The following is a 263227-nucleotide window of genomic DNA, read 5'->3' as shown; positions in this document are numbered from 1 at the left end:
GCTCAGCTCTCCACATGTTCCTGTTGCTTGACCCTTCAGGGTCTGAAACCTAATTCTACACAGCAAAGTTTTGCTGAATAACAGTCCGTGTGAAATCATCAAAATCAAAACAAAATACTTCAATGACAGTGCACTATACTACCAAAAGTATTTGCTCACGCACCCAAATTATCAGAATCAGGTGTCCGAGTCACCTGGCCTGGCCACAGGTGTAGCAAATTACTGACACCAACACTCACTGACAATTTAGTGTCACAGATTAACCTTCTTGCTGTGCAACCCCAGCACTGACCAGTACTCCACTGTGACGCCCAACAAGTCATGGATGCAGTAGGTCACGAGGCAAGAGGCAAAGGACACATCTGGAAATATGAAAACATGAATCACTACAGAGCAAAGTCAAAGTCAGGACATTCATCTCTTGATCCGTGTCAACTACAACAGATGAAAATGCAGTTAACAATCAGCTTTTTCTGTGGAGAAGGGATGAGAAGAGGAGCTAAAATACTGTAAAATAAAAACCTCTGTTTCTCTGTCCTAAAGACTGAAGACAGTCCATGCATAATTTAACTTGTCAAATTTGGTCTTGTTTTGTCCCTATTATTCAATAGCTCTAACAACGGGAGGCGCTCTGGTATCCTGAGATCTTGTTCAAGAGTGAAGGGAGGATGAAACATGAGATAGAGCTGAGCTAAAAGGCAAATTTCTTGATCTGCTGGTCAACTGGGGAAAGATCATCAACATAAATGGGGTGACATTTGACTGACACAAGGTGAGGAGTTCATTCATCCCGGAGAGACTTGACTGGAACAAGAGAAGCCAGTTTAGGCGGTAGAGGATACCTTCTGAAGGCCTTCCTGAGGTCCACAGCATGTTCAGCTGGGAGGAGTTCCAGGGCCACACCCAGGAGACTGCTCTTTATTTCTGGGGGAGAAGAAAGTCTGGTCCTTAGTAACCCTACCATCCAACCTCTAACATGTCCGTGCAGATGGATGGTCAAGAGTGACGACTCACGAGTAAGAGGGGATCAGAGAGAGCCACAGCAGATTATAAAAGGAAAACAAACTTCATCAAAGTTGCCTCAACAAATGTGAGTTGGGAAAACAGTACAAACCCTGACGAACCATTGGAACAAGTTTTTTTTTTCTTTTTAAAACAGACCTTGCAAGCGCAAATATTTTCCCTTTTAGGTTAGTGCTCTTATTTCCAAGGTTATGACCAAAGTGTGTGTGTGTGTAAAGACTTGATCATTCAGCCCAAACTTTGGTTCACGCTCTCTCTGCTCAGGCCGTTGTGTTTGTTTGACTCTCCAACAACAAGGTCAGCAGCATTGCCCAGTAATTGTCCTAACGGTCTGTGTACCTGTTGGTGGAGGCGAGTAATGAGAGTTTTTCATTACGGTGGGACGGGTGAGTGCGCCTGGCAGATGCTGACAGGCAGCAGATGTGTAAAGTTGTGGGTGATTTGTAAAGGGGTCAACTACATCACAGAGGAGATGATGGTGGGCGACGAGGGGCTGCGGGATATTATACCAGGGGAGGCTGTCTGTCATCCCTCGCCCCTGTCACCGCAAGGTAAAGGTCGCTTCAGATGTTGTGGATTCTAAACTTGACAAAGGTGGACGTGTCAGCAAACTTTCTGCCTCATTGTGCTGTTGTTAGATGTCGACTCAGTCCAGTTTGATATTCTTCCAAATACAACTATCTTCACCGTTAGCTTGAGCTTCACAATCAATTGTTGTTTTCGTTACTTATTCAGGTGGTGCACCAGCGCTTTTATGAAGCAGAACTCAGCTACACAGTTTAAAACTGGCATTTTCTTTCACGATTTATTGTGGGTTTTCAGCCAGTTAAACTACAAAAACAGTATGTATTTAGAATTCCTTCCTCACCACAGAAATGCTAGCTCCAGAAATGCAGACGTCAGTGTTGTTTTTTTTTGTCCATATTCTTATGGTTATAGCTATTATCTTCGTTGTTCTTTTCATCATTAGTATTGTTGCTCTGACTTTTACTGCCACAGTTCTTCATGGAAACAAATGCATTCATAAACCAGGAAATTCTGCTCAAGTACTCAACTATTTTCCGGTGAGCCCCATTCTGGAAAACAGTCCAAACAAATTCGTATTGCAAAGAAGAAGACAAGAACAAAGAAAGAAGACAAGCTAGGGCTAAACTGCTACACCATAGAATAGAATCTCCAGTCCATCTTTGAGGCATTTTCAAACACGTTTCAGACGTGTTTACTGCTCAAAAACTCAAATTCAAAACTATGTGCTAACTTTCTCTGTCATAGTAGTATTACTGGACTATAGAGCGCACCGGAATATTAGCCGCACCCACAAAATTTAAGAAGAAAAGTAGATCTTGTTCATACATACGCCACAGTGGTCTATAACCCGCGGGTGCAGTGGTGCTGTCTGCACTGTAGAAAGGTTAGTGGTGCACCCGGCTTAAAAATGCAGGAGGATCACTTCTAAACTAGTTTTGAAAATGGGGTCCACCATCAAGACTGACTAATGAAACAAACTTTCGGTCATTACCCAAAGCTCGTGACCATAGATGAGTGTGGGAACGTAGATCGATCGGTAAATCAACAGCTTTGTCTTGTGACTCAGCTCCCTCTTCACCACGACGGTCCGATACAGCGACCGCATCACTGCTGCCGCTGCACCAACCCGTCTAGCAATCTCACGCTCCCCTTTTCCCTCACTCGAGAACAAGACCCCGAGATACTTAAACTCCACCACTTGGGGCAAGAACTCTCCACCGACCTGGAGAGAGCAAACCACCTTATTCCGGTCGAGAACCATGGCCTCAGACTTGGAGATGCTGATCCTCATCCCAGCCGCTTCACACTCAGCTGCAAACCGACCCAGCGCATGCTGAAGGTCCCGGTCCAATGAGGCCAGCAGAACAACATCATCCGTAAATAGCATAAATTCTGTGGTTCCCGAACCGGATCCCCTCCGACCCCTGGCTACGCCTAGAAATTCTGTCCATAAAAGTGATGAACAGAACCGGGCAGCCCTGGCGGAGACCGACATGCACCGGGAACAGGTCTGATTTACTGCCGGCAATGCGAACCATGCTCCTGCTCCGGTCATACAGGGACCGGACAGCCCCTAGCAGAGGGCCCCGTACTACATATTCCCGGAGCACCCCCCACAGGACATCGCGAGGGACGTGGTCGAACGCCTTCTCCAAATCCACAAAGCACATGTGGACTGGTTGGGCGAACTCCCATGAACCCTCGAGCACCCGATGGAGGGTATAGCGCTGGTCCAGTCTTCCACGATCAGGACGAAAACCACACTGTTCCTCCTGGATCCGAGGTGCGACTATTGGCCGAGGTCTCCTCTCTAGTACCCTGGAATAGACCTTTCCAGGGAGGCTGAGGAGTGTACCTATAACATAACGCTTCTAAATGCGACCATAAAGACGAGGGTTTGGAAAGTACTTTTTCTTCCGGTGCGAGCCTTCATTTGAAGCTAGACGCCACCGAACAGCTTCCGCCAGAGTCGTGCCACGAACCTGTGCAGCTGGTATCCGCACACTGTCACTCAACGTGAGCGTGGATTAGCCATTGTTCTGAGAAGGTCACATGATATTTCATTAGCAATAATTAGTCCGGCGCTGCCACCTGCACGCCTCCTCTCCACCGCACCATTAAATTACCAGCAACCATCACGGCGCACACATGGAACAATGGAGATGTAAAGGCAAGAGCTATTAGTTACATTATCTAAATGGAGGCGTTTAAACCTGGAGAGCTGTCTTTATGAAGGGCAATTAGACTCTAACTGTAATTGATCATTCCTGCTCATCACTATTAGGAAGTATAAATAGTGGGAGTGGAGCTCGTCGTCATTGCGGATGAGCCGGGCGACGCTGTGATGGAGGGCTGTGGGTAATACACCATTCGTCTCAATCTTGTGCAGAAACAGCTTGTGTTTGTCCCTTTATATTTCTCTCCTGACTGTTATGGCCTGTTTTGTTTTGTTTGCGTGCCCTTGCCCCGCAGCCTGCGCCATTGCGGAGGGTGCACTCAGTTAGGGATGGGTAGATGAGGTTTCATGACGGGTTTCGGGTTTCATGAAACAGTGTCCTGATTTTCTGAGGTCACCAGATGGCGCTGTCTGCTGTAAGATGTTTGGACTTAACAAATAATTCAATGAAACCTCACATCAAAACCAAAAGCGCCATCTAGTGGCCTCTGGTTTCATTAACCCTGCAACACTGTCTCGTGATACCTCATCTACCCAACGCAACTACCAGAGTGTCTAGTGCCAGTGAAAGACCAGCATGAACAATGGAACCGCTCTGTTACAGCAAGGAGATGCAGCCCAACAAAGGATGTCAGGGTTTGAGGCTGGGTCTGTATGGGTGTCCTACACTCTCCATGATGACTCATAGGAACGCAGTCCCAGAGCAGAGTCGTGTTTTGGTGAGACTGCTGAATCATCCAAACTATATCAGTTGGTCTGAATGTTAAGCAAGGCAACACAATGGGGTAGTGGAGTGAATCTGAATCATTTCTGTGTGCAGTTTGTATGGTCGCTCTGCACTTGGGTCGATCCTACGGCCTAAAAATATTCAGAGGTCAACTGGTTGCTCGACAGTGTCCGTGGATCTAGGTGTGTGTGGTCGACTGTGCTCCGCGATGGATGGGAAATCAGTCCAGGGTGCCTGGGTTCGCCTCCAGCCAGCCGTGACCCCATGAAGGGGCTGAATCAGACCTGGGCAAAGTGTAGCCCAAGGGTCCTTTGTCAGTATCTATCCCTCACAAGGTTAGTGACACAATCTGTTTTTCAGGGTTCAAGGTTTTTTCTCTGATGTTGTGTTAATGGTTTTAATTCAGGTATCTTTTCATCAAGTGAGTCTCCATTCAGATTAGATTAGATTAGATGTCCTTTATAAATCCCACTGCAGGGAAATTTGATGTGTCACAGCAGCTAAAGGCATCAAAGACACATACCAAAGACATTCAAGATGCACAGCAGAGACATCCACAAAGCATCAGCATTTTAAAAAAATGACAATAGACAAATAAATAATACCCATAATAGATAAACAAATATCATGACAAAATAAATAAAACAATAGTAGCAACTCATGAGGCCATATCTTTTTTCGATTTGATCTTCGTCCACAACACGCGATGCAACACGTGGTGCAACACGCGGAGCAGCGCGCGGCACAGAGGCATCATCCCGGATGTCAAGAAGGACCACAGGACAACAAGGGGCAATTTAAAGCCACCCACACTATCCAAACAACTGCAGGATACCGCAGTGGCCACATTACGGGCTTCTGTGCACTTTGAAGGGACAGCGACCTCATTTAAATACAAATCCAGCGCTTTCTTAGCTGAGCAAATAAACGAATGTAAATGATGAGCCCGGGCCTGTGGGCATGTTGACTCAGATGTCTGACGATCAGCCTTTTATTGCTGTATTCTCTGGGGATTTAAATTAATCATTAGTCTGGGTTAGTCACAGCGTCTGGATGTGGAGGGTTGCATGAACCGGTAGAAGGAGCTGTGTGTCTACAAACTGTGGAAATAGATCCATGGTCATGAGCAGTTTAGAGGATTTGTATTTGTGAATGAGTGACTTCCTGTCTGAAACAGATTTTTCTCACAGCCCCGTTTGTGTCCACATAAGTCAAATAAAGTGTGTTCCAAGAGTAAATACATAAATAGAATCGACTCAATGGAAAACAAGTGGACTTGAGTCAAATCAAATTCTTGTTCAATGGCAGTGAGCTGATCCATTTAGTTCTGTCACTGGGTTACGAAGCACACTTCCTTTGTTCTCCTGTGCAGAGTCATGTATGCTAAAGATCGGGCCCGGTAGACTCAGACCGCCGGCGGCGGCTGGCGCTCGCTGGTAATTGCTACACTGAGAGACGGATCACTGAAGCCGCTCTGATCAATAAAGTCTTCATCAGCCGTTTCCCCCGATGATTCTCCCTCATTTCTCCCTTAATTGTTCTTTTTTATCAAACAAGGTCTGTGTGAGTCTGTGAGTGTAAACGTGTGCGTTGCCAGGAGCGATGGACTGCTGCTAACAGATTGCTAATGGAAGTGGGGATGAAAACAGGAGGGAGGGAACTGTGGCGCCCCCATAGCAGACCGTGACCTCCATGGGACGAGGATTACTGTTGATCCTGGATCAGGGTTCCCCTGAGTCACCCTGCACCTGACGCCTGACACATCCTCCATCCTGAATACACTGATGGTATCTGCCCACGTGAAGGTAGAGGCCACGTCACCACAATGGTTTGACTTCATGCCCTGTCATAAAACAGAAACACTACATCTGTGAGTAAACACGTGTTTTCAATGTTAAACAAGGGGTTGAAACTCAGGGTGCAGAGCAGAATTAGTCTATACTGGCTGTATTCCGGTTGGACTCGGAACTCCAGCAGACGATACCAAAGGAACAACCCACAAGGTCGGATTTCCAGGACAGCCACAGCCACCCACAACTAGACAATCTTAAGGCCCGTTTATAAACACGGACGGAGCTGTCTGTCCATGCTCCGCCTTCATTTCGTCCATATTTTTGTGCGTTTCCACCAAACGGAGCAGCACCACCAGAAACCTTGGGGGTCAGTGTTACTGTTACTACTACTACTCATGAAGAAGACACAACAATGTCGGCAAGTCTCCGTCCTCCAGTCGCAATATATTTAACCGCCTCGCCTCTGTTTCCTCTTTTGAGCAGGAGGTACATTATCAATACTTCTTCCACAGTTGGTTTTGGAGTTTGTGGTTGTCATTAACTTTTGACTCTGGGCTGCCCTCGCTGGTGGATATTTTGCTATACAGCAGCGCCAACGTAAAGAACACGTGTGATCAGTGACGGTAACATAGTTTGAAACGGACAGGTACAATATTGTGTGCAAAGGGAGCATAAGATGGCTTCCCTGAAAACAGGAAGTAATGATGAATGTTGATGTTTTGCAATGATGAAATATCTTTGTGTTTCCTCTTCATCTTCTCACATTTAGCAATTCCCAGCCATTTCAAGCGACATTCACATTTGAACTTTTTAATAGCTCTTGTTCATAAATTATGACTTTTTACCGTCGCAAAAGTGTTTGTTCTTTGCTCAACAATATTGACCTGCTATTGCTAACTATCTGCACATTAATAGCAAATCAAATATGAGGATAAAAAGTAACCTCCGACGTGTTTGTTTGGGCTCCCGGTGGTCCTCTGCTGCTCTATTATAGCCTTCATCCTCAGAGCGTTTTTGGCTGAGTGACTGAGCCAGAATAGGAAATGATTGAGGTATAATTGTTTTCCTTTAGCTCTTATTGCCCTTCTGTGGCTGTAAAACGGTACGGGGCCTCTCCTGTCCCTGGGGGAGGGGTCTGGCCTTTGAAGGGAGTCTCTGCTGGCCGTCTGGCTGGGCAAGCTTCGCTGCTCAGGAGAGAGAAAGGTGGACGGCAGGAGGATAGACATGGTCCAAGATTTGAACAGATCTGAATCCTGGCTATACCCTCAGCTGTCCAGTATGTCGAAGAGATGTCAGACACGAAGAGCTCTCCGCTTAAGTCCAAATTATCCCACCGATAACTGTGCAAAGTTCTTGGGAGGATCATCGGCCGCAGGGGCCGAGGGTCATTAGCTGGTCTTAATGAGATAATGAAACATTCCCCTGAAATGAAAGAGACTTTATTGATCTGCCGTTGTCATTAAAGAAAATGTGAGGAAAAATATACTGAAACTAAATGCTTTAAAAAGTGTCAGTCACTCTGGAGATATAAAATCTGGCATTTTATTGACTAAAATAGCTATTATTCTGCTTGTTTTTAGATGGTATACACACACACACACACACACACACACACCAGCAATGAGGAGTCATCCATTAACCTCTATTTTTTCTTTTTTTGGGGGGATGGTGGGAGGAAACCAGAGTTACAAGTGGAAACCCACACGATCACAAGGGTGGTTATAAATTCCTCCCAGGCAGGTTCACTCAACAACTACTCGTAGCGCGGAGTGTCACCATTTTGAATAATGGAATTCTCATCTTTTACTCTCTGGCCAGTGGTGGAGTCTGACTGCAGACCCTTTATCGTCTGGCTGCAACTGACTGTCCGAGTGGGTGGTCCTAACTCAATATCCTGGATCTGGTCTCACCGATGGACAGTCCTTCGATGGCTGCCCTCGACCCAAATGTTCTACCTAAGTGCACGTTTTAGAACAAGTGTCAAAGTCATGGCCTGGGGCCCAAATCCCACACGTTAAGTCCTTTCATGTGGCACTATAAATTTGTTCAAAGGAAATGAAACGCAAAACTAAATCTAACGGATGCAGTGGATGTTGATGTCATGACCTACAAAGACAAAGTTGAATCGAGAATGAATCTGAAAAAAAAAAAGTCTGTCAGCTGTGTTGTTTTGAACCGACCACACAGAAACTTGCGCTAGAATTAGTCTTCAACTATTAAAGGGGCCAGTGACAGCCAATCATATTTAAACAATTTTTTTGGCATTTACAGTTTGCTCAGTTAATAAGACCATTATCGCTTTAACTGCACTGCATGATTGACTCGCTGCCTTTGTAGAGGATTTGTTCTTTATGATTTTTAATTTTAAGGACGGCTTGCCCTCAGAAAACCGCCTCAGGTCCCAGAACCTTGGTTCCACCCAGGACTGCCAAAGCTTCCGGCACCACCATCAAGTTCACAGCATGAACCTGTGCTCGCACCTCCGGTCTCCTTCCACACATGGAGACACAGGGGGCCTGAAAACAACCATCATTATGGAGCTCTGTCCCACGCAGATAAACTCTACTTGCTAGCTAAACGATTCTCCTGGTGACGCCATCATTCCCTCAGCTGCATTGTTTTTATTGAGAAAATCACATTTAACTTGTCTAACAGCCAAAATGACTCCTCTACTCTTCCGTCATAGACGGTTGTGGCTTTCATCGACAGATCCCATTACCCAGGTCTCCTCTCTTTTACAGCTATTTCCATAAATTCTTTCCGGGTGCTGACGGAGTTGATCCTGTCCGACGCTCCAGCACACACACACACACACACACTCTCCTATCTATATAAACCCTGACAGGGTGTGACTCCTGATCAGAGATGCCCCTCTGGAAGTGATTCCAACATCAAGTGTGAGTCGGCAGATGATGAGAGTGTGTGTTTACGTCAATCTGTATTTACAGCTCAATCACTTAAAGGGACAGGTCGCTCTATTAGAGCTCCATCTATCTGACTGCCTGACAGTCAGCAGCAAATGGAGCAGCAGAAGGGACAAGGAGGTTAACTGACGTGACCGCTGGGACGCGCTGAACAATCTCTGGGGGGCGCTCCATTTGTCTCACTTTGACGCTCCGCTATTAATCAAATTATGGTAGGTTATTGACCAATAATAAGCCAGTTGTGTGTTTTCGTGGCCACACAAAGGCTCTCCTCCAGCTCAGACAAATGTGCTTCAAACATTAAAGTAAAGCGCTCTCAGCTTGTAGTTGAAGTCCAATGGTTAAGATGATGATGTTTTGAAAATCATTCACTTCCTTTCATTTAATTCCTTTAACTTTCAATTTGTCAATGAGTCCTGTTTGGCCACAAAAGGAAGGCCACTTTATTGTTAATTTATCCGTCATTTGAACTTCAGGACTCATCTTGTAGGATTGTTTATTATTATTATTAGTAGTAGTAGTAGTAGTAGCTGTTGTTGTTGTTATTGTTGTAGTATTATGAGTGAATTCCAGATAAGACAATACACTTGTATTTAAGTTCTGTCATCAAACATATAATTGCTTAATTCAAATAAAAATCAGTAAAAATTTGGGGTGGAAAAGAGATCAGCATTAAATATCGCAAAATATAGCGATTGCAAAATTAAGCGATTTTTTTTCTTCTTCAAACGTTCATTGAAACCTTTTTTATTGTAGAACTGAAATGTTCAGTCGTCTCTTTCTAGCCGTCTTGAATTGGGGGTTACAACTGTGCTATGGCTCCATCTGCTGGCTATACTGTGCACTGCACCACCATCAAAGCGTTAAAGCTGTCTTTCAGAATTTCTCGCACTGCGGTAAAATAAAATGTGAATGCAAATGGAGTTACAGTTAAAACTTCACAAGCCCGAGGTTTATGGCGCGTTTGTCTCATTGCAGTTAACTAAACCTCCGTCTGGTGTTGATAGTTAATATATTAAATTTTTGCTTCACATGTTTATGAGATGTAATTTTGCTGTTACTGAAGAGTTAGGTGTGAGATCATTGCATTTTCCTGTCCATTCCACTGCATTTTTTTTCAGATGAAAATTCAGTTGCAGTAATACATTATTAAATATGGAGTCACATGTCTTGAAGAGCCTCAAGCCAGCATTAAATCAGTTACACAGAATGAGCTGAAATCATCTTCTTAGTGTGCACATGCCAAGCTTGTTATACCATGTTCTAACCACTCACGCTTGTGGAGAGTCCCTGAAGGTAGCATTATGGTGCCGACTCAGCAGATCCACCTTCTTCATGGTCGTAATAAGCAACCATGTGATCAAGCACTTTTTATTTGTTTACGTATGAGCAAGACAAACTTTGTGTAATGTGGATATCCATGTTTTAAGTCTACAGAGCTTCTGCTGATCTGCTGCGTGGCATCCTCTCCAGCGTTACTGACTTCTATATATTTCATGCTTCAGGGTGGCAGCCATTGTGGGCAGCTGTCACCTGGATTCTGCTCGATAATTTGGCGAATGTCTCTGACAGGATCATTATTATGTTTACTGTAAAAAAAACATGCGAAACCCGTGGTAATGTGTTGATAAAACACACGCTAATCACAAGTCTGTGAGCTGACAAACAGGTTTTGATGATCATATCTCATGAGTTATTACCCAACTCAGTGTTATTGACGGCTTTATCATCGTAGCCTGGAGCTCACACATACGGAGAAGAGCTGTGTTAAGTGTTATTTGCCTCATGATCACAATGATATTAGCAGGCGTTGAACCGACGTGTGGAACAGTCGCTGTGAGTCTGTTGAGCTTCAATAATAGGTTGTTGACTGCGTGTGTGACTGCATGTAGAATGATGGGCTAGGGTCCTTCATCATCATCATCATCATCAGGACTCCAGCGGAGCGTTGGGCTGACCAGGTGAACACTAGTGTGAGCCAGAGCTGGCCGTCTGGTGCCGGCTGCTCTGCTTCCACGATGCCAACTCTGTGCTGTTGGAGCATTTCAAGACCCTTTTCTGGAGTTGCTGAATCACCCCAAAAAAGGGACACAGTTTCAAAAAAGTTACTCTACTGTCCTTTAACAAGACAGATAAATGTGGAAACAATACACCTACACTGGTCCACTTCACCACCATTGACAGTATGACACACCATCGGAGTGAGAGTGTGTTGGTGCAACTCAGCCATTGTTGGGAGTAAGTGGCAAAATTCTGGGCGTGGAGGAGTGCGGTTAGAGAGGCCGGGCTATGACATCATCATTTCAATGATTCGATCGAAATCCATCATGCATTCATGCGAGTTTGACTGTAGATAAAAGCCCAATCTCAAATAGAACTTGCTGGGATTGGACAACCTCTTCGCCCTTCTCCCCACTGTAAAGCAGGACACAGAAGATTCCTTGTTTACTAATATAGCCAGCAGAAGCCTGGATGGTGGAGGATCTAGCCAGGAAGAAGGCGCCCCCCTGTGGCTTTTCCTTGCAACCACTTCAAAAGCCGACGTGCTGCTAAGAGCCTGGGTGGGTGCGTGTGAAGTCTGGCTAGCTGATGTCTCAATCTGACCCCGGAAAAGCATTGCATGCGTGAGTCTCCAGCACGGAGGAAACTCTTGAAGTTCGAGTGCATGAAGGGCAGACTATAGATAAAGCAGAAAGTGAATGTGCGACTGGCTTGAATTGAACGCTGTGTGTTCTCAGCCTGGGTTTGACGTGAATCAGACAAAGGAACATCTGAAAGCAGCTCTCTCTCGTCCTGATCTATTTTCTTCTCCTATTGTGCTGACTTTGGCACCGGGCCCAGCTCCGTACGCACCTCCGAGTCAACAAATAGAAAGTTGGCTTTCGTCACGTAAAAGGGCGATGAGTGATGTTTGTCTGGGTGATCAGCATGTCTGGGACTGTGGCAGAGCGACATCATCTGAGCTTGAAGTCACAGTCGTTCCTTCTCCTGCACTGAATAATCCCTTCCACAAATGCATATAAAAGTCACCTCAGGGGTGTCTGCTGTCGCCGTGCGTGTAGTTTCAGCTAGAAAGTCCCCACGGGGACTTTCTCATCCAGCGCTGCTGTCAAAACAGAAGAATCTTAGTAAACACGCTACATCAACTCATTTCTTACAGCACTCTCATGTGCTGCAGGGATGTTTCCAGTTGACATCCTTTGAGCCGTCCTCTTCTCAAAACATAACTCATGACCCCTCCGACTCCAGCTCCATTCGCACCCATTTTCTCCTCCGTGCTCCCCTCCTCCCAGCCCAGACCTTGACTCATGCACCCCTGGGGCCACCCAATTCGAAAAGGCAGACGTCCCACCCCCACATCAACTCGCCCCTGACCCCCACAAGACCACAACAGGAACCACATTCTTTCCTTTGTGGGCCAGTCTTTCATCCTTCTCCACCACCGGAGCACCAGAAATAAACCTGGCAGCCGAAAAACTCAGGTCTTTTGTTCGGGACTCGACGTGCTGATGAACGTAAACGTCCTCCATTTTTCATTCGGGCAACCTGATTCACTGACCCCATCACCACTTCCTCGCTTTGTCCCACGACTGAATGGTAAAATGAATGTCACACAGTAGTTGAGAATGAAAAATATTTCTGTCACGCTCGCAGATGTGATTCCTATCAAGTCACTGTCGTCTTGTGGGAACAGAAAAGTTTCTTCCAGTCGTGTACGAGAGTAATCTATAGAATTGATGTGGCAAAACTAAACTCTGGATTAAATGTGGTATTAAAATGTGTACTCACACTGCATAATCGCACTGCATAATTAACTAGCAAGTAATTCATTATATTTATCTGTTTTATCTGTTCTAAATGTAAGTTAAAGCAAAGTTAAGAGTTAATTGTGATTGTGAGTCAACTCACGATAAAACAAAATGTAATCTATTGACTTCTTAATGGAATATTTTTATTTTTATTTTTATTTTTATTTTTATTTTTATTTTTATTTTTATTTTTATTTTTATTTTTATTTTTATTCAAGTATGCCAAGGCTCAACATCCTTCACCCGGGTCGCTCTCTCCACCTTTTCTCTCTCCCCTCTCTTGAAATTTCTATCCAAATTTTGACACTCCTCACTCAAGCCTGAGTGCAATTCTCACAAGTTTTCAAAGATTTGGGGTTGACAATAGTGGAATTAGCTTAGCCACGCGTGTCTTTTGAATAAAAGTACTACTGTACTAGAGCGATTGTCAATTGGATGGAGCACCAGATTATGTTCAAAACCACTTGTAATCTGTATTACTGTCAATATCAATTTGGACAAAATGCAAGTTCAGTGTGAAGTTAGCGTCAATTGTTCACCTGCTGGCATAAACATGTTGAAGATTATGACCGGCACCGTGGTACTTTTCCACAAATTTGGCCTGAGGAAGGATGATGAATGGAATAAATGGATGATAATCCCTGGACCGATTTCCTCTGAAGGAGGGCCGCCACCTCTGTTTACCTAGAGGCAGAGCGAGACAGGATCCAGCAGGAAGAGACAGTGCGAGGTGTGGTGTGTTTATCTGGTGCTCAGGCCTCCTCCATTACGCGTGGACTTCCTGCATTACGTCTGAGCCCTCTGCATCGCCCTCACCCTCCTCGTGCTCCCTTTATTTGCATGTGTTGACAGTGAAATCTGCAAAAGCAGCGACAGTAATCAAGCAGAAGCCCAAGCCCATTGTTCGGTTCTTTCTGTTTTGCATTTGACCGTCAGATAGCCAAGTGACTTTGGCAGGCTTTCTAGGCTCTGATAAAAGTTTGAGTGCAAAACTGTACTCACTGGGGAACGCTTCGTCTTTCAAGGAATTCCACTGCGTTACACTTTACTTGTCACTTTGATCTTGTACAGACGGGGACGACCCAGGGGCCACAGGGACCCATTTGTCTTCATATAAGCGGCTCTCAAGAGGCATGAAGATCTCATCCAATTCATTTTTTTCATATAACACAAATATATTTCGGCCTTGATTGATTTCTCCTCTTATATCCCTTTTTCTGTTTTGGCTTTCCCACAGTTACTATAGATTCATATATTCAATCAAACTAGATAGTTGTTTGTAATAACACTTTTTTTTTCTGCTCTTGATTCTTCTCCAAGTTATACACCTGAAAAGTATCTTCAATACAGTTCCTCAGTCATGAATATCATGCTGGTGTTTTAATCCCTGGATTATTGTACCTCTACACTTAAGTACTTTTTGTGTGCTTGTACTACACATTTTAAGTGTAATTTATAATAATAATAATAATATAATAACAATGACAATAACATCAAGAATAGTGCCATTATTATTATTATTATTATTATTATTATTATTATTATTATTATTATTATTATTATTATTACTATTATTATTCAAATATAAGACTGTTATTATGACAGTATGGATACAGAACATTATATTATTGTTATTATTAGTTGTAGTAGTAATAGTACAGTAGTCATAGTAGTCAAGTAAGTATGTATTTAGTTATTATTATATTATATATTATATTATTTATACTTTTTTATTGATTGAGTGATTGTTTTTTTCCTTTTCTTTGAGTATGACAGGGAACAAAAGAGTTTCATCTAAAATTTTTCAGATTATTTGGGATGGTTTAAAACAAGTCAATGATACATAATAACATTGATTTTGACTGAACGTAAGTGCAAACACGAAACCTTCATATGAACCACAAACTGCGCTACAGGACAAACCGATTTCAGTCGGCAATTGTACTGCAGAACTCACAGCTTTGGCCACAGACTGCTGTGATGTGTGCTTTGCATGCAAGTCCCGTGAAACTGGTCCTGCACACAGCAGAGCTGCAGGCACAGGATGCCTAGCTTCTGGTTCTCAGCGAGAAACAGATACTTTCCAGCTCAGCTCTCATTTCAACGCAGGTCTGCTGTTGCAAGTTTGGCCTCCAGTTCCAACGTTCCCTGGTGCTGAATAGATGAAAGAGATGCGCCACATTGATCATGATGACTTTTATACGCTCGCATGAATCACACGAGGAAACCTCCCTACGATACATCACAAAAGGAGGAAGAGTGAGGTTTGTTTTGCATCTGCGATCACTCCCTCGCTCTCACAAACCTGCAATTTCCATGTCAGCGCCGCCTGTGTTCCTCTCACTCACATTCTCACCAAGAGCAAACGATCATCTGGAGGCTTCGCTCCAGCGTCTCCACGTTCCTCAGGTAATAGCTAAGAAGACAGACAGCGTGGTATTATCAGCAGTCTGACAAGGCGAGAGTCGTCTATACAAACAAGACTGAGCCAGAAACCTGGCGTCACTCCAGCTCAGAGCTTGTGTTTAGACTGACAAAACATAATTGTTCATTATTGAGACACTTGACTTTCTATGATATCATATCTGGGTGTAGTCAGGTGGCTTTTCACAGATGCCTTGACAAGAGCACAGTTGTGAAAACATCTGCCGTAACATTATGACCACTGTTGGGTGCATTATAAGCTTGTTTCAGTGTTCCATTTTCCTCCACAAATTCTCCTGTGGACAGTCATTTTTTGACATGTCTTTATCAGGCCCGACTGTATCTCTGGCTTTCATCCATGATATGAAGCAACTTTAGACATGAGCTGCTTAGATGGCTACATGATCAGAGGTCAGCTTAGAAAAAGAAACGTGTCGACAGCTGCTTATTAAGCCCTGATATATTCTCGCTGATGTCACTGTGAAGTCATAAAAAAAAACTTTGTCAATTTGTTTCAACTGAACTCATGACTCAAACATTCTAAAAATAAATCTGCATGTCATGATTATAATGAACGACCAGTTTGTTTTTGAATGCCCTGACGCTCAAGGCTGAAACTATGAATTAAATATGTCCCCCAAAGAAGCTGCCTTCGACGAAAGATGTTCGAGAAGTTTGAGACCGCAGTCTTTCTCAGGAAGGTACTCGGATTTGGGTTGGGATTTAGCTTTTAAAATCCTGTCTGCAACATGACTTCTTATGTCAAGTGTGAATGAACTCCATACAACTTCCATAATACACGGCAATAGCAAAAACACAATCAGATTTGCAGTGGAAGTGAGGCCCTCAGAATGAAGTTCACAAGTTTGTATCCAAAAAACTTTCATCCACGTTCATGAAAGAGCCCAGAAGAAAAATCCAGGCAGTGGAAGGTCGGTGTAGTTGAAGCTGAAGCATGTAGATTTACAATAATGAATACAGCACAAATGTGCTGATACTTCCACCGCGTGTCTGGTAACACCCAATAAAGCTTTACAACTCTGGGTGCTGTGAAGCAGTGGTGAAGAGGAAGGTGTCAGGGTGGAGCGCCCCCTGGGGGAAATGCCTACAAGGATCTTGTAAAATGTTCGTAACACTTTGTGAGTCATAAAAAACTCCAGAGAAGCTGTTTGCTTGCAGCATCAGCTGACAAACACCATGGTGAAGGTGTCTAAATGTAAAGGCCATGATCCTGTGATCTCCTCAGTGCATAACAACATCTTCATGTGAGTGGTTAACTCTGGCCATATTTGGAGGCAGTGTGGAGGCAGCAGTGTATGGACGTTTTAAACAAAAGGCGCAGATGTTTTCTGTGCGATGAGGCAGGCGCAGCATTCACTTGATTTTTGTCATTCTCCTGCAGATCCAGTCTCATGACGTCACCACAGGTCATCGCAGACGAGACGACAAACCTCAGCTATGGTGCGTTTCATGGGAAACATGAACCATGAGTCCAAACAAGCGAGACTCCCTACATATTTCACACATGATGCTTCACTCCATCATCATCAGGAACATCCTCGCTGGCGTCCACAGACGGGCGATGAGAAAAGAGTTCGCTGAGAAGCATGATGTGAAAACCAGAACCCGGTCTTGTAAAGCTGCTTCCACCTGGCCTCTGACACCCAGTCAATTCCACCAACTCTCCACCCTTCATTCAATCCACATGGCAGCGTTTCTTTATTTGTCCTTCGCAGGTTACATAACGCGCCGAGCGGCTGGATCTCATGTGAATGACAAAGCATTGATTGTTAACAGCATATATGTGTACGTCATAGCGGTGAGCCGGTGTGGGAGCAATCATCCCTCATGTACTGTTTGCTTAATCCAGTGCTCCTCCTGCAGAACCAGTCCGACCCATGATTCAAACCACACATGCCACTGACCTCACTTACATGCATATAAGTCACAATAGTGAAGTTTAGCTTTCATTGAATATTAGATTAAAGTTAAGATTAAAGTTAAACCCAGCATGTCAAACTCGATCACAAGACAAGAAAGCCACAAATGGCTGCAAACATTCACTGCACCGAAGGGACTTTGTTAACAGTCGCTTTCCTCCAACCTTGGAAAGTTATCCAAGTACATTTTTGACTCCATTTCTGTAGGTGTAAGCCTGTGGCGTGCCTGGAATAGGCTCCGCCCCTAAATGACTCAACCTGTGAAAGGTTCGATGATGATCATGGGGTGCAGTTTGGGGTTTGTTTTGAGCACAACAACCTGGATCCCTTTCTGCACGTGCGACCAAATACAGCACACACATTTCTCAACCAGAAGTGAAATGGAAGAGAAGCGGGTCGCACTTTCCGAGCGGCCAGTTTCTCTGTAAGATCTGATGGCCACATTTCTGCCAGTCAGCCATGTTTTATTTCCCTCCAGCGCCACCTCTACGCTGCTCTCTCCTGCCAAAGACCTTCAGCTCAGGGGGAAATGAATCAAGTAACATGAATCTGCCATATTTCCTTTGTCATATTAGTGGAATCATTTTTAGTTCTTTTGATTCTCGTTTGCATCTTGCAGCTCTGGTGAATTCTACTGACTCAATCAAAGCATTCCTACTGCTATTACAAAAGTCATGGCAGAGTTTATTTGTTGCCCAGACATGAAGTTGCCGCAATAAATGAACTTACATCGGGAAGGAAGAGCCGTAATGCTAATATGTAAACGTAATAATACAGTGACAAAAAGACTGCCCTGTTTGAGCTGGTTTCAGCTCCTGTGATGACGTAACATATAGAGGGGCGACTGCATGAAGGGATGACTTGTCTCGCCCACCGCCCTCCAAGATCTGATCCGCAGGCCGAGGCTTTCTTCTCTCCTGCGCCGCTCTTCAGAGCCATTCATGATTGTTTGCTCACAGACTTTCGGAGGATGCAGATGGGAACTCATCTTGTTTTCTCTCTTCCCTTCCACTTGTTTGAAACCAGGCATGTTTGGGTTTTCAAACCAGACCTCTGTGTTGGGGGTCCCGGGAGAACAGCCCCTCCATAATGGTCGGGTGGAGTGGGCGGGGGCGGAGAGAGTGGAGGGAAGCGGGATCATATGCTTGGGGCTTTCCAGATCAGAACCTTTCTTTAGTCAAGCCAATGCAGGCAGAACCACCAGGAATGTGATGGAGATCCATTTGAAAACTGCAGGGTTTGTTTTCTACACACTGTTGCTGCTCATTAAATAGTGTTCAAGTGATTTGCATGCATGTGAAGGCGTGACTGTGACTGTGTCAGCCCCGACTATGAAACATGCATGTACAGTACACTACATGGGCAACACCTTAGACAGGGGAACTGTTGTTTATTTATGGCTAATACTCAATAATAATGGTGTTGTTTCCACTGAACCTACAGTATTCCATTAAACTCCAGTCAGTCAAGACACTAATCTATACTTAACAATGATTTATTGCTGGCTAATATGCTGCTGATACACGTATGATTCAGTTGTTTATTCAGGACAATAAATGTACCCTCATGTAAAGTGTGACCATTACTTGTTGCAGCCATGGAAGAGTGTGTATAAGGAGCTGAAAATCGAATGAGAGGCTCACTTGGTTTATTTTCATGCTTTCAAAATAGGTTCAATGAAATAAAAAACAAACCATTTTTAGATTCACTCTCCAGCGGGTCACAAAAGCGAGGTTTTGAAAGTATATATATTTACAATCACTCACAGTCATGGTGGCCCCCCCCAAGGTCTATAATGTCCAGGCCTGTTTTTATGTCCCAGTCCATCCTCGGCTACATGCCACTCAAAGAGAGCAAGCATTTTACAGTCAAATTTGAATTCTTCGTCTGTAATTCTGGTATTTATGAAGGCTCTTAAAATGTGGAAAAAAAACGTCAACATACAAAACACGACGGGTTTGCAGGTGTGTTGGGTTTGCATCAGTACAAGAAAACAAATGAAATGAAAAAAAAATGAAAAATGATTTATTTTATTGTTTTATTTATTTTATTCTCATTTGGGGGAAGGATTCTGTGTGAATACATGAACGCCGACAGGTGTGGTGCTTCGTGTTCATGCTAGCAGCAAGTTTGGTGCCTGACTAAAGACGTTTTTTGTTTAGCCTGAGACACTGCTACTAGTTTGTCCTGCATCACAGGAATGTCTGGTTAGTAGTTAAACAAACAGTATATTCCAGTTCCAAACAAACCACCGGCTACTTCAGCTATAGATAGATATAATAACTGAATGGTTAATATGACAAACAAAACAAAGCACCAGCCACTGACACTGTGATTGAGAAAGTTGATTCTCAGTTAAAGAAAATCCTTGTTCTGGCAGAGAAGTTGTCTGGAAACATAAAAACTCCTAAAATGGACACCATGAAAAAGACAGACGTGTTTTCTGTCTGTTTCATTCTCTAAATCTGAACAAGGCTGAACAACCACAGCTGCGCTCCTCATCTCTGCTCTCTGACAAACTTCAGGAAATGATCAGAGTCGAGGCAAACGCACACACGAAGCCCAAAGACCGGAGAGATGTATCATCTTCACTCACCGTCCGTGCGAAACACGAGCCCGACTCTCATTCTGAGTGTTTGTCAAACAAGGGCTGTGAGAAAAAAAACAAATCTCAAAGAGCCGAGAGGTACAACAGCACACTGGTTCAACATGACACAGAACGACTTTGACTCGACAACCGCAGTGTTTGATCACTGACAGACTGTACACAAACAGTCCAGAAACAGGCTGCACACTTGCAAAGCACACTGAGTGAAAACACAGGAAGAGGCCTTTCTCTTTTGTCAGTCATGCAAACCTTCAGGGACTCAGCAACAACAGGCACCAGTCCCTTCTTTGCTCACCTATAGAAGCCCTTTGTGTGGGTGGAACTGAATACAGAGGTGGTTGGTCCATCTGCACAAAGGCTGAAGGCGCTATGGACTGATGCAAATACTGGTGACCTCAGATATCAACCCAAAGCAAAGCTTCTTTCCGAGGGTTGAGTCTGACACGTGAAGTTCCACTCCAACACAGATAATAGCAATCTGCTGATGGGGAGGATTTTCGGAACGCTCTAATTTTCCAGCTTCCCAGCTCGATCAAACAGGACTATCAGCGTCTGCCCTTGACAGAGACCCACACCAAAGCATCAACACAGGCTCATGTAGATTAGAAACCTCGCAGAAGTCAGTGGGAACCTGAACCTTTGAAACCGCAAAGGCTGGATGACCTTCTGAGGTAGCGGTGAAGTTTGATGTTTCCACTCCCTATGTTGAATTCAGCTGGGAAATTTATATAGACACACAAAGTGATACACAGCCATCATGAGCGGGGGGCGGAAATCGATTGTCTGAAGGAGCTGGTTCAGGCGAGTACCGTCACATTAGAACCTGGGGTGAGGAGGTCAGTTATAAGACCCGCCCACCGTCTCCAAACTTTGACAGACACTGGGGACCTTCCGCCACAAATTAATAAAATCTGTGGTTTAAAAATGTTTAAGTTGCCACCATTCTTCAGTATAATTAATATATGGTTAGGGCTTATTATAATCATTACCTTTATTCCATAATAATAATTTATTGTCACTTTTTTTACAAAAATGTCAAATACGTTGTCATTTAAGGTTGAATTTTTTTGATGGAATAGAATGGCCCAAAAAATACATGTTGGAACTTCTTTATTTATTTATTTATTTTTGCGTGTGCCTTGCCTCACGTGTTGGTTGATCAACTTAATCTTATTATTTTGTTTCCAAAATGTATTGTAACTCAAAAAATGGAATGCACTGTTGCGTCAATAATAATAAAAGACTATTATTATTATTATTATTATTATTATTCCAATGTCTTCCATTGGCAAATATGTGAAATATGAAGACTAAAAATGTACAGAAATTTAATTTTATATGCTGCAGACACAGTCATATAGGACATACAACAATGTTTAAGTTGATTTTAATAAAATGAAACAGAGAAAAAGAGCAGTCCCACTGACCTCATTATTTCTGATCCAATACTTCCTGGTCCCTCCCCATGAAAACCTCCTCAAAGTACCTTCAACTCTGCACTTCTAATCTGCTTCCTGTCTTGGTATCAGCACAACTGTCTCTGAAGCACACACCATGGCTGGTGTGGTATCTATCCTATGAAGCTTTCCTCTCACTCTTACTGCCTCTCATCTGCCACAGATAATCCCAGACCGTCTTTTCCCGTTCCACCCTGCCTGCACTTTCTTCTCCCCCTCACTACAAATCACTATGTCGTCCATGTAGAATCCTCGAGCCACATCTGAGACTCCTCCACCACATTACACCTCTGTCTCACGATCCTCATCTGTCTGGACCTCCTTCATGCTCCATCAGTGCAACAATGCATGGTGTTTGTGTGTTGCTATTCATAACAATAATGGAGAGCTACATCAGTTTTCTACACTTGAGCTGCACACTCTCAAGGCTGAGGCTCTTCCCTTTCTTCTCCTCAACGCTCAAGTGTTGACACTTGTGCATCTACATTCCATCTACTGAAGATATAAGAAGTTGAACAGGGTTTTTGTCTTAGTGTGTGTGTTCGTAAACTGTGCAGATCTATAGGACATAACAGGGCGATTTTCTTTCATGACAAAGACAAAATGATAAGAGCCGCCTGGTGTGTGATGAAATTATGGAGATAAAATTTCAGTTCAGCCGATTAACTTCCGACAATATAAACTTGCGGTCCTGTCGTTTCTACAGTTGCAGCAGCTGCCCACACAGCCGAGTCGTGTTTGCACATCAGCTCGCAATCAAGCAGCCCGTTGTTTTTTTCAGGGCAGTAGTTAAATATAATTAGTGTTTTCATGCTCATGTCTTATCTCCCGGGCAACTGATAACATCAGTGACGGCTGCCAACTTGTCTGCCAGTGTTTGTCCATATGCGACAGCGCCAGCGTCGCGTGCTCGCTAGACAAGTCGCAGGCAGCTGCAGGAGATCTGAGCGTTGTTGACTTACAATTCCAAACGCGAGTAGAGTACACAACAACTGATACGACGGCTCTGCACTGAACAAACACAAGTTTATTGAAAGTCATGCAGACACAACTTCACACAAAATTAGAGACTTGTTTTGCCAAGCTGCTCAGCTGCTGCGACGCTATTGGATGCTACAATCAGGTGACTAAAATTCAGAACCAACATCGATGAAGTCACAGTTATAAATATTTCCTCTGAAATGTAAGGGCATCAGTTATCGCTGCAAAAGTAATGGAAAGCCATTTGGTTATAAAGTTAACATGGGTGATGTCAACCTTGTTTTAGCTCTAGGAGTACGACATTTTTGAGTACCAGTCGTCAGTTTTGGTTAACTAGCTCTAGTACACCTACTAGTACTACTAGTGCAGGTTTAGGTTTTACTAGTAGTGCTAGTAAACCAAAAACTGTCTGCTCATGTTACTGGTGAACATGTACTAGTAAACATAAAACACTTATACTGGTCGAGTTTTTTGCGTACTAGTGTGAGACTATATGATGCAAAACTGCCAAGTAGTTGACAGTTTTGTGTCACTAGTATTATTATGAATTATTATTGAAGTTATTATTATTCATTTTTATTAAAAAAATATTACTACAACTCAAGTCTTATGCTCACTAGTAGCACTAGTAAACAAATATGTCTGCCAGCGCTAGTACTGAACAAATGTTTTTAGCTCTACTAGTAATACATGTGACACTTGTTGCTTTACTAGTAAGGTGTACTTGCGCACTAGTCAACAAAAACTGAGTACTAGTACAGAAAAATGTGGTACCCGTAGATCTTAAACAAGGTTGATACCACCCATGTCGAATTCATGACTAAAAGGCTTTCCACTGTTGGTAGAGGAGGGAGAAGCTTCTGAACTATACAGTCAGATGCGCTGGTTTTCACTCTTGCAGTAGGAAGCTAGTGTGAGAACACTCCTTGTGTACTCAAACTATAGTACACCACAAAAGGGGTGTACTCTAGGCTTTTGTGGCCATATAAAATAGTACAATAAAAATGAAAACACAAAAATGAGTGTTCAAACATTTTACTTTAATTGAATATTTTTACAAGTACAACTGTTCTTTTTCAATCATTTTTCATTATGTGGCATTTCTTGCATTCTTTGTATTTGTATTCATTTTTTTTATTACTCCTTTTTCTGACTTCTGAAGTAGTTATATTCCCTCATGAACAAATTTGAATTTCACCATGGATAGCATTTTAATTTGTTGTTGAACAAACAACAGTTATATAGTTTTGTAAGGTTTCTTTTCTGTTTTTCCTCAGACATATGATAAAATAAACAATAACACGTATGCAATAATACAACATGGTGATCAATGCACAAATAACACATGTTAATCATAATAATAATAATAATACAGAAAAGTCAGTCTAATGACTTTTTGAGAACTGTCCAAACAAACCGTAAAATATTAATGCGTGAGAAAGAAAGAAATGCATCTGACCATAACTAAATTATTAAACCGGACTTAAGAATGCAGAATTTAGGTTAAAGTTTCACATTAGGCAAGAATGGAAGCTTGATCTGACATCAGAAATAAACCCAAATGAAAATTATATGTATGTAGAAAAATGAAGAATAAAAAAATAAAATGAAAAAAAATGCTGAGTGACATCAAGTGTGATTGTTGTGTTGATTTTACAGCATCTTGTCTGTGCTGAAGTCGAACACAAAACCAGAAAGAAAAACTTGTCTTGAGTCAGTTTCACAGATGGTTTAAGTGTCATGCAACAATTTGATGACGATATTTAACAGTCAACTGCTCTACGTCAGCGAAAACGTATGACAGATTTATGTTGCTGCCAACTTGGCCTGCTGACTTCCTGACAGTCAGAGGTCCCTCTCCTCTCAGCATTCAATATTCTCACCCAAGAAAAGAAGACCAGGATCCACTCTCCAGCCCTCTAAATGCCTCATATTTGGTGTGTTTGGGCTGCATCTTGGAGCGATGGAACTTGTTACGAACAAACATGTAATGAAATAAACCCCCCAAAAAATGAATAATTATGAGTCACTGGTTCATATAAGGCACTGTGGGGAAAAAAGCAACAGTGTAGCTATACATCTCTGCTGATGCATGGGTCGCCCCAGTGACCCCGGGAAGTGGGGTGGTCACTCCAGGCAGCACCAGTCGACCCAGACGTCAGCGGAGTGATGGATTCATGGATCCAGCCGCCAAAACAACAACACAGCTATTTCAGTCCTCCATTGTGCGGGGCCTCAGTCATCACTGGGACAAGTCAACAGTCCGCTGTGTAGGACTCAGGCTCACACAGCAGAGAGAAAGTCTCGTAGAAAAAAAAGCAGCGTACGTTTCCTCTCTCTATCAGCGCGTGTCTTTCCAGTTTGTAAAACTCTTCCCTGCTGTTAGCAGCACTCACATATACTTTCATGGCAGCGCGGTGGAAAACAGGGCGGGTGAAGTATGGAATACTTGGCGGCAAACGTGTTGTCGGATGGTCAGGCACGTTCTTGTCGTGACAGTGACTCCACAGGCCGGGCCTCATCTTTGTGCAACACTCAGGGCACATCAGCACTAAACAATGTTGCCATCTGCTCCCCATAAACTGGAGATTTACAAGCCGCGGCACAGTCTGGATTTAAGTCAACAAGTCTCAGGTGAAGCCGCCAGTTTCTGATTCCTCTCACTTTAATTCTCAGTGACGACTGCAGCGAACACCCTGAAAACAAAATAATCCTCTTGTTCGACATCAGCCGAAGTGACTGTGGCTGAAGCGGCTTAAAACCACAGCTTGACTGCAGAAGGTTACGATGGCTTTTTTACATTAGGCAGAGGGAGTTTTGAGAATGAATAAAACGGGGTGAGGTATTTAGAGTTTAGTGGCGTGTTGAGATTAGACACAGAGAACCACAGACCTCATCATTAACTCACTCCAAATTAAACAGCTCACACAGTAAAGAGACCCTGGAGAAATGCTGGCTCTGGAAACCATACTGCTCCAGCGCTCGTCTGGACTTCATCAGCATCATGGAGGTCGTGTTTCTATCTATACACAACAAGTATTATTTTTTAATACATGATGTATATACTAGTATACTACTATATTATATATTATTTTGTATTATGAGAAACTAAATTATTACATTAAAATAAATCGTTTTATTTTTATGCATCATATTATATATGTATATTAATACAAACAAAAATGAAAATATTGCACTGCCTACTGTTTTAGGATTGACTTTAGAAAAAGTCTCACAAAAAGGATAGGATAAATATTTAACAATAGAGTCATGAACTGAAGGTATTTCGATCAACATGATTCCACCATTAAAATCCTTTGAAGCATGAACGGATGACGTGTGATTCAGTGTCAATTCATTATGTATGAAAATTGAATCTCAGCATCACTATTAACATTGGTCACCTGAGGAGCAAAACAATGATGAAAGGTCATTTTAAACGTCGCTTTCAAGAGTACAACATATATTGATAATGAGTGTCAAACTAAAAATGGGGCTTCCTGCTGTGCACCTGACAGCTACTGTTGTGTGGAAGAGTCGTGGGTTTGAGCAGAAGCGGCGCAGGGGTTTCCCAGGTACGCCCGGGTGGTAAACCGGTCATTACCGGCTGCTTTATCAAGATGTAAATCACACGCGGTGGAGAGGTGAGGGGAGGGTTCGGCATTCATGGAAACCATGGTGACCGAGTGTAGGGTTGCACTCTGTCACCTCTGAGTGGTGGACTAGTCAATCAGTGACATGTGACACTGCCAGCCACCTGTTTAACCAGCCTAGGTGTCTGCTGACACACCGAACACTCACACCCACACACACACACACACATCAGTTGGACATGTGGACACGCAGATCCACCCTTTCAGGACCCACCTAAAGAACATGATGTTCCCGGAGCGAACAGTGAAAGCAGATGTCACCTTGCTGTCGGGCCTCTCACAAAAGTCAAAGGAAGTGGCCCTCATTTCTTCTCCACTGTAGCCAGTTATTCCCTTTGTTTTGATGAACACACTTGAGATCTTTGATGTATATGAATGGAAGAAAAATAACTACAGAATATGGATATGATATTTACGATTGAGGATATGTGTGAGCCATTCAGATCATATCTTTGTTGGAAGATAAGGTGAGATTAAAGTAAGTTATTGTTGGACCTTTGAGAATGTTCATAAGATACTACAAAATATTTGAGTACCTTTGATAAGACAGATGCAATACAGTATCAGATAGTTCAACATTTGAGGTTTTCACTTGCGCAGTTGAGGGACAAGGTACCATCCATAACGTTACGCACAACACATTAGAATTGTTACAACACAATTCCAGTTGAGATCAAGAGTCAGCATTTACTTTTCAAGATACTCTGACATTTTAGAAAAACCAAGGCTTGGTTCAAGTTACTCTGAGACATCTAAGTATCCAAGAATCCAGCCTACAACACTGCTCGACATCTTAGGTAGTGTAAGACTTTTGCACTCCAGTCAACCATTCTGCAAGACATTTCAGAAACTCTGGTTGACATTACATGACATTTGAGGTTGGAGACGACCGTACAGCACAGGCCAATGAGTTCATGTTCGATATGCTCTCTAAAAAGTTGACACTTTGCTGAAATTAAAGATGCAGACATATGCTTGACAATACTTTAAAGACAGCTATGGGTACATGAGCTACATTCCTAGGATGCACTTGAGGATCAACATTTGTAAGTCAAACTCCTTTGTCCCTCTGAGTATGTGGCCCACAATAATGATGGCATAAATATTCAAATATTCAATTTGAATCTATAACATGCTCCAAACTAGATCACCCAGAGTGCATGTCGGTATTGTGACCCATGACGAGTTTCAGGATTGGATTTGAGGAAAGCAAAGATTCAACTGTTGGTTGAGAAACGCTTGACAGAAAATGTAAAATTATTACGTACATATCAAAGTTGATTTACTGAAGTAGTTTACTAGAGTATCCACGACTTGGACGGGATCAAGATGGATATGACGTTTCCAATATGTCTATAAATAAAGGTCTGAGGGGGAATTTAGTTAAAAATATGTGGATGCCGGTTCCTAATTTAAGCACAGCATATTAATAAAAAGTGTAACTCAGACCCACAGCAGCAATAATCGCTAAGTGAATCTAGAAGTTACAAAGTGACACCACACAAGCTGGAATGTCTTCTGGCTGATGGTGTGAGATGAAGCCCTTTGAAAACACAGCCAATGTTTATCTCACGTGTGCTGGAAGCTACCTCAGCCAGGATGATGTGAATTTGTATAACACGACCTCTTCCCGTCTCGCTTTCTCCAGTCCCTGCCAACCACAACTACAATGCTCCCTATTTATAGAGGTCTGGCCTCCGATATTAACTCTCTCCCCGGCTTCGTCTGCCATTTCCTGCCTGTAAGGAAACATGTGTGCGCTTGTTTGTGCGTGCGGTTTCACCGACAGAGAGAAGTAGTACCAGAGCTGCTTTCAGGAGCTTGTTTTTGGGAGTGAAGGGCATTAAAAGTAACAAGACGCTTAAATCTATGACCTGATTAAAGGCTTGGTTCTGTTGTGAGTCTTGAGCAGATGTGCTGTCAGCGAATAACTGCTTTGGTCCAACAAACTTAATCACAAGAAAAAAAAAAGGCAAAAACAAAACTGCAGCATTCTAGTGCGTTCATCAAATAGCAAGAACATTTTAGCATGTTACACATACAGCCGATTATACTGGCAGAAAAATAACAATTACCCAAGTGCATGTGTCCTTTTGTGTACATCAAAACTGCAGATCACCCTCCTTCAAGGCTGCAATTGAAGGAAAAGCCACTGCCTGGAACGTCCTGTTTTGCACATAAACAGTCGAGCAGCCAAGGTTTTCCTACACAAGCTGGAAAAAAAAAAACAATTCCCCCCTATCGTTTTATGATTCCAAACAGCCTCCCCCATCGACAGACCTGAGAAGAGCTATACGAAAACAGCCTGTGGGAATGACTTCAGACGATGATGTTTCGCACCTCTCAGGTCAGTGATATTCAATGTTGAGACTTCCTGCTATTCTGTTTTGACATGACGATGCTGTCGTCATCAGCTTCTTAAAATAGCAAAATCAGGGCTTTGAATCTTTTCAGTTCGAGACATATAAAGGTTTCAGATCAGTTTAAATGATCTCCTAAATTGCTTCTAAATGAACAAGCTACGTGTCGCAGCCATGTGAAATGAAAACAAGAGCACAAGATGATGAATAGATGACACAGAGAAAAATCGCAAAAACTTATCCTTAAACTGCTGTCTGGGGGATTAACAGGGGGGAAGCTCTCCCCTCTTCCTCAGCAGGGATCAGAAGAGGATGGAATAATAGAAGGGGTTCATGTCAGAAGACATGACAGTGATGACACAAATGGTGGACACAGACTGGTGAACATTATAGACGGAGCCACACCTCCTGGTGTGTGTGGTGCACGGAAAGGGCAGACATTTTCCAAAAGCAAAGTCAGTCGACCTCGATCGTGTTTCCAAAAAGACAAGAACATGAGTGCAGTTTGTTGTTTATTTCATCCTCTTACAAAGAAGACTTTCCTTCTCCTCTTGCTCCTTCACAAACATAATAGAAAACGTTCTTTTAAAAAAATATACAATGACATTAGAACTGAAAGTTGGAGCGATTCAGCGTGAAATTCAAATACACAATTTGCATATAAAGAAACTACAAAATTGACGGCTTCTTCCCGCAGTTCTTGAAAGGAGATCGTCCAGAAGGCACAGTCATTGTTCGGACGCCTCCGTAAAGCTTATTGATACTACATTCAGCAAATTCTGATATTCAGGTTTGACAACGTCGTGTTGAACAGTCAAGGTTGTTTATATGAGAAGGCAAATTTTGTTCCCATCCCCAACATATTATAGACACTCACGCTTTCTCAAACACACAAACTCGAGTATATACAGCGAATCCAGCTACTGCTACAGTTCTACAAAAGCTAACGTTAGCCGACTTTGGAAAGATCATCAGGTTTTAAGGCATTGAAGAATCGGTTAAGAATCGACTAACCCTCACTTTCCCCCTCCTGAGTTGAGCTTACTGTATGACAATAATAAACAATTAAGGTAACAGTAAGAATGTTCAAGAAGAAAAACACAAAACTTTTAAGATCCTCGTTTACCTGATCCAGAGTCTTGAGCTACTTTGTTTCATTCAAACTCAACACTCTCCCGCACCAACGTGACCACACATGGAGATGACTGTGTGAAGCAGGGTTGCAAAAGGGAAGGTACGTCAAAGGGACGTTCATCTATGCTTTAAAAGTCATTGACAAGTTAAGATAATACACAGGTCAGATTAAGTGCTGCCAGAGAACGGGAGCTGGGGATACGACACGCTCGGGGTCACGGCATATTTGCCAAAAACTAAGCTTGACAAATCTGTACTCTGAGAAAAGTTGTGGCACGTTTACCAATGGGAGTCCATCAAACCCTCTAGAACCCTATAGAACATAAGTCGATCTACTCTTTTATTTAGTGACTTAAGAGCCAGGAGGCAAGTCGCTTTGCACTCGGGCGCCGAGTAGCTCGACATGTGAAGCCAAGTCGTGTTTGGTGTGAGCGTACCTTTAAAAAGGGTGAGATTGTATTTTTGCTGAGTTGCAAAAAAATGAATGGTTCTCCACAAAAGTAGTTCAACATGTGACAAAGTTGAGCTGCAGTACAGTGGGGAAAGGTGGTAAGCTTCCTAGCCTTTGTATAAGGGCAGGGAGAGAGGTGGAAGAAGAGTAGGAGGAAGAAGAGCAGAAATACGGTAGAGGAGGATGAGGAACCACCAACAAGGCGGAGGAGATGAAAGAGGAGGAGAGTGAAAGTATAGGATGAGGAGAGAGATTTCCTCAGGTGGCAACAAGACCAACACATGAGGGCTCCGACTTTGAGCAATGTCGAACAGAGAGAGTGAATAAAAAATGATTGACAAGCGGCAAGAGAACAGTTGCATGAATAACTAGGCTGCACTAATACAGAACTACGGCCTTATTGAAATACCAAAGTACTGAGAGCAAATCTCAGGAAAAGTGAGTCAAAAGCATGAAGCTTAACGGAACTCCTGATTGAAATAAATGTCCATTAAGTTGCTTTATTGTCAAGTAGAACATGACTGATCAATTATGAAAGCCAGCTGCAACTCCACTGTCAACATGAAAGTATCCCCTAGTTCCTTTCATGGTCTTTAACTGATGAAGAAAAAAGGCATCGAGTGACACAAATGTGGCCAATCAGTAGCATCATCTGCCAATGAACGTCCCGGCTTTTTCAAATTCAGAAACATGCCAACCAGATCGAGCGTTGCTTGCAAGTATCACACAGTAGCAAAATAAAGAAACCTGTTTTCAAAACAAAATCCTTTGATGTAGCTTTTCTTACCAACTTTCAATCGTCCATCTCATTGTCCTTAGCAACCATTCGTCCATCTTCTCACACATCCAACAGCTTTCAGGCACTGACTTTGAAAAACTCCTAAGTGTTCAGTTTCTTTCGATCTGGTCCAGATCCAGCTCACCTCCGAGCTGGAAAATGTCCCTCTGTGTCCCGCATTCGCCCTTCCAGAGGGCGAGTTTACCCTGAACAATGCCTACAGGAGACCCAGGAGGAGAGTCCACGCTGCAAGCTGAGTCGCTATCCAGTTCCTCACACGAAGAATCCTCCTCACATGACATCTCCTGACGTGGCGTCAGTCCCAGGTCAGACACAGCAGTGAAATCTGATTCTGACTGAGTGAAAGAATCAGAGGACGGTGGGGGGAAGCTTGATTGGCAGCTGTCGTTGGATGAGAAACCCGGGCAGCTCAAGCTCTGAAAAGTCTGAAGTTTCTGCAACATAAAAGGAGAAATAAATGTTGGTTTGTAGAGTGGAGCGTCTCTGTTTCTGACTAAGGCTGAAAATTTGGAAGATTTCTTCAGGGTAAATTCAAACAGCACATTTCCCAGAATATTCCGGTTTCAGATTGTATTTCAGTCAAAGCAGCCAGAGGCTTTCAATTTCCTTGATGGCATGAGGACAAGTAAACAACCATGATGACTGAGTAAACAAGGGCAGAAACCACTTTGTCTACTGTCGAAAATCATTTTAGAAAACAAAACTTGTTTAGGACTTTTTGGTCAAATGCTTTCACCGTTTCTTAACATTTGTTTGTTGTGGATTTGAAAACATGACGAGCGGAGACACCAGGAAATGGACGAGTTTCTGAATCTTAAGCATCAAGGACATAAAGTGTTGCAAAGGTTGTCTTGATGACGACGACAACAGGAAAGCAAACGTGAAGCCATCGCAACAGTTTTTACATTTGTGGTCCAAAATATGGCACAAACCGAACAAGCCAACAGGCAGCCTGGCGAAAAGGCAGGTCAATGGACTCATAAACCATAGCCACTGTATTGTAAAGCGAATGATGACAGAGCTGCGAGAAGACCTACTCCATCAGCATTGTGTTTAACAACATCATACCTATCTGGTGTGACGGACACACAGTTCGATGAGGTAAATCATCCACGGAGATGGGGTCGGTTTGAGTGTGACTGAAGGGTTGTTTGTTTCTGTGCGTCCTGTGATGGGCTGGTGAGCTGTTCAAGGTGTCCCCTGCCACTTGCCTAAAGTAGCTGGGACAGGCACCAGCCCACACTTCGACATTGAATATGGAAATCATTTCAAGTCGCTAAACTTACTATTTAAGCACATTGCCACAGAAAGTCAGACGCACAATTTCAATGATTTTAGAGGAGTTATTGATCCAAAAACAAATCATAGGCCATGTTACAAAAATAGCAGGCAATTCTAGTGACGTGAAAAAACACAAAGCACACTGTGAGAATCTCTTTCTTTGAAGTCTTGGTTGGGGAATCATTGTGCAAAACCTTACATAGACTGATTGTGTTTTTCTTAGAAGGCTAATGTATTGAATTGAAGCTATTCATTGAGTTGTATAACAACGTGCTTCAATAATCTTCCACGGTGCGCAACAAAAGCAGGCAGTCCGTGGTGAAGGGGTTAATGATCTGTCGAGTGGCCCAGCAGCAGATGTTGGAGACATGGAGGTGAATAGAGATGAGGTTTTCACTGAAGCGCTTCAGCTTACGTGACAGACACCTCTAATGTTCCCTGGCAAGTGTTGGGACATCAACGCCCCCCCGCCTCACTCTCAGCTGACAGTCCAACTTTCGTGGCTTCACTTTCATCCCAGCCTGATTTCCTACGCTCCAAGTGAGAAGCACAAAACGGGACTCTTGCCGATACAGGAACTTCGGCGGGATTAACTCTAAAGAAGTCTGTTACAGGTGAAGCCTTTTTGCTATAGTGTCCTCATTGGAGTGGAAAAGTAGATTTGCTCGCCTCAGTTCTGTGTGGTATCACCCCACTACTAATTATCACAGCAGAGGAGGAGACCAAGGCAGGAGGGGGCCAGACTCCTCTTTACAATATGCTTTTTATAAAGCCAGAGTGGGAATGGGCTGGGTCAGATGGTAGTTTGGGGGGAGCATGATTACTGCTGTGTACCAAGCTCTGCCAGCTTTCTACTTCAGCAAACCCCGAAACAGATGGAATAGATCCATACACACACGCAAACCACACATAAGAGCCATTACATCATGTCTCACAGAGCCCACTACCACAATTGGGCGTGGGCGGCTTACTTTCTCACTGTAAAAGTCCAGTGTTGGAAATGAAGAGATACGGTTGTTTTGGTCAAGAAGGCATGAGGTTAAAGTTTACGTTATTGTCAAGCTCAAGATGAAAAACAGGCAATTTCATCAAACAGAATAAAATTCTGAACCCTGTGTTTGTTCAGGCTCTAACAACTGGGGCCCTCAGGGGCCGAGGAGCGATTTCATTCCATAAAAAAGACATGCAGAGAATAGATCAAAAACAGCTATAACTCCATTGGCGAGCTGCAGGCAATAACAGGCATGTGATATGGGGGAGGATAATCAATGCTTCCGTGGCTAACACGAAAACCTTGTTGAGGACTGGGAAATGCAGTGCTTTATGATGACCTCTACCAAGGAAGTTATGTTTCTGTCTGCCTGTCACTAAGAAAGTAAAGTATTTGAAGAAATAGGGAAAGGGCCAAGGAACAGATTCAGTTCAGCACTTCCAGCTGGATTTAAGAAAAATGCCACTCTAACTGCTGTTGCTCACGCAGCCAACTCCTTCAGAGCAAAAACCTGATTTAATAAAGCACATCTCATAATCAAATCAACTTTCATGTGACTGCAGCGACAAAATGTGTTACCGAGGGAATACTGCCAAACTAACGTCACTGATGGCCCAGTGATAATGGCGATTTCATCTCAGACGCGACACTTCATTGTCTCATGATGGATCTGCTTTTATACGGTCATGTGAGATGAGCTGCTTGCCGGAGCGATGTACCGTCTCAGTGCTTATTTGGTTGAAAATGTAACTGAAGAACTCAGGGTTTTCCGCACAAAATCGGTGATGTCAGAATAAGACCTGGGAGTAACCAACTTTACTGACTTGAACATGATGTATCTCACTCAATCTTCTCACAAACAATGCATACCTGCACTCTGTAGAACATAGTTTGAAACATTACAGACCACGTTCAGTCGGTTTTATTGTGGGGTTCGATTATGGGGGTGTGAGTGGTCTGTCGTCATATTTAATAAAGAAGTGCAAAGCAGCTGCAAGGATGAATCAAGATACTGTGAGTAATTGCCATACAATTGAACTAAAGTTTTAATTTTCTAGTAGTAAAGGTGAGAAGCACTTGTTGTCAGGCCGCTGCCTGCCAAACTTCCAAGTCTGTGACAGAATCAAGAGCGACTCCTCCATCAGCCAATCGAAGAACTACACTATATATAATAAAGGAGTCCTGATGTAAATATGGGTCACAATATTGACCTTAATAAACACAAATCTCTTTAATGTGTTCACAAACGTTGGTTAATGTTTCAGCCAGCCCATTACAATTGTAAAACAAGTATCAAACAGGCTGACACTAAAGACGACTACTAAGAATGAAAAAACAAACTTTCCACGCAAAGCCAAGCGTCTCCACCAAGGGCTCAATAAACAGTTGAAAGCAAAACACAAATCAAGAGATTAAGTAAACATCCTCCAGATAATTTGGGAAACAACAAGCTGGACCTCCATGGTAGTCCAGCTGAGAACCTCACAAACACACAATGAGGGCCGTTTCTCCTTAAATATATACAGACCAGGGTCAAGATAGCTGTGATGAGAAGGAAGGCGAAACATGGCAATAAAAGGCATCAATCACTTGAGTAGCACTTGCTTTGATTTATATATCAAACTGTTTTATCTCACGTACTCAAAACCAAAAAATGTGACAGTACTCCAGGCCCTGAGAACGTAGCAAGTTTTAGCACGTCATTCCATATCACACCTCACGACGCCCACCTCACTAGGTGTTCTCACAAGCCCGCAGGAGTCGGCCCACAGTTATGATCACCATGTCTGCCATCCAAGGAATGGAGCTAAGCACTGAGAGGAGGGGGATAGCTGAGCTGCTACAAGTCGGCCCAGGAGATATAAATAGAGAGGAGCAAATGAGTTTGTCAGCCAGGTTCTTTGCAGAAATATTCCACCTTTCTTCACCCTGTCATTTCTCTCCTGATTGCACCCACATACATCAACCTGGCCCCTCCATAACTTTCCACTGATTCTCAGCCATCATTCTACAAATGTGATCATCGAAAAAAAAAGAGTTGACACAATCGCCTCAGATAGCAGTTTCCTCAAGAGCCTGAGTTACGTCAACAATCTTTCAGCAAGTGACCTAGAATTTGAAGATAAAATTCCCGACATGACAGCTATCCACGCCCACCCGGGGAAGGAAAACAAACAATGGAGGGGCAAGGTGGAAAAGACCAGTTAGGGAATGAAGTGGACAGAGGAGTCAACTGATAAATGACAGACAGGAAGAGGCATTCATGGAATTTAGGGGATAGTAGTAAGTCAGTCTTGATAGCTGGTTATAGGGGAGGAAGCATGTCATCCGCTGGATTCGCATCTGCTTATGTTGATGTGACGTCAAATGTCTCACAATAATGACCCAACTAGTCTATGTGTACTTGCCAAGCATTCGGTATCTATTCAAGATTAAAGCATCACTTTTGAAAAATAATAAAATTATTTATGCCGCCACAGGGAAGGAAGTACATCATTTCTAGTGCAGTTAAGCTGATTTGTTGCCCTCTGTAGTTTGTCCAGACAGTATATTTCACTTTAAATTAAATCAGCGAAGAAAAAGACATGAATGGAAGCTTTGTAATGTTTAAGACAGGATTTCGTTCACCCGCATGAATGTGCAACACTAATGTCATTTGAAATCTTGCCGGGGAGAATTCGATTAGCGCGCAGACGCAAAATAAAAATGGCTTAATTATTGCAACAACAGCATCATTCATTGACAACAATGCCACTTTTGATTTTGTCACCAATTTCAAAAATTGGTTTGCCACTGTTAAATCGCTAGAAGGTTCTATTCTGTCGGCATCTACTGCAGGTTTACGAGACGACTGTACAGGAAACGAGAAATGATGACTTTGCATGGTAATCCGCCATCTCCCTTCAACGCTCAATCCTGCCTTCAAACATTCCTACCACAACCAGAGGTAACATAAAACTGACAATGACTGTGTATTTATGTGCGTATTGAGATTGGGATTTTTCTCTCTTTGCAGCTGGCATGGCGAGAGGAAACATGCTCGCGAGGCCCTGTTATCAAAGCCTCGTAGAACCACCCATGGCAAGGTCCTGGGGGCGGGGTGACTGGCTGGGAACACAGATCTTGGGGAAATAGCAGGGAGGAGTTTGGAGAAATACCCAATTGGGGTTACCAGTTACTCGGAAATGGAAAAGGTTTGTTTAAATTATGAGGGGAGCACATTTGACGCAGGAGATACAAGACAGGGGAGCAAATTATGCAAACAATAATCCAACCCGGGTAGCTGGGCTTAGTTCGGAGTCTTGGAAGGGTTGCCCACAGATGATGTATTTCTATGCTGTACAATATTTAACAGTAGACTGTGAAGGGTCAATGCAGACATTTCAAACATCAAAATCATGCGGCTGACTGTTCCAAATGGAGTGGACCAGCGGCACCCAATAACTGGTTCACAATGAATTGGTCAACTGTGTTTGTGGCAGGGGTAAATCGCATGGCAAAAAGGAATAGCTGGATGTCTCTCATCCATCTAGAGCTTCATTTTTCATTTGATAGTTTTAAGCCCCTTCCACATAGCACGGAAAACAGGGGGACAAGCGAGTAGACTAGTTAACTCTGTGAGGTCTCAGTGTGTTGACCCACTATCTGGGAGGGTATCAAACGGCTGTCCTGAGTATTTAGGAGCTTATAGCACTAAATACACAGTCACATCAAATCATCTTGTTGAGAAATCCAGGTAAAAAATCCACATCTCCATGAGGACCAAAGCAAGGTTTGCTTGTGTTCACATTTTGGAATTTTCAAACAAGACTTTTACCAGAAACAAAGTCTGCAGTGTGAAACCCCCCATTTGCTTGGTATTGCTGCCTGAAGGACATTTCTACGATGATGACACGAAGCACGTCCAAATAAAACCTCTTGACTAGTGTTCTGAAAAGGCATTCCAATTTTACTACTATAATACATTTCAAAACATAGCCTTGAGTTGGTCAACAAATACAACAAACACATAACCAACAAACCTGCACACTACATTTAAAACAATTGAGTTCAACTACTCCAAGGGCTTGTTTTTCAAGTCTCTTAACTGCTATTAAAGTACTTCAACAGCTCTATTTTTGTTTCAGATTAGTTGAGGAGTGATTAATTACCTCGGGCGGTTGCACGTATTCCCCTGACCTTAGGTAAAAATACCCTTTCATGTTTGTTCTTTTCACAAGGCAAACGATCTAGGCCGTGTGATTAATCAGATAGATTGCAGGGCAAAAGCCTGAGGGTGGGGAGCAGACATAAAAAAATGAAACTGCTGAGGGGTCCGAACACAAGTCCGACCCTTTAGCCAACAGAGCAAATGAAGTGATAAGCAGAGTCATGCTACTCGAAGCGTGGTGCTCGGCAGCACGACCGAACATGAGGAATGCTGCTTCGTAATGAGCACCACTCCCGCAGCTAATCGGCGGAAGATGATAGATCACGGACTATTGAAAAAGTCACATGTCAACCACACACAACAGTAGTGTGCTTAATGACAAATGGAAAAGTGATCCACATTGAAACATTAAAGATCAATAGCAATATAAGTGAGGCCCCAGTGTCCCCTCAATGGATCCACAGATCATGGCTGGAAATAAACATGCATGTTTAGTATTTCAATGTGATCATTTTACGACTCTTCACTTTTGTTAATAAAATGATGAAACAGATGAAACTGTTTCACAAATACTATGTGTTTCGAAACTTAACTGGAACTAAACCGTTTCCTAAAAAAATACATTTTACTTGTTGCCATTGTGTGTTTTCTTCTTGCAAAGTTTCCCACAGATGTGACGACAAAGCAGCCGACTGAACTGAATTATGGCACGGGGAAAGAGGAGACCTCTGCCCAACACACACACAATAGGAGCAACTTTCTCTCCATTCATCCTTCAGAAGATGTGGGGATACAGATGAACACCAAAATTGAATGAATCATCTGTTCCTTGTTCCATTATAAACATGTCTCAACAAATCATATTAAAATCCTTCATGTGCTATATTTTTCTTTTTTTTTAAGTGCAGATGATCACATGAAATGAAGTTAAGATAAATTAGAGGTGCCAGATGAAAATGAGATGAAACAAAATCTCTTACTTCCCCAAAACAACATGGCTGCGCGCTCACAAATAAGCCTTTCAAGGCATTACATGTTTTCCTTTTACCCGGAAATGTGGTGAAATATTTACACAACTGAAATTCATCACACCAGATTTTATAAGACTTCTCAAGTTCATTTTTTGAGAGGACAATAAGAACTGTGTTGCTCGAGTTGAAAGAGTAAATCAAATATATCAGAGACTTTGAAGAATTAAGGCCAAGATTAAAGACAATCTGCTGTTGATTTATGCCTAATCAGCCAATGTAAGTGATATTATAATTGTCTGTCTGTGTGCGTCTGGAACATGTGTCTTTGATTTAAACTGACCTGGGTCATCTTTGCCAAGTCCAAGGAGGGTCGCTGCTCCTGGACATCTTCTGGTCTTCTGCGCTTCATGCCAATCTTTTTGTCATTTAAAACGCATGGCTGAGACTTGCTTCTTGACAGACAACCTGAGGCCCCGACTCTCTGGCTAGCTCGCCGGCCTAACTCAGGGGTGGAGTCTGGGGAACTGGCCTCTGATGCTTCCTCGCTTTGGAGCTCTGGAAGGCTTATCTGCTCATGGGAAAGGGAAAGAGGTCTGACAAAGTGCTGCTGGCTGGATATGTGGCGTAAGCAGGGAGAGGTAGGAGAAGCTGTGAACTCGGGGTGAAGAGGAAGTCGCTGGTTAAAAAATGGCAAGTCCAGGCCTCCATCTCCAGGGGTGCTGATGTGAGAAGGTAAACTGAAGCTGGAGCTGCGCTGCATGGCGGGGTAATGCCCACCGGATAACCCTCCAGCTCCTCGCACACTCCCCCCACTGTGACATCTGCGTTTCTCCACAGCCGTCCACACTCTGGAGCCCTGGGGTCTCCAGGACGAGCGGAAGCCGCTGAACTCATCAGAGAAGGACAGGGAGCGACACTGGCGTTTGCTTGGCGGGGCAGCGGGAGCAAGGCTAGCGGCCGTAGCGGTGAGGTCGGCAGCGGATGAAATGGCGTGGGGGTTGTTGCCATCACTGAGGTCGAGATCTCTAATCAGACTCGTTATTGTGGTGGCGCTGCCCGGATCCTTGGACCAGTGCGGGCTTCTCAGCTCAGGCGTCACATCCCACAATCTGTCCAGACTTGAACCGGACTGGCAGGGAACATTCTGCTGACGGCCGCAGCTTCTGCCCAGGTTCAACCACCTGTCAGCCTCTGCAACAACCGAAACAGACAGATAAGAAATGTTTCCATATACGCAAAGAATCACTCATGTTGAGGAAAACAAACACTGCTCACTATGACAGAGGACCTTTATAAAGATGCCTTGGACCTTTTCTTTTAGCAACATACAGTTGCTGATACAATGGTGAGCAAAATGTAACCTTCATACTGAAAACACAACAGTAACAAGGTAAAAAGAAAGGGCAACAGCAACCCAACTACATAGTTCATGGTCTAAGTGTACTTGAGTGACTCTGACTATGATTGGCCTGTAGGCGTGTAACAATCCACCAAGATCAATCTACCGATTAATATGCATACGATCCTACTAGATCGATCTGATCTAAAATCAGATCAATCGATTGCAACTGCTGATCTGATACGAATGTGTTTTTCTGGACATATATAATGACAGGGTCACTTCATGTCATCGCCGTGCTCCAGAAGTAAACAGGATGCTGGAGTGAGGCGGTGAGCAAAGCCATCATTGCAGTCCAGTATTTGGAAACTTTTGCAAGAGCAGAGATGTTCTAAAAAGGTTGCCTGCTGCTTGTTGAATGGAAGGTGAAGCAACAATGTTAACAACGTTGGTTACAAATATGAAAAAAAGCAGAAAATCGGCGCTACAAAGTATAGGGCAGATATAAAATGGCTGATCAGTCTTGCGGAAAAATCTCTTCAGAGTCTATTTAAAAAAATCACTTTAAACTTAGAATGTTTGGACTACAATCAGACAAATGCTTTTACAAAATAAGGCGGTGGAACACAATGATTTAATATGCGTGTCAGGCTCTTACGATAAGAATCTGTGCAATGGTTGGCAAACAGCTTCCAATCAGTGTTGAGCAGGATTTGCATCAGTAACTGCCGCAGGGGCTCAGACTGCAAAGCCAACTGAGGTCTCAAATCCACTGTTGAACCTAAAAAGAGGCCTTGTTGCTGAACTTAGTTTGGATTAAAGAGTCCATATCTGGCAGGACTTGAGATGAAAGTAGCCGTTTAAAGACAAGAAACAATTTGAGGTGGCTCTGCCAGGATGAGAGTGTCCATCGTAGGCTAAGTGAAAGTAGACAAATCTTCAAAACGCACGTGTCCCACTTCAGGGAGGTATATGTGTACATGTACATGAGGGTGCAGGACATTGTGGATGATAGCGTGAGCTTGTATTTACAGTAGCATATCCTTTAACACAGGGGGTAATTACAGCAACAAGAACAGAGCCAAGAGAAAATGTTGACATAAGCAACAGCATATTCATTTACTGTAGCCTCCCAGGAGAGTTTCGTGCAACGTCTGCTGAAGGCAGGTGCTTCCCGACCAAGCATGAGGGTGGGGGGGTGAAGGCAGAAGTGAAATAACGAGTGTGGATTAACTATCAGTGTCCAAGACTGTTTACTTTCTCGCTCCATGATAAGAAATCTCACTGTAAGGCTTCACAGTGAAGCAAAAGCAGATGACCTACCCCCAGTTCCACAGGAGAAGAGGGTCGTCCCTCTGCTCATGGTGTGGAGCTCACGCTGTTGAGAACAAAATGTACCAATAAACTTTTGAAATGGGGAAGTATAAAATTTTACAGGCGAGCATAATAGATGCAAACAAATAACATTTTTAGTTTCATTTCTGCCTTATTGTATACGCTGAACCACAATAGATACCAAGGGTTAACCTCTAATGACCCCAGGTGACAAAGTGAACACATGTGACCCATGGAAATTATGCAACGTAAATGAGTAAAGAGTTTTCTCATTCATCTTAAATAGCTCATATCCATATATATGATCTCAATTAACACATTTCTGATCACCAATCCATTCTTATCAGCCACAGCATGATGACTACCCACCAAATTTCCACCTGGAGCAGTACCATCAAGCACGTACTGTATAATTAATAAGGCATATAGAGAAATGCCATAATTTTGGATCAGTTCAAGCCTTTATTTTCAGCACTTTGGCTTTCCAAATGAACTTGAATGAACAGAAAAAACACCAATGAGTCAGACAGCAAATAATTTGACGGTTTAGCTCAAACTTACCAGCCGACTTTCGACGTGACTGGCCCTTACATTATTGACACCCTTCTTCTTTTCCAGTGTCTTTGAGAAAATGATCACCATGGTAACACACAGCTCTGCTCCAGTCTCATTGGCCGTAGAAGAAGAAGGCTGCTGGCTGCCATCTTAGAGCTGAGGGGTCGAACAGATGAGCGGTTGGTGACCTTCCATCTGTTGAAAATGCCCTCAAAATCGTCCCGAGGATTTCCTTTGTTGCCTGAAAGAGAGATGGACGTATGCCCCCTTTAATGACCCAGGGAACTGGAATGCATATTGTTTCAAACTTTAAAGAAGAACACAGAAGAACAGAGTGCTGTACAGTTTAACAAAAGTATCATGGATAAGCATCAGCCATTCTTTGGTCTACTGGATAAAACATTAGCTGTGAGGTCCAAATCTCCTTTCAACAGAGAGACATCATTATGAAAGCTGTGTCAGATGATGCCACGGGGAAATTTCCCAGTGTGTGACGAAAACAAAATCTTCAATTTTCAACTTGTTTTCTTCTCATGTTCATGGGCCAATGGATAATGGTGAGTAATGTTGAAGTTATGATCAGGACTTTTTCTTTTTCGACACAGCTCTGTAGAGCCACTTTGCAAACTAATCGCTCTTCAAATTGCTCTTCTCCTAGAAGTTGTTCCCTTCAGAGACAAACTGACGTTAAAAACACTTTCCAAGAACTAATGTCACATTTGAATTCCACAGGGATATTTGATGTTCTCTTTCAAGTTTGCATAATGGTAAAATATTGTTTAAAATATTACCATTAAATCAATAGCGACATGAAACTTCAGCACACAATGGTGATCAATAGAGAAATGAATGTAGCAAGTGGAAATTAGATTATCCGACTAGGCACAGTCAGCATGTTGATCTTTGGGGTTGACATTAACAACAGTTTTTTTTTTTTTATTCTTCCCAGGCGAGGATGTTTACAAGGCTTGACGCTGTGTGGAAATTTTTATTTCAAAAAGCTTTGGGGTCAGAGAGTGAAACCAGGGCTGTGTGTGCTTGCTGCAGTGATGAAATCTTTCCACTGCAGCAAAGTTAGACTTGTTCTTTAATAAACACTTGCAGGGTGCAGCCAGAGAATGTGTGACAGTAAAGCAAAAGAATCAACATAACTCAACAGTAGGTCAAAAACTTCAAGACTTTACAAATATATTTGCTGTATTCACTAGACCAAATAGGGCATTTTAAATGAATAATGTAAACAAACACCTTGTGACACTACTTTGAGTCCGTTGTGACACAAAACACTACATATTTGAAACAAAAGAAGTAAAATATCTGACTACTACAGTTCTTTTCCTGCTGGAAGTGACATGGAACTTTCTTGTTCCCAAGTAAAAAACAAAAAACAAGTCCATAAACCCACATTGCAATCGCACTTATTCCAGCACCTCGACATGGACATTGAAGTTTACATTTGAAGTTTATTTATTAGCGGTTCTCCTCCAGTATTAGAGGAAATTGATATTCCTACAGAGAAATACATAATATAGAACATTGTTTATCTTTGGCTATAATGCAAATTATGTCCACAATATCGCATATACACAAAATTAAATATTGCTCTGTAACTACACCAGAGGTTTCTTGTTTTTCTGTCAACTAAATGGAATTCTTGTTCGTAACCCAAACAGAATTCAGGTCCAAACACTCGTAAAGATTTTCTTAGAAAGTACAAGGATTAAAAAAAAAAAGCCGATATGAAACTTTGCTTGAGTTTGCTCATAGATGGAAAAGTGCAGACAAATGCCGCTGCACTGAATAAAAACAGGTTAAACCTTGAGGTCATCTATTTTCATGCGGTGGTCCCGATGCTTTGTTTAGTGACAAACATGCGTACGTCCGCAACCTGGGAGACAACGAGGAAAACCCTGGCCCAGTATTTCTTTAATTTTTTTTTTGGCAGGAGTAGCGGGAGCAGCTGCGGTGACCTTGAGCCTCTCTTCCATGTGAGCCGAGCGCACACGAAAAGAGTCCAATCAGAGGGCAGCAGTCTGGTTCAGGTCCCCCATTCAAATGTAACCGTATGACAGCGTTCTGTTGCAGCTCAACACGTCAGGATAAATTGTTTTCCAGACTTAACACAACGATCACATGTGGTTCTGTGGCAGGTTGGACGTGTTTTACTTACATAACATGCTGTGAAGCAACAGAACTCAAACTTTTTATTGCATCTTGGACCAGCCTGGCGTGGGGCGTTACTACAAACCAACATGGGCTGGAGCCATGACTGGAATACAAGTCAAGCCAATAACAGCAGTTCAACAGCAAAACGAACACACACCAACGCACAGAAACAACTGCCTAAACTGCAGCAGGTTCTCACCTGCACTATAACAGCATACGACACCCACATGCCAAGTGTCTTCTTATATTTTGAGTTGTCTTGGTTTGTAGTCAAGTAGTCAAGAGTTGCAATGACAGGGACAATCATAAAAAAAGGTAATAGTCCGTTTTTCTTGGACAAACAAGCAAGATGTCCCCATGGAAAAAGAATAAAGGGTATTTTTTTTCCCCAGCCAAATCAGAGAAGTTATTTGTCAATGTATATCAAAGCAAACATAGCCGAAAACCTGTTGTAGCTTGTAAGGAGGAAACACATTTGACGCACAATCCACTTTTGTGGCCAAAATTCAGTACAGTCAAAAGGGGCTGTAAAGCTCACTATACTTTGGATGGGCAAGAGGATCACACGACTTTCTAAAGTTCTAAGACACAAACTCAGCACTTAATCAGAGATAGATTTGAATAAAATGTCTTGAACATAGCCCCATTGTTTCCCTATAGGTTGGTTAGTAGAGAATCCAGTTTGTCCGGACAAAAGCCAAAGTATGGTGCACAGGAAAAAGGAATTACAAATGTCAGCATGAAGTAATTTTATCCCCAATCCAGTAATGTCTTGTTATTTCTCTAAATCATCTCTAACCGTTCCTTCTCCCCCCACCCCATGACTACATGGAGACCATAAACATTTAGTATCCGACCAGCCCCAAACCAACAGCCAGCATATGACTCCCATTATCTCCATTTACCCCGCAGAGTCAGTGGAGCAAAACTGGGCCTCTGCAGACCTTGGTGCTGGATGTCCAATGAGTAGGGAATGTTCTTGACCAGTTAAAGATTGTTTTACTGATTAGGACCGACACTGAGTAATGGGCGAGTTGGGCAGCATACGGTTGGACAGAGACGCAAGCTAAGGCATGACGTTTCAAATTTGACAGCGCTGCTTCACTGTGTGGAGTCAGTGTCAGAACATCATGCTTGTGTGCATTAGTGTCAGTACATGCACGATGGGGGTTTTTTTTAGCATGCCTGTGCTCAGATGTGTGCTGTGACTAGCAAGGGAGGTCATGGGAGAGGGCAAACAGAGTGCGAATTCTACCCCAAGCCATGCTTACTCAATGAAGCGACCCCTCATGATGGGGAGACCAGGGTCTAATGGTGAAAAAAGTGCAGCACTTGTAATAGAGCGTGCTACGGATCAGAGAAGAATTCTCCTGCCCACGGCAAACAACAGTTGACTAGTTGGCTACACTTCAAGCAGTTTCCAGTCAGTTTGGAAAATTAGATAAACAAATGTTGGCTATAAAAACAACTGTTATATAGTTACGATTATTTTGGGTTCAAAAACAGGGAAAAAAACCTCAAGAAACGGGGAACTCCTGAAATGTTTAAGTCTGTAATAGTCTCTTGTGATTCCAGAGGAAGTCTGTTGAACTACTTATGGTTGCGTCAGTGGAGCGAGGAACACTTGGAGTTGAGAAAAAAAGGGTGTGTGAAGTTTAAAAGTGTGATTAGCTGATGCCTCCAGCCTGTTTCTCCTGTCGGCTATAGAAGAGCGGCTCCAAACTCGATTAGTTAGTACTTGCACTAAACACCTGAGTGCAAATCCTGCCAGAAGCTAAACTGTAGTGTGTGATTAATAATCATCATCTATAGACTATTTTTGACAACCCAAGCAGACTCGAGATGGACAGACTAAGATGGACATTCAGGCCCCAGTAAACCACTTTAGCAAAGAAAAGTTTTAGTTCTATTAAAATAATAGTATTTCCCTGTTGACGGCAGCAACATTCTTTGCTAAATCCTGAGCAGGAGAAATGAGAGTTCTGCCAGATTTCTGAAATACAGTTGCTGTTATTTCATATCAAAGGGTTGTAAGTGTTGTAAGACAGGACAAGTCACTCTTGACGTGTCATTGCGTTCATATTACTCTCTTGAAAGATTGCAGCGGTGAGAAATGGTGTCAGAAGTGGGATGGTCCAGCTTGTGTGTGATGTATGTAAAGAGCCCATGAGAGTACAGCATTCCGTTGTAATGGAGCGAGGCGATGACAAAGGATAATTAGACAACTGACACAACAACACGCTTCCGGTGGAGAGAGGAAATGTGTCGCAAAGTTGAGTATGTGTGGGTCAGGATCATTTCTGTGTCAAGGTAGTTCCGGCATCGATCAAACGCCAATTCAAGATGGACAACATTGTTGTGAGGAGCAAAGGGCTTACAATATCAACAACAGTCATCAGTTTTGACAGCATTGGTTCTCCAAAACACCCTTAAGCTAAGTACTTTGTGAACTTAATGAATTAAAATGTCATCACAAATCTATTTATACCAAGATATTACCAATGTCAAATCAATTATTTATTTCTGTTCAGAGCATGGAATAAAAGATGAGGCACATTTTCTGTTGAGACTGACAGGATTGGTGGGGCAAAGAAAAAGCAATCCCAATTGCAATGTGTCCAGTAGCATTCCATCAGTCAAATGAAAAATATTCCAACATTCCTTCAGAAGGTGTTTTTTCTGTCCATGCTCGAAGAGCAGAACACAGCAATTATTGTGACGAGGGTGGTGCATTTTGCGTGATTTTTAAAAGCATATTTGCGACCTAGACGTGACTAGATAACAATATGTGAAAAGACACACGCTGTATTTTAGGACTCAAAGCATGGGGAAACCATCTTCTTTTTCAGAAAATACTTCACTCCTGTTGCTATGCCGTCAGTAAATAAAACAGGTTTATGAATGCAAGTGTTGGCACCAGGCCTTGGCTTGTTGTTGGTTGGCATTGGCACCATGAAAGCTGTGGAGACCAGGGAGGGAAAAGCAGATGGTGAAAGTTTTATAAGAAGGTCAATAAATGTGGGCCTTTGTGATGTAAACGGGGGCGAAAAAAGTTTGCTTTCGATGACTGTGTTTTATTATTATTATTTACTGAGTTTTGGTTTTGATGGTTAACAGCGAGACCTGAAATAAAGAGGTTTTATTTGTCTTACCACGACGTTTATTAATACGACAGAATCTTGGCATCTAATTGATTTTGGCCAGTCAAAAGTTTAGCTTTGTTCTTCCTGTTAACAATAACTTCCCTGCACGTGCAGTGATGCTATTAAAAGTCAGATTTGAATTTATTTTTCACCTCCATGCGTGCTGTGTTTGCATGCTTGTTGATAGGTGATAAACTGCTCAATATTTATGATTGTGTGTGTATTAACAAATATGTAGGCTGCGCAGTTAGAAGAAAATGTATTAATAATTCATAAATTGTGGAGCAAGAGTTTGTTTGCTCTTCTCGTTTTAGAATCACATAATTTTGTCATTCGCTCCGGATTTCGCGCCAGAAAACAGCTTGGGCTTCACTTTTTACAAAATCGACAGCATCTAGTTGATGGCTGAATTATTTGTTTAAAATCTTTGCCTGTAACTGAGGCCCGATCATAGGAATACCCCAGCAGCAGTTGTGAACAAAGCACTGTTCAGTGTTTTAAGATTTGGCACAACAAAAACCTGACCCTTGTCGTGGTCTCAAATCTAATATATCTTTGGTCAGATTTGTGTACGCAGGGGTGCAGACAGCAGCTCTTCGTCAACAATAGCCAGTGACTCAGGAGGGCACTAGAAAGGGCAGCAGAGATAATATGGCTCCTTGCCCGGACTGTGATTTGTACAGCCGGATGAATAGACGACTATTTGGGGCCCCCTGAAGGTCTGTGACGGGGTGTTGGTGTCTGTCACCAATTGGCTCTGCCTACTGCATACTTGTGCGGAGTGCGCTTGGTGTCAAGACTTTGATCGGTGGCTGCAAAGCATTTTTTTTAACAAAAAAAAGTGGAATAAAATTTGATAGCAGATGAATGAGAAGTGGGGGAAATCCAAGTTTTATGTGAATTTAATGTAAAGTAAAAGATGACTAGTCATTTAGTCAGTTACATGTTTGATGAAGGTGGAAAATGATGTCACTGACTAAGTGGGTCAATAAGCCATGGCCATCAAAATGGGCAAAAAGCCACCTTACAAACAGAATATCATCTACAGTACAGCAATGTCACAACACTAGGTGATAAAACAGCTCCTTAGATATTGAAGCAGAAATGGATAAATGAGTCTTCCTGAAGGACATTTTTAAAGTCCTTGCAGAACGGACAGCGGAGGCGTGACAAAACACTTTCACACTTGAATGATTTTGTAGCTTTGGAGAAGTGTCATTATTTAGTGAAAGCACAGATTGTTCACTTGGGGTTAACACTCAGGCACCCCAGTGTCCCATAATAAGGCAGAGGGTCATAAAAGCAGTCTAAGGAAGGTCAAGGCATACCATTGACTCTTCCAGTCATCACCCTAGTAGTCACTGGCAGGGTAACAGGGACACTAGAGCTTCAGAAGTGCATAAACAATGAAGTAGCCATTGACTCCCACTCAATGTGTCACAGTTCTCCTCCAACTTTGCAGTGTTACACGAAATAATAACCGGGCACATAATGTAACTTGCCTTTACACCTGTAAAGGTCTAAGCAGCAGAACATGCAAAGGTGCTTCCTTTTGCAAGAGAAAGGTCTTACTTCCCTTGTGGTTGTTTGTTGCAGTTGACTAGAGAGCAGGATGATGATACCAAACAATGAGAAGGTTACATTGTGGAGCTAAAGCAGCACCTTACTGGAGAAAAGTCGGTAGTTTAGCAACCACATAAGCATTCCAACAATTTAGATTAAACTTTTAAACTTCCTATACTGTCCGTGAGAGCTGAGATAGGTGGTTTAAAATAAAATGTATTATTATATGTCGGTGTACAACACTTCATAAAATAATTAGAAAGAAATCAATACCAAAAAATGATTATCATCTGGATTACATAACATCACATGATTCAACTGATTCAACAAACACGAAAGCATCTGAATCTAGAGACGCTATATAGAAACCAGTGCCACCGCGTCACGTTCTAAGAACTCAGACGGTTTATAATGGACTAAAACTCTTTTTATGTCCATAAGTAACAAACCACTGACAGCACCACATCCTGTCAATAGGGTTTGCAGAATGAAGGCAACTGGTTTCCATACATTCAGCAGTTCAAGCGTTCGTCTGCAATGTAAAGCGAACCACGTGAAGAACACCATTCACTTAACTAGCAAAAATAACGTTTTTCTTCCTGCACTTTAAATAAATAATCATTCATAAAAAATAAGACGATGCCATAATTTAAAAGATTATTTCAGACCAATCACACTACTGTACTGCTCTGTTTTTTTCGCAATCACGAAACCATTTCAAGAAGACGTGCCTTCCAAATAAAAAACATCGATATGAAACACTTGGCATTTATTTAACACATTTGTTTAATCATGTGCTCGTAAAGTAGATATGGAGAAGTAAAAGTGTTTCATTATGATAGTTGCACAACACTCAATGCTGATGCGCGCCAATTGCAGGAAAATGACTTTGAAAATTTGTTTCACCGTTTTTGAGGCAAATAAACCAGCAACCAAACAATCTCATCCCTGTGTAAAATCCAGTAAAGCAACTTTAAAAATTAATAAATGAAAAAAAAGGAATCACGCTCTGTCCTTATCATTCGGCTCAGAGTACTTGATACATCCTTTTCTGTACGAGTAGTCATGACAACCAAACACCAAAACAGAGGATTATAATGACAACTGGTGATGAGAACAAGGCTGACGTCAAGCAGGCAGTAAAAATAATAGCTGGACAACTCTTCAACACTTTATCAGTTAGAGCTGTTTATGACGGGAAACTGGATGAATTCAGCGACCAGCGAAATCAGTGCTTTATCTATCGACAAGCGTACAGCGATCAGCATGATCAGAAAACCGTATGGTGAATAAGTTAACACGCACAGGTTCAGGTGTTTCATTTGGAATCCAGGAGGACATGTGGCCTCTTGCCCCCTGGAGTGACCCCCACATGCCACAACTCTCCATACATCAGGTGCCCCACTAATTACACTGGCCCCCTCTTATGGTTCCTTTCCTGGCTGCGCTTTTTTTTTTACCATTATCCATGAGTGCAGGGTCTGTTCTGTGCACATGAACCAGACCTCTAATCCTTTAGGGATACATTACATGGGACCCTCCAACGCTGACTTGCAATCTCTGGGAATTGTTCATGTCTGTATGAGGGTACACACTCCTCTACTGTCTCAGTGAGTCATGTAAAAAGAGACCCAAAAATAAATGAATGCAGTAGTTACGCAAGAGTTTCACTGGGGGTATATTGGTCGAGAAAGGAGCTGAGTGTATGCTTGGGTGGGAGAATTTAAGAAAAGAAAGCTGCATTCCAACAGGCCATTCATTTATTCAGGAAGAGGCTCAACCCAACATATGGACCATGCTACGGACCGGAGTATTGTGAGAGAAGCAACATTGTGATGCTTAAAGTCATACAATATTCTAAAAAGACAACGCAACAAAAAGACAATGACAAATGATCAAATTATATACCTTACAAAAAACACAACTTTTTGTATCTTGTAGTTAGTTAGTAGTAGTTTAAAAAAAAAATAATTCCCAATACTTGCCATTAAAGTCTTGACCCCACTTGTGTTAATGGATTGCGTATCTTCCTTTGGGCTGTTCTTCTGTAGGGTGCCAGGTGTATGTAAAATATACACTCCTCCACTAAATCCACAGTGGATTTACATTCAACACGTACAGCCGGAGGTTATTACACATGTCTCCATTATAATGAGAGTTAAAGCAGTGCTATTTAAAACAGGTGGGCAGATCCCAACTGTATTTCTTTGTAAGTAAGAAGGTATATATACCCCCAGCAATACAGACTGATTGAAAACATTTTAATGTGTGGTTAATTTTTGGCACCAAGTTAGACACCAAAACAGCAAAAGGTCAACCATTTTTCTGGGTGATAATCTAAACTAGAGGCACCCGTTTTGGAAAATGCATGCTTTGGTGTGTTATTTGCTGTAATGTTTACTAGTCAGCAAGGTCTTTGGCTATTAAAGCCTTGTTTCAAAAACAACCATCATGGTTGGCAAGATATTGCCATAAAAGTTGATCAGTCATTGGAGTAAAACTGCAAATATCAGTAAGTATTCACGTTGACATGGCGTGAGACCCCGATATCTCCTCTGCTTTTTTCAACAGAGAAAAGTTTAATGTACATTCTTACTGTTTCCTACAAGCAATGACACAGTAGTATAACTGTGCCTGCTGTCACAGCACTTACTCATTGTTGAAAGCAAATTCCAAACATATACAGTCTAACCATTCAGAAACTTGCAGGGCATGATGGGAAATCTGTGAAGCCAAGAATATGTGCACACTATAAATGTAACTTACCTAAACATCTGTTCATGTGTAAGCAATGCATTTAAGATGGCTAATCGCACTTTTTGTTGCCTTTCTGGTCACACAATGTTTTTTTCAGTTGCTTGTACACTCACGGTACAACTACTTCTCCTAGATTTAAGCAGCATTTCGCAACATCAGACACACAAGCTGGGGTTACACCAGGTCTTATATTTACAACAGTGATGTAAAAACAATTTCACACCACAGTTGATGCCAATTATACAAGCTTATTTTGAATGCGGCTATCGAGCTGAAGTGTTATGGAGTGATTATGCAGCCCAGAATGCTTTTCAACTTTCAAGCCGAGTCTGGAGCCTGTCTTGGGGGTTGGGGGAGTTGTTCTGGTTTATGTGAGAATGCCCCTTTTCTTTTCAACTGCAGGTCTTTGGCTCTGTGGCCTTTGAGGAGACAGACTTACAAATCTATCATGCTAATGAGCAAAGAAACAGACAATGAGGTGGAATAGCACAGAAACTTATTCTAATAAAGTCAAAAGGTATTTGCTTGCAATTTCCTGAAGCTGAATGGTTTGAGTTTCAGTACTTTCTGGCAGCAGCAGTTATGACTGCGGGTCATAGAAAAGAAAGGGAAGCCACTGAAATGAACAGAAAGAAGCATGGGGGCGCATGCATGGCTGACAATCCTTTTCTGGTAGCTTTGCATAACGCCTCGGGCCAGAGAGCAGCGAGAGAGACAGACACTGTGTTGAAGGAACTAAAAGCTTAAATGACAGCTAGAAAACAGTAAAAACGCCAGACTGAAATACAGAGAAAGACATAAAAAGGCAACGTGACTGAGAGAAGAGTGGCAGTGTGTGTGTGTGTGTGTGTGTGTGTCAGAGTGTGTGCACTGAGTGAAAGCTGTACACACAGACAGAGAAAGGACCAGTGGCTTGCTCAGCACACAGCTGCCCTCCAACAGAATGGAGCTCTAATAGGAGCTCTTTGCCAACGGCACAAAGACTTGCTAATGTGCATGTCTTACCCACACTGGAGCACACAGCAATTAAAAAAACAAGTCTTGATTATGCCCATAAATTTTGAGCATGTCTTAACAACAAGTCCAAGTACAATTCCAGTGGAACAAGTTGTGGTACAACCAAGACATCTAAACCTAAATCATTCCTGGAGGAACAGAAAAAGCAGTGTAGGAGTCCAGTGTGGCCTACACTGTCAATTGGTGATAGGTTGATGTAGACTTTTTATCATGACATAGTGCACCAAAACACACAACGTGCTGCCAACTAGGTTTGCGCAAGGTCCAAATAGTTAGTAAAAGAAAGTATAACATGAGCAGGTTGTGAGAGCATGTAACAAGCCAAGTAAAACAGAATGAACACTCAGGATTTGCGCTGAATGAGCTAAATGCTTACATTGCTGCTTTCTTACATACAGAACTTCTGTTTGGGGAAGATCTAATGTAAGTTGATGCATAACAAATACTAATGACCTGATGACATGCTTATTAATAATCAGAAAGTAGGGTGTTGTGCTGCTAATAGTCAAATACAGAAGTGGTTGATAAATGTTTAATGTGTTCCCAATTTTGAGGCCAAAACCGGGACCGGGATTATCAAATTGACTTGGTTATTGTGAAAAAAAATGACATGCTCATGTTCTGTAGGACTTCCAAGCTGCTCTGTAATTATGCTGCTGATCCAAAAACATATGGTTTACATTGGCCCTGGAAGAATGTCGTTACATTTTAATGGATCATTACAGACAGACAGTCGGCCACATGTACGCAGGAAAATAAAGAAACCAATCAGCAAATAGTAAATGTACTGGTGGCACGACTGAAAAGTTTTACTCAGCAACAGAAAGTAATTTTGTGAGGGTTTCTACATTATTGCTCAGTTGTGCAACACAAGTGATGGCTAAACATTAGTAGAATTCGCAACTTCCTCAATCATAAAAGCACAACAATAATCCCTTACGTTTCTAATTACAGAAGTTAATACCACACAAAAAAAAAACCTAAATAGGATTTCAAAGAAAATGAGGCAAAGACATTTGACATTTAAATGTAATAAAAACAATACAAATGTTGTCAGATTTACCTACTTAACTGCATTATCTGAACCATGAAGAGTGACAAGGAGTGATGGGTTAACGCCTCACAAGGAAGCCAATGTGTGGTGGAAAACTCCAAACCAAAAACTTGAGTCAAAGACCAATCACCTCTCAATGTCCTCTTGAAAGAATAGCTTCATTACTAGCACAGTTTGGTCGGCCTTCCACTAAACTGCTTTTAAATGTTGAGCTAGTTTGTTAGCCTGTAAGAAGTACTGCATTTAACTTTATTCACGTGCATGCTGAGCAAAGACCAAACAATGAAACAACCACAAACAGCTTCAGACATGCCAAAACCAACTGTCACGGCAACAGAATGTTATACAGTGGAATAAAATCACCTGGAAGCCGCTAACGGGCATCAAGTTGCTACGCAAGGGTAGCATTAGAAATCTTTAACAACTAAAATTGAAGATTCAGACAAACGCAATGACGCAGCCAGATTCAACTTCGATGTAACTTAGCAAATGTCCTACTACCTGGCCAGCAGAGCCTCGCTCGAAGTCAGGACATCTTCAACAAAGAGAAGGTGTTGTGCTCAGAGTCAACGATTCAGTCATTTCGACCCGTCAACTCTGCAGCACCAGGACGAGTGTGGGAGCAGCTGAGAGCTAACTGCTGGTACTACACTGAGGGAAACACTATGCCGGCGCAGGAACTACACAGAGGAGGGCGGGGGGAGACGAAGAAATGCATCGACATCTAAACTCGTTTTAGAAAATATGTCGGCAAAACGAATATTAAATATAACCTGCAATAAAACAATAATGGGGTTATTAAAATTCAACCGTGTGTATTATAGACCTTGTGTACAAAACACTCGATTATTGAGTGTAAGTAAAAAGTCATCCCCTGTCAAGATGGTATCGTCCAGCTAGGTCCTCCTTTACGTCGAAATGGTCACTAGGCCGTATAAAGTTATTTAAAATGCCTTTGTTGCATCAAATGTCATTCATAAAAGAAACGACCATCATCTAAAAGTGTAAATGACCATGTGAGAGTGTAATGCAATTCCCATCGGACCCCAAAGAACAACATTTTAATTATAAAAATGTAATTTACAGACACAGAGTGTCCGTTGACTGAAAAATATTATTTGATAACATTAAAAAAATCTTAAATGTCTGTGATCGATTTTATTCCTGACTTTATAAACCACTCTTGAATCTCAGTGCCAAACAGAGCTGGTCAGGATGTATGTCCCAAGCAGGAGAAATATGTGTAGAATGAGAACAGGATTTTTGCAACATGACATATCTGTCTCAAAGTGGAGTTGCTCCTTCACCCAGGCAAGAGCTCCAGGATACATGTATTGTCAAAGCTTAGTTAGTAAGCAGCAATTCTAGTTATCTGAAAGAGAAAAAAAAACGTTCTTTGAATCTTAAAAACAGATGCTCATTTCATTTTCAAAAACAAGGAAAGGATCATTTTGGTCTTAATGCACTCTTTAGGTCGCTGGCATTCATTTAATTTCGCCAAGTAAATACACCTTACTAGAGCATGCTCTTGTTTACATTGTACGCCCGGATACTTTAACAGTTTGACAAGTAAGACATTCTGTTTCTGAATGGAGTTCAATACTGCTGTGTTCCAAAAAAAAAATGCTTTTGTGTCCACCCCACTTCCTTGTTGGCAACAGAGCCGCGGAAAACTTCACTGAAACATGTTGAAGTCATTCAATAATTCCCATGGAAGGAAAGAAAAATCCCACTGAGAGACCTTCAAACGTGTTTCTATGGAGATGGAGTGAAAACAACATAAATATTTGCAGAATCACACTTGAGATTAAACTGAAAGCATGGTATTCATGCTGGCAGGGCTGCATGTGGGCAATGGCATCAAGTCAGAAAGCCTCTGGTGAACAGAGAGCGGAATGAGAAGTGTAGATTTTCATCATGTGGAGAAGCGGGTAGAGTGTTTTCATATCAACTGGACCTGACACCTTGGAGGCACAGTTGAAGATGATGAAAAAAAAATCACATTTTAGTCTTGTATATTTGTCATCTCTTTGTGTGTTCCATGAACAGAATTGTGTTATGGTGTAAGAGATTTAAAGCAAATGCTTATAGCTTCACTTACTTCCTTATTTTGTCATTGCTTCATGCCATCAATGCTTTAGCCTATATCAGACCTGGGCAAAGTGCGGCCCGGGGGCCAAATGCGGCCCTTTGACTGTATTTATGTGGCCCTCCTGGAGTCAGAGCAAAACTATAAAACTGACATTGTTGTTGTCTCTGACATTTTGTCTTATGGATTGTTTTTTGTTTATTATGATGTAACTGAAACATAACCTTCTTGTTTAATTATTTTTTCTAAATCTTCTCTCGTGGCTATTTTAGGAGCATTTCTTGTCCCTTAAGTAAATTTTGAAATGTATGAGCCACATTGACAATCTTTAAATGGAATGTGGTTTAAATTAAATAAAACACAACAAACCAACAGTTTCTATGCATTTTTACAGTGTAGATTCATAATCACACATGATTTTTATTTTCTATTTTCTCTTGTCCTCCTCTCTTTGTGTTTGACGGCCCTTCTCAACGGTCACAATATATAACCCGGCCCCTTGGGAAATTTAATTGCCCACCTCTGGCCTATATCATTCAACTGGACACCATTTGCACATTTTTGTCATCATCTGTCTATCTATCTATATATATACGTATATAATTTTTGAAGCTTTAATAAATAATATTGCGGATTTGAAGTTTCCATTTGGAGATTGGTTCACATAGAATTATTTCCTAAACTTTCCAAACTTGTATTAAAAGAAGAAGGGACAATCTGGCAAACATAGAAAAACATTGCTTCTTTTAATGCTCGATAGAATATTAAGGATGTCTCACCGCATGGGAAAGTTCCTGCGAGCAGTGGAACAACCTATCAACATCCAGACAGGATATCCAGAGGCTTGTAAAAATCCCGGCAGTAATTCAAGTAAAGCTCGCATGTGTTTACACAACAGCATGCCTCGACATCACCAGCTCCCATTGGCTGATCGTCCAGTCTACCAATTAGTATCAAGCTTGGCAGTCGTTAATGACACCATTGAGAGAGGAAACTTCTCTCCCAGCAGAAGTCATGGACTCGTGTTTGCTTATTTTGGCTGGGGGTCGTAATCAAGAGCCCGAGGACCCCAGGCTCTTCTGGAGCTCAATTAGTCGACATGCCTCACAACATAAAAAATGGTGACTGTTAACCTGTGGCAGCAGACCAAACTTAGTATATTATTTAAAAAAAAGGGACAAAAAATGTTTAATGACCTCAGCTTTCATTTCATATTGAATATATTACTTGCATTATAGTCTAATACATGAGGCATTCAGCCACTTAAAAGCTTCAACTCTTTTCCCAGGCTATTTTGAGTGCATAAAAAAAGTTGTCCCAAAGCAACCCAAATGGTGATGTAAGCAGGATATCACATTATCAAACGTTTATATCAAGTCCACACAAAGGCAGCAGAAGAAATTAGATTTCACATGGTCTGACTTTTTATTTGGGGACAAGAAGCACTACATTTATGAGTCACATCTTTTAATCTGTCTTTGTATTTCACAGATTCAGTGTCGATTCACAGCAAAACCTGCATAAGACGCTAATGAAATAAGATATCATGTGAAAACATTTGATCGTCAAAAAATGAAAACAAAATGATCCATGGTTAATATCAGTCAGATGTTCTGTTGTCAACAAGTCTGGAACTATAAGCATGTGATTAAAACCCATTAGACTTCACATTATATTCATTGGCTTGACAGAATACCATGGGATAAAAAAATAAAATATATAAGGTAAACACCCTTCCTTGAGAACATACCGTGACAAACTATATCACGGATTGCAAGAGAAAACTCATTTGAGCACCAGTATTCAAAACATTTATCTGCTGGTGTCAGACATCCAGAAAACGAGTAGAAATATTAGCTGACAAAGAGGTAATAATCACACTCTCCTGAATATAAGTGCAGCTACACTGCTGCCCGTCTTGCCTCCAAATTGGAAAGTGGGTGTTGGCAACTCCAGCACAAATTCAAATCCTGTGAGAAAACATAGACACAAAAGAGTTAAAAACTTAATGTGGAACTAGTAACACAATTTATTTGATCAGGCGACCTTCTCAATGAGGACATATATTTTCCATGAGAGAGGTAAACACAGGAAAACAACAAATCAACACAAGACAGGTCTTGAAACAAATGCTGGATTCAACAATAAAGTTTTGAAAAAAAACTACAGTCCACTTTTAGGATGGTCTGCTACATGTTTGTGCACTTAAAGATGGCTTGTACTTTCTTCTTGGCTGTGGCAAAAGATGGCAAACACCTCCATTCGCCATCTGTGGTCCATTCAGAAGCAGAGTAAACATCTAGTGTCAGTGTGACAGATGATCCTCATGGCCCGTTGGCCCCCTGCAGGCTCCTCTGAGAGACTACACTGACAGCAACATGCCACAAATTCTGGCTTTTGTTGCTTTAAAATAGTCGAAAAGGCTTTTAATAGGGAGGGAAATTTATTCAAATGTAATTCTTGGGAACAAAGAGTGTAGACAGCATGGATTCAAAATGTTTTCTGTTTTCAAAATGAGCACCCAAGAATGGGCCAAGACGGAAATTGCCTAATTTATACCAGACAAGTGGTGACAGGTCTTTGTCAGAGACAAAAAAACAGAGATTAAAATCATGAAGAGAAACAGAACATGGTACAAACAATCAGGCAAACATTATAATAATCTTAAAATGGCAGCTTTTGTGTCCAAAATTGCAGTTATTGTGGGAACCTTTCTCTCTGCTGCAGTCAGGACTTGTCAACATTAAACCCAGGGTAGGAGATGAGCTGTTGGCACATGTAGGAGGGCGGTCCGACCCACATTGCTCCATTGGATACATGAAGTACTAGTACTGGCAATACAAAAAATGTATACTCTGAAACACTGACAATGAAATGGAAACCCTCCAGTTTTGACTACAAGGTTCACCACAAGACAATATTGAAATCAGAAATGCTTCCTCCGATCACCTTGTGAGTGAATGCACACACCTGAAAGAGCCAGGGGCACGGTGGACATATATTCCACATAGAAAGACTTTACAAGTGTCTTCAAATAGTGTCTCAAAATCAGAGGAAACTGTTGACGCACTTAAGCACACCACTAAATGGAATCAAAGTGTATTGATCTTTTACTGAAGTTCCTCTGTAAGGCTAATGATTAAGGCACCTGGCTTTAAGATTAGGAGAAGAATTCTGCCATCCATTAGGCAGATTGTTTTCACAATGGGTCACATGATTAGTTTTCATTATGGGGGGGATGCTGGGAGGTCACAGACCAGGTGGAGGCATTATCTTCCAAAATTGGCCTGGGAGGGTCCCACCATTATCCTGTCTGAAGCAGAGCCAGGGAATGGGGGTTTTCTGCAGCATGATGAATGCTAGACCCGCACACGCTAGGTCACACACTATAAATCCAATATATCGCATATTTCGGAATTGCAAACAAAAACCTTAAGGAAAATGACCTTGTCTCACCTTCGCTGAATTGTTTCAGAAGCTGATCTTTGGTCCAGTTACAGGATGTAATGGAGAAAAGGCCACCGTCGGTGAGAGCGCCTTTCAAAGCTTGCACATAGAGTTTTTTGTGGTCAACAGTGGTGTCTGGGTTTAAACTGACAGCATCAAACGTGCCCTTGTCGATGCAAACATCAAACCCCTTCAACACCCCATGACAATTTAGGAAATCCACCTCCTAAGAAGAGAAGAAGGAATGACAGAAGAGTTATTAACAGAAAGCCTTTTGATCGCTCATGTATCACCGGTATCTCAGCTAGTGAATAGCGCCCCCAGCTGTTAAGTGTTACACTTCACTTTTTAAATACATTTCTTGAAGTTGGATTTCACAGACAATACAGACCCAAAATTGCATAGATGAAATGCTCTTGTCCAGATGAACTGAGTCAAATATATAAAATATATAAAAATATATAAGCCTGTCACTTTCAAAAACAATGTAAGAAAGTGCAACCTTTTCAAGACTGACATTTTAAATAAAATTTTAATTAGATTTCTGGTGGGCTGTATGTTTCTGTCAAGGCCCCCACTAGAAATGATACAAATACAATATAAATAAATAATAATAGTTAATAATTTGAGGTAAAATATATCCTGAAATGTGTGAAAAACTTACCTAAGCCAGGATTTTAGTTTTTAAACATATTATGAGGAGGTGTTAAGATAGATTTTAAAAAATCTTTTGAATTCATGGAAATTCTTCTGTTTCAGAAAAGCAGAGGAGAAAAATCATTCTGCTGCCAAAAGCAGACATCCCTACAGAATAAAAAGCATAATTTGACTCACTAAATATAGCTCGATGCCATGAGAAAAGGTTGGTCACAGCAAGATGCAGAAGAAGAATGAACGACCAAAAATGGACTAGACCTAAACACTAGTGGACTGTGATGTTTGAAATTTCTATGTCGGTCAGCGACACAAAGCGCACCATCACACACCCTCTATATGCCCTGGTGCAGTCGCGTCAATATTGACTTCAAGGTCAGGCAAGGTGTCCAAGCACACACAGACATTTGTGTGCAAGTTACAGACGTTGTGTGCTGAGAGGAAAACTCACTCATCGACATGGACCTCACAGCTGAGCATGCTTTTAAGCCCTGTTTTTCTTGCATTCACATGTTAGAATTTGTGTTAAATGCTGCCAGTTCATCTGGGGTTTGAGGTGGTTTAATCTGAACTTTAGGCAAACATCCACCACCTTTTTTCAATCCAAGTCTCCCACCAGGCAAACACAGCAGAGTTTCCCTGCAACGCTGCCAGATCCACTGTATGCTGAGTGATGCATGACATGATTTGTGTTAAGTAGAAAGACATTTCTTTTCCATCAAAAGGCTATTTGTCTCCAGCTCAGACCCACATGTTTCAAGAACTTTTAAGTTTTTGGATCTTTTGAACAAAATAAAAAACGTAAAAAACATTGAGTGGTATAAAATACACCTGCAGTGGTCAATCACTAATACTTCATTGAAATTATGTTTCACCCTTTGGCACTTGACTACACCAAAACACAGTCAGAAAAACGTAACATACTGTAACATTCAAGAGGGAGAATAAAAACACAGCAACCAATCAAGCAAGATATCTACATTTTACTGTGACTAAATCTCTTATAGGACTAGGAAGACTTAATAAGGATGAATTTAATACCGATAATCCGTTAATTCATTCCTGTATTAAGCACATAAGCACTTGTGGTTCAGCAGAATTAAAGCCAATACAAAAAAAAAAAAATCCAAACTGTGCAACATGATTACAGGTATTTTACTCATGTTGATGTGGAATAAAATATGGGCTTCTTCAGTTTTGCTGGATTTTATGAAACACTGCTTTGCAATGTTGCTATGGCAGTTTTCTTCAACAATGCATTATATCTACACTCAGTTTTTTTCTTTTCATTTTTCATTTCGCTAAATTCAACATTTTTTTTCGCTAAAAATAATGGCAATTGGAAAACATCATTTTATGAGGACAATTCAGAAAATTATAAATAATGGCAATAAAAAACAAATGTTATATACTATACACAATACATTCTACTCACCTTCACCGAGATATCTAGCAGATCCTCTGCTTGGAGAACATTTCGAGCCAGTTCCACAGAAGCTGGAGAGTAATCGATTCCGGTGAGATTCTTAAATCCATGACTGGCCTGAAAATAACACTTCATTTAGGTGAAGTTTTATAACTTCAACTCACTTTAAAAAATAAAAATAACAAAAAGCTGACATGGAATTCATTCCGTACTTCCATATAACGTTCTTGCAAAATATTTTAAATCCTCATTTCACAATTCACGAGGGTCTGTACTATTCCCATATATAATAATAACAGGAGCTCTTATTTATGTATCAAATTGTTAGAGTCTCATCTTGTTGACAAGACAACTTTTAATAAACTGTATTCTACAGAAAAGTAAAAGTGTACATTACCAGTTCTACTAAAAAAGCCCCATTCCCAGTTCCAATGTCAAGAATGGAGGCATTTTTCGGAATCTTTTCTTTCTCCATCCATCGGAGCACACGCCGCATGCTCTCCTCACCAAACCTAGACAACAACGCAAACAACCACGGTTAATTCACAGTCTGATTTTAAAACTTCAGGTTCTTCACAGTGACCGATTTACAACCAGGTTGGAAGCTAGAGTTTGCCACTTTACGCCAAATAATCTCAATTTATACAACTGTTTTCTTTATAGGCAAAAAAATATATAATCAATATCATCAGATTTCAAACGAACTGACACGTCCTCGTGGGACATAACTCATCTATTTCATAAGCCTTGAACAACAGGTGTCCACTTATTTACTATAATATCCAGATGTAGTCTAATGGTTTGATCACAACAACACAATGGGGTGTTACCAAATTTCTCCGACGTCTCCGATGTCTTTAAAAGTCTCCAGCTCCTTTTGGTATGCATCTTCCCAGCTGGTGACAGAAATAGGTTAAAAGCAGCACATTCCTTTGGATTCATTCAAGAGTGTTTTAACTTGGCTTCGGTGGTTTGCTACTTACAAATGTCATGGAAACACAACTTTGCTAATGCTAACATCAATGTCCCGAAAACGTTTAGCAGTTTATAACGTCATCACATCATATACAGAATGACTGCCTCACTATTGTTTAGTCCCAAGTTTCGAAGGTATAAAATCAACATCGGAGATCTCTGGATCCGAGGTGTCTTCAGCACCATGTGAGTCCGCAGTTGGACCGGGCATTGTGGACGCCATACTACAGTTCCCAAAAGCCATTGCGGTGAAGGTTCAACAGGAAGTAGAATAGGTTTTATAGTTGCAGCGAAAAGCAAATAAAACGTCGAACAGCCACAACGAATTGCACACTTGGTTATTAGTTCCCAGTGTGAAAGTGCACAGAAATTAATAGAAAAAACGATAGCAATTGAAAATCCTAGTTTTTGGCACGTGCGATAACACATGAATTAAAAGAATCTCCGAAAACATCGTCATTAATCTCTAAATTCAAGAAAATAGACTCGGGTTTGTTCGTGAATGAATGTTTTGATAAATAATACGAAATAAAAAATGAATGCAATTTGACAGTGCCGCCAGTAGGTGGCAATGTGTAGGTCAAAGTTGTTTTTGAGGCTTTACTAAAGTGAGTGAAGAAGAGCAGGGCTGCTAGGGATGTTTTCATCATGGCGGCATCTATTTCAGGTTATACTTTTAGTTCTGTGTGTTATCACAGCGCCAACAGCAACTCGGATCACGTAAGTCTGTGGTTCCTTAAGTGTGTGGTGATTTGCCGCATGACCGATCGCCAGTGTGTGTCAATGCCGTGGTTAGCTAGCGGTGGTGTCGTCTATTTACCGGCGGGTTTGTTTTAACTGCCAGGACAGTAACTGCTACCTGAAAACACATCCGGCGCTTGTGTAGTCCGGACAGCAGAGGTCAATTGTTGAAACTCAGCTCTGTGTACTCGTATGGGACGCCGGTTTTCGTGTAATAAAAGTTGTATATTAAGTGCAAGTTGCAGGAAATACTCAGCTACTTTCCAAGCTAGCAAAGCTCCACAGTTAAGTGACTTCCGCGTATTTGCGCTGTCATGTTGACACCAAACCATTACTTCCCTATCATCCTTTTCCTCTGGCTTTTGCTTTCAAACCATGTTACCTACAGTTGTCGTTCTGAAAATACTGTAATTTGCATTTCTGCCAAACAACTCGAGGTTAGTTTCTTGTAACTGGTTTCTCTGCATTCCTGTTTGAGCAGGACAGCTGTCAAGAGGTCATCCATTTAGCTGTTAGATTTACTGGGCAATGTTTTAACTAGTTCTGTTTTATTATTAACTAAACTAATCTCATCATTTCGGCAAATCCGTTTTATTCCATTATGTATTCAGGTTTTACTATAGGACAGTAATGCATATACCTGCCATGCATGAAAAAACAACAACGAAACAAAAAGATTTTATCTTTAATTTTTACCAACTTCACTTGTAGCACAAACCTGTCAATACATTGAGAATAAATTAACAACTATTATAGAAATGTTTTTAATCACTTTAATACACTAATGTATCTTAACTTGTTTCAATTGTTTCATTCACTCAGGAGGGCTTCCTGTTTGGAGAAGTAAGACAAGAAGAAACCGTCAGCATCAGCGACACTCAGATTAGCACTGCAGAACTGGTGCAGGTTGTAGGTAAGATGTGCGTCTTTTTATTATTTATTTACTTTGCTTTTTTTTTTTTTTTTGCTCCCAAAATTCATTCAGAGTTCATCTTGATATCAGTGACTTGCTACTGACAAAACACTGGTGCCATAGTTGTTTTAAGAAGTTTAATTTTTAAGGACAATGTCGTACGTTGCAGGACATCCTCTGTATTTCAATGAATTATTATCTAGAGGAGTGGCAGTTTATGAGAACTCAAGAGACACAGTTGTTCATTTCTTCTGTGAGGTGTCTTTTACTTTTTACCTCCTTCATTGCCTGCTTTATATAAAATAAAACCATAAAGTCTAAGTCACACAAACTTAAACTTAATTATGAAACAACTGAATTCATCCTATGACCAATGTCATCTGTAAAAGCAGTGATTTAAGGATTGCATTTAGAGTAACCAAAGCTTTGTATTCATTAATTTAATTTATGTATTTAATGTACCAAGCCAAATGATAGTTATTCTTATTTCTTGCTTTGTGTCAAATAGCATGAATCGATACATTATTTTTGATGGCACGGGATGTTAACCTTCCTATATTTCCTGTTCTGGCTAGGTACTTCATCTCTAGAATTGTCATTTTTACTTGAAATCTTCTTGCTACTCTTACTGACTGTGTTTTGAAATGCATTAAGTTGTTTGTATCATGTGCTACAATTTCTAGATTGTATGGTTCTATGTTCATTTTTTACCCACATTTTCCCAACAGATATCCATAATCATGATCCTTGTGCACACTTGTTTAGGTGAGTTATTGCTTGACTTTTTGAGCCCTTGTCTTTATTAAACACTGGAGTGTTCCCTGGTAGATTTTCAGCATCTGTCAATGTTAAACTGTAATGTAATGTAACTACAATGTTGATGATTGCTTTAATGTGTTCTTTATATCCGTTATTGGACTCATGAGTAGAATGAGAGAGATTTTGAAAATTTCTGACTTGTCACATTTTCTTCTCAGTTTTTATGACTATGCTGGCAAAGTCAATGAAGAAGTCCTTAAGAATATTCTCAAAGATAGACGGAAAGTAAGTGAACATCTGTCTTCTGTCTTATTATTTTGTTGCTATAATGTTGTGCTAACATGCATATGTCATTTGTATCATCTAGTGCTGATTACTGGTAGTTTTACTTGCAAACACCCATAATTGTTTCATCCATTATGACACTAGCCCTCAAAATTCTGCATGAAGTACGATTAAAGTAAAAATATGTACAATGCTTTTTGTTGTCATTTTGTTAGTCTGATGTTGAAGATATGAAGTGGTGTTAGTGGTCATTAAAAGTTAGGAATTATGTTGGTGTCTTTCGTCATTATCGATTCCATATTGTTGTTTCTTTTATCGTAGAACGTCATCGGCTGGTACAGGTTTCGAAGAAACACACAACAGCAAATGTCATTCAGGGAACAAATCATCCACAAGCAGCTGACAGAAATGCTCGGCGTACCCGACCTTGTCTTCCTTCTCTTCAGCTTCATCTCAACAGCTAACAGCTCCACACATGCACTTGAGTATGTGCTCTTCAGACCCAATCAAAGGTAACAACTGCAGAGTTTCTTACATATGTTAGCACTGTGAGTGACTTGTCAGAGTAACTGGGCAGTGGAAGGTCAATTGTGCTTTGTTATACTCGAGGGCTCTTCTTTATGCTGTCAGAGCTCATAGTGCATGACGCAGAAATGTATACCTGATTATTATTTCCTTGAAATGCCAGTGTTTTTGTTCCCAGCTTTTGGGGCCATCACAAGTATGTCTGTCACATAGATCTGACGCAGAATGAGGCAATTGCCCTCAATTTTTTTAGGTGTTTAAGGAGAGTGGGGTTCTTGAAACAGTGGTATGGAGTTAGGAATTAGAAATCTGGCTGCGTTCTTTGGTGAGACACTTATCAATAAGGTCATCTAATCGGCTGATCTCGCTTGTCTGCTCCCATCTTTGTGTGTTTTTCTTTGTTGCATTTAATCTTAACCTGATTTCCTATTTGTAAGTAATGTTTTCTTAGTACATTTTTTTGTTTAAAACAGTACTTACAAAAGTAATAGCATTATTGTTACAATTTTAACATTTTTGTTAATAAATTGAATTTGTCTAGCTTGGTTGTAGATAGATCATAGACAAATAAAAATGTTTATTTGCAGAAAATTAATAATTGTTCATGAAAATATTGTGGGTGATTTGTGTTGAGGGTCTACAGTGGAAATTACATGTAAAAGCACAACATGTCAATGGTTTCAGCACATCAACAAATATCTACCCAATATTCCTTTTCTTGAAGAAGTCAACTGTGTTGTTGTCTTTATCAAAAACAGAGTACATTAATTGTGTTTTGCTGACTTTTGTCATGAATTTTATTTAAAAAGTTGATGCCAATGACTTATACTGATGACTGTGTGTCAAAATGCTAAAAACAAGTTTTAAAAAATCCAATCGACTTTTTTTTTTTTTTTTAGATTCAGAAGGGCCATTTTTGGTTAATTATTTATACTGCGTATATAGCACCCTTTCCACTTGCGGAATATTTTTTAGTGTGTGTCTGAGCACACTGCGGCTATAAAATCTTCTTCTTCTACCTCTCAGTCGGTTCAACCAGAGGATCCCTCTCTCAATTCCAAACCTGGGTAACACCAGCCAGCAGGAATACAAAGTCTCCTCCGTACCCAACACCTCAGTCAACTACACCAAGGTTATCAAAGAGCACGGGTAAGAGTTCGCCAAACTTTCGGCACGATTCTCTGACCATTGTGTGGCGTGTGTTCTGATCTTCTTCATTCCTTCTCCAGCCTGATTCGATTAAATATACACAATGTTACTGGTGCGAAAACCTCTCGTGTGATTTTTCATTTTGAAGTTACTTTAAGATGGGATCTATTTTTATATCAATCATATCTCCCAGACTCGATTAATTATATCTTTATTCAGGTGTTTCAACCCTTTGACCAATTCAATCAATGTGGTAATAATGATATTCATTTGGCTGCTGTATGTTATGCATCGTTTCTGCAGCGCCGAGTTCTTTGACAAAGATGGTGTAATGAAGGACATCCGGACGATATTTCAAGTCTACAGTGCGCTACAGGATAAAGTGCAGGTGGGTCATCTTACAGAGGTGTCATTACTCCAGGAAGGAGGTTATGGATCGCTTATAATATTTCTTTATAGGCAGTGTGTGGGGAGGTGGAACAGAGTGAACGCGTGAAGGAGAAAATTCAAGAGGAGGTTAACAAGCTTAAACAACAAATCGCTCTCAGAAAAAGCAAGACCATGGAGGAGGAGAGACGTAAGGTTTTTTTTTTTTTTTTTACATTTTACTGTTTTTTTGCTTGTTTTAAACAGTGACTAAAATAATCCCACCATGCTGAGGTACCTTGGTATTGGTGCTTCTCCCTTCTAACCGACCCCAATCAGACAAAGGTTTTTGGTGTGCCTTACATCCGGTGCTGAAGGTTGTAGAAAATCATAGTCTCATACGCTCATACCTGTGGCACATGTAAGCGGTCTATTGTGTAGTTTCGATGTGAACAACAGCATTTTTTATTTTGTTAAAATATTTAAATATGTTGTATAAATGACTGCTGTCACTTCTTTTACATGTCTTTGTTCATCTCCCATTCCTTTCCACAGGGCTCCGAGAAGCTCAGAATCCAGACACTCCTGCCACTCCAGAGGAGAACACGGAACTTTCTGAGAATTCTCTACTATCGAGAATTGGTTTCGACACACCATCTGCACCGGAGCGGCCTAGTACCTCACCCAATCCTCCCTCTTACACCGACCTCCTGTCCCACGATGACTCTCTGCTTTCATCCCCGGCTGCGCTGCTGCCTCGGCCCCAGGCGGTAGGCTCTCCTGGACACCCCACTCCTGGCCCACTTGGCTTGGGTTTAGGTCTTGGGGCCAGCCTTAATGCTGTGGCAGCTCCCAGCAGCCCATACCTCGGCAATGGTGACGGCTCCAGCTCGGACTCTTTAGACAGGCAAGCGGCGGGGCAGGAGGACGATGAGGAGGATGAAGACGAGGATGAGGATAGTAGCGAATATGAAAACCTAGTGAGCGAAGCCGCTCACATGTCACTGGTTTCTAACAGTGTATTAGCTCAAGGCCGACCGGCTGCTCTCAGTCCTGAGGGGGACGCTCGTGGCTCACAGACCACTTAGAGACTCACTTCCTGTGTTTGTAGAGGACACAATTCACTGATGCGCGACGTTGCATCTCAAGCAATCAAAGGTAGACAGACTAAAGAAGTGCCAGCCGTGAGAGTGAAAGGCATGCACAGGTGTGTGTTGGTCTCGGTCTGATCTCTGTTTTCAGGGGCAGCCTTGCTGAACCTCGCTGGTTCAGTCGGTGAGACTCACTAGTCGTTTTGTTTTATTCATATTGGGATTTCTGGGTACTAAGACATGGACATGTTTGGTTTCAGGTAAAAGGGTTGGTGTTCAAATGCAATTCCTGCCAACAGATTTAAGACAAGCACCGCTCTGCTCTTCGTTTTCTCGTGTCACACCTGCATCACTGCCTCCGAGCAAGCATTGTTGCACTACTTAGGCTTCCCCTCCAAGACGAGCCTTGTTAGGATAATCTGCAGCTTCCTGATATTTTTAATGTGAAATAGTTGACGTTTATTTTATAATTTCAAGAGATCTAGATTTTATTACATTTTCTTAACAAGCACTGTTGCTTTTGTCCATTTTTACATTCACATTATTATGTTGGCAATCCAGTCTTAAACGAATCAAACCGACCACTGCTCGGGTGCTTTACACCAATGATTTTGTTTTTCCTGCATATTCAAGTCAGTCATCATGAATGTCAGTGTCTTATTTGTCAACACTGAAATTATAAGCGTTTCGCTGCACTTAATAAAATTAAAGATTTGTTATTATTGTGCTATACCAATGAGATCATGTCGTACCACTTGAATCGTCCTCCTTAAGCACCATTGGCTGACCGCCGCTCAGCTTTTGTTCATTGTACAGGGTTCACAGGGCAGACACAATGTACTGTAGCTTTACTAATCAGATGCTAAAGGTTCCCTTTTCTGCTGCAACAACATGAAGAGCTACCATCACTAAATAATTCAAAAGAAAGAGTCTGTACATGGCTGCTACCTTCATGTCACACTGCTTGTTGTCTCTAATACTGCTGACCGTGAACGTATAACCTCTTCTTCCTCACTTCCCTATTAAAGTCACAAAAGGCTGAAACAAACTCAAGTGTGTGAGTTGTAATCTGGTCAATTATTTTTGGGCTTACCTTGTCATGTGCCAGTCTCAGCGAGGTATTAAATATGTTTGTGGCATCTTCTCCTGGCAGGTTCCCATATAAATGATGAAATGAAAAACAAGTAAATATGTCTTGCTTCCAATTGTCTTCAATTTACTGCCACCTCTTCGCAGTTCATTTGGCTGCCAATTGAACCATTTACTTTCAGTCAGATAGAATCTACAAAAACTTATTGACATTTTTTTCTTCTCTAGTTATTCTAGACACAGTGTTGAGTAACTAACACAACCTAAAACTCATTTATTTTATAAGCCTGGAGGAAAGTTAATAGGAAGGTAATAATCATGTGAGTGCAACTGTAGTAAGGGGTATTAAGTATTACCACCTTAATATAATTTGGCTATGAAGAGGTACTGTAAACACCCTTTTTGACACAATCTTATTATGAAAAATTGAAATGTGTGACTGCATTATACAGACACTAACAAACACCTATTATATTTTTTTGTTTATTGTTTACAAGAAAAACAACACTACGATTCTGTCATCATAGTTGCTTATCAAAGTCAACTAATAATATAATACGTGTTTCTAAGATGAACAGAAAGTAGAACCCTGAGCACACTGAATAATGTTTTACACTTAATACAGTTAAGAATGCCTTAAGTCTCCCACTTAAATATTTTGTCTAACTTGAAAGTTGATTACAAACTTCTAGTGTCTACTTTAAGGCCTTGGTTTATGCATTACACAGTCTTATGAATGTTCAAGTAGTGTGTTATACATGAGATCCCAGGGTAAAGTGTTGCTATTTTAGTTTAATCATATGATGATCCTGGGTTCTGGAAATGAGACTGAATGTTTAGTTATGAAGTCATACCTTCTTTTTTTAAATGGAGTGTCATTTCATGGAATTCTAAATTCACTTCTGGAATTAATTGAGAGCTCCAAGTGCTTGCCTTGCATTAGAGAGAGCGCCAGTTTAGTTCTTTATAATCCTGGTCCTGATCTCTTTTGCCGTACTGTGCATTTAATCCTGATCTGCTCACCAGATTGACCACTGGCCGACCACGAAGAAGCACTCTTGCCGAGATGTAGTTCATGTTGCGCCCTACATATAGCTTCCATTATCTTGTCAGTTGACCGTTTGCCCTCCTTGAACTGTTGCAAAACCCACCTTTTACAAACGCAAAGTCCAACTCCATGCATTTTTTAAGTTGTGTGTCTTTGATTTGAGAAAGTGTGAGATTATTTCGAGGAAGACGAAACATGCACACATTTGTGCGTCCAAAAGTGCTGTTATAGCATACTTACACAATTATTACGATGTGGATATAGATTTGTGCTTTGTGCGGGTATGCGCCAATAAATGAAGCATAGGATGTCTTTATAATTATATATGTAGCGGTGTAGAGATACGAGATCATGAACCCGTCATACGGGACTGCAGACTGCTTACTGCAGTATTTTTTCGATGACATCATCCCTTATCCCTTCAGAAGACGTACCACGTGGTTAAACGCGACTGACAAACAAAAACAAACGGCCATCTTATTTCAACTACGTCCCGTAAGTTTCTGTTTTTACCAACTAGACAAGTCGACTATAGCGCAGTGATTTAAAATTGGTGATTTCGACGTTACCCTTGTGACATTTAGGTCTGTTTAGCTTTTCAACAGCGAGGATGAAGAGACGTAGATGCTGATTGGATGACGCGAGGGGATACACAGCAACCGACCAATCAAATGCGCCGGAAGATTCAGGTGGCAAACCCTGACCCTGCCTCTTGACTGTAACACGGCCCGGAGCTCATAGTGTATTTTCTAGCCCTGCGTCGGCTGCTTCCCCTCCGCTGTGCCGCCATTAACGCCTCTCAGCCTGCTGTATGGAGATCGAGAAGCGGATAAAAATGCTTTGAAGCGGTCAGGATAGGCGACGGGACGAGGGGGATCTCTCCCTGTGGTACGTCTGAAGCTTTATTATTGGATCAAACGCAAGCAAAACAAGTAACTGTGCGGGTGCAGTCTCGAGTCCTCGTCCAAGTAGATCCCTGTCCGTTTGTTTTGGTTGTCAACGCGAGTGTAAACACAGAGAAAAAAAGATATTTGGGTTCGGCTGGGAGCTGTGACTACGGCGACGAGAAGCAAAACACGACCCCTAAACGTTAGCGAGCTAGCTCGGATGTAATTCTTGGCTGGTAACCAAACAACCGTCTCCTGGATGTCATGTAAGACAACTGTCGGACGGAGAGTTAGCTCTGAATGCACGTCAAAATCACACAGAAGCGAACTTGCTTGCTTTCATTAAAGACCCGAATCCATTCCCTGGTAACGTCTTTCATCCGTCATCGGTCTTTAGAATGTGACTGATATGAATTTACCCGAATAAACCACGTCTCTGCTGGGTATCACGTCACGTAACTGTGCAGAATGTCTCACGGTATAAACTTGGAGGCGAGATGTTGACACTGGCGAGCTAATGTTAACTTTATGTTCGCTCGCTAAGTTGTTGCCTCACGTCAACTAGAATGTGTTTTGGAATCTTGAACCTTTATACGTGGAATGCTATCCCCCGAGAGCTCTGCTATTTTACTTGAATCCTCACACATAACCCAAAACCATTTAAGAAAGCTATTTCATTTAAAGTGACAGTATGTTTCAATAATTTGAAAGTTGTGTTTGCTGCTCACTTCCCCTTGAATATATATGAGTGTGTTGTGCTTTCTGGTCCGTGTTTTTATCAATCTGTTCGTTCATATTAATAAACATCCTCCACCATATCTTGCATTGTTTACCTGAAAGAACTTGGATCCATTTGTGTTCTGCTTTTTGTCTGTAGCACCCAGTAACACACTCAAATATATGTGAAACAGTTCCAAGTTTTCCTCTTCTTTTAACTTGCGTGGTCCTCATGAGCACGACAGATAAATTCTGAGAATGAATCAGCTGTTAAAAGACTACTTTTGTCTTCAACACTGGGTCATTCCAATGGGGCAAAACTCTACTAGATTATTGCTAGTCTGCTGCTAAGAAACTCAAGAGATTGAGATGGCTCTTACTGGACAACACCAGTCTCTTGTTTGCACCACTTTGTTTGCACCACCAAGTGTTTTAATTACATTAGATTAGACTGCCTTTAATTGTGTGCTTTAATTGCATGATGTGGAACGATAATTTTATTATTTAATGTTATGTCCACATTTATAGCTAAAACATTGCAGATATGCTGAGCTTGTTAAAATGCTTAAAAATTGAATTTCCTTAATGTGCTGAAATACTTCCATCCATTTTGAATCGTTCAGGCATTTTCAGTATCAAACAACAAAAGACATCGCTGTCAAGTAGCCAGTGTTAGTGTAGGTGGTGATGTATTTTTGGAAATGGTGGATTGGTTGTATGAATACATAATTGTTATGTTAAATATAGGTTTCTATGGATGGACTATGGTTGGTATTCTGCGTTAAATGACTAACCTCGCCCACACCCATGTTTTGACCTCTACTACAACAAAAAAATGTGATGCAAATGGTCAACCTTCGCCTCGCCACTTTACCTTCACACAAGTCTTGAAATGTGTTATTATACACTGGCTAGCTGTTGCATCAAATTCCTCTGAAGACAGTGTTGTTGGGATATTTAAAATCGTCCCCTGTGAATTTAAAACCCAGCTTGTCTCAGCCTATGGCTGTTGTAATTTTAGATTCTGTCGTTTGCGCTTCGGATAATTTGGTTTTATATGTAGATAATAGGCTTTGGGGAGACTTCAATTGAAGCACATCACTAAGTGTCTTAACCAGTCACGCGCCTCGCTGCTGGGTGTCTGGTTTCATCTGTCCTCGTCTCTCGTTACCCTGCTGGGTTGCACGACACTTCTGCCTGCTGTATATAGCTTACTGTATGTGTTAATAGGCACAGTCCGATTTTAATAAGAGCAGGCAGGTTCAGAGTTGGACTGCTGGCATTTAGTTTTGTGGAAGCGAAATTGCTGATTGGTGCATCTACTTTGGTGCCATGTGATGATGACGCATCCGCTCTGTTAGAAACAGTGTAGATGGCAAAAGGTGACATACAATCACTGGGACTTAAGTTTATACCGAAATTTTGTAGTCTAATTCAAAACAAGATTGTGTAATATCAAATATTTCTTTGACCCACTCTCATCGAGTTGTTTTTAGCCCCTCTTTCGCAACTTCCCTTTCCCTGGTCGGTTATAATAAATGTCAACCACTTCTCAGAATGTTTCAATGCCTCATAAAACTTTGTTAATTCACAAAAATGCAGACACATACACAACTTAACTTTGGAGGAAAAAATGTCTTTTTACTCTGAGATTTAAGACCAAGAATTATGACAGAGACATAACTCCAAAACCACAGCCGTTTTGGCCTATTACTTTGTAAATCATTTTGTCGATTAATTGGTCATTAGAGTGAATTTTACCCGACTTATAGCTTATTTAATTGGTGAAAGCGATGAGCTACGCAATATTCAATATATATCTTGTGAATCAAGTATTTGTATAAATAAGTGTTGATTTGAAAAGACAGCAGTGGGGTAAACCTGAGAAGCAGTGAGACACCATTGAAAGGTTTTCTCTTTTAATAAAGCATCAGCGTGATGACTACACTTTGCACTCTTTTTCAAAGAATGTAGCAAAGAAAGAATTGTTATCGCTATGTAGCCTCTTTGTTAATTTGTATGGCACATGGAAATGATGTAGAGATTGATCGTACATTAAACTTATTTTGTCAGAAAGAATTTACTGATTCAATCAATATGAAAATCATTAGATATTCTGAAAAAATGTTGAATACGCAGTTAAACATTTGACCTTGACCTTAGTGATGCATTTATGTATTCTGTTATTATTTTAAGTAGTTATAAAAGTTTTGCTCTGTCTATTTGAGTTCCCTTTTTGGCAGAATATAACTGTCTTCTCTCCTTTCATTTGTAGTGAACTGCTCGCCGTGTGCTCTCAGAGAGAGTGGATCTGCCGAGCTGAGAGCCTCTCTTAGCGGCAGCGGACCTCCCTCAGCGGCGGAGCGACGATGACCGAGCTGGTTGTCAAGTGGGCTTGTGAATACTGCACATACGAGAACTGGCCGTCGGCCATCAAGTGCACCATGTGCCGTGCCCAGAAGCCCAGTGGCGGTGCCATCATCACTGAGGAGCCCTTCAAATGCAGCCCTGCTCTGGATGCCAGTCTGCACCAGTGGGACTCTCCTGGCCTCAGCAATAGTCCACCACAAGGGGGTTCAAGCTTACTTATTTGTCCAGACTCAAGTGCCCGACCTCGTGTCCGCATCGCAGACGCACCTGAGACGAGCAGTAAGTGGTCTTGTCACATGTGCACCTACCTGAACTGGCCTCGAGCCATCCGCTGCACTCAGTGCTTGTGCCAAAGGCAGCAGGCTCTACAGCAGCAGCAGCAGCAGCAGCAGCAGCAGCATGGACAACACGTTACCCATCATGCACTTCACACACAGCAGCCACGGAGCCCCACAGAGTCTCCTCAGACCTCAGGCTCTGGATGTCGTCCGGCTTCCTCAGCCACCACCACAGACCCCTGTGAGGAATATAATGATCGGAACAGACTCAACACTCGTGCACAGCACTGGACATGTACTGCCTGCACTTATGAGAACTGGTCCAAGGCACCTAAGTGTGTCATGTGTGACCACCCCAGGCCTAATAGCCTGTTAGCTGAACCCATTGAACTTGCGTCAGAGCCCGAAAGCCAACAGCCTTCCTCCAAACGAAATGAACAGGACCGAGACAACCGGCGGAGTGTTGTTGGACAATCAGGTGGGCAAGGCGTTGGCGGAGTTCTAACTGGAGTAGGTGGATGTAGCAGCAGCCAAAGAAGGTCACCCCCGACTGCAAGGCCGGAGTCAGAGTTGAACATGGAGTTTCAGAGGATTGAGCTCGCCTCAGGGGCGAGCATCGGCAGTACGGAAGAGCTGGAGGTGGATTTTAAGAGGCTGAAGCAGATCAAGAACCGGATGAGAAGGACCGATTGGCTCTTCCTTAATGCCTGTGTCGGTGAGTTGATGAGCTTGTTCCATTTGTTTGACTTGTCTTATCGTTATAATCTGTCCGGTGACCCAAGCGGCAGAGAGATTTCCCTGGAACTGAGACTGCTTCTGTGTTGGCGTCTGTGAGGTAATTACGTGCTCTGTGTGGAAGCCCAGATGATTCACGGTGTATGTAAACTCAGAAATCCTCTGCAGTCAGCTCGAGTGAAACACAAGTGTCCGGTCGCCCACACTGTCAGATGGTGAATGTGGAGTGGGAGGACGAACCTTAAGAGCAACTCTTCCTTTCACCCACCACAATATCAGTGTTAGTGCTGCCTTCACAATGGCTTGATAGTGTTCCTCCTGTGTGCCCACTCGGCCTCTTTTCACATCTGAATTTTGGCACTAGTACATTGAAGTTGTGTAAACGGTTTTCAGAACTGCTTGCATTAAGTTTGCCAGTACGTAGTAGAAAATGTTGCAGTCTCTTCTCTGCCTCTCTTGTACTTTAGATTAGTTTTGAATACGTGTTGTCATGTTTTTAATATCTATTTTTTAATACATGAAAACAGATGAATGATCAATTGAATAAAAATAATTAAATATTCAGGTGGAAAAAATCCAACTAAAAAAAAGACGTTTCATTTGCAAACAAATGCAAAATCAAAAACCCAAATGCAAATTCGTAAAACCATGAAATGGTCCCTGTTTTGTGGTATGTTCATGTGATGATTAGATCAGTGATCCAGGCCTTTTCGATCAGTGCTTGACTGGTGACCGCTGAGCTTTAACTTGAGTGGACATAAAAAGGCCATCATCCCAGAGCGAGTTCTGCTGCAGAGAATCTGACACTGATCTGTTGCTAAGGAAGTTTTTCTGCCGCTGACACTTGCAAGTGCGTAAACATTGGCCCCGGAGTTCTGAAGGGTGGCCAGCCTTTAAAAAGAGACCTCTTGTGCTATTAATAACGTGTCAAGTGCAGACCAAGTTAAAAATACTGACAAGTCTTGAGCTGTGCTATTGACCTTAGCCCTGTATAACAAGGTGAAGGATGTTGCTGTTACATATGTGATTGTCACATTAATCTTTTGGTTTCAATACTTAGTGTGTCACTAGAAGATCCCTAATTCTTAAGGAGATACCTCTTGAACTCATCACTGAAGACTTAGCACCAGTTCACAACATTCGTGTTGAGCTAAATAGCAGCTTTTGTATCCTTGTTTTTCACTGTATTATTTTGTGTTTTTCCAGCCACCTCATAACTTCTCAGTTTTGATGCTGGACTTTATCGTTCTGCCACTGAACATTGCTTCATAGTGAAAGTCAAATTTTACCTAAATTGTCATCAGTTCACCGTCAGTAAAGTCTTTTCGTAGTTTTTTCCACTTTACTTTTTTTGCATGTAACCAAACAACAATTGAAACATCAAGTTTGTATCTTCTGGCTTCACATTCAAATGACCTGTTTGAATTCAAACTAAGTTCTGTAAGTCACGGTGAGAGAGAATAAGTTTTATTTTTGTTTTTATTTTTTATTTTCCAATAAGCCACCAATAACTGGTGTTTTTTTAATTCAGTCATGTGTTGTCATAGAACCTAAAAGACTGAGACAGTTTGCCATCTCATTTGTCCACTGACGCAATGGGGTGACGTCTTTGCAGATGACCTGACGTGATGGATGTGTTACCACGAGCATAAACACCACAGTGCTGCACACAGCTTGCCCACAGTCCCAGTTTTATCCACCACCGCCGCTGTCATCATAACTCACACTTAATCCAGAGTGCTTCCATACAGTAGGGCCATGCACTGCCACAGGCGCGTCTTTTCACTCTGTCCTTCTTCTCCACTTGCCTTTTCCACTCTGGGATCCTCATTTTTCTCACGTCCAGTTTGATATCTGAGTTTGGATATCTGCCCATAGTGATCCGATAGAGATCTTGTATATTATTTTCATCATTATTGTTGATAGTGTACTAGAAAAGGGCAACTCGAGGTTTGTAAGACCAAAAAGGTACATCAGACAAACAGGTGATCCTATTGGGTTCCAACTGTCTCGCATGTCCTGTACAAACCTTGCAAGTAACCCTAGAGTGAAGTAATTCCTCAGAGTGAAGACGTATCCATCCCTAGTGCTCCCCGCATGCTAAACGGCTGCAAACTGTGGAATGGATTTCCTTGATGGAGTGCTGTTACTCCACGTCCCACACTAGAAATCCATTGCACTTGCTTGCAGTCAACTAGCAGCTGAATGGGAATAAATAAAAATTAAATAAAAATAATAAGAAATAATAATCTTAGACACTGCTCGTGGAAACCCCCGCTGGTTGAATCTTGAATTTCTGGTTGGGGGCTGCACCTTCACTGGATCAGTTTTGTCCCATCCCTTTCAACAACCTACAAGCCTGCTGCACAACTGTCCTGCTGTACTTGTCTTGACGTCTCTCATTACTCATGTGTATGATAGAAACTACACATAAACACTCCAAACTCTGTCGTACACATGATCCGAACGACAGGTTTCAAAAAGTTCTTGGTTGAATTTTTTCTTGATTCTCTATTGCCAAACTCGCTGTTCTCATGACTGATATTTGGATAGTTTATCGCCATTAGAGGTGTTCCGTATCTTGATTAATTCTTGACTGAGAGGGGAGCTGGAGCTGTCTTTAAGACAGTGATTTTGGATGCTGATAGTACTGCCATTTTGAATATCCAATATTTCCATACAGATTTGCTAATCTGCTGTTTAGGCTTTAATGACTTCACTAACTGCACCACGATTATATATGAGTGCAGGTACTGGAGTTTTTGTGGCAAATTTGGTACTTAAACGTTAGAGTCCAAAGTCAATCCAAAGTCTGTGTTATAAAAACAAACTTCTGAGTCAAATAATTGTTAATATAGATGAACTCGGTAGCAGTTGCCACAATAACACTTTCAGATCTTTCCCATACTACAAGCTGAGTGTCTACAGTTTTGTTCACCGTCTTTCATGTATTTACGCAAGACAAGCGACAGTTTTATCAGCTGTGTATCTGTTATGGATTTCTAAACTTTCACACCTTTAAACATTCATTCAATATTCTCGCGACTTAGTTAAATATAATAATAGAACTAATAGGAATAATAGAACCACATGAATTTTGATCCTTGTTAAGCTGTTTTCTTGCGTTTGGCAAGTGCTGTATGATCCTCCGCTCCTCAGGGTAGTTCGCTGCACGACACTGGGGAGCGGGCTTTGTCCCCCCCCAAAATTGTCCTAGGAACTTATCTCCGGTTTCCTCCTGTCATCAGCATCAAGCCACGAGTGACATGAGTGTGGTGACTCGCGAGATGTGGATAACTGCAAGATTACATCGGTAAACAAATATGGCCACCCCGATGGTCAAGCTACGGCAGCAAAAGGGTTGAGAATGACCATTTTTCGATCTTATTCAGCGAAATTACTGGGCGGAAACACTCTTTTAATGGAAACCAGTGTGTTGTCACTACAAGTACTGCATTATACAGTCGGACACCCAGACAACGCCCGAGCTAAAAGCTTGCTGAGGAAGCTTGAGTAAAACCACGCAGTTGCTTTTATCTGCCCATCACATGTTGACCTCAATAACTTCTACGTAATATAATCATTTATTCATTTGTTTAGGGATTCACCATTTTGTCAGTCAAGTATAAATGGTCACATTCAGCGACTTGTATCAAAAGCACGGTATTCAGCGAGAGGGGATGGAGGTCACACACTGGGAACTCCCTACAAACTTGTTACCTACTTTCAGCTCGTGAATATATGATATACATTCGATGCATCTTCAGACCACATACATTTTGTGTCTCTGTGATGAAAACCAGCCGTGACAATTTGATGAAACATGCTGGGTTGCCTTCTAAAAAGTACGAATGACAAGAGACAACTGAGTGACACGAAAAACAATTTCAGTCTTGAAGCACAACGTCAGTGTGTTTGTGACTTCTGTTTCTTTCCTGCAAAGAATCATCATTTATTCAATTACTTGGGTTTGTGAAGAATCGTGGAAAAGTCCATCCAAATTTCTCATAGTCGCAACTCTTCCGCTTTAAAATAGGTGCTGGAATTTGTGTCTGTTTAAAGTCCTTGTCACTCACACTGACTGTATGCGGCACTTCTCTTAGTACTGTTTGGCGTCAAAGCAGCATCAGCACCCCCAATTTGCAATATTTCACCCATTAGTTCCATTTTTATTCAGACTCTTTCCATGGCTGTCATCACTGATGTAACAGGATTAACTCTTTTGGTCAAAACAAACTGCACTTTTTCTCCCTGATAAAACCTTGTTACTCTTGAGCTCAACAGCCTGCATTGTTTCTACTGTTAAATGATAAGAAGCGACTTAAAAAGAAGCTACTTGAAATGAAGAGCCTGTTCTCTCAAACAAAGAAGACCGTGATGTGCGCCTTCTAGATTCAGGAAGATAAAGTGAAGTGCAACCCAAGGTCAGTAGAATAAATAGTTAACACTCTGGTTTTGCATGGCAAAAATAAATTTCATCGTGACGTTGAAACAATTCAAGCTCATTGATAACGTAATTACTACAACAAGCAGGGACAGCTCGGGGCATCATCACATGGTACACTTCCAAGACGAAAAACCTTTATTTATAACATGTTCTCCTCAACAAGCGTCAGCCTGGACATATTTTCTGTCCCAGATTCATTCACAGGATACATCTTTTTGATATGAATGTTTCATGTGTAGTAAGATTTGCTTTTTAAATGTTCCTTTAAATTGACGTTAAATAATGAAACTGCCTGGCGTAACGTCATCAGAAGGTGGCAGCACACACTGGTGCCTTGCTTCACGCAATTTATTGTGCACGTGTGTAATACACTTCCATCATACTTGGTTTGTACATTTTTCAGTAAATAAATATTTTATTGTGAGGAAATATGCATGTAAACTAGTATAAATTAACTAGTCCACAGTCTGTATGAAGTTCTCTTTAGTTATATGCAATTATGGGCATCACAATAGTTTTCATCACTGACACAGTCATGTCATGGACATCTATTTTGGTGGTTCTTTTCTTCAGCAGTCTAGTATGTGTAAAGAAGCTTGTGTGATGGTGAGTCGTCAGTGGGTCCTGGGGATGCCCCACACTAAAAAACATAAGAAATGGGACGCCATGTTTTTTTCAGCAACATCCCCCAATTTTATTTTTGGGCGTAATTTCATAGTTATCCACATCTCACAACTCCCATTAGTTTGGTCAACGCAGTATGAAAGTGTGGGTTATTGGTGAGGTGTCAGACGCTGTTCTGTGTCTCAGGGCGGTTTCACACTGCGGACTCTGTCTCGAGATGCGTTCAGCTCAGAGATGTGAACACAAGCGAGGCGGGTTTTGGTCGTGGACTTGATCCCGGCTGGAGAGCTGCACTGTCTTGGGAAACTCTCCATGGGGCGTGAGCTTCTGGCCTCAGGCGACATGGTGCCAAACTCCCTGACCGCTAAGGTGTACAGGTGGGAGCTGCAGGAGACTGTTGTTGTGGAGGAGCTGAGTGGGCTGGGACTCACGGTGTGTGCTGGTGTTTGATTACTCTTGTGTTTTCATCTTTCTTAGGCTGATAAACACCTCGTTTTATTTACGGTCAGATTTGCTTAAATGAATAATGCCATGCTTTACAGTAACTGCTTTCACTGCTGTGATGTGGCTGCAGCGCAGCTGTCTGCATGAGGAGGACAGTGAGGAAGAAAGATTTTTCAGAAGATCAGCAGAGTATTTATTGAACATTTCTGACGTCTGGATCTGTACGTCACGGACTAAAATCTTCTCGATCGTCAGTCTCTCTCACTTTGTTCAACGTGTTGTGAGAGCGGCGTGGATAAATCAAGACCCTCCATATTACGCAGCTTGTTTCCGCTATTTCCTTGTAAAATAAACATGAGAACACTCTTTCATGTTAAGTTTCGCCTGTGAAACGCCACATTCTGTTACAGTCGTTGCGGAGGTCTGTCATCAGTTCGTATCTGAGGTGAGGACGCCTTGTAGAGCCAAGAACTGACAGAGAAATAAGTGGTCAAGCTGATTATGCCAGCTGAGGAGGAAAAAAAGGGACATCGCCTGAGTTGCAGAGGTGCAATGCTGCACAGTAGGGGACAAATTGAACTCAGGCCACCCAAGACAGAACCCGCAGAGTGAAACCGCCCTAAAAGGTGATAGTTTTATCCAGACTCAAATTAAAGAGCAATTAAAAATGAGCAACTCTGAAATAAGAAGAGTAATGGAGACAAGAGGTTCCCTGGATATTATATAGTGAGCCTGCTGTGACCCATCTTAGTCGTGGTGTCACTCTGGTACTTCTATTCCTCTGATCTGAAGTGAGTTTCAGAATTGATTGCAGAAGGATAACCTGTCCCTGCGGGAGACTCAACCATCAGCTCCACTGCTGCCTTTCGTGTCTACTCACAGTGTTCCCGGGCAGATCTGCTCATGTAGTCCTGACTTCCCAGGCTGCAGGCAGACCCACAGCAGTGGAGTGTTGTTGTGTGGAAAAGTGCTTTTTATCCCTCGGTCGCACACTGCACTGCTATTGTGTGGCGTCTCTCTTCATCTCTCACCATGTTACCCAGCTCCACATGGCACAGAGAGTCCTTCCACCCACTCCATGTCTCTCTCACTCTCTGTCTCACTAAAACGGTGATTATGCAGCAGAGCTCTGTGTGTGTTCCATTGGTGCTGGAACAAAAGGCGCAGCAGTCTTTCAAGTTGTCTAATATTCAAGAATGCTACATGTATTTCCTGTTTTCTGAAGTAAATTATCTGCTAATCAAAGGTGATATACACTTTTCTTCAGCAACAACCCGAGTGTGAAATCTGTGTCTGGATACGTTTAGTCTCAGCAGGACGCTCCAGTGTATCATTGACATTGGTTTTCAGTCTGTCTGGGCACATTTTAGGACACACAATATCATGCATGAGCGACCTCAACCTTCTTCCTGAAAAATGAACAAAAAGAAAAGTAAATATGAGTCGTTCCATCTCCATCAGCAAAGGTCATATTTTTAATATAATATATTTATTTAAAAATTCATTTAAAATATGGTAAAGAGTAAGGGTGAATGGAAAAAAAAAATGTTTTAAATGTCCTTAAAAATAAAAAAATAAAAAAGAGAATGCAAAATAATGATATTTTTTAAAATGATAAAATATTAAAATAGAATACCAAATAATATAACATATAAAAAGAATTACATATAAAAACGTATTTGCAAGATAATAAAACAATAAAAACATAAATATAAGAAATATTTTAGTAAGACTGAATAAATTTAATAGAAAAAACATTTTGTTATTGTTTGATATTGTTATTTTTATGACAAAATATAAAAATATGATGTGAAGATACTTTAGAGAAAATAAATAAAGGCGAAAAATGAATGTATACAAAGTAAAGATCAGAGAATATTATGCAGATAACTTTTAAAAACAGTAAAATATTGAGCTTTTACCAGAAGAATATTTTAGTGTAAATTATAATTAAATTACATTATAGTGATTTTTTTCTTTTTATTTTAAAATAATAAAGCATATGATTGTATGCTGTAAAGAAAATTACAGCATTTAACCTTGATCACATGTTGACTTTTTTAAATTCATTTTGAGTACTAATACATTATTAATTCTACGCATGTAATATAGGTGTGTGTTAAGTCTGTTTTTACAGCCAGCAATTTTCACCTGATGTTTTTAAAACAAATATGTATATATCAGTACGTGTTTACTGCATATAAATGTGTATTGGCATGTTAGTTCATTCAATACTTCTATTGTAGTAAGATTTTCACACGCTAAATTAATGCCCCAGTGTTTGTCTGTGCCAGCTTTGCTAACCATTCACCTTGTGATTTACAGCCATGGTGAGTCAGTACATGTTGCGCTCTCTCCACATATATTATTGCCCTGTGATGTGCTCATAAATAAACAATCAAGCTGCTGATGTCATGATCGTTTCAGATGTGGAACTGACCACACTTCTTTGCTCTCTGGACAGGTGTGGTGGAAGGAGACCTGGCAGCTGTGGAAACCTTTAAATCATCAGGTGGTGACATCGCGAGGCAGTTGACATCAGATGAGGTGCGCCTCTTAAATCGTCCATCTGCGTTTGACGTGGGCTTCACCTTGGTTCACCTCGCTATCCGCTTCCAAAGGCAGGACATGCTGGCAGTGCTGCTAACTGAGGTCAGTAGCGAGTTGATAGTCTTACTGCGTTAGTCCAAAATAGTATTCGGCTTCAAATAATGTAGACTCTTTTGCCTCCAGATTGTGGCTGCGTCAGTGTGCTGGCTGTGGCCGTCATATTTCCCTGAAGTCTAACCTGCTCTGTTCTTTAGTTCCCTTGAAATGTTGTAAGCACAGCGATCGTTCAGGAGTTAGCGTTCGGCCGTGTGGGCTTGTGCTATTCGTGGATGTTCTGATGCTTGAAGAGTGGATGGCAAGCAGAGGAAGTCCACTGACATTTCAGTGGCTGTTATGTTTTTGGCCCTGCAAGTTGCATCAGTGGTCAGGATCTCGACTCGACGCTTGTCGCAGTAGTCCTGTATCTCCCCCCATAAAATTTTAAAAGCTTTATTTGGGCTATTGGACGCTGGTTTTTAATTTCCTCTCTAAGTGCAGTACACTCATGCTTAAGGTGGTTTGCAACCCGCCATTGATGCTCAATGGTCCCAGATTATACACAAACTCACACACACACACACACAGTCGCTGCCCCAGATTCTTTTCAGAACCGGCCAATTATGAACTATAGCATGAGATTGGATCATGCTCCAATGATATTTCAGACATTGTAACCTCTTTAAGTCCTGCTGATATTAGTTTTCTAAATTAAGGAATGGATAACTTTTTTTTTTTCATCTATAAGAGACTGTAATGTATATGTTCAATGTCACTATGACATTCTTTATGCAGTGAAATGACATATTATTAACTGAAGCATTTGGGCTAAGGATTTTTTTTTTTTGCAGTTAATCATAGTTATTATGATTTACATTTATTTGTACATTTTTTTTATTACTTTCTTCATTTTTGAAAGTCAAAACCATAATTTGTCACCTGAAATTCTGAATGCTATTTGCCTTTTTTGAAGTTCAAAAATTCTGTTGTTTGTCTATTGTTCTATTGGTGAGAATATCAATATATATAAACATAAATGTTGCAAATTTATATCATAATTCTTTTTGTGTGATAACAAAATGTAAATGATAATAAAAAAAAAAAGATTCTGCTCTACTCCTGCTAATAATCAGCCACTTCGCCCGCAGGTGTCCCAGCAGGCAGCCAAGTGTATTCCAGCTATGGTGTGTCCAGAGCTGACAGAGCAGATCCGCCGCGAGGTCGCAGCCTCTCTTCATCAGCGGAAGGGAGACTTCACCTGCTATTTCCTCACCGACCTGGTGACATTCACTCTGCCAGCAGGTCAGCACTTAAATAGTGACGCCAGTCCTGATGTGCCACAAGTGAAGCATTCTGTTTGTCTGTGTTGTTATTCTTTTGGAGTGATGTATGTGCTTGTATTGACTTCTCAGGGATTTAATTCATTGAAGTGACTTTATCCAATCTGGCATTCATCATTTCAGTGCAGGTTATTGATTCAGAATGACATGCCATTAACAACCCCGATTATTTGTCAATAAGTAGTCACCAAAAACTGCAGTATTTTTGGAGCAACAACTACACTAATGTAATGAAGATAACTGAATAAAATGAATCTGAAATGTTTCGTACTTCATGTAGTTGAGCATCATACAGTATACGCTTACATTCGATTGATTGTATGTCTGTGGACTTGATTTATCTGTTATCTATTTTATCTGGGGTTTAGAATTTTCATAATGCGAAAGGCCTGTTAATTTTATTACTTGCTTATACTGTTGGTGATTGTTTACATTTTAATTTCATGGCGTGTAAATTAATCACATCTGTAATTTTATGTGTATGTACTTGCTTTATTGTGAAGCTAAACACACTTTTAGTATTATTTAAAAATCATTATTATCTTTAACTGCTAGTTTCAGTAACTGAAATGTTAAACACATTGCATTGTGTTGTGTACTTCTTCAGTCACTGGTGTCAGGACTAACTTCTGCCACTGAGAATGTTTTTATTTGTAATAATCTTTATCACACACACTAGAGCATTTTTCTCATGTTTGAACTAGTGATTTTCTTCAGAAACACAATGCAGGTTTCAGAAGAAGGAATGTCTCTCACTCTGGAGTCTGTTAGTACATAAACTTTTGTGTGGAGGACAGTTGGCCCTTGGCCATTGCAGACACTCGCTCTCTTCTGTCCTATGTGTCGTCAATGCCTTCTTTTTTGGGGAGAAGAATAACAGCCTCTGTTGTTGAGAGAACAAGAAAGTGGTGACTGTACTAAGGAGGCTGAATTAGACTCACACACGAGCACAGTGGCTCTTTGATGTCGGGACTCTGTTGTTGTGTTTTGCACTAACAAGGCTGACACGGACTTTCTGTTGTTTGCTCTCCCAGATATCGAGGACCTTCCTCCGGCAGTTCAGGAGAAACTATTCGATGAGGTGTTGGACAGAGACGTACAAAAAGGTGAATCTCACTCCCAATTGTTTTCAGCTGCTGAATCGGGTGCGAGAGCATGTCTGACACCGAACTGGAACTAGCCACCTCATGCGCTAGAGCTGGCAACAATCCAGATATTGGCCACGTAATGATGCGCTGTCCCTCTCTGCCAAAGCGTTTGGCCTAATTATTGCTCTGCCAGGAAATGTGACTGGAGTGTGTGTACTCCACCAGTCTGTGTATATCAACCGGATTTAGCCTTATCAACACACGAGCCCCTGGGCACATAATCTCTGCAATGTACCAGTGCATGAACCTGCTGGCCTACGTTTATTGATCAAGTTAGCTGGTGTAGAGAGTGAATTCACACAAACACTACACAGAGCGGCCCTGACCTGCTCATGTCAGGGCCCAATAAAGATGATATTAGACATTGTTGCTTTTATTTAGTTCCTAAAATTCTAACTGTATCCAGGAGAAGATAACAGTTTGTAACTCAGACTACTGACCACGCCCACACTGTTGCCATTGGTTAAAGGTCAGGCATCTGTCATGCTTGCTTCTCTCTGTCTGTCCTTCTTTCTGCTAGGATCTCTCCACTTCTGTGGCTGTGTGGGAAGCCCCTGTATCTTGATCCCCCATATGGCTTTTTGCAAGCTTCTTGCATCGGGCGTGTATTCTAGGGCTGCAACTAGCTGTTATTTTAAGAATTATTTTCCAACCTTGTATTCAAAATCAAAGCTAAGTGCAAGCATATCTTTTTTGGTTGTCACTAAGTGCATAAACAAGTTGCACTGTTGAAAGTAATGAAAAATAAATTTGGAATTTCGAATGTTAAAATTCTGTAATTTCATAAAAATCTGTATTAAACACACACAAACAGGAAAGCATATTCACATTAAAGCAAAAGCAAACATGTTATTTACGTTTATAGATACAGAATGTGAAGTGTTCAAAGTGTTTTGAAAAAGACATTCAATACTGTGTCTAAGAGCGTCAAGGTGTTCGCTTGCACTTCAGTGTTTGCTGTTTGTTTGTGAGTTCAGTATAAATCTTGTTGTGAAATGACATAGTCACTGGATCGTGAAGTCACCAGAAATGCAGTGCGTCATGAGTATGTCTGAATATGTAATTGTGTATGTAGTATATCCCAGACATCAACGTTAAATCCTAACAGATGAGTTCTGCTGTTTTCTTCAGGTCAAAAAGGTATACATTTCGTTTGCGTTGTGTCAGATTGGGCGTAAGTCGAATGCCACTCAAAATAGCCGACGCGAGGGTTATAGGTACTACTGTAGTGGTAGATGGCTGTGTGAGAGTGAGATGCTGGGATACTGTGCTGCCGGAACTGTTGTACGCATTGCTGGGCTGCTACGTGCTGCGGTGCCGGACACTGAATAAAAAAAAAAAAAAGCATCTGCAGGCCGTGGTCGTAAGTTGAGCAGGTCATAAGTCGGATGTTACTTGCATTGGGAATTAACACAAACTGAAAATTTGAAAATTTCCCACTGGATAACTTGAGCAGTGAGAAATGGACACAGTACGCTCGATTCTCGCAAGCGGATCTCAAACAAGTAACAATTTGGCAAGAAGAAAAAAAATGACGAAAATATGGGAAATAAATAAGAAAAAATTAAAATGACTGTGTAATTCAGTTACCAGGGAGAGTGCCGGCTACTTCCAATAAACATTATTATTTTTATTTGTAGTAGTAGTTTTGAATAGCAAAGTACTCATCACCTTCACCTTCACCTTCTTCTGCCGCTTATCCGGGGTCGGGTCGCGGAGGCAGCATTCGGAGCAAGGAAGCCCAAACTTCCCGGTCCGCACAAACCTCCTCCAGCTCCTCCCGGGGGATCCCGAGGCGTTCCCAGGCCAGACCGGAGACATAATCTCTCCAGCGAGTCCTGGGTCTTCCCCGGGGTCTCCTCCCGGTAGGACATGCCCGGAACACCTCCCCAGGGAGGCGTCCAGGGGGCATCCGGATCAGATGCCCGAGCCACCTCAGCTGGTTCCTCTCGATGTGGAGGAGCAGCGGCTCCACCCCGAGCTCCTCCCGGATGACCGAACTCCTCACCCTATCTCTAAGGGTGCGCCCAGCCACCCTGCGGAGGAAACTCATCTCAGCTGCTTGTATCCGCGATCTCATCCTTTCGGTCACTACCCAAAGCTCGTGACCATAGGTGAGGGTGGGAACGTAGATCGATCGGTAAATCGAGAGCTTCGTCTTGTGACTCAGCTCTCTCTTCACCACGACGGTCCGATACAGCGACCGCATCACTGCTGCCGCTGCACCAACCCGTCTATCAATCTCACGCTCCCTTTTTCCCTCACTCGAGAACAAGACCCCGAGATACTTAAACTCCGCCACTTGAGGCAAGAACTCTCCACCAACCTGGAGAGAGCAAACCACCGTGTTCCGGTCGAGAACCATGGCCTCAGACTTGGAGGTGCTGATCCTCATCCCGGCCGCTTCACACTCGGCTGCAAACCGCAAAGTACTCATGCCCAAGCAAAAGAACAAGTGTAGGTTATTCAGGTCATTTATTAAATTTAGAAATGATTTCTGACCTAGTCTGAGACCAAACAACGGCAGCCTGGGAGCACGTTGTTTTCAAGTTGAAAAGTTACCGTATCCTGTGATATTTCTGTGCAGTTCAGTCTTTTTGGTCACTGCAACAAAGGCATCCTGAATTGTCATCTGTTCCTTAAAGTGTATTTGTGTGGTCATATCACGCTCTGTGACGGTGGCTCGGGTGGCCAAAAACATTTGTCACGTTTACCTTGGGTTGTGGCAATAACAGCGAGGCACGGTCAGCACATCACGACGACAATGTTTTAAGCAAATATCGTGCACTTTTAATATTTGATTTTTAACGATTCAGTGATGCAGCCTTATGTATTTTTGTTTTTTTTTGTTTTGTTTTTATCTGTAGTCAAGTGTGAGTCATCGTGACAGGACAACCTGGTCGATGGTCCTCCACAACATGTCAATTCGGTGTAATATAGTAGCATGATGCGCTCTGTCGCCTGTCTTCTTCCTAGCCACTGTTGTGTGTGCGTGAAAACAGCAGCATGGATCAGGCAAAAGAGACAACATAAGTACATAACAGCATAAGTTCACTCACTCAGATTTGTGCACGTTTCTCTCATCTAAGCAACGTGTCTCCTGTTAGACGTTTCTCTCCTGTTTTCGTCCTCCATGTGTTGGGAGTTATCACCAGTGTTGGATGGATTTAATAGAGTCTCAGTTAACTGTGAGTGGGAGTTGCATCTGTCAAGCAGAGCAACCATGGAGCAGCACGCTGGGCACAGCTGCACGTGCATCATTTAGTTCTCACATCTGTAACTCAGGAAGTTTGGTTCCGTGGCGTCATGTGGATGATCAAACATTAGACGGTTAATAAGATTTCCATGGGACAATTTCTACAGCAATAACTTGGAAACAGAGGTCCATGATGTTGTTGTCATGCGTCAGAACCTGTGAGTCTGTGATTGCATCTGCATGGCAATGACTCAACTTGATGTGGCTGTCTGCTAACTACTGCTTCTCCGCGTTGAGAGGAATCAGTTGAGGTGGTTGGGGCATCTCATGAGGATGCCCCCTGGTCGCTTCCTTTGGAGGTGTTTCTGGCACGGCCAGCTGGGAGGAGACCCAGTCCACTCAGGACCAGGGGGAGGGATCATATCTCTTCGCGTTTCAGGATCCCGCAGTCGGAACTAGTGGATGTTACCTGGGAGAAGGAAGTTTGGAGCAACCTTTTGAAGCTGCTGCCCCCATGACCTGGCAGCGGATGAATGGAGATGGATGGATGGCTGAATATCTGCATTAAGTAGTTCCAGTGATTCACTCACATGAAGTTGAATTCTCAGACCATTTTGTCCCTTTAGCTGTCACAGATTGTCTTCCGATTCTTTCTGTCTAAATACTCTAGTGAATAAAAATGTCAATACTTGAGATATTGATTTCACAGTTGGTTACTGTCGCAAGTTTTTATCTCCATGACCATTGATCGAATCTCTCTTGGGGTCATCTGAGCTATGACTGTGTCGTGGCCCAGATTTTGTGATTTAACACTGGAAGTTAGGGAGCTTTGAAGTCGCAAAGAAGTTCGTTCAAGATCATCATGCTTCGGAAATGTGTCGCTCTTTAAACTCGGCTCCTTTTTGCGTTTTATGTGTTTGACTTATAAAAGTCAGTGGAAGCCTCTGGTTAATTTCAGGAAGCCGTGTGAGTGAGTCTTAGTCATTTCTTTCCCTAGAATCGTAAATCAAGGGTGAGGGTTTATACAAAACAGTGTGCTTTTGTCTGCGTCAGGAATGAGATGAAGGTCAGTTCACTCAGGACTGTTTGAATCTGACTTAGTTCTAGTTTTCTCAGAGAAGTGTAGGAGCTCTTTAGATAAAATGGTTATCATTATTCTTTGAAGCTTTGGAGCTGCCACTGCCAAACAAAGCAATTGTGACCACTGAACACAAAAGTGCGACAGTGTTTTTGGAAATCATTTTGTTTCTTTTAAAGTACATGGGTTTTCTTTTTCTGTCAATCTCTTTCTTGAATTGTACTGAAACAGCTCTCTCCCAAACTCAGTTTCCCTCTTGTTTTTGCGACGTCCTCTCCGCATGACTAACTTTCACCTCCACCTTGTACAGAACTGGAAGAGGAGTCTCCCATCATTAACTGGTCGTTGGAGTTGGGCACAAGACTGGACAGTCGACTGTACGCACTCTGGAATCGAACCGCTGGTGACTGCCTCCTCGACTCGGTGCTGCAGGCCACGTGGGGCATCTACGACAAAGACTCCGTGCTGCGGAAGACGTTACACGACAGCCTCCACGACTGTTCGCACTGGTGAGTCCACGTTTCTGGATCCCGTTTTGTCATGAATCACAGTGTCCCGAGGCGCGAGGTGGTCCAGGATTTTTTGATACTGGTGGAGAGCAGCCAGTGACAGTTGGTGACAATGAAAACGCTAGTTTTTAATCATGACAAGTGAATCCCTCTCTGATCAGCAGCGGTCCGTCTCTTCACATGTCCAACTGCTATGTTCAACTTCACTTCCACGAGCATCGGACTTCAGACATGCGGTTTCTTTCGGGGTTTTCCCATTAAAAACATGCTGCAAACATGCTGTTCACGTCCGCCACCATATTGTGTGACGTGTGATCCACTTGTTATGAAGTTTTTCACTTCATTTTAGTACATTAGTACAGTTCTTTAAAAAGCGACCATTTTTCTAAAGCTGTGTTTTCTTCACTGAAACAATTAAGCCCCAAAATATTTCTGTCAGAAGGTGTTATTCCGTTGCCCATAAACTACTTTGTGTCTTCATCTTCAGAAAATTCATTTTCACTCTATGTAATGCGATCAAATTACATATATATCCATATATACGAATGAAGAAGAACTATAGACATAAACATTGCAAGATAATAAAGACTTCCAAAGTTTTGAGCTAGTAATGGAATTTAACATTTATTTATGATCAATTGTGTTCATGACCTCATGAGGGGAGTTGCTCACAGCCCTGCTGGATTCATGGCATGTCTTCCATTTGTTTAAAAGTAAAAGCAGGAATTAATCAGAGTAATGAACATTGATTCGAACAACACCATTGTTTTGATCAGGTTTTACACACGTTGGAAGGAGTGGGAGTCCTGGTATTCCCAAAGTTTCGGTCTGCACTTTTCACTACGGGAGGAGCAGTGGCAGGAGGACTGGGCCTTCATCCTCTCGCTGGCCAGCCAGGTATGAAGCCATGAGCAGCACTCACTTTAGACTTCCCCCATTGTCTGCAGATTTGCAAGTCTTGATTTGCATCACGGCTGCGGGGTGTAGAGCCAGACTGCTTTTCATTTTCCGCTGTAATTCTTTTCCTCTGTGACCTGTTTCACAGCCCGGATCCAGTTTGGAACAAACCCACATCTTCGTCCTCGCACACATACTTCGTAGGCCCATCATCGTCTATGGAGTGAAGTATTACAAAAGTTTCCGTGGAGAAACGCTTGGGTTCACCCGTTTTCAAGGTGAGCGTTACATCCCATGGCTGCCATGGTTGTTTAAGGTGTCCGCGCTGCAGCGGAGGAAGACAGAGACCTGCAGCAACACACAGACAGAAAAATGAGCAGCACTCCAACACAAATAGCTGACATTTTTGACATAACTGCTGTCTGCTGCGGCTGCAAATGACTAGTTTGATGTTTTCCCTCTGAAACGTGTTGTTCAGGGAGAAAAGAAAAACATAGACTACATGTTCACATCAAATGAGTCATGTTATTGCATGGAGCAAAACAAAGAAATCTTCAAAAATGTTGTAAACTTTTGGAATGTATAACAGTTGAATGAACAGGTTTTTGTCGAGCGCCACCTAGTGGCAATAATGGTTATCAGAAGTTAATATTTGGAAGGTGATGGATATTAACTATGCAGTGTTCTTTTGAATTTTAATATAAGACCACAGCTACAGTTGTCATAGTCTGCTTTTTCTGTGTCATTACTTTTGATATTGGTGTTGTGTTACCATTCTCACTGTTTTTGACTGCTTCTTTCATTTGTTGAGTCGCGTGTATTTTGGGTAGCAACAGTCATATAGCCGTAAATCAAGCAAGGTATATTAAATTACATTCAATTATTTAGCTCTTTTTATTATGCTCTCTTTTAGACTACATTGTTGTTCACGCAACAAACACAACATACTTGTGTTTGTTGTGTGAATTGATTTTTCTCACAATTCGTTACTCTGACTCTGACTTGACTGTAAAACATTTATTTAAGTAACATTTAAATGTATCAAAGGGTTTTTCTGGTGTAAGGATTTTCACTTTCAATCGTGCAGCCATTTTTGTTTTCAGTTGTTATGAGATGGTATTGTTATTATGTTGTGAGATGTTATTACAGCCGTAATTACAACCATGTCTTCACTATTGTGAAGCCACTCTTCCTGCTGAGTCAATGTCATATCTTTTGTTGAATCACGTGTGATAGAATTGTTTAAATGTGTATTTAAAATGTTGTAGCCTCCTTAGAATAATATAGTAAAGACTCTCCGTGTGTGTGTGTGTCCGACGCTGCCTCCCTCAGGTGTGTACTTGCCACTATTGTGGGAGCAGAGTTTCTGCTGGAAGAGTCCCATTGCTCTGGGATACACGCGCGGCCACTTCTCCGCTCTGGTCGCCATGGAGAACGACGGCTTTGACAATCGCGGCGCAGGCGCCAACCTCAACACCGACGACGACGTGACGGTCACGTTCCTGCCGCTGGTCGACAGTGAGAGGAAGCTGCTACACATTCACTTCCTGTCAGCGCAGGAAGTAAGTGTTAATGCTTGTGGTTGTGTTCCTTGCCTTGACGTGACGTTCCTTGCGCTGGTTGACGTGCGTGTGCTCTGTCATCTCAGATGGGGAACGAGGAGCAGCAGGAGAAGCTGCTGCGGGAATGGTTGGACTGCTGTGTCACGGACGGCGGCGTCCTGGTCGCCCTGCAGAAAAGCTCCCGCCGCCGAAATCACCCGCTGGTCACGCAGATGGTGGAGAAGTGGCTGGACGGCTACCGGCAGATCCGACCTTGTCCCTCGCTGTCGGACGGAGAGGAGGAGGAAGACGACGACGACGAGTGACATACGTGACGCGGGGGCGTCGGTCAGCGGGAGGCAGGACTCCTCCCTACGCTCCCTCCCTCACCTCACAGTTTACCTTTGAGTTGGTTAATTTCCTTTTCTGACACGGATAAACTGTGAACGCCTTGCGGAGAGGCCTTCGATCTCTGTTCAAGATTCTGCTCCCTTCCGAGACACACATGCACGTACGCACACACACAATCAAGGTTTACAGTCGTGGAAGAGCTCTGGGTGTCAAGGATCCGAGGAATATTTATCATGTAAATGTAAATGCATGTGGTTATTTAAACAAAGCGTATACGGAAATATACCAGCATCCACTCTAAACACTTTCGATGTGTTCACTACAGGCACTGACTCGTCCTGAAGTGCGTCTCATTCACTGAGGGAAAAACTACTTTGACCATTTTACATGACAATTTAGAAAAAAAAAACTACAGAAGAATTATTCAGATCTATTTTTCTACGGCAATATGTCATCAAAAATGGCTTGGTTTTCCTGAATTGGTTTCTTCTTTATTTAAATTAATTTTTAATGATAAAATCAGACTTGGTTTTTATTAAACCGCTGGAAATAAGGCAGGTGGTTGCTGACCATAAATGGGATTATTTTTTAATGAGAAGAACGTTCTTAGTTATGATTCAAAAACTGAAAATATCACTTTAGAGTCTCAATTTTAATGTCCAACATCTTCATGTATTCACTGTTTCATTGGCTTGAAACCATTGCTTTTTGTTAGCATGTGCTTTTTAATTTATTTTTGAATTTCTATTTTTCTCAGGTCTCTTAAAGCGTTTCCCCCACAATATTGTGGAAAAAGCTTTTTCTATTTAAACAAGCTGCTTTAAATAAAAAGTAAAATAGCCTGGTATTCACATTTTTTAAATTTAAATCAAGAATGACTAAAATTCAAGTTGCGGAAGTTATTTTTGAATTCCTGTATCAAACTCATCTCTTTTTTTGCAATTGTAAACGCATTTAAGGCCCAATTAATTTTATTAATTTGTATATGCATATGTATGTACATATGTACATATATATGTATATATATGTATATGTATATATATATGTACATATATATGTATATATATATGTATATATATATATGTATATGCTCCTTTTATCTGTATCACATCAGCAATTTAAATTTTAGTAATTCTGAAAAACAAACCTGTTTTGTTTTGCGTAACCGTGGTTCATTTATGAAAACCGATTTTTCCCTTTGGTGAATGCAATGCATTTCTCTGGACAGAAGCACATTAAAATTCCATTTTTATAGTTGGCTTTTTTTGTTTTTGAACAGGCAGGGACGAACATCAGACCAGAGATTTCTGAATATGAATAACTCTAATCCTTTAATAAGCTGCACACGAAGCGTTTCCGGTTGCTTGAATGAAGTCGTACATGAAACCGCCGTGCGTCGGCACGACACACAAGCCATCTTTGTTTGTGTCTTCTTTGAATGAACTGAGAATTGTGCGTGTTTATGAAGCTACTCGATATATTTATTGCTTGGATTTAAAAGCTTTCCTTCTCTATTTCTCCTGTTTGTGGATTTTGTTGATTTCACTTGAGGACGACTCGTGTTGCACAGAAACACTGTTGCTGCAGCAAAAGAACCAACCAGAACGTTTACCTATGATATGTGTGGTTGTTATATTTTAAAAGTACCTCATCTGGGTGCCTCGAACCAGGTGCTCTCGTCTTTATTTCCTCACGACTTTCTCCTTTCCCTCTTGGTACACGTCAGCGCATCGCAACTCTGTGTCTGTCGTCATTTTGTGAAGACCATTTGAGTTGAATCCAAACACACCAAAAAAACCAAAGCTGACAGTCTTGAAAAATATTTTGTCGTTTGCTGTGAATGTTTGTTTTTCTCGCCATCTTGTCGTGTACCACTCGTGGAGCGTCACCTGTTTGTTGCTTTGTATTTATGCAATAGTTGCAGTTGTGACTATGATGGTTTGTGGATTTTAGGCCTGACATCACTATATAGAGTGTAATGCAAAGAAGAGCAGGCGGAATAAGGAAGAAAAAAAAACAAAGGAAAAGATGTTTTTGAATGTTAAACTAAAAACTGTTTCCTGTCTGATATTCCTCAGACCAAATATTTATTAAATCTAGTATGATTTTAAACTTTGCCTCCGTGTTTGTTCTTTTTTAGGTGTCGCCATGTCATTTAGAAGGTTTTTATCTCATTGAACAGCCACTCACTGTTTAGTTTAAGACACTGACAACTTCAGTAGCCATTCAGTCCTCAAACGTGCGTCACAGTAAACAAGGGGAAAACACAGTTCACGGTCACCGATGCTTTGCTGCTCAGTCCTTTTGGTGCAGGGCGAACTTGCAAGACTTCTAGCGAACATACTACAAAGGCGGCGGCTTCGTTTGTTGTTGCAGTACTGCCTTTAGCCACAAGATGACGTGTCCGACTAACAGATCGCTGGGGAATGACGCAGCGACTCCAGTTTGGCATCGACGGTGAGGTCATTTTTGTGATTTAATTTCAGTTTTAAAAAATACCATCAAGACTGACGGGCAATGTGTGACAAATGGATAAAGTGGAACCATGAAAAAACTGTATTAACTGTCACTGGTGGCCGGAGCTAACGATGCTACATCGACGTAGCATCGTTAGCTAGATAGTGGAAACAAATTCTAAAGTTTAATTTGATATTTCTTTCATTAATTTTTTGTTCACAGTTTGGTCGCTGCTTGTGAACATTAGTTTTAATCATTTGAAAAGGGTGATAGTTCTCTTCTAATTGTGTACTCTGGACTCTCAATAACGGTAATAAGGGGTTTGGACAAAACACCTTATAAAGGTTTTTATACAGCTTCAAGGTGTATTGTCCATTGTTTTGTCCAACCCCTCTAGTAGTAGTAGTAGTAGCTCGGATTCAGCCTGTATTATCGCCAGCTGCTGTGCAGGGGTAAGAAATGTAAGAAATTTTAATTTAAGAATTTAATTTAAGAAATTGCTTATCAGAAATAAACTAACCTTTGTCTTTTGTTTTTCATGTCAGACCACGATGATGGCATTCCATTCACTCCAACATACAGTGATATACCAACGTTTAAAGTGTTCACAGATCCTTTGCATCTTCCATAGTCACACATATCCTCCTCAATTACTATAAAGTTCTTTTTTTTTTTTTTTTATACATGGTATTTCCATCTCCAACATCCTTTGTTGTTTATGTCACATCTCTGCTAAACATGTTTGCAAATGATCTGACCCTTTTCTGCGTGGATTCAACGTCCTATCTGCTAAGGTCTCCTCCTTTATTTTCTCTCCCACCAAGAACCTCAACACATTCACTTCCGCCACAGCTTCCCTGTCACTCTCCCGATACTCTTCTGTCGCAGATCACCGGGGCCACTTGTCTCCACCCGGCCTGCACTCGCTTCTTCCTTCAGCTCTGTCCACTGTTCTTGGATGATTGATGATCTTCCTCCTGCCTCCTCTTATTTACAGTCCCCTTAAGGTTTTCCTTCAGTCCGTTTCAACAATATCATCAGCAAACATCATCATCCACAGAAAGTCCTCCCTGATGTGACTTTTATTTTGCAAAGCACTTACTCATTGTTTTTAGTTTGCTTTTGAACATAGATGAAATTATAATTTTCTTTTGCTTGAAAGGCTTCTGTACAAGGAAGGAGAGAAGGAGGTGACACTCATTCAGAGGGAACTGAAACACAACCCTGAAGGTAAGAGATTTCAATATTGATGTGCGAATTTGACAGTTGAAGCAAACATGCACACTGTTTATCATCAATCAGAACTGTTGGTTTTATTTATTGTTTCCAGCTGCACTGTAATGCTAAACGTTCACCTTGTACAAGAAAACAAATACAAACACTCACACTAGAAACCATTTGCTAGCAGCTTCCTCTCGCTAACGTGTCGGGTACGAGCAGGGATGACGGGTCAGCCTGTGGCGCCGGAGGGTTCCATTAGAGCAGAGAAAATGAAGAGAAGAAGAGGAGTGTGGAGGAGGAAAACAGGACGCTCACTCAAGACAATGATCACCTGAACACTCGACAAGGAGAGTACAAATCTAACAGACAGGAAAACATTGAACATCAACAGAACATACATTTGATATAGATACTTTAAAATATACAAAAGAAAATAGGGTAAATGAAGTAATTCATGTTTGTCTTGTTGTTGTTTTTCACTTATACTGAGACCTGAAAGGGATTGTTTGAATTAATGAGATTCATTTTTATTTTACTAACTATTGTTTTCCTCCCAAAATGAAATGAATTTTAGATGCTAGCTCTTTTTTCTCTTGAATTTATTGAATTTCAAATATTTTTTTTATTCAGGCTTTTATTTGTAATAAAGCATTGTCCAGAATATCTAAAGGAAATGCTGTAATATTGTCATGTTTATGCAATATTTGGTTAAATCATTAAAATGTAGGTCTTTTTTTCTGAAGATCAAAACAACAATAATGTAACAATAATAGTAATATTTCAATTATAAAAATCATATCAATGCGTTTTTTTAATCTCACATGAATCTCAATTCTTTCAAATTTATTTAAAAGAAAAACAAAAAATATAATGTCAATTATTTAAGTGCCAAAAAAACACCACTTCTAGCTACACTTTTCTTTTCAGTATTGAAGGGTCATATTGATCTTAAAAAAAAAACAAGCAAACAAAAAAAAGCATTTCTTCCAGGAGCAGTACATAGCATTCTACATTCAACATTTTCAGCAACGATGATTATGATGAATTAACTTTCGTTCACTTGCAAAACAATATAGTACACTCACAATCAGAAACAGAAACATTTCGAGGTGAAACTTGACAAGGAGAAGCGACAGAGCCGAGTTTGAGAGGTCGTTTGAAGAATCGGAATTCCGTTCGCCACGTGGAAAAATGTCAACGTGTCCGTGGAGTTCATGGGACGACGCACCGTCAACTATCCTCAGGAGGTAAAAATGAATACAACGAAAACAGACATGGTAGAAGGAGGGATCTTAGACTGTCCTGTTGCTGCGTGGCGTCTCCTCAGCGTCCTCACTCACTGATCCACAAAAAAAAAAAAAAAAGAGAGAGAGAGAATCCAGAATTCCGCTGGAGAATTACGGCTCAGTCATGTGCTCTCTCATGTGGTCGCCATGTTTGGACGGTTGGTTCGGGGAGATGGCCTGTGACGGATGGGTGCCTGGTGGGAGGGTGTGAGCGATGGGGACTCCTCCGGGAAGCAGCCCCTCCATTGGCCCAGGAATCCCACCCGGGGCGACGCCTACCACGCCGGGAGGAAACCTGCGGACAGAACTGCCAATTAATGGTCAAACTTAAATTCACCCAGGCATTTAAGAAGTCTTCATAATTTTAAAATGGCTTATTCCCTTTTCAACGAGCATTTTTACTACCTAGTTATTCATTATGTTTTACTATTATACATCATCTCTGTTTTTCCATTCATAACCATGTTCTTTCTTCTCATTATATTGAATGTATTAATTTACTTATTGTCATATATATGTATATATTATGTTATGATAGATTTTATTTCACTTTTTAGTACATTTACATGTACTTTCAGTTTGTCACACAGAAGAAGTGCTGTTTGAATCAGCAGAAAATGTGTGTTTCTCTTACAGAGTAAATTCACACAATTGCCAAGTTTGTGAAAATAGTTTTATCAGTTACTAGTTTTCATTTTTATCTCATAAAATCCTAAATATCTCCACCTTATTATGTTACTTACTGTTAATTTTCATTTGTCTCTGCACTAGAAAGTACACAATAAACAACATCTTATTGTTGTTTATATTTTTGGCAACTGTGACTGTGGACGACATTTTATTAAATTTTATTCTATTTATTTTATTTTACAGTTAACACGTGTTGACTGAATTTGCTAAAACACAGTTTAAAAATGAGTATGTTTAGGAACATTAATGAGATGAAATGATATAAAACAGATCCATCTGCAAACGTCAGCAACACACAAGGAATACGACACATTGGCGAACACAGGTTGTTTCTTCTGTTATAGAATATGAGTTCACCCAAAATATTTAGATTGAAATGTTAGTGTTGATGAATCTTGCTGTGTTTAACTGTTCTGTAACAGACACAAAAGTCAATCAAAGTATCTGATTTATTATTTGACAGGAACTTAATTCACCAGCCCAATAAAACTGCGTGATGTCTGACACTTAAGGTTTGGGTGAACCTTTAACCCTCTAGTATGGGGTAGCTGGGGGGGCGGTAGTGAGGACGAGAAATCTTTAAAACCCTGTAATTCACCACAAACTATGGGTCGACAGCAGGTTGGCTGCCTCCAGTGGCAGGAGTGTGTATTGCGCCACACAATTGCTAGACAATAACAGTGACTATTGTTAGAGTGTATTAAGTTAACACACCATAACCTGGGGATCGAACCAAAAAAAGAAATCCTAGCACGACACAGATGCACACAGGTTTGTCAATATCCATACAGTGTGTGTGTGTGTCAGGGAGGAAAGGGATGTTTGAGGGAGTGATGGTGGGGGCAGTTAGACGTTATAGGATATGGCCTGAACATTTACCTGTTTGAGATTTAGGTATATAATTTGTCCTGCATCCCCCCTGTGGCTATGGCCTGTACCATGGTTTGGTTGACTCTGCTGTGTGAGAGAAGCAGTTGATCAAGTTGTCTCTACACATCGTCTGAACCCAACCTCATGATCAGGAATAAAAGCTCAACAGCAAGTCCAGCTCCTACCTGTAGGCCGCGCCGTTGATCTCTGGGTGCATCTGCTGCTGCTGCTCCATGACTCCCCAGGGTGTGGAGTTGATAAAGAACTCCTTGTTGACACAGTTTCGGAGGCTGTCAGGAATACGACCTGCGGGAAAAAGGTCTTTCAATCCAGTGCTGATTTCTGAACTCGCTTTTCACCGGTCGCATCAGTTAGCGCTTAATAATAATAAGAGGTTGGTCATCTCTTTACTAGTTTGAGGTTTGCTTCCTCTCTCACCACAATGTTTTATTCCCATCCAGCCGCCTCCTAACCACCAGCTGAATGGAGTTCATTACCTTGACTACACCATACTAACAGCGGCAAGAAGGTTCAGGGTTTGAATCATGCTCCCTCCCTGTGCCTGCATGGGTTTACTCCAGGTATTCCAGTTTCAGGTAGTGTTTACCATGTCTAACGACTAAAATATCAAGCCACAACCAGGTGAAAATAGTCCAGATCCATCCAACCACAGGTGTCAACTCAAGGCCAGGGGGCCAAATAGGACCTGGCGAGTCCTTCTATCTGGCCCATTAGGAAATGGCACAAACTAATTTAAAGTTCACATGGGAACCAATATTATGAGACTCTGGTAGTGAAGCTTCGCTGTTGGGCATATTATAAAAAAATGATAGAGATAGCAAGAGTTTACTGACAGCTGGGAAAGAAAGCGTTTATGCTACAAGGCGTACCAGTGATGGCTCTCCGTATTTCTGTTGCGGCAGCTTCTCTCATCTCCAGTGAGGCCTGTTCGCTGTACCAGGCTGTGTGAGGGGTGCAGATTAAGTTTGGGGCATCTTTCAGGGGCCCTTGGGAGAAGCTAAAAATATTGAAAAAGAAAAAAAAGGATTCAAGGTAATGGTCCAGTTTTTTTCACACCAGTTAGCACTGAAAACAACCTGAAAGGCTCAGACTCGTGGACGTCCAGCGCTGCCCCTCGTATCCTTCCTTCTTTCAGTGCCTGAGCCAGGGCCTTCTCGTCCACCAGACCCCCCCTGGCCGCGTTGACCAGGAACGCTCCTTGACGCATCTGCACATGTGTTCATTTAATGCTGAATTAAAACTGGAATATTACATGATTTGTTAACATTTATGTGTCCCACTTTGTTTTCATTGTGACAGTACAGTATCACTAGGGGGCGCTTCAATATTCATAATATATGTTTTGAACTGCATCTGACTCCCACACAACTAAATCATATTGGAATTGTGTGTTGTTTTCAAATGCCTGAAGATAAGAATGATGAGGTTCCTGAGCGTATCTGTGGATGCCTTTTTAAAAATTGGGTTCTCATGAGTGTTATCTGAAGTAAGCAAATCGTTTCCTTGTTTTCCAGGGTTTCTTTTTTTCACTGTCTAAACTCCTCTGGTGACAGGTTTTGCATCCTGACCTGTTTGATGGTGAAGTCGTTGATGAGATGATGGTTGTGTTCATTCAGGTTGCAGTGCAGAGACACGCAGTCGCTCTGGTATAGAAGATCTTGGAGCGTGTAGACGCGCTGGACGCCGAGTGAGCGCTCCAGGCCGTCCTGGAGGTACGGGTCGTAGAAGATGACGTTGAAGCCAAAAGCCTTTGCCCGCATTGACACCGCCTGACCCGAGCGACCTGGGAGGAGCAGACGGTGGGGGTGAGTCAACCCTGACTTTTACTGTGGCGTCAGAGAAATTTAGGACGACACGTCACTTGACCTTTTAATTGTCAGACTTCACATCAAAATTTTGATTTATGAAGAACTTTTCCATTATTTTTTTTATACTTCATTGAGTTCACATAACTGAGAATGTCAAAATAGGATGTTAAATCATCGTGATTCTTACCAAACCCGATGAGACCAAGCGTCTCTCCTCGGATCCTGGCGGCCCCTGATGCCACCTCTCGGATCTGCTCCACACTCTGGACCCGCGTGCCCTCACGGAGAGCCTGGTACAGCCAAGTATTTCTTCGGTACAAGTTGAGAATGTGACACAGAGTTGAGTCGGCTGTCTCTTCAACCGCCGCTGATGGGATATTACAAACCGCAATGCCTGTGGAGGAGAATAAAAATGTTTGAGGTTTTTCTTTTTACAATTATTGTTTATTGAGATCATAAAACGAGCAGCCTTTCAGAGCCTAATATCAAGTTTCAGGAAAGACTACACTCTTAAACTTTTTAACGCAGATAGATTAAGCAGAGTGCTTTTATTGTTGAATGTATCAATGTGAGCTTCATTAGAAATGAAAATGATCTGTTTTTTTAAACATACAACATGACTCCCGGCAGTTGTGTCAATGTGCGTTTCAAATTGGCGATGAATCCTTTGCTACGACGGATTCCTCACCGAGTTCGCCGGCAGCCTTGATGTCAATGTTATCATAGCCACTGCCAATGCGGATGATGATGCGCAGCGCTTTGAATTTCTCCAGGTCTTCTCTGGTCAGAGTGATGGTGTGGTACATCATGGCACCCACCGCCTCGTTCAGCACCTGAGGGAGGGCAGAAGGGAAAACTTCATCAGTAAGACCTTTCTCTGCTTTGGGAATTTGCATTTGTGAAATGATGACCACACCATTGTTGTTCTTAATCAATATCAGCCACATTCATATTCAGATGGAGCAAATATTATTATGTATGAGGGACATGTTGTGGTGGGCATTAATATGGCCGCACTCTGCAGGATGCACTTTAATGTGCACTATCCTTCATCTAAATGCAAATGGTTTGTTTACGTGCACTCTAAAATACTAGAGTGTTTATAATGAGTTCTTTACCAAGCTGGTGTTTGTCACAATCAATTCACTCCGACTGCATACAAACTGCAAAAGAATGGAAGCCGAACGATCCATAAGGTGGAGTGAGAAACCAGGAGAGCATAATAAGTAGCTGCTGGCGGAACAGCACTTGGATTTTACACTCTAGTAACAAGGGTGAGTTTTAATGAAGTGAAGAGCACTGAAGCTAGATGCTAAAACTGCTGCTGAACATCATTCACGTTTGCTTGAGCGCAGTGTTCGGCTGGAAACGAGGCTGGAAAAATGACAGAACCAGTGAGGAAGCATCAGGGAACCGAGCCGAGCCGGCTGAAGTGGAAAGAGTGAGCAAATGGGTTTTGAATTATGCTCATTAGTTAAAGTAGTCCTCGGCAGTCTTGAGCGGGCCCACCGCCACACACAACGCTCGCCGTCGTATTGTTCTTATTGGAGGCTTATTATCCACCGCAGCGGCGGGTCATGAATATGGCAACAAAGACGACAAGCTAATCCTTTACTCATGCTAATGGCACATTTATTAAGACCACTACTCTGTATTTTAGCTCAGGGATTCATTATGCTAGTGCTGATGCGTCCGTTCATTGTGTGGCAGAATCCCTGAAGGTTGCCTAGCAACCTGAAGAGGACAGCAATTAGCAAAAAGTTGGTGATTACAAATCTGTGACAATAGATAATTCAAGAATACGACTGGAAGAATTGTTCATTATACCGGGAATAGCAGGTTTCTTTCAACTGTATTTTTGATCATGATCAGTTTACCATGCATTACAAGTGGATAGAACTGGGAAAACCCTGACCTTCAAACTGCATGGCTTTAATTTAAAGATCTCTCTGTGTCGCGGGGAGTGGGAATCTTTCACCGTCTCATGACCGATTCAAAATCCACGTCTCGATTGAAAACAATTTTCTTCATGTTTTCTGATGACGAAACTAATTTGCAAGACAGAAAAACAAATTAGACATTGAAGTGTCTCTTACAGGAAAACAAAAGCCCCTCTTTATTGAAATATAATAATAATATTCACTTCAACATGTTAAAATTCTGAGAAAAGTGCCTGTACCGGTGACTGTTCTTTTAGTCTCTCGGTCAAACAGCTCTGTCCGTAAAAAACTGATCCCCGGGAGGTGCCTTGCAATACGAGCCAGCACATTAGCTACTTGATCCTAGCTCAGGCACTGTTGGCGTCATTCAGCTCAGTGTTTCCGGCCATTCAGCAAAACGCCAAATGACGCCAAACTGTAGCCTTTAGCCCAGATGGAACTGCTAGGTGCGCCTCCCCCCCCATCGTTGTTTTCTGGTTATTTCTGTGCTAGAACGGCCAGAACGGGCTGGGTGGTGACGCCAGGACGTTGCGCATAGTTACAGCTCTAAATCAGTTTAAATCAATTTGGAGACATCTTAAATCAATTCTGAATCGTAACAAATGACAATTGCAATTCATATGTGATTGATTTTTAGGCTCACCCATAGTTTGATACACAATACAAACGGGGCCTTGTATAACCATGGGGATGGAAAATACGAATATAGAGCCAGAGATCACTTGGAAATACACTGAAAGAACTACTTACTGCAGGACTTCTGAATATACTAGTGTCATCCTGGTTCAACACTCAACTTATATCAGAGTTGAAAGTAAGTTTATGTCAGCCTCATGTTGACCTTCTCAATCCACTTTACAGCAGTTTCAATTGAAAGCTTGAAACATACTGATAACTTCCTGTCCATGGCATTCAGCGAAACATATTTCTTCATTCAACCCCACACTCTTGATCTCCTCTTTCTCTGAGAGAATCTAGATCTCTGTCTTCATTACCGGGCGATTTCTTTTGTTATTGCCGGGATGAATAAACCCTTCATGCATGTCGGCTGTCACGATCTTGCACTTCAGCCGAGCGATAATCAATATTACTTTACACTTCATGAAAACGGTGGATATTGATATTGAAATGTAAAGAGGCACTTAAAAGTCAAACAGAAGGAAAGAAATAACTTCATTCATTTCATTCCTAACACTTGAAAGACAGACAAACTTGAAGATCAGTCACTGAAATTAATAATGTGTGAATGAAAACAACTTACATTTTGATTGACATTTGAAGACTTCTGTCTCACCACGAACAGGTTATAGCTGCAGATTACTATTACTTGAGGTCCATGAAAGTGATCTGCACAGTTTTATTTGGGTATTGTCACAAGCTCAGTTTTGGACTTTAACGCTCAATGTCATATTAGAGTGACAACTCTCAACTCTTTGACTTTTAAAAATCAGTTTTCAAACTTGTTTTCCCACTAATTCACCGCCAGTTGTGCCTCAGACTCTTTGCTTTTACAGCCCAACAGTCCACACTGCTGCTTACTACTACTCACCCAGGTTTTGCTCCCAGTTATCCCCTGCCTTTAGAGTTCTGTTAAGAGAATCTATCAACTTCTGCTCTCATCTATTTGGCCCACACTTGCATCGAAAAACGGGAATTTGAAAAAGAGTCTTTGCCACAAGTTCACTGCTTTCTCACTCAGTCTCAGCCTGAAATATGTCTGAGACGCTGCAGTTCCTTGCAGTTCTGAAAATGTGAGGCGACATTTAGGCCCACGACTGAGCTGAGTGGAAGAACACATTGCTAACCACCTTGCTTGGCTGGTTAACACTGTGTTTGCTCAAATCAAAACACCAGGACTATTAGATTACATTTGTACTGTCCGCCTCCTGTTTCTCTCCACTGCTTCACCAGGCAACACCATGGAAGCGGTCTAATTGAAGTGGGAAAGTGGATCACGCCTGTGGGCTCAAATAATATTAAAACAGCAGAAAGAAGTCGGAGGATAATGAGGATGCATCTGCACTGAAGTGACAGCATATCACATTCACGGAACTCTGATTCACTTCACCACACATACGAACCTAAGTCACTTCCACTGACACGTCTTGAGTTTTCATCACTACATATGATTTTTTGTGGGAACCGGAATCCTGTCATTCACCCATCCATCCTCATCCATTCACCCCAGACACACTATACAACCATAAATACACACACCAGTCCTTTCATGCAGACATTAATGCTACCAATAATCCAATGATAGACCCATCAATACACTCTCTCGGGTTATAACACACGCACCCATCAATTCACGTGTCAACCCCTTAGCAAACGCACTGAATTGTTTTATCCACCATGTCCAGTCGCTCCAATTAGCATCCACCCATCTGCTCACCTAGTCATCAGTCCATCCAAAATCGAATCCATCTTATGATTATAAAATATTAAACTATTTTTTATTTTAAAAAAAAGTTAATAAAAATACATAAATAAATTTAAAAAATGGAAGTAAATGCAGAAGTAAATAAGGAAAAATAACTAGAAATAGTTATGTCAATGAATATATCTGTTTGGTCTGTTTAGATGAGGGCGCACTTATTTCCTTGAATAAACTGTATATTAATATGTGCATTACTACTAAGTATTGCTTTATTAATACTTTATTAATACTTAATATGTGTTCCCCAATCATCTTTTTTTTTTTAGCTCTTTCTCCTTTTATATTTCAACATTGATTTCTGTATTGTGGCTCTTGTAATATTCCATTCGGACATACCTAGTCATCCCAGCAATTTTAATAAATCAATGCATGAAACCACACTATTCTGCCGCCAACATTTGATACAGCTGCTGTGTGCTGGTCTGGAACCTTCAGCCATTACGTTACGATCTCTTCTCATTTCTATTCCTTTTCCGAGACGGAGGAATGTGACTGTGGTCAGCGAAAGTAGTCAAACACAAAATACTTGTCGGGGAAAGTTTGAAACCTTTAGATATAGCAAACCATTAGATATAACCTCACCCTCATTACACTACCTCCAAAACTAAGATGCTCACGCAGACATTATTTCTTTATTTAGCAACCACATTGATATATCAAAAATCCTTTGCTACTTGAGTCACTCAAACACACAGTTGTCGCTTGTGTTTTTCCAGTACCGGAGAACACTGACAAGGAACAAAAAAAGACATACTATTTTTCTTACACAATACAGCGTGGAAATGACTTTTTATATACCTTTTAGTGCTTGATCAAACTGCACAATAAAGCTGTACCTCATGCTCAGCAGAACAATCAGCCGCAAAGTTGTTTTCCATTTTGTAACTCCTGTAGTGCATCAGCCCGAGGGTCTAAGGTTTAATATGTATTTAATATTTATTACCTATTGTCCTTCAACAAACCCGCCAATATCTTGGTGTTAGCGAGCGAGCGCTCCATCGTCTGAGCCCTACCTTCTCGTGTATCTCCTGTGTGGACTGGGCGTCGCAGAAGGCCACAGTAGCCAGGTCTTTCAGGATGGGCATCTCCACGGTGCAGTCGCGCCCGTCCAGCAGCGCCACAAGGGGGCGCGGGTGCATAGGCCCATTCATAATCTGGGGCCGAATACCTGCAGAGACAGAAGAAGCGCAGACTCAATATTGATGTCTGAGATACAATGCAGTGAGAGAGGGACTGTGGCCCAAACACACCTGAGCTGCATCAATTCACACACAACTCATCCACCGACACATCCACTTGTCGATTTCACTCTCACGTTTGCAGTTATGATATGACCAACCGCTTCATTGCTGTTACTCATGCTGTTACCAGGCAACAGGTCCTTTCACCCCATGAGGTCACCACCTCAATTATCTTGTCACCACACACAAGCCAGCACAGGCGTGTGCATGTGTATGTGTGTTGCGCCATCTTCAGTTCACTCGCACTCAATACGTAAAAAATATCAATTAAATTTGGACGTCTTCATATTGTAAGAAGATAGTCTGGTCACTTGTGTGTGGTGTCAAGCAGAGAAAAGTTGTTTTGTCAATACTCCCAGTGACTCGGCAGCCTCACCATCTGATGCCGCAGATGACTTTTTGAGGAGAGACGGTGAGGAAGTAACCGGCCCTTAAATTCCTCTGAATAGAAAGATAGAAAAGATCAAAAAGAGAACGAAGTGGAGGGGGTGGGGGTGTCCACACACCAGCACTCTGACTCCCTGCTGCCTGTTGTCATGGTGATTAGAGGATTTGGGCAAGGATTATGAAATATTTTATTTAGTGGCATCTGTGCTGCAGGAGAGGATGTCCAAGCCGGTTCCCTCTCTCTCCCTCTCTCTCTCTGTTGGTTTCAGTTGTCGGCAGCTGTGATCCCAATCCACTACAAGATGGCAACATTCAAAATGAGATCAGATCGGACGTAAGGTGCAGCATAGTAGATTAAAAATTCAATATGTTTCGGTGTATAGTAAAAGAAAAAAGTCAAGCAAATGAAAGCAACTTAAAAAAAAATGATGAGATAGTAATAGTATGTCTGGCATCAACAAGGTCCTGTCTTGAAAGGTGTGTCACTCCACCGTGGGCTCGGGCGGGTTTCAGCTATATCGTTTTAAGACGTGAGTGGATCACTGCCAGAACGCAGACGTTTACCAGTCATGACTGAGGTTTACTGTAGATGACGTGTAAAGTCATGAAGTCATAGCAGGAGACAGTTGAGAGTCTGACAGTTATTTTGCTCCCTCTCTGGCTGGTGACTCAAATGTTTTTCTCCCGCGTGAACCTGGAACCTCACGTAACCATCCCACTTCTGGCACCACAGTTTCGTCACTGGTCAGAATGCTTTGTAGATTTACTTTACTGGTCCTTACCAGGGAAATTACAGTCAATATGACCAACGTGACTGCAGGTTTTCAACAAGAAAGTCTTGAGTGAAAACAGCAGAGTCTCTGAGTATGAAGGATGCCAATGTATCCACCACTATCAACTGCAGGTGATACTGATGAACAATATAAGTTAGTGTTGTAGTCAAGAGCACACCGACCGAGACCAAGACATTATTGAGACTGGAGAGTACCGCGACAAGGCATTTGGAGTATCTGTAAGGAGTCTCAAACTGATCCTCAAATGAGCCGTGGTGGTTAACCAGGTCAGGTGTTAGCTGAAACAGGCAGCACCAGTCTGACAACCAAGAGTCTGCTGACACCTGACTGGAGTTCAGGTATCCTCTTTATGAATTCACACACACTGAGACACCACAATCTTTCAGCATCAAGGAAGCTAAACACATAAATATCACATGACCACGCACAATGAATAATGCAGCTTTTGCTCATCTGAACGTATGGTTAAACGCACTGCTCATTTTTTACAGAAGCAAGCATCAAAATTACAGCCCAGACGGCGATGAAAAGTCACCGTAGACGGGAGCCATGATTCATCTAAAAGTCAGTCTATTTTGCAGACAGATAGGTGAAAGACAAGCGTGCTGAAGAGCAGTCGAGCAATTTTAGAACCAGCTTTTTATCGCCATTATCTCTCATATTTCATTTTTCCACAGAGCAGCTTGAAGGACGTATTGTAAGATGTAAGTGATCACCTTTTAAAAAGCTGTTAAAGGGACGATCCATCATTTTAACACAGGCCATGCTGACGGATGGAACAAAATGATGCTTTCAGTTCTGTTTTTTTTCTTTTTTTGGAAGGAGGGCATGACGGATAGCAAACGCATACTCAGAACAAATGACTTCTTTAGGTCGCATCTGTAAACCTTTCCACTTGTAGCGCAGAAGAATCAAGGTTTGTCAGAGCTGTGTAGTGTTTGGTTCCAACTGTTTTGCCTTTTCTTTTCCCACTCTAGCTCACTGATGTTCATTTTGTGATGCTAAAGATTACAGTGTGACTTTCCTCTGGATCTCTTTATAGAAGCCTTGGAGAAGAGGGGATTCACCATATTGCTGGTTTGTTCAGTCAGTAAGACGCCAACTAGATGTGTAGTAAAAGAAGCCATAAACATTTTATCTGTTCTCATTTGCCGCTGCCTATATTCCAGGACGCATGCGTTCTGTATTTAACTGCAAGACTCTGTAAAACTTGCAGAGTTGAATCCTGAAACACAGAGATGGTATACAGGATCATCAACTCAGGGTTCATTAACTCATTAAAGTCTATTGTTAGAACAGCCACTGGCCACTTCTGAATTAATGACAACAATGGCAAAGTCTGCCAATGCATCATCTATTGATATCTACATCTCCAAACTACTTTGCTGCTTTTGCTCCATCAGCTTGAGCGCTGGCCGCTGGAACCACATTTGCATGAATCATTATTATTTAGCAAATGATCTGATACTTGTACATATTGAAACATAAATACTGATCTTTTTCCCCTCAAATGGTGACTATAATGAAAACATGCAATGTAAATGTAAATATGGCGCACATTAATGATTATGGAAAAGGATTTTAAAAAGTGTAGTTTATCGGCAAAAATAAATATATAAAACCACAACAATAACAAAAAACAAAATAAACAGAATAAATAAAGTGCAACCACAATAACTGAATCAGGAATAATACAAAAATTGCAATTGCTTCCTGTTTTTTTGTCGTGGCATCTTTGTTTAGTAGCTGTGATTCTGTTTCTGGAATTGTGCTTGGTAGTTGTGCTAAGTCTATTTTTTGAATTCTTGATGATGATGATGAACTAAAAAAAATGGTTATTGTCAACAACAGTGCAGCATTTAAAAACATTATTCAATATGTATCCGATGATAAAAAAGCTGAAATATTGTTTGAAATGAAATAACATTGAAACAATAAGAACAAATAATAGCTGTGATCTCATTATTCTAATCCACAGATGCTGTTAGAAAAAGGTCACTGGCTCCAACAAGTGGCTTCTAGCACGCGCTGACCCCCACGATGTGGATGTGGATGTGGATGACTCAGGAGTTGAGGAAGAAGGCCGGCTGTGACTCCGCACCTCTTTGTCTGCTCTCACACTCGCAGCCCAGCTGAGCTCACCGTCACGGCTGAGACGCAACACACACGCAGCGCCACACCGCAGCAGCTGGTGACAGGAAGAGCCGTGTCACTGGTAGGAAGTAGGTCAAACACTGTTGATTCATTATTTCCTGATGGCTAATTGCTTCTTCTGCAGCCTAATAAGGCAGAACGTGGCAGCGCACTAAACACATGATGAATGGCTGGATAATGAACTACTAACAAGCTTTTTAATGCGGGGATTTAATGACTTGGATACCTGACGAACGACTGCTAAAGTTACACTGAGAAAGTCCTTTAACATGACGCTGGATGATGGAGTTACATTTGGGTGTAAACTGACTGCTGTCTTCCTATGTTGTGGGTGATCCAGCATCGAAATAATGTCATGAAGATACAATATTTAATAATCCGTCCCAGACCACGTCTCCATCTCTTTTCCTGGGACCCTAATGCATTTTCAAATAGGTAACTCTGTCAGGGAGGGGAAAGGTCAGGGAGTGGAGGCAACATTCGGCAGGTTGACTTCAATTATTCATGTATGTTGAGCCGCTCGGTGGGGGAGCGCCTTCCTGCCCCAGCAGCCACTGGTGGAGAGCATGTGGCTGTAGAGAAGTTTTTTTCCCCTCATATCACACACAATTACTATTCATTTCCCTTTTTCTGCTTGAGAGCTACCGTAATTTCCAGACTATAAGCACCTACTTTTTTTCTTGTGGTCAGGACCCTGCGGCTTATACGGCATGGCTAATACATGGATTTTTACAGGCTAAAGAGCGTCATGCTGCCAAGTTATTGGCCTTTGTCACAAGAAACCAATGAAATCACAAGTGTTTGTTTACGCTAAAGCGCTCAAAATACGCTGTTTTGGCCCACATCTCCACCAACAGAGCCGACCTCCTGGAGGACCGCAGATGAGAAGCAGCAGCTGAGACCAACTGTGGCGTCGGAACTTCTAGGACACGAGAGTAAACAGCGCATTTTAATGTGATTAGAAGATGTGAGGAGCTCATGATTCAAGTTCACAACATTTGTGAGTTTGTTTCATGAGTCAGTCTCGATGCTGGACGTTTTCAATACTAGTTTAGAAGTGATCTTCATGCATTTTTAAGCCGAGTGCACCACTGACCATTTTTCGGCGCAGACAGCACCAATGCACCCGCGGCTAATAGACCACTGCGACTTATGATGAACAAGATCTGTTTTCCTTCTTAAATGTAGTGCTTTGATGTGCAACAGTGGCAGACAAGCCACTCCTCTTATAGGCTTTAAATCAGACTCGCGATTGTTGAGTCTGACTCAGACTCGTACGTCAACAATTATAATTAGTGTCGAGACAGTTGGTCCTCATATCTTCTGATTTAGCTTCGGAAATAACTGAAGATAGGTCAGATTAGCACAAACAATAAGTTTCTTGTCATATTCTTGAAAAAGCAGCTAATTCACAAGTGCTCACTTAACAAAAAAAAACTCTCTCAGAACTGTTATTCTGAATGAAAGAGCAAGTAAAAAGATGAAGCAGCAACAGACCCAACAGCCAAAACAAGTCGACAAACTATTGAAGAACTAGGTTGACGTAGCTAGCATGAGTCGCTTCAGTTATTATATCATGAGAGTCTAGCTGCACACTTTAGTGATGAGAAACTGGTGACTGCAACTGTGAATTCAGGCCCTTATGGAACACAGAAACAAGACAACACAATCCCTTAAAGTATGAGACACAACAACTTGGTACAACCATTTTTTTTACCAGATTCTTAGCAGCATCTCCAGAATGTCATCATTTGTGGAAGTCTTTTAGAAACCTTTTTTTGAACAACACAACTTAAAGTCAGTGAGACAGTTTTGGCTGTTTATCATTTGGAGAGAAATGTAAACCGCATGTGCCAACCTCTTGTTATTGTACTTATCGCTGCACAATAGCCAGCATTGTGTTTGAGCCAGTAGAGTAATGGAGGAACAAGGCCAACGGCTTGAGGAACAATAAAGCGTGTGGAGTGTGACAGCAGATCGCCTGGTCCCACTGATGTATGCGGGGATGGTGTGTGTTCTGACATCCCTCGGGGAGAAGCTCGGGCTGACTAAAAGCTGATATCATTCTTGAGACGGTGCTAATCAACAGCTCAGTCATCCTCCAGGAAGTATGAAAACTTTGGCGGCGTTGGCCAGCACATTCCAAGCAAAAACAACCCACAAATGGATTACAGATGTTCAGACAAATAAAAGCCCTGTCGGATTCCAACAACAGCCCTTGAGTAGGAAAAAAGAGAATCACAAAAATATTCCTCTTTTTGAGTGAACACGATCTTGTGTCTTTCATTTGAATGTGCTGAGATGTTGGAAAAGATACCAGAGTCAAAGCCAAGCGCCTCGAGTCAGAGGTTTAACAAGAGGAATCATTTCCTGAATTAAACTCGCAATGAAAAGAGGAAGATAACAACTGCCCTCTGAGTTTTGAACCATCTTTGTTCATACCTTCTGCAACGCCTGTAAAACTAGCTGGCGGTGACACATAGCTGCAGAGTTCTTTGGAAAGGGAGCTTTTCCAGCTGACAGCAGTGCCACACCAGGAACAGGCAACAGATAACAGGTTGAAGATGGAGCTCTCTTAGTTTGAGTGACATCTTCAGTAAGGGTGCCTTGCAGACATCCAGATTGATTCATAGCACCCTCCTTTTAGGTCAGTAGGTGGCTTCACTGTTGTTTGCGGTCCCAAGAGGTTTTTGATGGCCTGACTTTATTCTGTGTTGGCAGCATCGTCTTAGGAGAAAGTGTAAAGAGGTTATTTATCCATCAGCCTGAGCGGTCTGAGGGACAAAAGCAAAATAGCTTTCATGAAACTGAGACTCCCATGGCTGAAGATGACAGTCACATTTAAATGTCACTGCTTTAGAAAACAGCTCAGAAAAAAAATGATTTCCATTCCAACCGACCAAATCGCAGGATCCACCCTCAGAGCCAAAATCTTCTTTTTTTAATACAGCTCTATATGTTTTCCTGTAAGCTTTTTATTTCTGACAATATTCACCCGATATTTTCACATATTTATCTGTAGGATTTTTTTTTTTTTTTTGGCAGAAGCACTCATCAGCGCCTGGTTTTTGAGTCAGACTCAAAGGTAAATGGTGCACTTTGGGAATACTGAGACGTATTAACTTACCTGTGCCATTATGATTTCCCCAATAATTACTGTATTGTGTAGCGCGCCATCTCGAATCTCCATTAATAGCCTCCTGGCGCGGTCTAGCATCAGCACTCACTGCACAGTGACACATTCAAACCACTTTTTCCTCCCTTCTTTTTTTTAAACTCTCCTATTTCTTTCGCGCTCTATTTCCCCGGCTACTTTCGCTTCCACTGGAAAGGTGCTGAAAAGCTCCTGAATTGGAAGCCATGGGCGCTCCCTCACTGTGGAACAATGCAAGTCCAAAAACAAAAGGAAATGAGGAAGATTTTCCACACACAGTGTGATGTCACAGCCACCGTAAGGTTGCAGAGTTCACAGCAAGAATTTAGAGAAGAAAAAAAAATGCCACTTGACATGGAGCCAAAAGTGGGCTCAATGGGCTTTGACCCAACAGCTGGTTGTGGTTACTTAGCAACTCCCAAGTCCGGGGCACTGCGGTGAGCGGGCCAACTTTAAAGAGAGGTGGTCCAAGGTACCAATTCTCCAGATCAAGCTCAGAAGCAAAAGAAGAATGTTATCTTGCCTTGTTTTCTGGGTGTGTTCCAAGGAAAACATTGCTTGTAGAGATACTTGCATGGGACTTATCAGAATTCACTTCACAAGCGCTTTAATGTATCAGTTGTGTCACCATAGTTGAATTAATATGAATGTTTTGTTCAGGAGAGGTCGCTGTATGTTTGTAGAAAAACATATGCTGTAATCTGTCTTCTAAAGGACAGAAAGCATATGCTACATCTAAAAGCATTTTTGCTGCAAGTGTTGAATACTTGCCATAAATCTCTAGTGTCTTCTTCAAATCCTCATTTATCTTCACTGCTGGATGAATCTTGCTCTGTCCTCACCAGCGCTGGCCTGTTTGTATCCTACAATGTTGGAGATAAAGAATGCTTCTTCTCCACACATTTGCAGAAAAGCCATTTCATCTGACAAACATGCACGTAAAATCTGATTATTTTATTGTCTATTTTGCCCCTTTTCAAAGCCAATCCTGTGACTTCCAATACTAGCAGTAGATAATTCATAAATGTCAAGGAATACCGCTGAATTAAAAGGCGTACGATCATCTTTGGTTTACGACTAGCCGCCTATTATAATGCAGGTCCCCTTTTGCTTGCCAAAACTTCTGCTCTTGTGGAGTGCTTCCAATGTTTCCTGGGCTCGTGGGGAGTTTGGACCCATCGAACAGATGAGCTGCTGCAGCTCCAACTGCTGAAACGTTAATGCTGCAGTTTGTCAGGGTGCCCACACTGTCCTCTGATGCAAGGATAAAATAGTACACACGATATGAAAGGAAATATGTTTAAGCGAGCTAGTGCCCAGAGAACAGTTGCTGCTGCTTCGTTGCTACCAAACTGCATGTAGTACAGTATGCAGCATTACAGTTAGCTTCCTTTCTCCTGAAGTTCGCTGTTCAGGAGGCCTTCTTGTATATTTTTCATTTAGCCAGTCGCGGTTAAGAAAGACCTCAGCTAAAAGTTTGAGCCACGTGCCTACGCTCTACTAGAGTCATGAGCCTGGAAACAAGAAGATATACCAGCACCTTCCCATCCTCCCCCGCAAAAAAAAAAGAAAAATGGAACTGAAGGCAGTCAATATGAACGTTCTATTATTTATTAAATGGGTGAAAAAAAAAAGAATTTTTAATCACGAAAAGTAAATCTGCCTATAACCTAAGCCGTCCTCATGTGGAAGTCTCTTCATGTGTCCAGCTGGAATGCACGACTTCAGTCATTATGCAGTTTCTTTTGGGATTTTTCCGCAAGTAACACGGCAAAAACCATCACGTTCATGTCCACCTCCATTATGAGTTATGTATTATCCGCCTATTTCGACGTTTCCACTTCATTTTAATGTTTGATCATGTGAGATTTCATCTTTAAAAGAGGTCTTTGTTTTGACGGTGTAGTGGCTCACATTTAAGAAGTGGCGCTGCAGCACACTAGTAAGTATGTGGCGGAAACCCTGTTTCAAAAAAATTGGGTGGATGGGGTCTTGTCAGGATGCTTCCTGGATGCCTCCCTAGTGAGGACCTAAAGGACATGGTAAGATGTGTGTCAGCAGCAGGAGACGTAGATGAGGGAAGTGTGGGCCTAGTTCTAAACCTATTTCATCCTGTAAAGCCCAAACTGACTCACACACTTGGTAAGCACCAAAAACAAAACACGCTCGATCAACCAAAACAAACATAATACTGTGACTTAATGTTGCAAAGAACATGGCGCCTATATTCTTGGGAGTCTCTGCTTATCTGTGTGTCTACAATCCCCATGGCATCTGAGGGTGCTTTTTTTGGCAGCGCTGCCTCCTCCTGGCCCCCAGTGGACCCTAACGGCGGCCAGCTTGCCCAGCCTCTATCTCTTGTTCCTGCATGCAAACACACAAAGACTTTGTTTGTCCCCCCCGCGGCCTTCCTCCTTCAAACTTATCGCAACCAGAATGTTCTGCTAACAGGAGGGGAGCTAAGGGGGCTTGAGGAGCCGGGAGAAAACAGGTTCACGGGCAACAACAGTGGGAAGGAGGAGGGAAAAAAAGCAATCCCAGGCGGTGTCGGTGACAAATACATGACACGGCGTACAACAGAAGACGAGCACTCATCCATCACTCTCCTCTTTAAATGTTGTCTTTTGTGCTTCACTAGCGAGGCTTCAAAACAATCGGGCTCCTGAGACAAAAGCAGCTGTCAGTGTGGTGGAAGAGCCTTACACACACACACACACACTCACACACCAACAGCACAAGTGCAGAATCACCTCTGTTACTTCTTCTACATTAATACCACGGCAACAAAAAGACAGTTTAGTTCAAAGAATGACATGAGAATAGCTAGGTTTTAATTCATTCTCTCTGCGTTTCCTGATCACTGCATTTTGTAATTGATACATTCTGTCCTTGGAAAAAAAATACTACTCTTAAAAATAATTGGTAGATGGAAGAAATATGAATCGAATTGTCACACTCACTTTTTTGGGATCAACATGGACATATCTATTAAACCACTAACTCAGTCATGATTCACTGTATAGTGTGCAGCTGGAGCCGGTCCCAGCTACACAGGGCGAGGGGTGGGGAACACTCTGGCACTGGGAGGCAACGCAAACACACTGGAATAGTTCTGCTTCTCCTAACCAATTGGTGTCTTAGGATTCTAGACAGGCAGCAGCATGAGCGTTGAAGCACCAGGAGCAGCCATCTACATCACCCATCAGCATGTTGCAAGTTCACTGCTTGTCCTTCTTTCAACCTTTAGACGGGTGCTGACCACTGCAGACACCTCCCAAGATGCACCGCAAATAGGTTCCTGCACAACAACTGCCCAGTGCCCACAGTCGTTCGGCTTTGTCCGAAGCTGGTTTCAAACAATGGTGCAGAAGGTTGTGGGTTTGAATCCCAATGAAGTCACCAGCGATTAGAAATGGTCACGCGTTATATTGCTTACACTTCAAAGTCTCGGGAAAACAAAGTGCGACGAAAGCTTCGTGGTCACATCGGTTGGATTCAACAGAAACACTCTTGTGTGAGCCAATTCAAGCAGAAGATTTCTTAAATGTCACACGCCAATCTCAGCTCTCACAGGTGAACCGACACTTAACCTCCCTCCGCGCCGTGCACTTTGACCTTTTCATAGCCACATCCGACAAGAGTCGCGCTACGTATTTTTCATATTGTTTCCTGCAGGGGAAGCATGGACTTAGTTAGCGACGCGCACACACACGTACAAACATACACACGCGACACACTTCATTGCAGGAACATAAGAGGCTCATTAGCCTCAAAGCCAAGTCACCATCAATCCCCCCCACCCTCCCTCCCTCCCTCCAAATGCCCTCCTCCCTCCATGCTATCATAAACGTACACAGATTTTTATTCTTAGCTGTCGCACACTAAAACAAGACACTTGCGCCAAATGAAGGGACAAACATGCTCCTTGCCTGGAAAGTGTTGTCTCCACATTCTTGTGATCAGGAGCTGCACATGGCAGACGAAATGTGATGGAGAGGCATATAAATAAAGTCGGCTGGAGGAGACTGGGGGAGTTCTCAGTCGCTTGCCCGGGGGTTCTCCTCACCTCTCTGCCTCCCCCTCTGTCCACCCTCCCTCTCTCTCTGTTTGTCTTCCTCTGCCGTCTTCAATAGTTCCCCCACAGCGCGTTTCCAAATCTGTCCTCCTTGGTCACCTCACGCCCAGAAGCCGCATCTCTCTCTTCTCTCTCAGTCAGGGTTTCCTCACGCACTTCTAGGGGGAGATGAAAAACGGAGTGTGCTATTGAGGGCTGAGGATGGTGACTACAGTCGCCGGAAAAAATGACGTCTCAAAACTCTGCTAATCTCCAACAAGACGGAATAAACTGCATCCGTCTTCAGGCGGCAATCATCACCCCTCTCCTGCGCTCTTGTCCTCTCTGCTGGATCACTTATGTGTATCTGTTCTTTTCCTCTCCTCTGCTGCTGCTCCAGCTTCTCTCCTTTCACGAAAAAGGTTTGGGCTTTTTCATTCAGACGTCAGGCTCACTCTGTCAGCCTTTTGTTGCGAGCCACAGAGATACACGGCAAAGAAGGGAGAGAGAGCAAACGGGAGGAGGGGGGGGGAATAAAAATGGAAAAGACCAAAAAACAAATGGCTGGCACAGCTATGCAGAGAAATGAAAGAGGGAGGTAAATAAAAAGAGAAAAGAGAAGAAAAAAAATTCCTTGAAGCGCAGCAGTCACAGTGAGGGGTGCAGCGCTCCTGGCACACGTACGACTTTCTCTCTCATTCTCGCCGACCTTCCCCTTCACTCAACATATTTTCCTTCCCTCCCACCCCTCTTTCTACCTCCCTCCTCCCCCCTCCCTGCCTCTCTGTTTTATTATTTGTGATCTGGCCTTCATGGTTCTTTAAGAGTGCCAGCCCCCTTTCCTCTCTCACTCCCAAACTCTCGGTCTCATGCAGAGATGCTTGCCATTTAATGCTTTATTTCAATTGCTGCTACATGATAGTGACGAGAGAAAAAGGACAAATAATGGCAAGAAGTCTAAATGATCGGGGGTCGGAGGAGGGAGGGGTCTGCCATGTCACGATGTCATTTAAAAAGAGGTGTAAGCAAAACCTGTGACATGGAAAATTAAAGGTACTGTAGTACTCCAATGATGCCGATTCAATTCATTGAAATGTGAACAGTTTCTGCTCATGGATTTTCTTTTTGTAGGCAGTGGTCAATTCATCCATTTAAGTACATGAAAGAAAGAGCAGAAGTTCCCCATTAAATTATTTGGGAAGTGAGGTGGGTATTATACGTAGTATTGCCGAACCCAACACTGATGTAGTCATCTCGATGCCCAGCCTATAGGTGGTGTAGTAATGTCCTAAACTTGGTAACAGAGGCATGGTAACAGTGCACCCAACATGAGAAACAGCCATGAGCAAAGCGTAGGGGTCGGAATGAAATGCGTTGCTGAGAACACTGGCGATATCATTGATAGCAATGAGCTGAAACGGACAGCAGATCGCGGTAGCATTCCAGCACTGGCTGTCACAACACACAGGAAACACGAGTTGAACTAATGATTTAGCCATTGACCGCTCAACCTCCTTAGCGGAGGAACCTAATGTGCATTTCAATGGAATGACTTGACTTCACTGAACAAAATCACGCCTCTTCATACGCATGTCTCAATAAGGGTGTTTTGTGATGCAGGAAACCGCACAAAATTCAGAAATCTGAATCACTCAAAAATGCACCTTTTAATTTCCGCCAAAGAAGCAAAAACAACAATCCAAATTCCAGTAAAAAATCTGCATAATGATGCCCTTATAACCATCAGTATTAGCACATAAATTCAACTCCCGCACCACCTCTCCACCACAACTACTCCAGGTTGAGCTAAATCTATTGCTTCATAAAATCTTAAGCGTGAGTGTTTCATCCATATTTATTTACTACCTAATCTCCCTACACCATCTACACCAGGCATCAGAGTAAATAATGTAATGCACCACTTAAGAAGAGGAAATATTTGCAAGTTCGGAGCTTGTAATGGCTCGACTATGCTAATTTGCTGTGGAATCCAGAATCCATAAATCCACGGCTTTCTTTTACGTATCTGGGGTTCCAAAATAGGCCGACTACACTACGTTCAAAATGGTGACCAAGACAAAGGTGATTTTTAAGAGCCTGTCAAATGAGAAAGCAGCACAATGGAAAGCAGTTGTCTGCATCACGAGGATAAAATCCAAGCAGATGAATAGACGGAGAAGTGAATAGATGACTTTGATCATCATTCCTTTCAGCATATGTTCAACACGCCACACTTTTTAGCCAGAGGCACTAGTTCTCCATGTGGAGAGATTCGATTCGCTGTTACTAATCTTAACCTGCTGTGAACGTTTCCAAATTGGTGACCGGAATTTGATATATCTTCTTCTTACTTCTGACACACACCAACATTCTGGGACAGTGTCCAGCCAGGAATGCAGCTTCTATTAAATCTCACCCTCAAAGTCTGACAGCCATCATGGTAATATGGATGACCACATGTAGTGCTGCAGTTATTTTATTAACATGTATAAGGGTTACTGGATTATGCTGGTCATAACAAAGTTTTTAATACCCTGCGTAACCAGACAGCAAAAAGGAAAAGTTAAAGTTAAATAATGCTAAAACCAACTGTGAATGTAATTTGAATTGTACAGTGTTTTCTCAGCAGTTGACAAGAGTTATCCACTACTACTACTACTTGACCATTGTTCAAAAACATGGCCGAATAAAGTGTCCAATTCTGCACCCATATCGTAAACAGGCAGTGTGGTCAGCAGCTTAACACCCATGAAGATTTCATTTTCTCAGCATGAATAATTCAGGGAGACTCCCTGTCCGTCAGAGGGGAGAGAAATTCATCTTCACCTAACACTGCTCTTCTTTTCCTTCATTGCTGTGCGCACATTCTTCATTTATCTACTGTTCATCTACAGTACAGTATGTATGTCTGAACTGCATCAGTATCTGCTCAGAGAGAAATTATGAATAACACAGGTCTAAGCCAAAAATTCAAGTACTGAGATACTACATCTGTGGGTATCATTTGTGGATCAGGCAAAAAGAATGAATAGAAAAAGAGACGTAAAAATAAAAACGAAACTAAACATTAAGATATTCTGTTGATAGAAATTGACGGTGAAAGATGTATGCAATGAAAATTACACCAATTTAACAACACAATTACAAAGTAGTGCAACAAAAACTGAGTCACAGTTAAGGATGTGGGAAGGAGGAGAAGTCAGCATCAGTGAGCAGCAGTTTGGTTTCATGGCAAGAGCTCGACAGATCAATTGCTTGCACTAAGGATGATGATGATGGAGAAGTACAGAGGAGGCCAGAAGGGGTTGCACTTTGTCTATGTGATCTAGAGAGAGAGAGAAGTGTGAGGATAGTACAGGGCTTGTCTGGGGACAGTGGGGCAGAGGTGAGGTGTGCTGTAGGAAGGATACAAGATGAGAGTAGGATTACATCAGGGATCAGCACTCAGCCCCTTCTTGTCGGCTATTTTTGTTGGCAGACAGAGATGAGGACAGGGAGGAGTTGATGTTGTTTGTTGATGATATAGTGATCAGTAGTGAAAGTAAAGAGAGCTGGAGAGAAGAGGAATGAAGGTCAGCCAAAGCAGGAGAGAATATAAGAAACACATCCTCACTCACATGGCGTGATGTATTGATGTTGGAAAAGTGGACTTTTGCGTGTTGTATTGTCAGTCAGCCTTCCATGTTGCATGTTTACACACATGTGTTTCACTGGAGTTACAAACATTTTCTTTCCCGTGTAGCACTCCAGACGGCGGGTGAGGATTGTACATCGCAGGTGGATGAAAGATGTTGTGACGCTCTCGTCGCTGGACTACGTTGCATGTTAGTTGCTATACTTAACCTCTTATGTGGCTGGCCTCCCTACTACAGAAAGTCACCGTGACTGAAACACACGGCTGTTTGAGGGGCTAAAGCAAGTGACACATTACATGTAGAACAAAAGGAGCCCCTATCTCATGTATTCTGAACCCCAAACTCTGTTTTGTTTTTTCACGTCACGCCGCCCACAGCGGAAGGCAGAACATGAGTCAACATGCAACACTGAAGGCTGCCTGCGACATCAGCATAGATGCAAAAGTCCAACGTCAATATAGTACGCCATGGGAGTGAGGATGGTTGCAGTAAACAGCAGAGAGAGGCAGGAGGACTGGTAAGATAAGGAGAGGAGAGGTAGTAAAGTACTCAGGAGCAGTCATGCAGAGTGATCGACAGGGAAGAAAGAGGCGAAGAGGAGAGTGCAGGGAGGGTGTAAGCGGTCGAGCTCTGTGACAAGAACAGTAGCAGTTAGAAGATGTTCATGTCGTCATTGTCAGTAACAATAAGATCATCAACAAGCCTATCAGAGTGACAGCTCAAGTGGAGAAGTTTGTTGAAACACTTCTGACTCGGCATTTCACATCAGCGCTTGCTAAAGAAAGCCACACTTCACCTATCCAGCATATCCACCCATCGTCACTTCAATCCCTCTCATTCTTGAACATGATGATCTGCCTCTTTCACTGGCTACTTTCATCCTCCATCCCACATCTTCACTCTCTTCAAACTCATTACACCGAATCACGACTTCTTTCTCACATTATTTTCCCACTAAAACAAGGATTGCTCAGGAGATTCACGTTAAGCAATTGATGCACCATGAAAACCGGCACGTTGGTGACAGGTTTGGAGGGATCGTTGTGTGATATTGTCCTTATTTGCAATCGGGAACACACCGCTGACATACATCTCCTTTGGTATTGTCCCTTCTGGGCATTTAACATGTGCTACTGTAGATGTTTGTGCCTCGTTGACGGAGCTGGTGAATCCCCTCTCTCCATGATGCACTGATATCAATAACCTCATGTTTTCAGCGTTATTTTATCAGTTCATGGCATCCTTTCAGGGCTTCACTTTTTAGTTCACTAGCATCGTTGGATGAGACATCCGAAACCCCAGGCCATATCCATCATGACCCTGACCTGCACAACAAGATGACAGAATCTCTTTTTGCTCTCTCAAGAAGCTTTTTTTCTCTCCTTGAAATCACATTTTCCTCACTCTCTTCTTACTCAGGAAGCATCAGCAAATGACTTCAACCGCAGACAGTTTCTCCCTTCTCTAACAGGTTTTGTCTTGTACCTGCTGCTTTTTTTGACAACTGTGGGGTTTTTTTTTCAAGCCTCATATAAAACAGCCGGCAAACTGAGATGTCTGTACGTGTAGGTTATTAAGTAAAATGTTTGGGAAGCAGTATCCTGCTCTGAAACCAGTTTGTTCTTTTACAACATGTTTCATTAAAATCTACTTTCCTTTTTATGGTAGCATGGATGTTCAGCTAGCAAAGGACAAGTTGGTGTTTTTAATATCAGAATATAGACCAACATAAGACCCCTTTGGGGTATTTATACTTAAATGCATTACAAGATCATTTGAAATATTGAAGGATCTGTGTGAGCAGTTTTCGGTCAGTCTCAGACTACGGTCTATTTTTCAGTAATGATGACAGAGGTGGATTTATTTTTTTTCTTTTTGTCGAATCAAACAATGGAGAAAAATCCATCCATCGACGTGAATTACTTGGCTCCCAATAGAACTGACCCAAAAACTAGCAATAAACAGTCAGCAAATTACTGAGCTGAGCATAAAAAAAACCAGAGTGAGGGATTGGTTTGGATATAATCCTGCTTTAAGATAACAGCCGCACTCATTCTAACCGACCACCGCCAGTAGCATCACCCAAGATTGGAGCGCTCTCATCATGGACGGTGCTGCCTTGAGATGAGTAGGAAGAAGATGCTGCTTTTAGATGTAATGATATGCTGGAGATCCCCCCGTGATCGTGGCTCTGCGCCCTCGTGTTGGAATGTCAATGAGATCATTTATAATTCCTTATGAGGAACTCTACGCTCAAGTGTGTCGAAAAATCCACATAATTGATATTAATCGGGCTTCATAGATAGAAAAAAGCTTCAAATCAGTGAGCAAGGCAAACAAAATCAATTACCCTCATAAGGTCAGTAGATCAGCAAGAAAATAGTGGCAACACTGGCAAATGTGTGAATTCAGAGGACGGTTAGTCATGATCTATTGAATTCAAATAGCACCTCTCATGTCTGAAAAACTGCTGTATGTAATGTTCAGTTTATGACGTATACATAACAATAAATGTGTTCTCTGACAAACTCTGTCCAAATTATAGAAAAATATCCCAATATTTCCATTTATAATCATCACTACTGCAATTGAACTGAAGGATGCCACGAGAACAAGATGTATAAGAAGCATGTTGTGAAAGAACTGATGCATTGATCATGCTTCTTGTTTCCATTAAATTTTACAGGAGAACTAAATTTGTAAACGGAGTGTTTACAAATGTACATGCTGTTCTCTCTTCTCAAGGAGAAAAACAAGATGAATCAGATTTATTCATTAAAAGAGCTCTACTCAGATGTGTTTTATATTTCATTATTATCACTTTGTGTCACCTTCTCCGTCTCTGCTGTTTCTTTCTTTTCACACTTTTTCATTTTTGTTTTGGGAAGTTGTCATTGTTGCAATGCAAATTTGCAATTTTAAAGCTATATTTTAATTTTGTCGGATTTTTGGTTTCAACTTCGACAAATGCTTTAAATTACTAATTATCATATGGAAACATGAATAATGATATAATAATATTATTCATTGATATAATATGAGATTTCTGTTTAGACTGAAGTTAGTGGGACACAAGAAATAAAAATTTTAGTTTGTCAAATAATTTGTTAATTAGGAAAATATGAATAAACAAAATACTCATTTCTTCAAAATGTATTTATTTTTATATTTTTGTTTTGATGATGAAAATTAAATAATATTCCATATATAAATAAGTCAACAATAATAATTGAAGAATAATAAAAGTAATTATTTGTCAACGCATTCCCCACTTTTTTTTTCAATGATGTAATTTCTTGTATTAAAAGATATCGTGACAATTTAAAAAATAGTGTTGCTTGATAGCACGAAAAAAAAAAGAGACCCGCTACAGTAAGTGCAGACAGAAAATTTATTTTTTTATTTTATCCATGTATGACATTAAAAACTAGGTCATATTTATGTGGGGTGAGGGCTATTCTGGCTGAAGAATCTAAAGGTTTTCCAGACTATTGGTGATATCATTGTCCTGTATTCGCAGTGCAGAAGGAAATGCAACTAAAGAACCACAGAAGAGGCTCCATACAGAATAGATGGACGACCCACTCACTTCAAAAGTTAACTTCCAGTTTCTAAATTTAATTGCTAATTGCCATTTGCCTGACAGAAAGAAAAAGATGATCAAACAACGTCCAGTTCCTGTTAAGCTTAAAAACCAAATCTGGTTACATCACATGTGGTTGAGTCCCAACTTCAGTTAGAACAGACGTATTTCACTAAAAAGGGTGAAACATTAAAATAAATAAATAAATAAATAAAGCATCCCTAATCTGATCCTCACAAAGTCAGTGCAACAATTGTGCGCATGCCTCTCTGGCGAGCTTGACTGACAGCTGTCAATGCTTCCCTTCCCCCAGCCCCCACCATCCGTCCTCATCCATCAGTGGAAGAAGCGTATCCTTCCCCTCCCTCTCCATCTTCCTTAATCCCTCACTCAGTGTAACAACTGCCTGTGGCTTTGACCTGCTCCGCGTTAATGCATAATCTGCCATTTCCAAAAGTAATATGCCAAGCCCCCCCCCCCACCCGCCCTCAGACTGCTCCAGCAGGAGACTCAAAATCGCGGCTAGTGTGTCACGCGGAGCAAGACTGACCTGTGATGGCATCAGGCTGCCCGGCCACAATCCGTGAACAGCGGCAAACAGAAGGCTGGAAGTAAAGGAGTGGAAGTCCCGCTCTGCCCTATAGGGTGATTATCCCGCTGTGGGGGATGGGCCGCCGGTACTTGTTAGTCATATATAGGCGGGGTCTTGCTCAAGGCTATCGCACACTGTATTATATGTTGCAGAGGGCGGGAACCTGCCATCTTTATTTGCACAGGACTTATTAGCTCAGACACCCATTTTCTCCAGTTGTTGACACTATTTACTTGAGTTGCTAATGAATTCTCAGTGGTATTACACTACTAGCTGATATAGACATCAAAAACGCATTATTATTCAGCAAGAACACAACACTAAGTATTTAGTGGCTTCGCAATTATTTTTGAAACTTATGTTATTCAATTACTTCCCAGATCAAAAGGCTGCTGTCCTCTTGAGCATGGAGTTGTATTTAATAAACCAAATCATAGCGACAGCCAATGTTTTTGGCGTACAAGCCGAGGACTAGACGATTCCATCACCTTGGATGCCACAGTCTTTTCTCGCAAGAGACCAAAGAGAGGGACGTCCTGGGCGCCTGGGTGAAACCCTTACATTCCCACACTGCTATAGGATGAATGAAAGAACCAATAGAGAAGAAAAACCGGCTTTATGAGCAGAACACAAAGTAAAAGAAATTGAAATACTACATACATGAACACATATCACCACTGACCTGGTAAAAAAGAAAGATAAAGCTTTCAAACCAAAGTCATACAAAAAAGAAAGAAAGAGACTTCCTTAAAGAAATCAGAAGAAAAGGAAGAAGTTGGGGTCAAAGCTGAAGGCCTGCTTTTAATCGATATGGCTCGACTGGAATAACAATGAAAGGCAAGTCTAGTGAAAGTGTTTCAGCCAATAATAGTTCAAGCTGCAGGTCTCTCCTCGATGGTTGGTTTCAACACCACATATGAAAAAAAAGGAAAAGTGAATTGTCATTATGATTATGACGAAGAGAAAGTATATAGCGGCTTTAAAAAACAAAGAGGTACGTGAGGATGAAAAGTGAAAGTGGGGTGGCATCTGTTTTTCTCTTACAGAATATGGGATGTAAAGAGGCCAAATTCAGATTTTAGTAGCCAATTGACAAATACTTCATCTATGAGAGTCCTACAAATAAAACACCAACATTAGAATTTCAGCGACAGCGTTAGCATCCCATAGCTATTTTACTGGTATTTAAAGCATGATTCCTTCTACTTAATAATCTAGTCAGGTGATGATCCAGGCTTGATTGTTTCATCGTCTGTCAAGAGAAATGAATGTGATGATACATTATTAGTAGGTCTAAGTATGTGTGGAAACACCTTGCTTTGGTCTTGTTCTCCTACCTTTTAACGCCATGCTGGTGCAAACCATTCAGTTCATTCACTCAGTGAAACGCAGCAATGATGACAGTATCTGCCCCCTGTTTGTCAACTGCCACTATCATAACCAAGTAAACATGGCTGTGAATGCCACACAAAAAACACATTGTTGCCTAGCAACGTGTAATTTAGGAATATGCTCTCTGAGCATTGTGTCCATTAACAGATGAAATTACCAGAGCAACAAATGCCAGCCAGATGCAAATGAGGTTTACGCCGCCGAACACTCTAAAAGATGATATATGTGACCCTGAAATTGCTGTCGGGGGAAGAACAGCCGTCTTTTTTTATGAGCTGTGACCTAAAAACAAACCTCCCGAAAAAAACAGCCAGCAAAGCCAGTGAAAGCATTCTGCCGTGGCACCTCAGCACGAGTCGGTTTCAGCCTCCTGGCACACTTCCCCAAACTACAACCGGACCGTACAGAATGAGAGTAACTGTGGATTAGCGCAACAGTGGAAATGAAGGATCTGGAGGATTAAATCTCCCCCCCACCACAGCCCCGTCTCATTACAACCTGCAGAGAGAAAATGACACAATCACACAATCGACCATCAGCACTGTAATTCGATTTTATCAGAGCAATGATGCCGCTAGTCATTCTGCAGTTAGCTTGTGTTGATGAAGAAATCCTGTTTGGTTGTGCAGCATATCAGGAATGTTTTACTCAGAAATACTGAGTGTCTTTGGGATCATCGTGACCCACTGGGCATTCCCGACTTAGCTGTGAACACTCGCCGCAAGAATCACAGACCCCTACATAGTGTTAAGTGGAGATTTACAGATCAGTGCTAATAAAATAATGTGCTTTTTAGGGCGCTTAGTTAATACAGTCAATACTAATATTTGACATGAAGTCATGCAGGTCCCTGTGTAAACCTCAACAAGGGCAATAATGAGGGGAAGGTTGTGAAGCTCGAGCAGCTGTGAAGTCTTCCCAGGCTACACTGGTGCAGCCATATTAACATAATGCAACAAGACATCCGTGTTTACAACAACAGGGGCTCGGGGGCAGTGGGTGCACAGCAGAGCAGAGAGGGACTTCATCAAACAGCTGCACTTACAATAACTGTGAGAGGAAGGCAGCACGACATGAAAGGTGCAGGTTGGAAAACGGGAAAGAGGAACGTGGCATTGTCGACATTCAATTTCTGCGGCTCTATTCTGAAATAGAGACGAGTCACAAAGAGTTCATTGCAATTAACCTGTTTTTTTTTAAATGTGAGACAGGCTAAATATGACTGTTGAGCATCTTTACACAATAGTAAGACACAATGGAGTCTGTGTTTTTTTAAGAGTACTGCACTGAGAGTATTCATACCTCCCAACATTCCGGTTAACATCACGGCACCCAAGTGTCTCTGCAGTGGTCAATCTGCGCCATACTGCGAAGGTCAACTCATCACTTTACTAAGCCACAACTGTTCTCATTCCCAAAACGTGAAATGAGAACCCACTAACACGGCAAGAGCCACAGCATCAACATGAAAACATTTGTACTGTTCCCACACACATCATTCCAAGATGACAAACTCCTAACTCAGCTCACAAAACAAATTGCCAAATTTGTTCGCCTACTGCATCTGCTGCCATATTTCTGCCTTTCAAAACCATCCTTCATTTTACTGCATACTGTAGCTCTATTTTGCCACCCTATACTGCTCAGAGATGAGGCAGAAAATAAACCTGTAGTCACTACTAACTTCTAATATTTCAAACTATATAGTCAATGTACTATTGTATTTTGCTAGTTGGTAACAAAGAGAAAAAATATCTTGTGTTGAAATGGTGGCGTGAATGAGCTGATCATTTTCAGCTGTTAGTATTAAGTATTGTGCTTTATGGGAATTGCAAAAACCCATCACTTTAAATTTCACCAAAGATGATCATAAAAGAAGTTGGCATGAAAAAAAAAAGTAAAAAACATCAAATCTGCATTCTGATGATCTGCCTCAGTCCCTTACTGCAAATATTAGACCTTGACACGCTGTACCTCGGAATATACCCATGTTATCGTCCCTGCTTCAGTGGTTCAGAATTCCATTATGGACATGTGCTTGTCATGCCAGACAGGAGCACAGAAACAATGATAAGAAGAAATGAATACAGAACCAGCTCATGCAACTCCTGATGGAGGAAACCGTCAGGCTTCACTCAAGCAGTTTGGGGATAAAGAGCCGTCTTTTTAAATCTATGCTATTTAGAACTTTCATGAAGACATGTCCCACATCTGTTCTTTCTAATGTAGATGTGCGGGTCTTATCAAAGGGACAACCAGCTTGACGCAGCTGTAGATGGTCTGCAAACCATACAACAAGTTGTGTGTAGACACATTGGGTCTTTTGTGAAAACAGAACCTGATACACATATGTACCAACATTAAATCCTGACTGCACAACAGCTGATCATGGCATATTTGCATCTACATGTCTGGGATGGTCATCATGCTCATGACTCAGCATACTTTAAATGGTAAGTTACAAATAATCTTACAAACTTAGATGGTGAGCACTTGGATACATTTTGGAAATACTGCCTGTTGTGGGAAGATGTGGAAGCAAATTAGCACAGACTTAAGCGATTAAGTTAAGAAAGAAAGACGATTTACTTGTATCTGGAGAAGCCATAGTTGACACGATGACCGGTGGTCCTGTCCGGCGAGACAGCTTCTGATTAGCCATCAATGCACTTTGGCCTTGACTGGGAGCTCCGACAGGAACAAGGGCATTGTCCGGTGCTGGTCCTTTTCGCATTAGCTGTGGACTGGCATGCGGACTGTGCATTGGTGATAATGGCAGTAAGCTCCTATCCCTCTTCATTAGCTCCATGGGCACTGTGTAGTTGGTAGAGTACGCCTTGGGCACCTGTTGTGAGGGCGGTGGCAAAGCTGGCATGGACACAGGCATCTGCTGAGGCATACCTGGCAGGGCGTGGAAAGAACCTGGGATTGCGGGCATTGACCCGGTCATCTGTTGTGACATTATCTGCATACCCTGAGAGGGCATTCCTTGAACTCCAGAGGAATATGCCGAAGTAGGTCTTGAGTGTACAGGCATGATCGTTCCAACATATGGGCCGGGTGTTCGTGGTGGATGGCCAATATATCCTCCTGAGGCCTCGAGCAGTTGCTGAGAAGGTGCACTACTGGGTCTTCTCCCCATTAACTCTCCCACACGGGGGGAAATGGTTTGCATAGCCCCAGGGGTCTGTGGGGGCATCACTTGGGGGTCAACAGCCAAAGCTTGCGGTGGATGTGGTGGATGGTGAGGATGCTGATTGTGATAAATGTCAGAGCGATGGCTAAAGCTGTTCGATCTTCCCCTCATTGGTGTCTGTGGCTGAGAAGGTGCTGGGGTGGCTTCAACTGGACGCTTGCAGTTGTGTACCAGACGAGAAAGTACACGGGCCTGACCAAGATTTGGTGCAACAGTGCGGACATCATTCTCCTCCATAACAGCCAGCATGCTAGAGGAGTCAAAGCCTTGTTGGATGAGCGAGGAAATGGTGCTCTCTGAGAGGCCTTCATTTCTTAGAAGAGCTAGAAACTCTGGATCCACGTTCTTCTTGGGGTCCACAGGCACAGGTGTCTGTGGGACGGTGGGAACTGGAGCAGGAAGCGGAGCGGGGAGAGCAGTTACAGGCGGTGGTTGGGCTGGAGGTGGCGCAACTTGAACAGAGGCCGGCACAACTGGGACCACAGCTGTTTGCACTGGTGCAGCTTGAGGAGGAATTTGTGGCCCCAAAGACAAGCTAGGGTCAGCAACAGCAATGGCTGAGGGAGCAGGCAGTGGCTGTTGCTGTAGTTGCTGTTGCAATTGATCCTGCTGAATCTGCTGTTGCTGTAACTGTTGCTGTTGCAATTGTTGCTGCTGTAATTGCTGTTGTTGCAGTTGCTGTAGTTGTTGCTGTTGGAGTTGTTGTTGTTGTATTTGCTGCTGCTGTTGCTGCTGTATTTGCTGTTGCAACTGTTGCTGCTGTTGAAGTTGCTGCTGCTGAATGGTATATGGTGAGGCTGTCTCTTGCCTCATAATCATGCCCTGGCTTGCAGGGTCAATAACTAGACAGGTTGCTGCCTGTTGCTGTGCATCCATGGGACGGCCATTAATGTCTGTATAGACAGACTGACCAGTAAGAGGTGGCTCACTTCCATATCGAGGAGATGGATGCTCCATGCCATAATGAGCAGGAGATGCCGCACGCGATGGAATGCGTTGTTGACCATCTGCCATCATCTTTGTTGTAGCAGGTTCCCTATAAACCCGGTTGAGCTCATGAGCTGTGGGAGGTGGGGGAGGAGCAGGGAGAGGTGATGGAGGGGCTTGTGGTCCTGGTCTCCCTCCCTGACTTTGATCCCACGCAGCACGGGTTCCAGTCGCCATACCAAGATGAGAGCCAGACCTACTGAGTGGATGAGGGTGAGATGGTGGAGCCTGATGTTCAGCCCGATAATAACCTTCCGGTGGCCTTGGAGTCATTGCAGGATCGTGGGGATAGTAGTCCTGATGTGGAATGGAGCCTCGGTGAGCCATTGGTGGTCGTTCGTATTGGTTTAAATCCGGAGCAGAGCCTTTTCTCATTCGAGAGTCGTGGCGTTCTGCATAAAGCTGCCCGTACTCTTGGTACGAATATGGATCCCGTTTCAATTCCAGTTCAGGTGGGCGTACGCCTGATGAAGTCTCGTACCAACCTCCCCCCTCTCCGTATGAAAGAGAGCTCCGTCGTCCAGCTACTCTTGCCTGTTGCTCGTAAACACCCTCAGCCCTGTCCCACTGACCCTCATTCCCCCCTAATGTGTCCCAACTGTGGGAGCGACCAAGACTCACCTGTTTGTTGGGGACAAGCATTGGCAAAAAAGAAAAAAGAATTAAAGAAAGTCTAGAAGGTCTGAAGAAAAAAATCAGGAATAATCCACTTGCAGAAAATGTGCCTTTTAAATCCCCCTGTGTACTTTCAGCAGAAGTTGAATTACAGGAGAAAAGGAAGCAGCAGGATCTATCGTTTCACCTGATCGCAAGTTGTAATACTGTACGTCCCTGTTATCAGGTGGCTCCTCTTTGGGCTGTCAGTCCATGAATAATTAATCTCCGGTCATGCTGGCTTGTTGTGCACGAGGAAAGAGGACACCAAATATAAACACCAAAGCACTACTACATGCATACACCCCACAGCTAGTGCATCACAAGAACACCAGCTGGATGATGCACAAGATGGGGACTCAACGTTAACAAAGTAAAAGGAAAAAAAGGAGGATATAGGTTGGGTTAGATGTTGCAATGGGGGTGGGACTAATCCAGAAGGGGTTTATCTCTTGCCTCTATGGGACATTTCACTCTGTCCGCCGATTGCTACGAGGGATTACAACTAAATAAACCCTCTTTAATTCCTCTTCCCATAGTGACGTCATCGGAACCAGATGTAAGTGAATCCAGCAATGACAGCAGTGATGATGGCGATGATAAAAAGCCTGATCTGTGAGCATCTGATCTGAAGCGTCACCTACCTGAAATGTTGATGTAGCTGTGGCCAACAGTGAGTAGTTTCTCAGATTCGCAGAGGGGAGGGCGGCCCAGGCAAGGCACTCAGCGTCATTGAGCACAGTGAAATGTAGTTCTGTCTTCAGCTAAGACCCATGTGCTGTCAGTAAACATCAAATCCACTCTGATTGGACACTAATCCACCAGGCCCAATGCTAACCACAGAGCACCACACAACTGCTGCCCAACTGCCCATGATATGTCCTCAATGTCGCAGCTGGGTCCCTTTTTTTACTCAAGAATCTTCTCCTGGTCTTTCATTGGAGTATTAGACGACTAGTCATCACAAAAAAAGGTATCAAAAAGAGGATATAATGGTCAAGAATACATGTCAGAACACAACACCATGCCCTGCAGAATAGGTAGGTTAAAGAGATTATCCAGATTCAATTAAATGACGCTGCTGAATGGTCTTGACAGTCACAGCCTTGGTACAGTCTGGACAGATTCATTCTTTCCATATCACGATGACAGACAGTGAAATAGAGCACCTCCCCCTCTTTACCAAAGCTCCTCTGATCCTCTTCAATTAGGGTTTGTGTAATCTGGATTTGCTCCATTGCTGAGAAAAGTTAAACGCTGGCGTAAGGATTCTGTGTCTGGTGTCAGCTTTACCTTAGAATTCTTGAGATAAAATCGGGAAACTACATATTAAACTATACCAGGTCAGTGAGTTCAGCAATTGTTAGGCCTAGACTAATTATTATTTTAATATTCATTGTTATGTGCACGGTCGCTAGCTATGTTCTTCTTTCAATTTTCCAATTTGCCACAGGTGAAGTAGCTCAACTCCAAGTTCCTCGCAGACGACCCTGCGTCTCACAGAGAGCAGATCCATAAATATTCTTGTTGAGAACAGTTGGTGCTCAACCTATCTGCCTCACATCAGCCTGCCAACAGTTGAGTGGTCACCATGATGGAACAAGACCAAGCAACACAAAATCCTTTATTCCAGATTTATCTCTAACTCAGTCAAATATTTCAATCTTGTTTTCTTCTAATAATCTTTTCTCGTCTCTTGCCTTGAGGCTTTTTGGCTGTCCATGCTCGATAATCTGTTTTTCATGCAGCCCCTTGGGGAGAATATCTCTTGATCTAAAAACTATAACTGTATGAGCCTGTGTAAGATGAAATACCATATCTTCAATTGAAACCTACATATGCTAGACATACGTATTCATTTATGAAAATGAGACAGGACTTGGCTCTCGCAGTTTCCTTTATGTCTCACTGCGGTTGAAACCTGATGCCTCTGCAGCAGATCCCTCTTTATTAATGCATAAAAACAGATGTAAGGTGAGCGACCGCCCATGCCAAATCTAATCTCAGGGAAAAAAAGAAAAAAGAAAACTACCCATAGCAAGAGCGACTTTTTTATCTTGTGATAGCACCTCAGAAATGTTTAGCAGAGGTGAAAGAAAATGTACTTTTAAGACAAAGTAGGCTCTTTTTTTAGGCTTTGTATGGACTACATGAGTTTGCTCAAAGTCTGGATGACTGAAGACAATTGTATTCTAATTTCAAGGTTACATTGACCAATTAATACATCTCATCCCCACTCTGAAATGTAGGAGTTTTCTGTTGTGTTAATGATGTACTATGCACCTGGCATGGCGTCTTTATGCTCAGAAACATTTGAAGGAGAACCCTGTCATGTTTTCATTATTGTCTTCTGTGTTGTCGATTAATAGCTTTTCTGTTCTATCCCAGACACTGTGTTTTTATGATGTTTGAGTTTGACTCCTTTGGTATTTGACCCTTTGCATTATGCAATCTGAACTATTGTCTAATATTTGATGCGTCACGATTCCAATGTTAGAATGACATCTTGGCCAAAAACATGCCAAACCATCCTAAACACAACTGAATACCGAGTCATACGCAGACTGTGACCGAAATACGAAAAAAAGAACAGTGATAATGTGTCTTGGCTTGGAAACAAACTTTGAACAAGGCTGTTCAAGTACAGGTTTTATTATCCACTAGCAGTTTGAAAATCTGTGTCATCAAATAAAAACGATAGATGCGTTACATATACAGTATATATACATGTACCATACCAGACTATAAGCCGCTACTTTTTTCTCGCGGTCTGAACCATTTTCTGCGGCACAGACAGCATGAATGTGCCCACTGGTTATAGACCGGTGTGGAAAAAAAAATCTATTTTCCTTCTTAAATTTCGTAGGTGCGGCTAATATTCCGGTGCGCTTAATAGTCCGGAAAATACGGTAATGTGGAAACATGCGCATGCAGAAACAAGTTCTGTAGCCGTGTCAAGCATGTGAAGAGTTATGTTGCAAAGAAGAAAAAGATCACATGCAACAGTCGCTCACGTTCTCACGGATGTGACTCGCACTCTCCGCACACAGGCTTTTGACCCTGTTCTGCTCGCCTACTGACGTGCCACTGAGCTTCGTTAATGTCCCCGCTGTTAGCGCGTGCAAGCGGGCGCCGGAGCCCCAGCCTTGGATTGATGTGCATACATGAATAAAAAGACACGATAACACAAACGAACAGAAACAAAAACAAGTGTCTCCTGCGTGGTGACAAGTCACGTACTGAAATCATGAGTTGAATGTTAAACGCACATTGACTTATGCATGAGTGCGAAGCAGCAGGCTCTAACTGGGAATTAGATTCCAAGACCAGTAAATCTGCAAATAATGCCGTCATTTGAATTGTAACGCACACTAAATAGACATTATGTACATGTCTGCCTCGTCTGTGGGTCCATCGGGACCATTTGAAAGTGTCTCCATGGGAACCGAAGAAGCTGTTAAATGGTCAAATGCATTGATGTGCACTTATCTTAAGAAGGCTTAGCCACAATCTGCCTTTTTCTGCTTTGCAAGTGATTTGCCTGTTTTTGGCAGTTTAACTTTGACTGGAAATGTGGCTTTAATTAAAACCCACATGCAACCTTGCCACAATTGACAATAAGAATATCCATCCAAACACAGCACTCGCCCTCCCTCCTTCCCAAAACCCCTCCCTGCTGTTCAGTAAAGATTTTAGCAGGGTCGGGGTTTTTAGTAATCCAAGCGCCAGGAACGAGCCAGAGTGGGGGTCAGATCTTGAGACCACAACGATGACTTCATACTAGAATTTAAAGCCAGAACATTTGGAGGGTTTAAGGTTTGCAAGGGGGAGGAGGGAAGGAAGGATGAAAGTATTGAGACCAAGCTCCGAAAAACAGACGGCAACATGAAACCATGGACAGTTGATGCATTAAGATTATTTAGGGTCTTTCTTTCTTCACGAAATATTCCAGAAACAGCAACTTTGTTTCATGAATCCTACTGGCACTGTTTATGACAAACATAAAAAGATGGTGCAGTTAAAGAAAATACTGTAGATGTGGGTGTGTCACTCATTTACTTATCTAAAAAAAGACAGCTAGAACAACTGTCTTCACTTTAACACCAAAATGGAAAAGCCTTGTTTTCTGACTGGGTGTCTGTAATTTATGCTGACATACACAATCCTTGAACATGATCTAACACTTGTGTGCTGCTTTATATGGAGGAAGGAGAAATGAGGGCAGAAATACGTACGACCTGGTCAGCAGATGAGGGGAAATTGCAAACACGCACCCTTGGATGAATTTAATTAAATATCATCTCGACACCAGGACAAAATCAATTCCACCCGCTGTCGAGTCCTGTCATATACTCGCCCAGAAACACCTCTGCCTTTTTGCTGTGAAAGTGGCGCATGTAAATAAAGTTATCATTATTTCCCCCCCCCCCTCGTGAAGGAAAACGCATGAAATGTAAAGATAATTTTCGCTTTGACTGTAAATTATACATCTCACATACTGCACAAATTAATCAGTCTTGTCCCCACGCAGTTTGGGAACTGTGCCCCAACCTGACGGCCATTGAATGAAAATGTGGACAGCAATGGTTTTGTTCAGTGCTGATAAAAAAAAATAGCAAAATCAAAGATGTTCAGATAGCTTTGTATAAACACTAACATTAAAGACTACTCTACTCACAGTCAGCATAAATACACACAGCATTCAGAAATCGCTGAGTATGGCGAGCTCGCTATTACTACAGGGAACCTCCACACAATGTCAACAGAAGCCCTCCACCATGCAGTATGCTGAATAAGACCATAAGTCCATGGAGAAACGGCGCTCAACTGTAAGCCCAGAAGAAGATCGGGATCTCACTCCAGATCCTCCAACTCAAACAAAGGTTGGTCAATAAGCAGAAGAGAGAACCACCTGAGTGGGATCCCGAGGGCACAAGGAAAGAACTGGATGCTGGAGAATCCGCAGACATGGCTCCTACTGCTATAAACAGTCGTGCCACAAGCACTCGTACCGGGGAAGAGCGCGGCAAGCTGGGCTGACTGGCGTCCTGACCCAGATTCAAAAAGCAGAACGTATGGAGAATGTCGTGGACCGCACACGAGGTAGGACGATTCGCAATAGCGCAAGGCTTATATACAGGTAGGGGCTATCTACCTTCCCCCAGTTAGGCAGAGCGTATATAAAGATCTTACAGGAGTAGAGGTAATGCCTCAAAGAGAGAAACCAATAGCAAAGTCCATTCGAGGACTTCACATGTACTCATAGAACTGGAGGTACATCCAGGTAACTATTTTCTTTCTGACTTATAAGGAATTCATTGAGTGGATCTGTGTTGTGTTATCAAACATGGAATAGATTGTTTTTTAAAGCAGACGAACATGTCAATCCACTAGCCATTTTATTGTGTTTACAAAAGTATAGTGCAGATATAGCCAGCTAAACCAGATAGCTCTGACATTAGCCGCTAACATCTAGTCGAGAAAGATGAGGAGTTTGTTGCTGTGAAGTCTGTCTCAACCGGAAATAAAATGAAACTAACTCTCACTCTTTGATCGCAGTTTGCATGCTCCTGATTAAAGAACGCTCAGTGCATGATGTAATAAAGTTGAAGCTGCACCTTGGCCTTTGTTCTTATTCTATGCTCATGGTCGCTTTTGTCAGTAAAACAATTTGGGAACAGCTTTCTGATATAAATTAAGTTTTTCCTAAAATATAGTTTTATTATCTGGGCCTTCTTCCAGCATCATCAGCCTCTCGCCTTGCTTTCCTCTCCGGCTAAAATGACTTTGATTCCTGATGTTGAACGATTGAAAAACCTTTCCTGAATTCCCTTTGCAAGTATATGGTTGACTGCCTCGTGCATATTGCCACCTGTGATGTGTTTTTCACTGCTTTGCAGCAGTAAAACAATTACGTGGCGTCTGCTCTAACACTGTCAATTGTTCTCTATTTTGATGCAAACAACACCTTCAATAACTGCTTCCTGGGCCATTAAAATGAATTAGAATGAATTATCATGATCACATTCCCTTATAAGAATAGTCTCTCCACCTCATGTCACTCACAGCTCCTACTAACAACTCTCAGAATCCACGCTCAGAGAGAGACAGTGTCACCGCGACCCCGCTCACTTCTCATCTCTGCCCGGATCCGTCAGTTAGCGCTGGCTAATCAGCGATGGCAACAACTTGCTCTGCCACCGCCGCCAGAGCATGCTGGGAACACAGATGGAACAGACAGAAGGAGAGAAAGAAAGAATGAAAGAGAAGGGAGGGGGAACCGATGCTCTCGGCAGATGTTTGCCACAGTTCCCTTATTGCAGTTACACAGGTCCTGGCACTTCTTCAAACCCGCGGCAGAAGGAGCAGTTGCATGATACGCATTTGGGAACCTGACACAACACTCTATAATGCTGTCTGGCCCAGTGAACGGATGTGGGAAGTCATTTGTTGGTTCAAAGACATGCAAAGATTTTGAATTGTGGTGATTATTTTTAAATGAGTTCAATGACAGTGAGGCCAGATGAGGGTGTTTTAACCAGGAACACTTCATAAACGGCCCAGACATAGAATGCAATATGTACAACCTCTTTAGTGGATCAGACATGACAAACTGACCTTTAAAAAAGCCTGCATAATCCATCTTCTCCACTCAACACCTCTGTGGATCGCTCAGAGTAAATTCCAGCAACACAAAACAAACTAAAAAAAAAAAAAAAAAATCCACAAATGTGCAGACAAACTATAACTGATGACTTTCACTGGAAGATTAAAGTTTGAATGAAGCTGCTGCACATCCACCCATGTGGTAGCCTTCAATGATCAGTCACAGCGCCTCCCACTGTCCTGGGGGAGCATCTATCAAACGCCACCAGACTGCCAAGTCACATGTTGTAGTGGGAAACAAATGGCACCATCTGCTGTCATTTTGCAGCGTTAATACCTGACACGTTCATGTTGTGATTGGGATTTCACTATACATACTGGTTATTTGTAGTTTGAATCTGTAGTTTAAAACATTATAAAATAGTGAGCCCAGTCTCCCAGCAGCCAGCCTGTCCAGTTCTATCATCAAGTGTAAAATTAGATTTCTCCATTACTTGTTTTCCCTTTCGCTGTGATCTTCAAATTGTGGAGATAACTTGATGGAAATGTATTTTTCTTCCACTTTTTTTTCCTCTTTCATTGACATCACTGTTTTGTTGTGCAAGTCATCACTAGTTCAAGTAGCAAACCCACCTGGACCGAGCCTTAAATAGTCACAACACATCTTCAAAACTACTTTAAACTTAGTCACTTGTACATTTTGAGCCGCTGCTCTGCTTTGAATCGCTGCTGAATGACTGAACCCTGATTTGAGGGAAGCTTGCATCTATGATTGTAAAAAATCGTGTGAACAAATCACAGTGAAAAGTCTCAGCAGTATCATATTTACATCAAGCAACTCATTGCATTCCTGAACTGTGACCATTTCGATAAGAGCGAGTGGCTCCACCCGATCAGCCGTGTGGAATTTGATTCAGACCACCGGCGCCGCCGGGGTTGGCTTCCCGTCACACTTACAAATGTATCAAACCCGTTGACTCACAGATTAGCTTAGTTGATTACAAAAATACAAAAAAAACATGTGTAATCATGTGTCTCAAATGTTCCAAACAACAATGGGACACACCGAAACCTAGTCTGGGCAGTCTCATTTAATGCTTTGGTGTTAAAAGCATGATGGAGCTGGATTCTGATCTCACTTCCTCCGTCGTCTCCACATTCTCAGAGCAGCTGTGGTGAGCAAGAAGTAGAAGAAAAAAAACCTCCTCCCTTCATCTCCACCAGAATAACTTCATTGTGATGAGCTGATGTGGACACTGCTCAAGCTGCTGGTGGGACAAATGGCGCTGATCTGGAATATCAAGCATGTTGGCCCTTGAGGCAACACACTGATTCATGTTGTGTGATAAAAGAGTAAAAAGAAAAAATCTGTGGAGGTGGTGGGGAGTTCTTCCATCAAACCACCATTGCTGAGTTGCACTTTTGTGACACACTCTTTTTCAGTTATCTCAATTTAATGGTGACAATGTGGACTGCAGTTGACAAGGAGAGGCTGATCAAGTGTGGATACGGTGGAGGAGGCGGACTTGTTGTGGAACCCCCTGGTAGGAAATGCCCAAAGATGAAAGGACATGTCATTCCCAACTGACAATTAGCATCGAAACGCACAAACTCATGTTATGCTCCCCGGGGGTGAACTCATCGCATTGATAAAGGAGGTTTTCTTAGCTTCAGCTGAAGAAAAGAAAACACTCTCCAAATCAAGGATTTGTTGCTTAATTAAATAAACAGTAAAATAAAGAAAAAATCCTGCCATATACATCAATCAATATAAATCCATATTTATACCCTAGACAGACTTCTGGAGGACTCCACCTTAAAGTTGTTCACCAATGATGACGCTTTAAATTTAAACCCAATTTAAAGCATCATCATTGCCACTTTTTTTTAACATGAGATATGATTCATTTCAGTGTGCAACATTCACAGAACAGCCACGAACATCCACCCTACTTTCTCTGGCTTCTGATGAATCCCAACACTCAATTGTTGAAAACTCTTGGCTCCAAACATGGGACCAAATATGTCCAAGCGGTGTTTCATATACTGTAGTTTTTTTTCTCACGATCTGAACTGAAAAGTTTGTTTCATGAGTCAGTCTAGATAATGGACCCAGTTTTCTAAACTAGTTTAGAAGTCATCCTCATGTTAAGTTGGGCACCATTGAGCTTTCTACGGTGCAGACAGCACCACTGCACCCACGGCTTATAGACCAGTGTGGCTTATATATGATATATATCTATTTTCCTTCTTAAATTTCTCGGGAGCCGGCTAATAGTCTGGCATGCTCTATAGTCGGGAATTTAGGGAACCTGTAGCAGAGGTGGGACTAAGCTCCAATCTTATTAGCACTTTCACAGATAACTAGAGTAGCCCAGTGATGAGCAGACGTCGTCCTCCCTCAGCAGACACCTTCAAACATACAGTAAATCAAAATGAAAAGGCGTCTTTCATGTCCTCATCTAATAGAGAATAAGTGTCGGCCTATGAATGAGAGTGACCTCAGGCATCAAGTGAAAACAATATTCAGAAATCTCAATAAGTGTGCTGGATTAAATAAAGATGAGATGAACTAAGTGAAGTGAAGTGAAGTGAAGTGAAGTGAGCCCTAACCATATAGTTTTTTTTTCTTCTCCATCTTATTCTAATGACAAGGCCATGAAAATTACACCAATTAAACAGCAGTTTAAAGAAAGTGAAACAAAGAGTATTTGCATACATATAAGTTCTCTGAAGATCAATATTTTTTTAAAAGCGGTCATTTTACTTTATGTTAAAACTGTAAATTCTGGGGCAGCAGGTGCTCTTGAAATGAAAACATGGGTTGTGACTCAGCATCACCTTCAAAAAGAATAGAAGAAATGCACACTCTTTGTCCGGTGTCTTTTGCAAAACGCCCACATAACTATGCTCACAAATCAATCTCGCTGTCCGCTATAATCAATGGCAGGACTCTGAGGAGTGCTTCACTTTATTACTGTCTCTGAATGATTGAATCTCCTCTTCAATTCGGGCCTGCACAAACATATTTCACCGCTCACCGGTCTTTTTCTTAACTTATTCACCTCTCAAAATCATGTTTCATGACCAGCAGTTCACTAATAAGGATGAACACAGCTGCATAAACCAGCAACCCAAAAACTCACCCTCGCAGATCTTGTCCAGCCGCTGGCGTTTCACTTTGTGCTTGTCGGCCAGAGCCATGCCCTCGCAGGAAAAAAAGATCTCTTTCCCCTCAAGATTGGCTCTCCTCCGCTCTGAATTAAAAGTCCAAGGAGCCCAAACCCTCTCGACTGGATGCTTTTCTGTGCCTGTAATGCAAAAAAGAATGACAAAGAGTTGTCAGTTAGCAAACCTGATTCTGACTGTGACAGCACTTAGTAGTCATTTTGGGTTTCTGGACTCTGGACTTTTCTGCTAGGGTCCTATAAGGCAGTGGTTTTCAACCAGTCTTGCACCCACCCCGAAATGACAAGCCATGACCCATATCAAGGAATGAATGACAGCAAAGTGCCGTTTGAACCTCACATAGAAAAGAAAACAGTTTGATGATAGTTTAATCAAATAAAAGGAGTTGTTTATTTGTTTCTTTTGCTCAGACTAAGGTCTGTGACCCACTTTTGCGTACTGACCCACCAGATGAGCATCAATGCTATCAGGACTGCAGACCAGTCAAGCAAATCTGTTGTCTCGCCCACCTACATCTGCACTTCCAAGTTCCCTGAATCTCAAACAAGGTAGGTAAATCAAGGATCTGCTGCTCTAGGAAACAATTCCACCTTATATTCAGTGTTCAAAGTAGGCCACGCCCTGTTGGGTCCGTACTGTTATGGAGGCAAAGAGCTAGCTTCTGTGTGAAACATTTGAGGTGTATCTTAAGCTGTGGATCTCCTCTAAACATGCATATAAATGGCATCACTTGCTGCATCATGGCATCATGGCCCATTAACTTCTATGAGGAGACTGTAGGGGCACATACAAACTATAAAAATGTGAGTCTATCAGAACAAATTAAACATTGCCCATATTACTTGTGCATTCAAAGTGATTTATATTCACAGAGCGGCCATTTGTTTGTCCTCAAAACAGAAGCTGCTTGGAACTGCAGTCTGTGGTCAGCACTAATTGTAAACTGAGCTTCGATGGACTCTTCAAGTTGATCTACAGCAGCTTGTCGACTGGACGACTTTGACGTTGAGAGCTGCGGCACTTTGATGATGGCTCACAAGATTCCTTGCATTTCCTCCATCAAATAAGAAGACAGGACCAAAAGTAGTGAGATTAAGACCCTAAGTCTCTTGGTCGTACAGACACACCTTTATTTCTACCCGCACAAAAAATGGCAGTCATGTTTTTGAAAATACATCAAGAACCTAAATGCTGTCTTTGGACGAAACTTGGTCTTGGTCTCTCATTGGCAGTGGCTTTGACGCAGCCTTAAAGTCTTGGTCTTGGCTGTAAGCTCTACAACACTAGGGTCATGTGAGTACTGGTGACCTCCCAAAAGTACAGATTAACAGAACTAATTGTTAAAAAAATCAGACAGGCAACTTCAAAAACATAATGCCACTCAATCCAGTATAGGTCGAGTCATGACTGTCCACCTTCATGTGTCACTCACGGACATCACCACTAAGGGGAGCACTTCTGAAAAGCGAGCCCTCATGGTGACACTGTCACCCTTTTGGATACAAGCTCCTCCAACTCCATTGAAGGAAAGATGTCTGACAAACATTTTGAGTCAATGAGGCGTTCTACTAGTCGGCTATGTTCGGAGCAGTCATCTAATTGTTTCCTGCCGAAGCCTTGCGGGCAGAGATTTAAGGAAAAGCAGACAGTGATAGTGGAGCCACACACAGGAGATGACAGAGAGAGCAGTGTGTGAGCTTGTGTGGTTGTGCACAAGTTACTCAGATGAATGTGGGCCAGTTAGTCAGCAGACGGTTGTGTCAGCAGGAAAAAAGCAGCATAAAAGGGGATGTTCTTGAAAGTAAAACATGTAATCGTATGAGAGTGCACGTCTTTATTTCCAGCTGCACTTTCACAGTGAAAAGACTGCGCTTGGAGAACGACTCTCTCTGACCATTATCGCAGTGATATATATTGATATTTACACCATCACAGCAATTACAACTGTGGCGGTTAGCGGCAGGCTGGAGAGGCGTTGGGGCTTTTATTTGGCAGGCTGCTGTGAGAGGATGGCGCACTGCAGATGCGTCCATCGCAACTGCAGGACTAAAAACCCTCCTGCATTCAAGGCACTTTTGAGCCGCTGCCTATTTCTGTTTTGGCAAAGAAAGAAATAAAAAAAAAAACTGATAGTGTTTTTGTGAGATTCGAATCGCCCCCATCTCCACAAGGTAAAGCTTCCTGACAGAGACCCACATGTGGGAGTCAGCTGGAGAAGTAATTGAGCAAAGGGAAGATAGGAGAGAGTCAGGCGGAGGAGTAACTCCGCTTCAGCTATGAATAGACTCGAGGAGACTAGGAGTGTGAGCTACAGGGCAGCAACTCAGTGGGTGATGAGGGCATACCCTAGAAAATGACTGTGACAGACAACTGACAAAATGTGAAATGATGAAAGCAACATGAAGGTGTGGGGGGTGAAAACTCAATAATGCAATTGTCAATTAAAGAAGATTTCATTTCAAATTCATTGTATTCATCCGTTTTTAGCCCCTGCCACAGCCACATTCGGCAAGAGGTGGTGGACATCCTGGACTGGTCCATCATTGGCCAATCTAGAAGTGATTTCAGAGGTTTTCAATGGTTGAATTTGGATTAACAAATGTCTCTTGTTGATTTCTATTCTGCAGTGCAACCACGTGATAATTGTCCGAAATATTGACGCCCATGGAACTTTACTAAAATCCCACCCTTACATCTATTCTCTGCTTGTCCCCATTAGTAGAATACATGAGCCTCCGTGAGTATAGTATCTTCATTTCTAACGTTCTTCATCCAACATCAAGCTTCAAGCTCCTCCACATGATGATGATCCCACTGATACATTTGTTTATCTTGTCCTTGTCCCACTGAAAAGTCCAGTATCATCATCTCCACTATGTTTTTGCCTCATGGCAGCACTCATGCCTTTCCAATAAGGCTACACTTTTACTCTTTATTCAAGTTTTTAAGTTAAGTTGAGTCCCGACTCTTCGATGACTCAAGTTTTCAGACTGAATATTGCTATGATTCATGACTCCATAAATACATTTCAGCGTTCTGACAGTCAAAAACAAGTTTGTATTTGAATGGTAAGTCCATTGAAATTCTAATTCTTTTTGCTGAATAGTGTCAGAGAGAAATTACCATGTTTAGAGAAGTAGAAGCAGCAGAGGGCTTGATTGGCAACAGATCTCTAAGAAGGTGAGTGCCAGTGATGCGTCCTGACCCTGTCTAAGTGCTGTTATGCAACTGCACAATAAGGTGATCAAGCTCCAGGATGCTGAGAGCTGCAGCCCAGAGAACTGAACGCAGCAAGTGTCAAGACTGTTTTGTAAGTTGATAACGTAAGCCCCCGAATATTACACTCAACAGCCATGGACAAGTCTGTCCATCCTCCACACTAGTAAACTATTCGATAGCAACGACAACATTTCTATTTTCTTGACAGGTTACTCTACTAACACAAACTGCGCAGAGGTTCAAGAAAAGGGGCCAACACACACAAGGATTTCAGTGAATAAAAAGCGATTGATACATAACATGAAAGTGTATCGGGTGGTTTTGTGAGTCCTTTTTTAGCAGAGGAATCCAACAAGAAATATAATAGTAATCTCTGGTGCTTGCAGAATTAAATACAGCCGCCCGGAAATGTGTGTTTTTATTTCCATCAATTCAATATTAAACGTTTAACATTGACCATTGTCGACCCTGACCGTATTCAGAGTTGATTATTGGGATGAATTCTCTCTTATCACAGCCCAGACATGAGGATTCTCTGATAGGGTAAAAGAGTTACAATAAGTGGGTGTTCACCATCCAGGGTTTGGAAGGAGTAAAATTGGAACAAAAAACAGTCCAATCATTAAAAGCTTTGGTGAACTGTTCTTTTTTTCAGTGTCAAACTTTAGCCTGACCTTCATCTTGTGATGTTGCTACTTACTGTCCATTATACTAAATAAATTTGGATTAAAATGTGTAGTAATATGCAAAGATATTCTCACACAAGTGCCTTCTTTTATTATTCAAACTTTAAATAAAACAGTCCCCACTTCAAATGCTTTGTCAGACACCCAATTTTCACAGGTTGTGAAAGAGTTGATTAAAAACAAAAACTGCCCAAAAGATCAAAAGCTTCAATTTCGAACAATCGCCTTATTCGATCTGAAAGGGCAACACAAGCATCCGTTTCTCGATCACCAACCCTGCCTTCAGTCATCAACCTTGTTGAACTCACTGAATAATGTGAACCTGATGACCGTTCACACACATGCACTGACACAGTCTCACACACACACGGTCATGTGAATGGGATGTATGTGGCTGCAAGCGAGGAATAAAGTTAACCCAATATGAGAGTTTCTAATCTGGTCAAAATATACTAGGACGCAAAAATGATAATCACGATTATTTTGATTCATGTAATAGTCACGATTATTCAAACGATTATTGAACAATGAACTACAATCAAACAATGTGTCACATATAAATAATAATTTAACAGTTACATTTAACCTTCATCATGCAGGTTAAATGTTTCTCTCTAGAAACACCATCTGTATGGTCTGGCTTTAGAGAACAGTGGAGACAGAATATTTCCAGCTGAGCAGGCACTTGACTTGAATGCATAGTTTTTATGAGGTTCTGTTGAAACGTGATTTCACATTCGAAGCTTTTTTTAGTCATTTTCATGAGAAAACAAGTCTATCCTTTGATTATAAAAGGTCCATATTTGTGCACTCTTCCTGCGTGTTTGCAGTGTGATGAATGTCAAGGAGCGCTCGATTTTATCACCCCTGTTTCGGCTTGAGCGTGAAATTATCTTATGTGATTACCCACTACCAAATTGGTTTTCGAAACATCTCCGACTCAGAACGCTGGATGAGCGTCTGCTCCTTGGAGGCTCTTAGGCAGAAAAACTTGCCGCCGCTGTAAAGACAATCGAGTCGGTAGCTAAGACTGGCTAATATTATTATTACATTATTACATTGAGACAGAATGAGACGGGTGTCCGGCTAAATAATCGTTTCATGACGATTATCACTTTATCATAATCGTAGGAAGACATAATCGTAATCCCGATAAAAATTCGATTCATTGACCAGCCTTACAATATACCATTTCATCATTAACTTTCTGACTGAAATGAATTTTGTTTGTCGTATATTGTGTGTACTTCTCACTGGTCAATCCATTCCATGATGCTAGTTATTAGCACTCCACATTGACGTGATGATTAAAGAAGATGATTGACAAAATTTAATATATAGGCATCACTTTCTGCCTGAGGTCGTTCTTGTCCCCCACCTCACACAAATGCTGTAATCACAACCATGGTTATTTTCAGCTGTACAGAAAATACCGACACTCATGAAGGCGTATTCCGCAAACGTCCAAGATACATAGGTCCAACTCACTCCAATGGCATATTATATGGACATTTGGAAAGTGTACTTTTGCATCCCTTACTGACGAAAATGGCAGCCTTCAGCATTGCATGTTTATGCATTGGGGTTAAAGTGGGTTAAAATTGGGAGTTTTCCTTCCCATGCAGTGTTCCTACCTAGCATGGAGCAGCATACGTGAGACAGGGGAGCGTGAGGGACGGGGAGACGTACGGAAGCTCTCTTCATAAATCATATTGGATATAATTTGCTATTTATAACCTCCGCTACCAAAAGTCAACGTTTCACTTAGAAAGAATGGTGCGTCATCCCAAGGTTTAAAGCCTAACCCCAACCTCTGTCTTTTTTGTTTTTACGTGTCGCACTGCCGCAGGAGGCAGTGTGCTTCAACTGAAAACATAATGCATCAACCTGCAATGCTGAAGGCTGCCTTCAGAGTCAGCATCGGACACAAAAATCCTACGTCAGTGTATTAGGCCCTGAGAGTGAGGATGAGTTGGTAGGTCAGCGCTTAATCTGTGAGACAGAAAGAAATTAAGAAGAGCAACAAAAACAAGTTATGGGACTGTCAGGTCTAAAAGAAACAAAAGTTCTCGTTTATTTTAGCCTGATGAGCTCATGCAGTGGCACAAGTAGATCTACAGAATGAGAAAGGATGAATATTTACAAGGAAAAAAAAAGCAATACTATATAACAAGCCTGTGTCGCAGATGTAAAACCCATTACAATCATTGTGTCCATCACTTCTCAAAAGTCACTTTTGCTAATGGTTTTTGTCGTACCTTCTCCCCCCCAACTTCTCAATACAAACTGACACCCTGGCTCTTTATGGTAATCTTTCAAGGCTTTCATTTCACAAATCCAATGTGTGGCAAAATAAAAATAAAAAAATTTTCAAGCTAACGCACTGATGTGTCATTGAAATACCTTACCTTTTAAAAAAGCATGACTAGATTGCAGACCTCTGCCAAGCTTCTCATTCCCTCCTGTATTCTGACTGTCATCCAATATTACTGCGTACATAGTCAAATTCAAATAAGCTCAGCAGGTGGCACTAGGGGTCAGAACTCACGAGCTAGTAACCAGGCTAAACTTTGGTTATCAAGCAAGAGGATGAACAAGACGGCTGTCAAGTCATCTCTTCATTGTCTCATTAAACACACAGATTACAAATTTCATTGAAATCCATTCAGAAGTTTTCAAGTTATTTCACGACCAGACGCCGACAAACACAACCTCCCAGGCGGAGTAATAACTAAACCTCTCCGAAGCCACCAATCAACCGTTTTATAGGCATTTACTGTTATCAAATTTTATTATTAATTTTATTACCACGGCAATGAACATTCAGAGGAGGCCCCAACAGCAGCAGCGGCATCGTTTACATTAAATGACTCCTTAAGAGTTTATGATTAATGTCTGCAGAAAGCGCAAGCGGAGCAGAAAAAGAAGAGAGCAGGTGGTTACGCTTTCCCTTCTTTCATTAATGGGATAGTAGGAGCAGGGCGTAAAGCTGTCGCTCAGACTGCTGATTTACAACTTCTGACGCTTCCTCCCTCCAAAACCACTCTGGCCAAAATACACCAGTAACTGACACGTTTAGCACTTTTTTTATTTTAAGTCAGGCATCTCCGTCATCATTCTCAATCTGTCCTGTCAGCCTGCAGCAGAGAGGCTTTTCAACTCCAAGCAAGAATGCAGTGAACGCTTAAGAACATGACGTAGATCTCCCCTGGAGACTTCACGGGTGTCTGAACTGTACTTCAAGCTGGAAGCATCATTCTGTTTCCATTTAAACTGACATTCTGATTCTGTATCAATCTTTGTTGAAGGTATCATGCAGGATAGAATAAGGTGCGATTTACGCAGCCTTCATAACTCTGGAAGAATGATATTGAATGGTATATTACAGCCTGTAGTTTTGGAAGACTACCCGATTAAAGAATGGTTCTGCAGGTGATGCGGCGTATGGGATGTGGGGGCCTCTCTTCACTGTTATATCCACTTGCCAGGGAACACCAGGATTGGAAGGGTAGCCAGTGGACCAAGTGCTCTTCATGGATCCGGGCATGTTCACCGTGAGCACATGTGACAGCCATGAGAGTGAGGAGACGCCATGGAGAGCATTGCCTTCAATGTCCTCCAACACGACCAGTTTGGTGGTGGCTCCGATGTAGTGGGTTTGGGGGAAATCTGCACAGGTAGGAGCACCCTTGACTGGCATTAGGAAATGGGAAGAGATACTCAAGCCCCTTGTCACACCAGGTGCCGGTGCATTGGGCCAGACGTTCCTTATGCCCACACTCATGGGGCTGCAGTCTGTCTCAGTCTCTGTGTCGTGAACATATTGACGTTCTAGAACCATTACAGTTAGTGAAAAAATACTTTCAGGGTAAAATATGTCTGGCTGTTGCGTGCATAGTTGTCAGAACTGATATCCTAACAGTGGACTTAAATTCTACTGAATCCCAACAGGATCCCAACACTAGCATGTGACATCATTGTTCACAAACTCTGAATAAGTCTGATTCCGGTCAGGCAGCTCTGGGACATCATGTGATTTTGAATCCAATGCCACCCCACAAACTGTCTGGGTTTTGAGTGATGCCATGATCCAGATCTGTGTGGTGGTTCCTCAGGAGACCGTTACGTATCTCTTCACCATATCAGAACACTTTTGGAAGGTAGGCCACTCACACTACTAACTCTCATAGTGGATGCTTACAGGGACATTTCAAAGGAGACACATTTTTGATTTGCACCTAGAATGCTCCATCAGTTGGGATCCATTACATGTTAAGTGTCCTTTATTTGTAGTCAGCCATTGATCACCAGTGTATAAATTCACCCTGCAGCTCACAATAAAACTCACCTGCTGCTTACTAACATTCAGCCATAATTCAAGCGGCCCGAACAGCTCCCTGTTTATTTTGGTACACATTAATAAAGTGGTACATTTTTGTAGCACTAAATTCCATCTGCTCCCATTCAACCGCTGTTCCGTTTACTTGCTCCTTTATGAGCAGGTTATTGTTTCATATTTCCATGAAGGTTTTCCAGACACCTAAGGGGCGACATTAACACCTGGGTTTTGATTAGTGTGTGATTGTTTTACAATAACAAAGAAGTGAAACTAATTTTCAAAGTAGATGAATACTCTCGCCAGTAACAACTTGCTCTCACTGACAGATCATAAGATGTTCCCCCAGTCAGAACTGAGACGAATTCTGGCAGCCACTTAATGTTTAAAATCATCCTTGTATTAATAACTCTGACACAAACGCCGAACAACCCAGGAGCACTGACTCTATCCAGAAAAAAACCAGAGTAAACAAGAGACAACCCAATTTCCAGACAAATAAACCACTGTCCTACATGTGCAGCCGCCTGTGAAACAAGTGCGACTGACGACAAAGATGAGACGCCAGAGAAAACACTCAATGAGTCTGTGTCATTGTAATCTCTTTACGCATCAAGCGGATTATTACTGACCACAAAACTTCACGCCAATAACCAAATAACCAACATTTCGCAGTTAGTTAGTTTAAAAGAAATACTTCCTAATTTTTTCCACATAAACAAATATGTAAGAAAATATCACAAAGTTGACATGAATAAAAATTATGTATAAACCTCAAAACATTTATTGTTAAATGAAGTTGCCAGGAAATATGGGCTTTTTCATTTCATTAAAACCCTTCAGTTCAATTTCTCAGTGATTTAATTGTTGAACCTGATGATCGGTCTTTTCACCTCACTTAACCAGCGCGTCGTATGCATACGCAACATGTGCTAAAACAATTGAACCACCAATTAGCCGCAGAGATGAGTTCAGGAGGGAAGGGAAAACACTCGAGCAACCGTTTGAAATTTGCATGATGCCAGAGCAAAACCACAGTGAGGAAAAACAGTCATCGCTGTAAGGTGGACTTGGGCTGTAAGACAAGTCATCCTGAATGTGATGTGTAATGTTTCATACAAACAGAAATGAAAACGAAACATGATCATCAGAGGAGTGGCGATTTTTTGCAGTTTATGACTTAATCTGTTCAGCAACTACCAGTCAGAACTCACCATCACAGGACAGAATTCAATATGAAATGGCCAGATGAGGAGAAAAACCTCAGACATTTGCAGATTTTTTGGCCAAAGCACAACTGACACTGTAAGAGAGGTTAGAAACCATTCCGTAAATGAGTGATGATACTAATGAAGTATTAGTTTTTGGTCCTTGAGGCAAAGACCCTTATCGCTTTTTATTGTCTATTTATCAGTTTTATACTGGGGTACATTTCTATATTTTAAATCAGAGATCATCTTGGAAAGATTGAATTTAATATACACAAATGGGTTGGAAATTTGGGGAATCTTTTTGTTGCTTGCCTATTTTAATAAGAGCAGTTTAATCTAATCTAATCTAATGTCTACAATATAATGTGACATTTTGTTTTTTGAGGTTCAAATTAAAAACACACCAGAAGATTTAAAACTTGGTGGACAATTGTTGTACCATCCACTATGACCTTAAACATGATTAGACCCACTTACAAATGCAAAAATATCACACAAAAACAGTTATCTTTATTATCGTCTAAAGAAAATCATGTTGAGTCCATTAACGGCAAATTACACATGAAGTAAGTAGACTGAGTTGGTTGAGTAAATGGGGTCAAGTAAAGGCCAAACTGGCCCCAGAGGCAGACTGGCTGTGGGCTGAACGCTGCTGACCTACATTAATACCAACCACAGGAGCATCAGGGCCATATAACAACCCCGACCTCCCGCATCCTCCCTTTCTGTCTCTGCGTGAAATGATTCCATCTGTCAGTCTCAGCTGGGAAGCAACACAACTGATACACACATCTACAATTAACACACACAAAAAAAAACCTACAAGGGAGGCATGGAATAGAGAGGCAACCAGCATGGAACGCTTCACACTGAGAACCATGTTTACGTAAAACTCAAATATTGACTATTTAGAAAACTCTGGAAATACATTGCTCTCAAAAGCCTCAGTCACCATGGAGGTCATGTGGGCATTTGCCTGTCCATAGACCAGGAAGCTACTGCACCTGAGCTCATTGCTAGCAACAATATTTCAAATGTTACAACAGGTACTGAATTATAAAGATTAAAAAATATATGTAGGGTGATAACAGAACGTGGTTCGACCTTACATAGACCATCTTGTTGCATTTTATGTGTTGTACTTTGTTAAATAATTGTTAATTATTGAGATTTACATCAACAACTTTTTTTCTAACTCTCATTTTCCATTTTATTAATTTATTATTAATTTATATTGCTGCTGTACCTGGAACTTCAAACCTTCACAAATTCACAAATTCTTTAAATTATTTTAATATGACATATATATATATATATATATATATATATATATATATATATATATATATATATATATATATATATATATATATATATATATATATACGAACATCTGCTGTGCTGTTTTGTTAATAAGAAAACTATATCCAGCATTATCCTGTTCTGTTCACTTTGGATCTTCTGAGCCTGTACAAGCTATTCCTTTAAAAGCAAGTCAAATTTGCAAGTATAAATCCACACAGGTGAGGCCTGTTTATGCGAATATTCAAAGCAGGAAGTTCAATGTTGCTTCAAGTAAATGACATGCAATGAACAACGACAACCTGCAGTCTTGTGTTCTGGCAAATCAAGAGCTTTATTTTAGTGTGACATCTTGTGATGGCTTTAGTGGCTTCAGGAATCAAACGAGAACCGTAGAATCATTGGATATTACGGGAGATCACGGACAGGTCCCCAGTGCATTGCACATGTCAACAGACAAATCTCACAGAGACCAGTAAAAATCGTTCATGGTCATATAAAGGTATCAGTGACTCAACACCAGATGCTGTGGTGCTAACCATCAGGTGCAGCTGATCCTTTTATCCATTCCACTCCTAGTTAAACCCAGAATTCAACCTGCAGAGTACCATGCTAATGACATGTACTTGGGGCCCACTACAGATTTTTAACAGCTGCTCTCCAAAGATGTTTCCATGCAAACCTCCATTAATGCAGAATTTGCTCCAATAGAGTGCTCATCAACCCATCATCTTTTTAGAATGCCTCCTGAACACTGTGGCGAGATGTTCAGGACTTCTTTAACTTCAATCCAAACACAAAACCTAGCTGTCTGAAAGAAACCAAAAGAATTGATAACACTTAATATGAACAACTTACTTATTTATCTACCGTTAATATTTGGAAAATCTGTGTTATTTCAGTGGGTATTCCAGGGTAAAATCTAGTGGGTTTAAGACACAAATCAGTACTTATAATGAATAGGTACTCGCTAATATGCTGTAAATATATGTATGAATAAGTCTTTCATTTGTAGTAATAAAGGGTCCTAATATAAGGCGTGACCATAGAATTTCCTAATAGTTGCATGTCGAGGGTCAGCAGGGTTCTACTCCGGGCCCCCTATGCCGCTAAGGCGCTGGGGAGAACCCTGGTCTTATTACTTCAGCTGTACGGTCTAAAGCAGCACAAAAGTGCCAGGATTTAGATTCACACCCAAGCGAAAGCTCTCAACACGGTTTCCCTCCTGCTGTTTCATTTAAAAGCATCAGAGGTTTTCTCACTAGGAATTATAGGGAAAGAAAACAGCAACTGTATTAAGATTATGTTCCCAATTTGACACAGCCTGTCACGACTGGTGGCATTTTCCAAACAATTACCTGAGGAAATGTAACCTCTATCATGCTCCAGACTGAATTAGTGGAGTTCCAGGCAGCTTCTATACACACTAAAATGATTTAAAGCAGGGTTTGCCGGAGCTAAAAGGAGCTGTGAGACGTTGATTTTTAACTCCACTCCCCTGAGGAGTATTCACTGTGGACAGAGTGGAAGAGGCCGCTGCATCTCTCACAGTGAGCAAAATATTAACCCACAGAACAGCCCTTCTGGTTCAGGCTCAGTAATCATACATCTTCACATGGGTGAAAATCAAACACGCCTTTGTGCGAACAAGCTGACGAGTTGAAAAGCCAAACGTCCCGCTGAGTCTCTCAGCAGCAAGGAATCAAAGAAGCAGCCTCGGGCTCACCCGACTCTACTAACCAGATTGATAAAGCTGATAGGTGATGTGATGAGACTGCAGTACATGACTCTGCCACTCGTGATAGTGTCCTTAGCAGAAACCAAAAACCAAGCCTCAAAGCTGGGTGAAAACGGCTGTATATAGATAAGGCCTTTCATAATAGAGGACATTCAAGGTGTATAAAAAGTTTGAAACCAAAAACAAGAGATAGAAGAAGATCTTTTTCTAATCTCCGTCTTTTCTTTCCCATGCGCTGTTTCCTGACAGGACACCTCGATAAGGAGACACACAGCGTATTGACACACCGTGTTTTCCTGCCACCCAATCATTAACCACGTTTTGCTATTCCTCCACGCCACAGATAAGTGAAGCTGCTCATTTTCTTCACCCCCTGTTCGGCATCAAGTCGATAACCGCCTTTGTGCGACATTGTGTAAGCATGTTTGTGTTTGTAGCTGCAGCCCCACTGATGTCCCCCGCTCGCTTAAATCAATGAGAAGTGCAGCCTCTCATTTAACAGCGGAGTTTAGCAGTCAAATGCGTTCATGGACTTCCGCCAGGCTTCCCTATTTGGCTGCCAGCCAGTATTTAAGCAAGCAAAGAGGCTGTTGAGGGGAGCGGCACGTTGACGGCTTCAACATAAACGCCCGGCACTTACAAATAAAGGTGAGGCCGGTCTACTTTCAGGACCGCGACCTTGCGACCTGGATTCAACCAAGTTTCCTGGTGAAAAATCTACACCACAAAACACCTATTACTGAGAAAAAGCATTGTTTACACAAATAAATAGTCAAACTCATAGTGCAACTTAATGAATAATGAAAAAAAAGTAATAGTTATAAAATAAAACTTTTTGCTGGATTGTATTAGAAAATCTAATATTCGAGCTGGTGGCAACTATCTACTATCATACAACTAGTCTTGGTTCAAATGACATAGTTGAGGGACAAAGAATACCTGTCGTGAATAAGGGTAAGGCCTCCATGTTTCTGCCTTTTACTTTACTTTTTTTTTTTACTTTCAATTGGATTTTCAGGAAATGTTTACTATCTGACAGGTGTTAAAATTTAAATGGTATTCTGAAGTTCCACCTACATCTAGGAAGGTTTTGAAGGTTTGCTTGCAGCTCCTCACGCGCCCAGACATAAAATCACATCACAAAAATAAATCAACTTTTCTTTGACCGTGGTGACAAGATATGTTCTGCAGTCCAGACAGTCTTGGTGTTGCTGGATGACATCACATTGGTTGTGACGTGTCAGGAGTTCTGTAAGATAATGTACCTAGTAACTCAGAGAATCCCAGCGTTCTATCAGCGGTCTTTGGATTGGAAAGGCCGCTGACACAAAACCTATTGGTCATGAGACAGCCCAATACTTGAATATTATTATTGACATAATTTTATTCAGTGTGTTGGGAAGCTAGCTCCTTCACTAAAGTATGTGCTGTCTCAGTGTACTGTATTTCTTGTTCAAAACACCATAGAGGGGGGATTCGGAAAATATGAGAGGCAAATGCAGGACTAGATTTCTGTGAAAAAAAAGTCAGTTAAATTGGAAAAAAGCAAATGAAATAAATAATAAAATAATGCAGAAGTTGTAAAAACATGAGAGTAGATAATTTTGATGAAAACAAAACAAACAAAAACAAAGAAATTCTAGTTAGCTGGATGTAACTCCAGTTCTATGAGTACATGTGAGGCCCTCTGACTGACTTTGCTTATGGTTTATCCTTCCAACCAGAGGAAAATCAACCCTTTTTTCACTCAGACTTCACTCAAGAATAAACCAATAGTGAAGTCCATTACAGGGTGGAGCAAAATTCGGAAACCATAAAGAACTGAATGCTTTAATGCCTTGACACCAGATTTTTTTTTTCAAGCCACATACTTCCTCAGACATCAACCGAATCAAAGTCACACTTCAGTAGTGACTGGGAAATTGACTTGTAATAAGTGCGAGTCAAAGGGTCCAAGAGAATATTGTTCTCTTGGACATCCTAGTACTTTGATACTTAGAAGCATCAAGCCTATATATTTTAGGCAAACTTTACTTAAAATAACAATTATTACCTTTGTATGACACAAATATGATGAGTACTACAGTTCAAACTATTTTAACCAATGTCATTAATAGGTTACTAGAATGGAGTCCTCAAATGGGGTCGCAGAAGCCTATAGTGGCTACTTGGTGAGAGAGGCGGTGGCACTCTGGACAGGTCGCCAGTCCATCTCAAGGAATATAGACAATAGACAATCAACCTCACTCACAAGCCTACAACAATTAGTCATCAACTCATTGCTGTGGGAGGAAATTGGAGTGCCCAGAGGAAACCCATGCGCATGCAGGTTGAACATACAAACCCCACCAAAAAGGACCTAGGTTGTAAGAATAAGGTGGATTCTAACTTGTGACCTTCTGGCCGCGACTGCAGCACCAATAAAAAAAAAAAAGAAAAAATCTTTAGAAAGTTCTTCATACCGCTCAAGAGAACATAAGTATATAAACGTCTCACTACAGGGATTCCCTGCTAGAACCCCTGGGGGCGCTGGCTGCCCGACACCCAGCTTGTAAAACAAGTTGTTAAACTTTATCTACATCATAACCATAGCAATAATACAGCACAGATGCCAGAACTTTAGAAATAGATTTCCCAGAGGCACTTTCTTTTGGAGCAAGTACATAAGCCCTCTCTTTGTGTCGAGATAATCTCTACGCTGCCATAAAAACGGGATGTAATCATTTATTAGGAAATTATATTCAGCCTCGACTTTATCATTTAATAAAATGAAGCAGCACCTTCTGCAGATGAAAGTAGCAAAGAGAAAAACTGCTTGTGTTCACAGAGCAGAAGTTCCTAATAGCCTCCGCAGTCCCCGAGCCATTAGCATTTAAATATTCAAGAGTCATGCTCCTTTCAAAATGCCATTTTTACTCAGCTGCGAGGAGAGTTCGCTGGTTGTCATAAACAACTTTTATTCTAAATTTCGAGGACCTTTTCAAATGTCAGGACCAATCAAATGCAACAAGACGGGTCCCCGGGTAAAGAAGCAATATATCTGAGGGGGGCAGAGAAGTGGACTCAGGAGCGTGTTCACCTGCTCACTGAGAGAGAAGTGGATAAGCAGTTCAAAGACAGCGGGTGGGGGAGGAACTTGGTGAAAGGTGTTTTCAGAACCTTTTCGCATGAATCATTCAGACAGTTGGAAATATTTGTGGCTCCTTTTTTAAAGTGAATAAGAAGCGGATTGAAGTCTAACCTGATTTATGGAACGGGTCATGGGTGGGAAATCACATTGACAAATGAAATCATGCAGTGGGGGTGGTGTGAGGGACTGTCAACCCGAGTTTTAAAATTTAAAATTGGTCTAAATGTCTGTCATAAGACAGAAGGCAATTGAAAAAAAAAAAAAAACATTGACAGGATGTGACCACTTGAGAGCGCAGACCTCTGCCTAGCAGCTTATTTACATGCATATTGTCATTTTATTTTATTTTAATTTTGTTGGAAATAGATTGTATACTTACGATACGAATCAATGAAATACAAGACAATAAAAGTTCTCAAGCCAAAGTTAAGAAAATGCATGATAAATTAAGAATATATTTCAATCGTTGATACTAACTGGTAAAATGAAACAGTTGCCAAGAAAATACCTAATGAGGGAAAACAAACAAAAAAAGCAACGTTTGATCCATCAGCTTTTCTCTTTTGCTTCTTCGACGTCTGACTTGCCAGAAGGATCTGATGCAGCATCCTGACAACTGGTGAGAAGCACCACAGGCATTCCTGCCTCTAATATCAATGTTCAACATGAAGGATTTTCATCCATTCATGCGCTCTAACCGGTAAATAATGTCCTTGACACTTTCACTGTGTCGAAAAAACGTGTGCCAGAACTCTGTGCAAACACAAGTGACTCCCAAAATACCAACTCCTATGCCCCACTTTCTCCCTTGTCAGCGAAATCAGTCATTGAAGTTTTCTCAGTGAAGTGGTGCTCAGCAGAATCCGAGCGAACAACAGAGCCGGAGCCCACTTCAGCATTTTAGACATCTCTTTCAGTTTACTGCTTCCCCAACATCAGCAGGATGGATCCTCCTGACACAAGTCTATGTCAGCTGGACTGGAACTGAAGTTCAGTTGAGACACAATGGAGCCCCTTCCTCCTCCTCCTCCTCTTCATGCCACCTCCCTTCTGAGATGCTGAGCCAGGACAGAGCAGGCAGGAAGGAAGGATCAGAAAAATAAAACTCAATCCATCCGCCCTCAGTGTATATGTGAGCACAGCTCCACTGATATCTCTTTCCCTCAGTTCCTGCCTCTCTTCATTAGCTGCTGTCTTGTCTCCACTTCCAGGAAGGCACGCTCATCCAGGAGGACATTATTAGCTGTCAGCATTAACAACCAGCACAGCAGACCAGGTTTCATAACACAGCGTTCGCAGGAAAACTGTTGCCAGTCAGGACAGCGAGCTGTGTGCAGATGGCGCTTCGTCTCAGCTTGCCTCGTCCCTGTGAAAGGGCACGTATAGTTTTCGTCAAATCCTCTGTGGTTTCCCTAAAAGTTTGTGGCGAGCATTTAAAAACTTCAGAGCGAAGCCAACTCACAGCCCCTCCCTCCCTCGTGACTGCATCTATCTCTGGCTAATGTTACTAACATTCAGTCGAGCACAATTAGGAACGCTTCGGAGAAAAACAGCCGGCCATTAAGGACCGGCGAGGACGTCGCAGTGCTGCTGGTTTACACGAGGTGGGAGTTTGTTTAACAGCCAAGTGCTATAAGCAAGCCCGCGTTAATAAAAGCAGCAAACTAATAGGAACGATTCTGTCATTACATTTGCCCTTTTCATTGTTTACAGTATTTGGGAAGTTATTAGGGAAGATGGCAGAATGAGAATAACCCATTCTAAGGTGAAGAAAAATATTATCCATAGGTGATAGAAAGCGCCTCCTCCAGCTAATTAAGAAAGGTCAGGCTACATCATCTCTTCACCTCTGACTAAAGAAGAAAAAGCAGAAAGAAAAAGAAAATTGCCCGCTGCTCAAGCTCAACTCAGTCCTGGTATCTCTTTATAATAGTTGCTGTTTCAAGTTTTTTTTGTATTGTGACATTTCCGTGGGATTTAAAAAATGGTCATGTGCTCTTCAGTTTCTAAAGTGACCTCCACTCGTGACATGGTTCTGTAACAAAGAAATATCATGGTGGACGCTTATGATGTTCCTCCTCTGCTTCAAACAAAAACTAGTCAAAAAAAAAAATCCTGGTTGGTAACCCCAGCGTGCGAATGCGTACACCACTTTCTGTAGCAGGCTAGAGTCGCCGTGGAAAGTATGGCAGGCTGGAGAAACCCGCTCCCTTCTGGGGGCATGCCGAGCCGTACTCTGGACGACATTTAGATCCCTCAAAGCAGAGCAGATGTGGTTCTGCTTTGAACCTCTCTTGATCAAGGGTCTCAAACTGATCCACAAAAGGGCCACAGTGAGAGCAGGATTTTGTTCCAACCAGTCAAGAAGACACCTTTTACCCAACCAGGTGTCTGAAGACTGTGATCAATTAAATGTCAGTCAGGTGTTGCTTGTTGCAGCTGACACATGACTGGTTAAGCTATGTGTTCTTGTTTGGTTGGAACAAAACACCCACTGCGGTTCTTTGAGAGCCAGTATGAGACCCCGGCTCTAGACGACTGTTCTCCTGACCCTTACTCTAACTGTCCAAGGCACACTGCAGAAGGCTCCAGGAGGCACCTTTTGTCATTATCCAACATAACGCTAATAACATGTCAGAGCACTTAAGCACGCTTTCTTGTCCTCCCCCCATTTCTGTCGCCGCCGCCTTCCTCCCCCTGACTTCTGCACCTAAGCCCCGCCCTCAAATGCTGTCACTGGTGAAAAAAATAAAAAAGCATGGTGACACTCATTCAACACAGTCCTTTCCTCCTGTGAGCGATCAACCTTTGAATACTGCATTAATGTGTAGTAGCATCATTGTCAATGTTAATAAACATTTATTTTCAAAGAAATTAAATCACAGAAAAATGGCAAAAATATAATTTTAAAATAAGAACTTATTAAAAAAGGATATTCCCATACATATAAACTTCGCAATACAACTATAATTACAATGTATTCAATATTTTCAATTAGATCAGATAATTAAAAGAATTCTTGGGTAGCAATGATATATGATGTAGTCGTAGCGACCCCGAGGAAGGCTTGAGCCAGCAACTTTTTAAAAATACATTCAGAGAAATGACCATGTAAAACCACGGAGAAAATTAGCCTACAAGTAGCACGTCCCACTTTCATACCCTGAACTCTTAGGAAGGTTTGATGTTCTTCCAAATATGCCTCTCACACGGTACAACTTTTGGTTATAATGCTAAGCGTGGATAAATACATTGCATTAAATAAATGCATTGTTCCTTCTGTGATGAACTGAGAAAGAGGAGATGTAATTTGGCCCTCTCTTCAGAACAGGAGTTTGCCACAGCTGCGACGATACAATAAAACAAGACGTGAGGAACAAACAACTCTCCCCGACTTATATGATACACAGCAACGTGCGCCCACACAGACAAGAGAACAAGAGCATCCACTATCTTGCAAACACTCTGAGCGTCTGCTTTGTCGGTGGAGAATATCAAACACCTGCTGCCGTTTCCGATCGTCCACTTCCTTCGTATTAAAATTCAGTGAATCGCGGTGAAACAGAAGCCGCTGTAACAAGCTAGAAACATTTGTAGATTGCACCAATTACAATGAACAGGCAGTGGAAATTCACAGAGCTAAACAAGTGAGATGCGAGAACAAAAGCCGCTGTGAAGCAAAAGTGTTCTCTGGTTCACAAGAAAATCTTTCTTGTTCCCAACATCAAAGCCGCCGTATTATATGAGAATCACGTTCTCCAGATCTGTGTCACTTCACACAAAGAACAATGTATCCCAGAAATAAAACATCACGCTCGAACTTTTGCTTCAAGAATCAACACATCGATCTTAAAGTGATCCATGTGTACATTTTGCCGTGATTTCACACCTATTCCCAGATCACTCAGTCACATGACTGTACAATCCTTTTCCAGGCAACTCCGATGGGAACTTTTAGGAGCCGTTAGTGGCTCTGCCATTATGGGAATTCTCAGTAGAGAGCTATTTCAGCAAATGACTCTTTTAAACAGGGAATCAGACTTTGGGAATATGATTAACTAGTTGTAATTGCTTCGCTTCAAGACGTGGGAAATAATTAGCCTGACAAAGGGAGCTAAAACAATGCAACAAAGCATTTAAAAATAAAGCTGTGTGATTTAACTGCATTATAAAAAATGTCCTCCTTAAATCGACTATGCTGTAGCTGTGTACATAGAGCAGAATCCCCAGCTGAATCCCCCCACACTTGTTCATCTATGTACAACAGGCACAAATCATGTTAATAATCACAGTACACTGACTCCGGGAGTCACAGGGGAATATCCGCAGAAGCAAATGAGACTTGTGATACGTACAGACACACTCGCATGTACGCCAGCGCGCCGGATATCATAAATATGTAAGTGTTGGTTTTGCATTTTTGTTGGCGTTTTCTTTCCCTGGCAATAAATCAAAAAACAGGGCTGTCGTGAGGATGGTGAGAGGCTGTCTGTGATGCGTTGGCCTTGGGATGCGCGAGAGGAAGTTCAGACCCCAGCAGAGATGAAGAGGAGGGAAGCAGGAGGAAGTGAGACACGCTATTATGCTAGAGAATATTTAGCAGGAATGAGAAAAAGCCCCTCGTTTAATCTATACTAACTTATCGACACAAGAAAGAAAGCATCTTAATACCAGTCAGCCGACAAGGCTGCCAGCTTGTGAAACATTCCGCTTGTTTTGACATTTACAGCTTCAAGCCAGAAGAATTACTTGGAAACCCCCTTAGATTCCTACTTCTCATTTATCAGATCACATCCTAGCATGGCTGATGCTTGATGCGTGATGGGTGGGAACCAGATAAGCACTCAGAGAGCGCAGACCTCCACCAAGCCTCTACCTCAGCTGTAAATACAGCTTGCTGTCAAGTTGACAAAACAGAGTCCATGATTCATGAAGTGTGTTGGCAAAAACAAAGTTCATCCAAACTCAAGCTACCTAAATGAACGCATCACATATAAGTGGATTTTTTTTCGAAACCCTACTGATCACCACCCCATGTCTTAACCCTTTAGGCAGCATAGTCACAAAATTGCATCAGACAATATTGTGGCATTTAAGCAAGCTGCAATTATGGAACCAGATGTAGCTACAACTTTGGGCAAGCAGATGGGAGACACCTGTAACTTCAATTCAAGCAACATTTGTGAGCGTCTTTATTCATCCTGCGGCGTAGATATTCAGTGGTGCAGCCAGACAGAAAGTGACGTTCTATCGGCGTGCAGTGTACTGCGTTCATTTGTGGTTGAGGAATGTGGTGGAGGCATTGTGAAAACAAAACACTGCTAATGGGGAATGTAAAAAAAAATAAAATAAAATAAAAAAAACACGGAAATAGCGGCAGATGTAGCAGAAGACAAAAACACTGCAAGTAGTATTGGAGGCTGCAGTGGTGTTCATGACTCCACTGTATGCACCGCCATCACCACAAGTGCAAGAGAGACGAGGAGTCACCAGATCCGTAAAAGGTTATGTAATTCAATATGGCTTCCACCAGTTGATGTCATAATATACAAAATAGATGGTTGAATTTACTTCCATGCCAAACTTCGGGCCTTTTATTTTATGTGCCGATGCCTACAGCTTCAACACGCAACCTTATTTTCAGCTGTCCACAAGTCAATATCATCAACATGTGACGTCATAAAAGTGGATACCAACGACAAATGACTGCCGTTCACTTAAAATGATCTCAATGTTCGTGAACATTAATGTCAAGCTTTCTTTTTGAGTTGTGCAGTTGACAAATTAAAAAGAAAAAAAAACAGCACAGTGGAAACATGACAAATGTAATGAACTCTTTTATCTAACTTGTCTCAATTAGCACATAGCTAGCCTTCACTTTTTAACAAGCCATGTATTAAATGTGTCCTTACAAGTCATCTATTATAACTGTGAAGTGCAAAAATTGGGATTGGGAAGTCATTTATAGTTGTCAAGACATGATGAAAATGGCGGCATTCAACGTAGGATTGTAGCTAGCAGCTGAGGCAAAAGCGCTAACATAAATAAAGGCTATTTTACCTTAAAAAAATGACCTGTACTGATAAAAGAAAGTAAGTTTTCTCGTTGAAATAGTCCAAACACAATTCCAAGCTGACTAGTTCACAAATGAATAGCCATGTAAATGGGTGAATAGGTGTTGGTGGCGGCGCCTGTGTACTTCCAAGTTCCCCGGCCTGTGACAATACCCACCGGGGGAGAGCAGATGTCCTTGCCAGCAGCACATCTGCATACAGCCTCAATCTCCACCCCTTCAGTGGCCAGACAATGGAGCCGCCCTCCTCCTCCTCCTCCTCCTCCTCTTCTTCGTCCTCCTCCACTTGGATTTTCTTCCCATAAGAGCTCCCAAAATGCACCGATAATAAAGACAAGTGGAGAGTTGCCGTCCCTCTCTGCCAGGAGTGAGAAACAAAGGGCTTCTCCTCTGTCTGTTCAGACCCAGCACGCAGGTGCTGGCGTGGGTGGACGCCTAATTGGCTCGTCCATTAAGAGCTCATTCATTAGGCGACTCTGGAAATATACTGTGTGGAACTTTAGGAAAGTCCCACGTGTGTGTTTTGCTAGTTGATTCGGAGCTTCGCACTCCTGACTCAACTCGCCAGCTTCCATACAAACATGACTCCCTCCCTCCCTCCCTCCTCTGGCTGATGGCGCAGGGACACATGGAGGCGAGGATCTTCCCCCCGAGAAACTACACCGAATATTGACACAGCACCTTCAGCCATCCGCTCGCGTCCTACCTCGACTGGACGTTTAGTGAGAGTTCACTCCTCGGCTCTTCCAACGGCATCGCATTTCGAATTGTTATCTCGGGTTCAGACAGTGATCCACCTTTCAGATGTCATGAGAAGAACTTGGCTCCTGAACGCAGCGGGACAAATCTTCGCTGCCGCCTGTCGGCGCGCGTGTTGTGAGGGGGCGACGGAGTCGTTCCGTCGCTGGTGATGTTTACTTGGGCGGTTCATGAAAAGCACTCGTATTCTTTTCCTCCTGCCAGGATTGAGAGGTGTGTATCAGTTTGCTTTTCCCTTTTTCCCTCTCTCTCGCTTTTTTGAGCGAGGCGGAGCCTTCTTGCCCACTTCTCCTACACACACACACACACACACACGCCACGCGCTCGCGCATACACACACAAAAACACACACCGTGACTAGATACTTCAATGTTGCGTTTGGATTTTTAAACACTTTATAATAATCAGGCTAAAACAGTCAGCTGCAGGGATGGAGAATTGAGTAGAACATATATATATATATATATATATATATATATATATATATATATATATATATATATATATATATATATATATATATATATATATATATATATATATTCATACATAACAAGAGAAGACTTGAAATCCAATTTTTTTATTGGTGAACTGTGCTTCATAAATGAAATCCAAAAGTGAAGGTCAAGCACATCCGTAAACCAGTTAGGCCAGGCGCATTATTCAAAAATGTAAATCAAACAGCAATACCGTTACATAAATAAAATAAGGCTGTTTTAAAAAATGAAATCCAAATACAGCGATTCAGTTAAATAAATAAAATTCTGAAATAAAATAAGGCTGTCTCAAGTAGGCACTTAAGCTCAATATAGCAATTCAAAAATGAATAGTAGAAGTATAACACGCTTCTACGGGTCCTTCAATGGGCCAAAATTCAAATGCGCAAGCATTGGCTCGCCACCGTTGATACTCATTAATAATTAATTGCGTTAAATTTTTTACCGCGTTAAATTGCGGCGTAATTATTTAATCGAATTAATGCATTAAAATGACTAATATATATATATTTATTACATATACCCATATGACACACATACACACAATATAATTATATTAATAATTATTAATTAATTACAACAAATAATTAATTTAATTTCACAGTTTGCTCTCCAGACAACACAGAACCTTTGTAAGTGCAGGAGTTCCTAGTCCACTGATCACACTGATGCACAAGACACGTGGCAGCTAGGATGATAACAACAGCAACAAACATGGAGGAATCCCTGAACAAAAGCAAACAAAAGCATCTGTTTGCTTTTATTCAGGGAGGTTTTTCACTACACAATGGCCAGGGTTTCCACTACTCTGAATGCACTTGAAATTCTTATAAAATTGGAATTCTTATACTAATATTTTCAAGACATGAGAAGAGCTTTAGCTTAAAAAAGGTGACATAAAAACTTGAATATAGCCACCATTGTGATTTGTTGTGCTGTTGCTAAACAATATTTTGTTGTTTAAATGTTTGTATGGGTCCTTCATTTGATTCAGTAATATACATTCAAATTGAAAAATGTGGCTTCTTGTGGCAAATATTCTGACACCATTAAAGTGCGATTAATTGAGATTAATTAACTAGATTAATTTTTTTGATCGAATTTTTTTAATGAGGTTATGGAGGAGGATATTAGCTGTCAGATGTGATGGACACTTAGGCCATAGATTACGGCGCCTATAGAATTTGGAAGATATTGCCTGTCATCCATTCACTCATTAAAACACATCACATTATTCTTTGTATTGTTTGTGTGTTCATCATTCATGTTTTTGTGTAAGAATCAATGAGGACTATCGAACAGAGTATTAGTATCCTGCCTGTTGCATTCGGTTATATTGTGTTGTTTAATGGAGTTGTGCCCCAAAATTCAAAACACATCTGAGTTTTAGGTTTTTCATTTTTAAATTTATTAATAAATTTTTTTTCATGATATTTCACGCCAGTTTGATGCTAGTCAACCCCTCCCCTCCCTAAAAAAATGGATAGGGGTGATGTCTGTTCTCCCCCTTACTATTAATTTTATTTATTTTCATTTTCCTTTGCTCCCTGGAAAATGTCTGCTAAACTTTATCCTCCTAATTTTGGTATATTTTGCTTAAAATATATTTTCCTGACTCTGTTTTAACCATGTAGCTCTAAGAGTATGATGAACAACAGAAAGTGTGTGGTTTCTTGTGTTCGCCAAAGGTCTTCCAACTTCTTTTTTCAGTGGAGTCTCTACCACAAATGAATCAGTGCAAGCATTTACTTTGGCACCAGCATGATGCCGGATGCCCCTGTCAATGCAACCCTCTTCATTTTCCCCTGACTTGTTACTGGAACTTGGTCCCCTTGGCATCAGCGAGGCAGGAAGGCACTCTGAGCGCCAAGCCAGGAGGGCAGGGGGTGTCACTCTGTTCGGATTAGAAAGCCCACCAAGGAGTTTGACTGTAAATAATGTTTTTTGAAGCTAAAAAAGTAAAGTTGAAGGGAAGGGTGAGAGAAATTTGGCAGAGTTTACATCCCAGATGGCGCGACTTACCTTTGCACTTCCTGGTAAATGCTGTGCTGCGCCAGCGTTGCTTGGTCTTTGAATGGTACGCTCTGAATGGGCTGATATAAAGGTAGAGCGAATGATAAAGAATCATTTACATACGCTCTCTGTCCTTCCATCTTGATCCTGATGTGTGTGTGGTCCCAATTTCTTGGCCCTCTCCTGGCTGCAGCTTTCCCTGTGGTCATTTTGTCCTGGGCACAATGCAACTACCGGGCATCTACCCAAACGGAAGCATATGTCTGCATGGTGAGAGACACACTCAGTTTGAAATTGATAAGGCATAAAGAAAAATGTCCAACCCAAACTCTTTTTCCATCTTCCCAAATGGTTGGATTGCTACTGTTGTTATAATCCAGATTATCTTTCACATTCATATTAAAAACAGATCGAATTACTGTAAATTCCGGACTACAGAGCGCAGCAGAATATTAGCCCCACCCACTAAATTTAAGAAGGAAAATAGATCTTGTTCATACATAAGCCGCAGTTATCTATAAGCCATGGGTGCAGTGGTGGTGTCTGCAGCGTAGAAAGGTCAGTGGTGCACCCATCTTAAAAATGCATGAGGATCTAAACTAGTTTTGAAAATGGGGTCCAGCATGCAGACTGACTCATGAAACAAACTCAGCAATGTTCTGAACCTGAACTCCTCACAGCTTTTATTGTCATTAAAATGCTCAAAATGCACTGCTTTTGCACGTGTGTCTGAAGTTCCGACACCATAGCTGGTCTCAGCTGCTGCTTCTCATCTCCAGTCCTCCAGAAGATCGGCTCTGTCACCGGAGCTGCGAACATGTGGGCAGAAACAGGTAAATAAAATGCCTGTGATTTCATTGGTTTGATGTGACCAGACGCTCTTTAGCCGGTAAAAATCCTTATATTAGCCGCATAGTTGGATAAGATGCAGGTTTCAGACCGTGTTAAAGAATAGAGGTTTGTAGTCCAGAAATTATGGTATTTAAAGAGATGGATTCTGAGAATCTATCCACATTTCTTCACACGGTGGTACAGTGCAGTCGGCTATAAGGAATCATAAGAAAGCAATAAGGAGAAAGGACTGCATGTAAGTGTCACTGAACTTGCTGCATCATCTGGGGGTGTGGCTGCTCAACCACAAAGCTGTGGGGTTTGTACAGACCGGGTCAAGGACAGGCAGGTCCAGAATCAGAAGTGTAGATAACACTGTTTTACAAGAACACTCACATGATGAGCACAGAAGACACAGTTGGTCGCCGGGGGTTGGACGAGAAGTCAACATGAACGACAGATGGGGTGGAAAAGGGTCCAGGAACGAGCACTGGAACGGGATCGTCTGACTGCCTGTTTGAGCGGGAACTAGTGGGTGCTTTAGGTTAGAACCAAGCTGATCAGGTCGCTCACACCACGAGTCGGACTGTGAGAGCTTGGCTTATTCAATCAAATTACGATCAAGTGTGAATCAATGCATTTATAACTGTTATACAGAGATGTTGTCTGAGAACTTTCATGCTTAAAAAGCATAAAATGTGGCCTCAACATTTCTCATATCTTCCTGCTATGTGTCCTCCACAGTGCGTCTACTAGAATTTTGTCAATTAAAACATTCTTCTTTTCTAAATGTACTCACTGCTTTTCTCCTACATACTCAACAATTTCATTGTAAGTCTTTTTCCCACCCCCCAAAAACATAAACTCAATACCATCACACCAAGCTTTTTCTACCTCTGAATTCTTTTTCATAGATTCCTTTATAGACCTGTTTCCCGCAGTGTGAATATCGAAAGCCTGGAGGATGAAAACAGCACACTGTGTAATAGGAATTATTGACAGGAACTGATTCATTTGTGGTGAAATTAAAGAACCATTTTATGCAAAAGATTAAAACCAACATTTGATTGGAAACATTTTTGAGTCCCGCAGTGAGGAGCTCTGAGTGGTGGAGGAATGTGGCGTGTGCACGGGGTTACATTCATTTGATGTTATGTTCCACTTTAAAGACGCGTTCAATACGAACTGCAAATCAATGACATAATCACGTCTCAAGGTTTAGCAGTAGTTTACTAAATCAATGCAGCACGTTGAGCATGAAACACCCCATAAGTTGATCAGATTCCATGCATATGAAAGCATGAGAAGAAGATACACACCGACACATTCGTCTAATCTGCTCAGCGGTGAGGATCTGTCGTGTGCGACTGCATATTTCTGCAGAGAGACATTATTTTTTCCTTCAATTCCTCCTGGCAGAGATCTGAGTGTTTGACCTTTTTAAAATGCAAAGCAATTCTTCTTCTCCAGAGAGTGAACGAGAGCCTCATGATTGTGCTACTAAATTTCAGGGACTTAATGCAGTAACTCAGAGCAGACGCGAGCTGTTCCGCACCTGCCGGAGTCTCCACTTGGTTACGCGGATACAATAACACCTCGGAGGGGTTATGTTAATCTTTAAAGGAGGCTTTTTCATGCTCCTACCCTCTTTTCCTAATTCAAATGAATGTTTCATAGTAACCTTGAATCAGTTTATCATGCCTAAATCACCGTATTCCATTACTTTGCTTTCATTTCTCTGGTGCCCTTTACAGTCCTTTGTTTTTTCTGTGTGTTTACGCAAAAGCTCATTTGTTTAACTGCAAATTAAATATTTTAAATATTTAATGCGCCATAATTTAACATAGCTGTGTGAGTTTGTTACATCTCTGAATCAATATTTAATATTACCTTACTGATTACCTCCTTAAACATGAGGCACGACTTCAATTACTTAGAAAAGCACTGCTCCCAAAATTACACACGGTATGTTATATATAAAATCTATAATAGATGTAAATCTGTGTGGAAAACCAAATGCTTGCAAAGTTAAACACCATGGAGCAGATTTATTAACAGTGTACGCTCAACAAACACATGCACACGATCATACCAAGCGGTTCACCAGGGCTGCACAACAGAAGTGTATTTCCAAAGGGCGTTAGCTGCAATGAATGCATATTTTTTCACATTGCTTTGCACATTTCAACACCGCTATCCTGTTTGGTTTCATATGAGGATGATACAGATGTGTGCATTAAAGCGTTCACATGCCTTCTGTGTTTGTGTTATATTTTGTCCCAGTGACAAATGCGACTGTGAGGATGGATGACTGGTCCACATCTAACTCAAGTGATATCATTCAGAGTAGGGTGACCGCAATAAAAATAAATACTGAAATTTCCAGACTATACAGCGATACTTTTTTCTCCCTGTCTGAACACAGCAGCTTATACAACGACGCGTTTAATATATGGATTTTTACAGGCTACTGAGCGTCATGCTGCCAAAATATTGAGCCTCGTCACATCAAACCGATGAAGTCACTGGTGAGAAGCAGCAGCTGAGACCAGCTGTGGTGTCGGAACTTCGGACAGGCGGGTGCATTTTGAGATGTCAGGGGTTCATGATTCAAGTTCATAACGTTGACGTGTTTGTTTTGTGAGTCAGTCTTGACCTTTCCACGGTGCAGACAGCACCACTGCACCCGCGGCTTATTGACTGGTGCAGCTTATGTGTGAATAAGATCTATTTCCTTCTTAAATGTAGTGGGTGAGGGGAATATTCCGGTGCACTCTGTAGTCCGGAACATACGATAAATAAATACAGTACAGTAAACTTCCCTGAATCCTGCCCATACCCTTGAGGAAAGACTGGAGTAGGACATTGAATGGGGTCTGGCTGCGGCTGAAGGCGTTTCATTGATGACTTTTCAGTTATTTTTATGACTCAAGCACCCTCTAGCTTTGCTTGGTTGGTGCTTTGTTTGTGCCATCCGTGTTGCAGGATGACTCTCCAAACACATCTCACTGCAATAATAATAATAATAATGATTCCAAATAAATACATATTTTAGAATAAGCCACTCTTAATTGAGATTATCTGTTGGGAGTGTTTATATATATATATATATATATATATATATATATATATATATATATATATAAAAACTGAGAGTAACTTCCAACACCAGTTCCTCAAGTTAATGCTCTTCATGTGAGTCACACAATTTGCAGCTGAGTTTGAGCTGAAATCCCTTTATCTCCTGTGAAAACACTTCTCCAGTGATGGGAATGTTCTCAGGATGTTATCTTGTCATTTGTGGAAACAAGATAGGCAGCCATCTTTATCGCCTGGCGCAGCCTGAAGAAGCTCGGGCCGTGCCGGAACATGTTTGCCCACAGGGGTCTCCGTCCATCTACGCAAGCACTCGGCCTGAGATTAAAAGCATTTAAACACTTTTCACTGTGTACATTACTGTTAAATGACGGGCACGTCAAATTTCAAAGCACACGAGAGCCGAGTTATGCTTTTGAAAAAGAATCTCCAGAGAGTGGAATCTGATGGAAATCCTGGCAGCGACTTATTAATTGGCAAGAGAATAAATAGAAACTATGAAATATGAGAATTAAGTGCAGCATCTCCATGACAACTGTCTTTGCATGTCACTTTGGTAATGAATAGGTAATGAACAAATGAAAGTTCCCGGCTTCGCATCGCACGCCAAAAAACTGACATTTTCAAGGGAAAAAAAATGCAGATTTTATTAGACGTTTCTCTTTGCTGTTATTTTCCTACAAAGCTGACGAATTTACATCTTTTTTTTTCTCGAAACAGGTGCACAAACCTCTCAACTCAGCACATCAAAGGGACACATACGTCTATGAATAAATCACAGCCAATGGTAAGAATTCAGACGAGGGTCTCCCAACACCAAAGAGGAAGGATTCAAAGTGTGGCGTTTAATATTCATGAGGCGCTCGGTGCTTGTTTACGGCGATGGCTCTTTTGTCCTGGGGAGTCGGTTTGATATCCTTGCTGCAGGTATTAACATACACTTGTGGTTACACCCTGGCGTGGTATTTGTGTCTGGCGTTTAACACGCCGCTGAATGATCAGCAATCTATTGTAGAGCTCTGGAGAGCTCTTGGTCCCCTGCGAAGTATTAAAAGCCTTCGTGGCTCTGACGCACCTAATGAGAGCCTCTGATTATGAAGTGTTGGCGGCTCGTGTGAGGAGGAGGAATTCTGCACCCACTGGGACAGAAGTGGCAGACGAGCAGCTGAGAACGAACTGTTGAGCACAAAAACCGCTCTTCTCTTGTTTTCCAAAGGTTTTATGGATAAACAGTTGTTAATGCAGGAGTGATGCGACAGTCAAAGGTGCAGATTTTCTCCAGTGGTGGGCTGATGAAGCCTCACGATACACTGTCCTCATTTTCAGAGGCCACTGGGTGTCGCTCTCTGTGCATAAGCTTTGGCATCAAACCACACCACACAATGAAATAACACATCATTTTTAATCCAAGGGCGCCAAGTACTGAGCTATGAAAATGCGACCACTATTTCATGACGGTTCGATGGACTTATTATATGTAGGGCTGCTTCTCGGAAAAAATAACCTGCCGCACTTTCTCTTGATCTATGTGTGTTAATAAGGCCATTGTTTTGAAACCTTGTTCAGAGGAGAATCAGGCTCGGTCCTCCAACTGTGGTTTGCACTCAATATTGGGCCCCGTCTACTTTCACACTTTTTAAAATCACAGGTGTGTTGTTTGCTGCGTTACAGTGTGACTAATGAAGTATGAAATTCTTGAAATGTGCGTGCTCTCTTGGTGAACCTTATTTACTGCGTTTTGAAGCTAATTTGCGAGCATACATGTAGGCAAACTACACAATTAACTTTAGCGAGTACTCAAACCTATTATCCTCATTTAATACAGCAATGAATTTGTTTTCTGATTCCTAGAAGTAAATGTATTATTTTTCCTGGCCAAATTGGATGTTTGTGCTTTGCATAATTTGTATACAAAAAAAGTAGTTGAAATTTGCAGTTTAAGCCTCACCCCTCATGAATCAGTTTATGATTATGTTGCAGCCAGGTTGATCTTTCCAACAAAGTTATTTTTTTCTGAGTTCTTTATTCAGCACGGACTCCATCTGGGCCTCAGTCTGCACTGCACCATCTTGACTCAATCTTGGTACGGTGGTCTCCATTACAGTATTATTACTCAGTCAAATATTACTGTCGGTTTGTTGTCACTTCATGCAGGTAGATCGGTCCAAGTCTGCTGCTTCATCAACTGTTCAGTGACGCCTCCTGTTGATTCATGTTAGTCCTGCCTTTCTCTATAGAGACCCTCTCTAAAAATGAAAATATTTTTGAAGATTTCCTCCGTAGTATCTCAGTAGTGTATTATATGGGTCCAACTTTGACTTGTGCACAGCAAAAATGGTCACCAAACCAATAAGAGAGCAGCCCAGGTGACATGCTTGTCTGCTGTTCAAGCAGCTCCCAAGACTTCAATAAAAGGAATACAACATCTGTGGCACTGGAAAAGAATCGAGAGAAGTCCTCTTCTCAAGGCCTTTTTATCAGCTACTACAAGCTTCCACATCCTCTCCGTTGCACTCATCATCTTTCTTTCTACCAAAATGAAAATATTATTAGATGCTTTTATTTCTCTGGTGCATCTTTTGTTACATCTTCCCTGAAGTATGTACACAATAGTCCTTGGCTTCATTGTCAGTGTGAGATCATCGCTGAGAACAGTGAATTCAACATGTGGCTGTTCCAGATTCGTGTCTCGCTACTTTGTCTTTGGAGCATTAAAACAAACACTGTCAAGGTCAGATGGGAAAGCTGAGCTTCTAATTACTACAGCCGAGAGAGAAGGCGAAGATAGAACAAAAAACATCTCTCCAGTGGGTACTTAAAGACAGAAGGCAGCTGGTCAGAATGTACTCTGGAGGAAAACATCAGCTTCAGAACAAAGTGCTGGTTATTACTTAAGTGCTTTTCCTCCATCCGTGTTCTTGAGCAGTTGCTCCCACGTTCCCTCTTCTTATAGATTGCGTCTTGAAGGATCGATGGAGATGAATAAAAAAAAAAAAACCTTCTTGTATCTTCAAGTAAACCCAACTCTTTTACAGCCTTTATTTTATTTATTTTATTTTTTTTATGTCGTGGAACAACATGGACAAAACAATGTTTTATACATTATATATACACCAAAAATATATAATATAATAATATAATCAGATATAATCACTATGTAATTCTACGAACGTTTAAAAACACCCATAAATGATTACATTTCCCCCAGTATAAAGGCACAAGCATTGGCGAAGTTATTATTATATCAAATGGTTTGCGTTGTCACGTAAAATAATTCTCGTTTGAGCGAGACTATTACTATCTTGTCTTTTAGCGACCTCTAGTGGTGAGCAAAAAGATGCAAGCAATTTCTTCAACGTTTTATGGAACGGCATGACGCTTTGAAAAAAAAAAAAGTTTTGTTACATAGTTAATAGGTTATGTGCCATTTTTCATTGTCAACAAATATGTTTATTATTGGTAAACATAATAGCAAACAGACAAACAAATAGATACAGAAATAGAATTATGTACTAATATTAGCATCACTTTTATGATAGTTTTTAATGAAAAAATTACTCGAATTTCATAGTCTCAGTGTAAAAAAGGTTACTGTCATGTTAAATCCCATGAACAAACCATTGACACGTCTGTACTGTCCGACTCTTCTCAGCTGCTTTGTTTTGATGGTTGTGTGGGAACCGTCTGTAGCTGGTTGGAACTTGTACAGATTGAGGTCTGACGAAGTCAGTTTTGTAGGTTGATTCGTGACTTGCTTCACTTCTGCTGTCAGCTCCAGCAGCCCAAAAGATACTGGACTTGTACTGTGTGCTGTAGCTGAAGTGCTTCCTGCGTCCCACACCCTGGAGGTCAAACGCATGGAAAAACAAAGGCTCAAAAAATGACTTTTTTACATTTGTAGTTCAGTGTTGACTTACTTGGCTGAAGATGTCGACGTCATCCTTCAAGGAATATTTGTTGTCATGCTCAGAGAATGTATAGTCCCTTCCTGACTGAAAGAAAAACTGTATATTCCATAATCTGATTTGTTTTTTAACCAAATACTGCAAGTTTTCCCAAGTTTTCAACCCAATACTAAATTGCCCAGTGATTTTTTTGTTAACTTTGAAATTGAAATCAAGTATATTATTCACCTACATACACTTAAATATTTTTCATCTCAAACATACCTGCTCACTCTTGTTAGATAAATGCTGGATGTTCATGGATTTCACCTGACTCAGCATTATTCCCAAGTTGGTAGAAGCCTCCAGATAAAGAATTTCGACAAGCCAGCTGTGTAGCATGCGTGAAGAGTGTTGTTTTTATTTGCTGCCATAGAGAAATGCTTCTTTTCACTTCCTCCTAGCATTTCGAAAGAGTGAGTCTGGTGACCATGGAGACGGAACAAACGGATAGAGACAAAGGCAAAGCTAAGACAAAAGCTAGAAGACGGTACAGTCAGTTGAACATTACTAACAAATGCAACTAATGTCAACAACTTTAATTAGTAGTAAATTATTAAGGAAATAACACTTAATATTTAATATTGTGACAGTTTTTGCATTAACATTCAACATGTATTTGAAAAATAAAACATCAGACGCTTTATATATTTTTTCCATTAATGTTCATTTTAGAAGTATTAATGAAATCTTCTATACAAAATTCACTATGAATTCAATTAATAATTATATTTACCTAGAATTATCATTCAAATTACTTAGAGATCAACGAGATGATCTTTATTTTTATATTTTCAAACAAATAAACAGCCAAATTATCCAGTAAAAATAGAACTTAAAAATACCAGAAGATCATACATTGTTAAACTTTATTTTACAAAGGTCAAAATGTTACATTTTTTTAAAACTTGGTCACAAGATATATTTAATATAAAACATTTGAGAGAACACAATGCCTTATGGTCTTCATCATGACGGGATTAAAACATTTGTCATTTGCATCAAGATTGTTTTTCCTCTTGTGTCGTCCTCTTGATGCATTTGATGGAGAAGTTCACATGTTTAAACCGTCCTCCCTTTAAATAGCTGCTACCGTGACATTACATTTGTATGTTAGTAGATCTAATGAAAGCTTCAGGAAAAGGTTAGGTTGCTAGTTTGCTAGACTTTAGTAGCGGACTGACAATCGTGCCCCTGGTAGACTTCTGAAGCAGCCGTCATTCCTGAGGACACAAATGAAATCAGAATAAAATGTCTTATGACTTTATAAAACAGGGAATCCACATTTTGAGCCATTGAAATATCAAGTTCACAATCATCCACATACATTATGATTTTATACATGACAATCAATGTGGACACTGTCAGGCTTGTGAGAATATTATCTGAAATATCAGACTGAATAAGAAAGGCTCAGTAAAAATGGTGATTGTGTTGAGGCAGATAAAGTCTGCCCTTTGTTGAGAAAGTTCAAAGGTCAACATCGGGACAGTCTTTGTCAGACAGTGCCATGTAGTGTCATCACGTTTCATTAAGAAAATATGTCAAAAATTAGTTTCTAGCTCTGAGGTTAGTTTTGTACTGCAACACTTTTATTGAGAGCCAGATCTGTGATTTGAATGGGTCCTCAATGAAAACAATCATTATTTTCCAGTCACTATTTCTGTACTTAAAAACATATCAGATACATACTGGCACAAAATGAAATAACCTTCATGACTGCACAAGAAAAAGATGGCCGTTACAATCATTTTTGAGACTGAAAAAACAAGGTGGTGCTTCTTACTGCTTGCGGCAGACGTTTCAGCTGCACAGCTGGATTTCTCCATCTCCTTTCGGACGTTCTTCTTCAAATGCTGAGCCAAGCGTTGCCACCTTAGGATGTAAACAGTCTTCAAAATACAGCCCTCAATCTGTTTGCACGCCATCGTCGGCAGCCTACCGTTCTTGCGCGTCGTTGTACTTGTTGAGCCGGTCGGCCTCCTGCATCTTCTCAGCCATCCATCGCTGTAAAAGTTCCTCTTTCTCTCTGCGGCCTTGTGTGAGAGCTTCCTGGAGAGCCGCCTGCTCCTTCTGAAGCGCCGTCAGCTCTTTGCTTTGGCATTCGATGGTGTACTCGTGATCCCAGAGTTTTGTCCTCAGAGCCTTGCTGCCTTTGGCCAGAGTGAGCACCTCTTGGCGTTGGCGGGCGACACTGAGAGGAAACAAACGCAGAATTGGCCATTGCATGAACTGATTTAAGTAGACTAAGATGAACTTGCGTATCATGAAGTAGTTACCTCGAGTGCCAGTGCTGCACTTCAGCGTCTTTCAGATGTAAAACCGTGGTCAAGTCAGAGACCGTCTGAGAGAGCTGAGACAACACAAGGCCATACAAATGTCAATATGGGACTTTAGTGATGTGTTCCATTTGGAGTCACAAGTCGACAAGAGTCAGAGGCGAGTAGAGAGCCCATGTTTAACACAGTCAAGCTTTCAATGAAGATCAAGTTAGCAAGTGGAACACCATCTTAATTCAGTTTATTATTATTATGATGATTTTATCCCTAGCAAACTCACCTTTTCAGCCAGGTGTTCACTTTCCCTCAATTGGAGTTGAAGCAGTCTCACCTCATTCCCCACTCCGCACTGATCCGGCAGTCTAAACATAAATAATAAAAAAAATGGTTTCACTTATATTCACCTTAACATTGCGCTATGAAAATCTGAGTTCCCAACCTCTCACTAGTCTCCTCTAAAAACTGTGTCCGAGCGTCGAAGCGTTCCTCCAGCTGAGACACTGGAACGAGAAGTGAGTGTCACCGTGAACAATCGGCCATCAGTTCATCCGAGAAAAGACCCGTACAGCTCGTGAACACGCCGATGAAGGGCAGCTTCTCTGCTCGGTCTCTGCGCTGCAAACTGGCCGCCACGTGACTCTTCCAGCTTTGCATGGTAGTTTCAAACTTCAGTTCGCTTGCCGTTCTACTACAGTCGTACCAAGCGTCGGGGGACCGTGAGGAATGAGCCGGCACCAGCGATCTTTATTGCTCCTCCCAGTTTACAAAGGCGTCAGCTGATCGGTGACGTCACAATTGCTTTACCAGGAGGTTCATTGTTGATTCAGTTCTGCCCAAATGAAAGTTGTCTGGTGATGAAATCAATGTGTTTTGACGCGATATTATCCTTTCGGATTGTAGAAAAATATAACTAAATAAAAGTAAACTTAAATGATATCCATATTTTGGGTTAATTGTTCAATATATACTGAATTTCTCCAGCATTGTTCAATGTTTTGTGTCTTGAATCTTTGTAGTTGGTTTTAAATGGTAAGCGCTCATCCTAATAATAAACAAGAAACGAACATTTTGAGACTAACGCACATGTTAGTGATGTCGATGACCAGACTTATTTTTCATTTTATCTTTAATAACGGTAAGGAATTTGGACCAGCGGGGGAGAAAAGTACATTTTCTTTAATTGTTTATTCTTACAGGATGTTAAAGTTAAGTAAAAAAAAAAAAAAAAAGGTTTCCAAATTAGTATTGAAATGGTTAGGATTTTTTAATATATATAATTCTTCAGCACTCTCGAACTCTCGAGAGCAGAAAGAGCGCGTATTTCACTTCCGGTTCGAGTTTCTGTTTCAATTATTTTAAACGATTATTTTCCCTTTAAACATACAAGACACCATCACATAGATTCAAGCGTGTAATAGATACAAAATAATTTAGTTTTAGCGTTTTAAGAATGTTGCTTTTGAATGTTTGCCGGGCTGTGAACCCGGAAGTTGTCGCTAGCCCTAGCCTGCGCGTGTGCTGTGGAAACAGCTGAGATGAAAACAAGAGACGCGTTTCACGTCTCTTATAATGTAGTCCTGCAAGTTCCAGACAGTTAGTGCACGTAAGTAGCTTCAAACTCCTCTTTCGTGGTTGAATAAAAATTCGTGTCAACGAGACACGCGCTGCCCAGACGCTGCAGTTTGTCTTTGAGTCCTGTAAGTTGTGGTGGAGCAAGTTGCCCGCCTCACTGACGTGTTGCCTTGCTGTTGTTCCATTTCGAATCACTCGGCATGAAGGCTTCCTCGGTCTTTTCCAGCATGAGCTCTCCACCTGCGAACGGTGATTTTGTGCCGCCGTTGGAGAAAGTACAAGAAGAGAACAGCTGCTCTGAAGATAAAAATGTACGTCAGCAGACTTTATATGACATTATCGCTGCTACGCCTTGTTAATAACCACGTTTGTTCATTTTCAGGATGGTGCTATGTTGCCGAGCACCAGCGAAATAAAGAGCTGTGCTGTGGTCAAGTACTCCGCTGCCCCACCGCCCACCAGCTATGCCCTTCCTCAGGAGAAGACAGACCTCAAGTTACCTCCTACTAACTGGTTAAGAGACAACCCACAGCTTGGCAGTGCAGGGGCCACTTCGCTGGGCTCCAGCAGCAAGAGCAAACCCTTTTCCAGGTATGATGTTAACTTGGCGTTCGATGAATAAGCGAGGCCTTCGCTTAGATATAGGGGAATTCGACATGAAAGACAAGGCTTCCATTCCAACTGTATTCCCGAAGGATCAACGATAATCAAGGAAATACAGTGGTACCTCGGTTTTCGAATGTCCCGGACTTCGAACAAATTGGAGTTCGAACAAATATGTGTATAACGCAGCGACTGTACCTTCATATTGAGGTGTAAAACTATTTCCTGTCACCACACTGGACCGTGGTAGAGTGTCACAGGGGAGGTGCTCGCTCTCCACACCTCCGAGGCTGGAGTGCTCACTCCAGGGTTTGATGTCCTGTTGTGGGCTGGAGCTGGGACAGGGATGAGGCGAGTCTGGGACAGAGCGTTACTTGGTTTATGACTTTGTCACAGCCAAACTGCACAGAAGCCCACATTCAGAGCTGGACACGCACCGGGCACCTCTTCACTTCTGGAGAGACGTCACTCACTCAGCAACCCCTCCCACATGCAGCGGCCACACAGATAGAGGAACAGCGCACCTGCAGCAGACACTCTACATTCACTCCCACAAAAGCCTATTTTAAGGCTTGGAACGCATTATTTCTTTTTCCATTCATTGTAATGGGAAAAAGCTATTCAGATTTCGAACAAATCGCTTCTCGAACAGCCGTCTGGAACGGATTATGGTCGAGAACTGAGGTAGCACTGTACATTTGATTTTACCCTAAACTCGTATTATATGTTAGATGAAGGGTGGGTGAGTGGTGGGTTGTCAGTATCATGTTATTGCTGATTAATGTATATTTTTGCGGCAAACACTTGATACAGTAACAATATGTACTTAATGAATTAATTAAATTTAAATTCTTTTGTTGGTTTTTCCTATTTTTCAGTTTTGGAATGGCGTACGATTTCATAGATTGTATAGGGGATGATGTGGACGTTGTGGCTGATTCTGAGGTTTGTTTTCTCCTGGTTGATTGTGCAATTATAACTACACTCCTAAAATGTTTTTTTTCCCCAAAATCATTTTAGAACATCAAGAAGCTTTTGAAAATTCCTTATAGCAAGTCACACGTCAGTATGGCTGTCCACCGTGTGGGCCGAACTCTGCTGTTGGATGAGTTAGACATTCAGGAGCTCTTCATGAGATCTTCACAGGTACTACGTCTTCATGCACACTAAAACCAAGCCTTCACCCTGAACAACTTGTGTTGTGTGTGTGTGTGTATGTATTATAGACAGGTGACTGGACGTGGCTGAAGGAATTCTATCAGAGATTGATTGATCAGAAGTGGCAAAGGAAAAAAAAGAGTAAAGAACATTGGTATCAGAAGGCTATTTTGTCAAAGTTTCTTTATTACAGGTGAGTACCTGTGTTTTTTAGTTGTTTTTCTTTAGCCCAGGACAACTCTTGAAAATATTTTTCTGTTTCTTATAGTATAAATGGCGATGCTGCTGCTGAGCCTGTCTCAGACAATTTTGATGAGGATGATAAAACTGGGTCAGAGGACTACAGCTCTTCTTGGCCAAACACCATCGCAGGCTCTTCTGTCACTGAGGGATCAGCTGATCATAAGCAGGTATTAGCTTGTTTGCCTTGAGATGTGACGACAAAAATGAAAGCATTTAGCTTCAAATGTTATGATGGTATTTCTATTACTTCATCCTCTCTGCTCATATTTGTGCTTTTTGAGTGGCTTCCTGTGGGCACATTAGAGGTTCATGAAAGTGCCCGGTGATTTGAAGTATGAAGTAGCTTGACCAACATAGAAATTTTGTTCTCTGAGGTGCAGGAAAGTGTTCCAGATGATAGCATCTTTGCCTTGGACCAAGTGACTTTGACACCGAAAGAGCAGAATCTACTCACTCTTTTCAATGAAGGAGAGAATAGTCAGGTGCGACAACCACACCTGGCCCAGGATTTTTATTTTTTTAACTTATAAAATGGATGGAAAGACTGATCCAAATATGGTGTTTATCTGAAGCAGGGTTTGAGAAATGACTTTGTGCGCAACATCATGTGGACGTTTGAGGATATCCACATGCTGGTGGGGTCGAACATGCCCATCTTTGGAGGTGGTCGTTACCCCGCTGTCAGTCTGAGACTCAGGTGACTTGGACGTCCTGTGTTCTAATGCCAGCCTAGCTTTGCTGCGTAGTGACTCACTGTTTTTCTTCTTTCAGGGACAACAATAAACCCATCAATATTCTCACAGGGATCGACTACTGGCTGGACAATCTCATGTGCAATGTCCCTGAGCTCGTCATGTGCTTTCACGTTAATGGGATTGTCCAGGTAAATTCATACTGTCTAGCTTAGTATCATGTTGAATGACCACTTGTTGATAACCACATGGGTTCATGCAGAAATATGAGATGATAAAGACGGAGGACATTCCTCACCTGGAGAACTCGACCTTCTCCACCAGAGTGGTCAAAGACATTGCGCAGAACATCCTCTCCTTCCTAAAGTCCAACTGCACCAAAGAGGGCCACACCTACTGGCTTTTCAAAGGTAACCGATGACCGGAGACTTTATTGAAGATGTCCGTATTCTTATTTGTCTCTTCGATACTCAGCGAGTGGCAGTGACATTGTGAAGCTTTACGACCTCACAACGCTGTGTGAGGAGGCTGAGGAGGAGAAGTATCAGAATCCCTTCACTCTCCCTGTGGCTGTGCTGCTGTACAAGTATGTAACTCAAACAGTTGTTTTTAATGCCATACTCTACTGTAAATTGCACTTTTGTAGGGTCTCTCAAATCCAAGTGTAAGTCGGTGTAATGCCGTCTGTCCCTTTGTTGTTCAGAGTTGCCAGAAATCTCATGCTGAAGGCCAGGCAGAACAGGAAGCACTACGGCACCATCAGGACTCTGCTCCTTAACTGTGTCAAGCTTCTCGACGAGGAGAGACATCCACAGGTAAATATGACATCAATATCAGGAGTGGGTTTGTCTGCTACACACAAGGTGGGCTCCGTCTTCTTGACCTTCCCCTTGTTCAGTCGTTTTAGGATTGTTGTCTTATGTTAAGGAGACAATATCAGTACAAAAAAGAGCATACATGTCAACTTACTGTTCTCTAAAGTACATTGACAAGATGCATGTGCGCTTTTTGGCATCTCTTTGGTTGTTTTTCTGGAACATGCTTTTAAATACAACTCTTTTATGAGATATAATGTCCAACCATTTCCAACAAAATGTAATCCTTGATGTCTTCTCCCTCGGTCCAGATCATCGCCTCGGCTCACTACATGCTGTCAGAGCTGTTCCAGCTCGACGAGCTTCCCGAGGAGGATGAGAAGGAGTCGCTCGGAGCGGGTGGCTCGGAGGATAGCTACAGCGACGAAGACGCCGTGGAAGACGAGGAGGATGACGAGGAGTTGAAGGACGACAGCGATGACAACTGCTTCAGTAACGGCTCCAGCTCGCAGGACGACAGCAAAGCCGTTGCTGTCATTCACTCTGTAGAGGAGCTGTCTGTTCCTGAGAAATACAAATCCACACAACTGATCAGAGTGAGCCCCAAGGTTCAACCTTGCTCTGCAATGGTTTTCACTTTGTGTTCAACGACTTTTTCTTTTTTTTTTCACAGCCGAATTGTGCTTTCCCCGTCTCTCAAGACAAGGAGGAGCGATGCCGACATGTGCTGAGCTGCGTGCTGAAGGCAGGTTCCTTCTATTTTAAGGGCCAATTTATACGTTCTTGTTTTAGTTTGTGTTCGGCTTCTTTAGATTCTCAATTCTCTGTTTGCTGTGAGAGCTGCAGAACATGAAGCAGAAGTTAGTCGAAGCTATGATACGTGTGTGTGACTACATCACAGGGTTTAAAAGCAGTCGACGGCAGCATCAAGAAGGAGAGTGACCTCCCTGCTGCCGACCCCAGCACGCCCATCCCTCTGAAATATGAGGACAGAAGTGCCATCGGAGCCTGTGCCGCCGAGAAGGGAATCTCGCTCCTCATCGATAGAGGTTTGGATCTATGGCAAAATCTGTCCAGGATTAGCTCAAGAGAACAATTCAGATGACATCGGTGTAGAGTTGGTGCTAATGTGAATGTCTCTCAGCTGGGCCTCTTCAGGGGAACCAGAAACACCCCACTCGATCTGGGATGATTCCAGGCTCGTGGCAGCACCACATGAAGCTGCAGCTCTTCCTCAAAGCTTCCAAAGCGTATTACGTTCTGTCCGATGCGGCGACAAATCTGCTGAAGTACGGCCGAGCCCTGCGCTACATCAAGCTCTCGCTGCAGTGCTATGGTGGGTCCCTGACTCTACCAAGATCCCAGGCACTCGCTGACACTGACACAATTCTATTCTTTGCAACAACTTAATCACAAGCCATGTGTGTTCTATAGTCTACTTTGGTTCGCTGAATTAAAACATCAGATTTATTCAGTTGCCAAGTATTTGCTTATTTTACTGAACGTACTTTACTAAACTAAATACAAGTGTAACTGTATAACGTTGTCAAATGTGTTTAAATCACTGTCAAAAATGTAATTTTAGAAAGGCAGAATGACTTTCTCCTCTCTCTGCAGATGCCTACTGTTCAGTCAGCGGCACGCTGCACCCTCATGTTCTGCACTTTCATAGCCAGTGTTTGTCCTTGTGTGGGGACATCCAGTTGATGTTGGCCCAAAACTCCAACAACCGCGCAGCATACCAGGAGGAATACAGCTACCAGACCAAGGACGACCAGGAGATCCTCCACAGCCTCCACAGGGAGAGCAGCTGCCAGGGTCGGTGTTGTAGCCCTTGCTTGACCACATCATCATCCTGAGCTCACCATTCCTGTTTTCTTCTCCAGCGTTCACCATGGCGACGGACATGGCCACCGACCCGGAGTACCAGCTGTTTGTCAGCAGCAAATGCTATGAAGCAGCGTACGAGCTGCTTGTGTCGGATGTTCTGAAGGATGACTCGTCCGATCAGCTGGCTCAGGTGCTGAAGAGACTCGGAAACATCCGGAATGAGATGGGCGTGTTCTACATGAACCAGGCGGCAACCATGCTGTCAGAGAAAGAAGGTAACAACATGCGAGCGATGAGAGAAAGTCTTGTCTTAAAACTTCAGATCTAAAAAAGTGTCAAACTATTCAGACATTTTTTTCTTCTGTGAAGGTCAATCACAGTCACTACAACAGTTTTCACATTTGAACACGTTTAATCATGAATGAATTCAAATGTTTCTTAACCAACTGCTGCCATACATTTTGTACCTTGGGGGTGTTTCTCCCCACGTTTTATTTTCCTCTATTGTATCTCGGTTTGCCTGTTGGCAGAGTAATGTAAAAACAAGCAAAAGATTTTTCAGGACATGTTGGTAGATGGATGTGGAAGAGACAACATTGTTTTTGTAGTGATGCTTTACTCTTCGGTAGTGATGGGATGATGAAGCTTCATGAAACATGAGTCCTCATTTTCTGGTCAGTAGGCGGCGCTCTTGGTTTAAAAAGATGCGTGGTTTCATTCAAAATAGCCTTTGCAGCGCTAAAGATTATATACAGTGAAGAGTGCCTTCAAGTGGAATCTTAAAGTACCGACACAGTTTTGTGAAGCTTCACTAGCTCAAGCTTAGACTACTCTTCTCTCTGTCTGCGTGTTGAGTGAGCGATACTGCTCTCCATTGGAGATAATAACTATCAAAGATATTTCAGATGCTAAATAAGTCTTGAATTTTATAGGTTAATGTTATGGCGAGCCTGTGCAGCCGTTTGTTGACCTGTGTTTCTTCAACAATCCTTTTTCCAATGTGCTTCTTTCCTCTCCAGTCAGGTGCTCTGTGTCTGCAGCAGAGCAGGAAATGTGGAAAAAGAGTTTTGCCTTCTTTGAGAAGGGCATGAAGAACTTTGAGGCCATCAGCGACAGCACCAACATGGCGCTGCTGCTGTGCAACACGGGGCGGCTGATGAGAATCTGCGCCCAAGCTCACTGCCTGGCATCTGCCTCCGGGAGCAGAGGAGAGTTCTCACCAGAGGAGTCGCGCTACTACAATAAGGTGACTCACCTGAAGTCTTGTGGCACAGACTCATCCGTGTTTAACCGAACCGATCCAATCTTAGGCGATCGACTATTACCTGCGCGCCATGAGGTCACTGGCCACCAGGGAAAACCATCCGGGAGTGTGGGACAGTGTGAACTGGGAGCTGTCCACCACGTACTTCACTCTGGCCACACTTCAGCAGGACTATGCTCCGCTGTCCAGAAAGGCCCAGGAGCAGGTCGGTGTCACCAACTTTAGCGGAAATCTTGAGACATGTGAGAGGTTTACGAGATTCATCCTCCTCAAGGTCGAGCGCGAGGTGACAGACGCGATGATGAAATCCCTCAAGTTCTGTGACCTGCTGACCGAGTCGCCCCGACAGCCACTCTACCAGTACAGAGCCGCGACCATCCACCATCGCCTGGGCTCCATGTATCACAGCTGTTATCGGAACCAGGTCAGTGCACCTGATAAGACGGACCACCTGAGAGTTCACCACACGCTTCAGGCAGATCTGAAAATAGGAAGGTCGACCAATGGAGTGCAGCGGGAAAACATCAGAAAGTGTGTTTGTCGTGGAACAGGTTGGGAATGAACAAATGAGGAAGCAGCATCGCAGCCTGGCGGAGCTGCATTACAGTAAAGCCGTCACCTTATTCGTCAGCCTCAGAGACGCTCCCTGCGAGCTGCTGCGCACGCTGCTGGAGAGAGTGGCGTTCGCTGAATTCATCATGGCTGGTGAGTGTCATCTGCCTGGATTAGACCAGCACAGTGTGTGAGTCCAGAATGGAAGCTCGAGCGTTTTGAACGCCAGGCCATTCTTTCAGCTCTGAAAGTGGTGTATGGGCTGCCATCTTGACTTTCTCATCAGCATGTAATCCACTTCACAAAAGTACTTGCTGCGAATGCAGCAGTCAGAGTCACGTTAGACTGACAGCACTGTCAGAGAAGTTTACACTGTACCAACAAGACCTATCTAGAGGCTTGTTTGGAACCAGCATGTGCATGTTGGAAAATGCTTCATGTTTGGATTCTCAGCTCCTGATACGTGTTTACGTGAAGACCCTCTTCAGTGTTATCTGGTATCTGTATTAAGTTAGTAAAGAGATTTGATTCTCTTCTTGAGATAAAATCAAACAGATATGGAATTATCTCTGAGAAATAATTTTGTGCATTTTAAATAAAATTCATAGTTTAAAACGGAAATATCTGAGGAGAGAAGGATGCGTGACCAAGTCTTGTTTCACTATGCTCTATTATTTGGAGCTTGTCTCGCGCCTCATCATTGAGACCCTGAAGTTTTGAACAGTTTTGGTACCAATCTCAGCAGTTTAAATGCTTCAGCTGTATAACTGAATTCACGACCAACTCATCTCAGTATCAACGCTCTCCTCAGGGAAGACCAGCAGCGATGCCAAGCTGAAGAGCCTGACTGCAGCTCTGGAGATCATGTCAGAGACCTGCCACGCCTTCAGGCTGATCGAGAAAGAGCTGCAGGAGGAGCAGGTGAGCTTGAGTGGCACGGATGACTGTAAGGTCACTGCTTACATGTCTGTGGTCCTCCAGAGTGAGTCCAACAAACCAGCTGCTGTGTCTCCGGACGTGGCGTCTGGTGCTCCTCCGGGGCTGGACCTTCAGGAGGTGGTGAAGCTCATCAGCGTGTTCGAGTCCAGCTTCTCCTTCCTGCTCTTGGAAACCATCAGACTCTTGACAACTCAAAGGCGCAAAACAAGGTGATCACGAAGCTGTCCTCTGAGCATGTGTCGTGTAGGAGCCTGACGTGTCATTTCTCTCGCAGCCACAAGGAGGAGGAGCAGTTGAGGACGTACAAGAGTGTGTATGCTAAACTCCTGCGCTCCGGGAAGAGCGAGTCTCTCGTCACGCGGGTCAAGCTGTACCTGGACCTCCTGCTGCAGCTGAGCCCACAAACAGGAGGTGACACACAGACATGACAGGCGTCGACACCTGGCTCTGACCGAACCAAAGCTTCGATCACCTTCAGCGCCTTGGACCTTTTAGCAATGTACATTTTGTAAAAAAAAAAAAAAAAAAAATGAAAATGGTAGTAAATCAGAGGACAAGTTGAAGGTTTTTGTTAATTTTATGCTTTTTACTGAAGACATTTGTGGAAGATCTCCAACTCAGCCAAACGACAGTGTCATTATGTACAAAGGTGAACTCAGCCGGCCCATTTGTGTGGGCCATAGCAGCCCGATTTGCTGTGACATGGAAATAAAGGGTTTTTAAACTGAGCAACCTTGCATCGATCACCAATGCACTTCAGTGGAAAAGAGAAGTGTGTCCTGCTTGTGGCTCACTGTACGACACAGCGTTCAGCAGTCTGTTCCTCCGGGGTTCTTATGCACTTCTGTTGGTCCTGCACGTCCTCGTTGTCCAAAATACTCTGAAGGAGATTCTTGCTTTCGCTCGGAGGCAGGTTGTAGAAATAGTACTGTGGCGCCATCTGGAGGAACCTGTGAGGAAGACCCATTTGGTCAGGGGGACGATCGCGGCGATTGAAAGCGAACAGCGTGACAAAGAGATTTATCCCTTGTTGAGCTGCACATTCTCACAGACCTCTGCGCCATCCATAATCCCCCTCTACATACTAAAGAGCGGGATTATGACAGCGTGACAAGTCTGGCCAGAAGAGGGACGTGTCAGTCAGAATCCAGCTCTTGGTGAATAGAGGCTCTGGAGTGCGCAACACGGAGCCTGGGCTCTGGAATGACACGTCCAGTCGCAGGAAGCGCGTGTTACAGACAGACAAGTGGAGAGTCGGAATCGTGTGAAATCCTTCATCTGTGGAGCAAGTCTGACAGAGAGAGCCATGGCTTGACACAGTTGTGAGAAGAGTCTGACACTCAGCTGGTGGGAAGGTTTCACAAATACTACTGAGACGCCTGAGACTTTCATCTGTAATAGTCCCGCACAGTCAGTATTGATGGACACAATATGTACTGCTGCGGAGAGGGCTAGGACATTGTCATCCGTAAGAAGAGCCCCATGTTTTCCATGGTCGGAAAACATTGCACTGGTCCTGCTCCTTTTGCTGGTGAGAGAGCTTGACATGTGCAGCCTGATGGTGAGTTAAACACCATCTTAGGTATGAAGAGCTAAACACAGTCAGCGTGATGAAGAGCTGAACGTGGTCAGAGATACGAAGAGCTAAAACCCGATGAATCGTATGAAGAGCAACACGTTGGTCTGTTGTCAGATCATGTGAACACACTCATGCACAGGTTGTGTTGAATGTGTGTCAAAAAAAACAAAAACAAAGTTCTTAACATGAAGGAGGAGAGTCCGGCTAACTCTTCCTCGGAATGCGGAACTTACTCTTCTGGAGCTATTCGGGTGACCACTCTGAGGCAGTTGTCCTCGGCGAAGGTGTGTTCGTGGAAGAGAACCCATTCTGGCAGACCTTCTTTTGGGTTGTTGGCTCCGTAAGCAGACTGAGGCTGGATCTGCGCCACATGTTTGTTTGTCAAAATGAAATAGTTTCCCGATCCATCCACATCCCGAGCCACCTGGAGCCGACCAGAGACAGACATGGCAGACGACAGGGGAGGAGTAGTGAGGAGTAAAATATGTTTGGCTTTTACAGCTTACAATTTCTCAACCAAATGAGTTAAAAACTGCAAAACTTGTTTAGTTATTTTTGTCTTTTTGCTTGTTTCCTCACATTTTCTTGATTTTTTATTAGAATTTAAAGTATTTCTATAATTTTTCAGGTCAGCTTTTTCACATTAAAATTCAGTCCATTTATTTGACAATCATTTTTCTATTGAAAACTCAATTGTTTCTAATGCCATAGTTTCGTCTATAACACATTAGAGTGCTGTAAAATTGATCCATTTTTCACATTATTACATTTCCATTGTTCATGGAATATGCACTATCTCACATGTAGACTGGGTTTAGAGTGAGCCTCGTCCACTATTGTTCTGACCTGCATGAAGAATCCAGCCAGCAGAGCTCGTTTTATATTCGCTGTGTTGGTCCTGGATCCAAAAGCTGGTGGTGAGACAGGAAGTTCGATCCTCCTCAGTGTGTCAGTGAACTCAGAACAAAGTGCGTCGACTGTCTGCAGAGCAGCGTGGTCCAGGTGGAAGCTCCGACACCACGACTCCACGTCACAGTCTGGAGAGAGGGCAGCTTATTTCAAGGGAAAAGTAGAAGCTCTGTGATCTGTGAGAGACTCTGGAGCCATTTCCTGAGCTAACTGAATGAATACTTGGGAGTAGTCTTTGTCAACTCACCAGGCTCCTGCTGGTTCTGTTTGAAAGCCTTGTAGATGTTGACCAGGGTGAAGTGGTCTCCCTCTGGATGCTGGAACTTCACAAGACGCTGGACCGCTTCCTGCTTTGAGTCCACAGGTGGATTTGTGAGGCAATTTGGAGCTTTGAGGAAACAAAAAAAAAGTCTGTGTACTTGTGACTTAGAAAGTGGCATTGAAATAAAATGGGACCCATTCTCCTTCTTCTAAGGGTGGAAGCATGGAGTCTCACCTGTCAGCATGGCGGCGATGATGACCACCTCGCTGACACAGTCGAACTCGCAGGACGCCAGCAGAGTCTTGGCCATTTGCGGGTCCATGTGGAACTCTGACATGATGATTCCGATCTCGGACAGGTTTCCATTGTTGTCCAGAGCTGCCAGATAGTCCAGCTCTTCTAGCGCCTGCATCAGAGCTTCAGGATCTGGAGGAAAGTTTTGTCTTTGAGGTTGATTATGGAATGAGTGAGAAGTTTCTCTTGGGTTTTTGTCTCTGGGTGTCTTTAACACTAGACCCAGTGTGACCCAGGCCAGCGGCATTAAGGTCTGTTGGGACACGCTCTTAGGCACTCAAACAACAGTTTTTTAACCCCTGATGCTGGCAAGATTTGCTTGTTGTCCGGTATAAATTTGGAATAATCCGGCCGAGTCTGTTCAGAGCAATAACAAAAAGAGCAGCAGCAGATTATAGTTTGATAATCTGAGCCAACATCTGCCATCCTGCGCTGTGACTCTTCGTTTTTGCAGCAAGATGAATGACCGTCCCGTTTTCACCAAACTCAAGCGACCTGCACCGGAGATTCAGGTCATTGGGAAACGAAACAAAACAGCTGAGGCACGGATCACCGAACACCAACACTGAGGTTATTGTCCAGAGAGCCCAACAAACTGAGCAGAAGTTCTCTCTGATGAAGACGACACTGTGGGTTAGTATGAGCCACTTGGCTGAGGAGCTCACTTAACATGCCGAGCTGCTTTGCTTTGGTCCGTCAGCCCTGTAACAGCAGAGGCTGACACTTGGTGCAAGCGTTCAGCTGCAGCGCGTCATGACTTGTCAGTAGACCTTCATCTCTCCTGGTCTGAGGTGAAACATTTCAAACACTGGTTGGGTTGAGAACAGATCATTTTCCTGCTCCTCACCTGCTCTGTCGATGAAATCACAGCGACCCAGTCCGGCGATGTCCATCCTCTTCAAGAACAGAACGGTGGGCGTGATGTCAGACTCCAGTATGTGGGGCCGGACCTCAGCGGGGAGTTTCCTGTCCTCAGGGTAAAGGCAGAAACACGTCCCTGCCAAGAGGAAGAATCCTGGTCAGCAAGGCTTCGGGACGTTCGGATGATGACCTCTCACCTGTTGTCGGGGCGAGTTGCCTGCGACTCAAAGCTTGACTGGCACTGATCGGCTGAATGATGACTGAGTAGGTGCGAATCCTGGGGTTGTACACCTGCATCAGGACAACGAGGACGTTTGCGTTTTGCAAGGACATGGTTCTATATCAAGCAACGTGTTGCCCGTCCATCCATCCTTCCATCCATCACTTACATTCCTCTTTTCAAGTCCGGTGTCGATGACGAAGTTTATGGAGTGGACACTCCAAAACAGATCTTCTCCCTGGCTGCAGGTCAGAAAAACCCTCCTCGCTTGACTGACCTCTTCCTCCATCAGCAATGACAAACTTGTTCGTCCGGGATGGACAGCTATCGGCAGTAGCTCGGACCCACCGACAGGAAGGCTCTCTTTACGCAGGAGCTCCACAGCCAGATCTACTTCCTGTTCAGGAGCCAAGTCTTTCATTCTCTGGTGGAGTTTAAAAACATGCCAAGAGAGCTCACCTGACCCGTGACCAAAAACACAACTACGTCCCCCTTCTCTTTCCCCTGGTGGATCTGGAGCACCAGATGAAGTGCCGAGGACAGGTACCCGTTTCCCGAGCTGCAGTAGAGCACCTTGCCCAGGCCTGGATTCTCCAGCTGGATCAGAGGCGCTGGCGAGCCGGTGAAGTGGGCCGAGTGTCTGGGGCTGGGGTCCACAGCCATGAGGAGGACAACACGAAGTTCTGGTCTCTGCAAGGCAATGTCTTTCAGGAGCGCCTGCAGGACGTCTGTGGCCACGGTCCTCTGGTGAGCCTGGTCCACCACCACCACACCGTAGTGCTCCAGCAGAGGGTCTGACATCATTTCCCTCAGGAGCATGTCGTCGGTGCAGAACCTGTGGGTGAGAAACATAATGACCACCCTGAAACTGTGCTTTGGAGGTGCTGAAACTACATGCAAGCATGTGTCCTGAGGCTGCTCTCTCTCACTGGTCTCTTCATGATTTCTGCTGCTGAGATATAACTTTGTTCCCTGTTATGTGCAGCGGAGCATCAGGTGCCTTCTCCGGAGTCATAGGCGACGAAGGAAGATCCCCAGTGTCGGTTTCAGTCCCTTGGGGCTGTTCTCACACCCAACTATCACGATCACTTCATCCTTTCACAGCAATATGAGCTCATCCCTTCTGTAAGCTCCCCGAGCTTTTCGGGTGCAAGGCAGACTCAGAAGTGGAACAGGAAGTTTGTCCCTGCAGCAAGAACCTGAGTTCAGTTACAGTTGGATGGGTGACTATGTAGGCATTTGACAACCCTAAGTGAATACAGCTAAGAGGCTTTGGAGCGTCTGCATCGTGTTTATTATGTGGATTTGAAGAGTTCCGATGCGTTGTAAAGGAAATATATGACGCTGACAAGCGACGCAAATCCACATTCTGTTACAGCGTTATATACTCGGGTAATTAGTCTGGAGTCGATTCTTGCTGCTGGCGCGAAACTAATCCCCCTGACTCCCATTGTTCCCACGGTGACTGAGGAGGGAATCAGGGTGACATATGGGTCGACAAAGAACCGACCAGTCCCTGAAAACAGACCTCTGCAGTCCTTTGTTTGTTAGAAAGCTTGTGTCGTTTTGTGTGGGACACTGTGCGTCACCAGAAGCAGCAGATCTCACAGCTTTATCGTGAGGTCAGACCTGAGGATGGTGTCGCTGGTGCAGCACGACTCCAGGGGGACACTGTAGCCCACTTCATGTCCGATGTTGACGTCCATCTCGTCGGCCGCTCTGAGGGCCAGATGGACCGCCTGCTGGGCGTCAGTCTGTGTTGAAACCACGGCACCGTCTTGGAAGCGGCGCGACAGGCAGAACTCGGCGCACCACTCTGGAATCTGTTTCAGTGCGAAATGGATTGTTTACGTCCACTCCCAGAGCCCGAGCGGGACAATCTGCTCGGTGGTAAATAAAATGTGCGAGTGAAAATCTAAACGCTGGCGCTACTCACTTGAGAGCTCCTTCCTGTGTTGGCAGGGCCGCTGACAACAACAAACTGTTCTCTGGCTAAAGTGTCCAGGAATCCTTTCTTGGCTTTCCACACTGGCAGCTGCTCACGTTCCCTCAGCAACTTGTAGAATCTGGAGGAGAACGGCAGTCCATCAAACTGATTAATCTCCAGAATGCTGTCACGCTCTCTGTCTCTTGTCACCCCGGAGCTGGAGCCCCTGTCAGACACCTCCTCGGAAGATGAAGTTTCCATCGCAGGTCAGAAGCAAGCGCGACCCGACCTCATGTGAAAGAGCTGTGGATGACACACTTGCTGTGAAAGTGAAGCTGAGACTGAGAGAGGCGCTGCCCGGCACAATGTTGTCATGTGGCTTCTAATCCCATCACAGAGCAGCAGGAAACAGATGAGACTCACACGCACACACACTGACAAACACACAGCAGGGGGCAGAACTTTAGAGTGCTACTGCGTTCATAGGCCACTGGAGGGAGCACAGTTGGAAATACATTCCAGCTCCATTGGTCATGAAGTACAGAGGCATATTAAAGACCCATAACAAACAAAAGCATGGGAGGTTTCGAATGATTTGTATCTTGAACTGAGAAAAAGGAACAACAAATTAAATTTTTTTTCACTGGGTGTCAAAGCTTCATGAAACAGTCTTCATTTTCAGCGGCCAGTAGACGGCGCTCATTGCTCTTTGGCCTTGCGCAGCTACGTCCATGAAACCTTGCTTCATTTCAAACTGCAAGCGCCACCTACTGAGCTCTGACAATGATGATGATGCTGTGATAGGTGAGAAGTGGAGCTGTCCCCGAGTGACTCACAAAAGAGCTCCTCTTTGTCTATATTGGTTCGAACGTCTTTTCAGGGTGTCTGCTGTGCGGCTCCCTAAAGAGGAGGCCGGAGCCAGGAGGAGGCAGACGCAGGGCATACTGGATGGGTTGGGTTGAGTGATGGGTACAAGAAGCTTCATGAAACAGTGCTCACATTTCAATGCTCAATAGGTGGTGCTCTTGGTTAAGAAAACAAATATAAAAAATATTTGTTCAAAGCAAAAGTTTGAAGAGCACACTGTGACAATGACAACACTGTTTCATGAAGCTTCACTAGTCATCACTACGTAGTGGACGTCTTCCGACTGCTGTCCCCGCGACCTTACCAGTGTAGAAAGAATGTAGAAACAAGATGACATTGCACTAGCTAGCACATGTTTTTGCACCTCAGGTTCACATGCAGTGACTATCTTACACCAGCAGAGGGGGTCCGACTTTAAGCTACAGCCATTGTATCACTGTTGCTGTTGGTCGGCTGCTTTCTCTGGCGTCCAGTCCAACCCTCCAGAAGAAATACAGCTCAAATCTTTCTGGATCGCAGGATGGACCACCTCAATGGGGAGGATGTGTGTCAACTTAGGACCAGCCTGTCTTTCAAGGGCACCTTTAGCTCAGCAACTATGGCAGTTCTCTCCCATGTCTGGTCACTGCCGAGTCAAGGCTTCTCCAACGGGTCCTTAGCTTGTTAAATGGACGCACAGTGAATGAATTGACATTGCACAAACAACATATTTTATCTACACATTCATGTCATTTTCCCACACAATGTTTATTTTTCCCCCTAAAAAGGGACCTTTGTTATCAGTTATGTTGGGTTAGAATAAGAACACAACAAATCCATTTGAAAAAAGTGATTTAAGAACTTTTATTTTGCACTTCAATCATGTGTATCCCTCCCTCCACCCCCTCAAAAACAAACAAAAAAGAAAGAATGAGGTTCCACAGAACAATATTTACACTTTCAAAATTAAAATTTCAACAAATACTGTACATTTATGTCACACAATGTTCATTCAGGGTTTACAAACACACACCTTGTTGCACTCGTGGACTCCATACTTTGGTCTCACACAAATCTGACACACGTTTGCTCACACAGACTCAGCGAAAACACAGAGGAGTGAACCATCTTTAAATACGCCTCTTTTGAATGTAATGACTGAAATTGGCCGGCAGGGGGAAGTGTGGTACAACTAACGCGATCTGTTGCGTATGTGCTGTTTAAAATGACAGATTTTGTTCAGATAAATTATAACGTCAAAAGTGACACGATTATTTTTTGCACAAAGGAGAAAACTTTTGACGACATTATATGACTTTAGAAACATGAAAGGGCAGCACAACATTTTGTAAATAAAAACAGTCAAGTGAGTGAGAGCACCATGTCAGAAAGTGGTCGCTCAAGCAGCCCAAACATAAAAACAGCACCAGAAGAAAGCAAAATAAAAGCACTGGATTCCCACCACTTGCTTGTGCTCCATTTCCCTTCCTCTTTAAAAACATTTTGGTCATCAAAAACAGCAACTGTCTCAGCATTGAGTTCCAGAGACGAAGTAAAAGAGTTAAATAGATAAATAGGTCCTTTGGTACCTGAGAAGGGTCCACACAGCACCTGTGGGGGGCGACAGCACCAGGACGGACGGTGGCCCTCTTCAACACTGATTCTCAACAAAAAAAGTCTTGGAGAGAAAAGTGCAATTCCATGTCTCCCTCTAGTGGTCAGGTACTTGTCATGGGAGGGGTCAGCACTCCTTCTTTGGTGGTCTGTACGGCAGCACCGGCACCGGTCTGGAACATTGCAGGACAAAGCTTCAACACACACACGTGAAACACAGACTTGTGCAATGATTTCTTCCTGACCTGTTGGGCACGGGGATGGAGGGCGGGGGGCGGGGTACGGTGGGAATCGGAATGGGGAGAGGAAGGGTTCCGCTGCAGTGGGCTCCCATGACGGCTCCTCGGCGGTTCACTCGAGTTCTCCGGCCTAATGGGTCGGCAGGAAGGGGCTTCTGTGGGGGACTGGGCTTCTCAAAGTCCTGCAAGGGAAGCAGAGGAATGTTCATGCAGCTACTGTCGCTCAGACACGTCAGAAAGGTGGTGACATTTAAATTCGCCCTGTGACACGCCACTTCATCAATTATGGAGCGTGACCTTCCGACTTCTGAAATATGGATGGGGATTTTTCACCCAGTCACCAGAGAGCGCCGTTACACACGTCTCACGTCTCACAATCACCTCTGCACCTGAAAGATCTTCTCCACCCGGCTAGCCCCCTGCATAAGCCCTCCGCGACCACGAATGGGTCCCTTTTGACACTCAGCAACTAAGAGAAGGTCCTGCTGGGCCAACAGCTCCGCATGTACTCAAGAATTGGAGTTACACCCAGGTAACTAGTATTTCTATTTCATACATGCTCTATCCTCAAACAGACTGCTATTTGTTTCTAACCTAACCAAAGGCCTTTGAGGGATGAGTGACCTCCTAACTGGGACACAGAACTTCACTCCATCACTATGAGGAAAACCCATCCAGCCGGTGACTGAGACAATGACCCTTTGGTCAGGTAATGCAAGTAAAATTACAGAAAACATAGCGGTGGACTGTGCCCTGACTGTCGCTTGTTGATGACATCACACTATACAGGGTTCAAATGTCATGTTCTTGGACTGAGATGAACAATAGAGTCGTTGTGTCTAGTTCTCTTGTCTCCATGGAGAAGGAAACAGAAAGCAGTGCTGGCTGTTTCACTGCCTCAGTCTGTACAGTACTTGGTACATGTGAAGTTACTGGTAGAACATGATGATGAGAGTCCGACGTCTTGGAAGTGACATATGTCTGTCTATGCATCACGTCAATGTGCCACCTTCAGAACGTCCCATCTGGATGGCAGATCAAACCCTAACAGAGACCTGGTGGCTCCTGAAGCAGTCGGGGCAGGTGTGACATCATCAAGATGGAACGCAGAGATGCAGAGAAACCGCCTCATAAACAGGACAGATTCATCAACCCATCCAGTCCCCAGGTGAGTTTCTGCGACGCTCTGCTAGCGTGTCTGAGATTCTGAATGAAAGATGGTCTCTTCCTCCGCAGCTGCAGGAAGATGTACGAGGCTCGGCCTCAGAAGCAGAAGGAGCTGGGAAATGTGCCGTTGTTTGGACAAAACAAGGTCATTTTTCACCGCTTCCTGGCAAGATGACGTTCTACAGTTCTCCCTCAACTCTCCTCTCAATATGTGGAAATGTTTTTAACCAGTTCATTACAACTGTCATGATTATTACTATTATTATTATGAATTTCATTTTCCCTCTGATTTACATGAAAGAAAATATTTTTCTCAGTGTAATTTACATTTTTATGGCCATTCACCCCCCACACCTGATAACAGCTCCGGAATGAAAGGCAGGGAAACGTATGGACCTCACCCGCTTTATGTACATAAAATGCAAACTCAGCTTTATTCCCTCCGATACAGCGAGCGTCTGCTCGCCGCCGCCGCCTCATGATCCCGGCTTTTGGAAATGAACTCCAGTATAAACGCAGACAGCAGGAGCAGCCACAGCACAAAGCACAATAGGCTTGTTTTCTATTTACAGGATTGATGCCCGTGACGGCCCTGCAGTTTTGCCATTTGTTTGTGACCCACATGCTCCGGCTGTTCCGGGACATTTGCAGGTTTCAGTGTTCCGCCGACTGGATTATTAGCCGGCGGTGGGATCATATTTACAGCCGTAATGGGCTGATAAGCTCCTCCGCAGGACGGAGGGAGGGAGTCATTGTTTTCAGCCCCGGTTGCGAAACAACAGAGAAGCCGGCTTGTTGCAGGTCACGCTTTCCCTTACAGTCGCTCACATGACCAGCCCTCCCCAATACAAATGCCCATCCTAATGGATGGTTCATGCAGCTTACAGACTTTGGCAGCGAGAGAGTTCACCACACTGCAGGCGCTGCAAACTAAACAAGCGCAGGCTCCTGCTCTTCTGAATATTTGAATGGAATTATGTCACTTCAGCGTCACAATATTGCCCGCAAACCAAAGGCCAGAATATCAGGGCAGACTTTCTGTGAGGCCAAGTGTCGTGTTGCCCGGGCGACTGCTCACACGCGACAACCACCATGTTGTGTCACGGCTCGTTGGAGATGCTAAACGACGCAGTGACCTTCTTCACCAGCACAACTGGAGTTTGCAGCTCGTATCAGCATTTAAAGGCTTCAAATTCTGAGCTGCAGATTTGATCAGTTTTTGGAGGCGGAGTCTCTCGAGTGTTCATCATAACAATTCCTCACTTGCCAACACCTGATGCAGCTCTCAAAACACAACTCTGGTTACCAGGTCCACTCCACAACACCCAATACTGCTGACTCGGCGCCTGAGTCAAACGTCTGACCTCGGAGTGGGATTCTGCTGCTGTGTGGTGAACAACTTTGTAACTCGAAAGGAATGGAAGAGATCTCATTTTTATTAAGCATGATTTATATCTATTTAAGAGTTGCACAAGTTGTTGCACTTTAAAAAGGTCAACCAAAACAGACTGGAGAATCTGTGACCTGTGAATATGTGAATGTTATTTTTTTATATTTTATGAATATTATTTAACATATTGATGAAGAATAATACAAGAGACGGGATGCAAACTAGACTAAGTAACTAAGTACAGAGTATTAAGTAACTACACCAAGTTAAAATGTCAAATAATGTAATTTTGATAAAATAAAATGCTTTATACGTTTTATTTTATATATTTTTTTGGTATTGACTGTTTTCTTTTGATAGAATGTTCCTATTTACACATCAGTAAAATTAGATTATTTTTTCACATAGATTTACTATTATACATTAAGACAACTTCTAGTAACATTATTGAACATGCTTTTAATAAGATGTTTTATTATTTATTTTGGCAATATCATTCACTTTGTGTTATACAATTATTTCTGATTATAAAAATAATAATAATAAATTTTCAATGAATTAGTGTAAAAAATTGACCTCTAGAATTGACACCACAAGACTTCTGTTTGTGGTGCTACTTAAAGGAACAAAACCTCAAACAAATAAGGTCACTGACGAAGAGCCTTCATTTGTGTGCAAGAAAAAGTGAAAAAAATAAGGGAACCACCTTTCATACGACAGAAAAGCCAAAATCCCTGATGGTTCATCTGACAAGATTCTAATATTAGAAACCGGTGGTTAATAACAATAGAAACAGGTGGCTAAATGACTCACTCAGCAGCTCACGCAGCTCACAAGTTTTCCTGAGTGTGTGATGGATACACACCTCTTCCATGCGGAAGGACGACGGCTGGCGCGGCAGGCTGAGGAAGGGCGGCACCCTCTGTGGCGGGAGGGTGGAGCAGGGCGGCAGCAGCCTCAGCTTGGCAGGCAGAGGCGGTAAAGTGGACTGACCCACGCTCAGGGACACCGGCATGGGGTGGCTGATCTGCAGCGGCTGGTAGAGCGGAAGCCTGCGCAGGCTGTGGGTGTGGAAGTTGTGAGGTGGAAGGAGCGGCTCCGCCCTCAGGAAAGACGGCTGGAAGGAAAGCAATCGTGGTATTTGGTTAAACGGCTATGACGCATTGTCATTACGTTTCAATGCTTCCTCCGCTGATCCAGAGTCGGGTCGAGGGGGCAGCACATGGACTTCCCTCCCGACAAAAGCATCCACTCCCACAGTGGCAGTCAACTTGAGAGTTTCCAGGATCATTTTACATTTTTTGCTTAAACATCTTTTTAGCTTAAACATTCTCTTGGTAATATATAATATTTTTTGTTTCAACTATATAAAAGTTGATATATATATATATATATATATATATATATATATATATATATATATATATATCAACTTTTTGTGGTTTGTTTTATCAGTACTTTTCTTTTTTTCATTTGAAAATTTGGAAAATTAAAAAACATTTCATTCTAGTATTTTAATTTATTGCAGTCCATTCCTAAAAACCCAGTGGGTTATTATCCTTTTGCTCATGCTGGGATCAGCCTGTACCGTACTCTGAGCTGGGAACTGTGGGCCGAATTCAAATGCAAATTGAAACAGTTGTTTGTAGCTGATTTTATTTTACCCCTGCGGCCCTTTAAAATAATAGTTTTCGCTAAAAACTAAGCAAAAAGTTCCTTTTAATAGTGAAATAAAAATGCATCTGTCCAAAATTAGAAGAAGGAAGAGAAGGAAATCAAGCCAAACAAATAGCCTCATCATAATGTGGACAATGTTTTTTTGGGGTGAGCCACTCACCTTATAAATATTAGCTGCAGCAGGTTTGGATGGTGCTTTGCGTTGAGGTGAAGACCTGAACATGGACTGTGACTGGATCGGACTGGTTGGTCTGCAGGCCTCCATGGATCTAAAACACAAAGGAAGAAAGTTACTGCTCACTATCCTCAACCTCGAGTCAAATATTCCGAGCAGCAAGGGGAAAGACAAAATCTGAAGACAAAATTTTTCAGTAAAGAAGTCAAGTCAAGAAATAAATGATAAAGACAATGTAATTGTAATTACAAATATAATATTTGTAATATTTGTAATTACAACATAATTACACACATTAAAACAAAGCAACAACACAATGAATACAGAAACAGAAAAATTCATCCATGAAATGCTAATTTATCTTTGGATTATACATAGATTTTCATATATTTTTTAATAATACAACTAATACATACACAAAAATCTACAGTGCTACACATACAGATAATACATATTTTTAGACAGCCTTATTTAACAAAAATACTAATACTAATAAATAAATAAATAAATAGATCCAGGTTCTGCAGTTAAAGAGTAAGCCTACCTTTATTTACCTGAATTAACTTAGGTATTAGGTATTGCATTGAACATTACATTGAAAACAAAAATCATATTCAAACACACCTGACTTTGGCTTTATGTGTTTGTCCTTATTATTATGATTATTATTACCACCATTTATGTCCATAAGTATAGTGCATTCAGTCTATTCAATATTCATTATGGATGCACACTATTAATTAATTTAGGGTGTTAAATTGTTATAAATATGAATTATTTAATCTAAATGTTTGTACTATTGAAAACGTATCATTAAAAATGTTTGAAAGGGATTTCAACTAATTTAAAGAAAAAGAAAAAATAATCATGTCCGAGTACGTCACGCTCTCTGTGTCCTGTGAAGATATATTGCCTGTGTACTGTGTGTACTGTGTGTTCAGACAATGTTGGAGCGTAAATGTTGTCACCTGAGTTTCTCCAGCGTGCTCTTCCTGTCGGCGAACAGGAGGCGCAGCAGAGTCTTCCTCTTGAGAAAGACCCCGGCGGTGACCAGCAGCAGGCTGATCAGGGTGACCAGGACCACCACGGTGATGACCACGCTGTCGGCTGATTCCATATATGACAACCCACACATTAATACACACACATGCACGTCTACAGCACGAGTGACAGGACACGGTGCACAGAGCAGCAGAGTCAGAAGAGAAACCCAAAAGTATGGCGCTGGCGAATTTATGACTTGGAGGACTAGGACTTGTCCAGAAAGATATACAGCATACAGAGTTGGGAATCAGAGGAGGAGCAGACCTGCCAGTCTCATGGGTCCGCTGTCGATGCTTCCCCCAAATCCTGCGCTCTCACAGAACGGCGGAGCCCAGTGAGCCTCGCAGTGACAGTTCTTCTTGTTGTTGCACACCTGAGGAGGGTTTGAAAGATAGATGTGAGTGAAGTCAGTCAGGCATCCAACAGTAAATGAGCTCTGGTTGGAAACATGAATCGCAGTCGTGTGTTCTGATTCTGATCAGTGGAACACGTGCGACGGGACAGAAGCATAGGTCCGGGATATTTCCAGACCCGGCACCAGGTTCCAGATTCAGTGGGAGGACAGAGGTGAGGAGGTAGCAGTGCAGCTGTGAGGGATTTACATTTTCGCCATTGTCTCCTCCTTTGTGTGTAGAAGCCTCGGACAGCGGTGTGTGGGAGCGTCATGTCAGGGAAGGGTTTAGCACACCAAAAAATGAAACATTTATAACTGTGATGTGGAAAAACCTAATCTGCGGACAATCCTTCCGGCTCAGTGGAAAAGTCTGACCTATAAAAAATGGAACGATAACACGGAGAGTTTCACCTTCTCCCTGAATAAATTGCATTTTTCACAGACCTGATTCTTTCAAATCTCATATTTTATCCAAATCTCAGCACATGTACTCAGTAATTGAAGTGTTTTTGCGTGTAAAAAACACAATGCATATCAATGAAAATAAATGTAACAGGAGATTCTTCACTGCATTTTAGTTAAGATGCATGTGTGTGTTAAATACAACATTACAAATGTTTTGAAAAAAGAAAAAAAATCCTCTTCTTGCTCACTGCCGCTGTGCGTGCTGTGCTTCATGAGCTCATTTCTATGAAAAAATTTATCTACTTCTATAGCAAAAAAGAAATGTAAGGCAACAATTTTTGGATAAAAAAATGGTATAAATTTACTGTATTGAATTTGTTTTATTATTACTTTTTTTATCCTACTTTTTTCACCCATTTTTTTAAGGAACAACCCCGGAGGTATGTGTTTAAAGGCCAGTTGTTCTGACGTTATTAGATGTTGTTATTATTATTATTATTATTATCAAATATTATTAATCACTCACCCCACGGCCGTTGCACTTTCCGGAGCACTCGTGCACACCAAAAACACTGACGTTCTGGCACTGGCGGTTTAAACACACCTGTGAAGACGGGATCATTGAAATGATTTGAAATTGATTCAGCCCAAAAAATTAAAAGAAACGCTGCAAACCAGATGAGCATTCATGACATAGTACAACAGAACTCAAATTATGATGAAAACAGCAGCACCCAACTTTTCATGGCGCAAATCCACCAAAACAAACTTCTTTTTTTTAACACATTTACTATATTATATTGAACGCTGTTTTTTTTTATATATTATTTTTTCAATAAATTATGGTACAATAAATTTTTGTGTACTTGTGCGTGGGAAAAAATCATGAAAACAACATGCTTTTTTAAAAATGTATTATGGCCGACAATATTGAAGGTATAACTAGTAAAGGCTTTTATTCTGAAAAGGAAGTGGGAAACGCACCATTCCAGCTCCACACTTGGTTCCAGCCAGGACCAGTCCGGGGTCCGGCATGTCGTCCCCGAGGTAAACATGAGTTCCCCGACAGAGGATGCGCCCGCCCTCTTGTAGAGGGATGTTAGTTTCAATGGAGACGGCGTTGGTTCCGATCACTGGGCGGTTGGCGCCGCCTTGACACTGAATCTTGCCACATTTTGCGTCACTGATTCCAACAAACACAAGCACAAGAAGGATAAATAGGAATGAATTGTCATTGTCAATTGGCAAAACATTTATAACAATTAAGTTGAAAAAAAAAATTATGAGAAAGAGCCTTTGGTGCGTCAATCCTGTAGCCATTAGCACAATGACATCAATTGACAAAGAGCTTGATAATGGAACTCACCCACAGGGAGAAGTCTTACCAACAATTAGCTGACGAGAATCACGTGAAATGATCCAGGAGAACTGAACTGAAGTAGCTGCGTTCACTCTTAAATGACTTCAGGAAACTAATCTTTCAAAACGTCTGCTGAAGGCGCCACTTAAGCTAATACGTTGGGATTCTCCGCCGTTACCTTGCGTCACATTTGGCAAAAGAGCCTTTGGAATCTTTTCCACAGTTCCCGTACGGATCCCCGGCAGAGTTGACTCTCTGGAAGCAGATCCCAGGGGCAGGCGTGGCTCCTGCAGAGGGACGAAACCGTCACGTCATCCTCACAAATGGACGGTTTATCATGAAATGTAAGCTCATTCGTAATGATTTAAAAATAATGTTTGATGGAAACGATACAATAATAAGACATTTGTGTGTCACTTTTTTTTAGCAACCTTTACACATATTATTTCTTGTACATATTCATGAAATCAGATAAAAAGTAAAATGAAGGTAATATGAAATTATAAATTATGTATCAAGCAGAAAATTACAGTGATACATTAAAAAATAAATGAATAAATAAGTGAAAAATACATTTATCTTTAAAATAAAAAGAAATAAAAACCAAAAATAATAATCAAAATTAAAACACATTCTAATGTAAAAGTCCTGTTTTTGTAATTACATGTCTGTAGAAACTTTTTTATAAATAATGATACACATACCATCAAACATGGTCAACATTCGTTCCCTGACACTTGCCAATTTTTATAATGATAATGTATTTTTTATATAATGCCATTTTAATCACCTTTCCTAAACCATTATGAATTTCTGGAAGTGAAAATACATTTTTAAAACTTTAAGTCATGTACTACTAAGCAAAATTAGAACGCTATAAAGATTTGCGCTGCATACAAGACACACTTTCTGAAATTGGAAATTCAGTATTTATTTTTAAAGATACAGCCATGAAACTGACTAAAGCAAGTATTTTAATCGCCAGCTGGGAAGCTACACTTCTTTGGTGTCTTGGAGTGATCGCTCCGATTTGGGCTATTGCATTAGTAGCAGTAGTAGTAGACGTCAGTGGAGCTTGAAACACACATAAGCCATGTTTTCAAAGACAAAGAATACGAAGTATCAGTCACCTGCTCCCCACAGGGTGATGCACTGCTGCTCGTGGGTCTGACAGATGCCGTTGTAGCAGTAGCCGTCCACGTGATGGCAGGCGTGACCGTCGTGCAGGTAGACGTTGGCCGGGCAGTGGGGACTGGTGCCGGTGCAGAACTCTGGCAGGTCGCAGGAGTTGCCAGACTCTCGGCACATGGTGCCGGCAAGCTTGAGCTGCCGGTACACAAAAATGGTTTCATGAAACAGTGTACTGATTTCCAGAATCCACCAGATGGCACTGTTTGCTCTTCAATGGAACCTCACTGGTTTTTAAACCAAGAGTGCCATCTACCGACCTCTCAAAGTTAAGACACTGCTTCATCAACACTCTTTCATGACACCTCTTCTACCCTCCAGTAGTCCGCATCATGGAGGTGAAAGAACGTCGGCCAAATAATAGTAAAAACTGATAAGTGATTTTAATGAAACACATTTTAATGAAGTGATTGGGACAGGTGAACATTTTAGAGTCACCACACAGGTCATGATAAAGCAGAGGTTCTCACCTGGCAGTCCTCACAACACTGGCCATGGGCGCACACCGCGTCGCCCTTCAGCATGCATGTGGTGGCGTTGCAGCACGGATTCATACATTCCTGAAGGAAACAAAAGACAACAGGATGCTGACCAACATGTGGACCTGATCTCCGCTCAGGAGACCCTCACTTTCCTCCCCACCAGATCCAGAGTCGCAGGTCAGAAGAGCACGCTTCCTTTTCAGGGGATCCCCCCGCTCCTCCGCCTGACCTTCAGTCCCCAAGAGTCACGCAAACAAAAGTTCATGTGTTCTGCACTTGATGTGTCTTCACTGGAGAAACGGCTTGATGGTGAGATACATCAGATAAACGTGTGAAAAGATCTTCAGCTGATGGAACATTACCAACGCTTTCCAGACCTTCTGTTTTCTGCCACACACCGAAGTGGTGACAAATCATTTTGAAAGTGTGACGCTCACTCATCGCAACCTGCTGTCTTTGTTGCCACTTCACATCCGCTAAAAAGACCGAAAGAGTTTGATATGAAAAGCAGAGGAACCGAACAAACCAGCTTACTTCTTAACATTCACTTCGCTTCCTCAGGTGCGCTGCACTTCGTGTGAGCGGGGAACAAAGCGTGTGTAGGTGGAAGCCTGCGTCAGAGTGTCTCGCTCGCTCCACATATCCTCAGCAAGCCGAGTCCACACCCCCCCCACCCACCCAGCACAGTTTGTTTCTTCTGTCACAACACTGGAGGGTGGTTTGATTAATGGGCTGTCAGCTCGGCAACCACGTCAAAAGCATAACCTGTCGACACCTGCTCATGTGATGCAGAGAGAAAGTGTGTAAAGGAACTAGTTCGAATGGAGGTCTCCGCTAGCTCTCAGAGCTCCCGTGTCGTCCAGAGTGTCTCAATGTCAAGAGAATATTCAGTCTGGTTCATTCAAGGATCAAAACAGGCTTTTAAGTTCCGCCGTTTATGGGATCGTTACCATTTACATGTCAGTATGAGGTCAATGGCTGCGTTTCTGAAACTTCAGAGTGGACCTCTGTGGCTCAAAGAGGCAGGGGAGGCTGTGTGAAAATGGAAGTAAATGTCTTTTCTCGGTGAAAACAGAGGCTCTTTCAAGCCCATTCACTTTGATACATTGAGAGAGGAGACGTGAAGCCAGGACCAGCAAAATCTATAATGGACAACAAATTAGGTAATATGTATTAATAATTGATCATAATTTTCTGCATTCAGATGCTAAAAATACCACTTTCACCACATTAAATATTCTCACATTAAAATAAAATGTCTGACACAATAACTGGAGTTGTCCAGTTACATTACAGGTATATGATCTGAAGTGGTGACTGCAATACTTCTTATGCTTGTGACATATGAATCTTAGCTTTTCCAACGACTCTGACAGTCGCAGTACTGTAGGAAGTGTTGGTAAATGATGTGAGGTGCGGAACTAATAAGGCTTTATTTATTAATGTCCACAACTGGGTTTCCATGATAGTTTTAGCACAAAATAAAAGCCATATTTCACAAAAATAAAAAATAAAAATCAACAAAAACAGCTACACTTTGAACCTGATATCACGTGCCTTCTTTCAGTACAGTTTTGGGGTGAAATTGTGACAAGTTCGTGGCAGACTTCAGATGCAGTGAGAGAGCAGGCGCTCACGGTTTATTTTGGCTTCATACGTTCTGCTTCCACACAGGTACACCATTAGACGGTCACGTACTCCGAAGACGGTGCAGACGTGGAATTGTGGAAAAAGTGTTTCCAATGCAGCATCATGAAAGCATAAAAATACTAGGCAATATTTTAGAGGTTTTCACAGGTCTCTATTAACACTTTTTTCCCCACAATATTTTCATTATTTAAGTGTAATATGAGCCTGGCTAGAGAGAGTGCAGCAGCAGCAGAAACTGAGCTGTTTTTATGACACGACACTCAGACTTGTTTTTTAAAACTAAAAGAGTTATTGGAGAAATCGAACATGATTTTAATTATTTTTATATACATGTGAAACAAGGATTAACTAGGATAAATAAATGTATTCTTTAATGACAAAGACAGACACTACTCTCTGACTCACCTCGAGCTCGCCACAGTCGCACTCCTCTCCTTCCTCCACGTAACCATTTCCACACTTCTGACCTCCGTACAGCACTTTCACCTCGGGCATGTTGTACAGGCACATCCCCACACCCTTCTCCAGACTGGCAGCCAGGTCCTTCTTACTGCAGGTGCTGAAGACTGTGGGGAAGGGATACCTGCGAATAAACACACAACTGGACTCAGAGCTGGGCTCTTCTCAAGGCAGAAAAGTCTTTACAAAAGACAAACATTTTCATATTTTCTTGCAATATTTTACATATTCATGAAGATTTTTTGTGGTATATTGTGGTATATCCTTTTATTCATTAACAAAATCACTCAAAAACAGATTTCCAAGTGATGACATTTTGGTGATGTTGTGGATCTGTCAATCATTACACCTGCTACAATTACGCTCAGAGATGGGGACTGGAGTCGCACTTCGAGACTTGATCTCGACTCAAGGGCAAAAGACTCGAGACTCAACTCGGACGCGTGCACAAAGTTCTGTCTTGTATGTGTCCATTCTGATCTCCTGCCCACCTGACACGGTTCATTCACAGAGCTCGCCTGCGCACCCCTCCCAGCAGGTCACTTGTCAATAACCAAAGCGCTTGCTATGGTACCGTTCCCTTACTGATGGCAAGTGTAGGGACGAATAACAGAGTTGCCAAGTGCAACTCCACCAGGTGACGAATCAAACATGCTGTATCGACGGCGTCATGTGTATCAGACATCTCAAAGTGCATCCCCAGAAGTCAGTTAAGAAACCAACACCAACATAGTGGTATCCGCACTAGTTCTGTGTAGGATAGACCTTTCACTCACATGAATCCGATATTTTCAGTCACTGTATCTAATACCGGACAGTTTATCAGCAACGTCATTGAAATGATGACATCACCGTCCCGTCTGTTACGCAGCATACTCATTCCATTCATAGGACTTGGACTTGACTAGGACTGAAGTTGACTTGGAATCGTGACCAGAGACTTAACTTGTGAGCATCTCATCTGATTTGAATTTGACTATAAATGATAACAGACTATAAAATGTATAACTGTACAGCTGATGTAAATGTAGAGAGGACGAAAAAGTTAGCAGCTTGGCGCGGGTCCACGTGCTCACCGTGCATTCATACAATCGCAACTCTGTAAAACTTACAAGACAGCAATGCCATGCGGGGCACATACGGGTAAACCTGGGTGTGGTGGGTACGAATCCATGGTATGGGCTTTAGATGGGCAGACGCATGGGTCTCACATGGATTTTTCAGTACGGGCTCCACGACAGATGTCCATAAGAGCTAACAGGATGGGCCCCCAATGTGTACGGGCTGGGAACACGCGGGTGGTAAGAGTAAAGGCTACTTGTGAATGCAAAAAAAAAATTTCACAGATTACATTTTCTTTCAGACAGAACTGCCATCGCAGAAAACAAAAGTGTTTAGTCAATGAATCGTTGTCAGTTTCTGTCATAAACATGCCAATGTGTGTTCAAAGGTGGTGAAAGAACATCCTCCAACACAGCACGATGTATAGGGAGCGTGTCAGAGAAGCTTAAGGCTTGTTGAAAATTGTATGTTACACATATCAGCGTGGAGTCTGGCGGTGGACAAGTGGGGGAGGGATGAGTGGGTACTTTGCCAGTGCCAGAGGGAGATTTGGCTGCTGCAACTGCATGGATATTTCACTGCTGTTAGCAGAGTACAGGGAAGCTGCTCCAGAGGGAACTGGAATACTAAAATGGAGTAAATCTCAAATCATGTCAGGAGAATTTGTGTTTAACCGCCAAACTGTGTAGCTTCGAGCTGCGATCTTTGACTGGATAAACATGAGTTCAGGTTCTCCCACATGAAACACACATGAGGAAATGTATTGGGACTCAGCCACACAACAGCAGAATAATTCCGACACTTTTGTCTCCGGCCATGACAGTAAATAATAAGAGAGTGTCTTCATGTGTGTGTCGACATGTGCAGAACTGTGCTGGATCAGAAGGTGCGACCTCCAGATGGGTTATCTGTCACCCACCAGGAAACAGGTGCCCTCTCTGTTCCTGTAAGTGTCGCACTCTAATCCTCACATATTGTTCACGGGTGGATGATGAGAACGCGGCTGGTTCCTGCCTGACACAAGTGACCAGATACTTCAGGAGGGAAGCACAAGACTTCGCAGCCCAGGATGAGAACAAACGCACAATCAGGGACAGAATCAGTGCCACCGGCTGAATGAGGCGGTCAGTGAACTGAAGCAAATCGATTTAACATGAAGAAACGGCACATTTAGTTCTTGATAGTTGACTGCGATGGAGAGCAGACGCGCATGGACGACAGGGGCTTCTGGCTTCAATCAGAAAACACGATAAAACGTTAAATATATTGGGAGCAATGAGACCACTACCAGTGCCTTTTGTGTCTGATTTCATGAGCTCTCAAAAATGTGTCCAACAATACAGTATGTTCACAGATCACAGTGTTTGCAAATACATGAAGTATATAACACACATTTTAGCCCAATGATTTTGCCACGTCATTTCCAAATGATTGAAAAATGTAATTGAAAAAATACATCAACAAGTCTATTTTTTTTCTTAATATAAGTATAATTTCCTGGATAAAATCATGAATTGTTGGCTTCCACCTATGTAGGATCAGTTTTACCGTGCTGTACGTGAGAGTAGTTTGGATTAAATGTTTGTCTGATCAGAATTCTGTTTTTCAGATCGTGGATGACGTGCTCATGTAACTGCAATCCTTGTGAGTTCAAATTTACTGCCCTATATTGTAAAGGGGCGTTATAAGGACAACAGCAGGAGAGATTTATGCCTTGAAGTTGTGACTTTTTTTTAATGCAAAGCATAACTGGGGCTGTTATTGTGGAACCACCTCATGTTAACTGGAAGCAACTTCTAGTCAAAAATGAAGATGAGATATCTTAACCAATTGTCATGCAAAGAAATTTCAATAGAAAAACAAAATTCTCTCACCAAAGCAGGATTTGTACTCCACGGCCGTTACATTCTCACCACCAAGGCACCAAATACCAAGTGACTTTTATGTTCTATGTTGGAGAACTGGACTTTTCCAGTCGTATGTTGACGCTGAAGTCAACCCTCAGTGTTGCGTGTTGAGGCATTAGAAACACATGGTCCGTCTCCCGTGGCATATCCTGATGCTGTGGGAATTGCGTTAGCCATGGGATGGCATTCCTTTTGCGCTGTACACACCAATGTGTCACTTGACATATAAAAAGCATGATTTTCAGTCACGGTGAATTGGACGGCACATAAGGGGCTGTCCAGTATAGACAGAACCAGTAACTCAGTGAAGAGAGCTTTCGATTGTCTCCCCCGCCTGTGTCTCAACCCTTCACGCGAGGAGGGAAAACCATTTTACTCCATGCATCAACACGCAACACAAAAGTCCAGTTCCCCGACGTCAACATATTCCGCCATGGGAGTGAGGATGGGTTGCCACAGCAGAGTTTTGTTCTGATGAATATTAAACAGCTCTGAGAAAATGACATCTTATTAGATCAGGGCACAAATGGAGTTAACTTAACCTCTAATGCACTTCCACTCCAGTCCCACATCTGGGCTCCATTAGCATGCAGATTTGGCCACAGAAGCAAAGCCCCAGTTGCATCTGAAAAGGCATTCAAGCCAACGGCCGTGTTCACAACGGTCTGAAATCATGAAATAATCTCAGAACAGTTTGGAAATGAAATCTCCCTGATGGGGTTTATTATCACAACCAGCACCACATGGCAGCTTGGCTGTCAAACAAATTCACCAAGCAAAGAAGTGCAAGTTTCCCTGGATAATTTTGGCGAGCCGCCCCGGCACGCTCTCCAGGTGGACTGTTCTGGAGTGGAACTAATTTGGCTCGGCGCACCACTTACGCACAATCTAATTAGTCATATTCATCTTTGTTTGGTACTAAAGTATGTCAGTTGCACTGGGGATAAGAAGGAGACATCAATCATGTTCTCTCTTCGGTCCAGGACACTCCTGCGTCGCTAATTCAGCTAGCATTTGGACTTCACTTGAGCTCGTGTTTGCATCTCGCTTTAGAGTCATTTGAAGAGCTCAAACTACTATGAGTTTAACTTCGGCAGTGGCAGTGTGGTGGTCGGTGTTTACCTGACTGTTAGCAAGCTAACTCTTTTACAGTCAAACTTGTCAAATATGTGCTTGTACTCCTACAACTTAAATGGCTCTTAGCTCCATTACATAGATGTGCAAGTGAAAAACGGATGTCGGGCGAATATCGGCTCGTAGAGATTTTGCGATCTTTTGTAGGCAACCCTGCCATGTATCTTAACAAAAGACTGTACACACAAATGCGACAGCATGCTACACTATGGATAGCAGTACAAATGTATGTACAAATGGATTGAGTAAGTAATGTGGTTCTATTATTTGCTTCTTTTTACACTCAGTTGTACCATGCTGTGCAGGTCAGAGTAGTTCATATGAGATTATACAGACATTTTCCAATCGTATCTTTTTGCGGCCCTATTGTAATTTATTTTCCTGGGAGGCTGATAATGCAACCAGTTGTTTGGTAATAGACGCCCCTTTCTTTCTAAATGAATGAGTGAAAAGAGCTGTCGAGCGAATCCCAAAACACTAGTGCCACCTGCTGGCCCACTGAGATAATTGTTATCAACAATATTTCAAAGGTATGGAATTATTCTTTCAGATAAAATACATGAAGGGCAACAATGCTGGGTAAAAAGGGAGAAAAAAACGAGTGGGCGAGGTGCAGTTCCAGTTTTTAGAACGCTGTACTGTATATATAAAACAAATAGCATCTGTGACAATGAAGGGAGAAAATACTGATTGGGAACAGTTATTGGTGTCAGACTGAACACCACCATGTCGTTTCTCTTTCTGCATCACTGCGTTCTCAAAACTCTTTCAGTCTCATCTGTTCAAAACACGAGAAGATGCGGACGCTTTTGAGTGAAGAGTCCATTGTTGGTTCTGCATCACACACGTTATGAGTCAATATATCAGTGTGCTGTTGGGTTTTAGGATGTACTTTAGAAGCGCATCAGTCATTTAATTTTCTGTAATGTTTTGAACTTAAAATTAAAGTAAGTCCAAGACCATTGGACAGAAATCAAGGGAAGTGAAGAGGAGAGTGTTCGCAGGGTGTTACAGGTGGAACAACTGTCAAGGGTGATCTGTGACAGAAGAGTTCCAGCAACAAAGGAGGGTGAATTTACGCAGTAGTGAGACCTGCCATGATGCTTGTTTTAGAGACAAAAAGACATGAAGCCGTGTTGGCTAGTTGAAGAAGCTCATGTTGTCAAGGTTTGGAGAAAAATAAAATTTGGACAAAAGGAGAGGAGAGACAGTGGGGAAAAGATGTTGGAGATGCAGGTCCCTGGGCAAAAACGGAGAAGAGGAAGATGAGGTTCATGGATTAGATATCAAGATAGGGAAAGAAGAAATGACATGTTCACATTCTTAACTAGTTTGGGATCACTTTGGATGGTTCCTGAGCACTGCAGCCTGAAATAAGCTGAAGTTTATGACAATTTTTAGAGTCTGGAATCCAACTCCAGCAGCTCTTCAACCACCTTTAGATTGAGTGCAAATGCATTTGAAAGAAAACAAGGATCAATATGAAGTACTGAAACAGTCACCAAAAATCATTACAAGCTTGTTGTCTAAATTCAGCCGTCACTCGAAGAAGGTGGACTCGAGGACCTTTAAAACAGCTGGGGATTTTCAGGCCTGAGTGTTTCGAGGAAGTAACAAGAGCCACATTTACTGACAACAAATAGCCAGCAGGGAAATACTTTTTTAAACTCCATCTTTCAAGCTGCTTCCAGTATTCAGGAGCCGTGTTTGACCTTTTGGTAAACGTTACTTTGGAACCTAGTTGGGAAGCTGTGGGGTTTAGACATGAAAGATTTCAAACATCCACACTCCTGCAGTCTGTCTTCTGAGTTTTAGACAAAGCAGTTTCCTGCTTTCAGCAGACTTCCACCAGATGACTGTGTAAGCATGTCAATACGGTCTCGATGGAATTATGTACAAGAAACCCTGTTGAAGCCCCATCACTGAAAGATCTTAAAACACATTTACCATCTCTGCAGTTCCTTCAAACACAACAAAAGTAACACAGCCACCGTCACTTCGCTGCTCTGTTTACTCCAAAAAAAACAAAAAAAACCCTTCAAACATATTCACTATTTCTTTCTCTGCATTTTATTGTCATGAGACCAAGCGCGTCACCCGGGCTGAGAGCGCCTCCTGTAAGATCTCTTTGCTGGCTGTGCCCCGGCCATGATTACAGCTGGCAGCGCCACTGATGATCACATCATTGAGATTCAGCCCAACATCTCCTCCATTAGCATGTTGAAGCCCAGCGAATCACTACGTGGTGAAGCAACCAGAAGCGGCTTGAAATTCAGCATGCCTTAGCGCTCAGGGTCACCAGAGGATCCATTTAGTGGCAAATTCATCTCATTCATTGGGTCCAAAAAATAAAACAAAATAAAAATATTCAGACAAAAAAAAACATAAAAATAAATTTTTGTCACATAATAATTTTCAATTTATCAGTACCCTTAAACAAATCCTGTTCCGAGATTGATTCCGATACAATATTTTGTCCGTTTCAAAAGGAAGACTGCATAAACAAAGAGCTACACTGAGCAAACCCTCCTCTCTGACTAACCTGAATCCTGCAGCTACCATTGATTTAGCTTGGATCAATTGGAGCAGCAACAAAAATGTAGGTCAGTTTGGATTTCAATAATTTATGTGAAATGCATCGCGGAATTGAAAGTCACACCGTTACGGCCCATTGATTTGTTTCTGCTCCTAATGCAGGAAGTCTGCAAACAAAATGCCATCGATCCACGAACAAGTCTGACTTCATATATCGCGGCATGAAGGAGCTGACTCAGCGTTCCTCACCTTTGCTGTGATCAATTATTCAACGCTGTTGTGATTCACGTCCTCCCAATGACATCACTAGATAAATCTGGAAACGATGCAAAACCCAGTCAAAATTTAAAGGACGATAATTGAGGCGATTATATAAGCGGGACAGATGAGCTCACTGGTGTCACTGCTGGCGCAGCTGAGGACGCCTTCTCAACATCACTTCTGGATTAATATTCCATGAGCCCATTTGTGCGACAGATACTTCACAAATTATTTCCGTGCAAGTGGCTTCTCTCGCCAGTTGTGACGCACACCATTTCAGCTCGGTTTATTGATTTTACTGATGTTGTTTTCCAAACGTTCATCATACATGACTTTCAGTTAAAATAGTATCCCCTCACTTTTCTTACTTTAAAAAACACAGTAATGAAGCATGAACAATACCCTATGAGACTATAAACTGGAACAGTATTGAATACAAAGTTAGGAAAAATATGCATTGGCAAACAAAAAAATCTACATTCTTCTTTTATATGTTACATTTATTGGAAGTTTCGCTCAAACTTCAAAAGAATGTAGAAGTAGTTTTTTTTTTCCAACCACGATATGTGACTCACACTGGCGACAAATGCAGTCATTTAGGGAGAAAGTACAGGTGTGAACATGAACACAGCAACAAAGCAATAGTTCAGACTAAATTCAATGTCATGGCTTGGTTAGCCATGACACTTACTATCCTGTTCCTGTTTTGAATGTTGAGGTAGGTACTGGAGAATCTTGACATGTCATTGGTTACTATAGAAAAACAATCTAAAATACACAAAATGTACTTAAATAGAAATGAAATAATGATAATATATATATATATATATATATATATATATATATATATATATATATATATATATATATATATATATATATATATATATACACAATCTGGTGAAGACCAGAGTGACCTAATAAGTACTGTAATAAATACTCATTAATTCGTAATTACACAAAACATTATAGTAAATATATTATAATAAATTAACTTGAGTGGTATCACAGTTTTATGATCATTATTATTATTATTACTCAAATGTGTTGAATGTTAACACCATTTGAGAACCAACAAATTCACCACTAACATGGTACGTGTTGTATATTGAGAGTCCTAACTTCTACATTTAAAGACAGAGAGAAGAAATAAAAATAAATAAAAAATACATTTAAAACAAAAAAAAAATAGGAGTATTAACATTTTATTTTCATATTTTCTTGCTCTTGTTACTAAATATTTCTTGAGTTTTCCAATCCTATTAAGGCTTTTTGTTAGTGATGCCTCATTTTCTTTTTGGTGGGTCAGAGTGCATAATGTGGCCCCTTTATACCTTTACATTGCCACCTTGGAAGTAGCTAATGGCTCAAAGTTTGGATGGAAAAAAGAAAGTCTGGTGCCAGCAGGCGAGTGTTTTCCTTGTATAAGCACTGAGGAGGTTATGTAATCTTGACCCTGTGGCTTTGTACAAACCATTTTCACGATCATTTGTACAAAATAAAACCACATTTCTAAACTCTCACCACTTTAATTCCAAAAGCATATTAGCGTTTATTACAATTGTAATTGGTTTCCATGTGCAGATGAGCTTAATAGCGATCGTGTCAGTCAACTCATTTTATCCAAATATTAGAAGCATAGAAACACAGCAAGAACACTCCCGGAAGCTCATCTGTTCTTCACCTGTGGGACGGGGGGGTGTCCAGCAGAACCCCCTCAACACTGGTGTCATAAATAAAGATGGAGAAGAGAGATACTCCGCCAAGTGAAATCCTTCATATAGCGTCTGAACCATGGAGTGGAATTAGACTGGAGGTGTATAAGATCAGAAGCGTGCAAAGTGATTCATGGCTCATCAATATGTATCACCTCCACTCCCCGCACTTTAACGTGCTTCACAGACTAAATCTAATCAGCTGCCTGCAATATGAAGGGGAGATGAGATTTGCTCAAAGGTGAAGTCAGTCCACAGAAGCCTGGTGGCCATTCACAAGCCTGGTTTGCTCAGGCAGAAGTGCTGGGGAACATATAAGGATATGTGAAGTCTCCACGTTAAAGACCCTCCTGTAAAACATGCTAAGACCTTGGGATTATTATCACTGTCCCAAACATTCATCTTTTCTTCTTCACATCCAGACGGTGAATTTATATGCAGTAATGGTCTGTGGTCTTCTAGCTCCCTCAGTGATTAAGGACTCAACTTCCTGCAGAGCAATCGCGTGAATGGACTGGGCGTCACTTGGATACAGGATGGATACCTTCTGTTCTGTCGTGTCTAAAATGAATTCATGCGAGCTGGTATCGCAGACTAACCATCCAGCAGAACCACACCTGTAGAAAGCTGTGAGGCAGCTCACTAAACTTAGTCACACCTTGTCCAAGAAAGCCAGGAGCAGGATCAATTGTGACAATACTTCATTCTACAGAGCCCAAAAATATCTTTGGAGGATTATTAAAGCGCCTCGTCTCTATGGCAGTTTGTCTTCTGGTTTAACTTGCTCTAATGTCACGCCGCAGTCATGCTCCTGCTGTTTTCAGTCTCGAATTAATACATGACGCTACGTTGTGCTATTACTCCAGAATGAAAAGCCGAGGACTCCTGCTGGCTGAGAGTCCTACCCAGTGGAGGGAGTCATGATGCATCCTCCTCTGTCTACTGTCATCCGGCAGCCACAGCCACGCTCCGGTGTGTCGTGATTCATCCCGAAGTTGTGTCCCAACTCGTGCGCTAACGTCACTGCGGCGCCCAGAGGGTTCTCCGAGTGATCCTGCAAAGAGAAATCAAAAGTTATCTGACTGCGACTGAGCCGGTGAGAGCCCAGACAAAGCAGAAATGATTAGCTCTTAACAACCAACTGCTTATTCTCATTCTCCTCATGGAAGTCATCGTTCATCTCCATTACTCATGCAGAGCCAATCATATGTGAGGAGGAAGCTACCGCTGGGAGAATAAACAAACGCTATCAGCTTCTGCATGACATTAGGAACTACAACCTCCAAGTTCATTTAATGGTTCAGTTATGGCCAGGCCTCCAACCAAGCAACAACAGAGGAGAAGTGGGACACATTATGGAAGAAAACTCAAGCCATTTACAGTTTTGTGTCAAAGTGCACACGAGAGGAACCTAAAGTTGTTCCATGAGTGAGGCAGGTTTGATGTAGATGGCATCCCTGAGTGCATTTTTTTTCATTAGAAAACTACAATTCGATGATCACAATTTATACTTGGTTAAAATGTCCACCTCCTTTTGAAGTTTGGGAGAAACCTCAAATAAATAAATAAATAAACAATATGTAGTTTTAGATTTTTGCATTTTTTCTGCCAGATTACACAACTTAAAAAAAAAAAACAGTTTCTTTAAAACACATATAGATCTATTACAAACATACATAATATTAATGCACGCTGACGAAAAAGCAGTTGTTTTTGTTGCTTTTTCAACAAGATTTCTGGGCATGCAAATGTAGGGGCAAGAAAAATAAAATACAAAATATAAGTAAATGAAAATGAAACTTTTAAATAAATTCAAATGTTATAAGCAATCATCAAGTTCTAGGTAATTTATTAAGTATATGAAATGATGGTCGGACCATTGATCGGTACGTAAAGTAGCAATGGAAACAAGTTACCAATGGATTCCAATGAAATTTTCCATAATAAGTTCATGAACTAATGAAAAACATGGAATGTGATCTAGAATGTGGTGTTCTGGATGTGTTCATGGTGAGTTGAACGCTTGCCTGGTGGAGGTCTGGATGCAGATTTTCTTGGTTTTTTTTTTCCAACAGTCAACAGTCTACTGCGCTCCGTGATCACGAGACTTAGCGTGTGAGGGCTGACCCTTTATTGGTAAGAAATCAGCTCAATTTAAACTTTCAGAAACAGCACTAGCTATTTATACGTGTTTGGAGCGATCCAAGGACACCTCCTTTGAAGTTGATCCAAAATAGGCTTCATTCTGCTCTGATTACAGACTAGCATCTCTCTAAATCAACACCCACAGAACATACACAGAAACCACATTCTGCTTCGCCTATATGATAAAGTTTTGTCTCTTGGAGTAACTCCTGGGAGCACTCACTTCCGTGAGGATACTTTTAAAAAGCAGTATTTATTTAAAGCCAATTAATTCACACATAAACATCCGCGAAAAGTTACGAAGAAATCCCCTACCTTCTCCCCCCCCCCCCAAAAAAAATGTGGAACTAATAAAGTATTATAGGATGATTAACCCACACGGGAGTGTGGAGCTTGAGAAACGGTCCATCTCATGTGACCACCCTCTAACTGCTTTCACGGCCCTTTAATCTCGATCCAAACCATCTGCCAGCTGTAAGTAATGGGGAAGACAAACATCTGGAGGAGCCTCAGTTGAGCCGTGACCAGCAGAAAACATATCTATTAATGTGGGTCCACATCTGCTCTGGTGCCTGATGGAATTGAGCTGATAACCACTTGGATGCAGCCCGGCTGCCAGGCCACACCGAGAGATTCAAGCCGGCAGGGTCCTAATTTTCATTGTGCGGTAATTTAGTGTACCTTGGGCGACGGGAGGATCCCATCCCGTCCAAACTGACATTAACAATTTATCATGACTTATAAAAATGCAAATGGAAATTCATGTAAACACAGGCTCCCTCCCAGGCTTTTCATGAATGGAGGGAAATCGGAATTTCATTTCTCCTACTATCACTGACACGAACGTAAATATTTCATGACTTTCATGAACTCACCATGACGATACCGCCAGACTGCTCCACGGTGCACATGCTCATTATTGGCGCCATTCCGATGGTGGTGCCTTGGAAGTAAACCCCACTGATAAAAGGAAAGAAAGAAACTGAGGACAAGGGAAATATAAAACATGAAAGGTACAAAAAAAGATGCTTGTGCTGCAACTTTAAAGGTGCAAAACAGATTTTTGTCCGATAAACTTGACAGGGCATATTTTTAATCTCGCTATGAATATTCAAAAGCAGTATTTTTAGAAGGGAGGAGAAAGGTTGTATGCAAATGACACAGCACAGACAAAGTGTTTTTTCAAGCCGTGCTTTTAAGGATTCTAGAGGCAACACAACAATACACACAAGCAGATTTTCTATACCAAAAGTTTTTATTTAATAAAATAATAGTCAGAATAAGGACGCCGTAAAACTTAATTGGAAAAAAAGCCTTGCATTTTGTCATTTGACAGACATAATCTTCAAGATAGATTTGTTCATAAATGTTTACAATAAATGTGTGTGTTTTTCATAATTGAGAGGCGCCTGAATGTACATATGAGGAAAAGTTTGAAATACAAATGAGGAGAATAGCTAGAACTTTCAGTCACTCTTCAGATCAAGGAACATATATTACCATAAAAAACTACTGTAAATTCAAGACGATAGAGCGCACCGGAATATCATCCACTAAATTTAAGAAGGAAAATAGATCTTGTTCATACATAAGCCGTAGAGGTCTGTAAGCCGCAGGTGCAGTGGTGCTGTCTGCAGTGTAGAAAGGTCAGTGGTGCACCCAGCTTAAAAATACAGGAGGATCACTTCTAAACTAGTTTTGAAAACAGGGTCCAGCATCGAGAATGGCTCAAGAAACAAACTCAGCAATGTTCTGAACTTGAATCATGGACTCCTCACATCTATTATTGACCTTAAAGCAATCAAAATGCGCTGTTTTCGCCTGTGTAGTAGTGGCTTATTACAGCACATATTTATGCATATTAGCAGCGTATTATCCAGTAATTCTTCAAAATAAGGTAAGTTAGTATAGTATGGTTACAGTAAGTGAGTCATCGGCCATTGTGTGACACTGGGTACATAATAAACAGCAGTTCAGTCTCTCTGCCTCTTTGCTATGTGGTGGCTGCACGAATATAAATAAATAATTTAATTTTTTGGCACAAAAATACTGTTTAAAATCACATTTTTTTTCTGTCGTGTGTGAGTCACCTTATCAGCTGGGCGTTGTCATGAGGTTTTTGGGGCAACAGTTTGACTTTTCGCCAGTCCAGGAACTCATGCAGGGTGGCGAAAGGATCCTGAGTGATGGGACATTTGTCCGAGTCGCTCCACACCTCCAGCCCCACCAGCGCTACTCTGATGTTCAAGGCTCGGTAGAACTAAGGAACGCAGTGAAAAATGACTTGCTCTGGCTACCACATTAATATATTTAACAGCAACTGCTGACAGCGACTTAAAAAACTAAAAATGCCCTGCAGAAGGCTCACCTTATCCACGTAATTTGCAATCTCCGCAAGCCTTTGCTTCACCTTCTCCACATCCTTTCCTTGTTTCTGGAACTGAAATGAAACGTAATCATTGGAAGAAGATTGCAACCTCGAAATAACAGCAGCAATTTTCTTCACAGGCAAGTGCATCAAATGGTATCAATATGTGTGACATTTGAATCCCATTTTTTGGATCTCATCTTTTGGATCTCATCTCAGCATCCTCATCTGTCTGTCATGTGACGCGACAAAACCTGCAACTAATTTGAGAATGACGCTTTTCAATGTGTTATTAGAAACTTTTCTTTGTCCAATTTATACATTTATTACGACTAGCTGTGCACTGTTTAATTTCTCATTTTATTAAATGTGCCTTTTATGACAGACATGTTTAGATTCACAAAGCAAAAATATTCAGTTGTAGTTCTTAATTTTAAGGACACATTGCACTCCCTATATTTCCATTCAGATTCTTCTCGAGACATGTGAAATGCAACAAATGCAATGCTTAAGGAAGAAAAATGTTTTCCAGCCAGCAGACTGAAACAAATATGCACACTAGAAGGCTAGATTTGTAGCTCTGCAGTTAGTATCTGGTTCTGAATGTGAACTTTCCCTGCAAATATACTTGTTCCTTTTCTTCTAATCGAGGTGGCTGGCATGAGCTGAGACTTCTCCACTGGGAGGAAATCTTTACGATGAGTTTGTCAGCGTTCACGGAGTCTATTCTGTGTCCACATGGCCTTTTCCTGCTTCCTGTCTGCTGCTCCGCTCAGGGACTTGTTCAGCGTTTCCTGTCGAAAAAGCAGCCGCTGCCACCAGACCACACTGCTGGTTGCACACTGACCTACATCTGCAGCTCCGCAGGGAAGTGTGAGCAATAACGGTGCGTTACCTCTCTGTTGTCGGCAACAATAATCAGCTCCACGTATTTGGTTGTTTTTTGTGCGTGCCTTTTGTGCTGCGGGGGAAGAACACAAAAGAAGCAGGTTACGTTTAACATGCTTACACAGAGGATCAACATCTATGAGACACCAAACTCATGCCCTGACAGGGGTTGAGGGGAGGTGGGGGATGAAGGTTCTGTGGTCTGTTGCACCCTTCATGATGAGTGGCACCACACTCATCTCTAGATGCAGTCAGTGGTGCGGGTGGTCCTCCCTCTGTTTTGATGTATGTGAGTGTATGATGTGGCCACTTCCTCTCTACATCCTTTCATTTTAGGTGTGAAGCTATTTTGGAAGCTTTTAAGATGAATGACAGGTGACACATTAGTCACTGATTGATGAGCAGGAAAACAATGGCATAAAAGACAGAGATGAGACAGAAAGGAAATTATAGGAAGGCTGTGCACTGGGAATGTTGATAAATCCTGTATATGTAAATGCATTTGTCTTTATAGAATCAACTAAAATGAGGTGACTGCATTTGTCCCTTAATGTAAGACAAATTACATTTTTAAAATATATTCAAAATTAGTATGTTATAAAGACAGAAAAGACAACTGAATTTTTTAGTACAATAAAATGGTAACAACTCTAAAAATAAGCAAAATGAGAAAATAACTTTTAAGGTATTCTACGTATGTACGTATAATATAATATGCTCCGAGCTTTTTATCATTTCGTTTTTCAGCCAAGCAATTTTCAAAGCCTTATAAACAGTGAAGCGAGGAATCGACGGTAAGATGGGCTCAGCACATGAGAAGTTGTGCTCCGTCCCGAGGAAGTCACATTGGAACTGTGGCATCCTCACTTGAAGGTAAAACGTGGGTAAATGTGACAATACCGAGGACAAAGAAGGAAAACAAATGGCAGGGGGAGGCTAAAGCTAGCAGAATGGCGCTAATATTAGCATTAACAAGAAAGTAAACACTGAAGGACACAGCCAAACGGACATTTGCACATGGTTTTCCAGTTGAATTGAAAGAGATTCAATTCAACTGGAAAACCACAGAGAAAGAAGAATGAATATGTGAAGGCACGGTGAAAAGGGGTACACGGCTCTCTGACAAGACTGTGCGCTATGAGGAGATACAAAACTGCGAAACAATTTATGTTATTTATTTATTTTTTAAATTAGTGCAGAATTGTTTTCAAAAACCTAGAATAATAACAAATAGAAATAGAGCCACATATCGCTAACAGCTAAACCAAGGAGCCCTGATACTACTCCAAGTTCATAGCAAAGTTATGCACAATAAAACCAGCACGGAACCATGGCGTTTTGAAAATATGTTAATATATAAGGTCCAGGTTTTCACACTGCCCATTCTACTGTGGCAGGACTACAAAATATTAATGTGAGTCATGTCATTTTTTTTATTGTCTAGCTAACTATCAATCTATGGCATTATATATATATATGTGGCATATGACATTTTATATATATTCTAAATGTAGCTTGAAGGAAGATGCTATGTAGGGCTGCAACTAACAATTATTTTGGTAGTTGACCAGGCACCAACGATTAGTCGACTGATCATCATACGACATGTAAGGGTAGAGGAACACGTCAACATGGCTGGTTGTGGTGTTGTACATACAGTAGAATTTAAATAAATATACAGTTGAATATACATCGATATATGTAAAATGTTGAAAAGACCGTTGCAGTGTTAAATGCTGCGTTGAAACTTTATATTTCAATTTCGATTGCTCAAAACGTGGTGTGAAAGGTATGAGTCCTTTGATGTGTTCTTTGTGAAATGGCTGCATACTTCTCTTCGACTCTTCGTCTGGTTCTCTCAGCTCTACTGCTATCAACACCACAGCGGCCAATAATGCTTTCCTCATGCAAACATCAGTTGACTCCAAAAACCCACCATAGCAGATACTGTCAAGAACATACTTTAGAATAACCCGAGGCACGGAAGTGGCTCAACAACATGCTTAAAGCAAGACCTTTTAAACACTATTGGCCACTCCTTTAAAATACATTTATATTCAGAAAATGTGTGCGAATGATTTGCCATCAATCGTGAGATAATTCAGCTTTAGCAGATTAATTTACATCACATTCTCTGCTATTTGTTGACCTTGATATTGACAATGTTGCCAAGTGACAAGAATTTAAAGTTGTCAGTAGTTCAGTCAGTTGCATTTGTTCGTGTCTGTATAATGTAGCTACACTTACAGGCAAAAATAGTTCCAAGATTTTTCATGATAATTTTAAGTGTGTCTGAAAACTTTTTTTTTTGCCGCTGTATGTCTTAAATAGCTTGTTCATTTCATTATTGAATAAAGTGCAGTTTTCCTTTCAAGGTCACTGGGGAAAGGTTTTTATAGAGATCTTTTCAGAGTAAACAGGTTGAAAACAATTCAATAACCAGCCTCGTTGATGAGAGGAAGAAGGTCTGAATCATGGGATTTCTGACTTCACATCCTACATGAATTACATGAATAACACGAAGAGACTAAGCAATTACAAACAAAAATAAAGCAGTAATTAATCACCAGATCAAACCATGGACAAGAGTAAAATAGTTGTAGCCACGGTGCCAAAAAAACTGCAGCATATTTACAGCATATCACCCAAATAAAGCAAAAATAAATGAGTCAAATGGAGGAAAATAGGTTGAAATGATAATCAAATCAGGCAGAATTTATTTATTCAAATGTTCAGGAAGTTTGACATATGGACGAAGCACCTGCTCCCATCAAGGCTTTGGCCAAACTCTCAATATGAGTTTCCCAATTTGGGTTCAAGCTGAAATGAAAACGAACATGGAGTCCAAGCATCACTTCAGGGAAGGGATCCAAGGCTGTTTCTGGCCAGCAAGCTGATCTCTGGTTGTTATCCTCCATCAAGTTGATGTCAGAACAATTAAGTCCAAATGCTCATGATCATGGCAGCGCGCTCCGATGTCTGATGGCTCCGACACAAGTCGGATGATTAAAGCTTTAATCTTACCCTGGTGTGGAAGGACTGGAACGGCCTTTTGAAGAGGTTTTCAGGGGGGACGGAAGACATGTTGAAACCGTGGCCGCAGGATCCTGAGGGCAGTCTCAGCTCCTCCACGGAGAAGATTAAATGGACACCATTGCTGTCACCGGACTTTGGCTCGATGATGAACGTCTTGTTTTCCAGTGAGATGAAGCCTCTGGAGACACAGCAGAGCCAAAGTGAAACACAAGCATTTAAGGATGAAAGCTTGCATTAGTCATGTGCATTTTCATGTGCATTGGAATATTTTTGGGAGGTTATAGTGACAAGCTGGACAGAAGGTAGCCCACAAATCTGCAGACCACTATTGAATTGTCCATCACTTGGAGACCTGCAAATCGACGGGAGGTGTGAACCCCTCTAGACCTCTATGATACACCTGAGGCACACAAATCTTGGGCATCTAAGAATGAAGTGTGGTGGCCATTTTTTCAGGGTTACCTAAGCACATCCAGCAGAAGGAGACCTAAAGGAATATACAGTGTTGGGGAGACTCAAACTACATGTAGTTGAACTACAGAGCTTAACTACAGTTCGCTCTACCTTAATGGTAGCATAACTACATCCCCATTTTGCGCTGCATCAATGAACTACTTTTTTGGGGCACTTTTTCTATTTGAGCTACAAACTACAGTTTTGGCTAGTAACATTTTTTTGTTCTCATAGATATAAAAGGACCTTCACGTATAAATAAATCATACACACTTCACTATATGTGAGGAACAGCGCTCCTTCAGTTGTGGTTCTCCAAACTAGGATGGCCTCAGGAGGACATAAGGAACATCTCACAACTCAATTTTAAAAAAGATTTTTATTAGATTAAGGAGGCACTGGCCATAACGCACTGATCAAATGGCACAAACATGTCATGGACAACTTTCCGGTCCCTACACACTGACCTCCCCGAGGTGCAACCACGGCCAATTTATTTGGAGGCGGTGATGGTGTAATGGTGTAATGGCAATCTTCATTTATCAGAAGAGAATTTTTAAAATCCAAGCAACAAAAGACTTCAGGAAAGAAAGACTGCAGAACACAAGAAGAAGAAGAAGAATAAAGACTACCATTTCTCGCTTATTAAAATAGTTCTATTTACGCTCACTTGGTTTGGCACATCTGCAGTTAAAATGTTGTCCACTTGTGATTGAGTCTGACACCACAGAGACACCTGGCAGTCCCCGATGAACCCATTTCGCTGCCGTGAATCAGCAGCTGAAAATAATAACGATGACATCTGGGAGGAAAGTGTTTATTTTGCTGCGAGAAGACCATTTGCACATGAGAAACCCACAAGGAATTACAGAGTCCTGCTTCATTTGCACCTTTCAATAACCTTTAACGTCATCAAAGTGAATCACAAAATGAGACGCCCATTACAGGCTGATATCTAATGAACGCCTGGGAGGTGTGACATTTACTCTCAGTTCCATATCTAGAGCTGCTGAGTAAATCTAAACATCAGAGCGGTGCACTGCTTAAAGGGCAACCTTCTCTCTCTTGAATATAGATTTGCTTACCGGAGTCCTGCGCAGGCACTTAAGGTGACGTCTGAGTTGGACCGCTCCTGCACCTCCCCGTGGTAGTAACAGTTGGTCTGCAAGAGGAATAAATTGTTCATATAGAAAAGCTTTTAGTTTTGAAGACAGACACATTTCACACAGCTTCACCCACCGGATAATGCAATTAAATATGCATTACGTTTTAGAATAATAAAAGCCGCTGTCACGTCCCCGCGGCGGCAGCTTTTATCTGATGCGGGACCACGCCGGTGAAGCATATTACGATCTGCATGATGCCTTCAAAACGATAAAAGTAAAAGGACGACAGAAAAAAAAAGATTGTTATAGATGGTGACTGTAATTTGATAATTGCTTTTTCTTCCAGCGCACTCTTGGAAGCTGCACGGGCATTAAATGCACCAAAGACAAGCCAGAAAACACAGCTGTCCAAGTCTGAGAGGAGGAAGGAACTGTTGTTAAGAGAACAGAACATTCTATCACGCATGTCTATAGGAGATGTAGGAAACGTAAGGGGAAGAATTCCACTAAGGTGAAATACTCTAGATTGATTACATTAAGTACAAAAATAGAGCAGACTGTGCTTGGGCCACGTCTGACCCAGTTGTGCTTCAATTGTTTCCATAGGGGCTTTAAAACACAGTATCCACATAACTGCAAACCTGAACAAGAATAAGCGCTGGTTAACTGAAGATGGATGCATGAATGTATTTCATTGTCTCGTGTCGCTTTATTTTTTGATGTCTTCTTTTCATGGATTCTCACCTGGATTATTGAATATTTTTGACAAATATTCATTAATTTATCCACCTTTACTCAAAAGCAATGGATGACAAAGATGTACTTCAAACCTGAGTTTTCCCACACATGACAACAGGTATTAAGATCTTGGATCAAGGATTGGTGTTTGTCAGCCTGACGCAATGTTTGTAACATCCTCTGGCTTCAAATTAAAGAGGAAGGCGGATGCTGTTTTTATAATTCCGTGAGAAACAGACTTGTCAGTCATGACCGAAGCCGATCTTTCAAGCAGAGAGCGACCTGTCAGACTCCTAACGACACTCTTCAATTCAACTGCCAGTTTGATCCGACTGAATAAAAGCCTGTCGGCTATGATGGGAAAGCTGCTCCGATTCCCACCCCGTCTCATGGACACGCAAACGCAAAAATCTGTTGACTAATATAATGAAATTATGAATTAAATCTAAGCTTCTCTGTTGAAGCGACATTGCTTCGTGTGTGAGCGTTGCTACTTCAGTATCAGTAGTAAACAAAAATCATGAAAAAAGACCAGTGTATATCTTAACTGTTGCATTGGGCAGAGAAGGGACTAAAATCTCAGCTCATCTTTCATTCACCGCAGGACCCTCGGTAAAACCAATCCAGGCTATATAATCATTTAGATGGTCGCTCAAACTGATTTTTGGAAGAAAAATTATGATACATTAATGCAGATTTCTCACCTGTCTTTTAGTAGGGCTTTCAATAGACTACCAAAAAGCAAACCAAAATCAATTCTTATACTTCTATGAATTCATCTGTTTACAGCCTGTGTATTAGAATACTCAAACACAAAAACCATTCACATTTTTTAATTAATAAATTCTGTAAAGAGGAGGACAAAAAAAGATGATGCAGCTTATCCATCAAAACACATATTATAGCGACTGGCATCTTTATTCACTGAACAACACATGACATCTTTAAATCTTGTTGCATGCAGTTCAGTCATGGCTCAGCATTAGATTATTATCATCTAATATTTCTGCTTCAGATGCTGTCAGGTCCATTTTACATCTGGAGGGTGCACTCAGACACTTTGGATGAAAGTTTTTTTCTCTCGTGTTGACCTTTTTGATGTGTTGCCATGGTGACTTGTGTAATCTGGGTTCCATAGCATTCTTATAATTGTGTGTACTGTAGTGCGTTCAGTTGGATGTTGTTCTGACAATGAATTTTTCAGAACGCTGAGTTACACCATAATTTCCAGGCTATAAGCTGCTACTTTTTTCTTGCAGTGTGAACCCTGTGGCTTATACAACGACGCGGCTAATACATGAACTTTGCTGCCAAGATGTTGAGCGTAACATCAAACCGATGAGACCACAGGCATTTTATTTACCTAAAAGCACTCTAAATTTTCACCCATACAGCTCCATCAACTGAGCCGACCTCCTGGAGGACCGGAGGCGAGAAGCAGCAGCTGGCTGGACTGACTGTGGTGGCTGAACTTGGGCATGTTGGACATGCGGCCGAAAACAGCCCATTTTGATGCTGGACCCCTTTTTCAAAACTAGTTTAGAAGTGATCCTCATGCATTTTAAAGCCAGGTGCACCACTGACCTTTCTACAGTGCAGACAGCACCACTGCACCTGCGGCTTATAGACCACTGCAGTTTATGTATGTAATATTTCCCTTCGTAAATCTAATGGGCGGGGCTAATATTCTGGTGAGCTCTATAGCTCTTTCGCCCCATCGTGTATCAACAAACCTGTCGTCCAACAGAGTGTACGCCAAAATCATTTCAAGGTTTCCGGCTTCTGTGTCAGAGGTCATGCATGTGCAGTACTTTAAATTTCATAAACAATGTTAAAGACTTTTAACTAGGTAATTATGGTCACGTTTATCTCATAGACTAACACATCACCTTTGTCACCCCTACTAATAAGTGATTTCAAATCCACAAAAGGCAGGTTCAAGCTATCACCAATGAAGCCTGGCTCAATTTCAGCATACTTGAGCATGATTGATACCTGTTCAGAGAGCATCAATAAATAGTTCCGAATTTGGGAATGGATCATTAAAATGTTTTCGGTCCAAGGCCCGGTGATTTCAACTGATGAGCAGCAATGACATTTCAAATAAAATGAGTAGTTAAGAGGAGATCAGCTGCTAAACTGGAGATTCCCGAATAAAGCTCTGATGGACATGTTGGCTGAAAGTCAACCTGAATTTAAAAACAGCTTACATACATCTGGGCCATCGCAAACAACCAGTGGATACCAGTCTATGAATCAAACAAACAGAAGTCCATAAATGAGTCGGTATTTCAGAATTTCAGGGTCAGAGAGTGTAACACGATTCAGCACTTCACCAGAGAACAAAGCAGGTGACAATATTTTATTGTCCAAAAGATTCCTAGGTGAGCATGGGTAGGTGTCGCATCACTTGGAGTCATTGCACTCCATTCACAGAATGCTGTTGCTGTAAATCAAGCGGACCATTACCGCCCCAAAAAAACCTTGATTTCCATCGTACCGTGAAGTTGTGAGCGCCGGTGACTGCACTCCCGTCCTCTCTGTAATGGGTCTCAGTGAAATGGCTCGCAAAAAGACTCCTGAAAGACACAAAAAAACAGGACATGAAACACATCTGCAAATTTGAAATAATAAAAGGGCGCCAAGAAATCTCACCCACTCTTGACTTTTTATGTGGGATTGCTTGTAGGGATTTGACGGATGATGTGGTTGAAATGCTAAGTATTCTGGAGCAAGGAGGGACACGACGCTCAGTGAATTCATTAGGCTTGCACATGTCCTTCAATCGCTTGGACCTCGACTCTTTGAAAATCCCTGCTGAAGTTTTATTTGGTGCAAGCTTTTAGAAATGAGAAACGATATGAGCTGCCATATTTTACTGCTGCATATTCACCCTGATGCTGGTAGCAATGATCTCATGATGGGTGTGTGAGTCTGCTGTTTTCTCACTGCACCTCACTTCGAGGAGAGGTGGGAACATTATTTAGCAGTACTGTTGAAAAGAAATCATGTTTTTGTTTGTAATAAACACATAAATACTATTAACGTTTTGTCTATTATTTGGCTGTTGTTGGCTGATATATACAGTCTATATATATATATATATATATATATATATATATATATATATATATATGTAGTGGTACCTCGGTTATCGAACTAATTGGAATTCGAACAAATCAGAGTTCAAACAAATATTTCGAGATTTTTTTGCTTCAGATTTCGAACGAAAATCCAGAACTCGAACGCCTCCGAAAAAAGCCGAAAAAAACATAACGTGCGCGGACCGACCAGCTGACCCACGACGCGCTTTGTTATTGTGTATAACTCAGCCTCTGTATGCAGACGTGTCCCGTTAGCTACATTTACTGACTGTTTTTTCTTCATATTGAGGTGTAAAACTATTTCCTGTCTGCACACTGGACCGAGCGTCACAGGGGAGGTGCTCGCTCTCGACACCTCCGAGGCTGGAGCGCACACTCCAGGGTTTGATGTCCTGTTGTCAGCTAGAGCTGGGACAGGGATGAGGCGAGTCTGGGACAGAGCGTTACTTGGTTTATGACTTTGTCACATTCAGAGCTGGACACGCACCGGGCACCTCTTCACTTCTGGAGAGACGTCACTCACTCAGCAACCCCTCCCACATGCAGCCGCCACACACATAGAGGAACAGCGCACCTGCAGCAGACACTCTACATTCACTCCTACAAAAACCCATTTTAAAGCTTGGAATGCATTATTTCTTTTTCCATTAATTGTAATGGGAAAAATCGATTCAGATTTCGAACAATTCGCTTCTCAAACGGCCGTCTGGAACGGATTGTGGCTTGGTTGAGAACCGAGGTACCACTGTATATATATATATATATATATATTATATATATATATATATATATATATATATATATATATATATATATATATATATATATATATATATATATATATATATATATATATATATATATAAGCAGAGGGCCTGATAAACATGTGGCCCCCGGACCGAGCTTTGTCCAGGACTGATATGGGGCATCAACAGTTAAAAACATGAAATCATTTCTTTTGAGAAATGAATGCGAAACTAGGCATTAACATACTTCGGATTTTTATTTACACTAAATGGTACACGTACCACACAAATACATTCTTGAAGAGATGCTTGAATTTAAAAAAAGATTCAGCAATCTTATTATATAAATGCTGTGCTGAAATAACATTGTAATCTGATGAAACCCAGAGTTCAGAAGTAAACAGTGTTTGGTTTTGGTTACAATTGTGCAATATTTTTCATTCTCTTCAATAAGATTATTTGCCGGCTGTCAGAACAAAGAAGAACCTTTTTGATCCTGTCCTCCCCACGTCGTCAATGTCACATTGAGACGCATCCATATCACGGGGATATGAAGGTGACATTACTGCAGATGTCACACCAGCTCTAGAATAGAGTGAAAACCTGTTATCATAACACATATGAGGCGTTTCAGTTAATTGGAACAAATCGTTTGTTGGAGACACGGAGGGATCCATTCGTGTCAAACAATGCCTCACCATTAACCTGACGCGCCAGATGGTTTGTTACATGGAACCATCTGGAAAGCCGTCCTTGGAAAGTGTTCTGTAAAGGACATCAACTTTCAGAAGGTGTCTGGCACGTGATCAGATGAAGATTCATTAAAGCGGAATGAGCCGCACTGTACAGAGGACTCGGCTTATGACGTGCTGTTGTGACATTGTAGCCCACAACCCCATAAGTGACCAGTTACAAACGGGAAATAATAAATCATTGATAACATGCCTTAAGCACATAAATATAATGAGAATAAAACCAAACCAAGCCATTTCATTTCAAGATAAGTGCATGCAATAAAAAAAATATATATTTAACTTCAAAATGTTCTTTCGGTTATAGTGTCTCACTTGATAAATAAAAAAACGATCTGTCGACCATTTTACTTCATTAAAATTTTACATAATTAAAAAAAAATGAATTTAAACTTTTAGACCGAGGCTACTGCAAATACATCTACGATATCACAAAAAAGAACATTTCACATATGAATTTTTACTTACACAGATAAAAGAAGTATTTTGTCATGCTGAATCTGAGATATTGTGGCAAGTTGAAATCTTGCCACTGAATCAGGTTTCCAGTCTAGATGGGATTTATGCCATGTTAGCTGTAATTCCATACAAATTCCATCGTGCTGAATTTTAGAAGGATCCTTTCGGGAAGCCAGCTTAAGGGAGCGCTGCGCCACGATGCCGGCTGCATTAACTCGACCTTAAAATGATGGAATCTGCCTGTAATCAAATCTTTGGCAGGACAGATTTCTGGGGCCATGAGAGATATTCTTCAGTCTGTGTTCTGTTTATGACTGCGCAAAACTGTGTCACTCTTGTACATCAGATACTAGATATACATTCAAAGGCATTTTAAAGAAATCTGGTCATGTTCAAAATATAATCCTCCATGTTTTCACAATTTCCTGACGCCACACTTCCCTTTTAACACGTTGTTTTTACTGGAGTTATATTACTCCTTGCAACAGTATAAGTGCTTATTAAGTACAGTTACACTTATGCAAATGTACACGTGAGACTTCATGCCCCATGGAAGTATTTGTTATTTAATGAAAAGCCTGAAGCGTAGATCCATTTAAGCGAAATTCTGCTCTACTTGGATAGACACTGTGATCCTTTGAAGACTTCAATGATTTATTTTAATCCTCTCCCGCCGAGGGGTTAACCCCACAGCCTTCCTGTAGTTGTAGTTGCACCCAACTTGGAAAAGAGCAAACGACCACAGAAACCGAACGCAGGAGAAGGAAGGGAGAGAAAGAGAGAGAGAGATGAGGTGGGGAAGCTCATATTGCATTTTAAAGGATTTCATAGACACTAAGGTTTAGTTTCCATGTTTTCCATTTAGCTTCAAATTTCAGGTGTTAAGGCTAGAAATGAAATCTTAAAAGGGTCATATCCAAAGAAAAGAAGCCCTACTTCCCTCTTGTTGGGCATTTCAAAGTCAACAGAGTGATACAATACTATGTCCTGCGTCTGACCCACGGCCGCTCCCTTACACCAGCTGGAGTACCTCACCAGGAAGGCGTCCAGGTGGCATCCACCTTAACTGGCTTATCTCTATGTAGTGCTAAATCCTCTACTCTGAGTGTCTCATGGCTGAACTTCTCATCCTGTCCCAAAGGAAGAGTCCCAAAACCCTTGCATTGGCATTTTGTGGTTTCGCTCACTAAATGCATGGGGCGACAAGTGAAAAGTAATTGAGGAGATATGCCTTTTAGCTCAGCTCTTTCTTCACCACCACCAACCGAGAGTTCTCATGGATGACTGCTCCCAAGTCCCCTCACTCATTTACGCACGAGTCCTCCACCAGATGAAGGATCTCTCCTGCAATCTAGAAAGCTGAAAATCTTCAATTGCACTTTAGATATTTTATAACCCTAAATAAACTGCTCCTGTGTGTATTAGCAGCATAATAGCCAGTATTTTAGCATTGTTAAGTTTTGATTTGTGTGTTGCTGAGGCCGACTAGATACATACTACTTATGTCCTAGTCCTGTTCAGGAGTGCAGATGCCTATCCCTGCGGTCATTGGGCGAGAGGCATGTCTTTGGACTGTGGGAGACAACCGGAGTACCCAGAGAAAATCAAGGCAGGCACATGGAGAACATGCAAACTCACAACCCAGAAAGGTCTAGAGCTGGATTTAAACCCTGAACCTTCTTGCTGAAATGCAGCAGCGCTAACTATTGCTCCACTATGTCCCTAAATATTTAATAGGTGTTACCAAATCTACTGTGAGCTTGTGTTCCCAAATATTCAGCTAGATGCTGTCAGGATTTCAGAAAAACACCTCAGCATAGTGTAAGCATGTACATTCCCAAGAAACTTTATCAAGAAAAGGCCTTTCTGTTTTGGAGGTTGACCTCAGATGTCCAGTCAGTTGTCTTGGTCACGGACATTTCTTCACATTGGTGTCAAAACAGATATTTGACCCTACAGAAAAATCTGCAATCAGGTTGTGAAGATGTGATTCTACAAGTGCTTCTCAGATCTTCCTCGACTGCTTGAGTGAGAGGCGCTCCACTGATGAAGTCGTCACATCAGCGAAACAAAGCAGAGAGAGAGGGGAAAAGCAGCTGTGAATAATGAATCAAAGACAGTTGAGGGTTTTTATGTATCGCTCTGTTTCCCGATCACAAAACTCATAAAAATACAGTTTTGAAATAAGCATTTCAGGATTCATTGTCACAGAGTTACAGGCCTGAAAACCAAAGGCTCATGGGCCAGATATTCCAAAAGATAATGCACTGCCGCAGTCCAAGTTCAACTTACAGGAGCCATGTTTAAATGAGATTTAAACATCAAGTTATTTTTAGTGCAGCAGGTGATTGTAGTGAGCTGTACCACTCTCTCGATGACTTCATAAGAGAGTGAAAAAAGGAGAGGAGCATGTAACGCAGGACCTTTTGCAACACACCCGTGCACTAAAATTGCAGGTTTCTTTTGAATGAACATCTCTATTGCATTATTGTCTGCAAAGTGGTTCTTCAACTGCTCAGAATAGAAAAATAGGAAAATTGATTGAGGGGCACAAAGGCGAGAGAGTGAGTGAGTGCTGTGCGGAAAAAAGGAGCTTGATACGTGACTCATGTTAGTCATCCACAAGCAATCGGCTCAACCACACTGCAGCAGTTCCGCTTCTTAGCGCTAGAAAAATAAGGCAGTCCAAAAATGAGTTCTCATTAAAATGCAATGTAGCAATTAGCAAGTAGCATGTCTGTGCCATTTGATAATTTGCCTGCCCTTAACTCAACAAAATATGTTATATATGAACCAAACATTCGTGGGTTTCTCTCGTGAATACATTTTTCTTTTTTCACACGTCTGCAGGAATAAGGGATGTGAATCTGATGAATAGAGGTGAACAAGTTGGCATCTTAACATTAAACAGTCTTACAAGCTGAACTGTAGAATCGATAGTTGTTGTCGCAGGTCTGCCTTTTAAACCCACACCACACGCTTTATAGCCACACAAATTTACTAGACATGTGACACAAATACAACATTGCATTTGTGACACATGATGTGGCACCTACAAACAAGTGAACATGCTTTTTTATTGTGCTCAATTACCGTGTATCTCTTTTGGGAATCGGAGGCAGAATGTGTCATGATCCCCTGAGTTTGTCTTTCCTTAGCATTAACACATATTGAGTTGCCTATATATATATATATATATATATATATATATATATATATATATATATATATATATATATATATATATATATATATATATAAATAAAGATGTATATATATATGTATATACATATATATATACATATATATGTATATACATACATATATATATATATATACATATACATATATATATACATATACACACATATATATATATATATATATATATATATATATATATATATATATATATATATATATATATATATATAAAAGAAAGACACAGACCTTCAGAAAACATCGGCCTGTCGTCTGCTCTGTACACCCAACATGTTCGTGTGATTTCAACCAAAAAGCTGTAACTAAACATCTGACACATACCCAAATAAACATATAGTTAAAACATGCTGCTTTTCGACTGCATTTCCTACAAGTCCTCCTTTAAGACATCATTGAAACACCTCATACTGTGCAGGGAAGGTGCCTAGAGAAAAACTTGGGCAGTCACCGCATGTGGGCTTCAATTTTTGGATGTTTTTACAGTTTAAGTTGATTTCTTCCCTTCAGTTGTGGCTTCTCCCTCAGGCATATCCTCTACACCCTCGCCAAGGAGATTGTATTTTCCTGCACACAAATGTGAAGCCTATTTTTCCCTCTTCCCATCTCATCTGACAAATAAAGATTTAAATATCTAGCAGCAGCTATGTGAAAAAAGAAAACTAAGTGGCAAACAACCAGAACCTGTTTGGAAGGGTTGATAGCATCTGGCTGACAAGCCCGGAATATTACGACCTGATTTTCCATATGACTGTACAGGCAGACTGATGTCATGTTCCCACTGTACTTTTCGAAAAAAATAAATCGAGAGAGGAGAAAAAACACATTAACTCTAAAAGCAAAAGCAGACACAAGCCACGTATAAATAATGCATACAAAAAGAAATAATTCACTGACTTTTTTGATAGTTGTTTAAAAAGAAAAGAATAATTTAAATAAATTCGAGCAACTGGGATTTTGTTATTTGTGGTGGTGTTTGAGAAGATTTGAGTGGCGCTGGCCTTCTCTGACCCAAGTTTGATTAAGAGAAGCTGGGAGACATTCATGACAACACATTGTCATTCAAGATCTGATGATTGTTATGAAAACAATGCACATTGGTTTCTGAAAATCACCGTGTTGAATTGGTTTGGACGTGTATGTACATGAATTAAACTATCTTTGCTATGATCTACACATTTTGCACAACACCTGTCTCACTAAGTAGTTGGCGTTGCAGCAGGTCACCAGCCACCAAAGCCACCACCCTGCTTCCTAAGACCATTAAACAAGTAGGTTTAAGTAGTACGGGGTCTAAAAATTTGATTACGTCAAGATGGCGAATCGGAGAGGCAGAATTGTAGCCCTCTATATAAAAAGTACAGTTTCCACGACATGTGAATGATGGTAGTGCACCGCCACGGCTTAAATGAGAGCTGCCACGCCTTCAGGAAAATTACCTCTTCTTAAATCTCACGAGATGAAACATATTTAAACTAAGTTGAAACACTGAAACAAATGGATAACACACAACACATGGAGGTGGACATCAACTCACACAATATACGCTCATACAATAATATAAAAAGAGACTAGAAAAATAAATAGCATAATGACATAGATTTGATACATTCACCAAAAACAGTAATTCTCTCACTCTACTTTTGGTATGTTCGCAAGACAACTTTCCAGCCAAGACAAGACAAGATCCAAACACAAAATAATGAGTGACTGGGGATCTGGAGGAAGGTGCCATTTTATTATTCATTGAAAAAGGGTAAACAAATGCATAAATGTAAATGCCAGGGGTTGTCTATCCACCCAATTAAACTAGCAAGGTCCCCCCAGACCAATTTAATATTTCTGCCATACTTGTTTATATTCACAAGAAATGTAGTTTAAGGCACTGGATACGGACATATCGGAACAAGTCAAAACTATAGCGACAGAAAAAGCATGGTGAGGGACATGTCTATGTTTGACCAAGCTGTACAACTGAAAATTGTACCTTCAAGCACTTCAGTAACTTAAGCTGTGGATGAGGATAACAACTTCTGAATTGCTGTAAATACATGCTTATGACTATTTAAGTGTCTCATAAAGAGACCATCAAGCAGACATAGCTGACATGTGCTATGAGTGAAAGAGATGTTTTTTTTGTTTTTTTTTTAATTAATGTATTTTTGGGGGGGTGGGGGCCTAAAGTAAGTTTGTACTGTATAAGTAAGTTGTTAAGGAAAACATTCATGTTTTTTGTGTCTTTTTTTTTTGCTTTTTGGGTGGCTTCTAGCTGCCATCTTGTTTCCCTGTAAAGATTATAATGACATTACATACAAAAGTTAAAACAAATGAGGCTGCTCAGATCATAATTCCTTGACAACAGCTTTCCCCATTCGGAAACCATTGAAGGATTCTTTCACTAAAACGTAAGATCCCACACCTCATTACATTGAGTCTTCTTCGCTCTCTGGTGGAAACCACAGTGATTCTCAGAGCATCGCTTCATTCATTGCCTCACTCTTCACTTCATTACCTGTCAAAGATGTTGGGGATAGAAACAGTTGTTACAGAAGAAAGTGACTATTTTGAGTCATTGTTCAGTGTATAGTTTACCATTTATCACATGCATTTCATCTATATATCTGATGATACTTTTTACTAAATTCATACCCAAAAATAACGTCTCTGTTATGAACCCTTTCGAGAACGTCTTATTTCTGCCAGCTTTGCTGAAAACAGGAATTTCCACTGTCTCTTGTGTTTACGTGATATCAATGCTGTTGTCAAGCAGAACTCAGTTCAACATAGTCCCTTTGTGTAGGAGTGTTTCCTCTCCATTTGTAATGCCACGTGATGCACTTCCTCTTGCCCTTGTCTTCGGCACAGCTGGGCTTTAAAGAAAGACGCTTTATAGTGTGTGCACGCGATTTCAGATCTATAGACCATATCTATATCTATATCTATATCTATATCTATATCTATATCTATATATATATAGTTATGACAAAAATGTCAAATGTAAATGTTTTGTTGATACTTTATTGCAGCTCTTTGACTAAAATCACTGCTTTGTGGAATTATTGTAAGTATAAAGAACATCGCGCTCTCACACCCGTACAAATGGAAGTCAGGTGGTTTAGCATGCCTGCATTATTTAGGGGGCCAATTACAGCTGTCAGGACATCAAGCAGCCGCATCTGCACCTGCAACCTTCCTGAGAGAGGTTTCAAATCATGGCTGAGACAGTCAGTTAGATTCATGTGTGATCTCATTAACATATGAAATCAGCTAAAACATTCCCGTCATTGACACGAGGAGCCGAACAGAACCAGCAAGCTGTTTAAAGGAAGAACGTGCTTATTTCTCCTGGGCACACTACAAAGGACTTACTCTCTGAGTGGAAATAAAAGAGGTGAACAGCACACAAAGCAAATTCTGCTTTGAAAGGGATTTCTTATTAAAGGTACTATATCAAGGCTACTGGAAAAAAGAGAGAAAAGGTTTGTTGTGATTTTGTCTGTGGGGCACGGTACTAAACTGGCTATACTGTACATTAACTTTATTGCTTCTCTGTGGACGCCAAACTACTGTAATATCGAAGTGCCTTCTGCATTTGGATGCCAATGCAGATAAATAACGGGGGGATGCACCCACATTCCAACCCCATGAAAGAATGAAATATAGCATTATGAAGTTAATGAATCATATCAGACAAAATACTAACTGGCTAAGAAACATATTGAATTATTAGGTACTGACACTGGCACTGACAAAGATAATTTCCAGTCATTGGCAGGCTTCATTTAAATCCTTCATTATGTTGACATTATAAATCCTGAAAGAAACATTACTTGACTTTCTAACTTTTATATTGTGGTTGCCCAGTTTCTCTCCTTACATATGGCACTGGCATATTTATTGAATTATTTTTTGATAGGACGAACCATTGAGGAGTTCATTAGAATGTGCATGTCAAATAATGTTGGTGGCGATACAGTCACCATTGCATTTCAGAGCCAGTCTTTATTGACTTAAAAAAATAATGAAATAAAATAAAAATGCTTCATACTTGAAAGTAGTGTTTCAGTCAAGACCTGATGTGTTTGATAAATGAAGGTTTTAATACAAAGAGAAAAAGCTACTCTTTGACTTCAGCGTTTATGGACCAAAAAAGAAATGACTTCATTCTTGGATGTTATATTGTAGTCAGGACTGTGTCGAGACCCGAGATATAGAGGCCAAGACCACGACCAACGAGTGAGTTGAAACCGAGACTGAAACTGAATACAGAGCAGATTACTAGTTGTTCCAAAGATACTTTTTCAGATCTGTATTTATTTATTTAATGATCACATCTTCTTTTGCAGTGAGAAATAAACGTGTGTGTCTATATGACTAATAGACTTATTCTTCTGTCTTCAGTCTGGTCTCAGTCGCTGTAAGATATGTAGGCTACAAAACAAATATTTTCCCCGACAGCAGCAGCCTTTTTCTCTTCACGAATTGTCCTTCAATGTGGACAACTTTCTCTGAGGGCATAATCCCTTATCCTAAAACTCTTGAGCCAACTAATTATAGATGGCAGGAGGCGAAATGTGATTAGTGAGGGCTCTAAGCTGAAAACAAATCACTTTGGCAAAGACATGCCAGATAAGAAAAAGGGCCAATGAATCGATAACCGAAGAGATAAGTGGGATTTGAGATCACTTGACTTCAGGTCTTCTTCTTATTGAGGCTGAAGCTCTGAACCACAGGGAAATTTTCAACTGAACTGGGAGAAAAGTACATTGTGATATAATAAAGCTCAAAGCTGTGACAGTATGTTTTGGTGAAAACCTTTCAAAGTATGATCATGAACATTGTGTTGCTTGCCCTTGTAACTCTACACCTTGTGGACAGGTAAAAACTACCCTCTAGCCATACAAACAAAAAAGACTTTGCTCTTGAGCTTGGATATGTAAATGTACGAAATACTGGCGCTAGTTCTGACAAGCTGCAGAGTAACTGCCTAGTGCAACAGAAGCATGTGATGAGTGTGCGAGGACACAAGACAGAACAGATGAACGAAATCAGAGCGAGAGAGGGCATCTTAGTATTTCAGTGAAGAGTGTGGGAGGGACAGAAGAATTGATTTCAATAAGCGCAGGAAGAAAGCCGGAATGTTAAAAGAGGGGTCAACAATCGATACTTGAATAAGGCGGATGGTACATGTAAACCAAAGCAATCACAACTTCACTTTACACTGTACTTTCCCAAGGTGAAAACACCACAATCAGATTAGGAAGCAATTAGCAAACTGGTGTTCCTATTAGAATAATCTGGTTCATTCTGCATGTTCACACATTCACTTCAGACCAAACAGAGGTTCCAGTGTAAAGTGCCAACACCAGACTTTACACACGCATGAAGTTATTTCCTTCGTATGCTGAACAAAATTGACAAAAAAACAACACAAGTTATGATACTAGAGCAGATGATAGTATTTGGCTTTCTTATCTGTTTCCATTAATCTCAACATCTTTAAAATATTAAGATCCTTTTTACTTCTGGGTTATGACAGTGGTTCTGGATGATCTTCTCGGCCCTAGTGTTCCGCTATATGGTCACAATAAAGGCTGTGTATTGGCAGGAATCTGCCGACACTATATGCACTATGACAAAGTGTTGATGGTATGATACATAGAATAGTGTGATACTTATCAACATGATCTTTTATTTTACAGAGCTAAACTCATAATATAGAAAACAATCAATATTAATTCTGAAGTTGTTTAAATAGCGTCCACGCAGTGTTAGCTAGCTTGGCACCGCTTACACATGGCAAAACACTTTCTATTCTTTGAATGCCACAAATGCCAGTCTTTTTACCTCAGATTCAACCATTGTAGCAGTGAGCTAACGCTGATGTTCCAAACTGGACTTGAATGCTCACAAGGTCTTGTTGCAAAAAAATAAAAGGACAACACACCATGCCATCAACCAAAAAAAGAAAAAAAAAACATCTCCCACGTAGCCATTGCACCAAAATGCAAAATGTATTTATACTTGCCACCTAAGGTACGCCAGTGTTCTGGCACCACTATTGGGGTGCCTGCTGTTGTAATTATTTGGTTACTTGTTGTTAACAACTATGTGATATTATCATGTAATTCGTCGATCAAATAAAACTCCCTGTATGAGTCACATTGATGCAGGTGATGCCAAAAGATAATCCTGCATATTGAAAGCCAAAAATGCATACTATCCACTGGTACAGCAAAACTATTATAGAAAGCAGGTGTACTGCAGATGTCAATCAGAGGAAAAAATGATAGGAAGACGTTCCTGTTTTGATAGTCAAGTGGGAATACTGTACTAACTGACAGCAATATTGTTTCTGTGATGATCTTTTGAGTGGTCTCACTGCAGTCTGTGATGTTTCATTCTTTTTTGATCAGTCAAATTCCAATAAATGTATCCCTTATAAAACTACTGAGGTCTCATTTTTCCACTTACATCGGCCGCTTCAACATCAGACTTTAACAGGACTGATTGGATATAAGTTTGTAAAAGGTTCTAGGAGTATATTGAAAACCCTCATTGTGGAGGTAGACCTGCTATCTTGGCTGATTACTGGGTAATAAAAATACAAACATTAATTTCACTACGTGTGAAATCTAGTTCTGATCTGGCCCCGACGAATATGTATATGGACATGTGAATGGAACCAAACTATTCATCATGAGAATGCATAGCCTGTGTCTATAACTTCTGGTCAAGAGAAAAATGTCGACAAAAACCATGCAAAATAGCAGAGGAAACCAACATTTGGATGTGACAACAGAAAGCGTGGCACGCTAATATTGAGTTGGCACATAGAAATTGCTGTAATAGACAGTGACATTTTAAAAATAACGTAAAAACCAGAGACTCAGAATAGATCCAGCACCAACTTGAACATGAAAAGAGCATCCAGAAGTTCCTCAAAAGCATTTCAATACAGTCGTTTCATGTTCAATTTAGTCTGAAGAGAAATTCAAAACCACCTGAGATGTTTCGAACAAGGCTATAAATCTTCTAAACTAAAATCTTCTCTACTAAAATTGTAAAAACAAATTGTAGATCAAGGTTTCCGCTACATGTAAACACACGTGATCCAAGGCCATGGCTTAAATGAGAGCAGCCATGCCTCAAAAAAATATCTCTTAGGATGATCTCTCACATGACCAAACGTATTTAAACCAAATGGAAACATTGAAACAACAGTTAACACATGAACATGAAGGTTTTCAGCATGCTTTTCTTTTTTCTTGGAAAAATCTCGAAAGAAACTGGATAGCTGAAGTCTATTGATCGCAGAACGCAAGGTGTGCATCCTCATTTCAGGCCGTATATGACGATAAAGATTTAAACAGTGCACTTAATGGAAAATATTTAGGAATCTAGAGCTTTTTATGCACATGTGAAATGACTAAATGAACCAATTATTGATTTGTTATATCGTTTGGTTCTGCAACCAACTTTAATGAGCGCCATGCTGGGTTCAAACCGTGACTAGTTTAATTTAATTTCATAACCTCACACTCTTTTACCTCTGCTGCTACGATAAGATCGATGACTTGTGAAACTAATAATCATAGTAATCTCAAATATTAGCGTTAAGGTTCAGCACAGATCCTGATTCATGACTTCAAGCTCCTTTGTCTCCCTCGCACACCCACACATGGTCCTCCAGACACTGCTATTGAAGTCTTTAATCAAGACTAATGTGGAATGTCCCATATGAGCAGAATGAATCATTTCAAGCCGGCACATTGTGCCAGTGATCAATGCCATATATCAAGGCAGCCACGGCTGACTCTGGTCGTTACGTCTGTCCGTTTCTGTTTGCACTACACATACTCGGCTTAAACACTGTATATGACGCTGACATTTTAACTGTGGCGGAATATAAACCACTTTCCTTAGAGACCTTTTTGAGATATTTGAAAATCATGCAAATGAGCTCATGGTGAAGCAGAAAACACCCTAAGAGGAAGCCTAAAACAAGTCATATTTGAAAGGTTTATTTAAATGAAAAATTATTACACATTTACAGCAGTGAAACTAACATCGGGCGACGTACCTGTAACACGCCATTGAACGATCACCAAACTTCCACTACCTATATGGTCCACGCTGCTCTTTCACTCCACCCATCTTAATGTAAGTAATAACACTGAATTCTATATCAGTGTAATGTATACAAAATGTTTTAGAACAGATGTGTTTGATGCACTAATAAGGTCAAATTTCAAAATGCTATACTGTATGCTCTATAAATTCATGAGTAGGGAGCGCACTGGAATATTAGCCGGTCAAAATGTGCTGTTTAATATTTTTGCTGTTCAATCTTTTGGCAGCATGATGCTCTTTAGCCGTAAAAATCTTCGTTGAATAAGCCATAGGGTTCAGACCGCCAGAAAAAATGAGCATTTTATCGTCCGGAAATTACGGTAGATAGAGTCATAATATATTTGCAATTCAATGAAGTCAAGAGTCGAAATAGTAACCTCTAACATGGACTCTGGAGGGAATTTTGATGAGCTAATGGATTTAATGCGTCTATCTGTCACAGGTATGACCTGCGATCTCCACTCACCTTTAGCAAGGTGACCATGAGATCAGGGGTCTCCCCAGTGCTGCAGCAGCATAGGGGCCCGCGATGCAGGGATTTCAGCTGTTTTTCTCAACCTAAGCCTTTCCAGGTGCACTGTTGAGGAGCAGTCCTATGCCTGTCTGTAGCAAGTTTGTTTCAGATCCCATTTTGGCTAATATCAATGTGAAAGCCCCTAAAATAAGCTTGATGTGGAATCTTCAAGCAGGAAAACAAATTTAACTTGATATTAAACCAGAAAGAAAACTCTTGGCACGTCCATTGCCCTGCTCAGGGCTATTTGGCTCCTTTGTGGTAAAGGTTCTGATTAAATGTTGATCCTACAATGTTATGCTCAGCAAGTAACCCTCCATACCTTCCTCCACGATGCGTCATGCACGGGGTATACAAGTGCCACTGCTCAGCAGTCGGCAGATTTATATTTGTTATGCTGAAGCAAATATTTTGCTGATCTGCAGCCAAGCAACTGACTAACAGTTGGTCATTAATTGGATTTGGTGGCATGTTTGTTTTGCTAAAGAGCAAACTGATATGAAAGTGGTCTCACAACAGGTGGTCCGAGACTTGTGCCAGAGACTCGAATCAAAACAAGAAAAACGCCAACTCATTACAAGTCATGAGTGAAACAGGACGTGGTTGTTGACTTTTAACAATGTAAAACAACCAAAATGAGGTTACAAATAGTCCATTAAAGCTCATATGAAAAGGTGATAAGAATGGGACTGATTTTTTCATCCGTTCCTCCACAGGACAGAAAAATTCAGACAGCAATGTGTACACTCGTTCACATTTCATGTTTAACTAGCAAAGCACTCAGAGAGTGCAGAAATGTTGTTATTTAGATGATGAAGATGTTTGCTTTACATTTATTTAATTTAGAGAAATTGATACTTTTTAAGCATTTGAATTATCATTTTTAGCAGACAGCACAATGGGACCGCAGTTGAACCTAGCCTTCCAGAGAAATGTGGTTCGAGCTTGTTGGATCCAAGCAGTAATTTGGAATGGCACCAACATAAGGTCATCATTTCCTCTTCAATCAGTTCTTTTTTTGTTATTGAGGTAATAATTAACAACAAAAAGTTCTGTTATGTCACTGCAGGACATAACCACAGTTCCCCTTATGGCCCATTTATCCTAATGTAAATATAGGAATCCGGATATGGATTGAGCCTTCTGTTCGTGCTCTGTGTTCATTTCGTACGTAGTTCTGCATGTTTCCACAAAGCTTACAGATACAGGCCAAACCGAGCAGTGGGGGGCAGTGTTGCTGTTACTACCTGATACATAGCTATAATGAGTCACAAAGAAGACACAACAATGGCGGAAATTCTCCATCCTCCAGTCACGATATATTCAACAGCCTCTAGTAGCATTGTAATGCATTTTAATCTTCTGTGCAACAGGTATGTTCTCAGTAGTTCTTCCACAATCGCCATGTTGGTTTGGGAGTTTGTCGTTGTCATAAACAATCGACTCTGCGGTGACCCACGGTGGACATATTAGAGAACAGCTATACCGATGTAAAGAACACATTGAAGAATGTGATCATTGTTTGAAAGGGACGGGCACAATTTTGTACGTATAGGGAGCATAAACGGGCCTTCAGTCTCAACAAAGCAGTTTGGATTTTAACCTCGATGACACTCATAGAAGGGAATCAGCATTTTCAAAATCCCTTCATCTGTCTCCTCGTGACGCCTGTCACATAGCCATCTATTCATGCTTGCCACTTGTCCTCATTTTTCTGTCAGCCCCAGACAGAGCAGACAAGCACCGAGGTCAGAGACCACCTGTCCCACATTGGCTGCACTGATGAAGCTATATCAGAGGACACATCTGGCCTGACAAGGAATAAGGCAGGATGGGAAAGGCAGCACACTCTGGGGCCAGAGCAGGTGATGGATGACTCACAGCTGAACTGAGGTCACTCAAGGTTGTGAGTGAGTAACTGTATTGGTGTCAGCTTAATGATAAAACAGGACAAATATGTATTGTGTTAAAATGGTAGGGAGGGGAATATGGGGCAAACATGAATTCAAATTTTATTTCCTAAACAATAAAACCATTTTTATCTCACTTCCTGATTTCTTGCGCTCATGACTTCCACCTGCGTTCCTTTTGAACTTCCTGAACTCCAATCATTAAACCCAACTCACAAAAGTGTATCGAAGTCCTTTATGAACACAAAAGTTTTCTTCCAAAGTTATGAGTGAAAGTGTGTTTCACTTAAAACTTGGGTCAGAATGCTCATCGTTATTTTTCTTTAAAGCGTATCTGATTAGAGGCGGAGGGGGAAGAACTTCCTCAGAGCGCTTGTCTAGCTTATTCCTCGTGCGCTTTCATCTTCTGGTCCTTTGGAGAAACTGAACCATAAACGTGCACTGGGGGACATATTACTTTCCACAGTCTGCTATGCACTATGACTAAGAGCTCGTCCTGATATGCAGGGCGGCAATTATGATGATGTCCGATGTCCATGCGGCCGTGAGTGTGGAGGAAACTCAAATAACTCACTTGTTCTTTTCCAGTAAAAGAACCAGCTGTTCGCCCTCGGCCTCGAGCAGCAAGCGGAGTGACTCAGGGAAACTCTGGAACACAGAGAAAACGGCAGCGTATTTGATGAGTGGCCAGCATTCACATGTGCATTTCACCTTATTTTGACATGCAGAGCAGGATGTGAAGAGGCACAATAGGTTTGGGGGAACAGGATGATGAACTTCCTCATCCTTCTCTTCCCAGATGTCAGGATAAACGCGCATGGATTCCCAGTTCAAACTGGATATATATCACATCTGGCTTTAGCTTTGAACTGTAATTCTTTCACTTAAAAAGAGAATAAATTAGTATTTGTCTGTTTTATTTAAAAGACACATTAAAGAAAAGAAAAGACAAAAATAAATATAGGCTTGGGGCAAAAAAAAAGAAGGGTCTTTACGAGAAACCAGACCCACAGAAGTCACAGTGACAGTCTTAACCACTGGCCCATCTGTGAGATTTGCTTCACAAAAATGTGTGAACAGCGTTCAGTGCAAAATAAAGCTCCAAATTTGAATAAATGATGATTACCTGGAATAATAATGGAAATATTACAGGATACAGGAAACTTAGTAATTCAGTATTTAGTCTGTGGCTAAAAACACGTAGCAACAGCAGTACAATAGGTGGGTTTGGTGCTCAGGATTGATATTTTGTTTCTCCCAGCATATCTGCAGCCATCACACAGCCTTCAGACTGACATTGAGTCCTGCTAATGATTGATAGGTCTCAGTCAGACACTGTAAAGGCCCTTTATGTACAATATTGTACTACTCGATTTCGAACAATGTCACGTCACTGATCACATGCTTCCATACATTCTTTGCCTTGGTATTGCAGGTCACAATATATCCACCACGGGTAACAGCCCAGAGTCAAAAGTTTATGACAACAACAAACTCCAAAACAAACATGGCGACTGCGGAACACGTACTGATCATGCACCTATTGCACAGAATAAGGAAAATGGAGGCAGCGCAGTAGGGCGGAGGACTGGAGGACAGAGAATTTCCGCCATTGTGTCCTTTGTGTCTCATTTGATGTATTGCTAGTAAGAGCAACACTGCTCCCATGGTTCTCCGGTGGTTAGCAAGTTTGATGCACTCTATAAGCGATCATTGTAGACGATCAATGTAGTTTAATCCTGGCAACAAAATATCTGGATTATGATCAACATTATATAAAATGTGCATCCCTACTCAGCAGCATTCAGAAGTTATCATCCAGCAAACCCCAAATAAAGTTAAACAGACAACATTGCTATTATTATTATTGTATCTATCTCTAAAAAGGTCTGCTGTACCAAGGAAGGGAAAATCCTGAATTAAGTCATGTAATATCGACCAGCGCATCCATTTTTAGCAGTAAGTGACTGTCATCTAAACATCAGTTCTGAACTCATATTCCTGTTTAATATCACTTAAGCCTGTCAATGTTGAACATCACATGAAGCTCAACAAACCTATTGTTTCTTCTAGCCTAATTTGCTAAGCAAAATGATTTAAAATTTAAATGAATACTGTCTTCAAACTTGAGCTATGCCACTTGCATTTAGCTGTACTGATGTAGTAGCACATTATGAAGAGACCCACATTTCAAGCTCTAATTGAACATTTTAAGTTCACTCGGCATGCAGCCTTTCAACCTTAAATTAGTCTTTTGCAAGTGATTACGCCACTGTGGCTTTTTCAAATGCAGTACAGATTGTCCTTAAACCGCTGCAGGTTATATTGTCAAGGGCGTATTACTTCAGATAAACATTGTGCTTGTGCTGACATTTCTTAGGTCTGGTGACTTTGCCTTCAGGCGGATAACCTTTTGTCAGTGGTCTTTCACTCCGCCTCAGTGTCAGCATTTTTTGTCTGTGGTCAGATGTATTTTCGCACGGTTGAAACATTCAGCACAAAAAACAACAACAACAAAAAAAAAAAAAGATTCCCACCAAGGCACGATAACCTTCAACGCACAGACCAGCTAAACAAATGTGCAAGTCCAGGAGATAAGACAATCATTAACCATTCCAGCATCCAGTGTTATTTCAAAAAGGTCAATCCATGATAGCCCACTATTTAGTAACTGTGTTTCCGTTTTTAAAAATGCCAGGAACAGCAAATCAGCAGAGGTGGGTAGGAACAGACAAGACAATGGACTGCAAACCATTTTTAGCAGATAAACTTTTCAATTAACATGACTGACCTTAGCTTCCGACAGAGACAATGTGCTACTTCAAATGGGGAATTCCCATTTGACAGAAGAGAAAGTAATGACACTCCCCCAGGATGGTCCTTCAGAGATGGATCATAAACACTGGCTGTCATAAGGGTGAATTGACTGTCCGAATCTTCGGGCCAATTTTTCAAAGAATAACCTGTTGTTTCGGATTTTCGGTAACATTGTTAACTAATATATAGGCATTTTTCGGCAATGACAGACAGAATACAACTTGATTTTTGTTTACTATAATATTATTATGATATTATAATTATTACCACTATTATTGCCATTTGACACCACAAAACATGAAATATTTTCTTAATGTTTAGCATCATTCAGATTTCTGATCTCACACTCTTTTGTTCAATCCCATTAAAACATAGCTTGTCCTCTGTAGGTAATAATTACCGTAATTTCTGGACTATAAGCACACAGCTGAACCCTGCAGTTGTTCAAATGAGCACCATGCCACCGAGATATCACATCAGAAAGAGACCCCTCTACTGCCCCACTGCTCCCCTTTTCAAAGCAAAAACAGCACTTGAAACGCTGGTAATTTTATTTAGTCTTTCAGAACATTGCAGAGTTTTATTAATTAGTCTCGATGCTGGATCCCGTTTTCAGAGGTCATGTGACGTACGCCCGAGGATTTTTAAGCCAGTATATCTTTCTGCAGCGTGGACTGCACCAGCTTATAGGCCAGTGCATTTTATGTGCTTACAAAATTTTACATTTAGAGGATGCACCTTGTATTCAGTTGTGCACAACAGTACGGACATAACGGTAACTCCTTCTAGATTTAAAAAAGTTTGGAATTATCTTTATTTTTGTTGCATACAAATACCATACAACAAACTTCTGGGAACACAGAAAACAAACGAGAAGTCAGACGCAGATTAGTCAGGAAAACAGGGCACTTAGAATGAAGAAAGCAACAACGCAAACTTTTGATCTCAGGATATAAAGCAAGCAGATGAGTGAGCAATGGGGGGTAGAGAATATTAAGTGGTGACATCAAAGAAATAGCAAGCGTTTGCTTTGACTCTAATGTCCTCTAAAGTAGTGTTGTAACATCTTTTTTGGCTTTAAGAATATTTACCCCAGGTTTGAGTTGGCTGAGGGGGTGGCGGGCCGTTCCTTTCAGCAGCAGAGGAACAGTGGTTCCATAACGTTCCGCTGCACTTGAGTCAGCAGGGAGTGGAGTTTGCTTTGGAAGAGAAGCTGTAAAAGAACATGAAAGGTAGTTAATGACAAGCATGGCTGCACTATTGGAAGAAAAATCTTGACAACAATTGCAAGTTTATACCTCTAAAATTAAATATTATTTTACATTTAAACAAAGGTATGAACAGAGAGAGACTGTGACAGAAATGAAAGGAAGAAGATCTGAAGACAATTTTCATTGGGGTGACAGGAAAAGATGAGATTGGAAATGAGTTGTTTGGACTTTTGAGTGTTGGATGAAGAATAAGGAATGGAAATGAAGGTGAAAGGAGAAGAGGAACCAATGAGGCTCATGGATGTGCTGAAGGATGACATCAAGAGGTATGGGTGAGGAACAGCCCGAAGGAGAGTATCACTTTAAATTGACCAATTGGGGTGGGAGGGAGACATTGAAATGACGAATTGAATGACCAATGTTTATAACAAAAATGGAAGAGACAATACAAATGGCACGCATCCCAAGTCCAAAGTAAACAACCAAGGGAGCCTCCACTGGAGCAAACACTGCGATCAAAGTCCAGGGAGTGCTCAAATGACAAGAGTAACCAAGAGCACCAAGTAAAGTTCACAATCGGGCGGCATGTGTGTGGAATGGCCTGTACTGTAGTTTGGACCGGATTGTAATCTTGAGTATTTTTAATAATGTGCCAAGTTACAGGGTACTTCTACTATTTGCAGTGTTCGTTCGCCAAGAATCTCTTCCCTACTTGAGCTAAATTGGCCAAAATCCACTGAAATATCCCAAATCAAAGCAAAATCGGTTCGAGTCCCCAACTGAATTGGGCTCCTGTGAATCAAATTTAGTTGATTTGGGAGATCTGAATCAATACCCAGTTCTACTGAGAGTCAATTGATTGACAAACCCAACGTCTTTTGGACTTCCCCCCATGATATAACCCTATTTTTTAAACCTCTCATGTTCTACCTTTCAAATCAGAGATGAGCAACACATTCTCATTCTAAATCGTCAAATGGACTATTCTCAAGTGGACTTTGTTGTGCAAGAATTACGCAGAATTCAGCCATCTGTGTTGCATGTCGACGCATTATACTTTCTAAGGAATCAGGGTGGAAACTGGGTGGTGCTCCTAGAAGCTTCACTCACTTGACTACTTCATATGAGCAGGAGTGCCATACACACTGATGTTTAACTTTTATGAAACACGCATGCATCAACACCGGATGCAAAAGGCCACAAGACAGTAGTCGATACGTGACAATGTGGAGCAATTTTACTCTGATTCTTCTCTGGAAGCCATTTTTCAGAGAAATTTAACACAACAGACAACACAGGCCTCACTGTAATTGAGTTTTCCTTCTGTTTAAAAACCAGTGTTCTGTGTAGACAACTGATAATTTTATTTTCTATTTTAACAGAAGAATAAACTGATTTCATGAAATCATTGTCAGAATTATGTTGTGCATGCAACATGGAGTGCTTTACAGAGACGAAAAAAGAAGAAAAAACAACAACCTCCCACAAGACAATCAATGCCCACCCACTTGAACATGGAGGGAAAAACAAGATTAAAGCAGAAGATTGTAAAATACTTTAGAGGAAAGGATGGGAGGAAGAAGGAATTGAACAAGAGGTCATTTTAAATTGAATAGAATTGTTACAAACAGACTTCGGGACCTTGATGGGGGACAACACAGAATACAACCATGGACCCTTTCTGAATGGTAAAAACAAATGGGTTGAATTAAGGTCAAAAAAGAACTTCCTCTCATATATAAAGAATGATATAATATTGCTTTCAAGCACGTCAGCATTTTAGGGTCAAAACTGCTGTGCGAGATGCTCAATAATTCAGGTTCAACAATAATGTTTCAGACATAAAAATACAAACGCAAGGATTCCCAGACAACATAAATCATAGACTACACTGTTAGAGGAAAGTCGACGGCAGTGCCAAAGGAAAAAGCTCTCTCCTGTTCTGTCACCCAAAGCGCCTCTGCAGTCTGGCCAGTCTTCTTAATCGGAGAGCATCAATAATACATGCTTTCCCAACATCCATGTGAATTTGGCCTTTAAAACTGCTCCTGAGAGGAAAAGGGATTTCGGGATATGTTGAGAAGAACACATTTTTAAGAACCTCTTTACTGCTTTCAATTGAGAACCATGGTTGTCAGTACTTCTAAGTTGTGGTTACACACAGATCGTAGCTCCACTAAGACAATGCAGTAGCTTGAATAAGCAATGAGTCCTATTGCGTCATGTTCTCCCGGTTAACATGCATGCAGAAATAAAATGTGTGCTATGGGTAGTTCTTCATTTGTTCTGGTTCCCATGACCACAGAGGTAGAGCAATCGAAACTGACAGGCGGCGAGGAGCCATTTCTCAGCGTAATATTGAACTCTGTACACAGTCTTCGTGCTGACTGAGTAACTAGCTTAACTTTGGAGGTCCAGAAACAGCGCATTGGACTGATGGTTCAATGCCGTCGCCATCATGGAGCCATCATCATTATCAAACACACTTCCTTCAGCAGGCTCTGGAATTAAACTCGCTGCAGTTTCTAGATTAAAATGATATTCCAGAAATTGTGTTTTCTTTGTCTGACAAAAATGATAAATGTATTGCGCTTTTGATCGTGAGTCTTGACTAAGTTAGCAACCATGCAAACAGTTGGAGATAATGTCATCTCCTTAAACCAGTGGTTCTCAATTATTTTCTGTTGCGACCGGAATAAGTAAACTTTTCGCACCCCCCAACTCTCCACCGCCTCTGTAAATTGTAGCATTTGTCTATAAAATTATTCCAATAATTATCCAATTAAATTAAATATATTCCAATTATAAGTACACAGAACATTGTATCCTTGTCAACATTAGAGAAAGAAAAAAGTTATATATATCCATTTACAATAAAGAATGATTTTATGAAGATTATTAAATTATTTATTTATTGATTTAATATTAAATCTGTAAACATACACCATAAATGTGTTAGGGGAAAAAGAAAAAAAAACATTTTTGTCACTTGGTCATAATATATGAAAAAGAAAGATGAGTCAAAGGAAAAGGGTTTCCTTAAGGTTTGCTTCAAACACTGAGAGAACACTGTCATTTCCCTAACTGTCTAAGCTTCTACCCAAATCTCCTGAGAATAGCATGGCTCCGTAACATCATTGCATTTAGAAAATGAGTTCAGTGGAACACTTGGAGGCAAATTTGCATGGAACACTTTGTTTACTCTTCCAGTCTTTTCTTCTTCGCTGTGGCTTTATATTTTGAATTGGCCAGCAGTCTCCTGTTGTTAATTTGAAGCAAACTTCAGCATTCGCTTCTGTGCCACCACAACTGTGTCTTTAAACTTCCCTCGGTAATTGACGACAGTTTTGCCTGTATGTGCCACACAATCGCTATTTATCTGCGTGTGGCAAGCCTGCTTCAGCGTAAACAAGGCCACGTGGCTTTAATGAGGTTCAAACATGTGCTCACAATAGTGATTTGGTTTCAGTGGCGCGTGCCATTCATGCTAGACAGACTGAGCAGCAAGCCAGCGACCACATTTGTGGCACATAAATGTGCTACGAACGAGACGTCTGGCTGAGATTTGAGATACTTCAATAGACCCACTGAATTGCAACTCATTTAGAGGTGATGATTTCATTGAAGTGGAAAGAGAGCTGCGAGAAAATAGTTCTTTAACTACTCTCACATGAATTTTAAAAGTGTGATATTTTTCTGACCAAAAATCCAGGTACTGGTTGGATAGTAGGTCATGAAGTGCCGCTGAAACAAGTCATGAATTGAAAGCATTTAGCATTCTTCCTTGTGTTCAGAGTTGAAATACATAATTTGTCCCCCTTCACCATTGACTCCAATCCACAACACAGCACTTCCTTACAGCACAAACATAGACTCAGTGTTGCCAACTTGGCTACTTTATTGCTAAAATTGGTGATTTTCCAAACCCTCTTGGCGACTTTATTTTGAAAAGGGACAAGCAACAAATTTCGACAAATGTTTTGCGAACACAGTTTCCATGAAAATGTATATACTGCTGTCTTCCGCAGCAGTGCCTCCTGCCATGACACTAATGTATACAGCACTGCCCCACCTCAACGCGGTACATGAGTCCCCATGCGCAAAGTTATTATGCAAGATATGACATAATTTAGTGACTATTGGTACCGTCAATAGCAAGTTTCTTCTCTGCTTTTCTCACGTGCACAGATGGCACTGTCTACTGTAAAATGTTTGGACTTGAACAACTAATTCAATGTAACCTCACATCATATCTAAGCCAAGAGCACCATCTAGTAGCCCCTGAAAATTAGGGCACTGTTTCATGACACCACATCGACCCATCACTAGCCTGCCGGCCTTAAGCCTTGAACACCAATTTGTGTCTTATACTAAGAACCAGCTGTAAAAACTGTCTCTTAATCCACACTTAGACAGAACATTAGTGAGTAATAGCAGGTACTCGGAGCTACAGTTGTGTTGTGGTACTGCACCAGGGTCTTGGTCCTGTTTAGACTCTGCCATACATACGAACACCTGAACCTTGCCTTTGCGCCCAGAAATGGGCTGGATTGATTTGACTTGCTCCATCGTTCAGACGTAGTATGGTAAATTGACTAATGTGTTCTGTAACCACGTTGGTCTTGGTCCTGGACTCCGTCTCATCCCTCCTTGTTCATGGTATTGATTCCGTCCCGGGTGAGTTGCTCACGACCACAACACAAGCATTGAGAGAAGAAATCAATTCCACCCAATGGTATCATCATAACCTGTCAGCGGATAATCTGTTAATCAGAGAAACCGATCGGTTTGTCTGCAGTGGCTCATACGATCATGGCTGCTGAAAGCAGAGGTGACCAAAGTGCCTTGATACAGATCACCTTTTCATGACTTTTCTTGAACCAATGTACTCTGCAGAGACTCTGAAGACAATGACAATCCTTAAATTCAAAGAATTTTCAGAAGTGACTGACAGCATAACAAAAGAAATATGTCAAAAATGCAGAAAAAATGGGCTTGAATTTGTTTACAACTTACTATGGTGATCCAATTCACCACATGAAATCCCCAAATGAGCAAATACAGTTGGCCCAGCCAGTCGTAGTCAATTGAGAACCAGCCCAGCAGTGTTTCGCTCACTGCATGCCCTAATGTTCTACACGCAAAGATATTAATTCTGCTGAGAAGATTATGTTCAATGCCACTTTTGCAAAACAACACCAAACCCAAAATGTCTGCATTACAGACCTTGGCATTGGGGTGCAGTAGTCTAGGTTTTTGGGTGTCTGCAGATTAGAAAAAAAAACGAAAGCCACATCTGTCACCGCTACCCCCCAAAAACCTTCCCCCTTTTCAACAGCTAAGAAATACAACACTGATGACCATTCTCAGGGGGGTTGATCCTCTTAGGGGACGTTTGAAATTTAACCCAAATCTGGGTTAATCCCCGTGTTTTTCGGAAAGTGTATTGATTGCTGTCAACCACCATTTGAACGCGTAATAGAGTGTGTGGATTTACAAACGTGACCCCTCTCTCAGAAGTTGAGAGAGATCATTTTAAAGGCTGTTTTAGCATCGCCTTCATGAGAAGCAGAGAAGGAGTTCAATTGTGCAGGTTTATGATCACCAGGAAGACAATTGAGTAACACGGTCGGATCAGTTTCTTGGTTTATATCACAGAAAATTAAAGCAAATTCAAGAAAGCAATTACTATTTTTTTTTAAAAGAAGCAATTACTAGTGTAATTGTCAAAATTAAAATTATTTAAATCAGGACATGCACACAATGACATGTTTTTGAAGTGCACACTGCAAGAAACAATGTGAAATGAGGACTTCTATATAGTAGACTTCAAGCAAAGATTTATTTTTTTCTCACAGAATCTGGGTTGCCTACTCTGAATGATAACCTCACATCTCTGAATAATAGATTGGGGATTCATTATTTATGATTAAATTAACAGTAGAAAAATAATGACATTTTCTCCATCAGTATGTATCCAATTATTGGGGCCACTGTGGGGTTCATGTACAAAGATAAACAATACAATAAATGATGTAATAAGAAGAAGAATGTATACTGTATCTTTGAAATAAACAGAATCTTTTCAAACAGTGATCTCTAAGCACCATCCAAGCAAGCAGATAGTACAGTACAGTAGATGTTAGGTCATGGAAAATGCCTCTCCAACAATGCTCACTGGAAATTTCAAGCACTGAGAAAGTACAGTTACGAATCAATTTTACAGCAGTAAATAAACATGTTCTACAAGCAGGATTCTTGGTTTTTAAGATCTGATTGAGGTTATCTTTAATCAGATAGCCCAGCGTGGGGTCCCAGACTGGGAGCTACAAATTCTAAGCAAGACACCAAGACATGGATCAAGTGAACATATTGAATGCAAATATAAGAAGAGGGATTAAATGTTATGTCCAGGAACCCATCCAAGATAACGCAACTATAATAAAACTGGCATGGAATATGCTGCATAAAGGTCTATGAAAACTTTGTAAAATATAAAGCAACTGACCACACCGCTATCCTCCATTCGAAGTACAGTATATTAGCTATTTACCAAAAATCCATATGAGCTTCTCTTTGAAAAGGTTCCAATGTTACACACAAGGTCAACGGACACAAGGACTCTGGATATCTGCACAAGCTCCAAACCTATTTCTGCAGTATTGAATGCCTTTAGACACATAAGCACGCAACACACAATTGCACATGGTTGTCAACAACACAAGTGTTTACAGCCGCATGTTTTTCACCACTTTTAATGGACATATTAACACACAGCACATTGTCAATCGTCTTTTCAGTCGCTAGTTTTTAAAAAATGAGCTCAGATTGAAGTCAGTTTTTTTCTTGTCGATCACCACTTGTGTTGACGTCACAGCGGGTAGATAGTGAAATTGGCTTATATTGTTCAGCAGGGATTTACACAAAGAAAAACAAATCATCAGTTTTACCTTTGAACAGCAGCGTGACATTCACATAGAAAACTCATAACAAGTGATCACACGAAGACAATCGCTGCAGGTGAATTGTGCAACCATTGATCTGATCCATTGAAGGTTTCATTGTATTCTTGCGAGTTGAGAACATATACTGCATATTGGCCTTCAGCTACCGTGTCAATTAACAGGGTACCATTCACAGCACTTCAAGAGAGCGGAGCTGACATACAGAGTAGCTTGCATGGGTCTTTAATACCCTTCCATGAGTTTGTTGTTTCGCCGCTACAAAGAGCACATCAGTACCCTTTGTCTTGACCATTTGGTACAATTGATGTTAATCACCTCTTGATCATCGTGTAGAAAAATTATCGGTACAATAACCAGTGAGTCGCTAAGAAGAAGAAGATGTGTACAAACTTTGGCAATCGAAAATGTTTTTTTTTTTTTCTATAGAAAATGGTTTATTGAGAATTACGGTTATTTACCACGGAAGAGCAAAACCGCGGCCATATTCTCCACTTTAACCAAGAATGTCAGGAGAACAATATCGGATAAAATGGCACAAAACAAGTCAGAATTTCTATAATGCTCGGCCACTATTCACGCTGCATACTAATGACGGAAATATCACTCTGAAACCAAAATTTTAAAGGAAGAATTCAAAATATTTTGAGTTACTCTTATCAAGAATTGATGAGAGTGGGGGGTTATAAATAAACCTGCAAGAATTTAAATAGGCTGATATATGCAGGGCTTCGTTGAAGAGTTATTGAAACACTAATGAACAGTGACAGGTGAGAACCTTACAGTTCCTCAGGTCCACGGGGGACAATGAAATTAAACGTATAAGGTGACAGTCAAAAGCTGAAAGAATCCTAATGTGATTTATAAAAGAGTTAATTCAAGGCATTTGCCAAGGGACTTTTGTGCCAAATTCATTAAAATAAAAAATTTAATTAAAATGAGGACAGGGTAGAAATATAGATCCTCTGAAAAGCAGTATCAGGATACAACACAAATTTGCAATGGTCGCTACTACGATGGTACTACCCTATACGTCATGATGAATTCCGGCAGTGTGTTCACCTTTACCAATGTAATTGTGACTTTCTGTTTTGTTATTAGCCAATAGCCGCGGCTAGCTGCCCTAAGTCCGCTTATGTGTTGTCCTCGATTAAAGATGCAGACCGAAGCAAAGACAAGTCGACCTGCAACTAAACATTGGAAATTACAGCCACTGCTTTTGCAAAATATTATCCTAAGTCTCCAGACGCTTTGAAAATAAACAGATATTTGGGTTACTTGGTTTGTATTTATCTGCAAATGAAAACGTGATAGTTGTGCTTTATTTAGTTTATTTAATTAGTTTATGTAATTCTTTATTTATCTTTTAGAAATAATTATTTCAATTATTTATTTCTAAATACAAAAATGTGTTTTTTTGTTTGTTTGTTTTCCCCAAGTATCAATATCATGTTTTTAGTACTGGGACAAACTGAATAAGAAATCACCAAAAAAAAAAATCCCACAATAAAAATCATTATGAAACAACCACACACCACAGGTTTGCTAACTCAGGATTGAGATTTGGAAGTTGATTTGTAAAAAAATGTATGAATAGAACTAGTTTCAGCGTTGCCATCTAAAGCTTGAACGTCAACAGAACATGGAAACAGAGCATCATGAGAGAGCTAACAGAGCTCTAGCTCATCACCATCATCATCACCATCCTCACCATCATCATCATCATCACTGAAGCAAATGGCAAGCTACCCTTCTTGAAAGAGCCCTTTCAACTGCTACGATACATCGTGTCTGTCAGTCTCTTGTCTGAATCAGCCAGAAACTATATGATACTTAATTTATTAATCACATTCTGACTCAACACCTGAAATTATGTAACGATCACCATAAATGAGTCACACAGCTTTAGGCATCAAGCTCACCGGCGACGAACGCAAGTCAAAATACATATATTTTTTACATCTCAAAAAGAAAGGAACGTTTGGGCTGAAATTGCTCAAGGCAAAGAACACCCAACCTTTACTTCACAGGACTCTTTTTTCATCATTTTATATAATATTCTCTCAAAACTATCATCCCTCCGTTCATCAAAAGATCAGAAATAAGAATTCTGGTGGTTACGCTCGATGACTGGGCTTCAATCACCACCAGCTGACATTCGATTCATTGACATGAAGGAGGGGTGACCTTTTATGAATACTCATATAGTTCATGATGTTGCGTCAGGCATCTTCATTGTTCTGCCATTGCCCTTCAAAACTTTGCTCTCAACAAACAAACAAATAGCAACAAGATTTACTTTATATGTGAGTGTAATAAAGGGGCAATATATTTGTGTCTTGATGTCTAGCGTCATGCCTCTCTTCAACCTTCACTATCAATCATCACCATTTTGTTTTGTAGTTCCTCAGCTCACTGTTAAATAATACAGCTCTTCTTATTTTTAGAACATTGTGTCAGCCTTAAAAGAAGGCAGTAAACAGCGACTGAGGCTGCTGAAGCTTTGCATCTTTCTCAAAAGACAAGTAGAGTTTTGAGGACAACAAACAAGCATGTCAATCACAGCTGTTTGTGTCTGAATCCCTTTTTCTTCTTCATCATTCTCCTTATATCTGGAGAGAGTTGCAGCGTTAGTGAACACAGAAATGCATTTTTCAACTGAGGCATTAGATTTTTATGTTGATGGAGATGCAACTGTCGCGCTCAACAGAGAAGCATGTTTTATGCTCTCCCTTTTTTTTCCCCCCAAAATCAATGCCAGGCTGCTTTTAAAATGTCAAGCGACAGCCAGCCCCTGGGTTCAAAGGGTAATTCAAGATGACTTCTGCCCTTCAATGGTGTTCCCACAAACGAAAGCTTCACCAAGCTTCACTCTCCTATAACTCAATTTACAAGCATGCACACAGCAAAATGAGAGTCGCAGGTCAGGTCTTCCTGAGGAAAAATCAGCTTACAAAGATGTAGTACGCATACCAGGCCTATATGTGGTGGTGAAATGCATATGCAAACCACAAAGAAGAAGGCTTGTTGAACTCTATATGGAGGAGTGCTACAGAATTGCATTAACTTTGTCAAGGTTCGCAGAAAACAGTATGAGGCGCCTGCAGGATCGAGATGCCACATATATTTGAATTCAAGATTGTGCTCAATTCTGCTTTGAAAATAAAAGTTTGCTCCAAATATTACATTTATTTTTGATTGACTACTCTCAACTTTCTGCTTATCCGCGATGCCTTAAAGAGCATCTTCGGCTACATTCAGACAGCAGCCTGAAGTTGCGACCTGCACTTGATTGTCTAATGACAGTCTGAAAGACACCACTCTGATTTTTTTCTATCAAGTGGTAGTGGTACCTTGTGATCTAAAAACTGATACATCTCTGATATTTTAACATGTGACCCCCTAAAGTATCTCCGTATGGACGTTGCTGCTATTGGCCCACAAAAACCTTGCTCTTTTCCTTTTTAACCTTCTCCTTAAAAATATGTATGCTGTAAATGTGCTGGCTCCAGTAGGACAGCAACTTAAAAATTGCCAGATATGTAGTGTACATATGATATGTTCAGTATATTCCAATGCTAGCGTCTATGTTTCCTTCCGCAAACACTGGGCACTGATGACGGGACTCATTTTTGGGGAGCAACTTAGGACTAGGACTAGTTGTTATCACATCAAACCGATGAAATCACAGGCCTTTTATAGACCAAAATGTGTAGTTTTCACCTGTGTGTCCGGGGACAAGAAGCCGCAGCTGAGACCGACTGTGGTGTGGAACTTCAGACACACGGGCTAAAGCATTGTGAGCACTTTAATGTAAATTCAAGTCCATGTTTCAAGTTCAGAATATTACTGAGTTTGTTTCATGCGTCAGTCTTAATGCTGGACCCTGTTTTCAAAACTAGTTTAGAAGTGATCCTCGTGCATTTTTAAGCCAGGTGCACCACTGACCTTTCTACAGTGCAGACAGCACCACTGCACCCGCAGCTTATAGACCACTGTGGCGTATGTATGAACAAATCTATTTTCCTTTTGGACGCAGCTAATATTCCGGTTTACTTCTTTAGGCATCAAAATCAATCTATAAACTTGCAAGTTCAGTCAGGAGTTCAGTTCCACAGCCTTGTTGCACACAAGTCGTACACAGCAAGCATTGAACTCCAAAGCAGTACAAAACAACAACACAGGTTGAGTCAGGACAAGACAATATGATGTTTGACTTGCTTTTGAACACTGCTTTGTTCTAAATAAAATATTAATATCAGTGTTGCACAGTTAACATCTCCTGCATCAGTGTAGCATTCCTCTGGCTCCATCCTGATCCAGCCAGTCACATTCTTCGACCTGATTTAACGGAATAGGGACTGAGTTGTTGTGCTCAGGGCAAGGTTAAGCTTCCACTAGCTTGTTTCGACAAAAAAGACAATGTGTCCAATCCCACTAATTATTTTTGTCAAATGCACCAGGGAGACCAGCCGATGTCCTGTAATCTAATTCAGGTCATTCGGTTCTGTCACTAATTATTTATTGAGTTTGCTGCTCACGAAAACAGTTCAGAACGGCTGGTTTTAAAATGGACAGTCATAAAAAAAAAAAAAAAAAGAGGAAACAAGAACACAGACTGCCTAAAAACTGGTGGGCGATCAATTTAATGAAATGTGATCACTAATATTTCCCTAAAGAGTGTTTATCCTTCTACAAATGTCATTTTTAGGGTTAAATTATTCATTAAAATCCTCAGTAAAGTTATATTTTATGCAGAACAAAACAAGGACCAGTAGGTGTCAGGTTTAGAAGTTACAGTCTGAAAACAGAGTCTCTCTATAGCGGAAGGATCAATATCGTAATAAAAAGGGGTCGATATGAAGCTGGGCATGCCTGTTTTTGGCATGTTTTTTTGCAGAAAAATCCAGATAGAAACATCATAATGACCGAAGTATGTTGCGTGAGGACGGCGGCAAACTGTAGAGAGATTTACTTACTTTACTACTCATGGTAAAACACCAATTCAGCAAATGTCAAAGCTTTACCGTTCGCTTCATTGTTTCTCTTTCCCTTCATGATTGGCTGCGTCCAAAAACTCCTGGTTAAAACCCTGTCAATTGCTGAAATAAAGTTTTAAAGGAATCAGCTATGACCAGCATTCTGCCACACATTTACTCCAACAATCTGATTTACATTTGCATTGCGTCAATTAATTACTGTAACACTTGTTTCCCATTCAAATGACCAGCGACATTAAAGGCCCTTGAAATGTGCGCTCCACTCCACACCAAGTATGACAGTCAAGGTTTGCAGAGAGTGATGAGTCAATATTGCCCTCATATTTCACGACTCCCATGAAGTATTTTTATTCATTAGCTCACCCTGACAGTGAAGTTGAGAACCCCACCCTATGCTGTTGTGTGCACCCCCAACTGCATCTCACTACTTTTATTCAGAAAATTTGCAGGGAAGCAGCGCAATAATCCCAATTCACGTTTAATAATGCATCTCTACATTTCATGTTGTTTTTTTGGCTAAGATCAGTAGCCTTTTCCATTAAACTGTTGGCTGTATTTCCAGTGAAAACATTTAAATTATTAAAATAACACAGTACTTCTGGGGGGATGATTTTGTATTTTCTGTTGCTCGCCTCCAGAGTAGCTTCCATCGTAAGTCTGCTGTGCTTTTCATTGTTTTACCACGTTTGTCTTTATGTTTTTTAAAGGTTAACAAGGCTAACGCCAGCAATTTCCTCTGCAAAAACAGTAGTTCATTCCAAGTGTAGACTACATTTTAATAAGCAATGGTGGACTTCAAATGCCACCATGATTATTGGGAGGTTCATCTAGACATTAAGGATCTGATAAATCAGTTGCAAATGTTTGCCTATAAGAGTAAGCCATGCAGTAGTCTCTTCTTCAGGTGCCTCTTCAGCAACAACTTCCTTTGTCTATATTTCGATCATTTTTTTTTTTTTTTACATTCTTTTATGCTATTTTTCGGATGAAATATGCCACGTTATTATGCCACAAATAACCAATATTACATGAAGGTTCCAAAGGTAAATAGCAATCGCCGAGTTGTTACCAAAACAGACAGGTTAAATGAATCTTTCCCAACTGCACAACACACCTTCTTAATAGAAATCTTTTAGGTGATTCTGGCTGATTTATAAAAAATTAATATAAAAATAAATAAATAAAAAAAGGTTGTGAACTGCGTGACTGCTCAAATAGCAAAATTTAATTTTGAGCTCTGGGATAATAAGTGGAACAGTCCATCTTCAATGAACAGTTGTCATTAATTGAATATTGTCATTTGCAGAACACCACAAAGGCATGGAGAGGTTCTCCCACTTACACATGATGGTGTCATCTGTTTGTTTATTCACCCAGCACCGGGGAATAACAACATCCTGTTTATCCTGTTCAGTTTAGAAGCAGAGGAAGCTCCATCCTTTTCAATGCTCTGTCCATCCGAATGACTTCCCATTATTGTTTCACCTTCGTAGCAAGATTGGAACTACGGAAAACTTTCCGGTTGCAGTATAAACTGTACCGTGAAATCGACAATTTGACTTAAAAAAAAAAATCTAGATTAAAATAATGGTGAACACAATAAGCAAAGGCGATGCGTTCACTTACCCTCCAGAGAGTTGGAGGCCGTGGCGTCAGCGCTTGCAGTCGCCGACGACAAGCACCAGATGACGGCAAGGATGAGAAAGTTATTCCGCCGCCGCCAGGTCCGCATGTTGAAGAGTAACCCGCTGTGGCGCCAGTGAAACCCGAAGCTCCCACACAGGTGACACCAGCAGTCGAAGTCAGACAACGACAACACTGGAAATCAAGTGTAGACGCCCAACGTGATATGACGCTGTCACTCCCGATGAAGGAAAAGTTTTCGGCGTTACTCCAGCAGCACGACACGGAGGAGTTCAGATTAGCAAGCGTGGTGCTCGTGTTATCGGACGGAGGTTGTGGAGCGGAGCAGAGGACATGGCAGAGCCACAGGGAAACACTGAATGAGAGGATTTTGTGGAGAAGTGAAGCGGCATCTTCTGCGTGACCACAGCCGACACTCTTAGCCATGTGCACTTGTTTTCCGCTGGGTCCTAGCGCCCGCCTCAACGCGTTATTAACGCTGAAGCAAATGTGAAAATGTGTACAATCTTTCATTGCAGGCCATTCACCAATTAACAGCTGTATGTTTGTGAGCTGTGTGAGAAGAATATTCTTTATTTATCATTGGTTATTAAATTTTTGATTTAGCTGATAATAATTAACAGTTAATAATATAGTATATTGGATAGAAAATTACGATTATATCTACTGATTTGCACCTGTAAGATCAATGAACTGCAACAGTAAAATAATAAAAAAATATATACATTTACAAAATACATTTTTAAGCAAAAGGACTTGCAAACTCTAAATATATCATAATTAATAAAATTCCTAAATCAGTTCATGATTCATTTTCCTTTTTTCTTGACACATTTTATACTGTTGGAAATTACTATTATTACCACTCCAAATAACCATCTTCATCATCATAACCCCAAGAACAACACAACCCTTTGTACTGAGAATCTATTTGTCTCGATGTCTTAAGGTCCTCTTTGTACTTTCACATGGAGCTCTCTAAATCAAATTGTTCTTTAAAGGTGCTACAAAAATAAACTTGCTTGTCCCCTTAGTTCTGCCAAAAGCAAATCAACCTGATAAATATAGAACCATTAAAACAATGCATCTTCTCTCAACCATTCCAAAAGCATTTAAGTACACAATGGTTGACAGGACTATTTATATTAAACAGAACAAATGTACTTTACATCAAGGCTGTTATATATTAAAGTGTTTGTTTCTGAGACAAACGCTTTCATCTCATGTTTTTACAATTCCTTAAGGAGATTATGACTATAGACTGTTGTGGAAGCAGCGTGAAAAGAGCAGCACCCAAGGTGATTCCCTATGTTTGACTA

The 263227-nt window shown here is 41.6% G+C and overlaps 10 protein-coding genes and 1 long non-coding RNA gene across 23 annotated transcripts; 4 read left to right on the top strand and 7 right to left on the bottom strand.

The window, feature by feature from the left end:
- Nucleotides 1–28898: 28898 nt before the first annotated feature.
- Nucleotides 28899–53754, bottom strand: LOC128764548 (protein FAM53B-like). The gene is made up of 5 exons (XM_053874351.1): nt 53611–53754; nt 41416–41650; nt 40843–40897; nt 38521–39371; nt 28899–31221 (listed from the first exon to the last, which is right to left on the bottom strand). The coding sequence occupies exons 2-5, from the start codon at nt 41494–41496 to the stop codon at nt 30877–30879; spliced, it is 1332 nt and encodes a 443-aa protein (XP_053730326.1). The 5' UTR covers nt 41497–41650; nt 53611–53754; the 3' UTR covers nt 28899–30876.
- A 2861-nt stretch (nt 53755–56615) lies between these two features.
- On the bottom strand, nt 56616–64942 carry eef1akmt2 (EEF1A lysine methyltransferase 2). 2 transcript variants are annotated; one of them, XM_053875731.1, is made up of 6 exons: nt 64825–64942; nt 61556–61621; nt 61123–61237; nt 60735–60842; nt 58655–58871; nt 56616–57168 (listed from the first exon to the last, which is right to left on the bottom strand). In XM_053875731.1, exons 1-6 carry the CDS (start codon nt 64848–64850, stop codon nt 57074–57076), a joined length of 627 nt encoding a protein of 208 aa, XP_053731706.1. In that variant the 5' UTR covers nt 64851–64942; the 3' UTR covers nt 56616–57073. The 2 variants fall into 2 exon arrangements, with proteins under 2 accessions (XP_053731706.1, XP_053731705.1); XM_053875730.1 differs by having other exon boundaries at nt 61811–64862.
- abraxas2 (abraxas 2, BRISC complex subunit) lies at nt 62304–68577 on the top strand. The gene is made up of 9 exons (XM_053875729.1): nt 62304–62420; nt 63264–63354; nt 64083–64119; nt 64332–64398; nt 64720–64910; nt 65950–66072; nt 66376–66460; nt 66532–66649; nt 66994–68577. Exons 1-9 carry the CDS (start codon nt 62349–62351, stop codon nt 67524–67526), a joined length of 1317 nt encoding a protein of 438 aa, XP_053731704.1. The 5' UTR covers nt 62304–62348; the 3' UTR covers nt 67527–68577.
- Nucleotides 68578–70387: 1810 nt separating this feature from the next.
- Nucleotides 70388–93567, top strand: zranb1b (zinc finger, RAN-binding domain containing 1b). The gene is made up of 10 exons (XM_053875241.1): nt 70388–70554; nt 73546–74633; nt 82633–82820; nt 83903–84056; nt 85129–85200; nt 89827–90025; nt 90802–90922; nt 91071–91200; nt 92255–92484; nt 92571–93567. The coding sequence occupies exons 2-10, from the start codon at nt 73640–73642 to the stop codon at nt 92787–92789; spliced, it is 2307 nt and encodes a 768-aa protein (XP_053731216.1). The 5' UTR covers nt 70388–70554; nt 73546–73639; the 3' UTR covers nt 92790–93567.
- A 1517-nt stretch (nt 93568–95084) lies between these two features.
- LOC128765388 (uncharacterized) lies at nt 95085–120231 on the top strand. 3 transcript variants are annotated; one of them, XR_008415870.1, is made up of 5 exons: nt 95085–95271; nt 96434–96501; nt 100976–101164; nt 101941–102441; nt 102523–120231. It is a non-coding gene; the product is annotated as an uncharacterized LOC128765388 (long non-coding RNA). The 3 variants fall into 3 exon arrangements; XR_008415869.1 differs by having other exon boundaries at nt 101941–110191; nt 110981–120231; XR_008415868.1 differs by having other exon boundaries at nt 101941–120231.
- On the bottom strand, nt 95884–163861 carry ctbp2a (C-terminal binding protein 2a). 8 transcript variants are annotated; one of them, XM_053876107.1, is made up of 11 exons: nt 163567–163861; nt 141123–141287; nt 106561–106715; nt 101856–102000; nt 101355–101561; nt 100928–101142; nt 100436–100566; nt 100229–100356; nt 99524–99644; nt 99348–99425; nt 97928–98073 (listed from the first exon to the last, which is right to left on the bottom strand). In XM_053876107.1, the coding sequence occupies exons 2-10, from the start codon at nt 141178–141180 to the stop codon at nt 99359–99361; spliced, it is 1227 nt and encodes a 408-aa protein (XP_053732082.1). In that variant the 5' UTR covers nt 141181–141287; nt 163567–163861; the 3' UTR covers nt 97928–98073; nt 99348–99358. The 8 variants fall into 8 exon arrangements, with proteins under 8 accessions (XP_053732075.1, XP_053732078.1, XP_053732079.1 ...); XM_053876108.1 differs by having other exon boundaries at nt 99348–99422; XM_053876103.1 differs by lacking the exon at nt 99348–99425 and having other exon boundaries at nt 96282–98073.
- A 9794-nt stretch (nt 163862–173655) lies between these two features.
- tex36 (testis expressed 36) lies at nt 173656–174353 on the bottom strand. The gene is made up of 3 exons (XM_053876057.1): nt 174226–174353; nt 173974–174048; nt 173656–173898 (listed from the first exon to the last, which is right to left on the bottom strand). The coding sequence occupies exons 1-3, from the start codon at nt 174340–174342 to the stop codon at nt 173656–173658; spliced, it is 435 nt and encodes a 144-aa protein (XP_053732032.1). The 5' UTR covers nt 174343–174353.
- Nucleotides 174354–174879: 526 nt separating this feature from the next.
- si:ch1073-143l10.2 (uncharacterized protein LOC565165 homolog) lies at nt 174880–177034 on the bottom strand. The gene is made up of 7 exons (XM_053875530.1): nt 176846–177034; nt 176719–176779; nt 176560–176641; nt 176280–176353; nt 175943–176194; nt 175787–175875; nt 174880–175223 (listed from the first exon to the last, which is right to left on the bottom strand). The coding sequence occupies exons 1-7, from the start codon at nt 176931–176933 to the stop codon at nt 175162–175164; spliced, it is 708 nt and encodes a 235-aa protein (XP_053731505.1). The 5' UTR covers nt 176934–177034; the 3' UTR covers nt 174880–175161.
- A 757-nt stretch (nt 177035–177791) lies between these two features.
- edrf1 (erythroid differentiation regulatory factor 1) lies at nt 177792–188336 on the top strand. 2 transcript variants are annotated; one of them, XM_053875676.1, is made up of 26 exons: nt 177792–177882; nt 178078–178162; nt 178234–178442; nt 179333–179399; nt 179475–179600; nt 179681–179805; nt 179881–180022; nt 180236–180337; nt 180431–180552; nt 180627–180738; nt 180810–180957; nt 181022–181133; nt 181251–181362; nt 181674–181958; nt 182036–182107; nt 182264–182411; nt 182507–182698; nt 182980–183180; nt 183249–183467; nt 184212–184438; nt 184503–184661; nt 184731–184880; nt 185008–185161; nt 185820–185929; nt 185990–186156; nt 186222–188334. In XM_053875676.1, the coding sequence occupies exons 2-26, from the start codon at nt 178079–178081 to the stop codon at nt 186373–186375; spliced, it is 3699 nt and encodes a 1232-aa protein (XP_053731651.1). In that variant the 5' UTR covers nt 177792–177882; nt 178078; the 3' UTR covers nt 186376–188334. The 2 variants fall into 2 exon arrangements, with proteins under 2 accessions (XP_053731651.1, XP_053731650.1); XM_053875675.1 differs by having other exon boundaries at nt 180230–180337; nt 185820–186156; nt 186222–188336.
- Nucleotides 186499–192384, bottom strand: dhx32b (DEAH (Asp-Glu-Ala-His) box polypeptide 32b). The gene is made up of 11 exons (XM_053875677.1): nt 192009–192384; nt 191702–191895; nt 190532–190907; nt 190242–190469; nt 190050–190143; nt 189839–189988; nt 188932–189123; nt 188683–188823; nt 188373–188563; nt 187760–187950; nt 186499–186897 (listed from the first exon to the last, which is right to left on the bottom strand). Exons 1-11 carry the CDS (start codon nt 192258–192260, stop codon nt 186738–186740), a joined length of 2169 nt encoding a protein of 722 aa, XP_053731652.1. The 5' UTR covers nt 192261–192384; the 3' UTR covers nt 186499–186737.
- Nucleotides 192385–193752: 1368 nt separating this feature from the next.
- Nucleotides 193753–262329, bottom strand: adam12b (ADAM metallopeptidase domain 12b). Of its 2 annotated transcripts, XM_053875582.1 has the most exons (23): nt 261891–262329; nt 248183–248304; nt 244849–244922; nt 227938–228016; nt 224679–224755; nt 223129–223318; nt 220112–220177; nt 219217–219288; nt 218939–219108; nt 217724–217808; nt 215609–215757; nt 206036–206213; nt 203969–204058; nt 203441–203636; nt 202489–202597; nt 201935–202133; nt 201477–201554; nt 200416–200524; nt 200076–200214; nt 199093–199201; nt 198121–198372; nt 194705–194880; nt 193753–194632 (listed from the first exon to the last, which is right to left on the bottom strand). In XM_053875582.1, the coding sequence occupies exons 1-23, from the start codon at nt 261994–261996 to the stop codon at nt 194587–194589; spliced, it is 2871 nt and encodes a 956-aa protein (XP_053731557.1). In that variant the 5' UTR covers nt 261997–262329; the 3' UTR covers nt 193753–194586. The 2 variants fall into 2 exon arrangements, with proteins under 2 accessions (XP_053731557.1, XP_053731559.1); XM_053875584.1 differs by lacking the exons at nt 224679–224755; nt 227938–228016; nt 244849–244922; nt 248183–248304; nt 261891–262329 and adding an exon at nt 224264–224537.
- Between the last annotated feature and the right edge of the window lie 898 nt (nt 262330–263227).

The sequence above is a fragment of the Synchiropus splendidus genome, chromosome 9, assembly GCF_027744825.2.
Source record: "Synchiropus splendidus isolate RoL2022-P1 chromosome 9, RoL_Sspl_1.0, whole genome shotgun sequence".
Taxonomy (NCBI): Eukaryota; Metazoa; Chordata; class Actinopteri; order Syngnathiformes; family Callionymidae; genus Synchiropus; species Synchiropus splendidus.
This window is presented reverse-complemented; position numbering and strand designations above follow the sequence as displayed.

What these genes read in the sequence shown, in the direction of transcription:
- LOC128764548 (XM_053874351.1), bottom strand. Translation starts at nt 41,496, where the DNA reads ATGGTGATCATTTTCTCAAAGACACTGGAAAAGAAGAAGGGTGTCAAT. An exon ending in GTCACGTCGAAAGTCGGCTG is followed by an intron (nt 40,898 to 41,415) that starts GTAAGTTTGAGC and finishes TGTTCTCAACAG; the next exon opens with CGTGAGCTCCACACCATGAG. An exon ending in ACTTGGCAAAGATGACCCAG is followed by an intron (nt 31,222 to 38,520) that starts GTCAGTTTAAAT and finishes TTTATGTTGCAG; the next exon opens with AAACTTCAGACTTTTCAGAG.
- eef1akmt2 (XM_053875730.1), bottom strand. Translation starts at nt 61,944, where the DNA reads ATGGCTTTTGGGAACTGTAGTATGGCGTCCACAATGCCCGGTCCAACT. An exon ending in AAACTTGGGACTAAACAATA is followed by an intron (nt 61,622 to 61,810) that starts GTGAGGCAGTCA and finishes TTCTGTCACCAG; the next exon opens with CTGGGAAGATGCATACCAAA. An exon ending in GGAGACGTCGGAGAAATTTG is followed by an intron (nt 61,238 to 61,555) that starts GTAACACCCCAT and finishes GTTGTTGTCTAG; the next exon opens with GTTTGGTGAGGAGAGCATGC.
- abraxas2 (XM_053875729.1), top strand. Translation starts at nt 62,349, where the DNA reads ATGGCGGCATCTATTTCAGGTTATACTTTTAGTTCTGTGTGTTATCAC. An exon ending in CCTTGTGCACACTTGTTTAG is followed by an intron (nt 64,120 to 64,331) that starts GTGAGTTATTGC and finishes TTTTCTTCTCAG; the next exon opens with TTTTTATGACTATGCTGGCA. An exon ending in GACCATGGAGGAGGAGAGAC is followed by an intron (nt 66,650 to 66,993) that starts GTAAGGTTTTTT and finishes TCCTTTCCACAG; the next exon opens with GGCTCCGAGAAGCTCAGAAT.
- zranb1b (XM_053875241.1), top strand. Translation starts at nt 73,640, where the DNA reads ATGACCGAGCTGGTTGTCAAGTGGGCTTGTGAATACTGCACATACGAG. An exon ending in TGGCAGTGCTGCTAACTGAG is followed by an intron (nt 82,821 to 83,902) that starts GTCAGTAGCGAG and finishes CTTCGCCCGCAG; the next exon opens with GTGTCCCAGCAGGCAGCCAA. An exon ending in CTCCACGACTGTTCGCACTG is followed by an intron (nt 90,026 to 90,801) that starts GTGAGTCCACGT and finishes TGTTTTGATCAG; the next exon opens with GTTTTACACACGTTGGAAGG.
- ctbp2a (XM_053876100.1), bottom strand. Translation starts at nt 131,358, where the DNA reads ATGCTTGTCCCCAACAAACAGGTGAGTCTTGGTCGCTCCCACAGTTGG. An exon ending in TATGGCTTCTCCAGATACAA is followed by an intron (nt 106,716 to 129,122) that starts GTAAATCGTCTT and finishes CTGTCTCTGCAG; the next exon opens with GTATTCGGCCCCAGATTATG. An exon ending in CAAGGCTGCCGGCGAACTCG is followed by an intron (nt 101,562 to 101,855) that starts GTGAGGAATCCG and finishes TCTCCTCCACAG; the next exon opens with GCATTGCGGTTTGTAATATC.
- tex36 (XM_053876057.1), bottom strand. Translation starts at nt 174,342, where the DNA reads ATGCTACACAGCTGGCTTGTCGAAATTCTTTATCTGGAGGCTTCTACC. An exon ending in TATCTAACAAGAGTGAGCAG is followed by an intron (nt 174,049 to 174,225) that starts GTATGTTTGAGA and finishes TTTTTCTTTCAG; the next exon opens with TCAGGAAGGGACTATACATT. An exon ending in ACGTCGACATCTTCAGCCAA is followed by an intron (nt 173,899 to 173,973) that starts GTAAGTCAACAC and finishes TTTGACCTCCAG; the next exon opens with GGTGTGGGACGCAGGAAGCA.
- si:ch1073-143l10.2 (XM_053875530.1), bottom strand. Translation starts at nt 176,933, where the DNA reads ATGCAAAGCTGGAAGAGTCACGTGGCGGCCAGTTTGCAGCGCAGAGAC. An exon ending in GTGAACACCTGGCTGAAAAG is followed by an intron (nt 176,354 to 176,559) that starts GTGAGTTTGCTA and finishes GTGTTGTCTCAG; the next exon opens with CTCTCTCAGACGGTCTCTGA. An exon ending in TACAACGACGCGCAAGAACG is followed by an intron (nt 175,876 to 175,942) that starts GTAGGCTGCCGA and finishes TTACATCCTAAG; the next exon opens with GTGGCAACGCTTGGCTCAGC.
- edrf1 (XM_053875675.1), top strand. Translation starts at nt 178,079, where the DNA reads ATGAGCTCTCCACCTGCGAACGGTGATTTTGTGCCGCCGTTGGAGAAA. An exon ending in CTCGCTCCTCATCGATAGAG is followed by an intron (nt 182,412 to 182,506) that starts GTTTGGATCTAT and finishes AATGTCTCTCAG; the next exon opens with CTGGGCCTCTTCAGGGGAAC. An exon ending in CAGGGAGAGCAGCTGCCAGG is followed by an intron (nt 183,181 to 183,248) that starts GTCGGTGTTGTA and finishes TTTCTTCTCCAG; the next exon opens with CGTTCACCATGGCGACGGAC.
- dhx32b (XM_053875677.1), bottom strand. Translation starts at nt 192,260, where the DNA reads ATGGAAACTTCATCTTCCGAGGAGGTGTCTGACAGGGGCTCCAGCTCC. An exon ending in GCAACTCGCCCCGACAACAG is followed by an intron (nt 189,989 to 190,049) that starts GTGAGAGGTCAT and finishes TCCTCTTGGCAG; the next exon opens with GGACGTGTTTCTGCCTTTAC. An exon ending in ACCCGAATAGCTCCAGAAGA is followed by an intron (nt 186,898 to 187,759) that starts GTAAGTTCCGCA and finishes TCTTCCTCACAG; the next exon opens with GTTCCTCCAGATGGCGCCAC.
- adam12b (XM_053875582.1), bottom strand. Translation starts at nt 261,996, where the DNA reads ATGCGGACCTGGCGGCGGCGGAATAACTTTCTCATCCTTGCCGTCATC. An exon ending in GAAAGTGCAACGGCCGTGGG is followed by an intron (nt 200,525 to 201,476) that starts GTGAGTGATTAA and finishes AACCCTCCTCAG; the next exon opens with GTGTGCAACAACAAGAAGAA. An exon ending in CGGACCCATGAGACTGGCAG is followed by an intron (nt 200,215 to 200,415) that starts GTCTGCTCCTCC and finishes ATATGGAATCAG; the next exon opens with CCGACAGCGTGGTCATCACC.